At 44.8% G+C, this 231,063-nt stretch overlaps 2 protein-coding genes across 4 annotated transcripts; one reads left to right on the top strand and one right to left on the bottom strand.

Annotated features, from left to right (window-relative positions):
• The first annotated feature begins 19,354 nt into the window (after nt 1-19,354).
• CBFA2T2 (CBFA2/RUNX1 partner transcriptional co-repressor 2) lies at nt 19,355-188,937 on the top strand. 3 transcript variants are annotated; one of them, XM_030211706.1, is made up of 11 exons: nt 19,355-19,504; nt 151,583-151,719; nt 156,980-157,221; nt 158,097-158,186; nt 172,912-173,093; nt 175,460-175,698; nt 179,464-179,552; nt 181,064-181,259; nt 183,940-184,008; nt 186,910-187,100; nt 187,842-188,937. In XM_030211706.1, the coding sequence occupies exons 2-11, from the start codon at nt 151,602-151,604 to the stop codon at nt 188,124-188,126; spliced, it is 1,701 nt and encodes a 566-aa protein (XP_030067566.1). In that variant the 5' UTR covers nt 19,355-19,504; nt 151,583-151,601; the 3' UTR covers nt 188,127-188,937. The 3 variants fall into 3 exon arrangements, with proteins under 3 accessions (XP_030067566.1, XP_030067568.1, XP_030067567.1); XM_030211707.1 differs by lacking the exon at nt 19,355-19,504 and adding an exon at nt 83,775-83,991; XM_030211708.1 differs by lacking the exon at nt 183,940-184,008.
• A 21,987-nt stretch (nt 188,938-210,924) lies between these two features.
• On the bottom strand, nt 210,925-227,286 carry LOC115475884 (interleukin-17D-like). The gene is made up of 3 exons (XM_030211948.1): nt 227,091-227,286; nt 223,455-223,699; nt 210,925-211,165 (listed from the first exon to the last, which is right to left on the bottom strand). Exons 1-3 carry the CDS (start codon nt 227,100-227,102, stop codon nt 210,940-210,942), a joined length of 483 nt encoding a protein of 160 aa, XP_030067808.1. The 5' UTR covers nt 227,103-227,286; the 3' UTR covers nt 210,925-210,939.
• Nucleotides 227,287-231,063: the final 3,777 nt, after the last annotated feature.

Here is a 231,063-nt window from a genome sequence, read left to right as displayed (position 1 = left end):
AGAGGATAAGAGTTTAGCAAGGTTTGTCTGACTTATGAATTTTAGGCTTTTGCTGTTATTTTCTTATTGTACTTCCTGGTGATTGTCCAGTAACCATAAGGTTAACTGTGGAATAGAAATCGTCTTGTTATGGAATGTTATGAAATACCAATGACACAAAAACCAGAGAGAACCAAAATCCGGTGCACGGATACGACATGGAACCATGTTTCAGCATAAACGCCTGCCTCAGGTAAACTACCAGGCACTTTACAACGCTCTGGATTGCCTAGTAGTTAAGCTGCTTGACTCTCTTTCTCACATACTCTGAGAAGCGGTGCAGAGAAAAGCTACGAGGATGGTAGGGGATTTACGTTCCAAGACGTATGAAGAGAGGCTTGCTGACCTGAACATGTACACCCTGGAGGAAAGGAGGAACAGGGGTGACATGATACAGACGTTCAAATATTTGAAAGGTATTAATCCGCAAACGACTCTTTTCCGGAGATGGGAAGGCGGTAGAACGAGAGGACATGAAATGAGATTGAAGGGGGGCAGACTCAGGAAAGATGTCAGGAGAGGGTGGTGGACGCTTGGAATGCCCTCCCGCGGGAGGTGGTGGAGATGAAAACGGTAACGGAGTTCAAACATGCGTGGGATATGCATAAAGGAATCCTGTGCATAAGGAATGGATCCTCAGAAGCTTAGCTGAAATTGGGTGGCGGAGCAGGTGGGGGGAAGAGGGGGTAGTGGTTGGGAGGCGAGCATAGTGGAGGGCAGACTTATACGGTCTGTACCAGAGCCAGTGATGGGAGGCGGGACTGGTGGTTGGGAGGCGGGAAGTACTGCTGGGCAGACTTATATGGTCTGTGCCCTGAAAAGGACAGGTACAAATTCAAGGTAAGGTATACACATATGAGTTTGTCTTGGGCAGACTGGATGGACCATGCAGGTCTTTTTCTACCATCATCTACTATGTTACTATGTTACTATGTATACTCTGACCCCTGAGGCAGTCATTTGTGACAAAAGACGGTTCCACGGCAGTTATGGTATTTTGGAATATACTGTATGTCCCAGAAAATGTTGTCAGTCATTTGAGTAACTGTCACAGTGCACTATATCCTTTGACAGTGTCTCTTTCAGGAGAAGGGGTGGGGGGGGGGGGACACCCTAATCCTTCCAGTGGATCACGTTTCTAAAACCCAGACGTCCCCAGGAGCAGGTGTAAATCCTGACATTTGTGTTGATGAAGAGAAAGGTCCCCCCCCCCTTCTGCAATGGGGAATGCACATGTCGTTTTTTTGACCCACCCAAAACATGCCTGCAACATATTCCCTTACCATATCATGCATTCATGTTTTGAACATGTATATTCCAGCTTTCTAAAATTGGGATTTAGATGTTTGTACAGTATACACGTCTAAATGCACGTCCAAAACATGAATTAATCTGCTAAAGTCACCACATAGCTTTGTCTTCCCTTCTCAAATTTCCTTAGGTAAAAATATTTACAAAGCATTTTTCCCATAGAGACAAAATAGGATACAAATCTTTTATAAATAGGCCCTTTAGACTGTAAGCTCTCATAGGCAGGGACCTAGCTGCTGTCCCTGAATGTAACTCACCCTGAGCTTGGATTTAGAAAGGTGAGTAATACAGTCAAATCCAAATCTGTGAGAGCTGGATAAGGAGTGAAGCAGCGTAAGGTGGTTCCCTGATGAGAGCTAGATGAGAAGGAATAAGGAAGGAGTCTGCCTGATAGGAGCTGTGTGAGAAGAAATAAGGAGGGAAGCAGTGCGTGAGTGATGGCTCCCTGATGAGAACTAGATAAGAAGGAATACAGAGGCAGAGCCTGATGCCAACTGGGTGATGATTAAGAAGAGAGACTGTGCATGACACAGCCCAAGACCTGGATAGAAATAAGAAAGGAAGTATGTTGACAAATTGAAAGAAGAAATGAAAGGGGGGGAGGGGGAGTGTGTGGGCAGACGCTGCGTGCAGCACTGGGTTGGAAAGCTTCCAGCAATGTGAAGTTATTACAGCTCTACTGATTCAATTACTTCATGGAACTCTATTAATTTATGCTGAAATCTCAGATACAAATTGCAGAATGTAGCAGACCTGCAGCCTCATTAGTACAGACATTATTTCAAGCTGCAGGTTATGGCAAGTCACTGAACACATTTCCTAAGGCCAGACCTTCAGACTTGCTGAAATACGAACGAGGGTGTTTCAATCTCTTTAAAATAAGCTTCTCAGGCAGCATGGTTTTAATTTTGATTGACAACCTTATGGGGCAGGGATGAAAGGTCATCTCAATAAATCAGACTGTACTTAAGGGGTTAAGTGAGCCACTGTACTCAAGGTTGTCTTTAGGAGAAAGTGTTGCTGGTTGTGATAATGCTATCTGGGCCTTTTCTCAGGTCAACCATGCTTTCTAGCAGCTTCTCTCACCCATGGCCTTGGCGACTTCTTCCACGTTGATGTAGGAAAGATACGGGGCTCATGTCCTGAGCCCAGATTTTGTTCCTGCCGCTGTCCCATGCATTGCTACAGGGCTGTTTAATGGTCTTGGCAGTTTCTCCGCATGTGGGTCTTTCATACCTGCCTACAGACAGGCCTCACTGCTGTCCAGGCTTGAGTTGATTAGTATCAAATCTTTTTTTATTACATGAAATAATACAGAACAAACAAGCAGCATAAAATAACTTTTTTTGCTTTTCCTTTTTCCAATCCCAAGAAAAGACATTGGAAGCCTTCAATTTACAACAATTAGAAGAAACAGATCATGAATACTGACAGTCCACTGTCTGGTTCAAAACACAATGGGAAGAGACCTTATTTCTGATCGTTTCGATCCCCTTGAATCCAAGAACCAAACTAAATCCAACTAACCATCCCTAACCTCCCCCCCATGAAACCACTTACTTCCCTTCCCATATCATCCCACCTTAATCCCAACTCCCCCCCCCCCCCAAAAAAAAAAGAATAACAGAAACGTGTGCCCAACCAATTACCAATACCACCACACCAGAAAGGTCAGATGGGTGAAGTAACATAGTAGATGACGGCAGAAAAAGACCTGCATGGTGCATCCAGTCTGCCCAACAAGATAAACTCATATGTGCCATTTTTTGTGTATATCTTACCTTGATTTGTACCTGTCTTTTTCAGGGCACAGATCGTACAAGTCTGCCCAGCACTATCCCCGCCTCCCAACCACCAGCCCCACTTCCCACCACCGGCTCTGGCACAGACCGTATAAGTCTGCCCAGCACTATGCCCGCCTCCCAACCACCAGCCCCGCTTCCCACCAGTGGCTCTGGCACAGACCGTATAAGTCTGCCCAGCACTATCCCTGCCTCCCAACCACCAGTCCCGCCTCCTGCCACCGGCTCTACCACCCAAAATTGAGGAGTTGGATATAACAGTTCCAAATAGTTAAAGACTACTTCCCTCGTTTACTCTTTAGCTTCCCATAACATAAGTACATAAGCACTGCCACGCTGGGAAAAGACCAAAGGTCCATCAAGCCCAGCACTCCGTCTCCGACAGCGGCCAATCCAGGCCCCAAGAACCTGGCAAAAACCCAGAATTTAATAACGATCAATGGACTTTTCCTTCAGAAATCTGTCCAGACCCCCTTTAAACTCAGCAAGGCCAGCTGCCGTCACTACCTTCTCCGGCAATGAGTTCCAGAGTCTAACTATGCGCTGAGTAAAGAAAAACTTTCTCCGATTTGTTTTAAACCTACCACATTCTAATTTCATCTTGTGTCCCCTGGTTCTATTATTGTTAGAAAGTGTAAACAAATGCTTCACATCTGTCCGCTCTACTCCACTCATTATTTTGTAGACCTCTATCATATCACCCCTCAGCCGCCTTTTCTCCAGGCTAAAGGGTTTGTACTTGACTCCATTGCCAAAAAGAGGGGGCCTCAGGTTGGATCCACTCCTGAAGAATAAATTTTTGTTCCCTGCTAACGTAACCTTCCATACAATAATTTGTGCATTTTACTTTTAACTCCCAACACCCTTTTGCACACCAAAATAATATGTTTGATTTAATTAAAACAATTGAAAGGATCAGAGAATCAAACAAAGCCTATTGTAATATCTCTTACCCACTCCATGATGTGGCTGCACATTGAGTATTGTGTGCAAGTCTGATTGCTGCAGGTCAAAGTTATAACACCTAAATGATACAGAATTCAGGAGTGCCCGGGATCCTTAGTGACCAAGAGGCCAAGATCAACCAGGGGACTGTGACATTGGGCAAATGAGGGTCTTTGCAGGCCTTTTCTGCATTCATAGATTTTCTAGGCTCTTCTCACAAATATACTTTGATGTTCTTATAAAGGACATGGGGTGAATTTGTCCAAACACTTATTGTAGCCATGAGATGGGAAGTGCACTGTAGTTCATACTAAGCAGCAACTGACTGGAGTTTGAAGGTCACAGAGGTCAGACAGACAGAATGATACAGCATCTCCCCTTCTCTGCCCCTGGAGCAGCGCAGACCTCATTTTGAAAGCGCCCTGAGCTCTGCTGTCCCCTCCAACGCCTTCTCCAGGGATCACACTGCATGCAGCTGCTCTGAGAGGCCACACCATCTGGGGCTTGTATGTCAGAGGGTCAAAAAAAAAAAAAAAAAGGAATGGCCCAGTTACCAATCTGCTGGATAAAAACCAGCAATAGAAAAGCCATTTTTCCAGGACTGGAGACAGTGTGATAAGGCCACAGGGCTCTAGGTGTGTGCAGGGGGGGGTTTAGATTTCACACATGGATGTGCAATTAAAGGAATCACATTTGCTCAACAAGCCCTGACTTCTAAAGAGCACAGGCTCAACGTCTGCTTCATCTCCAAAGCCCCCATGAGGATTCACGATTAAAGACGATTGCCTTGCTCAGCTCTGACTAGACCAGACTGTCAGGGACAAGGAGTCTGTCAGGGGAAATGAGCCACCTGCCAGACCGGGCAGCCACAGGGTGTGGCTGAGGATGAGGAGCAGTGGTGTAGCCAGACATACTGTTTTGGGTGGACCTGAGCCCAAGTGGGTGTTGTATTTGGCCATTTTATTCTACTTTTAACCTGTGTAGGCATACCATTCCCCCTCCCCCATGCTCTCCGCCCCTGTGCCCTTGACCCCCAACAAATTCTAAATACCTGAGCTGGTGGGGATCCCTAAGCCCAGCCAGCTGATCCTCCTTCAGCCAGAACAGCGCCTTCCTCTACTTGCTGCAGCCAGCGGCACTGTTCACATGCTGCCGTCACACCGGCCTCCTCTCCTCCACACATGCATGTGCAAAAACTGAGTAGGTGGGGGTGGGGGTGAGGGGCGGTGCAGTGCAGCAGCATATGAACAGTGCCGCCGGTTGCAACAAGTAAGGGAGGGAACTGTCCTGGCCGCCAGAGATTCTCTTCAACTGGCTGGGCTTGGGGATCCCTGACAGCTATGACGAAGGTACCAAAATAATAACATAAGAACATAAGCGTTGCCATACCGGGACAGACTGAAGGTCCATCAAGCCTGGCATCCTGTTTCCAACAGTGGCCAATCCAGATTACAAATACCTGGCAAGATCCCCAAAACAGTACATGTTATGTTGCTTATCCTAGAAATAAGCAGTGGATTTTCCCCAAGTCCATTTTAATAATGGTCTATTGACTTTTCCTTTAGGAAGCCAGCCAAACCTTTTTTAAACCCCACTAAGCTAACTGCTTTTACCACATTCTCTGGCAACAAATTCCAGAGTTTAATTACTGAGTGAAAGAAATATCTTCTCAGATTCGTTTTAAATTGACAGCTTTCTAGCTTCATTGCATGCCCCCTAGTCAGTGGCGTACCAAGGTGGGGGCGGTCCACCCCGGGTGCACGCCGCTGGGGGGTGCCGCTGCATGCACCTGTCGTCTGCGAGTTCAAATCGCTATGCTAAATTCTCTCATTCGCTGCAGCTCCCTCCCTCTGCCCTGGAACAGGTTACTTCCTGTTCCGGGACAGAGGGAGGGAGCTGCAGCGAACGAGAGAATTTAGCGTAGTGATTCGAACTCACAGCCGACAGGCACGCGCCGCAGCACCCCCCCCCCCTAGCGGCGTGCACCCGGGGGGGGGGTGTCATTTCGCCGGGGAGGGAGCACACTGCACCCGGGGGGGGGGGGGTGCATCGGCAATCCGCCCCGGGTGTCGTCGACGCTAGGAACGCCACTGCCCCTAGTCCTAGTATTTTTGGAAAGAGTAAACAAGTGATTCACATCTATCCGTTCCACTCCACACCTCTATCATATCTCCCCTCAGCCGTCTTTTCTCCAAGCTGTACAGCTCAAGCCGTTTCAGCCTTTCCTCTTAGGGAAGTCATCCCATCCCATTTATCATTTTCATTGCCCTTCTCTGTACCTTTTCTAATTCCACTATATCTTTTTTTGAGATGGGATGACCAGAATTGCACACAATATTTGAGGTGCGGTTGCACCATAGTATGACACAAAGGCATTATAATGTCTTCATTTTTGTTTTCCATTCCTTTCCTAATTATACCTAACATTCTATTTGCTTTTTTCGCTGCTGCTGCCGCTGCCGCTGCCGCTGCCGCACACTGAGGAGAGGGTTTCAACGTATCGTCAACGATGACACCTAGATCCCTTTAGAACATAGCCATACTGGGTCAGACCAATGGTCCATCTAGCCCAGTATGGCTACTCTTTCCTGGTTGGTGACTCCTAATGTGGAACCTTGCATCACATAATGGGTGGGTTTGAGCTCAAAGTGGATGGGCCCAAGCCCACCCATGGCTATGCCACTGGTGAGGATGTGGGGATGACTGGGACTGTGTCTGCCAATAAAGACATATTTCTGTGTGGGGCCAGGAGTACCAGCGAGGATCAATATCAATGACTGATACCAACCAAGCATGCAGGGCTCCACAGACAGAGCCCACACTTCACACCCTGTGTAAGACTTGTGAGTTCTTGTACCAAGTAGAGCGCTGCCGAGCCCAGTACTTGGACCAGGTTCTGCTTGGCGGCTGGACAACCCCAGGTTTCACATGCGCTGAACGCTGTTCCCCAGAGGTTGAGCCCCTAGGTATGGGCGGCCAGCAGGGCTTATGAGATGGAGCAGAAAGCAGGGTGATGAACGTGATGGCCAGACAGGCAGCAGGCAAGAGAATGATCCAGGTACAGGCAGAGTCAGTAGGCAGGCAGCAGACATGAGAGTAATCCAGGTACAGTCAGTAGGCAAGCAGCAGACACAAGAGCAATCCAGGTACAGGCAGAGTCAGTAGGCAGGCAGCAGATACGAGAGCAATCGAGGTACAGGCAGAGTCAGTAGGCAGGCAGCAGACATGAGAGCAATCCAGGTACAGGCAAGGTCAGCAACGAAGAACAAAGTAGAGGAGAAGCACACTACTGAGCAAGTAACACCTACCAAAGTAGAAGCCGAAGCAAGGAGTCTAGGGAGAGCTCAGCTGATAAAGTGCTGGCGTCTGACATCAGCAGGGAGAAGGGACACAGCCATAGGACAAGAGCAGGGGAAGGAGGAACCGGAAGACCAATAGGAGAGAAGCAAGGGAAGCCAGGCAGAGGAAGAGCAGACCCAGGTGGGTGGAAGCAAAGCAATCAAGGAGCCTGCAGCCAGAGAAGAACTACACACACATGGCTCAGGGCAGTGCCAGTCAAGTGTGCGTGTCGACAGGACCTCGCGCAGACTGAGGACGCTGCTTGCATTGAGGTAGGGGACATGACACCCTGGTGGTTTCAACTGCAGACGTGGTACTGCGGGAGTGTGGAGGCAAGATGCCAGGACAGTCCTAAACTAGAAACAGGTTCTGGACCTGAGTCACTGAGAATAGGGAGTAAAATGTAGAGATGTGGGGGGTGAAATTAAAGCAGAGACTAAGGGAGAGCAGAGAAAGGACAGGACTTGGAAGGACAACAGGGCAGGGACTCAGGGAGTAAGGAATGTGGAGAAAGCCAAGGAGGAATGGGGATTCAAGAATTTGGGGGAGGGGGAGCAGCAGAAACCACATTTTTATTGTCTGTGCCCACAGTTAGAAGTGTACTTGGGATTCAATGTGTGTGTGTGTGTGTTTTTTTGCCTGCCCACTGGAGAGGTTATCCCGCAGGTGGAACTGGGGAGAGGCAGCGGCATGGTAGGGATGGTGTTGGGGAGGGTTACAATTTTGTCTTGGTTTTTTAAGTAGGCAGGTGGAACTGGGGAGAGGCAGCGGCATGGTAGGGATGGTGTTGGGGAGGGTTACAATTTTGTCTTGGTTTTTTAAGTAGGCATCCCTACTTGCTAGATATGTCTCTTCCAGCTTATGGGAGAAAGTTATTATTTTTTTTAATTATCAGCAACATTTTCTGAGAGAATATTTGTATAGTTTTAATAAAAGATGGAGCAGATTTATGGATAAAGTGGATCTTTGCTTTCTTTCAACACAACCAGCTGTGTAACTGCATAAGCTGGAAAACAGAACAATCTTCTCACTTTAAAACATACAGCAACCAAGGCGTACAGAGCATTTTTCCAGGAACATCTCTGCACCCCAAGTTCCTACATGTATACCCCAAATCTCTGATCCTCCAGTCATCTGCCAGTGCCCCCACTTTCTGTAAATGTGAACCACAAGCAATGTTCTGTCCTGCCACAGCATCTCAGTGACTTCCTCTATCCTGTTTTTCAGTGGCTTTCGCTCTCTTGCTGCAATGTCTCTCAGTGGATGTCATCATTCTATCTCAGTAACCGTCTCTATGCTACTACAGGTCTTTCGGCAGCTGTCACTGTCTTGCTGCTGCATCTTGGAAGCAAAAATACATAGTAAAAATTTTTTTAGATACATTAAAAGCAGGAAACCGGCCAAAGAGTCGGTTGGGCCGCTGGACGAAAATGGTGTTAAAGGGGCGATCAAGGAGGACAAAGCCGTAGCGGAGAAATTAAATGAATTCTTTGCTTCGGTCTTCACCGAGGAGGATTTGGGGGGGACACCGGTGCCGGAAAGAATATTTGAAGCGGGGGAGTCGGAGAAACTAAACAAATTCTCTGTAACCTTGGAGGATGTAATGGGTCAGTTCAGCAAGCTGAAGAGTAGTAAATCACCGGGACCTGATGGTATTCATCCTAGAGTATTAATAGAACTAAAAAATGAACTTGCGGAGCTACTGTTAGAAATATGCAATCTGTCCCTAAAATCGAGTGTAGTACCGGAAGACTGGAGGGTAGCCAATGTTACTCCGATTTTTAAGAAGGGTTCCAGAGGAGATCCGGGAAATTATAGACCGGTGAGTCTGACGTCGGTGCCGGGCAAGATGGTGGAGGCTATTATTAAGAATAAAATTGCAGAGCATATACAAAAACATGGACTGATGAGACAAAGTCAGCACGGATTTAGTGAAGGGAAGTCTTGCCTCACCAATCTAATGCATTTTTTTGAGGGGGTAAGCAAACATGTGGACAATGGGGAGCCGGTTGATATTGTATATCTGGATTTTCAGAAGGCGTTTGACAAAGTGCCGCACGAAAGACTCCTGAAGAAATTGCAGAGTCATGGAATCGGAGGTAGGGTATTATTATGGATTAAGAACTGGTTGAAAGATAGGAAGCAGAGAGTAGGATTGCGTGGCCAGTATTCTCAGTGGAGGAGGGTAGTTAGTGGGGTCCCGCAGGGGTCTGTGCTGGGTCCGTTGCTTTTTAATGTATTTATAAATGACCTAGAGATGGGAATAACTAGTGAGGTAATTAAATTCGCCGATGACACAAAATTATTCAGGGTCGTCAAGTCGCAGGAGGAATGTGAACGATTACAGGAGGACCTTGCGAGACTGGGAGAATGGGCGTGCAAGTGGCAGATGAAGTTCAATGTTGACAAGTGCAAAGTGATGCATGTGGGTAAGAGGAACCCGAATTATAGCTACGTCTTGCAAGGTTCCGCGTTAGGAGTTACGGATCAAGAAAGGGATCTGGGTGTCGTCGTCGATGATACGCTGAAACCTTCTGCTCAGTGTGCTGCTGCGGCTAGGAAAGCGAATAGAATGTTGGGTGTTATTAGGAAGGGTATGGAGTCCAGGTGTGCGGATGTTATAATGCCGTTGTATCGCTCCATGGTGCGACCGCACCTGGAGTATTGTGTTCAGTACTGGTCTCCGTATCTCAAAAAAGATATAGTAGAATTGGAAAAGGTACAGCGAAGGGCGACGAAAATGATAGTGGGGATGGGACGACTTTCCTATGAAGAGAGGCTGAGAAGGCTAGGGCTTTTCAGCTTGGAGAAGAGACGGCTGAGGGGAGATATGATAGAAGTGCATAAAATAATGAGTGGAATGGATCGGGTGGATGTGAAGCGACTGTTCACGCTATCCAAAAATACTAGGACTAGAGGGCATGAGTTGAAGCTACAGTGTGGTAAATTTAAAACGAATCGGAGAAAATTTTTCTTCACCCAACGTGTAATTAGACTCTGGAATTCGTTGCCGGAGAACGTGGTACGGGCGGTTAGCTTGACGGAGTTTAAAAAGGGGTTAGATAGATTCCTAAAGGACAAGTCCATAGACCGCTATTAAATGGACTTGGAAAAATTCCGCATTTTTAGGTATAACTTGTCTGGAATGTTTTTACGTTTGGGGAGCGTGCCAGGTGCCCTTGACCTGGATTGGCCACTGTCGGTGACAGGATGCTGGGCTAGATGGACCTTTGGTCTTTCCCAGTATGGCACTACTTATGTACTTATGTACTTATCTTTCAGTGACTGTTACTATCCTGTTGCAGTATCTCTCAGTGGATATCAGTGTCTTATCATAGTATCTTTCAGTGACTGTCACTGTTGTGATTAAGTGTCTCTCATTGACTGTTGCTGTCCTATCACAGTGTCTCTTGAATGACTGTCTGTCGCTGTTCTGCTGAACTGTCTCTCTGTGAGTGTCATCATCCTACCACAGCAGCTGTCAGTCACTGACTGTCACTGGCCTATCACAGCATCTCTCGGTGGCTGTCACTGTTTTATCAGCGTCTCTCAGTGACTGTCACTTTCCTTCTACAATCTCTCTGCTTCAGTGACTGTCTTGGGATAGCACTCCCAGTTTACACCTCTTTCCAGGCCTGTAGTTAAATCCTGGTCTGTTTTTGGCAGGAGTATTCCGGAAACCTTCCAGAGGACATGAATTCTCTTCCAGGGCCTCACTGTAAAATTCCTTTATTTGCTTTTTAAGTACTTTTTGTCTCTTAGCTCCTGGCCCAGGTAGCACATTTTAATCCTGAAATGGGTCTTTTATAGTATATAATTAGTCTCCTGCCTGCAAGAAGCTCAAGTTTACCCCTCCCAGGTCTCCTCCTGGTTAATGGGTTTACTTTGTCATGCTTAATACATAGTAATGGCCTCTGTAAGTGGGTGTTAATTTGTTTTTTTTTTTATAAATCAGCAGCTGTGCAGTGGGCTTCAGAAAGCAGGTGGCAGTTTAGTGTTGGAGGAGGAAGAAGAGGGAAAGGGAAGCAGGTGTAATCCTAGAAGTTAGTCAGGAGGACACCATAGTGGTGCTGCACTTTATACAGCAGAAACACTGAATCTAGTAAATGTTATGGTTAAATACATCTTAACAGAGCCCAATCCCCACCAGGATAAGTTCTTCCAGGTTTAGTGACTAATCATTGAGCAGCAGAAGCCTTCCATTCCTATAAGCACCTTCAGTTTTCTCCTTGGCCAGTGATCTTCAGTCATTTTCAAACTTTTTTTTTATTTATTTATTTTATTTTTGTGACATTTGTACCCCGCGCTTTCCCACTCATGGCAGGCTCAATGCGGCTTACATGGGGCAATGGAGGGTTAAGTGACTTGCCCAGAGTCACAAGGAGCTGCCTGTGCCTGAAGTGGGAATCAAACTCAGTTCCTCAGTTCTCCAGGACCAAAGGCCACTCCTCCACTGTTGCTACTATTTGAGATTCTACATGGAATGTTGCTATTCCACTAGCAACATTCCATGTAGAGGTCGGCCCTTGCAGATCACCAATATGGCCGCGCAGGCTTCTGCTTCTGTGAGTCTGACGTCCTGCACGTACGTGCAGGACATCAGACTCACAGAAACAGAAGCCTGCGCAGCCTTCTACATGGAATGTTGCTAGTGAAATAGCAACATTCCATGTAGAATCTCCAATAGTAGCAACAGAATCTTAAATAGTAGCAACAGATTCTCAAATAATAGCAACATTCCACGTAGAATCTCCAATAGTAGCAACAGAATCTTAAATAGTAGCAACAGATTCTCAAATAATAGCAACATTCCATGTAGAATCTCCAATAGTAGCAACATTCCATGTAGAATCTCCAATAGTATCTATTTTATTTTTGTTACATTTGTACCCTGCGCTTTCCCACTCATGGCAGGCTCAATGCGGCTTACATGGGGCAGTGGAGGGTTAAGTGACTTGCCCAGAGTCACAAGGAGCTGCCTGGGCCTGAAGTGGGAATCAAACTCAGTTCCCCAGGACCAAAGTCCACCACCCTAACCACTAGGCCACTCCTCCACTGTTGCTACTATTTGAGATTCTACATGGAATGTTGCTATTCCACTAGCAACATTCCATGTAGAAGTCAGCCCTTGCAGATCACCAATGTGGCCGCGCAGGCTTCTGCGAGTCTGACGTCCTGTACGTACGTGCAGGACGTCAGACTCACAGAAACAGAAGCCTGCGCAGCCTTCTACATGGAATGTTGCTAGTGGAATAGCAACATTCCATGTAGAACCTCCAATAGTAGGAACATTCCATGTAGAATCTCCAATAGTATCTATTTTATTTTTGGTACATTTGTACCCTGTGCTTTCCCACTCATGGCAGGCTCAATGCGGCTTACATGGGGCAGTGGAGGGTTAAGTGACTTGCCCAGAGTCACAAGGAGCTGCCTGTGCCTGAAGTGGGAATCGAACTCAGTTCCACAGGACCAAAGTCCACCACCCTAACCACTAGGCCACTCCTCTGCTCCTTAGCCAAAAAGGACCATCGCTGGACAATATTAATGTTACCAGATAATTCATTTGCAAGGACGGGAAACTACAAGTGATAATCTACTAATAATATTCAATTCCTTTATATCTTGAAAATGCATTCTTGAAGTTTCTTACCACACAAAAATATTTAGGATCCAGTGCTAAACAAAGTCTCAGGCTGGCTGATATTTTCCACTTAGAAGAGAATTAATTATGCAACGAAAAAGCCAAATCAGCCAAGAAAATCCAGGTGTTCAACATGTAAACGCTATGTGGGACCTGACATTTTACTTTGGTGCTCTAACTAGATTTTATAGCTCATTGCCTCTCTCTGGTTTTTCTTGCTCTGGTCCTCTGTACTCTCCTCCTACACTCAGCCCTTCCCTCCTACTCTCTCCTCCATTGGTAGCTTGAGTTCTAGAGGTACCAGTAGGAGTGAACTGATCTCATTTTGAACCCTGAGCCTGATGGGTCAGGGGAGCAACTGGAAACTACTTCTGTACCAGCCACTAACACCAGAGATCCCCCCTACTACTACTACTATTAAACATTTCTATAGCGCTACTAGACTTACGCAGCGCTGTACAAATCAACATGAAAAGACAGTCCCTGCTCAACAGAGCTTACAATCTAAATTGGACAGACGAACAGACAGCTAGGGGTGGGGAAATTGCAGTGGTAGGGGTGATAAGTGAGGGTGTTGAGTAAGAGAGTCATGGTTAGGAGTCGAAAGCAGTAGCAAAGAGGGTGGGCTTTAAGCCTAGACTTGAAGACAGCCAGAGACTGAGCCTGACGTACCGGCTCAGGGAGTCTATTCCAGGCATAGGGAGCAGCGAGATAGAAGGAACGGAGCTGGGAGTTAGCAGAGGGGGAGAAGGGGGACAACAGGAGACATTTACCCAGCGAACGGAGTTCACGGGTCGGGGAGGAGTGTAGGGAGAGATGAGAGCGGAAAGGTACTGAGGAGCTGCGGAGTGGAAGCACTTGTAGGTCAAAAGCAGAAGTTTGAACTGTATGCGGAAGCGGATAGGGAGCCAGTGAAGCGACTTGAGGAGAGGGCTAGCGTGAGTATAGCGACTCTGGCGGAATATAAGACGCGCAGCAGAGTTTTGGACAGATTGAAGAGGAGATAGATGGCTGAGCGGGAGACCAGCGAGAAGCAAATGGCAGTAGTCTAGGCGAGAGGTGATAAGGGTGTGGGTAAGGGTTTTGGTAGCATCCTCGGAGAGGAAAGGGCAAATTTTGTTAATATTATAGAGAAAGAAACGACAGGTTTTGGCAATCTGCTGAATATGAGCAGAGAAGGAGAGAGCGGAGTCAAAGATGACTCCAAGGTCCCGTATATTGCAGAGGGAGGTTTAAGGGAATGTGGAGGTTTCAGGGGGGTCTGCTGGGAGGGAGGGGAAGGGTGTACCAGTTCATACACAATGGCCCTTTTAAGTCTCTGAGGTTCACAGGGAGCAGAATAATGCAGCAGGTGAGGTTGATCACAAGTTGTGTTGTTCAGAGGCAGTGCTTGGAAGGCCAAACAAACTCTGTTCATGCTTCTCCATTTCCCTGGTTGCTGTCTAGGAGGCAAAAAATTGGTAGGGCCTTAACCCCTGTGGCCACTCAATCCTGCTGCCTATTGTGGGACTGACTGACCTCTGGTACTAAGTGATCACAAGTTAAATTTTGACTTCCAGAAAAACTAGCTAAGCAAACGTGAATAACACAAACTTAGGAACCTTTTCCACCAAATAAAGTGTAACTTATCTTACGCTTAAAGAGAGAGCTTAACAGCAGCCTAACCAGTTCCCCAGGCTCTCCGTCCTCTGCACTAACCATTAACTACTCCTCCACTCATCTGTACTCACTGTGGATATCCTGAAAACCAGAACTGTAGGGACCATGATCAAGTGTCCCCCTCTGGAATAATGTTCAGCATTGAGGTAGCATCTAAAGGATTGTCACTATAATTACAATCAAGATATGAGTGTTTTCCTTGTGCCCTTTTCATTTCCTTTGACTGATGGACCATAATATTTCAGCAGACTGCTGTTTGCAGCTGGCGTAAACCTACCTACACGGCTGTCAGATTAATTAGAAATGTCTTTGTTTCACCGAGAGCAAAGCGAAAGCCCATTATACGTATTCTGCTTCTGATTTCATGGCACAGAAATAACAGTACTGCAGTTATAATCAGTGCTCGGAGGTATCTTATTCTGAACAAAACTAAAAACATCAAAAGAAGGCATCATAATTTATTTAGAAACTTTGCAGGACCTACTAACTAAAATGCTGAAATGAGAAAAGTGACTTGGGGAGGGATGAGGTCTATGTTTGTTCTTGGCTTGTTTTTCATTTTCTTCTAAAATGTCTCATTTTGTTATACTTTTGAATCTACCTCTTTGTTTTATAGAATTTCCCTTCTCCTAAGACATTATTCAGTTTTTAATTGTTTCTACAGGAATAAGCTGGAGGACAAGTCATCACCAGTGGCGTAGCTAGGTGGGGCGCCAGGGGAGCGGCTGCTCCCCCAAACGGAGTTGCGCAGGCGCCTATTTTTTTCTCGTCGTGTTGCATTGAAAATGTGCTCCGGCGGAATTCCGCTTTCGCGCCACTTTCACCCCCCCCCCCCCCCGCACCATCAACCTGGCTCCGCTTCTGGTCATGACATCTTAGCTTAAACTCTAGAAGCATTTTTGAGATTCACCCTGCACTGATACATTTCCTGCCCTGCTTCATGAGACCTCTTCAGGCTCCTTTTTTTTCCTAGGAAACTGAATGTGTGGCTTCCTGCAATCTTTTAACTCTGTAGCGCTCCCTTGTTGGGGTACCCTGAGTCTGGGGCTGGCCTGGCAGGAGTCCCCCTCAGGCAGGCTCTGTTGCTTCCTGAATACTTGACCCCTGGTGCCTCCACCTGAAGAAAACTTATGTTATCAGGTGGGAATTCTCTCCCTTCCCCTCAGGAAAAAAACAAAACAAAAAAAAAAACAACAACAAGTGGCTGGCAATATTTAAAAAAGTTTATTCAACTGGGTTTGCAGCTGGCCATGATCCCTGGCCTATACTCCTGCTCTCTTGTTCTTGGTTTGGATTAAAAAGTACATAAGTACTGCCATACTAGGACAGACACCGAAGGTCCATCAAGCCCAGCATCCTGTTTCCAAGTACCTGGCAAGATCCCAAAACAGTACAATACATTTTATGATGCTTATCCCAGAAATAAGCAGTGGATTTTCCCCAAGTTCATTTTAACTCCCCAAATCCAAGCAACCTTCAAGAGCTGCTTCTACTATTTGCAACAGCTACGCTGCCTCTCTCCTTGCATGGAGAAGGTAAATCTTATCGCAGTTGTACATGCCATGGTAACATCAAGACTGGATTACTGCAATACACTATACAATGGTCTGACTAGAAAGGGCCTGCACCAGCTCCAGTTGATTCAGAATGCAGCAGCAAGACAGAAGGTTGCTAGCGACGTGACCACATCACACCATTTTTGCAAAAACTTCATTGGCTACCCTGTACAATACAGGGCTAAATTTAAAACTCTATGTCTGATCTTCAAGGCCCTGAAAGGAAATGGCCCAGAGTATCTGAAGAATAGGATGATCCTCCACATACCGCCAGGGGCACTAAGGTCCTCCCAAGGACTTTCACTAACCACACCCTCTCCAAAAGACATTACACGATGTGATACCCGCAAGCGAGCCTTCTCCGGAGTAGCCCCCACACTCTGGAATGCAATGCCTGAAAGGCTCCACTTAACACAAGACTATCTCTACTTCAGAAAGAAGGTGAAAACTTGGCTCTGCAACCAAGCCTTTAATGGAAGAAGTAACTAACTTGCTAGTCTCACTCACACACACAAGGATTGACTCGGGGTGCACATACTGCAGCGGGACATGTTTATCCACTCCTACCCTAGCTGAGATAATATTTAACCATCTCTCTGACCTCACGTGCAACTTTCTTCAAATCAATCACCTTACTTTCTAATTCTTCCTACTTTCTTACTCATCTATATGTTACAACTTTGCCTTACCCCTCACTACCAATTATAATGTTCTATTACGTATTGTGTTGTCATTGGAAGTAGTATACAATGCCATACTTCGTATTGTTGTTCGAATATTTTTACTGCTGTAATTGCCTCCTGCTCATGTTTGATCTATTCTTACTGTACACCGCCTTGAGTGAATTCCTTCAAAAAGGCGGTAAATAAATCCTAATAATAATGGCTTATGGACTTTTCTTTTAAGAAGGTATCCAAACCTTTTTTAAACCTGCTCAGCTAACTGCTTTTACTACATTCTCTGGCAACGAATTCCAGAATTTAATTACATATTGAGTGAAGAAATATTTTCTCTGATTCGTTTTAAATTTACTACTTTGATCCAGCTTTGTGCATCAACACCTCAATTATGCGGGTCTTTTACTGAGGTATGCTAGCGTTTGTAGTGCAGGCTAATGATTAGGATGTGCTAAACTCTAGAGATGCCCATAAGAAAATATGGGAGTCTCTAGCGTTTAGCACGTCCTAATTATTACATAAGTACATAAGTAATGCCATACTGGGAAAAGACCAAAGGTCAATCGAGCCCAGCATCCTGTCCACGACAGCAGCCAATCCAGGCCAAGGGCACCTGGCAAGCTTCCCAAACGTACAAACATTCTATACAATCAAGCCATTGTGACATCACTAATGAGGTTGGCTCTTATTGGTGGAATGAGCCACTATGACATCACAATAGGTTAAATCACTGCTCTATGTAATAAAAGTGAGACAAGTAGAGGACATAAGTACATAAGTAATGCCACACTGGGAAAAGACCAAGGGTCCATCGAGCCCAGCATCCTGTCCATGACAGCGGCCAATCCAGGCCAAGGGCACCTGGCAAGCTTCCCAAACGTACAAACATTCTATACATGTTATTCCTGGAATTGTGGATTTTTTTCCCAAGTCCATTTAGTAGCGGTCTATGGACTTGTCCTTTAGGAAACTGTCCAACCCCTTTTTAAACTCTGCCAAGCTAACCGCCTTCACTACGTTCTCCGGCAATGAATTGCAGAGTTTAATTACACGTTGGGTGAAGAAAAAGTTTCTCCGATTTGTTTTAAATTTACTACACTGTAGTTTAATCGCATGCCCCCTAGTCCTAGTATTTTTGGAAAGCGTGAACAGACGCTTCACATCCACCTGTTCCACTCCACTCATTATTTTATATACCTCTATCATGTCTCCCCTCGGCCGTCTCTTCTCCAAGCTGAAAAGCCCTAGCCTCCTTAGTCTTTCTTTATAGGGAAGTCGTCCCATCCCTGCTATCATTTTAGCGTGCGCTAAAAATGCTAGTGAGCCTTACCGGTAGTAAGGAGCCCTTTTACTAAGGCGTGCTGAAAGGTAGCCTGCGCTGGTGTAGGCTCATGTTTGGGATGTGCGCAGGTCCATTTTTCAGTGTGCCTGGAAAAAAAGGCCTTTATTTTTGTGGCCAAAAATGGACGTGCGGTAAAATTAAAACCAGCTTGTGTTCGTTTTCAGTCTGAGACCTAACCGCCACCCACTGACCTAGCAGTAAGGTCTCATGTGCTAACCGGGTGGTAAACGTCAGTGTGCGTAAACTGCTGATTACCGCCGGCTAAGCGCCACATGGTACAAAATATTTTCTACTGCGTATTTTTGGACACGTGTCAAAAATGGAATTATCGTCCGGGTCCACGGTAGGTGGATGGTAGTTCCAATTTGACGCATGTTGGATGTGCGTAGGTGCCTATGTGCCTTAGTTAAAAAGGCCTCTAAAAGCCCCCCTTTGGTAACACAGGCTGTGAACATTAGCTCACTGCCCTGTTAGAAGTGGACGTAGCTTGCATTAAGCTCACTTCCTCTGACCTGTATAATATTTAGGGTTCCTTTTACTAAGGTGCGCTCAAAAATGGCTTGCGGTAGTTTAAGCGCTGCTTTTGGGTGCATGCCGATCCATTTGTCAGGTCTTTTAAAAAATTTTTTTGCCGAAAATGGATGTGCGGCAAAATCAAAATTGCCACGCGTCCATTTTGGGCCTGCGACCTTACCGCCAGCCATTGACCTAGTGGTAAAGTGTAATGCGGTAACGATCTATGTGCGTCAAATGCCACTTGGCGCATGTCTGATACACAAAATGTATTTTTCAGCCGTGCGTATTGGACGTGTACCACAAATGCATGGGGCATGCGTAGACACTTACGCAGCTTAGTAAAAGGACCCCTTAATTCCCAAAGTGTCCTGGTCCCTTCAGCCCCCTTTCAAAGAAAGCCCAAGATCAGTCTCTGGCGATCTTCCGTGCGGAGGGGGCGGGGTCTGAGGAGCGGGGCGGGGCAAGGGCGGGGCGTCCGCAGCTGTGTTCCTTCCTTAGGTCGCCGACGCCGTTCCCCGCCCCTGCCGGCGAGCGAGAGAGGCCCCGGGGCTGCAGCGCGCGCATGCACTGTGCTGCCTCGCGCCGGGGTACGTGGTCCTGGTAGGCGCTTAGGCTGCTCCTGGGGCCGCCGCCGCTGCTGCTCCTTCTCCTCGTCGGTTCCGAGAGCTCTTATTCTGGTAACTTTTGGCTGTTTCTCTTTTCCTTTTGGGGGTTTTTCTTGCTGCGCCTTAATCCTTGGTTCAGGGCGAGGAGGTCAGGAAGAGACGCGTAGCCGCTACTCAGAGCAGGGGAGGGAGGGAAGGAAGATAGATGAGGCTCCCCTTGCTCTTACCTGCTGCTTCTGTGCTTCGTGGTCAGCAGAGAGAAGGCGCTGCATGCAGCACTTGGTGGGTTCAGGCTTAGGAACCCCAATCCTGCACAGGGAGTTGTTTCATGCAGCACTTGGTGGGTTCAGGCTTAGGAACCCCAATCCTGCACAGGGAGTTGTTTTATGCAGCGCTTGGTGGGTTCAGGGTTAGGAACCCCAATCCTGCACAGGGAGTTGTTTCATGCAGCACTTGGTGGGTTCAGGCTTAGGAACCCCAATCCTGCACAGGGAGTTGTTTCATGCACCAGTTAGTGGGTTCCAGGCTTAGGAACCCCCCAGTCCTGCAGAGAGAGTTGTTTAATGCACTAGTTAGTGGGTTCCAGGCTTAGGAACCCCCCAATCCTGCACAGGGAGTTGTTTCATGCATCAGTTAGTGGGTTCAGGGTTAGGAACCCCAATCCTGCACAGGGAGTTGTTTCATGCAGCACTTGGTGGGTTCAGGCTTAGGAACCCCAATCCTGCACAGGGAGTTGTTTCATGCAGCACTTGGTGGGTTCAGGCTTAGGAACCCCAATCCTGCACAGGGAGTTGTTTCATGCAGCACTTGGTGGGTTCAGCATTAGGAACCCCAACCCTGCACAGGGAGTTGTTTCATGCAGCACTTGGTGGGTTCAGGCTTAGGAACCCCAATCCTGCACAGGGAGTTGTTTCATGCAGCACTTCGTGGGTTCAGGCTTAGGAACCCCAACCCTGCACAGGGAGTTGTTTCATGCAGCACTTGGTGGGTTCAGGCTTAGGAACCCCAATCCTGCACAGGGAGTTGTTTCATGCAGCACTTGGTGGGTTCAGCATTAGGAACCCCAACCCTGCACAGGGAGTTGTTTCATGCAGCACTTGGTGGGTTCAGGCTTAGGAACCCCAATCCTGCACAGGGAGTTGTTTCATGCAGCACTTCGTGGGTTCAGGCTTAGGAACCCCAACCCTGCACAGGGAGTTGTTTCATGCAGCACTTCGTGGGTTCAGGCTTAGGAACCCCAACCCTGCACAGGGAGTTGTTTCATGCAGCACTTGGTGGGTTCAGGCTTAGGAACCCCAATCCTGCACAGGGAGTTGTTTCATGCAGCACTTCGTGGGTTCAGGCTTAGGAACCCCAACCCTGCACAGGGAGTTGTTTCATGCAGCACTTGGTGGGTTCAGGCTTAGGAACCCCAATCCTGCACAGGGAGTTGTTTCATGCAGCACTTGGTGGGTTCAGGGTTAGGAACCCCAATCCTGCAGAGAGAGTTGTTTCATGCACCAGTTAGTGGGTTCAGGGTTAGGAACCCCAATCCTGCAGAGAGAGTTGTTTCATGCACCAGTTAGTGGGTTCAGGGTTAGGAACCCCAATCCTGCACAGGGAGTTGTTTCATGCACCAGTTAGTGGGTTCAGGGTTAGGAACCCCAATCCTGCACAGGGAGTTGTTTCATGCATCAGTTAGTGGGTTCAGGGTTAGGAACCCCAATCCTGCACAGGGAGTTGTTTCATGCACCAGTTAGTGGGTTCCAGGCTTAGGAACCCCCCAGTCCTGCAGAGAGAGTTGTTTAATGCACTAGTTAGTGGGTTCCAGGCTTAGGAACCCCCCAATCCTGCACAGGGAGTTGTTTCATGCACCAGTTAGTGGGTTCAGGGTTAGGAACCCCAATCCTGCAGAGAGAGTTGTTTCATGCACCAGTTAGTGGGTTCAGGGTTAGGAACCCCAATCCTGCAGGTACAACAAGTATCTCCCCTGCCTGTTCTGAAGAGATGGAACAACCTTCACTGTAAACTGTTTAGAAAGTTCAACATATTCATAGTGTCTTGAGAACAAACAAGCTGCCTTAGGTTTCAAACAAAGCTCTACAGCTTTCAGTGATTATGGGGTAAAAAGCAAAGCTTTGACATATGATGTGATACTTTGTAACTAATGTTTTAAGATATGTTAAACAAAAGGGATCTGTTTATTAAAGTGTGGTAAATAACTGTTACTTCTTAACATACTTGGTCAAACTCATGTTAGTTTTTGTTTATACGTATTTAAATGATTTTAATATACAAACTGCTTATTGGTTCATTTAATGATATTACTGGTCAGCTAATATAAAAATCTGTTAATACTGCTGTTAATGTAGATCTTTAATTATACTGGTTTTGTGTTGCAGTGAAAGTCTTTAAGGGGCCCTTTGACGAAAGCTTAGTGTACGCCAAATGTTAAGCTTTCGTCAAAGGGCCCAAAGTGACTAGAGTTTAACATGCATGTTTCCACCCAGTAGCATCACTGTGGGTGGGCACAGGCCCACCCTGTCTGGTCACCCTCAACAGTGCTTGCCTTGCATCCCTCTCTCACTCTTCTGTACCCCCAGATCCAGCATTTGCCCCCAGCCCAGTAACACCTCTGTACCCCCTCCCCGCTCTACAGTGGCAGTAGGAGCAGCAATGCATGCCCACTGCCTATGCTGGCTCCTGCGCAGGAATCCCTCTGCCGCGTCCTGCTGTTGTCGATGCTGCTTCCTGTTTCCTGTCCAGCGGGATGTGCCAGGGGGGAAGTCTGATGTTGAGCAGGCAGGGGAGGACTCGCCAGGCTGTGGGCAGGGGCAAAATCCGGTCCAGGGGTGGAAGAGAGAAATGCAGTACAAAGGCCCACCCCTTTTAACTCTGGGCCTACCCAAAATGACAGATCTGGCTACGCCCATGTTACCACCTGTGTTTTAATGCTGTGTCCTAAACAAGGCCTCAAAGTGTAAGATTTTTTTTTTTTTTTTCAAACTGAGAAATCAAGTACTGATTGTAAAACGTCATAAAATATTCTTGCATTTGGCTACATTATGAAAGAGAGAGATTAGTACCTTGCCAGACTGCTGGTGTGATGTGGCATATGAAGAAAATTGTGCAGATCGTCACAAGGGGCTCAGGCTGCCTGCCACATACCTGTAGATCGACAGTAATTATTTGGCCTCTCTGCTAATTTTGCTGTTTATAATCTAAAGAGCAGCGTGTTTTTAGAAAGAAGAGTTTTTTTTATTTTGTAGTTCTCTGTGCTCAAAGTCTTGGGCCAATGCTCAGAACTCTGGCGCTGTGGGGAATAGTGGAGAGAGAAAAAAAGTCCCAAACGCGCAACAGTCTTGAGCATTGGGAAGTTTAAGTGGGAGGGAGGTGCCTGGTGCATGTTCACAAGAGCTAAACACAGCTGTCTTGCATATGCTCAGTCGGGGTGGGGGGGGGGGGGAGGGGGCAGTGTTCTGTATATGCATCCTCCCTTCATCCCTCCCTCCCTCCCTCCCTCCCCAGTCACCAAGGTCTAGCTGATGTGCTCGGTGGTTCTCTACTTCACTCTTCTGCTCATGGTGTCTCTCCTGCCTCGGAGCAGCTCTGGGTCCATGTGATGTTCTGTGGGTTTCTATAGTGGCTGAAAGAACTTCAAATGAGGAGGGTCCTAGCAGCAGGAAGAGGCAGTGACTGCTCCCATGGCAGATCCCAGAGTGCAAGGAGCAAAGGAAGGAAGTGAGAGGGGTGTGACAGATGGTGCCTATAGAGAAATTGGGAAAGGTTCCTCCCTCCTTACGATTTTTGATTTACTAAAGCACTAACCCCTGTATTCTGTATATGGTGCCAACATTTTAGCATGGAGCAAAGATACAGTTGATAATTATTGCACTTACATAGTAACATAGTAAATGACGGCAGATAAAGACCTGAATGGTCCATCCAGACTGCCCAACAAGATAAACTCATTTTACATGGTATGTGATACTTTATATGTATACCCGAGTTTGATTTGTCCTTGCCTTTCTCAGGGCACAGACCGTAAAAGTCCCAGCACTCTTCCTGGAGTAAATGTTCTGAAGATTCTGGAATCCTAAAGAGTTACAAGATTCCGGAATCCCAATTAGTAGCAACATTCCATGTAGAACCCCAAAGAGTAACATAGTAAATGACGGCAGATAAAGACCTGTACAGTCGATCCAGTCTGCCCAACAAGGTAAACTCATTATACATGGTATGTGATACTTTATACCTAAGTTTGATTTGTCCTTGCCTTTCTCAGGGCACAGACCATAGACTTCTGCCCAGCACTAAAAGTTTTGAAGATTCTGAAATCCTAAAGAGTTACAAGATTCTGGAATCCTAATTAGTAGCAACATTCCATTTAGAACCCCAAAGAGTAATATAGTAACATATATTAACATAGTAAATGATGGCAGATAAAGACCTGATCAGTCCATCCAGTCTGCCCAACAAGATAAACTAATTTTACATGGTATGTGATACTTTATATGTATACCTGAGTTTGATTTGTCCTTGCCTTTCTCAGGGCACAGACCGTAGAAGTCTGCCCAGCACTGTTCTTGTACTAAGTTCTGGCGCTAACGTCAAAACCCCCCAAAAATTTACACTCCAGCCCATCCCTATCCAGTCACGATCAGGGCGTAGACCGTAGAAGTCTGCCCACCTCCCGTTTTGTTTCCCAATTACCGGTGTCGCCACCCGATCGCCGCTAAGATTCCATAGATCCATTCCTTCTAAACTGGATCCCTTTGTGTTTATCCCACGCATGTTTGAATTCCATTACTGTTTTCATTTCTACCACCTCCCGCGGGATGGCATTCCATATATCCACCACCCTCTCTGTGAAAAAATACTTCCTGACATTAGTCCTGAGTCTGCCCCCCTTCAATCTCAATTCATGTCCTCTAGTTCTACCGCCTTCCCGTCTCCGGAAAAGGTTCGTTTGCAGATTAATACCTTTCAAATATTTGTATCATATCACCCCTGTTTCTCCTTTCCTCCAAGGTATACGTGTTCAGGTTGGCAAGTCTCTCCTCGTGCGGTTTGCAACGCAAATCCCATACCATTTTCGTGGCTTTTCTTTGCACTGCTTCCAGTCTTTTTACATCTTTATCAAAATACGGCCTCCAAAACTGAACACAATACTCCAAGTGGGGCCTCTCCAACGACTTATACAGGGGCATCAACACCTCCTTTCTTCTGCTGGTTATGCCCCTCTCTACGCAGCCTATCATCCTTCTGGCCACAGCCATCACCTTGTCGTATTGTTTCTTCACCTTCAGATCCTCCCGACACCAACACCCCAAGATTTCTCTCCACTAATTAGGATTTGCGCACACCTCTGCCTGTCTGCTGTTGTATAAGACAGGTGCTTAACTCAAAGGGTGTGTGACCAGGGGGAGGGGCAGGGGCGTTTTATAGACTAGAACCAATTCCACACCCAAATGCAACAAGTTGGGCACCGACATTACACCAGGGCTTCAGCTCAAGAAATGCCAGTGGCCAACTTTGGGTGCGGGAATTGGCTTTAAGCACGATTCTGTAAACGGCGCTGAACCTGGAGCACCTGTTACAGTGCGTAGCCCTGATTTTGTTTTAAGTGCCATTTTTACAATTCCCTCCTCCTCCTACCCCTTCTCCCTTCAAGAATAACCCTGTAAAATACGTAATTGGACGTCTTACGTTAACAGCAACACAGCTTCTCTTCACTGTCCGGGCACAACATAATCGGAATGCAAAACCAACCCTACCTATGAAAAGCAATACTGTAAATATTACACTAGAAAGCAGAACAAGTCAGACGGCTACAGACTTCTCATGGGCAGACCAAATGTGGAATAAGAGCAGAAATATTCAGTGAGGAACTAACTGGAAACCTCAAGACACAGCATTCACTGCAGTGTTGGAAGGAGAAAAATGGAAACACATTTTCTCTCATACTGAGGTTATCAATAGAAATCAAACAAAATAAAACATGGAAAGAAAATAAGATGACACCTTTTTTATTGGACATAACTTAATACATTTCTTGATTAGCTTTCGAAGGTTGCCCTTCTTCATCAGACATTTGCTTATTTCCGATCTGAGGAAGAAGGGCAACCTTCGAAAGCTAATCAAGAAATGTATTAAGTTATGTCCAATAAAAAAGGTATCATCTTATTTTCTTTTCCATGTTTTATTTTGTTTGATTTCTATAGATTCTACATGGAATGTTGCTATTCCACTAGCAACATTCCATGTAGAAGTCGGCCCTTGTAGATCACCAATGTGGCCGCGCAGGCTTCTGCTTCTGTGAGTCTGACGTGGACGTCAGACTCACAGAAACAGAAGCCTGCGCAGGAATGTTGCTAGTGGAATAGCAACATTCCATGTAGAATCTCCAATAGTAGCAACATTCCATGTAGAATCTCCAATGGTATCTATTTTACTGTCATAGTAATGCTTGAATGTTTTCACTTATATACACTGTCAGCTAGCACATTTGCTTATTTCCCATCTGAGGAAGAAGGGCAACCTTCGAAAGCTAATCAAGAAATGTATTAAGTTATGTCCAATAAAAAAGGTATCATCTTATTTTCTTTTCCATGTTTTATTTGGTTTGATTTCTATAGATTCTACATGGAATGTTGCTATTCCACTAGCAACATTCCATGTAGAAGTCGGCCCTTGTAGATCACCAATGTGGCCGCGCAGGCTTCTGCTTCTGTGAGTCTGACGTGGACGTCAGACTCACAGAAACAGAAGCCTGCGCAGGAATGTTGCTAGTGGAATAGCAACATTCCATGTAGAATCTCCAATAGTAGCAACATTCCATGTAGAATCTCCAATGGTATCTATTTTACTGTCATAGTAATGCTTGAATGTTTTCACTTATATACACTGTCAGCTAGCACATTTGCTTATTTCCGATCTGAGGAAGAAGGGCAACCTTCGAAAGCTAATCAAGAAATGTATTAAGTTATGTCCAATAAAAAAGGTATCATCTTATTTTCTTTTCCATGTTTTATTTTGTTTGATTTCTATTGATAACCTTTAAGAGTGGACTAACACGGCTACCACACCTCTCTACTCTCATACTGAGCAAACTATATAGACATTATAGATACACATTTCTTAGAAATGCTTAAAAAAAAAAGACCTTGGCCATTTAATTTTTCTGATTGTGTGGCTCCTCTCTCTTTGCACTGTAGATGTGTACAGCTTTTCCTCTTTCCAGCCCTTCACCTCACTTCTTTTGCCCTCCTTTTCTCCTTCTCTCTTTCCACCCAGTCTCGTATTCTTTAGGCTGTCATTAGCTCTCCCTTCTCTGTCTCTGCTCTTTGGCCCTGCAGTCTGTACTAAATTGAAACATAAGCCTGAGACTTTGAGTCCATGCAAGTGCAGGGGGGTCTGCTGCTTTTCCACCCACCCACACATGCTTCCTGTTAGCAAAGGGCAAGGATGTGCAGAGGCTCAGGCATGCACACGAGGTGGTTTGTCTTTCATTTTAATGCGCTACCTTCAGTTCTCCACCCCTCCCCCCAAGCCTGCTGGATCCCAGGGGTCATTGCTTACAGTTCTGCTGGTGTTGTTGGGAGCATGTGGGTACATGGGGAGGTTGCTTTGTCCAAATCAAAATGGTGGCTAGAGTCTTGCACTCTGCTGTAAGTTAAATCTGCAAAAAAACAAAAAACCCTCAGTTTTCTTATTATGAGACCAGGAGGATGTAATTCCAGATTGACCTTTTTTTTTAAAATGCTGTGTCTAAATGAAAGAAATGTAATAAAACTTTCAGCTTTGCAAAGTGGGTGACCTAAACACCTCTGCTTCTCCGCCTCCTCCCCTGGCTGTGGTACCCCATAGTCTGTTTGGTTGCCCTGATACTGATGGATGGGAGGGACTCTAGTTGGTCTGTTTTACATTAACGCACTTCTGAATCATTTCACTTCTGATCTCTTAATACATCCCCATGAGAAAACAAAATACAGCACAGTAATGAAGTGTGTGGAGGAGGAAGTATCACAGTGTTGTAGTAATTCGGTTTTTAAAGCTCTAATTTACTTCCCCTGCGTTGTGATCTTGAAATATCACTTCACCACCTTGGATGCTAACTCACCTCCTGACTGTGTGAATTATTCAGTACGGCACTGCTTATATTGATTTGCTGTGGCACTGATGTTTGTTTTTTTTTTTTTTTTCTTTTTGTGCCCTTATGTAATATTTTTGGTAACATAATAACATAGTAACATAGTAGATGACGGCAGAAAAAGACCTGCACGGTCCATGCAGTCTGCCCAACAAGATATCTCATATTTGCTGCTTTTTGTGTATACCCTACTTTGATTTGTACCTGTGCTCTTCAGGGCACAGACCGTATAAGTCTGCCCAGCACTATCCCCGCCTCCCAACCACCAGCCCCGCCTCCCACCACTGGCTCTGGCACAGACCGTATAAGTCTGCCCAGCACTATCCCCGCCTCCCAACCACCAGCCCCGCCTCCCGATCTTGACTAAGCTCCTGAGGATCCATTCCTTCGGCACAGGATTCCTTTATGCTTCTCCCATGCATGTTTGAATTCCGTTATCGTTTTCGTTTCCACCACCTCCCGCGGGAGGGCATTCCAAGCATCCACCACCCTCTCCGTGAAAAAATATTTCCTAACATTTTTCTTGAGTCTGCCCCCTTCAATCTCATTTCATGTCCTCTCGTTCTACCATCTTCCCATCTCCGGAAAAGGTTCGTTTGCGGATTAATACCTTTCAAATATTTGAACGTCTGTATCATATCACCCCTGTTTCTCCTTTCCTCCAGAGTATACATGTTTAGTTCAGCAAGTCTCTCCTCATACATCTTGTAACGCAAATCCCACACCATTCTCGTAGCTTTTCTTTGCACCGCTTCAATTCTTTTTACATCCTTAACAAGATACGGCCTCCAAAACTGAACACAATACTCCAGGTGGGGCCTCACCAATGACTTATACAGGGGCATCAACACCCCCTTTCTTCTGCTGGTCACACCTCTCTCTGTACAGCCTAACAACCTTCTAGCTAGGGCCACCACCTTGTCACACTGTTTCGTCGCCTTCAAATTCTCAGATACTATCACCCCAAGATCCCTCTCTCCGCCGGTACCTATCAGACTCTCCCCGCCTAACACATATGTCTCCCGTGGATTTCTATTCCCTAAGTGCATCACTTTGCATTTCTTCGCATTGAATTTTAATTGCCAAATTGGTAACTCTTGTCCTGTGATCTTCAGTAGTCAATGTATTGAATTTTCATAGTTTTTATTTCTTTACAAATATAGAACAGTGTGTTATGATTTTTCTCTCGTTTTTTCGCTCTTATGCCGTTGTGAATGGAATTGTCTCGGAGATGAGAATTTTAGGTTCAGGAAGAATAGGGAATACCAGTTAGGATGTGATTAAATTTGACGTGTCAAAAAGCAGATGAGCTGGACTGGTTAAAGCAGTCCAATGTGCATTTAAGTCCCTACATTTTTAAAATGCGTTCATTTGTATAGAAATGCAATAAGCATAAAGTTGTACCCAGGAGGGTATTGGCCCTGCACATGTTACTATTGGGAGGCCACAGCTGTGGCCAAGAAGCTCTAATATAAGCTTCCTTCGCGTTCATACCAGACCAGTCCATACCAATAGGCCATGTCTGTCTATCAGAGAAAAAAAAGTTCCAAGTAATTCGCCCCTTAACTGTATCGTGCAGCCAGTATTTTTCTCTGTCTCCAAGTGGATGGTAGCGGATCGTACAGCTTCTCTGTGGTGCTTCTCTGACAGCTTCTGACCCGGTTCATCCGGGTGTCAGTTGAGCAGGGGGTTGTTGCTGGTTGGACTGCCTCTCTTACTGTCTAGGATGATACTCTGTGTCCTGAGTTGCTCAACCCCCAGCCTGAGTGACATCCATTGGTACCGATTCCCTCCCCCCACCTCCTGCCTCCATGGGGTCCTACAACTCTGCTTTTTCAATGAGGGAATGTAGAGCACAGCTCTCTCGTTATAAGGGTAGAGCATAGCTCCATCTCTGAACATAGAGCATAGCGCCAATTCTGTATTCTTTAAATTCTGGCTGTTCTGTAAATTTACCTAAATCCTTGTATTGTGTTCATCTAGAGAACTACTTTATTCCTTTACATGACTATTCTTAATTTTTTTTCTAGGAAATAGTCCTATTTCTTTTTTTTACTGTAAGCCGCATTGATCTAGTTATGGCTTGAGCAGCATGCAAGTAATTGATGTAATGTATATGGAGCATGGCACCATCTCAGAAGATTCGGCATAGCTATCTCTGAATGTACTCTTAACTTCCATCTCTGTACATGGCTTTTAGCACCTTCTCTGCAGAGAGAGCATGGCTCCGTCGCAGAGTGTAGAGCATATCTTCATTTTAGGAAGTGCAGCACAGCTCCATCTCGGGGGGGTAGTGCATGGAAGTGTCTCTGAAGATGGAGCATAGCACTGTCTCTGATGGTAGCACTTAGCTTCCTCTCTGAAGGTAGAACATAGATCCATCTTTGAATAAGGAGCATGGTTCCATTTCTGGAGGTAAGAGTATAGCTCAAGGTCTGAGTGTGGGGAATTACTCCATCTTTGCGTTTGGAGCATAGCTATCTACAGCACAGCGCCATTTCTGTTTCTTGAGCATAGCTCCATCTTGGTGTATGGTCTATGGTTCCATTTCTGCATGTTGTGCCACCCATGCATAAATGGAGGAATGCTCAACTCCATCTCTATATGTGGAGCGTGGCTCTGGCTCAGCATGTGGAGTTTCAATGAGTGGACACCTTCGCTACATTTTTGCATGTGGGCTTCTTCTCCCTGTGTCTTTGGGATGCATCTTTATTCCACAATAAGTAGCACGGCTTCTCTGGACACGAGCATGACTACATCGCTGGAGATGGAGCTCATTCTCCCCCTAGGTACGCATCAGACATTGTGTCTGGATGTGCATTTCAGTTCTGTCTCTGGCTGCGGAGTGCTGCTCCCTATCTGGATCTGGGGCATAGCTCCATATTTGGATGTGAACCACTGCTCTATCTGTGGAGGTTCACCACCCATCCATCTCTGCACGTGGACAATAACACCGTCTCTAGAGGTTGGATGCCGTTCATTTTTGAGCTTCTGGCCTCCGCTTGTCCTTGGCACCTGTGGCTCTCCCAACTTCTCAGGGTATGTGGTTGTGGCTCTGGTGTGAGGCTCGTGTTGGTCTGTAGAATGTTGCTCAGCCTTTCCTGTGGAGAGTTGACACTAGCTGGCTTCATAAGGCAGATAGTCCTTTGTCCCTTTGTCCACAGGGTTTGGCCTATGGTTAGCCACAGTTCTCGTCTGTGCCAGGGCAGCCCTATGAGGTTCGACGGACTCCCTCTGGCTTTATGCTCAGAGTGGCTATGGTTCTGCATGTTGTTTAGCATTGAAGCTCTGTATTTTGGCATGTTTCCTTCTCTGATAAAAAGGGTGTATATAGACTATACTAGTTTTGGTATGATTCCATTTCTTATAGTTTCTTGTTTGGGGTTAGACTAGGGTTTCTTTATGCATGGCCTTCTGAGTTCTCGGGGGGTGTATCATTCTTATGACGCTTTAACTGTCATGTCTCTGACTCAAATTGGGGTCTCTGTCTTATTTGGCTCTTATATCCTTTTTTGCCCTTCTCACAGCTGCCAGACTCATTTTTGGCAAACCACGATTTGAAAGTGCAACACCACTTCGTGAAAAACTTCACTGGCTCCCTATCAAAGAACGCATAAGTTTCAAAGCCCACACAACGATCCACAAGATTCTCCATGGCGAATCTCCAAGCTATATGACCAACTTGATCGATCTTCCAGCCAGAAATAGGTCCAAATCTTCCGGAACATATCTCAATCTTCATCTTCCCAACTGCAAAGGCCTCAAATACAAAACCTACTATGCATCCAACTTCTCCGTTATAGGCAGCCAACTCTGGAACGCAATACCACGACACATCCGAACAACCAATGAACACCTACCCTTCCGAAAGCTGCTGAAAACTTACCTCTTCAAACAAGCTTACCCAAACAACCCAACTTAATTCTCGAACCTAATTCCACATCACCAGCACCACCCATCCTCCAATCCTCTCCCCCACATCTCTCCCCATTGTCTCTACTCTTTTAACTTGAACATCTCTTCATACTTTGTATCATACTTTGTGTTATCTCTGTGATACTTTGTACCATAGCTTGTAAGCCACACTGAGCCTGCTATCAAGCGGGAAAGAGCGGGGTATAAATGCTATAAATAAATAAATATTCCTCCTGCTATGTTTGCATTTCCTTGGAGGTTGACATTCTCTTTTGGTTTAGATATCTTGGCTATTCCAGTATGCTTTCCAGGCTATCAAGCTTTTTTTCCAGTAGAGAGAGGTTCTTGTTGCCTTTGATTTTATGCTTTTCTGATGCTTTCATCCCTCCCTATTAGGAACGCTGCTTTGGTCTGGACAGGTCTGGTATAGACGTGAAGGATGGAAGGAAAAATTGTCTTACCTGATGGTGGTGATTTTCTTTCCTTTAGTTCTACCAGACCAGTCCAGAACGCCTCCCTGTCTGATTTTTCCTTAGGTGCTCAGTCTCCATGAAGCTACTTTCTTTTTATTCCTATATAGGTCACACATCTCTTGACTCAGTGTGATATCTGTATGTCAGTTGAGTATGAGCCATGTTATAAATTGGATCTAACACTCGTGAGCCTTTTCGCTTTTCCATGGTCCATGTTCTTTACTATACATAATGACAGCACAGTTGCTTGGCAAATCGAAATACTGAACATTCCAGGCTGCACGATACACTTAAGGGGGCAATTACTTGGAACTATAGTGGTACTGCTGAATCACCAGTAAACCATAGCCCAGAGGCTGCGTTCTCCTAATATAGCAATCATCTGGACCTGTCTGTGTCTAGGGGACTCACTATTGGGTAAGAGAACAGCATATAACCCAAGTTCTTAGTCTCACTGGTAATTTCCAAAGAAGCAATGCAAATGTGTAATATATATATATATATATATATATATATATATATATATACCACAAAATAACACAAAGGATAAATATATAGATATGTCTCACTGAGGATTATACCAAATAGAAATCTGTATATAAATATATATCTGTCAGTTCAGAGAATTATACGTGAAAATCAAAAGCCAAATATATTTGGCTGTATAACCATGCCTATGAACTAGGACTATCCGTTGGCAAAAGAAATGATAGTCTGACTCGCCAAACTGCAGAAAGAAACTCTGGCTTCTCATCGTGAGACACATGCTTTGTAGCTGATCTCTGGTAGACGCAGAGTCCTGTTTCAGCTCCAGCTGAAAACGCTTATCAGGATGAAGGTGACAATTTATCTTCAGCAAGCCTAAGCAGTAGTCCTCGGCACAAATAGGCAGCCGTATTAGCTACTTTAACGTGGTTATAGGACAGTGGACAGTGTCTTTCCAGAGTTATCCACAGAGCGTCCACTCTGGTCAGTGCCAGGCAGAATTGTCCTTCTTTCTTTGTCTCCAAAGTTCTGTGCAGACCTTGGTCCACTCCTCAGAGGTGACTGTATTGGCCCAATGAGGACACACATTTCCTGCTGTCCGGTAGGTGGAATTCAGGCCTTCTAAGACAAAGAAGTCCAATGTTGATCCAGACACACTCCCTGAGACTTTTGGCACCTCCAAAAGGGGCATACTGGCATTATCACATACTTGTGAGTTATAAATGTGTCCAGTAACCAGCGTCAACCCCCTGAGATGAAGTGCAGATATTCTCTGTGCTAAGTGTCCTTGGTCAGCAAACACTGTCCATGGGCTGATAGAGAAACAGAAATGTCCAAGCAGCCGTTTTAGACTTTCTTACAAAGGTGATTCAGGTTCAGGCCTGTATGTGGACATAGGCCTCAGGTGCACACAGGGTGATACACCGGTAGGGTTACCATATTTTGTCCTCTCAAAAAGAGGACACATGTCCCCCCCCCCCCTGTCATGCCCCCTCCATGCTAGTCATCAAATTTAAATTTGAATAATATTTCAAATTTTTGTACTTTGAAAAATGAAAGAGCAATCCCAAATTAATTTACAATTTATAACTTTCATAGAATGGATGCTCAAGAAAAACTTTCCTTTCCCTACTTCTAGCATTAAGGCCCAGATGCACTAAACTTTAACGACCCTTTAACGAAGAAATTTTCAACCGTAGCATGCATTAAAGGCCATTTTCCGAGGACGCTAGCAGCAAACGAGTCACAATTGCAATGTGGACAATTCGGGATGCACTAACCATACCGACGATTGCACCGAATCATTTACCGTGAAATATTTAACGTGAGGTCAGAGCTGTTGTTAAGGCCTGAGCTGTCATACAGACACTGCTCCCCGCTTCTCCCTGCAGCATAAAAATGCAAGCTGGCACGTTTGAAAATATAAATAACCCACACAAACACGTGGCTCCCTGCTTCCCCCTGCATAAAAAAGAAAATCAAACCAAAAAGCAAAAAAGGATCGGGAGGGGGCAAAGGCGCTCGTGAGGAGCGTCCTGTATGGACGGCCTTGCCCCCCCCCGCACCCGAGGTCGCCGCTGCTCCCCGCTTCCCCCTGTATTAAATAAAAAATCAAAACAAAAATCAAAAGTTTAGCAGCCCTGGCCCCCTTCCCTTCCTCTCTCTCTCTTTCTCCTTCTCCCACAGCTCCGCCTTCCGCCATCTTCCGCCCCCGTGCCATGCCCTCCTGAGGTTGTCGCCACTGCTCCCCCCTCCACCGGACCCCCCCTCCGCCTTACCAGGCCCGTGCAGCGCCTCTCACCTCTGTGTGAAGGCGCTGCACGGGCAAAAAGAACATCTGATCCCTGCGAGTCTTCAGGACGTCTCTCCTTCCCTGACCTGGGCCTGCCCCCGTCTGAGGTAGGTTAGCTGAACTTTTATGGTGGAAAAAACCCCATGGCCCGGTCTGTTCTGTGGATGGTTGTGAATGTTTTTTTGGAGTACCTTGCTGAAGTCCTGTGTGTTCAGTGTTTCTAAGCATTTCTTCCAAGCCTTTAGACTGAATCAATCCCTTTCAGTGCTGAGAATGACTAATGACGAAGCTCCTTAAGTATGACAGGTTGTATGTTTACTTACAAGTCTGGCTCCAGTGTCCTGAAGTTTAGGACTGCCTGGTAATTAGAGGTAGTGCTGTAATCCATGCTGTTGAATTTCTTCTGCTGGTCATTGAAACCTGTGTGTTTGAAGTTCCTCAAGTATCCTTTGCTGAGTCCCAGTACATTCTTGTTATATCAGTACATGGCCTTTCTGTAAAAGATTAATTCCTGTATCATACTTTATGAGGTGGTGGAGATGAAAACGGTAACGGAATTCGAACATGCGTGGGATATGCATAAAGGAATCCTGTGCAGTAGGAATGGATCCTCAGAAGCTTAGCCAAAATTGGGTGGCGGAGCAGGTGGGGGAAGAGAGGTTGGTAGTTGGGAGGCGAGGTTAGTGGAGGGCAGACTTATACGGTCTGTGCCAGAGCCGGTGATGGGAGGCGGGACTGGTGGTTGGGAGGCGGGAAATACTGCTGGGCAGACTTGTACGGTCTGTGCCCTGAAAAAGGCAGGTACAAATCAAGGTAAGGTATACACATATGAGTTTATCTTGTTGGGCAGACTGGATGGACCATGCAGGTCTTTTTCTGCCGTCATCTACTATGTTACTATGTATACAAAAACGTTTTGCCTTTTTCCCCAGGCATAGCTTTGAGATTCACCTAGACTTAAGCTACTACTGAAAAGTTGTGAGTTAAATTCCAAATCCCCTTGCATAAAAAAAGGGGAATGTTGTTAAGAGCATAAGAATAGTCAGACTGATTTTATTTATTTATTTATTTATTTATAGCATTTCTACCCCGCTCTTTCCCGCTTGATAGCAGGCTCAGTGCGGCTTACAAGCTATGGTACAAAGTATCACATAGATACATAAAGTATGATACAAAGTATCAAGAGATGTTCAATTTATTTATTTGTGGCATTTGTATCCCACATTTTCCCACCTATTTGCAGGCTCAATGTGACTTACATTATGCCGTGATGGTGCTCGCCATTTCCGGTACAGAATTTCAGATGGTATTACATTTAGGTGCATGCATATATGGTAAAAAAGAGTACATTTTGGTATTACATACAAATGAGTTTGCTTTACGGTGCATACATACATGGTACAGAGGAATGCATTATGGCATTGCATAGAGGTTTCTTAGTGACAAAATGAGTTGTAACTTAAGTTAGGTCATCGACTATAAAGATACCTTGTCAATCTAGGAAGTAGGTTGGTAATGCGTATTATGTAGCTTTCTTTAATAGCAGTGAGTTTAAACAGTTAAACGGCAAAAGTTCGGTTTGGTCTAGTTCTTGCAAAGTCTATTTGTTTTGTATTTAAGATGGAACATTTAAGCTTTCTTGAATAGGTTCGTTTGCAGTAATCTACGGAAGATTGTTAGGTCATGTATTGATTTCATGGCTTTCGGTAATGCATTCCATAGTTGCGTGCATACTTAGGAGAAGCTGGATGCGGATATGGATATTTATATTTTAGTCCTTTGCGGGGTGGTCCATCTAGCCACAAGCGCCTGGCAGTATCCCAAAGGGCAGCAAGATTCATGCTACTGATTCCAGGCACAAGCAGTGGCTTCCCCCATGTCTATCTCAATAGCAGACTATGGACTGTTTCTCCAGAAACTTGTTCAATGCTTTTTGTAAACCCAGATATGCCAACCGCTGATACCACATCCTCCGGCAATGAGTTCCAGAGCTTAACTATTCAATGAGTGAAAAAATATTTTAGCACAGAGTAATCTTCAGTTCTGCAATCAGTAGTGCTTCTTGGCTTTTGGTGAGGGTTGAGAGGTTGTTGACATGGAGGCAACTTCTAGAATATGACCTTACCCTAAAAAAAAAAAAAATCTCTGTATTTAATCAGCTTTTGGCTAACTTCTTACCGAGTCTAATGAAAAAGCAGTTCATGGGGTCGATAAGGGGAGTTTACAGCCTGTTCACCTAGGTGAAAAGCAGGGCTGTTGTATCCAGGGTTGTGGAGTCGATACACCAAACCTTCGACTGCGAGTCTGACTCTTATCTTTCTACTGTCCAACTCCTACTATGTATAGTAAATCTGAGAGAAATGTCATTAGTTACAGAAACATAGGATATTTCTTTGTGCATAAAAGAAGGGGAAGGGAAATGGGACTTGATTTACCACCTTTCAGAGGTTTTTGCAACTACATTCAAAGTGGTTTACATATATTCAGGTACTTATTTTGTACCAGGGGCAATGAGGGGTTAAGTGACTTCCCAGAGTCACAAGGAGCTGCAGTGGGAATCGAACTCAGTTCCCCAGGATCAAAGTCCACTGCACTAACCACTAGGCTACTCCTCCACTCCACAAAATATATTTATTTGATATTTATTTTTTGTTACATTTGTGCCCCGCGCTTTCCCACTCATGGCAGGCTCAATGCGGCTTACATATACAGGTACTTATTTGTACCTGGGGCAATGGAGGGTTAAGTGACTTGCCCAGAGTCACAAGGAGCTGCCTGTGCCTGAAGTGGGAATTGAACTCAGTTCCTCAGTTCCCAGGATCAAAGTCCACCACCCTAACCACTAGGCCACTCCTTCACTGTTGCTACTATTTGAGATTCTAGATGGAATGTTGCTATTCCATAGCAACATTCCATGTAGAAGTCGGCCCTTGCAGATCACCAATGTGGCCGCGCAGGCTTCTGCTTCTGTGAGTCTGACGTCCTGCACGTACGTGTAGGACGTCAGACTCACAGAAACAGAAGCCTGCGCAGCCTTCTACATGGAATGTTGCTAGTGGAATAGCAACATTCCATGTAGAATCTCCAATAGTAGCAACATTCCATGTAGAACCTCCAATAATAGCAACATTCCATGTAGAACCTCCAATAGTAGCAACATTCCATGTAGAATCTCCAATAGTATCTATTTTATTTTTGTTACATTTGTACCCTGCGCTTTCCCACTCATGGCAGGCCCAATGCGGCTTACATATTGTATACAGGTACTTATTTGTACCTGGGGCAATGAAGGGTTAAGTGACTTGCCCAGAGTCACAAGGAGCTGCCTGTGCCTGAGGTGGGAATCAAACTCAGTTCCCCAGGACCAGAGTCTTTGAACCAGAACAAAAAAATATAAATATGAAATATGTAACGTACATTATTATTATTTTGAAGCTGCAGTCAGTATATTTTTATCGACTCCGACTTCCCCCAAAGTTGCTTCTGATTACGATTCCAACTTTGACTCCACAGCCCTGGTTGTAAGGCTGAACCTTTTCTCTTAAAAGGATGTATGGCAGTGCCCAATGGCACCATCCACCCCACAGAGATTTTCAGCACAGCAGCTGCTGCTTCAAATGAACCGGGCTGTTTGCAGTGCAGAAGAAGTGATTAAAAAGCAGTCTACTTTAATTCCTGGCCTGCAGGGCATCGTTCCCCATTTATAAACAGCATCATGAACTGTATTTACATTAACCAGAGGTGCTCAGAGGAGTGGATAGTTTCACAAGTCCATCAGGTGAAATTCATCAGACTGAAACCAGACACATAATTCGAAACCTCTTAATGAAATTGTGTGCAAATTGGAATTATCTTTCACAGTGGAGGAGTGGCCTAGTGGTTGGGGTGGTGGATTTTGGTCCTGGGGAACTGAGTTTGATTCCTACTTTAGGCACAGGCAGCTCCTTGTGACTCTGGGCAAGTCACTTAACCCTCCATTGCCCCATGTAAGCCGCATTGAGCCTGACATGAGTGGGAAAGCGCAGGGTACAAATGTAACAAAAATAAAATAGATACTATTGGAGGTTCTGCATGGAATGTTGCTACTATTGGAGATTCTACATGGAATGTTGCTACTATTGGAGATTCTACCTGGAATGTTGCTACTATTGGAGATTCTACATGGAATGTTGCTACTATTGGAGATTCTACATGGAATGTTGCTATCCCACTAGCAACATTCCATGTAGAAGGCTGCACAGGCTTCTGTTTCTGTGAGTTTGACATCCTACACGTACGTGCAGGACGTCAGACTCACAGAAGCAGAAGCCTGCGCGGCCACATTGGTGATCTCCAAGGGCCGACTTCTACATGGAATGTTGCTAGTGGAATAGCAACATTCCATGTAGAATCTCAAATAGTAGCAACAGTGGAGGAGTGGCCTAGTGGTTAGGGTGGTGGACTTTGGTCTTGGGGAACTGAATTCGATTCCCACTTCAGGCACAGGCAGCTCCTTGTGACTCTGGGCAAGTCACTTAACCCTCCATTGCCCCATGTAAGCCGCATTGAGCCTGCCATGAGTGGGAAAGCGCAGGGTACAAATGTAACAAAAATAAAATAGATACTATTGGAGATTCTACATGGAATGTTGCTATTCCACTATGTAGAAGGCTGCGCAGGCTTCTGTTTCTGTGAGTCTGACGTCCTGCACGTCAGACTCACAGAAGCAGAAGCCTGCGCGGCCGCATTGGTGATCTGCAAGGGCCGACTTCTACATGGAATGTTGCTAGTGGAATAGCAACATTCCATGTAGAATCTCAAATAGTAGCAACAGTGGAGGAGTGGCCTAGTGGTTAGGGTGGTGGACTTTGGTCCTGGGGAACTGAGTTCGATTCCCACTTCAGGCACAGGCAGCTCCTTGTGACTCTGGGCAAGTCACTTAACCCTCCATTGCCCCATGTAAGCCGCATTGAGCCTGCCATGAGTGGGAAAGCGCGGGGTACAAATGTAACAAAAATAAAATAGATACAATTGGAGATTCTACATGGAATGTTGCTACTATTGGAGATTCTACATGGAATGTTGCTATTCCACTAGCAACATTCCATGTAGAAGGCTGCGCAGGCTTCTGTTTCTGTGAGTCTGACGTCCTGCACGTACGTGCAGGACGTCAGACTCACAGAAGCAGAAGCCTGCGCGGCCACATTGGTGATCTACAAGGGCCGACTTCTACATGGAATGTTGCTAGTGGAATAGCAACATTCCATTTAGAATCTCAAATAGTAGCAACAGTGGAGGAGTGGCCTAGTGGTTAGGGTGGTGGACTTTGGTCCTGGGGAACTGAGGAACTGAGTTCAATTCCCAGCACAGGCAGCTCCTTGTGACTCTGGACAAGTCACTTAACCCTCCATTGCCCCATGTAAGCCGCATTGAGCCTGCCATGAGTGGGAAAGCGCACAGGCAGCTCCTTGTGACTCTGGGCAAGTCACTTAACCCTCCATTGCCCCATGTAAGCCGCATTGAGACTGCCATGAGTGGGAAAGCGCAGGGTACAAATGTAACAAAAATAAAATAGATACTATTGGAGATTCTACATGGAATGTTGCTACTATTGGAGGTTCTACATGGAATGTTGCTATTATTGGAGATTCTACATGGAATGTTGCTATTCCACTAGCAACATTCCATGTAGAAGGCTGCGCAGGCTTCTGTTTCTGTGAGTCTGACGTCCTGCACGTACGTGCAGGACGTCAGACTCACAGAAGCAGAAGCCTGCGCGCCACATTGGTGATCTGAAAGGGCCGACTTCTACATGGAATGTTGCTAGTGGAATAGCAACATCCCATGTAGAATCTCCAATAGTAGCAACAGTGGAGGAGTGGCCTAGTGGTTAGGGTGGTGGACTTTGGTCCTGGGGAACTGAGGAACTGAGTTCGATTCCCACTTCAGGCACAGGCAGCTCCTTGTGACTCTGGGCAAGTCACTTAACCCTCCATTGCCCCATGTAAGCCGCATTGAGCCTGCCATGAGTGGGAAAGCGCAGGGTACAAATGTAACAAAAATAAAATAGATACTATTGGAGATTCTACATGGAATGTTGCTACTATTGGAGACTCTACATGGAATGTTGCTACTATTGGAGATTCTACATGGAATGTTGCTACTATTGGAGATTCTGCATGGAATGTTGCTATTCCACTAGCAACATTCCATGTAGAAGGCTGCACAGGCTTCTGTTTCTGTGAGTCTGACGTCCTGCACGTACGTGCAGGACGTCAGACTCACAGAAGCAGAAGCCTGCGCGGCCACATTGGTGATCTGCAAGGGCCGACTTCGCTAGTGGAATAGCAACATTCCATGTAGAATCTCAAATAGTAGCAACAGTGGAGGAGTGGCCTAGTGGTTAGGGTGGTGGACTTTGGTCCTGGGGAACTGAGGAACTGAGTTCGATTCCCACTTCAGGCACAGGCAGCTCCTTGTGACTCTGGGCAAGTCACTTAACCCTCCATGTAAGCCGCATTGAGCCTGCCATGAGTGGGAAAGCGCAGGGTACAAATGTAGCAACAAAAAAAAAAAAAAAGAGAAGGTAAGGCAATACTCCCGTACAAAGGAAAGGAAGCAGGAATGCTGTGTTCCTCTGAGAAACTGCAGGGATAATGACTCTTAGAATGGCAGTATTCTGGTATTGTAGTGGTGTCAACAGCTCTACCAGTTAATTCAGCCCGCAGGGTACTTTAAGCCAAACCTGTGCTTCAGTTTTTCCATTCCAATCGATGTGGAAACTCAAAAGAATAAAACCTGTTTTCCCAAGAAACATCTTCCGCACCCTAGTACAGTCATTAGTAATAAGCCACTTGGACTACTGTAACGCTCTGTACGCAGGCTGTAAAGAACAGACCATCAAAAAACTCCAAACAGCCCAGAACACCGCAACCAGACTCAGTATTGTTGATAAGGTCGTGATGAGGTCTTTTCCATCATTTTTAAATAATCAAATTAAGATACCTGTATTTCCTGTAACTCACCAGGATAGATATTTACAAGTATTTTGTGCTTTTTGTTATATGTTGTGCTGATGTAACTGTATAACACAATTGTAAATTTTCTTAACTGTTAACTATAAGACACCAGCGGTGTAGCCACAGTTGGGCCTGGGTGGGCCAAGGCCCACCCAACAGTACCACACATTTAGTGGTAACTGGTGGGGATCCCAAGCTCCACCAGCTGAAGACTTCCCCCTGATGCTATCGAAAACACTACTCTCCAGGATACTGGCACCTGCGCATGCTCAGTTTTCAGCGCATGCCTGCTGCAGACTGCCAAGTTGGAAAGAAGCATTTTTCTGCCAGCTGAAATATTTTTTGTGGTGGTGGGGGGAGAACACTTGGTGCCCACCTGCTTCTTGCCTAGGCCCACCCAAAATCTGTTGTCTGGCTACACCCCTGTAAGACACATGTTTTTGGATAATTGTGGAATATAAGAATGAATGAATAAATAAATATGCATGAGACAGATTTGCATGCAAATTTATCTCATGCACATTCCTTGTGTGTATCCTGAAAACCTGACTGGCTTGGTGTTTCCCCAAGGACTGGGTTGAGAACCGCTGATTTGTGGTGATACAGGTCATTTTTTTCCATTGTGTGTGAGGAATGTGCTGGGCACAGTTTTGAGATCCTAGCAGGAGTAATATAGTGCTTTGTGCACTAGCATGCTGATGACACCCAGCTTTACCTCTCCACACCTGACATCACTGCGGAAACCCAGGCCAAAGTATCGCCCTGCTTGTCCGACATTGCTGCCTGGATGTCCAACCGCCACCTGAAGCTGAACATGGCCAAGACCGAACTTATTGTCTTCCCACCCAAACCCTCTTCTCCTCTCCCTCCACTCTCTATCTCAGTTGACAACACCCTCATTGTCCCCGTCTCATCTGCCTGCAACCTCGGAGTCATCTTCAACTCCTCCCTCTCCTTCTCTGTGCATATCCATCAGATAGCCAAGACCTGTCGCTTCTTCCTTTACAACATTAGCAAAATTCGCCCTTTCCTCTCTGAGCACACCACCCGAACTCTCATCCACTTTCTCATTACCTCTCGCCTCGACTACTGCAACCTACTCTTCACTGGCCTCCCACTTTGCCACCTATCCCCCCTTCAGTCCGTTCAGAACTCTGCTGCATGTCTTATCTTCCGCCTGGACCGATATACTCACATCTCCCCTCTCCTCAAATCACTTCACTGACTTCCGATCAGGTACCGCATACAGTTCAAGCTTCTCCTCCTAACCTATAAATGCACTCAATCTGCAGCCCCTCCCTACCTCTCTACCCTCATCTCCCCTTAGGTTCCTATTCGTAACCTCCGCTCTCAAGGCAAAGGCCTCCTTTCAGTACCCTTCTCCACCACCGCCAACTCCAGGCTCTGCCCTTTCTGTCTCGCCTTACCCCATGCTTGGAATAATCTCCCTGAGCCCATACGCCAGGCCCCTTCCCTGCCCATCTTCAAATCCCTGCTAAAAGCCCATCTCTTCAATGTCACCTTCAGCACCTAACCACTATTCAAGAAATCTAGACTACCCCAACTTGTCATTTCGTCCTTTAGATTGTAAGCTCCTTTGAGCAGGGACTGCCCCCCCTTTTTTGTTAAATTGTACAGCGCTGCGTAACCCTAGTAGCGCTATAGAAATGTCAAGTAGTAGTAGTAGTTTTGAATCCTCTTGTGGACTCCTGCATGGTACGTGGGGCAGAAATGGAGCCTTTCTGAAATGACCCTCATTTCCTCTCCTTTGCTGTCTTGTTTTCGTGTGTTGTAAGTTTTTAAGGCCTGAAAATAGTTCATTTGCTGACTAATGTCGACGCTTTGTGAAGGGAAAGATTTGTGTTACCATCTGAGGAGCCAGTGCCGTGTCCTAACTTACAGGACGGCTTTTCCAGCGATAGAGAGTCAGGAAAATCGTTTTTCACGTTGTTTTCATGCAAGCAGGTTCTGTGGACATTGTACATCGTGACTCAACTTAAATGAGGCAGTTTCTGTGTCTTGATGCTGGCTTTGCTCCATTATACCTTATGTGATCTGGCCCTCTTGAGTGTTTTGAGAAGATGCTTAAATGAGCCTGGCTTGAGATTTGAAATGTGAGCGAGCTTTTTTGGCTTCTAGCCCTTAGGTTGTGGTGACATCATTCCTTTAGCATACTCCCATACCCAATTTGAGATGTTACAGACCTCATCACTGTGACTCTGCATGTCTGGAAAAGAATAATGAGCCTCGTGTATGTTTTTAATGAGGCAGATAATGTATTTTTTTTTTCATTTGTTATGATTAATCGCTCTTTAAAAAAAAAAAGTTCAGTCAAGATGAGGTACAGAAAGTTAGACTGGAAATCGAATCATAACAGTATGATGGGTCTCTGTGCCAGACTACGATTGGGGCAGTAGGATAGTATCACATTGATTGCCATATTTTGCAGAGCTTGCAAACTATTTAAAACGGTTATGCAAGGGAATGGGACCTTGTCCCTCCTCTTTTGATGCCTATAAGAGTCTTACTCAGACTGGGAGTACTTCACACAGGGGTTCCCTCCTACTTGTCTTCTGTAATCTTAGCATATACCCCGCCTAGGATACGTATCACCCCTTAGGCATATAATCACTTGGTCAACCTGCATTTTCTGTGCTGCGTTGCTGCTTTGGAATCCCAGGCCCTGGAGTCTATGCTTTGAATCTTCCTTCCCTAAATTCAAAGCAGCTTTGAGGACTGGCTTATTTCAGCTGGCCTATAATGGCTACTAGGAGGCTCAGAATTCAGCTCTAGAGCACAGAGGGCGACTGAAACACCGGTTTGGCCAAAATTCTCCACTGGGTTTTAGCTGAGGCCGAAATTGAAAGTGGCTTCCAGCTCCTGGCCCCAGCCTCAGCACGCAATGCGCCCTCATTTTCTCCCTTTCTCCTCCCAGAACAAGCTTCCCCCCCAGTCCCTGTTTACTAAGTCACGCTATAGGTTTGCTAGCGTTTTTAGCGTGCGCTAATGCTAGAGACTCCCATAGGAATATCTGGATATCTTTAGCATTAGCACGCGCTAAAAACAGCACACCTTAGTAAACAGGGCCCCTAGTGACTTAGTGGCTGTTTGGGACAGGAGTGATCCCCAGCCACTTCTGCCCTTGTCCTCTCTGCTGCCCTGCTAATGACAGCTTCAATTTCAAAATGGCTGCTGTGACCTCCAGCGGCTATCTCGCAAAGATTACTGCTAGAGATTATGGCAGCACAGAAGACATAGGCAGAAGCGACTGGGGATCCCTCCTGCCCAGGCTACCAGGGGATGTACAGTAGGCTTGGGTGGAGGGGTGCTTATTCTTTTTGGATGTAAAGCGGGATGGAAGATGACTTTCACTATTTGTGTGGGGGGGGGGGGGGGGGGGGAGAGAGAGCTAGGAGACCTAGCATAAAGTTTTCATTTCAGCTGAAAATGCACCTACTTTTTCAGCCAAAACTGAAATTGGGTCAGCCTCTACCAGAGCAGATGGACACTGCCTGGTCTCTCAGATGATTCCTCTTTTCTGTAATTATGAATTATTTGTTATTACTTGATGTACCACCAGTCACTACATGACAGTGCCACAAGGTGGTTTACAAATTTAAAAGCATAAACATTAGTAATACAAAGTAAAAGACAAAAAATTTGAGCAAATAAAAACAAACAAAACAACTCAAAGAAAAGGACAGTAGAAAGGATGGAAAGTGTACTGGCTGCGTTTATGCTATTCACTTTGTACCAAAATAAAGAAAAATATTATCATCACATGTACAGAATCTCAGTTGGAAAAATATTACATGTACAGAATCTAATATCAATAGCTTAGTTAATAATAATAAGCAATCAGACTAATTTGATAAGGAACAGTTGTAAGGAGAACAAAGAAAATGAGAGAGAGAGATAGATCAGCACATGTTAACTGAGACCATGGAGAGAGAGAGAGAGAGAGAGAGACAGAGAGATCACAGGTTTTTCCTGAGACCAGGCTTTCTTAGAGAGAGAGATAGGTCACATGTTATCTGAAAACATGTAGAGATCAGCACATGTTATCTGAAAGTATGGAGAGAGAGAAATAGCAGGAAATATATCAGGGGTTCTGAAGTGAGATAAAATATTAAGAAAGGAGAGGATAGTTCTCTGTTATAAAGAAATAGTTCTTATCAGAAGCAATGCAGAAATAAAGAAGGGAAAGTATATTTCCTGGAGAATAGCCAATTAGCAAGGATGCCCTGAATCAGGACAGAGAAAAGTCTCCTGCAAAATATGGCTAATTCTGAAGATTTCTTTGTGTGCAGGTATTCTTATAGAAAAAGTGATGTCGTCACCTCTCCCCCCTCCTACACCAATCGAAGGTAGCATAGGTGTCCTGCCAACACCCTATTGGTACATTTGACCTTACCATCTTGTAACTGAAGAAAAGATGTGTATTCCAGATACTGGGCTGCCATAGTAGCAAAAGCCAGGGATGTCTGCATTCCTGTCTATGGCTACCAGCAGTGACTAGCAGCCAGGTACAGAAAAGACAGAGGGGGGATGGGAGGCAGTACAGTACAGGTAAAGTAGAACATCTTTTTACAAAAGAGAATTAAGTGCTAAAGGTTTGTGTAAAAAGTCATGTTTTTAATATCTTTTTGAAAGTAGGAAAAGAGGATTAGAAGGGTTTTTTTTTTTTAAATCTTATTGTTTTTATGTATAAACTGCTCTGTTTTATTCCCAGGAAGGGTGGTATATTAAGTCTAACAAGTCGTACTCATGCTAGGATATGCAATAGCTAACATAAATAGGTAGGCATGTCACATTGAATAACTAGCACATGTAAGTAGACATGTATGTATCGGGGCTTCCCAGACCTTTTCTGGGGAGCTCATTGCTATTTGAATATTCAGGCTTTCCACAACAAATGTGAGGAAATGAAAGAAAGTTGCATGTGTTGGAGACCCAGCAGGTGCAAATATCGCATATATATGTTGGGTCTCTAATGCATGCAGGCGTATCACCTATGATTTCATTGCGGATATCTTGTGGGTTCCTGGTAGCGCTTTAGAAATGTTAAATAGTAGTAGTAGTAGTAGTAGAAAGGTGTTTGAAGACCTGTGTTCACTTTTAAATAGTTTTAAACACCTACCCACACCCATCCTGTTAGACTATCAATGAAATGAAATGCTTTGATGTACCCATGCATACCTCCTACCCACCCCCACCTTGATAGACTGTCATTGAAATGCTTTGATGCTTCACTTATATATACTATCAACTAACACATTTGCTTATTTCCGATCTGACGAAGAAAGGCAACCTTCGAAAGCTAATCAAGAAATGTATTAAGTTATGTCCAATAAAAAAGGTATCATCTTATTTTCTTTTCCATGTTTTATTTTGTTTGATTTCTATAGATTCTACATGGAATGTTGCTATTCCACTAGCAACATTCCATGTAGAAGTCGGCCCTTGCAGATCATCAATGTGGCCGCGCAGGCTTCTGTGAGTCTGACGTCCTGCACGTACGTGCAGGACGTCAGACTCACAGAAACAGGAGCCTGCGCAGCCTTCTACATGGAATGTTGCTAGTGGAATAGCAACATTCCATGTAGAATCTCCAATAGTAGCAACATTCCATGTAGAATCTCCAATGGTATCTATTTTACTGTCATAGTAATGCTTGAATGTTTTCACTTATATACACTGTCAGCTAGCACATTTGCTTATTTCCGATCTGAGGAAGAAGGGCAACCTTCGAAAGCTAATCAAGAAATGTATTAAGTTATGTCCAATAAAAAAGGTATCATCTTATTTTCTTTTCCATGTTTGATTTTGTTTGATTTCTATAGATTCTACATGGAATGTTGCTATTCCACTAGCAACATTCCATGTAGAAGTCGGCCCTTGTAGATCACCAATGTGGCCGCGCAGACTTCTGCTTCTGTGAGTCTGACGTCCTGCACGTACGTGCAGGACGTCAGACTCACAGAAACAGAAGCCTGCGCAGGAATGTTGCTAGTGGAATAGCAACATTCCATGTAGAATCTCCAATAGTGGCAACATTCCATGTAGAATCTCCAATAGTATCTATTTTACTGTCATAGTAATGCTTGAATGTTTTCACTTATATATACTGTCATCTACCAACATTTGCTTATTTCCGATCTGAGGAAGAAGGGCAACCTTCGAAAGCTAATCAAGAAATGTATTAAGTTATGTCCAATAAAAAAGGTATCATCTTGTTTTCTTTTCCATGTTTTATTTTGTTTGATTTCTATTGATAACCTTTAAGAGTGGACTAACACGGCTACCACACCTCTCTACTTAAAGTATTTTATTTATTATTTATTTATTTATTGCATTTGTATCCCACATTATCCCACCTCTTTGCAGGCTCAATGTGGCTTACAATTCATTATGGATGATGGAAATAGAAGAGAATATACATTAGGTTTTACAGAGGGTTACATGGTGGTGAAATACATGATAGTGCGTATGCCTTGTAGCGCTATAGAAATGCTAAATAGTAGTAGTAGTAAATAGTAGTATAGTGTTAGAGCAAAAGACATTATAGAACATTTCTGGATATATTAAAAGATTGTACAGTTACACGTGTTGATCTTTGTGATATATCTTGTCGAAGAGATAAGTTTTCAATAGTTTGCGGAAATTAGTCAATTCATGGGCCGATTTCAGGTTGCGTGGCAGCGCGTTCCAGAGCTGCGTGCTCATAAAGGAAAAGGTAGATGCGTGCATTAATTTGTATTTCAGTCCTTTACACTTGGGGGGATGAAGATTGAGGAATGTGCGAGAAGTTTTTTTTTGCGTTTCTGGGTGGTAGTTCTATTAGGTCTGACATGTAGGCCGGGGCTTAACCATGGATGATTTTATGGACTAGGGTACAAAGTTTGAAAGTGATGCGTTCTTTGAGTGGGAGCCAGTGTGTACAATCATAGCCTACATCTATATAAGTGTAGACAATGATACAATTATTTATTTAAGATACTGGCCACAGATAACCTGTCGCTTCTTCCTCTTTAACATCAGCAAAATTCGCCCTTTCCTCTCTGAACACACCACCCGAACTCTCGTCCACGCTCTCATTACCTCTCGCCTGGACTACTGCAACTTACTCCTCACCTGCCTCCCACTTAGCCATCTATCCCCCCTTCAGTCTGTTCAGAACTCTGCTGCACGTCTCATATTCCGCCAGAACCGATATACTCATATCACCCCTCTCCTCAGGTCACTTCACTGGCTTCCGATCAGATACCGCATTCAATTCAAGCTTCTCCTTCTTACCTACAAATGCACTCAGTCTGCTGCCCCTCACTACCTCTCTACCCTCATCTCCCCTTACGTTCCCGCCCGTAACCTCCGTTCACAGGATAAATCCCTCCTCTCAGTACCCTTCTCCACCACCGCCAACTCCAGGCTCCGCTCATTCTGCCTCGCCTCACCCTATGCTTGGAACAACCTTCCTGAACCCTTACGCCAAGCCCCCTCCCTGCCCATCTTCAAGTCTTTGCTTAAAGCCCACCTCTTCAATGCTGCGTTCGGCACCTAACCCTTACCGTTCAGTGAATCCAGACTGCCCCAATTTGACTGCCCCGATCGGACCGACCGTTCACTTGTCTATTAGATTGTAAGCTCTTTGAGCAGGGACTGTCTCTCTTTGTTAAATTGTACAGCGCTGCGTAACCCTAGTAGCGCTCTAGAAATGTTAAGTAGTAGTAGTAGTAGATAATCTGCTGGGTGAGCTGTTTGGGTTGCTGGCTAGTATCGGACATGGTGAATACATCTTATAGTTGGTCATATCTTCTCTCGAAGGCTTGGAGGACAAGTTTTTTTCAAGTGTTTGTTAAAATGAAGGTAAAGCTCTTGGAGGAAACTGCTCATCTGATGGGTGTCGGAGATTTTATTTTTAATTTGATGAAGGGAGTGACCATGGAGTTGCACTTCTGTAAAATTTGTCATGCACTGGAGAGCAGCCAGTTTGCTTCTGTTCCTGTTTCTAAAGAGCTGACTGTCATACTCGGTGATAAGTGACTGAAGAGAGATTAATTTGACTGTCCTGAATAGCCATTTGCTAGAACCTCCTCGGCAGCCTCCAAAACCGGTGAATTGACCCATTTTTCACCCACAGTTGCCGGCATTGTTTGTAAGGGTTTATTGTGTTGTGGGCTTGTTAAACTGGAAAAGCTGAAAACTGTGTCACTTGCTATTTACATTTTCACACTTTCATATCAGTATTTTGAGGGCAAGGATGGAGATTATGGCGGCTTTATTATGCAAGTTGGTTTAGCTTTCCCTCTGTCTTTTTCAGTTCAGAGGGTTTTTTTGGCCTTTGTTTCAGCCTAGCTGGTCTGTTCCTTCACATGCTAATTCCTGGCTTTTGTTTTAACCTAAAGCAGTCCTCACTTTAATGCTGAACCTTTCAGTTGGAAAAGTATTTTTTAGCACCAGCTGGAGCTTTTTCCTTCCTGGCTGCTGCTCCTCATTTGGACACAGCATGGAGCAAACTGTAGGCTTTCATTGGTTTCTCCCTTGTGTTACTTTAAGCCTCCATTGTTTCAAGCCTTAGTCAGAAAACATCAACTTTGGATGAAGCTTGGTTTGAAAGACAGAAACTGATTCTTAGATTATGTAGTTCATCGTGTTTTTTTTTTTTTTTTTTTTTTTTAGAGAAATTTTGCATTGCTTTAGTAAATTTGAACTGACTAAGTAGACCCTGTGGTTCTTGTCTGCCAATGATATTCTACAAGTAGGGCTTCTGTGTTCATTGCACTTAGTAGTTTGCTAAACCACTGAGCCCCCAACAAACATTTTAGTTCTCTGCAAGTTTAGTTAATGTCTTAGGGTCGTATTTACCTGTGGGGGAAAGAGACACCTGCTCCTGGACCTGTGGTAAAAAGCCCTTAATAACTCACTTGGAGCAGCTTGCATGGAGGATGGATCCCTACCTGTACAGGCCTATATGATTATAGTGATGTTTCCAGTGACTCACAGGCTGGATGGAAGAGAAGTGAGCTAGCAGTGTCTAATTTAACAGGTGAAGGTGGGACACCTGTTAGAGCTTCATAGGGGCAGGCCTTGGGGTGGAACGAGGGAGGGACAGGGAGAGCGGAGGGTGGCAGTCATGGGAAGGGGAAAGGAGGAGCTTATCCAGGAGAGATTGCCCAAGACTGTGATTAATGGGCAGATGATTGAAAGCCTCATGCTATCCCAAACAGTGCTCTAAAATAGTCTTAGAACAGCGTGGGGCTTTACCGCCCCTATGATTAGAGAGAGCAAATTTAAGCACGCTATTATCTCTGATCATAGGGTAAAGTGCGGGACGATTCAGGCACAATCCTCCCACACTTGTCTGACAGGTCTGGGCTGTCAAAAGCAGGGGCTGGAGGTCCATGGGACCACCAGACCCCAAACAGCATGGCCCTGGTGGCCTAGTACCTCCACCCCAAGCCAGGCGACCTGGGGGCTGGAGGTCTGGCTGACCTCCAGTACCCCCAATCTCCCTGACACACAAGTTCAGGCGGGGGCTGGAGCTCAACTAGAGCCCTGGTGGCCCAGTGGGCCGTGAGTCAACCACCCCCTCCCCGACCTGGTGGTCTGGCGGCCCTCTTCCCCATCCCATACTTTCGTTGGAGGAGGGAGGTGGCCTCCCTCCTCTTCCACTGACGCCGCCTCGAAAATGACAGCACCCAGCCCTGCCCATTGCATCCTGGGAAAATTCACAGCAGCTTATTTATTTACTTACTTATTTATTAGGATTTATTTACCGCCTTTTTGAAGGAGTTCACTCAAGGTGGTGTACAGTAAGAATAGATCAAACAGGAGCAATAGGCAATTACAGCAGTAAAAATATTCGAAAACAATACAAAGTATGGCATGGTATACTAGCAACGTCAACACAATACGTAATAGAACATTATAATTGGTAGTGAAGGGTAAGGCAAAGTTGTAACATATAGATGGGTAAGAAAGTAGGAAAAATTAGAAAGTAAGGTGACTGATTTGAAGAAAGTTGCACATGGAGGAGTGGATAAACATGTCCCGCTGCAGTATGCAGCTTGTTGAACTTGTGGTAAAGAGAAGCTAGGAATAGTAACCATGGTGTCTGGTTGCAACATTTGGAAGCATTTCAGAGGCAAATTTGATGCTGGAGGAATGATGGCCTTGCCATAGTCTTCAAAACCTCTTCCTGCTCGGTAGCACTGCAGGAGAGATCTACAAGTAAAGATTGTCCGCCCATTTTACTCCTAATGGGATTTCACAACTGAGGAGCTCACTGAGAGGGAACTATTTCAGATTTCACTTGCTTTGGTGCGTTCTGCTCTCCAGATGAGTAATGAATGTCCTTTGGGAAACCTCTGTAAGTGGTGCTTAACTCAATGACAGCTTAAGATCTTAATGTCCAAAGGGCCTCATTCATGAGGTAAATAAGTAATGAACCAGACTTTAAAGAGAGCTCTGTGAGAGCCAAGCACATTTGCTTCTGGATCAAAGACCGTCCGAACAGAGAGATGGTTCCAGTAACAACAGTTGGTTAAGGCATTACTGTCCTTGAACTGTGTAAGCAGAAAATGGACATAAATTGCTGATGTTGATTACAGGTGGAAGCCTCTAGTTACGTAACTGATAGTTAAAAAGCATCTTGAATTGTTGGGAATCCTTAGTGTCATTAGTCAGAACATGCTGTCTCTTGTGGCGATGTTCTTTAAATGAGAAACATTTATATTATTTTTACTTAAAACTCTGTATACAGAGAAAATGAGTCTAAAAAGTATAAATAATCTTTAGCCCTCATCCAACCAACATATTATGAATACAGAATTGACCAGGGCTTGCAGAAACTATCAAAATGTATGAGAAAGATATCACAACCTTAATTTTACACAGCTGAGTGTCTGATCAACTGCCGTTTCAGTATCCCTACCTAGAGACTCTTCTGACACATGGTCTTCATACTCTGGGCCAGAACTCTGACGGTCACTACTCTTCGCTTTCCTCCAAAATGCGTTTCAGAGCATCTGTAGCACTAAACCTAACACTTCATGCCATATTGTCCTTGAAGACTGTGCAGTACTGACCAGCAGCACAGGTAAAACCCAAAGTTGTTATAGTAAATACTAATTCAAATAGCAATATGGGGGACCCCAGAAAGAAACATGTTCTAATTACATTGCTGCACTGAGCCAAATTGACAAGTTAGAGTGATAAATCACCTGGACCGGATGTCCTACACCCCAGGGTACTGAAAGAACTCGAACATGAAATTGCTGATGTGTTAGTGATCTGTAACCTATTTTCAAAATCATCTGTAGTACCTGAAGATTGGAGGGTGGCCAATGTAACGCTGATTTTTAAAAGGAGTTCCAGGGGTGATCCTGGAAATTACAGACTGGTAAGCCTGACTTCAGTGCCAGGGAAAACAGTGGAAACTATTACAAAGAATGAAATTATGGAACACTTAGACAAACATGGTTTAATGGGACAGTCAGCATGGGTTCAGCCAAGAGAAGTCTTGCCTCACCAATTTGCTTCGTTTCTTTGAAGGCATAAATAAATTTGTGGATAAAGGTGAGCCGGTTGATGTAGTATATCTGGATTTTGACAGTTCCTCATGAGACTCCTGAAAAAATTAAAACGTCATGGGATAGGAGAGAATGTCCTTCTGTGGGTTAGCAATTGGTTATTGGACAGAAAACAGTGGGTAGAGTTAAATGGCCAATTTCCTCAATGGAGGGGGTGAATAGTGGAGTGCCGCAGGGATCTATACTGGGACTGGTGCTATTTAACATATTTATAAATGATCTGGAAAATGGAACGACAGGTGAGGGAGGTGATTAAATTTGCAGATGACACAAAAACTATTCCAAGTTGTCAAAACACATGCGGACTGTGAAAGATTCGAGGAAGACTTTAGGAAATTGGAAGACTGGACATCCAAGTGGCAGATGAAATTTAATTTAGACAAATATGCAGAGTGATGCACATTGGGAAGAATAATCTGAATCATAGTTACCAGATACTAGGTAATTGTGACCACCTTAGAAGCTGGCACTCAAGAAAAAGATCTAGGTGTCATTGTAGACGATATGATGAAGTGTTCTGCCCAAAAAAACAAACAGGAAATAGGAGGAAATATTTTTCATAGTAGCATAGTAAATGACGGCAGATAAAGACCTGAACAGTCCATCCAGTCTGCCCAACACTCAAAGAATAGTTAAGCTCTGGAACTTATTAAGGACGGAAAAGTCCATAGTCTGTTATTAAGATGGACATGGAGGAAGCCACTGTTTGCCTTGGGATTGGTAGCATGGGATGCTGCTACCTACTACTTGGGTTTCTGCCAGGTAATTGTGACCAGGAAACAGAATACTGGGCTAGATGGACCATTGGTCTGACCCAGTGTGGCTATTCTTATGCTCTTAAACAACAAATTGCTGAAACGTCACCTGATAATTTGCTATAGCACGAAAATATCCCAACATAAAAATATGGGACCCCAGTTGGTTAGATTAGGGTTAGCCTTCTCTCTTGTACATCTTGTGTTGCCACTGCTGCTCTTGTTTGTTGGAATGGAGGAGTAACCTAATGGTTAGTTCAGTGGCCTGAGAACCAGGGGAACCGGGTTCAATCCCCACTACAGCTCCTTCTGACTCTGGGGAGTCACTTAACACTCTGTTGCCCCAGGTTCAAAATAAGTACCTGTGTATAATACGTGAACAGCCTTGATTGTAACCACAGAAAGGTGTAAGTCAAATCCTATCCCCTTTCCCTTTTGTTTTATTGGTTGTAGTTGCCCCTTCCCTTCTTATAAGAAGCTGATACAGCACACCCAGTAATGGGCTCTTCCCTACAGTTGTGTGCACTGTTTGTAGCTTTTCTGTGAGTTTTTTGGAAGATATAAATAGATGGTGTTAACTGGATCAACACCATGAGCTGCTTCACCATTTTGAAGTCATTGGGACATAGCAAAGGACATAGCTTGTTAACGAGAGAGTTTTTTGGACTTGTACATCTCCAACAAAAACCTAATCTTGTGTTTGGGTCCTGATGTGACTGGTTAACCTGTTTCATTATAACTTTTCCAGGTTTGGTATAGGGGTATTGGGCTTCCTAGCTGAACCTTCAGCTTTACTCAGGGGTGTGCTGGTAAATTTTTAACAACAGGCTCTTTCTCCGGACGTAGCCAGCTCTGCAGTTGGAAGGGCCAGGGGTGGCCGGGGGGGGGGGGGGGGGGGGGGGGAGAGCAACACTTGCCTCTCTCTCCTCCCTTCCTTCGTGCGGCCACGCTAGGCATACCTTTGCTGGCAGCCAATAAATGGACTGCCACCACTCCCGTCTTGCTCTAAGCAGCATGCTGGAACTTCTCTCACATGCTTGAGAAGTCCCAGCCTGCTGCCCAGAGCTGGAAACAAGGAGCGGGGAGCAGCAGTAGTCTATTTACTTTGCTGGCAGGGCTCAGCATCCCTACCAGCAAAGTAAAAGATAATTCAGCAGGGGGCCCAAGCCCACATTTTGGGAGCCAGTTGTTAAAGTAGCCATGGAGGGCCCTACTTTAACAACCGGCTCCCAAAATTCTTAAAAACTTAACAACCGGCTCTTGCGAGCCTGTGAGAGCCTGCTCCAGCACACCACTGGCCTTACTCCTTCCCCTGTCAAGGTTCTTGATAATTAAACTTGACATTGGTGATCATTTGAATGCCACCATCCCACAGCAATCCTGTAAATGCATAATTTACTTACCTTGATTTTAGCTAACCATCAAATTGTCCCAACTGACTCTGTCCCACTCATCTTGTTCCCATCATATATCTGCTCTTGGTCCCTCAGCTATATGGCAGGCTGTATTGTAGAAAATCTTTAGCATCATATCTGTGTTAGGTCAATTGTATGCTTATTAAGTGTCCACTATGGTAAACGTTCTCGGAAGAGACAAATTTACTTGATCACTATTTTACAGGCTTTTAGAGGAATCTTTTTTTCAGTGGTCATATTCTTTATTTTGTATTTGATATTGATGCTTATTAGGTGTATCATTAGTATTATGCTAACGTATTATATCTCTGGCATTTGAATTCCGGTGCTGTTAAATGTGTGTATTTTTGATGCTGTTTTACGGTAGTTCTATTATTGGGTTTCAATTTACTGTTCTCAAGTTTACCTCATTTACCTGAAAACCACGGACAACTTAACCAACTTTCGCAAAACTTTGAAGACATTTCTCTTCAACAAAGCCTACAAAAACAATCCTTGATGAATCAAACTACTCCGTACATCACCCAAACGCTCTAAAACACTTCGACACGACCTTACCCATTACCTTCTAACTAACTCCTCTTTTACTTCCAATTTATTACCGACTGTATCTAACACTATGTAATGACTATACCATATTAACACCCTGTAAGCCACATTGAGCCTGCAAAAAGGTGGGATAATGTGGGGTACAAATGCAATAAATAAATAAAAATAAATAAATAAAATTTTACTATTGTTTTGCTGTTAACAAAATTGTAAATTTTATGTTAAACTGTACCTGCTGTACACTGCCTTGGGTGAATATCTTCATAAAGGCGGTGAATAAATCCCAATAAATAAAATAAATGAATGCATAATTGAATATCATACTTTCAGATATTGAATTTTGCTTTTATATGTATATCTGCCTTCTTTCCCTTCAGGTAAAGGGATATGTTGATGGTTATTTGGGCTTGTTCAGTTGTTGGGATTTATTGTCTTGCTTGAAAGCAGTTCATTGGTGCCTTCTGAAGCTGCCTGCCCACACTGCCTAGTCTTGTCTAAGGGTTGATCCTGCCCTGAACTTTTCAGACGTGGAGGAAGAGTCAGGAATGATCCTCAGAATGAAATGATTTGTGTGTGTTTTTCTAAATCGGCCCGCATCCTTGGCTTCTTCCCTATAAGAGGAGTCTCTCAATTTGGGGTCACGTAGTGTGGTTGCTGTTTTAATCCACTTTTAAAGATAAAAATAGAATTAAAACAAAATACCCCCAAAAAGAGAGAAAATAAGAGGATATATTTTTGACTTACTTTGCAAGGGCAGAAGTTTCTTCCTTGGGTCAAGGACACTGAACATGGCGTTTTCTGGCCAACTAAGATCAGTAGTATAAACTTTCAAATTGTTTTGAACTAACTTTGAAAATATGGGTCATTGGCTGATTTGTTTTCCTTTTTTATTTATATACATTTTTAAAAATTTCTATGTAAACTGATGGTTTTCCTTTTCTTTAATATTTAAGTGCTTTTGCGTCTTTATTCTCCTTGGTATCTTGGTCTACTCTGAGACAGTACTCAATATCAATAGAGACAGACTGCAGGGCATTTCTAAGTGCCTGGAGGGAAACCATTGCTTCCGATTGATTATATGCCATTTTCAGACAGAGCAGTACAAAAACAACTGATGTGTTTCTGGGAACTAAATTCTTTAAATATATCTGCTTAAATCATTAAACAGTTTTGGGTAGAATATTAAGACTCCGTGATGGTTTTGCATTTTATATAATGCAATTCTGGGGGCAGATTCTGTAAAGCAGAGTCTTCATAGCTGTAATGCTTATAAAACACTTCTAAATGAATATGAACAAGTAACAGATGTGCAGAAATTATTCCCATTGTCTTTTAATTATTATTATTTAAAGGTGCTTGTATGCGTAGACCAAATATAGCAAGAAAAACAATTCATAGCTCTTTGGGATGATATCATTGTTCTGTTTAGTACTCAAGAGTGTGGTTGTAATTCCATAATCTGATGCCTCTGCTCAAGATGTTGATTTCCAGTTATTCTTAGAGAGAGGCCTGTTTAGTTTTACTTATCACTAAGACCCTGCAGTTACTCAGTCTGGCTGTCTTCACTGACCACAGATGACTCGAGAGTCACCCAACTGTGGCCTTTACAGAATTCTCACTGCCAAGGATGTCTATTTTTGTATTTTGTATACAACGGAGAGAGAGTACACAGCGAAAGCAACCCCTCCCCCCCCCCAAAAAAGCATAAAGAGCTTTCAAGAATGGAACAAGTGGATCCTCAGGAGCTTAACTGAGATTGGATAGCAGAACCAGTAGTGGGAGGCGGGGCTGGAGGTTGGGAGGCGGGGATAGTACTGGGAAGACTTATACGGTCTGTGCCGGAGCCGGTGGTGGGAGGCAGGGATAGTGCTGGGAAGACTTATACGGTCTGTGCCAGAGCCGGTGGTGGGAGTCAGGGATAGTGCTGGGCAGACTTCTACGGTCTGTGCCAGAGCCGGTGGTGGGAGGCGGGGCTGGTGGTTGGGAGGCAGGGATAGTGCTGGGCAGACTTATACAGTCTGTGCCAGAGCCGGTGGTGGGAGGCAGGGATAGTGCTGGGCAGACTTGTACGGTCTGTGCCACAGCTGGTGGTGGGAGGCGGGACTGGTGGTTGGGAGGCGGGGATAGTGCTGGGCAGACTTATACAGTCTGTGCCAGAGCCAGTGGTGGGAGGCAGGGCTGGTGGTTGGGAGGCGGGGATAGTGCTGGGAAGACTTATACGGTCTGTGCCAAAGCCGGTGGTGGGAGGCAGGGATAGTGCTGGGCAGACTTATACGGTCTGTGCCAGAGCCGGTGGTGGGAGGCGGGGCTGGTGGTTGGGAGGCGGGGATAGTGCTGGGCAGACTTACAGTCTGTGCCAGAGCCAGTGGTGGGAGGCAGGGATAGTGCTGGGCAGACTTGTACGGTCTGTGCCAGAGGCGGTGGTGGGAGGCGGGACTGGTGGTTGGGAGGCGGGGATAGTGCTGGGCAGACTTATACAGTCTGTGCCAGAGCCAGTGGTGGGAGGCAGGGCTGGTGGTTGGGAGGCGGGGATAGTGCTGGGAAGACTTATACGGTCTGTGCCAAAGCCGGTGGTGGGAGGCGGGACTGGAAGTTGGGAGGTGGGGATAGTGCTGGGCAGACTTATACGGTCTGTGCCAGAGCCAGTGGTGGGAGGCGGGGCTGGTGGTTGGGAGGCGGGGATAGTACTGGGCGGACTTATACGGTCTGTGCCCTGAAAAGGACAGGTACAAATCAAGGTAAGGTATACACAAAAAGTAGCACATATGAGTTTATCTTGTTGGGCAGACTGGATGGACCGTGCAGGTTTTTTTTCTGCCGTCATCTACTATGTTACTATGTTACTATGTTACTATGTTTATTAATGACCCGATACGGGCCGTGTTTCAATGTAAACCAATGCTTACCAATGAGATAAATATTCAGCCCATGGCGGTCAGCGATTCTTTTGCCTGCCATCACCGTTATCTCCAGATACTCAGTGCCGGGCTATGTCTGCCTACCTGCATTGAATATCTGGACAAAGGCGGCCAGCGAACAGTTAAGCGGTTAAGCGCAGTATTCAACGTAAAGATAGGATTCTATTTATGCAGTTACCTTATAATGGTGTAGGGCTGAATAAGTACTGACTCCACCCCCAGACCACCCACAAATTAGCCGGTTTCAGCCTAGGTGTCAGCCACGGATATTGGGTGACAGTAACCGGTTAAGAGCCACTGCATATCCATGGTTAGCTCTGGACACGCGATTTAAACAGCCGGGAGCCTGTCCTGGCCATTGAAATTGCGTTTGAATATCGACCCCCATAACTTTAAGTTCCTAAATGAAGATGAATTTTCAGCTGAAAATGTAGGATCCTAAGCTTGACTGAAAATAAGACGCAAACTTTGAAGCTTAGATGTGTTTTGAATATTGGGCCTTTGGTGTTAATATTCTTTCAATAAAGGTAAAGTTTAAAAAATAAAATAAAATTTTAAGCTGCAGGCAGATTTTTTTTAGTATGAAATTTTCCCCGAGGACATGGCGTGTGTCTGGGCTGGGTCTAATTTAAAAGTCTGTCTACCTCAGCAACCAAAGCTTTGTAAGCTTGCTGAAGCTGTATTTTGCAAGGAGTCCTGAATAATGCCCGAGGGCTAAAATCAGTATGTGTTTCTGTTAATATGTATAAGATTTACAGGTAGCTGCAGTTCATGGCTGGTTGTTCTGTTTGTGACACTCGGACACTGGCGTTTTTGATCTCTTCTATGCCACCCATGTATGTAGCTCAAACCTCAGAGGCTAATCTATTAATATTCCTCTTAAAAGGACTGAATGTAAAATCCTTTTGAACGGGGGAGGGGGGGGCGGGGCTGCAGACCAACATCTACTTATTCTAGATACGGAATGACACTGGCAAATTGTCAAAGCCTAGTGGTTGTGAGCGACACTTATCTGAAATTAATGTGTAGAATGTTTAAACCAAGAGGGAATCGTTCCTTCTCTCACCCTTCCTGTTTCATGCTGCCACTTCCCCTCCTCCCACTTTTTGTTCTTGGAAATAGGAAATTGGGATCACATTAAACATCCTAATTGATTTGGCTCCAGTAGTAGCTCACAGGCTGCCAAATAGTTATTTTATTGTGTGAGACTTCGGCCATGTGTTGAGCAGGAAGCCCTGCTCTTAAGACTGAGTCTTTGTGAGCTGTTCATCTATTCATTCACCAAGTCCTTTTACAAGGAGGAACATTCAGATGACCCTAGAGTTGACTTCCTACACCACAAATTAGTGAACCATGACAGGCTTCATCTTCAGATCTGACGGTAACAACTTGTTTCCTGTTTTTACTCCATTACTAGACCTGCTCCGTGCAGTGCCATCCTGCCAGTTTTAACCAGTCATCCTTGCAGGTTTGTTCCACTGGGTTAAAACACGGAAAATGATGGCAGGGAAGACTACACGGCCCATTGACCTGCCTATCGCTTCACTGGCTCCCGATCCGCTACCGTATACAGTTCAAGCTTCTCCTATTGACCTTCAAGTGCACTCAATCTGCAGCCCCCCATTACCTCTCTACCCTCCTCTCCCCATATGTTCCCACCCGTAGCCTCCGCTCTCAGGACAAATCACTCCTTTCTGTACCCTTCTCCACCACCGCTAGCCCCAGACTCCGCCCCTTCTGCCTCGCATCACCTTATGCCTGGAACAGACTTCCCGAGCCCATACGCCATGCGCCCTCCCTGACCATTTTCAAGTCCTTACTCAAAGCCCATCTCTTCTCCCTTGCTTTTGGCTCCTAACCACCTTCCCCATTCATGATACCTACACTGACTACATAGTTTACCTTTAGATTGTAAGCTCTCTTGAGCAGGGACTGTCCTTCCCCATGTTTAAACTTGTACAGCGCTGCGTAACCCTGGCAGCGCTATAGAAATGCTAAGTAGTAGTAGTAGTAGTAGTACTATCCACACTATGTACCATAGTAACATAGATGACAGCAGGTAAAAAGACCTGTACGGTGCATCCAGTCTGCCCAACAAGATAAACTCAGATCCGTTATCCCTTCCTCACGTGCCTTTCTGATGCCACCTTGAATTCATGTACAGTCTTCGTCTGCACCGGGAGGCTGTTCCATGCTTCCACCGTCCTTTCTGTAAAGAAATGTTTCCTTAGATTAGAGTCTATCCCCTTTCACCTTCATCCTGTGTCCCCTCATTCCAGCACTCTCTTTCTTTCAAGTTAGACTCTCTTCCTGTGCATTTATGGCACGGAGGTATTTAAACATCTCTGTTATATCTCCCCTCTCTCCCAACATATACATATTGAGACCTTTGTTTTAGTAGCCACCTTGGGATGCCACCCTGTTGTCTTTTTGAAGGTGAGTCTCATAAATGGGCAAAAAAAAAAAACGGTTCATGATCAAGGCTGGAGTGGTCTTCGTCAACTCCAGTAGTCGGGAAGTAGAGGAGTGCCAGTCACACTTGTACGCTCTGTGCCCCAAAATTGGCCGGGAGAGACGGAGATTAAGCATACCAGTGTTTATTCATGAAGAAGTGGAGTCTGTGCAGAGTGCCAGGTTTCAACTCCGGCCGCCTTGTTGGGTAGACTGGATGGGTCGTGCAGATGTTTATCTGCCGACATTTACTATGTAACTGTGTAAAAATGTTGAAAAGAGCTGGACAAGGACCAGTCCCTGTGGTGCACCACTGGTAACATCCCTTTGCCACTTCTCTTCCTCTCAGCCAGTTTCTAACTGAAGGGCCAGTGCAGAATTCCACTGTGAACGTAATCCATGCAGTTCACGTGGGATGTTACTGACCAAGGAAGGCAGAGAAGAGCTGAACACGGGTGTTAACTTGCTCGGAAGACGTGGCCGCACAGTGCATTGAAATGGATGTCAGTGAGGTTATTTAGCAATTCCATTCTGAAAAAAAGGGGTTCTAATGTGCCGTTACAATGAGAGATTTTTTTTTGCCAGGACCAGGGTAGTGTAGCCTGCTTACCTCCCCCCCCAAAAAAATCCTGATAGGTTTCCTATCGGTGCCTGAGCAGTGATTGGCTCTGGCTCAAGCACTGACAGAAAAAAAACACAACTCTTGGAGGTCTGAATCTGTCTTCCCCCTCCCCCCATGCTTGGAGAAACGGATCCGACTTAAAACACCTCCCTGGTGTCTAATTCTCTTCCACCCCCCCCCCACCCCAACACTCTTCCTGGTGTATAGTGCACCCCCTAGACCCAGATTTCCCTCCCCATCAGTTCATATCTTAAAGGAGGTATTTATTTCATTTGTATCCCACATTTTCCCACCTATTTGTAGGCTCAGTGTGGCTTACATAGTACTGGAGAGGCCTTTGCAGACTCCGGTGTGAAGAAATACAAAGTGATGTTGTGGTAAGATAAAGTTCATTTGGCACAGCCACATTATGGAATCGTACAACGGAAGAGTTGTGTTATGTCCATTACGTACTTTAGTTTTGTTGTGTTGCAGAGATCAGGCATTTATGTTGGGTCGGTAGGGTTTGCCTTTTTAAACAGGTTAGTTTTTAGTTTTTTTCCGGACGTTTAGGTGGTCGTACGTAGTTTTCACGGCTTTTGGTAATGCGTTCCACAGTTGTGTGCTTATGTAGGAGTGATGCCCCCAATGCCCCAGTCTCTCTTGTGTCTGTCACTGCCATCTTGAAAATTGGTGGCACTCAGCCCTGTGTGTGGTGCATCATGGGATGAACTGGGTGGAGTCAGTCTGCCATATAAAAGAATTTTTCCATAGTTTGGTACCAAGGGAAAAATTTGCACTTAAGACAGTGACTCTACGCATTGTGGCTGAGCGTCACCTTTTTTCAAGATGGTGGTGCTGGAGTGAAGATTGAGTGAGCATTGCTCCTGCCTCAAAACTGGGGTGGGCCTGGGGGATGGAGTAGTCTGTATTTAGATACCAGGGAAATTTTTATTTATTTATTTTTTTACAGTCGGGATGAGGGGTGTACGAGACACCAGGAGAAAAGACTTTTTGTAAAACAATTTTACAGCTGGAGAGAAGGGGGTGCACTAGATAAGTGTTTAAGTTGGGGGTTGGTTTGTCAGGGCATGGGGGGAGCTGATGCAGACACTTTTCTGTCAGTGCCTTAGCCAATCACTATCCAAGCACTGACGGGGGGGGGGGGGGGGGGGGGGGAATGACTGCCACATTTTGAATGCAGTTCTAATTGGCATGCTCGTTACTTACAGCATGGCAACAGAACTTTTTCACATTAAGGGCTCCTTTTAGTAAAGCCATGCTAGTCATTCCTGCGCAATGGGCTTTGCCACATTTGCTGCGCAGGGAGTCGCTACCGTGACTTAGTAAAAGGAGCCCTAATTTTGCAGAATAAGCAGCATTCTGAGTCAGCAAGTCGGTTCTACCCCCTCCAATCCCTCAATTTAGGGCCCCGTAGCAAGGACACTTGGTTTATTTATGAGTCTGCTGTATGGAACAGAAATATTTGAAGCAAATCCACTTTATCCCTTATCAGCTTCTAAATATTGCTCCCTGTCACCCGTGAGCTTTACTGGGCCACTTCTGAACTTGCTATCAGTAACGTTATCTAAAAAATGAGACCCTTCTGGTTTTTTTTAAATGGCACCTTTCAGCATTATCATTGGTTTATTTTGATAATGTGTCTGTGTGATGTGGTGGTGCTTCACATGCAGTTTAAGGTGGGTGTGTATTTAACCTTTTTTTTTTTTTTTTTGTGCTCATCACCTCTTCTTCCCCTTTCCCACCACTTTTGTGGGGCTTTCAGTGCTTCTCTTGGTTTTGTTTTGATAATAATAGTCCTCTCCCACGCTGCTCCTTGCATTGTGACATTCTGCGCTTTAAAAAAAATGAGGGAGTGTCTTGGACGTGAAAACGTTGGGGAATGCTGGCATAGCTGACCGTGTTTGAGTTTTATTTTAAGTTTTGCTTTTTATACTCATTCCAAAAATATCAATTAGGCAGAATGTTTGTTTATTTTTTTGTGACTAGGCTTTTTTTATTTTCAGAATTAAAGCAGGAATGGGTGAACGTGCTAAATAGTAGAAAACAGATTGGGAGAGGAGACCATTTCCTTTTAAAGTATGTGTTTCTTTTCTTTTCTTTTTTTTTTTGTTTTGTTTTTGTGCAGAGGATTAATTTTTATCAAAAGCAACAGACAGTAATCTTCTTAAACCTCCAGAGCAATGCATGTGGAAGACCAGGTGTTTCAGCTTAACTGCAGCTGCACCATCTGTAGGAACAGGTGGGGGACCCTGGCCCCAGGCCTGCAAAATGTGGGCCGGGGAAAAGTGAGAGGAAGCTGATAATGTAGAGTTTCACCTGGGTAACACAGGCCCTGCAGTCTCCCGGGACCTTAACAAGCATCATCTCAGCACAGGTGTGACTCTAAATTAGGATTAATGAAAAGAAACTGAGATGAACGTTTTCAGCTGCCTCTTAAAAAAATTGTACAGCTATGATTTTGCTGAAACCACTAACACACTTTACATCAGGAAAGGAGGAAACGACCCTACTTTCCTCTTCCGACCAGCTAGCTAGCTTGGGGAGGGAGGGCAAAGTGCACAGCTGTACATGCCAGGGCCAGAGCGGCTGCTGCCTACAACCCCACAGCAAGGACTGGATCACTTCAGCCTTGCCAAGGCATCGTAGGAAACCAGAGGCCCCAGTTATAAGTGGATTTACACACTGAAACGCAACATAATTCACAGTCGACTCTAGTCAGCTGTCTTGGAAAAGGATCTTACAGGGACGGTCTCTTGTGTGTTTTGTGTACAGCACTGTGTATGCCCCAGGGGCGTATCTGGACTCCGGCGGTAGGGGGGGCCAGAGCCAGAGGGAGGGGGCACATTTTAGCCCCCCCCCCGCCGCCGAGCCCCCACCGCCGAGCCCCCACACCGCCACCAATGACTCTCTCTACCCCCCTCCCGCAGCCAACCCTCCCCCGCTGCCGTTCTTACTTTTGCTGGCGGGGGACCCCAACCCCCCGCCAGCCGAGGTCTGCTTCCACCTGCCGCTGCCGTAAAAACTTCTTCTTCAGCCGGACTTCTTCTTCAGCCGGCGGGGGACCCCAAACCCCCGCCAGCCGCCCCGCGGTGTTTAAAATTCATCTTCGGCCTCCGTGGCCGTGCTGCTGTGATAGGCGCTGTTGAAATCCACTTCGGAGTCTGACGTCGCAGCACGTACAACGTACAACGACGTCAGACTCTGAAGTGGATTTCAACAGCGCCTATCACAGCAGCACGGCCACGGAGGCCGAAGATGAATTTCAAACACCGCGGGGCGGCTGGCGGGGGTTTGGGGTCCCCCACCAGCAAAAGTAAGAACGGCAGCGGGGGAGGGTTGATGGCGGTAGGGGGGTCCAGGGCAAAATCTGCGGGGGCCCAGGCCCCTGAGGCCCCACGCAGATACGCCCCTGGTATGCCCAGGAGTATTTTTGAAATGATGTTTCTGTTTGGACCGCACACGTTTCAAACTATGATAATAAAGTAAGGAGGACGTGGCCTAAGGCATCATTGGAGTGATGAGGAATTGGCAAGGAGGACAAAGGTGAGAAGGAATAGTGGGCAGCTAGGTAGGATGTTTGAGACAGGCAGATAGGGGATTGGTGTTGGGCGGGGGGAGTTTGGATGGACACGTGAGAAGGTATTGATGTCAGGTGGGATAACAGCTAGAGATAAAGAAACTTCCTCTCACCTGGGCCTGGATTCTCTACACTAGTGCTTCTCAATTAGAGAGCTGCACGGGAGTGCGGATAGCGGGAATCTTGAAGGGATCCCCTCCAGGTCTATGGGGATCCCATGGAAGTGCCTTCCCACCCCTCGAGCCACAGTGTACCCTCCCGGCACATACCTCAAGATACACTGGTGGTCTATTGGCTTCTTTGGCATAGGAATGATCCTCATTCTTTCCTGCCCCTTGCCGCTGATCCTCTAGCTGTCTCGCTTTTTTTAAAATGGCTGCAGGAAAGAGTGGGGATCTTTCCTGCTCCCGTGGAAGTGCCTTCCCACCCCCGAGCCGCAGTGTGCCCTCCCGGCACATACCTCAAGGTACACTGGTGGTCTATTGGCTTCCTTCCAGTGGCGTAGCAAAGGGTGGGCTGGGGTGGGTTCAGGCCCACCGAGTAGCAGCACACCTATAATGTGGCTGGCAGGGACCCCAAGCCCCACCAGCCAAAAACTCCCAACAGCGTTTTGCTGCCGGTGAAAATCTGGTATTTAAAAGGTATACGGGGGAGAGGGGATGTTTGAAAGACCATATGGCATGCAGGCGAGAGAGGGAGAAACCAAATCACTTGTAGGACAAGGCAGAGTGCTGCCCACCCACCTTGGGTCCAGGCCCACCCAAACTTGGGTGTCTGGCTACGCCCCTGCTTCCTTCATGCAGAAGTTTTGTCCAGTATCAGTGTAAATGCGCCAACATTGTCCAATTCAGCACACTATTAGCCACATACAAAGTGAATTATATTCAGTAGAAAGTAAATCCGTTGACTCAGGCTGCTTGCTATGGGAATATTCCAGCACTGGTTCATTATTGCTACCAAGTATTACACATTAGGAGCATTTGCTTTAAACTTCGTTTTAATTCATTTATCCAGTCCTTACATGCACACGGTTTTGCTTTTTAAACCCAAAAGTGAATCCTAAGGGTGGTTGAACAGTTAGGTGTAAACTGTGTTGTTTCTGACTTGTTTTGGAATTTGGACTGCTTTTGAGTCCTGTGCTGATCTGAAACCCGCATAACACTAAGCAGCTTACAAAAAAAAAGATACAGGAAAAGTCCATAAATACACAGAAAGACTAATGCAAGCTATCAGTATCCACAATATCCCCAAGGGAAGTTGAATAAATAAATCCTCACCCTCAAAGAGCATTGATAACTTCATCCTTTTTAAATGCCAGAGAAGGTCTGCAAAAACAGATGGGGTTTCAGCACATTGTTAAATTGCACCATCGAGGGGCAAAATCAAATATGGCCTGGAAGCTTATTCTACTCTACAGTAATTGGCCTGCTGCCGAAAACACTCACTGGTGTCTCTGCTTAATGTGAGGTACTCAATACCCCACCCCCTACTAGTACTACTACTACTACTTAGCATTTCTATAGCGCTGCCAGGGTTACGCGGCGCTGTACAAGTTTAAACATGGGGAAGGACAGTCCCTGCTCAAGAGAGCTTACAATCTAAAGGTAAAAACTATGTAGTCAGTGTAGGTATCAGGAATGGGAAGGTAGTTAGGCACCAAAAGCAAGGGAGAAGAGTTGGGCCTTGAGTAAGGACTTGAAAATGGGCAGGGAGGGCGCATGGCGTATGGGCTCAGGAAGTCTGTTCCAGGCATAAGGTGATGCGAGGCAGAAGGGGCGGAGTCTGGAGTTAGCGGTGGTGGAGAAGGGTACAGAAAGGAGTGATTTGTCCTGAGAGCGGAGGTTACGGGTGGGAACATATGGGGAGAGGAGGGTAGAGAGGTAATGGGGGGCTGCAGATTGAGTGCACTTGAAGGTCAATAGGAGAAGCTTGAACTGTATACGGTAGCGGATCGGGAGCCAGTGAAGCGACTTGAGGAGAGGGGTGATATGAGAGTATCGGTTCACGCGGTAGATAAGACGTGCGGCGGAATTTTGTACAGATTGAAGGGGGGATAGGTGGCTAAGCGGGAGGCCAGCGAGGAGAAGGTTGCAATAGTCAAGACGAGAGGTAACAAGCGAGTGGACGAGGGTTCGGGTGGTCTGTTCAGAGAGGAATGGGTGAATTTTGCTAATATTATAGAGGAAGAAGCGACAGGTCTTAGCTGTCTGCTGGATATGGGCAGAGAAGGAGATGGAGGAGTCGAAGATGACTGAGATTGTGGGCTGAAGAGATGGGGAGGATGAGGGCGTTGTCAACAGAGACAGAAAGTGGGGGAAGAGGAGAAGAGGGTTTGGGTGGAAAGACAAGGAGCTCAGTCTTTGCCATGTTCAGTTTCAGATGCCGGTTGGACATCCAGGCAGCGATGTCTGAAAGGCAGGCCGAAACTTTGACCTGGGTTTCAACTGTGATGTCGGGAGTGGAGAGGTAAAGCTGGGTATCATCAGCATAGAGATGGTACTGGAAACTCAGTTTTATCAGTTTGAAAACAGTTTCTAAAGGGCCTGATTGTAGTGGTTGTCAATGTATTATAATAATTAGAGACTATCTCAGTTTAGCTGACTATTCTGGGCAGGTTTAAATTAAGATAGAGTCTCCATGATGTGGGTTGTGCCCATCGGTGTTCCAGCAGTTCCCAGAAAGCACAACCCACAATTTCAAGCCCCTAATTCTGCAGAAATAATGGAAAAAAATGTCTTTTGAAGCTATAAAGTACAGCATTTTAGCATGTTCTGTTCTTTGGGACCGTTTTGACCTAGGGTGGTTAGGCCCTAATGCTTTCCAGCCGTTCATCTTGGAAGTGGTTATTGTGGTACGAGTAGCTTTCTCAAACAGACATTTGGTCCCCTTTATTCGGTGGTTCTATTACCCAGACGTTGCCCCAGGCTGACTCCCTTGTATCCCAAGTAGAAGGTCTAGGAGTATGTAAAACAGTGACAAGGGTTTTAAGCATGTTTGGAGCGAATAGAGGCTGGTGGTAAGGGCAAGAGAGGGTGAGGAGAGTAGAGAGTGTTGGGGGCAGCTGGGTAGGCTAAAGAGGTCATCCTCTGCCAACAAAACTGCTACGTTACTACAGGGCATGACTTGTAAAACCTGGTACTGCTGATCCGAAATGAAATGCAAAGCACATGGCTGCCGTATTCGTTCCCTGCGCCTGGGTGGGCGGGCTGATTCCTTCTCATAAACTAATAGCTCCCAGCAGTGCAGCTAAATCAGACTTCATGGAGCCGAGAGCTGAGAGCCTGGAATGCCTCTGCAGGCAGAGCAGGCCTGTCTTTCTTCCAAAACTCAACCTTTTCTTCTGAGGCTAATGAAGTAATTGACAAGAAGAGCAGACTGACGGAGATCAGGCTACCCTAGAAAATGTTCCTTTGTCCTTTCCCTCAAACCTGTGGTCCGCTAGCCTTTACAGGTTAGGCTTACAGTTGTAAAGGTTGATCTGGTGCTCATGAAACAGTGCGTTTTTATCATTTATTTTAAAGGGATAGTACTGTCAGGAAACACAAAATGAAGATACGATTAGTTGACTCAGATCTGTGCTGCAGATGCCAGGTAGACTGAGACAACAAGATTGGTTCTTGCTTCCGATGGCCATGAGCTGTGCAAAAGTACAAACATGTCATTCTGAAGGTCAGATGCCTTTAAGTGTGTATCCGAAACGACCCATGTAATAAAACACGATCTGGAAGAGTATAAAATGAGATCTGAATGATAGTAATTTAGGTTGCTGTGATTCAGTCTATAAACCGATTTGTAAAGAAAGGTATTAAAAATGTGTACTTTTGTGTAAGGAAAACATTTAAAAGTTACAGAGATACAAAACGCAGAAGAGAATATAAATGATTAGTATCGCTAACTTACCATCCAGTTAAGGAGTGGAGGAGTAGCCTGGTGGTTAGCACAGGCTGGGAACTGGCAAAACAGGGTTGGAATCCCACTGCTGCTGGTTGTGATTTTGGGCATCTCATTTACCCTCCACTGATTGTGACCCTTCTGGAGACTGGAAAATATCGAGGGACTAATGTTCTCAAACCTGCTGCCGGTGTTAATATGGGGATGGGAAGGGAATGAGATTCCATACACTGGCTTTCTGTGGTTACTTATTTTGTATCTGGGGTAATGGGGGTTTAGGCAACTTGCTCAGAGTCACAAGGAGCTGCCGTGGGAATCAAACCTGATTTTCAGGCCATTGCATTTTACTCCTACTCCTAAAATGTGCTCAGTGCTGGGTTGGTCGGGGAATGCGCAGATGGTTTCGGCACGGATGCTGAAACCATTATCACAGAGCGCATTTAAGTGCTTGTTAATGTGGTCGTCATGCACCCCGCAGCCATGTATAAAATGAAAAAAAAAGTTTCTCACTTGCGTTTTTAGCGCAGGAAACTTTACGCCAGGTCTGAGGCAGAGTTGAAGAGTTGGTTGAGAAGACAAGTGTGTCTAGTAACACTCTCTTCTTCCAACCCAACTACTGTGCTCCAGATTGCTTATATATATATATATAGATATATAGGTATGTATAGATATAGATAGATACATTCCTAGCTGATCTAATGGCTCCCAGGCTCCCCTCCTTCCCAACCACCCACACAAATGCCTGGTAGTGTAGTAACATAGTAGATGACGGCAGAGAAAGACCTACACGGTCCATCCAGTCTGCTCAACAAGATAAACTCATATGTCTACCTTTTGTGTATACCTGACCTTGATTAGTATCTGCCACCCTCGCGGCACAGACCGTAGAAGTCTGCCCAGCACTAGCCCCGCCTCCCACCACCGGCTCTGCCACTCAATCTCGGCTAAGCTTCTGAGGATCCCTTCCTTCCGAACAGGATTCCTTTGTTTATCCCATGCATTTTTGAATTCTGTTACCATTTTCATCTCCACCACCTCCCGCTGGAGGACATTCCAAGCATCCACCACTCTCCCTTCCCCCCCCAGTCCAATTTATCCCCTCCCAAAACCTCCCTAGTAGTCTAGTACCCCACCCCCTGTCTCCATATCTGAGAGAGGCAGGAGCGATGATGCCCACTGTCATCTTCAAAGGGCGGCACCCCACCTTGCGCGTTGCATATCTACCATATAAGGGAGTTTCTCCCTTATATGGTAGACAGGCTCCACCCATTGTATTGCACTGCCATTTTGAAGTTGACAGCACCCAGAGGCAGGACCGAATGAGCATCGCTCCTGCCTCTTTCAGGTGTGGAGATGGATGTGGGGGCTTGGGTTGGGGTCATGGGGTGGGAGGTGGGGATACTACATTACCAGGGAGGTTTTTTTTTTTTTTTTTTAATGGGATTGTGAGGGAGACCACTATACTACCAGGGATTTCTGTGGGTGGGAGGGAGGGGGGCCCGAGAGCCATTAGGCCACATGGGAATATTTATTTAAAATCAGGAGAAAAGGGGGCTCAGGTGTGGCAATGTTTTCTTTAAATGTCAACTTTCCTGTCGGTGCCTGAGCTAGTTACAGCTCAGGCACTTTACTTCTGTGATTTTCATGCGTCAGTAATTTCCACGCTCGTTAGTTTGAATGTTGATGCGGTTATTTTTTTACGCTAAGTTTGAGGTAGAGTGGGAACTCTACTGCAAATCTTTGAGCATCGACCCCCGAGTGGAACTCGCCTTAAGCTACTGCTGAAAATGTGGTTAATATTCTCAATTCTCAAAATTTATTGTAGTTTAAATAGTAATTATTATCTCTACACTGTCTCATTTTAAGACTGGACAGACGCTCCTCAGCAGGCTGTTCAACTCTTGTTACTTGGTTGACCTATGTCCAGGATAACCTAGCGTTGCCCTCCTGTGCCAGTCACTACCGTCCATAGCTTAAGATTTACTGAGGTGCAATGACTGGTGTAACGACCATGACTAAACATTTCAGTTCTCTAGTGGAGTGGAGGAGTGGCCAATTCTTAGTGCAGTGTTTCCCAAGTCAGTCCTGGAGTGCCCTCTTGCCAGTCAGGTTTTCAGGATATCCACAATGAATATGCATGAAATTGATTTGCATACACTGCCAGTTAGGGAAAAAAACTTGAGAAGTAAAACATTAGGATAAGCTTTCACTGAAGTGTGGCTAATCCACTGACTCTTACCAGAATAGTGGAGCGTAATGGCGCAGTTGAAATGGCTGCTATATTTTAATTGTTTGCATGTTTGAGATTTAGTTTCTTTGGTCGGATGACTCACATTTTCCCTTTTTCTGCTCTGGTTTAAGTACCTATGACAGCCACGGAGTACTTCAGATTTTGGGTCAGGGTGCAAAGTGGTCACAAACATTTCTCAATTAGAAGGCGCATTTTATTTTCTCTTTCACTTGTATTTGTCTTCTGTAAAACTGTCTGGCTGTAAGGGGCTATTACAGACCGCATGGGAGTGAACTAGAACAATAGACCGGGAGAATTCTGCACGCTGGTTGGATTCCAGCCATCCTCTTCAATTCTGAGGTCCGTTGCTTCATTGGCAAGAAGTCGGGCATGAGCTTTTTAAAAGAGGGAGAAAGAGTAGGTAGAAGTTTTAAAGCTTTGCTTTCCGTTTTAACATGACCTGCAAGATGGACTTTAACATGTAATAACATGTGGGTTTAAACTAGTTTCTGTTAATCCCGTAATAGCATTGACGACCACCAGCCTTGCTTTGAGTCTGTCTCTACCTTTTTGGCTTTAAATCAAGAAATGCCTCCCCCCCACCTTTGTCATTATTACTTACTTAAGGACCCTTTTGATACGCTGCGGTCAAGGACCTAATGCAGCTTAAAATGGCATAGCACGGGGCGTGCTCGGAGGTGCTCTGTGGTAGCTTCCAAATCTGCATGTGCTAATTTTTTATTTTGAAGGGGACATGGGGGCAGAGAGTGAGCATCCCTGCGCCAGCTATCGTGGCTACCATGTGAGCCCTTACCGGCTACAGAATGGGTGGTGGGAAGTAACTTTTAAAAATGGCTGTTCACAAGTGGCAAGATTAGCATATGGCTATTAATACAAAAGATAGAAAATCAGCTCGTGTATAGCTGTGGTTAAAAGAAAAGGCCTTGGCGTGCAGGAAATACCCACGTAAATGTATACTAAGACCGTGCTGACGTCCTCAGAGAACAGTTCTGTTCTCTGAGTCTGACGTCCTGCACGTACAACGTGCAGGACGTCAGCATGCAAGGAAGAAGACTTTTCTCTGCCAGTGCCGCTGCGTTCTACGGGAGAGGACGTCGGCTGGCGGGGAGTGGGGTCCCCTGCCAGCAAAACGGAAGGTAGGCGGCGGCGGGGGAGGGTTCGCCGGGAGGGGGGGTCCCCACTGAAATCTACGGGGGCCCAGGCCCCCTCAGGCCCCACGTAGCTACGCCACTGCTTTGGGTACAGAAACATATAACTGCGTATTTAGAATTATTACATTGGTTTGCCAGTGCAATATCACATCCAGTTGAAGGTTTTGCTGCTAATTCGTAAGGCACTTAAATTTGATGAACGTTTTAGTTTACATGTCCTTTAAGAAGGTGAACCTGTAGTACCTGAAGAATAGAGGGTGGCCAATGTACTACTACTACTTAACATTTCTAGAGCGCTACTAGGGTTACGCAGCGCTGTACAATTTAACCAAGAGAGACAGTCCCTGCTCAAAGAGCTTACAATCTAATAGATAAGAGTGAGACAAATATAGGACAGTCAAGCCATTGTGACATCACTGATGAGGTTGGCTCTTAGGCATTGGTGGAATGAGGCATTATGACATCACAATCTCAGCTCTGGTTAAATCACTGCTATATGTAATACTACTACTACTACTTAACATTTCTAGAGCGCTACTAGGGTTATGCAGCGCTGTACAATTTAACAAAGAGAGACAGTCCCTGCTCAAAGAGCTTACAATTTAATAGATAAGAGTGAGACAAATATAGGACAGTCAAGCCATTGTGACATCACTGATGAGGTTGGCTCTTAGGCATTGGTGGAATGAGGCATTATGACATCACAATCTCAGCTCTGGTTAAATCACTGCTATATGTAATACTACTACTACTACTTAACATTTCTAGAGCGCTACTAGGGTTACGCAGCGCTCTACAATTTAACAAAGAGAGACAGTCCCTGCTCAAAGAGCTTACAATCTAATAGACAAGTGAACTGTCGGTCCGATAGGGGCAGTCAAATTGGGGCAGTCTGGATTCACTGAACGGTAAGGGTTAGGTGCCGAACTCAGCATTGAAGAGGTGGGCTTTAAGCAAAGACTTGAAGACGGGCAGGGAGGGGGCTTGGCGTAAGGGTTCAGGAAGGTTGTTCCAAGCATAGGGTGAGGCGAGGCAGAATGAGCGGAGCCTGGAGTTGGCGGTGGTGGAGAAGGGTACTACTACTAATAACATTTATATAGCGCTACCAGACGCACGCAGTGCCGAACATTTGACATAGAGAGACAGTCCCTGCTCAAAGAGCTTACAATCTAGGTAAAACAGACAGACAAGACATTATGGGCAAGGGAATTACAGGGTAAAGAGGATCAGGGAAGGAGGAGGGCAAATGAGTAACGGTTAGGAGCCAAAGGCAGTAGTGAAAAGGTGAGCTTTCAGCATAGATTTAAAAACAGGTAGAGATGGAGCTAGACGTATGTAACGCTGATTTTTTAAAAAAGGGTTCCAGGTGTGATCCGGGAAATTACAGCTGGTAAGCCTGACGTTGGTGCCGGGGAAAATAGTGGAAACTGTTATGAAAAATAAAATTACGGAACACTGGACAAACATGGCTTAATGGGACGGAGTCGGCATTGGTTCATCCAAGGGGAGTCTTGCCCAGTGCTTTTTTTGAGGGGGTACTTGGGGGTACTGAGTTCCGGCACCTTTTCCATTGTCTGCTAAAATTGACCCACGGACCCCAAGTTTTAATGAAAAAGCTCAGGCTCTACACACCAATTCTGCCTTGTCATAGATTCTGCGACCGGTTGCAGGGGGCCTGGCTATTGTGGGGTGGGTCCCTCAGTGATCACCCCACCCCTGAAGGGTGGCCTGGCATTTGAGTTCCGGCACCTTTTTTGCTAGAAAAATTGCACTGGTCTTGCCTCACCAGTTTTTCTTCATTTCTTTGAAGATGTCAATAAGATCTGAAGATCGGAGGTTGCTTGTGGTACGTTCCATGCGCACAGTATATCTTAATGAAACTGAAATGCTTTATTTCTCCGTTGCTGGTCCAGAATTGTGGAATCGCTTAACACATTCCCTCAGGATGTTAGCCGACACTCAGAGTTTTAGGGAGCACCTAAAGACACATTTTTTTTAACACAACCTTTTATTTATTTATTTGCTTTATATCCCGTTTATCATCTAAGCAAGTTGCAGATAAAACATACACGAAATCAAGCATAAGCAATGAGCTCTTTCCAGTGCATAATTAACATCACGCATAAGCCTGTATAAATACCTGTTTTCAGCTTCCTCTTAAAATATTGATGAAATCATCCAAACAATTTTCCGTTTGTAGGGCTAGTTTTTCATTGTCACGTTGCTGGATGGATAATTTTGTATTGCTGATTTTGTGCTGTATTGTTTGCCTCGTTTTTACTCTATTATGTATTGTCTGTTGTACCCCACCTAGGGAATAGTGCGGGTTATACATGAATGAAAAACCCTTCTGTACCTAAATGGAACTCGAGCTACTACTGAAAAAGACACAATCCCTTCCCAGCACGTATTACATTATGAGGTGTTTAGTGTTACCCGGCAACTACACTTGTGATTTATTTGTTATTTTTTTTTTTCCTATTGATGATAAGAGAAGGTAATGAGAGGAAAGTCATGAGAGAGAGAGAGGGAGAGCTAAATAGGACAGTGTTGCTCAGCCCTGACTTGGAAATGCACCTAGCCAGTCAGCTTTTCAGGATTACCACAATGAATATTCATGGAAAAAATATTCATATAATGAGCTTGGGATAAACATAAAGGAATCCTGTTCAGAAGGAATGGATCCTAAGGGGCTTAGCCGAGATTGGGTGGCAGAGCCGGTGGTGGGAGGCGGGGCTGGTGGTTGGGAGGTGAGGATAGTGTGGGCAGACTTACACGGTCTGTGCCCTGAAAAGGACAGGTACAAATCAAGGTAAGGTATACACAAAAAGTAGCACATATGAGTTTATCTTATTTGGGCAGACTGGATGGACCATGCAGGTCTTTTTCTGCCGTCATTTACTATGTTACTATGAGTCTGCAATACATTCAGATCTATCTTATGCATATTCATTGTGGTACTCCTGAAAACCTAAGCAGAGGAGATGGGAGAAAGAGACGGGGCCGAGGAACATTGAAAGTAGGGGACCTACCAGTTTAGCATGTGGAAACTGCTCCTAGTTTTGTTCTTCATTGTATGGTTTTACGGGGAATGTGGACCTCCTGCTGCCAGTATCCCTCTTTGCTACTAATTCTGCCTGCCACCTGTCACCTTTTCCCAGATAAAGAGATGCCTGCCTGCTGTTGCAGATAACTGCTTTATCATATCGGCCGCACCGTGCTGTCTCCACATTCTGGTTCTTCTCCGTAACAGATGATGAGAAGGGGGCTGCTGGTTAAGTATACAGTAGAAAGGGTCACTGTTGCAGTTTAATTTCCCACCGTGACAGGACCGATCCTCATTCTTGAGCAGATATGATCTCCATTTTATTTTTAAAACATTTGCATTCTTCCGGACAGAACTTCCTTCTGCATTTCATAAGTACAGCCCCGTGGCATCGCTGAAACGGAATGCCACAGTGGAGTTGCATTGTGTGTCGAGTATGTGGTATATTTGCATATTCAATAACATTTAGAGGCTCATTACCAGGTTCCATAGATTGCTACGTAACTTTGTAAGTCTAAGTGCTTTGAAAATATGCCCCTTAATCTATTTTGCTTTATGAAAATAGTGTTCTGTGCCTGAATTTGGTTCTTTTTGTGGAGAAAGGGAGGATCATGCTGGGAAATGAGGAGTGGGATAGACTGAGAGTAGGGGAGGGGATCTGGCTGATGAGAAGGGGGTCTTGGAGGAGTTAGAAATGGAAGGTGAACCCTGTGGAGGAAAGGAGACGGGCTTAGATCTAAGATTTGTTTAGTCTGCTTTATTGGTTTACTAGTAAAACATGCCCGTTTCTGGCGCAAATGAAACGGGCGCTAGCAAGGTTTTCCTCCCGACCCCCCCCCACTCACCCCTTCGGCGTTGTGAAGGCACTGACCGCCATTGTTGCGGACCTCGTGAACGCACACCAACGCCACCTTCAATGTGCTGAGTCGTTGGTTGTGAAGCCACTGACGCCATAGCTCCACCCTCGTCGTCATCACGTTTGACGCGAGGGCGGGGCCCCAACACAGTGATTTCGGTGGCTTCACCACCACGAACCCTTCGAACCAGAAGGAAGTGCCCGGAGGAACTGACAGTGACGTCAGTGTCCTCAGAACGTTGAGGGTGAGTTTTATTATATAGGATTTTTTTAAATTCTGCCTTTCAGATAAGGCAGTGGACAATAAGAAGGCCAAAGCCTAAATTAGAGTAGATCAGGGTTCTCAACCCAGCCCTTGGGACACACCCAGCCAATCATATTTTCAGGATACCCACAATGAATATTCATCAGATATATTTGCATATAATGGAGGTAATTCATGCAAATTTATCTCATACATATTCATCCTGAAAACCTGACTGGCTAAGTGTGTCCTGTGTGGAGAATTCCTGGAGTAGATGAAAAGAAGGTGGAACCAGGAAACAGATGAAGTATGGATGTTATACAGTTCTGGGGGGATGGATGAAGAGGTAGCAACCAAGACAGTTGACCAGGGATGATCATGGAGACAAAGCCAACTCTTAAAGGTAAGTCTTAGAAGTAGATTGTCTAACCTTGGTCGTTGAGGGCCGCAATTCAATCGGGTTTTCAGGATTCCCCCAATGAATATGCATGAGATCTGTTTGTATGCAGTGCCTCCTATTGAATGCAGATAGGTCTTATGCATATTCATTGGGGATTGCCAAGAAAGCCCCTTTGACAGCCATCGTCTCCCCCATGCTGCATCCACAGTGAACACTTCCACATGAGGGGGTCAATGCTAGTCCCATAGCACCAAATTGGGTGTCAGGAGTGAGTTTGTAAGTAGTTGATTCCTCTCCCAAATATCTGAGATTGTTTTTCTTTTCTCTCCCTTTTCCCTCTATATAGGAAATGACCCGACTTCTTTATTTTCCATCCTTAGTCAGAGTCAAGTCATTAAAATGATCTTTTGACTTCAAAAGTCTTACGTTCCTGGATTGTCTTAAAATTTCCTTTTAGTATTCTTTATCCATAAGGTCATTGATGCAGTGTTCTGGTTTTGATGACTTGAAATAAATTCTCTGTGCCATGACCGTTGATCTGGTGCAGTGAGAGTAGGAAGGTAAATTTGACATTACTAGTCAAAGAAGAATCACAATAGATTTACTTAAATGTCAGCCCTCTCCATCCTGCTCTTGTGTGACATCTGATGTTTGTTTCTAAGGCAAAAGCTGAGATAAGAAGGTGCCAGGCTGTGTCATGAAATCTGCTTGGAATCTCGGTGAGCTGGAGTTGCACAAGATCACCTGCTCTGAAGGCACAGTGTAAAAATGAACTCTGTGTTTCATGCTGGAAACCTTCAACATTCTTCCCTGCTTTGCTGCAAAACCACAGAGAACTGTGGTGTGAATAGTCTGTACTGTACTGTGCATGTTTTGTTTTCATCGTTAATTCCATAGAAACTCTCCCCCCTGGGAGGAGAGCCTAATGAGCTCTGTACATATGCAGTGCGGACAGTTCGTCTGTCCATTGAGCATATTTTCAATGCACTACCACCTCGGAACAAAATATTTAAACCTTTCACAACAATAAAAATCTGCCCGGGCTGTTGTTTTCAGGCATTATGGTGGGCCAGGCAGCAGCTCAAGAGAACAGCTGGCCTCGGAAACGCTAAGCAATGGCAGGGGCAGCTTGAGCTTTGTGTGCCAGTCTCAAGTTTCCAGGAGGACAGCTGAATACTAGAAAGAGAGCAATTTAAATACGTTTGTTCCTACGTTTTATTTGGCTGTGGCCAAAAGGCCAAGCAGCGATAACTGATGCAAATTATACAAACTTAATATAGTGACAGTAAATCTGTGTTTGCAAGTTCTTTTTTTATAATATGGCCTGTAATCATGATCCTATAAACCTCCTACTGCAGAAGAGTCTTTGGACTAATGGTTGGTTCAGGATTACAGTCTGTTGCAGCCATTGCTATTCCAAAGACGTTCTAGAGCAGTTGTGCAGGGTTTCCATTGTTTCGAGTTCATTTCAAATCCTTTACCTACCCAGTCGTTTATGCAGCATTGTACCGTAAATTCACTGATCGTGCTTGGAACTGGAGTCTCTTCTGTGTTAGTAAGAGTGTTGAAGGATAAATGTCCCCCGTGAATCGTTCCTCCCCTAGCTTGGGAACTACAGCAGCAACCTGCTGTGGCCAGATGACAAAATATGTAGCCATGTTGGAATCTTTCTCCAGTGTCCATCATCGCCTCTAAGACCGTGCCTGGTGCGCCTTTCTCTTTTGGGCCTGTTTGTGTGGCCTCTACAGCATTCTATGGGCCGGTTGACCCAAGGCATGGTTACATCAGTAGTGGTTCCTGAACTGGAACCTTACATCACAGCAATAGACGAGGCTGGGATGGCCTACTGCTCTCTTCCTGTGAAGCGTGGCCATCTGTATACAAAGGTGTTCTTGTGCAATGTATACGAGCAACTTATTGGACAGTAGTGAAGCTACTGGAAGAGATTACATTCAGGGCCTCCAGTAGCCTCATGGAAGTGGGTCTGCACTTCATGAGCTGTGTTATCTCTGTAGCATTGTTTTATATGTGCATTTGAGTCGACACTGTTAGACAAAAAAGTGGGAACAGGATCAGGCTCTTCAGAACAGACCAAGGACTGTTGAAAACTTTTTTTTTTTTTTTAATTTGCTGATACTCGACACGGTACAACGTTTCGGCACATATGTGCCTGCCTCAGGAGTCTTAATGAAAATATTCAACAGTTGCAGATGTTTCTGTTGATGTATCTTTAAAAAAAAACGAGCATAACTGGTCTTCCTAAAGACTGTTGGTGAATTAGAAGAAATGTGTCAGTTATGGACACCACTGGAGTGAGGCAACACGACCTGCATCTCATCTCAGCCCGGGCAATTCGGACACACTGGTAGATCCCAACCAGAAATTCTGTTCATAGTGCTCACTCTGAAAAGTAAGTAAATAGTGGAGATGCCCAAGTCTGTATAGCGAATAATTTGTTACTGACTTTCTTTGAGAAACTTGCTGAAAATCTATACTAGTGGCCTTCAGTGCGTTCTCCTGCAACAGATTCTGCTTAATAGTGCATTTACGGAAAAAAGCACTTCCTTTTTTTTTTTTTTTTTTTAATTTTAAACAGGAAGCTTTATTGAATGAATCCACAAACGTACAATGTCCAACAAAAAACACAGTGTACAGATCCATTACAGCTTGCCAGCACCACAAAGGTAGCTCTGTCTTAGACGACAAAAGTAGTTCTGTCTTTTTATTATTTAAGTAGAATAACTATTTATTTATTTAACACATTTATACCCCACATTTTCCCACTAGTTGTAGGCTCAATGTGGCTTACACAAGACCGTAGGCAGGCTACAGTTATGTCAGGTGTTCAGCGCTGCGTGCGTCTGGTAGCGCTATACAAATGTTAATAATAATAATAGTAATAATAGTAAAATAGTAAACATATAGGTATCAAATAGGACAACAAAGATAGTAAAAGTGAAAAAGATGATAAGGTCCATGGATTTTGCTGTATCAAAGTAGAGGCACGTTAGGTTGGGTCAGGAAGGTAAGCCTTCTTAAACAGGGTGGTCTTCAATAATTTCCTGAAATTTAGATGGTTCTGAGTTGATTTTAGGATGAAACGATGAAAGTCAAATCAAAACATTCCCAACTCCCATTACCTTCCCCACCCCTTTAACCCTCCACATCATCCTCAATGAAAATGTTTGCACTTGCCCCTGGTCCCAGTACTAGTTGATAAATAACAACTCCCTAGACATCTGTTCCACAGCTCATAATGTATAATCATCTACTAGCCGTTAAGCCCGTACCAACGGGCTAGTTTTTTGTTTTCCTATGGCCTCCCCCCCACCCCTCCACCAACCCTGCTCTCTCCCCTGCCCTCCCCCCAGCGTCTGTGTCCCTCAGTTCTGCCCCCTCCTTCCCTCCCTGCTCCCGCCTCCTCCGATTTCCACGCCCATGTCCAAGCCCTCCTCCCTATTGGGCTGTACTGCTGGTGGAGGCGGGGCTTGGACTTCTACACTCTCAGCGTTCCGAATCTACTGCGCATTTTTGCAGGTGAGTCGGTCACTTGCCGTTTATATGTTTGACTAGCCGTTAAGCCCGTAAAACAGCGGGCTAGTTTTTTGTTTTCCTATGGCCTCCCCCCGTCCACCAACCCTGCTCTCTCCTCTGCCCTCCCCCAGTGTTTGTTTCCCTCAGTTCCGCCCCCTCCTTCCATCCCTGCTCCTCTGATTTCCACGCCCATGTCCAAGCCCTCCTCCCTATTGGGCTGTACTGCTGGTGGAGGCGGGGCTTGGACTTCTACACTCTCAGCGTTCCGAATCTACTGCGAATTTGCAGGTGAGTCGGTCACTTGCCGTTTATATGTTTGATTATCACTTCTCCATATGTATTTTGCTGCATTGCCCCCTCCCCTCCCCCCAAAAAGGCAGCCAGGAATGCAGACTTTCTGAAAGCTGGTCGGTGGTTTCCTGAAACTGGTTCACGATCTTGCCCAGGTATCCATTACAAAAACTCTCCATTGGAATTGGCCCTAATTGATATCCTCGTCATTGGTCACAGCGTAGAGGCTGAAGATTGAATTGTTGCACTCTGCATGCAAGAGTTGAAGCTCCTCAGTAATGGTGATGCACCAAACCGCTGAATGCCGACGCAGAAAGTTATTGCACACCTAACCGTGTGGCTACTGCAGGGTGTACATGCGCGTTACTGGTCAAGCAACACAGACGGGAGTTAAGCGCAGGTGTTAACTCAGACGGGGCTGCATTTGGCATTAAAATGTGTGGTAACAAGATCATTAAATGCACAGAGGAAACAGCTTTTGACATACGCACAATGTGAGAAATTTTTGCCAGGTCCAGGGCAGAGTAGGAAAGGAGGTTTGGTTGAGAGGATTTCATGCCCTTTTTATGATTTTAAATGCCGCATTTTTTCTACAGCCGGAATAAGTATCTAGAGCTTTAAAATGCAGCAGTGATGTGCGTGTGAAAATGCCAGATGACACCTGCAGCTGTTATTTATGCGCATAAGTATTGGCCTTGCAAAAATTTAATGGGAGGCTAATAATATTTATGCGCGGAACAGTCGTAAACATGTGCGTGCACTTTCGTTTTCTTCAGACATGCGCAAGAAGCTGTGCTCGCTGCTGAATCTTTGTGTTCATTCGTCTGTAAGCTTCCCCCAATTACTGCTCAAGTTCTGCGCACTTAAAATTTCTACGTCATTAGCTTAAGTTTGAAGCCATGTGCTCATGGCTCTGTTCATCGGCCTTACTGTGTTGTACCCTTGAAATTGAAGCAGTAGGAGGTGCTGTTCTTCTGAGCTCAGTTAGCAGACTTTATCGAATGTGGGACAGTCTCCACCACTGTGCAGCCTCCACCACCTCCCAGAGTCCTCTGTGGAGACTGTGTGTGTGCCAGGGGTGTAGCTAGGTGGGGCCGTGGTAGCATGGGCCCCCATAGATTTAGCCCTGGCCCCCTCTACTTTCGACCCACGGCCGATCCACCACTGCCACTTTCAATCCCGCCACCGCCGACCCTCCTCCGTCAGGTAAATTTGCCAGGTCTTCTTCAGCACCGGTCTCCAGCGCCTTCGCTGATCTGTTTCTGTCAGTCCTACTCCTGACGTCCTGCGTGCATGTCCTGTATGTAGCCCCGTGCAGGACGTGCATACAGGACATCAGGTGTCAGAAACAGATCAGCGAAGGCGCCGGAGACCGGCACTGAAGAAGACTTCGGCTGGCGGGGGTTGAGGACCCCCGCCAGCAAAGGTACCTGGTGGCGGCAGGGAGGGGGGGCTGGGGGAGGCGGGCTAAACTGTGCTCCCCCCCCCCACCTCGGGCTCCGTACCCTCCTCCCGCTGAGGTCTGGCTACGCCCCTGATGTGCGCTAACTCACTTCAGTAGCGCAGTGTCTTGCACCTTTGTCGGGAGGAAAGAGTAGGAGGGCATAGTGGTGATGCGGTGAGGTGGAAGCGTAGGGGATGTGAGTTGTGTTTTTTATTTCTTTGCTCTTGTCTGCTTTGTGTGTGGTCTGATATTGAAAGCACTTTGGGTTTTCAGTGCTGTCACTTCAGCACCTTTCATCAGCATGGAATTCCCTGGATTATTTTTTAAAACATGAATTCCTGGCACTAAGGCTTCGAACAAGAACATGTGAAGCTACTAAAATGTGAAAAAGTTACCGTAGTGAAAGGTTAATGTGTCCAAATTTAAGATTATCCAAAACCTTTTCTCCACCTCGTATGTTAAGAGTCGCCACCTTTAGCATTTGATGTGAAGAATTTAATTGGAGCAAATAGTTCCTTTTGCATATAGGGTTGGTTTTGAAGAAAGACTCCTGCCATTGCCATGGGTGTAGGTAACATAGTAGATGACGGCAGAAAAAGACCTGCACAGTCCATCCAGTCTGCCCAACAAGACGAACATATGTGTAAACCTTACCTTGATTTGTACCTGCCTTTTTCAGGGCACAGACCGTACAAGTCTGCCCAGCAGTACTTCCCACCTCCCAACCACCAGTCCCGCCTCCCATCACCGGCTCTGGCACAGACCGTATAAGTCTGCCCTCCACTATCCTCGCCTCCCAACCACCAACCCCTCTTCCCCCCACCTGCTCCGCCACCCAATTTCGGCTAAGCTTCTGAGGATCCATTCCTTCTGCACAGGATTCCTTTACGCATATCCCACGCATGTTTGAATTCCATTACCGTTTTCATCTCCACCACCTCCCGTGGGAGGGCATTCCAAGCATCCTCCACCCTCTCTGTGAAAAAATACTTCCTGACATCTTTGCTGAGGTAACTCACTCTCTGGGCAATGCAGTGGCAGAAGAGAGTATTTAAGGAAATAGTAGAAAAATAAATTTGGACCAAAGCAGAGGAGAAGTGGCAGCTCTGTATTTTGACATGTCTTTGCCATAATGGGAAGCACGTCCTCCCTCCAAGTCCAAGTGATGGAGTGAACAGTCGGATACTATAGGGGAGAGAAAAAAATGACCATGAACACGGTAGACACGGAAGGCGGCGTTCCTGCGAGATAGCCAAGTCCAGTTGACATGAGGGCAATGCAGAGCCTCTATCAGTTCCCTGGATAAGTCACAAGGGACTGTTATCAATAGTTTTCGCACAATATCATCATTCTTATTGCCAACCATAAACAAATTATGCGTATTTAACAACTTAATGTCCGATTGGCTGTGAGCCACCAGTAGGTGGGTACTTGGTGACGACAGCTGGCAGGGAGCCCTGGTAACAGTGTGAGAAAGGGAGATTGTATCTGGTATTCTGGCAGGCTTAGGGAGCTGAGCTGTTTGGCAGCATCTTCCCATCTGGGATCCATCTGTGTTTCCTTGGAATCGGACAGGCAGCCCTGGCCGGTGAGAAATCACAGATGTGAGAGAGCTGACACATGTCCAGCTAATGAAAGGCAAGAGAAGACAAGGGCTGTCGCTCTGTGCGTTGCGAGATAAAGCAGGCAACAGAGAGCAAAAGATTTTATTTCCATTTGCAGAGAGATTTTCCAATATTGCAGAGCAGCCGAAGCCGTGTCATCTCAGCATTTAGGTGAGCCGTGTTCTTTAATTCTAGGGGTGTTTTTTTTTTCTTCTTAAAAGTCTGTTTTTAATTTTCACTGGGAGACCTTTCTCTCTGGCTTGAGAAATATTAGCAAATTGGTTAGGGGTTTCAAAGCCTGCACTATGCTTGTGATGTCTTAGTGGACGGATATTGCTCACCTGCAAGCAAAGATTGTGTGAGCTATTGATTACATTTCCTACTGCATCCTCCCCTCTGCGACATGCCTGAGCTGAACAATGCAATGAACCCCTTCATCTGACTGCAGTGTCTCTGCTGGATGCAAACTTAAACAGATGACACTACCTTCATCTGAAATGAGAGCTGCAAACTAGGAAGCTGCTTTTTTTTTTTTTTCCAGAAGAATGTTCACAGTGAGAGAAGCAGTTTTGTCTTGGTATTTGGGAGGGAAGGCTTAATTTTTTTTTTTGTTTGTTTCCTGGTTTGAAAAGTAGCTGTCCAGAATTCATGATGGTAATTGGGAATGCAGAAGGAAGTGGAAAGCTGGTTCTTAATCATTTGCGATGGTGTCACATTTTACACTTTTGCTATATTCATGGCCAGCACTGTGCAAAGCTGGCGTGCATGCAAATTGTAGAAAATGTCTTTTTCACTCAGCCTGCGTTGTCTCTCTGAGGCAGTAAGAGCTGGCCGCACAAATTAATTTCATATCTTGGACCTTTACATTTCCTCTTTGCCACTACGGGGATGTGTAACCATTATGGAGCATATAGATTTGAATGTACACAGGCTGAATTCTTATGTTGCTGTGCACACTGATTTTACAGTGTCACCGAAAGGCTTTGAATTAGGAAGCTAGTGGAGAGACATTAATATCTTCCTTTAAGTGACTGTTCTGTATAAAAGTTACAGCTTTCAAATACTTCGGGGCTTTTTGTTGTGGAAACAGTCTGTTTCTTGCTAGCGAGTGGTAGAATATGAAATGTTATGACTTTGGGAGACCTGGTTTCTCCTCTGCCTGCATCTGTGGCTGCTCCTCCTGTTGCAACATCTTGAGAGCAGACTTGTTTCCCCCCCCCAAAAAAAAAAAAATAAGTGGAGTCTTTGGCACAGACAGTTTCTGCTAGAGCAGCCAGGAAATGTTTGCCTGAAACTGGAGTTTTACTGGGGTGGATCCCAGCATTTGTACAAGGTTTGTGTTCCGCTGCAGTGCAAATGTAACTGTGTAACAGACCAGGGACACAGCTATGTTGTGTTTCCTGAACAGAGTGGTGAGCTGAATGTGTAACATCAGAATTAAATAGGCAATAAAGAGATTACTGAACAGCGAAAGCCTAAATATCTAGGGTTGCTTGGCTCTCTTATTGGCTTCATGAACAGGTAAGTAGGAAGGTGGAACTTTACGAGGCATATTTTCAAAGCACTATGGAACTTTGGAAGGCTAAGTGCTTTGAAAATATGCCTCGTAAGTCTACTTAACTTTAGGATCATAGAATCTAAGCAGATAATGCTGGATTGCTCAACGTGGTGTCTTTTTTTTTTTTTTTTTTAATTGTAATAAGCTCTTCCCCAAACATGTATATGGTGTCATCAGCTGATCTAGCAAGGGGCTAGATCACTAGATCAGCTGTTGGCTGCAACTGTTTCATGGACATGTCATCAGTTCCCAGTCCTCGGAATTTCTAATCCCAGCAGTATCGGAGGGGAAACCACTGAACTGTTCAGATCTATTATACCACTGGTGTCTGACAGCAAATACTGTTTCCTAATGTACAGTTGTAGCCACTGAAGTAGGATGTTTCAGGACTGTTTGATGAGGATTGGGGCAGGTTGTTCATGTTACAGGGTAACCCCCCCCCCCCACCTCTTCCCTTTCCAAACAAAAACAAACAAAAAATGCAATATAATATACACAAAACGGAATTGAAGAGAGGGTGGAGGATGTAAAAAAAATGGTGCTGTAGATTTAAATTAGGTAATAAATTTATTGTACTGCTAAGTTTTAGGGGAAGCTAATGAGATGAGGAGAAGGGGCATTTACAGCTGGGCCTGGAGAATGAATAATTGCCAGAGAGGTTCTGGTTTTGCAGGTCATAGGACAAATATTCTCTTGCGATTGTGATGAGAGCAGTTAAGAGATTGGTGGGGGGGGGGGGGGGGGGGGGGGGCGGATGCAGTTCCTTGCATTGGAGCTTTGCACTAAGCCTCAGTGCATGGTTGTCTAACACAAACAGATTCCTCCCCAATGCTGTAATTAAATAAGGCAGCATTAATTTGCATACTACTAAGTGTGCAGTGTTGGAAAAACAGCACACATTGCTGTGGTAAGATGCAGCCCTTTGCTGCATCAGGGAATAAAATGTAAATTTATGCACTGACAGGAAGGAAGATATATTATTAAAAAAAAAGAAGAAAACGCTGGAATCCTCGAACTTCACCTCTTGACCTGGTGGCTCATGGTCTCCTTTCCCTCCTCCTGAGATTTCCCATGGGCCTAACTGGACCCATCTAATAATATTCCCCCCCCCCCCCCCGTTGATTCCCAAGTGAAGCTGTAGTCGGGAGATAATAATGATGCCTTTGGAACCTGGAGTAATTTTTGTGAGGCGCATGAGCCATCAGGACAGTCTTTGGGATGGAAGGGTTGGGGACCAGGAGCCACTCGACCACCAAGGATTTTTTTGTGAGGTCAAGAGGGCGGGGGGGGGGGGGGGTGAGTGGGTCCAAAGCCTACTGGGTCACCAGGGAGGTTCAAGAGGGTTGAGAGGGTTAGGGGTTTCCAGAGCCCACCGGGCCACCAGGGCTTTTAGATCATCTGAGATTTTAGTGTTTTACTTCAGGAGCAATATTTTATGCAGTTATTTGCAGACGTTACGTGTGCTTTAACACTGATTTTGCTGCACGAATTGTTGTTCCTGCATCAGAATTAAACCTAAGAAAATCAGGTGTAAAATGCTGGACTAAACAGTAGCACAGCTGACCTGCTTCAACCCCTGGAAACAGCTCAGTTCAGCCAGGACACTTGTATAAAAGGGCAGACCCTTGCCTTGCTGATCTTCCTTGTATGCACGTTGTTTCAAGTGGAAACCTAATAACGTGCAGTGAATGACAGTGTTTCTGGTTTTTAATTTTTACATTGTGCTGGCCTGGCTTCCTTTGAATGCTTTCTGATCTTATTTCAGTTGCTGTGTCTGGTCGTGCTCTTTGCCACACACAAAAAATAAAGGTCACACAGGTACCAGCTTAGACATTATAGTCTAGGCTATAAATGTTGCTGAAAAATCGGAGCTGAAAAATATAAGCACCGAGTGCTGTTTTATAATGATCAGCGTTCTTTATAGGATAGCGTGCTAAGCGCATAAATGTGATACCTAACTTTAGGTGCCATTTGAGTCTATTCTGTAATAATGTGCATAAATTCTGGGAATTCCCCCCCCCCTCGAAATACCCCTGTCCTTGCTGTCAGAATATTAAAGCTACCTAAACAGTTTGGTGGGATAAATTTCTCTATTTTCATAAACTATCATGGTGCCTATGTTCTTAGTCGAGGAACCCAGTGGTTCTCTCTTAACTTCAGTGACACTACTCCAACTTGACTAAATTTAGAAAAACATTTCTACAATCCCTTTACATATTTTGACATGACATCCCCCTTGTCACTTAAAACAAAGCCTGTTATTAAAACTACCATCGCTGTTTTGAATAAACTATGAAATAGTTAACCGTCCTAACCCTTCTCATAAAAGTTTTAATCAAGTGATTTGGAATAAGTCTTAAAAAATATTAATAGATAAAAAACCAACTCAATGGCCCGGTGGGAAAATGTGGGACACAAATGTAACAAATAATAATATGGTAAAGATATAATATTTGGTAGCTTAATCAATTCATTTCTAATGAATCCTTCAAAACCTTCTCTCAATTTCTATCAGAATTTAATTTCTCTGACTCTCAGTTCTATTCGTGGATCCAATTGCAACACGTTCTCAAGATCAGTATCAAGTCTTTTTCAGTTGATTACGTAATAGACCCATTTGTGCAAAAAATAGCCTCTTCGCATAGAGCTTGTCTATTTGATACTGCTTTTTAATTCAACAAAAAGACCCCCTATAGTGTAGGAACTCAAAGTATGGGTGAGAGATTTAAATTCTTCCCAATCAGAAGACTGATGGTGATCGTTTTGGTCTAATGGATCTTGGTGTCCATCACTCAGTCACTGTTTTCTTTGGACTCCCAGGAACTCAAAGAATATGGATTAACGTATTTGGATCATTGTTGGTTTGTCATAAATAAACTGGAACTTTGATTCACTTGATATTTGAATGCAAAAATCTTGAAAATTTCTGGTCAGAAGTCTGGGACAAAATTCTTGCTATTTTGAATTTCAATGAACCTGTTTCTCTGAAACATATCATTTGGAAATCCATTGCCCTCACCTATCCTCTTTCAGATAATGATAAGAACCTATTTGACTTTCTCATATCTTATAACTCTAAAGTTAATATTCAATCACTGGAAGGGTAATGTTTTTTCTATCAATATGTGGTGGAATTGGATCATTTTATATAGGCAGTATAAAAAAGTGCGGGAGATCAATTTTCAGTCTCATAGTCGCTCGTTTAAGAAATGGATAAAACTGGGTGTGTTTCTCAAGCCTTAACCTTATTTAGGCTTATCGTACTAATGACTCTTGCATTAATTAGAAACTAGTTAACTATTTTATTTTCATTGCTCATAGTTTGATGTGTTATGTATTTTGTTAATTGTTTAGTATACCGTTTCATTTTTCCACACACTGTAAATCTTATAAGACAAAATTTAATAAACATATTTAGAAAAAAAATGAAGGCTGGTCATTAGGCATTTTGAGATTTTGATTTTATTGGAATTAATAAAAATGGAAATGAAAAAGATGTAGTTATTTTTTTTGTGTAAAAAATGTAAATAATATAAAAATAGATGAAATACTTGTCATAAACTGATGGGAAATCAAGTTGGAGGGATGTAAATGACGTCTCCTGTACACTTCCCACTCTGTTCCCTACATACCGTCCTCAACAGGCAGCAGTGTAGATGATCCCCAGCTGTTGGTCATCTCCACGTGGAATAGAGTGGGAAGAGTTTGGCGGTTGATAATTCCATCCCCACTCAGGGTGTTAATGGGTTGATGAGTAGGGGATGGAAGGAGGGGGTATATGTGTGGTTGAGTACAGTTGCCCCTCTCATTGATGTCACTTCTCTAGCTACTGCTCCATGCTGATTGTTGAAGCCTAGGCAATATTTTAAACCAGCTTATTTGTCTATATCTGCTGAGGCTTGATCTCCTTTGTATTTTTTTTGTCACTGGATCACTACTCAGCAGGTCGTGGTCTTGCCTCAAGTTGAACTCATCAGCACTGCTGCTGACCATACTGCACCGTGCTGGTCAGATTACTAACCCTGGCAGAAGAAGACACCTAGCGTTACATGTTGTTTATGCACAGACAGGTCATCCGTTGTCTATTATATGTTTGATGTTGATTCTATGGTTGACAGGGCTCCTGGCTGGAGTGCAGGGTATGTTTTGAATTTATTTTTACATTGTTTTTCCAAAGCTTACAATCTGAGTCATAATAACTGGCTGGCCCCACCTCCCTCTGTGCATTGGGAGGAAAGAGGGAAAATCACCTCTATCTTCAATTTTTCCAGAGCTCAATTTTAACTCCACCTGTTACCCATGTCTGTTTTAATCATTCCCACAATACGTAATTCCTTATTCCTATTTGTCCTGCCTGGCTTGAATAGATAGTCCTTCATCACCAGAGCTTACAGTCTAATACTTGCTCAGTGTACAATGCTGCACATGTCTATTAGTGCTAAAGAAATGATCACTAGTAGTAGTGAAAAGTGCATTTACAACCTATTTTTGCCCTTTGACTGTTACAGACAAAAAGGTATTTAGTACTGGCCCAGTATGTACATAAGTACATAAGTAATGCCACACTGGGAAAAGACCAAGGGTCCATCGAGCCCAGCATCCTGTCCACGACAGCGGCCAATCCAGGCCAAGGGCACCTGGCAAGCTTCCCAAACGTACAAACATTCTATACAATCAAGCCATTGTGACATCACTAATGAGGTTGGCTCTTATTGGTGGAATGAGCCACTATGACATCACAATAGGTTAAATCACTGCTCTATGTAATAAAAGTGAGCCAAGTAGAGGACATAAGTACATAAGTACATAAGTAATGCCACACTGGGAAAAGACCAAGGGTCCATCGAGCCCAGCATCCTGTCCACGACAGCGGCCAATCCAGGCCAAGGGCACCTGGCGAGCTTCCCAAACGTACAAACATTCTATACATCTTATTCCTGTTTTTGTTGTCTCTGGGCAGTCTTTCCTGTAGCTCCTTGTGACCAGACGGGGAGCAAGGCAGACTGACCTTCTGATGGGCTGTAATGCTTTGTATCAAGAGGCTTTAAAAAATCAGTCAAATGTTGTTTTTTTTCCCCTAAAATGGGGACTTACTGGGGAGTTGTCCTGTCCTGTCAAGGAGCAGGCATTTGTTAGTCAGTTAAAAAGTTTTGTACGGAATAATTTGAGAGAGAGGACAGTTTTGTGTGCGTTCAATTAAGGAATAAAATGGTCGCATCCATAGCTCATATTTTGTCAGGAACTGGTGAGACAAAATCTGCAATGTGGTTGCGAAAGTGAAAGTGGATTTTTGTGAAGACAGGCGCTTAGTAACAGTTCTTTGTGAACAAACATGAATTAGTCACATGTAGCTGATGTTATCCAACATGGAGTATGGAATGTTGACTAGACCTTGAGCATGCAAAGTCTAAAAAGCCCTTTCACATGTGCAGCTGGCACCATAAAGGCCCCTTCAGATTTGTGCTTGAAACGAGATGGACATATTTTCCCTGCATGGAAAACATCTAATCTTCTGTTTATGTGGCTCCTTCATTTAAGATTTTTTTTTCTTCTATTTATAGCTTGTTCTTCTTGCCATTAAGTTGTGAGGCCATTTTTCTCTCAATTTTTTTTCCTATTAATTTGAAATGTGAGGACAGTGCTTGGCAGATGTTTACGGTCTTTGTCCCGCAAAGACTGATTTGGATAGGCTGGAGTGGGCTTTGACTGCAACTCCAGTAGTTGGAACATGAACTGGGCGGACTTCTATTGTCTATGTCCCACAAACACCAAAGAAAGACCATGAGCAAGTATATAATATAATACTCATTGCTGATTTAATTCATGAATGATAATGAATGTGACTGTTGGGCAGACTGGATGGACCATTCGGGTTTGTCTGCTGTCAGTACTTATATTTGTTTATATTATTTATTCATTTTGGATTTTGTGCACATCTATTCAAGTAGTAGCTCAAGGTGAAGTTACATTTAGGTACACTAGGTGGTTCCACTCAGGGCCTCCGCTCTAGGTGCCGCGCGGGGCATTTTTCTCTTTACATCTACTTCTTTCTCAGTTACTACTTATGGCTCCAGTACACTTTTTCTTCTTGGTACTGTCCCTTCCTAATCCTGTTTCTCCATCTGAAACCACTGTACACTGCAGGAACACATTGTCCTCCCTCTGTATTCATCATCTCACCATCTCTTTTTTTCCTCAGCTCTCAACTTTCAGAGCAGAGGTGGTGTCGGGCTACTACTTTCTCCCTCTTGTAGATTTCAACCTCTTCTTCCACCTCAGTCTCACTGTTTTTCTTCCTTCGAAGTCCACTCAATCCGTTTATTTGCACCTCTGCCTCTCCGAGTAGCAGTCATTTATCGACCCCCTGATAAGTCCCTTTCTTCCTTTCTCACTGACTTTGATGCCTGGCTTTCCTTCTTTCTTGAACCTTCATCTCCTTCCCTCATTCTTGGGCATTTTCACATTCATGCTAATGATCCCTCTGACTCTTATGCTTCTCAGTTTCTTGCTTTAACATCCTCTTTCAATCTTCAACTGTGCTCCACTGCCCCCACTCTCAAACTGCTCACTCTCTAGTTTCTGTGCCTCAACTCTTCCCCTCTCTGACCATCATCTGATAACTTTCACACTTAAACACCCTCCTCCCTAGTCCCGTCCAATCTTAACCAATACATTTAGGCATCTTCAGGCTATTAACCCTTCTACTCTGTCCTCCAGTGTTTCAAATCTCCCTACCACTATGTTATCCAAGTCTGTCAATGAGGCTGTCTCTTCCTATAATACTATTCTCTCCACTGCTCTGGATATTCTCGCTCCTCCCATTCCCCATTCTGTAAAACGTACCAAGCCCCAGCCTTGGCTGACCTCTAGAATCCGCTACCTACAATCCTGTGCCCGCTCTACCGAATGCCTTTGGCTGAAATCCCGTGCCCATGCTGACTTCATACATTTCACATTCTTGCTGACCTCCTTCCAGTCTGCTCTTTTACTTGCCAAACAGGACTATTACATCCAGTTGACAAAACTCTCTTGGCTCAAACCCTTGACATCTCTTTGCCACACTGAACTCTCTCCTCAAAGTGCCTTCTCCTCCACCCCCCCCCCTTCACTTTCCCCCCAGACTCTGGCTGAGTACTTTCATGATAAGGTTCACAAGATTAAACTTGAATTCTCAACCAGGTCACCTCCACCTCTCCTTCCCTTAGTCCATTCTCTCAACCTTCCAACCCCTGCCTCCTTTTCTTCCTTTTCTGAAATCACTGAAGAGGAAACTACACATCTTATTTCCTCCTCGAAACTAACTACCTGTTCCTCTGATCCTATTCCCACCCATCTACTTAACACTATCTCTCCTACTGTCATCCCTTTTTATCTGTCATATCCTCAATCTTTCACTGTCCACTGCGACTGTTCCCGATGCCTTCAAACATACCGTAGTCACACTACTCCTTAAAAAACCTTAATTGGACCCTACCTGTCCTTCCAACTATCGCCCCATCTCCCTCCTCCCTTTCCTATCCAAGATACTTGAACGTGCTGTTCACCGCCATTGCCTTGATTTTCTTTCATCTCAAGCTATTCTTGATCCACTTCAATCTGGCTTTCACCCCCTTCATTGAACTGAAACAGCGCTTGCTAAAGTCTCCAATATGTTCCTGGCCAGATCCAAAGTTCTCTATTCTATCCTCATCCTTCTCGATCTATCTGCTGCTTTTGACACTGTTGATCACAGCCTACTCCTTGATACGCTTTCCTCACTTGGATTTCAGGGCTCTGTTCTTTCCTGGTTTTCTTCTTTTCTCTTCCAGCGTACCTTTAGTGTATACTCTAGTGGATCCTCCTCTACTTCTATCCCATTGTCAGTTGGTGTACCTCAGGGATCTGTCCTGGGACCTCTTCTTTTTTCCATCTATACTTCTTCCCTTGGTACTCTGATTTCATCCCATGGTTTTCAGTATCATCTTTACGCTGATGACTCCCAGATCTACCTCTCCACACCAGAAATCTCAGCCGAAATCCAGGCCAAAGTATCAGCCTGCCTGTCTGACATTGCTGCCTGGATGTCTCAGCGCCATCTGAAACTAAACATGACCAAGACTGAGCTTCTTATCTTTCCCCCTAAACCAACCTCTCCTCCTCCCTCATTGCTATTTCTGTGGATAACATCCTGTCTCATCAGCTCATAACCTTGGGGTCATCTTCGACTCCTCCCTCTCCTTCTCTGCACATATTCAGCAGACTGCTAAAACCTGTCGTTTCTTTCAGTATAATATCACCAAAATTCGCCCTTTCCTTTCTGAGCACACTTCCAGAACCCTCATCCACACTCTTATCACCTCTCGTTTAGACTATTGCAACTTGCTTCTCACAGGTCTCCCACTTAGCCATCTCTCTCCTCTTCAATCTGTTCAAAATTTTGCTGCACGACCAATATTCTGCCAGTGTCGTTATGCTCATATTAGCCCTCTCCTCAAATCACTTCACTGGCTTCCTATCCATTTGCGCATACAGTTCAAACTCCTCTTATTGACCTATAAGTGCATTCACTCTGCAGCTCCTCAGTACCTCTCCACTCATCTCTCCCCACATTCCTCCCCTGGAACTCTGCTCACTGGGTAAATCTGTCTTATCTGCACCCTTCTCCTCCACTGCTAACTCCAGACTCCGTTCCTCTTATCTTGCTGCACCTTATGCCTGGAATAGACTTCCTGAGCTGGTACGTCAAGCTCCATCTCTGGCCGTCTTCAAATGTAAGCTAAAAGCCCACCTTTTTAATGCTGCTTTTAACTCCTAACCCGTATTCACTTGTTCAGAACCCTTATTTTATCATCCTCACTTTAATATTCCCTTATCTCTTGTTTGTCCTGTTTGTCCTAATTAGATTGTAAGCTCTGTCGAGCAGGGACTGTCTCTTCATGTTCACGTGTACAGTGCTGCGTACATCTAGTAGCGCTATAGAAATGATAAGTAGTAGTAGTAGTTCCTTGTCCCAGGAGGGCTCACAATCTTAAGTTTGTACCTGAGGCAATGGGAGGTTAAGTGACTTGCCCAAGATCACAAGGAGCAGCAGTGGAATTTGAAGGGCCACCTCTGGATGTCAAGATGGGTGGTCTAACCACTGGGCCACTCCTCCAGTCCACTGTGTTACTATGTATGACCCTGTTCTTTTCCCCAACTAGGAGCTGTTCCCCTAGGGAAGATCTTTCATGGCCTGGTTTTGTTAGCGATGCCTTGTTCTGTTCCTTTCAGAATATAGGAAGAGGATGAATCTAGAGCACTTAGTCACTCAGTCTGTTAAAAGTGCTTTAATGCAGTTGCATGTCATGAAAAACTTCAAAAACAAACACCTTAGATTTTTCATTATTTGCCCTTCCGTGGCAGGAAAAGATGTTATCTGGCGCCGGGTGATTACAGTGTCCCAGACTTTTGCCACTATTTTGTGGCCAGCAACCTGGGTTTAATTAACTCTTTATAGAAGTGTTTTTTTTTTGTGCATTTAGGAGTTTTTCACCCTCCTATCATCACGGTGGCAGGAGCTGGGAACCGTCTGCCTGATGCAGTGACTCTATTAAGAGGAAAAACAAATGCTTCCAGGGTATTCGTATAGCAGCTGTGCAATGCAGATGTTTTATGCTGTACTGTGTAGGACATGAGCTAAAATTAGTTTAGTAGATTTTTTTTCAAAGTACAGATCTTCTTATAGCATGAAAGATAGCTGACATGTCCAGTAATAACCTTTCTAGTGTTGTTTATAGCATATGGTCAGTGTTTTCAGTCTTGGTAGAAAACATAACCCATGTTTACAAGGTCCTTCACCAGAGATTCTCATCTCTGATCAGAAGTGCTGACCACTTGGGCGATTTTACCTTTGGTCACCTGTAAGCAATGGGGTTTTTTGCTACTTGACTTCAAGTGTTTTATCTTTTGAGTCTCTGGCATGGATGTTTTGTGCTTTAAAGAACCATTGTAGATGCTTTCTCGAAATAAGGTGTGTGTTTTATTTTCCATTACAGTTTATGTTTCTGACTTTCAGGTGTGAATTCTGCTCTTCTCTTGCTTTCTTCCTAAGAATATCTGTTTAGTCTGTTTTTAATAATGATACATAAACATAAGTACAGATGGATTTGAAACATCTGCATGTAATTTTCAGTTAAATTACTGTAAAGCCAGGTGTTCTAATTTTAATATAAGAAACTTGTGTGATATACTGAAAGCCCCAATGGTGATGATGGGATTGAAATTTGGGTCCCTGGTTCCCCCCCCCCTCCCCCGTCTCTGTGTTGACTGTTCTACCTTGTGTTTGTGCCCGAATAGGACAGGAGGGAGACGTGGGGACTGTAATTATCTGATGAAAAATGGTGTCGGGGTGTTCAAGTTTGATGATGTATCATGCTAAGAAAAAAAAATAATTTTGGAAAAACGGGGATAGTTTATCCAACTATCTCTCTCTATAAATCTATATGCATATAAGCTGAGTGTTTGACCAAAGACTTCAGTGGTCTGGTAGTTATATTAATGGGATTGGGAGGCAGGGTGTACACTCCCCCCCCCCCCCCCCCCCCCCCGGTTGTACAGGTTGTCCATCTTGCCCAGAGGGCAAACATACCCTTCCTTCTCTGTGCACAGCTGAGACTCTGAACTTGGATCCCAGCCAGGCTGAGAGAAAGCACGGGAGAGTCCTGTTTGATTTGAGGAGGAACCAAAGTATCTGTAGATAAGGTATGTGTGGATGCTCCTTCCCGAGCACTGTGCTTGTTGCCTTTGCCTGTATGGATCTGCTGGCTCTGGTCTACAGGAGGAGTGGATGGAAAGAATGCAGCGGCTTTGAAACAACTCCAACCTGTGGCTGTGTTGTAAGCTGTGAATGTTTAAAGAGCTTGTAATTGGGGGGGGGGGGGGGCAGGGAGAGGAGGTCTGGGCTAGGCGATGGGGAAGGGAACAGATGCGCCCTGGGCTGTTGACGTGTGCTGTCTCTGCTCTCTGGCTCCTCACACCAGGTGCAGCTATTGTTTCGCCCGGAATCCATTTACCCAGCTTCTGTCTGTTCCTTTGCACATTCTGGATCATTGTTTCTCTGTGGGGAGGGTTGGGAGAAGGATTTGCATTAAAAACTCATCCCAGTCCCCCCCCCCCCATGTCCCTGGACTGCAGGTGACTGTTATCGGGCCCAGCTGCTGCCCTTGTGCTTGATTACTTCCATATGGCTTGTGCAGAGAACTAGTAGATACCTATTGATTTTCTTTTTAATTATTTTGCGACCTGTCCTCCCTCCCCCATTGTTTGCCAAGGAGAACATCCTCAAATCTATTAGACCCCAAATAAACTCCACCCTTGGCTTGGAATTATAAGCCTGAAGAACATTTTCTTTTTCAAGCAAAACTAATTACCTAGTACTGTCCTGCAGTCTCTTGTAATTGTTAATCGAACAGTGTGGAGGGGAGAGTGGAGGTCAGCTCCTGCCAACAGGCTGTTTATGTCTGAGATGCTGGGGGCTTTCTCATGTCCTTGGATGATCTGTGAGGGGATAACTCAGTATGAGCTTTTTCTTCCTATGCGCACACACTGCAGCAACACTGTCTATAAAAACAGACCCAACGTGCACAGGGCTGGGGGGGGGGGAGCGAATGAGAGGCGAGGAGTACGATGGGGCAGAAGAAGCATCAGCTGCTGGGGGGGGGGGGGGAGACCATCATTATGTGGCCCCCATCTGACACAGAGGAACACATGAGCCACCAGCTGGAAAGAGGGACCTGACAGCAAAAAAAAGCATCTGTTGATAGGGTGGGGAGGAGTTACCGTGACTTGGGACCCAGAAACAGGGTCATCCTGTAGGGAGAGGAATAGTTTTATTTTGTTTGTTTGTTTGTTTTTTTGTTACATTTCTACCCTGCGCTTTCCCACTCATGGCAGGCTCAATGCGGCTCACATGGGGCAATGGAGGGTTAAGTGACTTGCCCAAAGTCACAAGGAGCTGCCTGTGCCTGAAGTGGGAATCGAATTCAGTTCCCCAAGACCAAAGTCCACCACCCTAACCACTAGGCCACTCCTCCACTGTTGCTACTATTTGAGATTCTACATGGAATGTTGCTATTCTACTAGCAACATTCCATGTAGAAGTTGGCCCTTGCAGATCACCAATGTGGCCACGCAGGCTTCTGCTTCTGTGAGTCTGACGTCCTGCACGTACGTGCAAGACGTCAGACTCACAGAAACAGAAGCCTGCGCAGCCTTCTACATGGAATGTTGCTAGTGGAATAGCAACATTCCATGTAGAATCTCCAATAGTAGCAACATTCCATGTAGAATGTCCAATAGTATCTATTTTATTTTGTTACATTTGTACCCCGTGGGCTTTCCCACTCATGGCAGGTTCAATGCGGCTTACATGGGGCAATGGAGGGTTAAGTGACTTGCCCAGAGTCACAGGGAAGCTGCCTGTGCCTGAAGTGGGAATCGACCTCAGTTCCTCAGGACCAAAGTCCACCACCCTAACCACTAGGCCACTCCTCCACTGTTGCTACTATTTGAGATTCTACATGGAATGTTGCTATTCCACTAGCAACATTCCATGTAGAAGTCGGCCCTTGCAGATCACCAATGTGGCCACGCAGGCTTCTGCTTCTGTGAGTCTGACGTCCTGCACGTACGTGCAAGACGTCAGACTCACAGAAACAGAAGCCTGCGCAGCCTTCTACATGGAATGTTGCTAGTGGAATAGCAACATTCCATGTAGAATCTCCAATAGTAGCAACATTCCATGTAGAATGTCCAATAGTATCTATTTTATTTTTGTTACATTTGTACCCCGTGGGCTTTCCCACTCATGGCAGGCTCAATGCGGCTCACATGGGGCAATGGAGGGTTAAGTGACTTGCCCAGAGTCACAAGGAGCTGCCTGTGCCTGAAGTGGGAATCGAACTCAGTTCCCCAAGACCAAAGTCCACCACCCTAACCACTAGGCCACTCCTCCACTGTTGCTACTATTTGAGATTCTACATGGAATGTTGCTATTCCACTAGCAACATTCCATGTAGAAGTCGGCCCTTGCAGATCACCAATGTGGCCACGCAGGCTTCTGCTTCTGTGAGTCTGACGTCCTGCACGTACGTGCAAGACGTCAGACTCACAGAAACAGAAGCCTGCGCAGCCTTCTACATGGAATGTTGCTAGTGGAATAGCAACATTCCATGTAGAATCTCCAATAGTAGCAACATTCCATGTAGAATGTCCAATAGTATCTATTTTATTTTTGTTACATTTGTACCCCGTGGGCTTTCCCACTCATGGCAGGCTCAATGCGGCTCACATGGGGCAATGGAGGGTTAAGTGACTTGCCCAGAGTCACAAGGAGCTGCCTGTGCCTGAAGTGGAATGTTGCTACTATTGGAGGTTCTACATGGAATGTTGCTATTATTGGAGATTCTACATGGAATGTTGCTATTCCACTAGCAACATTCCATGTAGAAGGCTGCGCAGGACGTCAGACTCACAGAAGCAGAAGCCTGCGCGGCCACATTGGTGATCTGCAAGGGCCGACTTCGCTAGTGGAATAGCAACATTCCATGTAGAATCTCAAATAGTAGCAACAGTGGAGGAGTGGCCTAGTGGTTAGGGTGGTGGACTTTGGTCCTGAGGAACTGAGTTCGATTCCCACTTCAGGCACAGGCAGCTCCTTGTGACTCTGGGCAAGTCACTTAACCCTCCATTGCCCCATGGAAGCTGCATTGAGCCTGCCATGAGTGGGAAAGCCCACGGGGTACAAATGTAACAAAAATAAAATAGATACTATTGGACATTCTACATGGAATGTTGCTACTATTGGAGATTCTACATGGAATGTTGCTATTCCACTAGCAACATTCCATGTAGAAGGCTGCGCAGGCTTCTGTTTCTGTGAGTCTGACGTCTTGCACGTACGTGGGAAAGCGCAGGGTACAAATGTAACAAAAATAAAAATATCCAAACCTTTTTTAAACTCCGCTAAGCTAAACGCCTTTACCACATTCTCTGGCAACGAATTCCACGTTGAGTGAAGAAAAATTTTCTCCGATTCGTTTTAAATTTACTACATTGTAGCTTCATCACATGCCCCCTAGTCCTAGTATTTTTGGAAAGTGTGAACAGACGCTTCACATCTACCCATTCAACTCCACTCATTATTTTATAGACCTCTATCATATCTCCCCTCAGCCGCCTTTTCTCCAAGCTGAAGAGCCCTAGCTGCTTTAGCCTTTCCTCATAGGGAAGTCGTCCCATCCCCTTTATCATTTTCGTCACCCTTCTCTGCGCCTTTTCTAATTCCACTATATCTTTTTTGAGATACGGCGACCAGAACTGAACACAGTATTCGAGGTGCGGTCGCACCATGGAGCGATACAAAGGCATTATAACATCCTCATTTTTGTTTTCCATTCCTTTCCTAATAATACCTAACATTCTATTTGCTTTCTTAGTCGCAGCGGTACACTGAGCAGAAGGTTTCAACGTATCATCAACAACGACACCTAGATCCCTTTCTTGGTCCGTGACTCCTAACGTGGAACCTTGCATCACTTTGCACTTGCTCACATTATTATTATTATTATTTGTTGCATTTGTATCCCACATTATCCCACCTCTTTGCAGGCTCAATGTGGCTTACAATTCATCATGGATACTGGAAATAGAAGTGAATATACATTTGGTTTACAGAGGGTTTTGTGTCATCTGCCATTTAGACTCCCAGTCTCCCAGTCTCGTAAGGTCCTCTTGTAATTTTTCACAATCCTCCCGTGATTTAACGACTTTGAATAACTTTGAGGCATATTTTCAAAGCACTTAGCCTTCCAAAGTTCCATAGGTTTCTATGGAACTTTGGAAGGCTAAGTGCTTTGAAAATATGCCTCTTTTTGTGTCATCAGCGACGGCAATTTGCATGCCTGACTACTGCATTGCTGCAATATATATTTTTTTTTTCTCGTGGCTTTCTGCATCGGCTTCACAATGGACATGACCTGCTAAAGAATCATTTTGATTGCATTGAGCTGTTGCTTTACTAGCATTCCTTGCAAAGTCCTAAGGAAAGTATGTGCTTTTTGTGTGTGGGAGTGAAAGGGAGTGACATGACGGAGCTTATAATTAGCTCACAAAGGAGAACAGAGTATATTTTCTGACTTGTGTAATTGCTACAATAGCATATGGAGGTATTATCCTTTCACACAGTGTTGTTCTCTTTGGTAAATAGTTATAAATGTTCATTTTAATTTTGTAAGAAAAGGGACCCTTGGTTCACTTAGTGCTGGATAATAACAACTGTATTTTCCAACAAGAGTCAGCTGGGACCCAATTAGGCAAACAATGATGGGCTAGCGTTTTTTTGTTTGCAAAGTGATGGCCCTGGTGTTTTTCTGGTTGAATGCAAGTTAAACAGGCTTCCAAAATGCACCTTTAAATTCCTGGGTACGAATAGTGGTGCCAGAAGACTAAGTACATGGGTGTAGCCTATGAAATGTGTTGATTTTTCTACAAGGGGCTACAACAAGATTTACAGGGCTCGTGTCAAAATTGGTGCAGAATTCAAAGAATGGGCCTGTGTGGTCTCAGAAGCTTGTTGCAGTGGTTTTATGGGACCACCATCCTTAGGCAACCTTGGAAAAATACAAAATAGAGTTTTTGCATTATGATTTTTCTTCCTTATATACCAGATGTGTTTCCCTCACCTTGGCAGCTGTTTACTTTTGTTAGCTCTGCAATGTAGAGTAATATTGCTTCACAGTACATGAGCTCTCTTTGTCATCATGGCATTGTAGATATTTTTCCCATCTTCCTTGGTCTCAAGTGCACCGTAGTCAGTGTAGTTGAATGCATGTTTACTTCAGCTCGTTGGCTTGAGCTGGGCAACCAACCTATCATTTTGCTTTGAGTTTTAATGTTGCAAGTTTGTAATGCTCTGTGTTGCATACTTGGTATTGATGACTAAGCTGTGCTGTGGCTTGCCTGGAAGTTCATCTCTTAGCTGCTGGTGGGTCCAGATCCTCAGCTGCAAATGCACATTTTCTAAATGCCCAAGCACCAAAAATGTTAGCCGTGGAGTCCTGTATTTTCTGACCAGCTGGAGAGCCCATAGAGGGGATCTCTTTTCCCATTAATTCATCAGCAGAGGTACAAGTCATCAGCACAGATAAAGAAATTGAAGTTTCCTGCAGCAACTCTAGCAGTTAACAGATGAAATCAGCATTATTGTGGCTTCACCCAGCCTACCAGATGCTCTAGGCTGGATTTGCCACGCTCAATATTGAGTCTTTCCGAAGAACCTAGGATATTCGGAGATAGCACAGGATGTGGACAGTTCCAAGTAGCCCAGCCTTTTCTAGTTGACAAATGGAGATTTTGTGTTCGGATGTTCCAAGTCTTTCACTGTTGCTCAAAAGGCACCAGTTACTGCAGAGACCATTCAGTTTCACCTTCAAGGCTTGATATATCACGATCTGCTATTTTTTATTCAACACGCTGTCTCCTGGTATTGCTGCATCTGTGATCTACACCTCCTTTTCAGCCATGGTGATTTTGGGTGTGTTGTGTGGCAAATCTGCATCCTGAAGTCCAGAAAATTTGGCGTATTCACTTTTCTACCAGGGTTTTGATTTTGTGGTCCTACCAAGTCGTGTTTACAAGCAAATGATCCACTGGCATATCTCCCAAAAGTGTCGTGGCCGCTGCTTTGTTGTGTCTTTCTTCGTCGTCAGTGTGGGCGATCTCTTTGCAACTAGTAACTAGGTGGTCCAGTCTTTGCACCTTCTTTACACAGGTGGCAGTTGCTGTTATTAGATAAACGTTAGTCTTTACTGCATTTTTCCGAAGTGCTTGTTTTGTGCTGCTATCATAAGTTTATTCAGGTTGTTTCATTCTTTTTGCTCCTACCCTTCCTGGTGCCTTATCTATCTATGCACAAGACTTTCACCACCGCTAGTCTTTCCAAAGCCAGCACCAACCACTAAGTTTGTGTTATGAAGACTAGACCCCCATCATCCCAGTGGTGTAGGAGGTGGTACTGGCCATTCAAAGACAGCAGCAGAAGCTGGCAAAGCAAATGCAACTGGAGTTGGTGGCATTGAAGCTCCTGCAGCCCAGCAGATGCTCAGGCTGTGTCCCTTTCTCCCAGGCCTCCATAGATAGACAGTAGCCGAGTTGGGGCAAAGGAGGATAAACTAGTGGCCTAGTGGTTAGGGTGGTGGACGTTGGTCCTGGGGAACTGAGGAACTGAGTTTGATTCCCACTTCAGGCACAGGCAGCTCCTTGTGACTCTGGGCAAGTCACTTAACCCTCCATTGCCCCATGTAAGCCGCATTGAGCCTGCCATGAGTGGGAAAGTGCGGGGTACAAATGTAACAAAAATAAAATAGATACTATTGGAGATTCTACATGGAATGTTGCTACTATTGGAGATTCTACATGGAATGTTGCTATTCCACTAGCAACATTCCATGTAGAAGGCTGCGCAGGCTTCTGTTTCTGTGAGTCTGTGACGTTAGACTCACAGAAGCAGAAGCCTGCGCGGCCACATGTGTGATCTGCAAGGGCCGAGTTCTACATAGAATGTTGCTAGTGGAATAGCAACATTCCATGTAGAATCTCAAATAGTAGCAACAGTGGAGGAGTGGCCTAGTGGTTAGGGTGGTGGACTTTGGTCCTGCGGAACTGAGTTTGATTCCCACTTCAGGCACAGGCACTCTGGGCAAGTCACTTAACCCTCCATTGCCCCATGTAAGCCGCATTGAGCCTGCCATGAGTGGGAAAGCGCGGGGTAGAAATGTAGCAAAAAAAAAACAAACTGCTCCCAGCATTCAACAAAATATTCCAGCCAGAATGAATTCAGGAAACAGAGAGTAGAAGAAGGAAAATGAAGGGAACAGGCTCCTTTTTCCTTCATGGCTCGTACTGCCCCACCCCAAGCACATCATTGGGGCTGTGGCCTGTAAGAATGGATTTTAGGTTGCGTTTTTGTTTTTTTTTTCTTCCCTTAGTCTTCTAAAAATGTTTGTCAAATGTAGAACCATCTGGATTTGCTGGAAATCAAAGCTCTTTGTTTTCTGATAGTAGCCACGGACCAGGAGATGTCTCGTAACTGAACGATCTGCCCTAACTGTAGCCTTGCCAGATGGTTCTGATTAATATTAATCTATCTGGATACTAATGAAAAATTGACATGGTTTGTAATTAGTGATCCTTTAGTAAATGGGAAAAGGTTAAAGGATTATAACAAAACAAGTCTAGCTGAAAAAACAGATATAAATCCAAGAAATACTCGTGTGGGTTTTTCTTTTCTGTTTAATAGTATAGAGAGATCCACCCATATACATTCACTTATTTTTTCTAAACCCTCTCTCACCCTCTCTCTCTCTCATATGACAGTGATCGCTTCTTTAATATCTTTGGGGAATCCGAAAGGTAGAAATGTGGTTTCCTTCACATTTCAGCTGCTTTTTGGTTAAGTTGAAGTGTAAAATCAGAGCCATGAGTTGACGAGGGCATCTTCTTAGCCGTTTCACTGAGGTTGAAAACCTGTCTAAGATGAAGGAATGATGCTGTGCCACATTTCCCACTGGGGAGATGAAACCGTTGACCTTGGACAAACCAGAAAGATACCATGCCCTGGTATCTTGGTGCTGATCGATACAGTCCTCAGTCCACTGATGTGTCATCGCAGGCAGCACTAAAGGCACTACAGAACTTGTCAAAGTGCCCTGCATGCTCAGCAGCTGTTGCTTCAAATTTACGTAGTTGACAAACAGAATTCCACCAAAACACAACGTTCAACAGAGACGTATTTTTCCATTCCCTCAAAATTTCCTGAAAACCAGCTGCAGTCATTAGCTGGTATAGCCTGTCGGCTCATGGAACTAGAACATCCTCAAGGGTCCCAATTAACAGGACTGCATATGACAAAGGAAGGTCAAGCTGGAAGACTGCACAGATCCTGTGCCACACTTGTTGCCAAAAAGATATAACCTCCTGGACAAGAAAAAAGCATGTTGTCCAACATTCCAACAGAAGATGCACAGGACCAGCACAAGTTGGACACTTGGCAGATTCATCTGGTGCAGACGGACCAGTGTCTAGAAGACCCTATGCACTAGAAAAAACATGGATTGTTTAAGTGAGGCAGAGGCCACACTACGAATGCTTGGGACCAAAAGCTCCACCACTCAGCAAGTACAGTCTTTACTCCCACCCTAGATCCTGCCAAGTTCCTCTACCGGGCCTTCACAACATACACAATTGAAAAAGGCAACCCATATGCACACTGAAAGCTGGAATGATCTCAACCCCTGCCCATGCATAAGATAACTTCTCCAAATATTATTCCGGGCCCATAAAGTCCAGTACAAGATGTGGATTCCCCCATAGAAGGACAGACCTATGGAGCAACACTGCATCCAAAGCTTGCAATGCTGCCAATGTAGACTTGAGAATCAAATTATCCTTCAGTTGCGGAGGCAGCCCTGCACCAAGCAAGTGCATCAGTTGTAATGGAGCAACCAGCACCTTCACCAATTTGTGTTACAAAGGAAGGAGACCCTGCTTAGATAACAAGTGTTATAATAGTCTCATAAATATGGGAAATTCATCCTTCCCTGCAAACTCTACAAAGCAGTCCTTGGTCACTTTCATTTTCCATAAAAACCTCTTAATATCATGTGCAGTTCCTTATAAAACTTTGCAGTGAAGAAAGCCCGAATCATACTCCTACATTACTAAGGGTGCCAAAGACATCTTTATAGCCTCTAGCTGCCCCCACCAACTCAGGTACAGAGGGGTCCACTGAACACAATGCTCCCGAACCCTCTGCAGAATGCATTGTTCATTACTTCATACCCACTACACACCATTGAAATGGAAATGTGGCAGTCATATCCCGGGTCCGATACACAGTTTAAAGGCATTACCTCAGACTTAGCCCAATTCACCTTGTACCCTGAAAATTCCCCAAAAGCCCAATTAAATGTAACAAGGAAGGAATTGTAGACCCAGAGATGTAACAGTTCATCGTCTGCATATGCAGACAGCTCATACTCCCACAATATCCCTGGACTGCCTTATTGCACAAAGTAGGGGCTTCAGTTCCGAATCAAATAATAAAGGAAACAGCAAACACCCCTGCCGTGTACCCCCAAAGGAGATTGTAGGAATCTGACAATTGACCATTAACATATAGCTGAGCTGTGCAATGAGAGTATACATGCTCACAAAATGCAACCAAAACCAGTGGAACACGCTAAACATATAGGGCCGTTCAGGTCTGTCAAATGCCTTCTCAGCATCCAAGGACACTTCAGACTTGGATATCAGTAGAAAATGTAAACACAATCGGGTGCTCCCAGTATCTCTCCACACTCGTCCTTCCCTACACCCCTTCCCGTGCACTCCGCTCCATGGATAATCTGTTCCCTTCTCCACTACTGCCAACTCCAGACTTCGCGCCTTCTGTCTCGCTGCACCCTACGCCTGGAATAAACTTCCTGAGCCCCTACGTCTTGCCCCATCCTTAGCCATCTTTAAATCTAGACTGAAAGCCCACCTCTTTAACATTGCTTTTGACTCATAACCACTTGTAACCACTCGCCTCCACCTACCCTCCTCTCTTCCTTCCCGTTCACATTAATTGATTTGATTTGCTTACTTTATTTATTTTTTGTCTATTAGATTGTAAGCTCTTTGAGCAGGGACTGTCTTTCTTCTATGTTTGTGCAGCGCTGCGTATGCCTTGTAGCGCTATAGAAATGCTAAATAGTAGTAGTAGTAGTAGTCTCTTGTAACCAGAGCTAATATTGTGATGTCATAATGCCTCAGGCCACCAATAAGAGCCAACCTCATCAGTGATGTCACAATGGCTTGATTGTCCTATACTTGGCTCACTTTTATTACATAGCTCTTTGAGCAGGGACTGTCTTTCTTCTATGTTTGTGCAGCGCTGCGTACGCCTTGTAGCGCTATAGAAATGCTAAATAGTATAGTAAGCAGAGCTAATATTGTGATGTCATAATGCCTCAGGCCACCAATAAGAGCCAACCTCATCAGTGATGTCACAATGGCTTGATTGTCCTATACTTGGCTCACTTTTATTACATAGCTCTTTGAGCAGGGACTGTCTTTCTTCTATGTTTGTGCAGCGCTGCGTACGCCTTGTAGCGCTATAGAAATGCTAAATAGTAGTAGTAGTAGTCTCTTGTAACCAGAGCTAATATTGTGATGTCATAATGCCTCAGGCCACCAATAAGAGCCAACCTCATCAGTGATGTCACAATGGCTTGATTGTCCTATACTTGGCTCACTTTTATTACATAGCTCTTTGAGCAGGGACTGTCTTTCTTCTATGTTTGTGCAGCGCTGCGTACGCCTTGTAGCGCTATAGAAATGCTAAATAGTAGTAGTAGTAGTGATATTCGCTGAAGATCTCCCACGGAGACACCCAGTCTGGTCAGGATGTATTAAGTAATTTGCCAACACCCTTGCACAAATCTTTGCATCCAAGTTAATCAGGGACATAGGTCTATAATTAGAAACCTCCAAAGCATCCCTATCCAGTTTTGAAAGGTGCCGCTGTTAGAGCCCCAGTTATAGAACCAGACGTACACCCCACCTCAAAGAAGGTCTGGATGGTTTTACCGTTGAGTTCTATGCTATTTTCTAGTCTAGTTAAGGGCCTGTATCGAATTTTGACCATTATTCTAGCAGATGCTTAGAATTGGCTTCTTTATGTACAAGAGTAGTGTCTTGGCTCTCGTTCTTTTGAGCATTGTCTTGTAGTGTGGTTGGCCTTTCTCAGCTTTGGCAAATTATACTGACAAGTTCCAGAGCTGCACCGATCACTTATATCGATGATGACTTCACTGGAAATTGGTGTTCTCTGCCTCCATCTGTTGGTTGTGCAGCATAACCCACTTGTCTGGCTTAGTCTAGCATGACTCAAGGAAAGGAAATTGGCAAGTAAGAACAAATTTCAGCTTTCTGCGTTGTATCCTCTATTATCACTCAGTCAGTTTATTACTTGTTACTACCTTAGGATCTGCTCTAGTCTCCTGACTGGGACAGTGTGAAAACCCTGAATGAAATGTAAGTAATAACCTCTTTAGTTTTTGCCCTAATTTAATTTTTTTTTGCTCATTGAAAGAGATTTGGTCATATATGTTTGACACCTAGCATGCTGCCTCGGATCCTGTGACCTGCGGCGTTGAAAATATTCTGTCGTCATTTGCTTTAGTGATGATTATTAATTTATTCATGACAAAGGCCAGAGTTACCAGCAGCCTTTCCTATTTTGCACTTTTATGAAGGGGACAACATCTGCTCTTCTCAGGCCTCTGAAAGGATTGAACAGAATTGTTGGTGAAGCAGCCAGAACCACTAAGCTGCTTATACTAGGATGTGTCCCATCTGGTCCCACTGCCTCTTATCCACTTGGTTTTGCTAATTCCATTCAAGCCCTGTCTTCAGTAAATGGCATAACAACTATCCTTTTACCATACTTAAACTACTTACACATCGCCTTCTCTAGCTCCTCAGCTGAACTGTGTACAAAAATATTGATTCACTATTTCTGCTCTTTTCCACATCTTGTATTACAGTCTCATATCCACTGTAATCCTTTTACTAACAGTGCTGAGAAAGTTTGTGAACCCCAAGTATAATGAGAATTACAAGGTTTTTTTACATAGTACCCTTGCTAAATTGATGCTAATCTTTTCTTGTGTAATAATAGTACAGATTAAACAGTTCTGTGTTTGAGACACACAGTAGAAAACAATAAAACTAATTCAGAATCAGTGTGAAATAATAGTAAGTGAACTTCTAGCTTCTCTAGCACAATTAATTGGCTAATTAGAATCATCGGCTTCAATAATTGGGTAAACCACCATGCAGAGTAAATCTACAACTGATTTTGGGCATCCTGTCCTAGATTAAGGTACAAAAGATCTGGATGATCCACAAGGTTTCTGAAATAAGTTTCTCTTTATAGACGAGTGAAATATTTAACATTTTGGTTACAGTAACAAACATTTTTATCAAGAAAACAAGCGCTGTCTTCTAGTAAAAACTTTCATCCTGACTGCAGTATGGAGGTGGACATATCATGGTGTGGGGCAGTACCGAGAGATGGATGGATTGCCGTCGATGATGGATGCTTTGTATCTGAAAGTTTTAGAAGAGAATGTCGGATTATCTGTGAGCTGAAGCGGAGCTACAAGTGGGTCATGCATCAAGACCATGACCCTTGAAATGCAAGTGTATCTACTGTCTAATGACCAAAAAGATGACATTGTATGGGGTGGGTTGGTCAAGTCACCTTATGGGGTGGATTGGTCAAATCAGTCTCCACCTAACCTCTGTTGAAATGTGATAAGCAAGCATGATCTCAATTGTTGTAACGTTGAAGATGGCCCAAAATTCCTCAAGAGTAAGATGAGAGATTATTCTACAATTATAGGGAACCTTTTAGGTGAAGCCGTCGCTACTCGGAAAGATGTTACCGGTTACTGAATGAAGGGTTCATGTACTTTTTCATACAAGGTTGAATCTTTTTTGTTGAGTAAATAATCTAGAAATTTCTTCCGTACTGACTTCTGCATTCATTGGGGTTATCTTTCTCGTTTATTAGGTCTTAAAGGATCGCATCTTGTTTTAGAATAAATTATGCCAAAATACAGACCATCTGAAGGGGGTTCACAAACCTTTGTCATCTGGCTCTAATGCTTTAGCTATGTTTAACTCCATTTGAACTTTTCGTATCCTACTTCCCAAAACATTTCCAGATAGTCTTTCCTGTTCTTTCTGAGAATCTCTGGCTCCTTCTGCATGATGGTCTTTATGATTTGTTTTGAGCCATTTGTAAAATCCAAAATTTCCTTATGTAATTAATTTTGGTATGCAGAGTAATTTTCAAAGCTATTTCCATTGGTAAAGCGATGCTTTATGCATAGAAATGTTCTGGGTTTTTTTTTTCTTTTTAATAAAATTGTCCACTCTGTGTGCAGGTAAAGTTAGATGCATAAAACCTGTATTCGCCTAACTTTAACTGCAAATACTTTTTTTGAAATTTCAAAAGTGATGCATGGATTTTCTCAGAAATGTGTGCAGCAAGTGTTGCATGTAGGGATAAGTTGTCAAAAGCTTTGCCAGAGTTTAGGCAATGGGATGACGCGTGCTGAGCTCGAATTCTATGCAATCACCATTTATAGAACATTAGTGGAACCAAACTGGCCCTAGGAAGGCTGTCATGTAAGCTTTTTTTTTCTCTCTCCCCTGCCCTCCCCTCCATGTCCAGCAATTCTCCCCTCCCCTCCATGTCAAGTGATTCGCCTCTTCCCTGCCCTCCCATCCGTGTCCCGCGATTCTCTCCTCTGCTGTCCTCCCATCCCATCCATGTCCATCAATTCTCCTCTGCCCTGCCCTCCCTTCCCCTCCCCTTCCTCCCTCCCCTCGCGATTCTCTCCTCCCCTTCCTCCCTCCCCTCGATTTGTACCTGAACGTTCTCTGGCTGGCTGGCTTCTCTTCCCTCTCACTGTTCCGCCCTCTGACGTCGTCATGTTTTGATGCGAGGGCGGGCCAATGAGTGGTTATGGATGTTACGAACCCAGGCATCCAGACGTAGAACGTTGGAGGTGCAAATTATTATATAGGATTAGCGAAAGTGCATTTACGAGCCTAACTTGAAGCGCAACCACTTATGCCAGCGCAATGGCTGGTGTAAATTCTTGCGCCTAACTGTGTGGGCAGCTGTATAAATGCTAAAATTCTATAACCTGTACATGCAACTGCCTGACATCCCCCCCTCCCCCAATGCCCAAGCTCCTCCCAGGTCCACGTATTCTGGAATTTGAGCGCACAGCTTATAGAATAGTGACTAAGGGCAGTTATGTGCACAATTGCTATATGAAGCCAATTATAGCCAATAATTGGCTGTTAATTGGAGTTATATTATGAGCACAACTGAAATGTTGGGCAGACTGGATGGACCGTGCAGGTCTTTATCTGCCGTCATCTACTATGTTACCATAAGTTGCATGCTAGTTGGAAATAATTTGAGTTTGCAAGTTTATAGAATTATGGGGAAAGGTTCCAAGTTTCCTATTTAATTAATTTTTTGATATACTACTGATCAGGGAGGCCATCTAGTTGGTTTGCAATTTCATAACAAAAATTTAACAGAAAGAAATTACAATGTAAAACGGTAGAACAGGAAGAGGGTAGTATCAGCTTTCAGATGTGCAATTTCCCACCTTCCTGGGATTATTGTCATTTTGAAATAGGGCAGAGTCTACATTGTTTGCTCTTTACAAAATTGCCCACAGTGGCTGCTTTTTAGATTTATTTCTGTTCTGCTGCAATACCTCAGCATAGTGTGAAGGCCACGGGTATCTTGGAGAAGGGGAATCATGATGTCTGGAGGGCATTGGGTGTGAATAGTGATCTTTGATTTTTGTGCTTAGCTGAAGGCCACACTATTTATGACATTCTTTGGAAGTCAAGAATCTTAATCCTGGTGTCCTGGCTAAATTCCATCACAAACTGTACAGTCTAACACCTGCTCAGATCTTTCTAGGAAGAATATGATAAATGACAGAAGAAACTGTTGGTTTTTTTTTCTGGTTTCTTTCTCTGTAAAAGCATGTATAGTGCTTCAGTTAAGGACGTGAATTGGGTCTCTTACTGTATTTTTGTCTTGGTTTCCTCTTGATGCTTTGGGTTTCCAGCTCAGTCAAGAACTGGTCTTTTTTTGTCTCTGTGCTTTGAGCTTTCATTTGTCACTACTGAGAATATTACACTTATTGTTGTAAATTTTCACTTATATGGCAGGTAACCACAGGTTTTCAAGGTGGCGGTGCCAGAGTTAGGAGCAAGTGCGCATTGCTCCTGCCTCTTAAGTTGCAACCAGATAGGTGTACCTGGGGGAGGGGATGGAGGGGTGGTGGAGGGGTGGTACTAGATACCAGGGATTTAGTCAGAGGAGAGGGAAGGGGGTGCACTAGACACCAGGGAGTGGGTTTTTTGAGAGAGAGAGAGAGAGAGAGTGTGTGTGTGTGTGTGTGGGGGGGGGGGGGGGTTAGAGGTACCTGGGGAAGGGGTCAGGTACGGGGGTGTCACCAGACACTAGGGATTATTATTTTTTTATAGACGGGTGGTTGGATTTTGTTTTGGGGGGGGGGGGGGGTAGCAGCTTGGGGCTGATAAAGACCTACCAGATACTTAAATGTCACCCTTCCTGTCTGTGCCTTTTCTACGTTGATCTACTGACAGGAAGAGTGACATTTTGCAACGAGCTGTGATTTAATGCAGCATTAATTTGCATGCTTATTGATTATGGAATGCTGTGATAATTTTGTGGTAGAGTCTGTTAAGCACTTTGAGCAAGATTCCATCAGAACCCAGCAGCGGAGGTCCATGAGCAGTTGTGGACTCCGAATGTTCCCTACACAATATCTGCAGCCCTGGCTGATCCCGGAGCAAAAGGTTGGTGTAGAGACTGAGCCTGTGCTTTCTGCAGACCAGTGCGGAGCACTGCCTGCCCCTGACCCCCATAACTCATGCTAATGTGGCGGGGGTTACAGCAGTCTCTTTCACTGGTTTGTTGCAGTTTCATGCTGTTCTGTGCTTTTTTTTTTTTTTTCCCCTAATGCTTCAGGAGGGGATATTTTAACGGGCACATCTTGAAATCTGGTGCCTCAAAAATACTTTTCAGTAGCTGTGAACCAATTAGGTTGTTTTCTCTTTCTCTGAATTTTTTTCTTTTTGCTAGGAGGGGGTAGGGTTCCTGCTGCTTGGTTGTAAACACCAGATGGGCATTAGAGATGAGATGGTCTCTGCAGACAGCCTCCATGCTTGCAGCTCCATTTTTTGTCTGTCTTTTTTAAAAACACATGCTTCACCTGCTGCCACTGTTGCCCCCCCCCCCCCCCGCCCCCTCCCCTTCCCTTTCTGCATCTTCAAGTTGTCTTTTCTACATAGTACAAGGCAAGGGAATGTGTGTTACAAAAAGGACCGGACCTAAATACATTGGTGTTAGTGGCTTATGTATCTCGCTGAGTTGTGTTTTTAAAGGGAATTTTAACATGTTTCATGATGAGGAGAAATACACCTGATTAATTTCTAACCAAAGCAGAAGTTTCTGGACCTGCTTGGTGCTGGAGGAGCACAGAAACTGAGCCCATATGAGTTAGCTTATCGATGCTTCCAATCGTGCTGTGGCTTTCTTTATGATGGAGGAATGGCCTTGTAGTTAAAGCAGCAGCCTGAAATCCAGGGAAGGCGGAGCCAGTGGTTGGGAGGCGGGGCTGGTGGTTGGGAGGCAGGGATAGTGCTGGGCAGACTTATACAGTCTGTGCCAGAGCCAGCTTTTGGGGGAGCTGGTGGTTGGGAGGCGGGGATAGTGCTGGGCAGACTTATAAGGTCTGTGCCCTGAAAAGGACAGGTACAAATCAAGGTAAGGTATACACAAAAAGTAGCACATACGAGTTTATCTTGTTGGGCAGACTGGATGGACCATGCAGGTCTTTTTCTGCCGTCATCTACTATGTTAGTATGTTACTATGTTTAAATCCTGCTTCTCCTACTGACATGCGTGGTCCCTTGTCTGAAGTACAGTTTATATGGTAAACAAGTCACAGGGATCTACTAACCATCTTGTATGTACCCTGTTTCCCCGAAAATAAGACAGTGTCTTATATTAATTTTTGCTCCCAAAGATGCGCTAGGTCTTATTTTCAGGGGATGTCTTATTTTCAAGGAAACAGGGTATGTGTAACCCATCTTGAGCTCAAATTTGGAAAGACAATTGCATTTAAGGTAAAGGGAGTCACGTTGCGAATGACTTATGGGGGCTGCCACTGCCTCTGCCTCTGAGCGGGGTGGGTTTGCCATTGCCTTCCGCAGAGAAAGTAATGAATTATTCAGTCTGCAAGCCAAAGAAGGAAGAGATGAAAAACACCCAGACATGAGGATAAGAAAAGGAGCAGAGATGTAAGGATTGAACTCAAACTGCAGGACACCCAAGTTGGAACATTTGTGTATTTTAATTTTGATTAGTCTGAGTTTTTCCCATGGTGGGTAGCTTGTTTGGGAGCTTATGGCTTCAGAGATAAAGAAAATAGCTATTGCCTGTCCTCTGTCTTTATCCCTGTTATCACTGCTGCAAATTAAGCTTTATTCTGAAACAGAGGGTTTCAACCCAGTCCTTGGCCCACACTCAGCTGGTCAGGATACCCCTGGGATATCTTGAAATCCCTGACTGGCTGAGTGTGCGCCAAGGACTGGGTTGTAAACCTCTGTCCTGGAAAAGGACTAGGGTGAGGGGTGCTGTAATGTGCCAACTGTGCCCCCTCTTAAAAAAAAATTTTTTTTGGCTACTCTGTAACAAAAATCCTTTGAAGACAGTAGTTCATCAGTCAGACACCCTGTCCCATCTTTCCCCTTCTAGTAGCTCTTGAAAACACCCTTATCAGAACTGAAGGGAGCAAGGGGAAATGGTATTTGGGGAATCGTGAGGTTTAGGGGCCCCCTTAGGGATTTCCAAAAAGCTGTGAAATAGGTGGGCTTTTTCATGCCAAGAACAGTCCTATCATCCTCTTACGTAACTTGCAACCTGCTCTATATATTCTTAAGATGTGATGCCTTTGGGATTAAATAAAAAAAATCGTGCAATGGGAGCTTTCGAAACCACCTAGATATCACTTCCTCAGACATCCGTTTGGAAACTCTTTTGAGGTCTTTGCTAGAGAAGTGTGACGTTCAGTGACCAATGAAAATCTAGGCATGCAGTTCTGCTGTTAACAATTGAGCATTTCAGTCTCCATCTTTTCTGCCGGTCTTGTGAATTTTGGTGATAAAAGACGGGCCATGTTTTATTTGCTTGTGCTTGTTCATCCTTGAACTTCTCAGGAATCTGTACTACTTACAGCTGTTCCATGATGTGCTGAGTGAGGAGGGGTTAAAGGGTAGTTTGGTGTTGGGTATCTAGTAGGAAATACTCTTGAGATATTTTTTTCACTTCTGTTTTCTGCTGTATATTAAGTTTCTTGTTTCAACTCTTTTGGAAATATAAACATCATAATTGGAGAGTAACAATATTTACCAACAATAGTAAAGTTGTATCAATATCAAAATTAGTCTTTTAAATATTTAAATTTCAAACATAGCAATAGGTATGTTACATATGCAGTAATTGTTCCTATGTCAAAGAGATGTTTGAGACTATGGCATTAACAGTTTCGCCTTTAATGCTTTAGGCTGTCTGATTTTAAGCTGTTTTAAAATATTCATAGAAATACTTCTCTAGGTAAACGGATAAATCAGTAACTAAATCGCTACAAAATAAAATTAGAAAAGAATACCATATCTTGTATTGTCTGCTTGATAACCAAAAAAGCTAAGCTCACCAAATGAGAGGGCAAGCTATTAATATTGGTACTACAGTTAGCAGTGGACCTTATCCAAATACAGACTGAGGAATCACAAATTAGGAATAGAAGTAAGTGGTCAAAAATTGAACTAGAAACCCCAGAACCTCAGTCTCTGAACGCAATTCCAAATTGGAAATAGAGAAACAGAAATGCATTTCCTCTTGTCCTGAGCAAAGTGCGGGAGTTACCCTTGGGTTCTCATTCACGTCATTCACTTGCTTCAGAGCGTTAAGCATATTTGTTCCCCAAAGCGTCCAGTAGTTCCCTCCTGAAACCTGGAGGCCCCTGATAGTTTCGGAAGATCGGACCATCTGTTCTCTTTGGTGGCATATGCAAGGGGCAAGTGGCTGCTAAGTTGACACTTGCTTGGGGGATTCAATTGAGTCTGCCCACATTTCATACCACAGAGTGGGTTCTGGAAGCGCATTCAGCTAGGTTACAAGTGGCTTTTTGAGTGGGAAGCCAGAGCAATCTCTCTGGAAGGTATCGACTAGGCGCCGGATGTTTCTTCACTGCACTCCGTTTGTTAAACACAACAGAATCTCTATTTTTTTAGCCTGGGCTGAAAGTGCTTCGGCAGGGCTGTCGTAGATGGGGCTTATCTTCTGCTTTGAGGGATAAAGCTTTGGTACATCTCATTGGTCTCGGCTAGTCTAGCAAGATAAGGAGGTGAAATTATTCTTACCTGTTAATTTCCTTTCCTTGAGTCCTGATAGACCCAGCCCTGGAATCCCTCCCAGGAAGACTGTGGCCCTAGGATATCCATCTGAGCATTCCTTTGCTCATGCTGTTGGCTGTGAAAGATAATTGTAATCCGAAGAGTTCGTTTACTACCAGAGTTCCCTGAGTGTGTACTGGGTTTCTGGTTTCTTGATGATCCGCTTGGCCAATTTATTTTGATTTGACATTGGCATACTGAGGTGTTCCAGGCTGTATCACTTAGAGTGGAGATGTCACCAGAATATTCAAATTTCTCTGCCTCCTGTTTGTGGTATGGGGACACAACCTATTGGTCTGGACTGGTCTAATAGCGGTCAAGGAAATGAAATTAACAGGTAAGAATTTCTCCCATTCTTTGTGAGGTGGGGGCAGAAGAAAACCTTAGTAAATCGAGCCCTATATGTCCTTGTTTTACCTAATTCATGTTAATCAGACCAGTTAAACCTGTGAATGTTTTGACTTTATCTGCATTTATCAGTTGTGTAACGCAATTTACCTGACAAGACACCCCTGTTCCTCAAGAATTGCTGAGTTATACTGAGGAATATATTTAAAAGGTCTTTGCAGTAACTTCTAATTAATACCATTTTTTGTTCCTCTGGTGGTTCTTATGAGAAACAGATTTTAGCGGAAGTGTCCCATCTGCTGGCAGTTAAGTACAATAAGTACAATATGGGTTATAGTTAATCACAGCCTCAGAGGATGGAATCAGGGCTGGAAAATTACAGTGGCCTGGGTGCCTCAGCAGTTAAAATTCAGTGCATGGTGTCTCACACTGTCCCAGGCTCAAGAGTAGTTTTTCTGGCAGTTTAGAGCATAAGAATAGCCATACTGGGTCAGACCAATGATCCATCTAGTCCAGTATCCTGTTTCCAATAGTGGCCAATCCAGGTCACAAGTACCTTGCAGAAACCCAAATCGTGGCAACACTCCATGCTACCAATCCCAGGGCAAGCAGTGGCTTCCCCATGTCTGTCTCAATAGCAGACTATGGACTTTTCCTCCAGGAACTTGTCCAAACCTTTTTTAAACCCAGATACACTAACCACTGTTACCACATCCTTCGGCAGTGATTTCCAGAGCTTAACTATTCATTGAGTGAAAAAATATTTCCTCTTATTTTGTTTTAAAAGTATTTCTATGTAATTTCATGGAGCGTCCCGTAGTCTTGGTACTTTTAGAAAGAGTAAAAATTGATTCACTTTTTCTTGTTCTATACCATTCAGGATTTTGTAGACCTCAATCACATCTCTCCCCTTATCCGTCCTCTTTTCCAAGCCAAAGAGCACTAATCTGTTTAGCCTTTCCTTGTATCACAGGAGTTCCATCCCCTTTATCATTTTGGTCGCTCTTCTTTGAACCTTTTCTAATTCTGCTGTATCTTTTTTGAGATACGGTGACCGGAACTGAATACAATACTCAAGGTGAGGTTGCACCATGGAGCGATACAGAGGCATTATAGTATTCTCGGTCTTATTTACCATCCCTTTCCTAATAATTCCTAGCATCTTATTTGCTTTTTTGGCCGCTGCCGCATACTGGGCAGAAGATTTCAGCGTATTGTCTACAACAACACTTAGATCTTTTTCTTGAGTGCTGATTCCTCAGGTGGATCCTAGCATCAGGTAACTATGATTCAGATTATTCTTCCCAATGTGAATCACTTTGCATTTGTCCACATTAAATTTCATCTGCCATGAGGGAACTGAGGGAACTGAAGAACTGAGTTCGATTCCCACTTCAGGCACAGGCAGCTCCTTGTGACTCTGGGCAAGTCACTTAACCCTCCATTGCCCCATGTAAGCCGCATTGAGCCTGCCATGAGTGGGAAAGCGCAGGGTACAAATGTAACAAAAATAAAATAGATACTATTGGAGATTCTACATGGAATGTTGCTATTCCACTAGCAACATTCCATGTAGAAGGCTGCGCAGGCTTCTGTTTCTGTGAGTCTGACGTCAGACTCACAGAAACAGAAGCCTGCGCGGCCACATTGGTGATCTGCAAGGGCCGACTTCTACATGGAATGTTGCTAGTGGAATAGCAACATTCCATGTAGAATCTCAAATAGTAGCAACAGTGGAGGAGTGGCCTAGTGGTTAGGGTGGTGGACTTTGGTCCTGGGGAACTGAGGAACTGAGTTGGATTCCCACTTCAGGCACAGGCAGCTCCTTGTGACTCTGGGCAAGTCACTTAACCCTCCATTGCCCCATGTAAGCCGCATTGAGCCTGCCATGAGTGGGAAAGCGCGGGGTACAAATGTAACAAAAAAATTTTTAAGAAAACATAAGATGGTAAAGGTAAAGTGCATTCAGATTGCTCTTTGCCAATGATAACTGTTTACATATGCGTCATCATGGGAATCCTTAACCAAGGTCAAGTGTACACTGTAAAGGGGAAAACTGTTTGGATGCATTTTTGTCACTGTGCCAAGTCTCAAGAATTAGACACTGTGCTCGAGGGCATTCCATAGAAGAAAAAAAAGATTAGAACCATTGATCTGAGTAGCAGAAACTTCTGAACGACGTATCATTGACGACTTTGGTTCCACAACTTGACTGCAGCAACGGAGGAACTTGTGTTCAGGTCTCAGGGCAGCCGGGTTGTTCATGTCGGTGTTGTTTTAGCTTGGGGGGGGGGGGGGGGGACAGGAGGGAGCGTTGCTGCTCTTGGCAGAGGTGGTTCCTGTTGCTGCAGAGCATTGCTGGAAAGTTCACATCAATCTGAGGAAAGGGTGTGCGGGGGAGGCCGAAGCTGTTGTACAACTCTACGAGCAAGTCTGCACTTCTCTATGAAATCATATTTTTTTTTTGAAATGTACTTATGATTTCACCTCCTGAGAACTGGCACACAGTCTTTCCACTTAGTCATGTTTCATATGTGCCATATCGGAGGAAAATCAATCCTAGCTTTCAAGGTGCAAAAGCGGTGGAAATATGTATTAATCTGTTTTAAAAACGGGGCTCTCAACTCAGTCCTTGCAAATAGACCGAGACAGTCTGGTTTTCAAGCTATCCATGGTGAATATGCATGCCCTGCCTTTGCTGTATGCAGGTCGTTATGGGTAGCCTGAAAACCTCACTGGGTTGGTTGCGTCCTAAGGACTAGATTGAAAACCCCTGTTTTAAGTTGACGTGGATGCAGAAATAAGCTTTGTAAAATGATATGCCTGAAGTGTTCAGAAAACTGTATGCGAATAATTTATCCCTAATTCAGCAGTGACGCTCTCTGGTGCAGGAAGGTGTGTTTGCATTTGGACATACAGAGGTCCTTTCACTAAGCTGCGCTAATGGATTTAGCAGGTGCTAATGATTAACGCACGCTAAATAAGGCACCCAAAGGGATATAATGGGTTGCTGATTTAGCACACCTTAGTAAAAGGACCCCATAGCTTTGAAAATATGCACAAATGTGTGTAAAATCTGGAAAGTTAGCGTTTCCTGAAACTCTGTGGTAAATTTTCCATGGGAAAGCACCTGCACAGGTGGGAGGTAGCGATGTCCTTTTTACCCATTCTCACAGCTAGAAGATTACCTCTTAAATTATTTTTTGCTTGGTAGTTTCTTCTTGGTCCTTGAGTAGGGTTACCGTATGTCTGGATTTACCCGGACATGTCCTCTTTTTGAGGACATGTCCGGGCAACCGGGCGGGTTTTGCCAATCTTGCCCGTTTGTCCAGAAATCCGGACAAACAGGCAGATTGCTAGCCTCCCCTCCCCTTACTTACTACTGGCCTGGTGGTCTAGTGACCTCTTCCGCCTTCGGGGCAGGAAAGAGCCCCCTCTTTCCTGCCCGGAGCGCTGCCCTGCATGCATCTCGGCGCCGATTCAAAATGGCCACCGAGAGTTGAAGTGACCTTGCGAAACTTCAACTCTCGGCAGCCGTTTTGAATCTGCGCCGAGATCAGGAACAGGAAGGATGCATGCAGGGCAGCGCTCTGGGCAGGAAAGAGGGGGCTCTTTCCTGCCCCAAAGAGGTCACTAGACCACCAGGGCAGTAGTAAGGTAAGGGGAGGGGGGTGACAGGGTGTGTGACAGGGGGTGGAGCGGGGACGTGAAAGGGGGCGGATCAAGGGCGTAAACGGGGTTGGGGCGGGGTGTGTGAAAGGGGGCGGGGCATATGTCCTCCTTTTCGGGGGACAAAATAAAGTAACCCTATCCTTGAGGCAACCAGCTCAGCAGAATCATCATTTAGTAGGGCTGTGGAGCCAAGACTCTCCGTTGGGAGGTGTCTGGGGTTGGTCTCATTTTATGATCTCTCCAGACCCTCATCTGGCCCAGCCATTGCAACAGCAGTTCTCAGCCAGTTGTCACAGGCCACAGCATCTTCTGAAATCAGATACACCTTGTCCCTAAGTCCAACCGCTGGGTTTTGCTGTTAGGATACTTTTGTGGAGTGGATCTTAGCTGACGTTTATATTTTAGGACATTGATTGAGCATTTTCTTTAATCTGCCATTCTTTACAGTTGGTTGATTAGTGATTTATAGTTAGGTTGTTAACCTAGTAGATGACAGCAGAAAAAGACCTGCACGGTCCATCCAGTCTGCCCAACAAGACAAACTCATATGTGCTACTTTTTTAACCTGCCACTGACTGGTAGGATGTTCTCAAATTATTTCTGTGTTTTTATGTGCGTGTTTCTTTATTGGTCCCTGTGTACTCACTCGTTAGCAGATTGTGTTCAGTGTTTGCTGTAACCCAGAATATTCAGGTTTCTTTAGAATATCGGTGGGTTAAAATGTAAATAAATTAATGCTTCATGTGCGTCATTGAAATAGCACCTTTATTCACTTAAATATCAAAAGTAGAAAATCCCATTTACATCCACGTTGTGGGACTTTTTGCTTTTCATTTTTGCAGTAGCTTTTTTTCTTGACTGTTTTATTCATTTAGGGACAGTGGTGTAAGTGACAAGAGTAGGACATTTCACAAACATTCCACACTGGTCTCTTCTTCGAAATGAAAGAAAAATCTGGCTGAAATGGGAGGGGGAGGCTATTTGACTTGATTTTGTTGAATATTAACAGTTCTTCGCTAATGGTGGTACTTGAAATAATCCACAGGACAATGGTAGAATACTTTGGGGTGTATATATGGATCTTCTCAGTTTAGTTCAACATGATTGTTGATGTACTGTGCTTAATACAAAATATCGGTGGTTTACAATCCATACCTCTAATTATTTTAGTATGAAACACGAATAAATTAAAGCTAGCTAAAATAAAGGCGGACAAAGCGATGGGGTCGGATGGGATAGATCCAAGGGTACTGAAGAAACTTGGGGAAGTTCTGGCGTCTCCGTTGTCTGACCTTTTCGGTGCTTCTTTAGAGTCATGAGTGGTCCTGGAGGATTGGAGAAGGGTAGATGTGGACCTCTCCACAAAAGCAGAAGTAAGGAACTATAGGCAGGTTAGACTGACCTCTGTGATAAGTAAATTAATGGAAATGCTTCTAAACCAGGACTCGAGGTAGGTCTCATTAGACAAATCTGATTTCTAGGACTGGTCGATCGGAAAGTTGGAGCAAGGGAAAGCACTAGGTGTGGTCTGCTTAGGTTTTAACAAAACCTTTGATGCAGCTCTTCATAGGTGACATAAATTGAGTGCCCTTGGTACATATTCTAAATTGACTGACAGGGTTAGGAACTGGTTGAGTGGCAGATGACAGAGGGTTGTGGTAAATGGAGTTTGCTCTGAGGAAATGACTGTTGCCAGTGGTGTGTCTCAGTTGAGAATCAATCAATGGTTTAGAAGATAGGTCATAAGAACACAGACCACCTACCTCTTGAGATGTATCTGGAGAATATGTAAACTGGTGAAGATGGGGGGGGGGGGGGAGAGTTGGGGAGGGACAGAAAATAGTAAAATGGGTCTTTTGTTAGCTGATATTGTATAGTTTACATTTTCTCAATCCAATCCTCAGGGAAATCCAAGATATCCACAATGAATATTAATGAGAGAGATTTGCATGCACTTCTTCTATTGTAAGCAAAGTCTGTTCACTGACACATGGTTCGTCATGATGGTTGTAAAGTACCCAACTAGAACCAGGGTGTTTGTCAACCAAGTCCTCGGGGAACTCTCAGCCAATCAGGTTTTCAAGATAGCCACAATATTTTATAATCAATTTGTAATCATTGAACTACATTCTTATATAAAACCTTAGAAACCTGTATTATTATTATTAACCTATCAAGATAAAAAAAAGGTAACTAACTATAATCGCAAAGGTTTCTTAGTTTTTGTATGAGCGTTTAGTTCAATGATTACAGATTGATTATACATATTTATTGTGGATGTCTTGAAAACCAGATTGGCTGAGGGTTCCCTGAGGACTTGAGAAACCCTGGTTCTAGCTGGTTGCTTTACAACTGTCATGACAAACCATGTGTCGGTGAACAGACTTTGTTTTTAATAAAGAGATTTAAAGTAAGACAGCATGGGACAAGCATGTAGGATTTCTAAAGGAAAGGAAGGCACAGTAGATGAATGGACGGGCAGACGATAGGACAATGACGTTTTCAGCTGTTAGACTGGTGAGAATTCCTATAGGAAGTTCTGGGTAGGCGAGTGGGGGTGGGGGTGGGTGGAAAGAGGGCTAACGTAGTAATAAAAAGTGTATGTTGGTGGGTGAAGGGGTGGATTATGATGCGGGATTGTGGTGCACTGTTTTAGTTAAGTTGAAAGGTCTTTGCCTTTTAGAAGCTGATCAGAAAGGTGATACATATGTGGACAAAGGCTTGTTTTACTTACTTGGGGTGTTTTTAACCCATTGCAGCCAGAGACTTCTTAAGCTGTCATAAGAAATGACCTCAAGGAGCATGAGGAAGACGTCAACACTGGTTAATTTTTGACATTTGAAGTCTCTCTCGGTGTATCCAATATGAGAAGTAGTATCTTGGCGGAGACTGAAACCAGATGGTGTGGAGATGAAACCAATAACCATGTTATTCCCAAATAAACATGGGGCACGGCTGGGGAGCGGTGCTTGCAGGCACACAGAAGGATTTGTTTCACTCTTGTTGGGTCAGGTTACATCAGTGTTGCTTGTGGTTTGCATTGAGATGGTCAGATGAGGCAAATTCTTTGATAAGATGATTGTCTGAGAGAATGGCTGCAGGCATCGTCTTGTATCCTGCATCCCCAGTTCTTACTGGTGCCGTCTACAGTTCAGTCCAATCCCTGAGTGTGGAAGTGAGCTGTATGGACAGCGTTGAGTAAGTCGGGATGATGTGATAGCTTTAGTTGGTATAATGTGAGTCAGTGTTTCTTCAAATAAATAGAATGGAAGGGGACTAGATTGTTAGAGATTCTCCGTTTCATAGTTCTGAGAGTGAGGGGTGGGGGATACATTTCTGCCTACAGTGAGAGAAATTAATTTTGCTGTTCTGCCAGGGTATGTTAGAAATTATTTGGTCTCTCAGATTCACTACAGATATTCACCTGGATACCAGTACGTTATGTCCCCTTTTTTTTTTTCTGTAGGAGTCCGCTTAATTGTATTTAATCCTGTTAACTTTTTCATTCACGTCTGTGGACTGTCGTCTGCTGCATGGTATACATGAGCAAGTTCCTCCTAGGATCTGCTGGGTCTTCCAGGCTGGTCACTGTCCAAGATGGGATTTTGAGAACAGTAGACCATTGGTCTTTCTCAAAATGGTAAAATGTTCTTATCACTAATTTAGCAGCTGTATTTTATTCAGTGTCTTTTATAAGCTATCAAAGTGGTGTACATTTAAGTACAGTAGGTATTGGCTTACAATCTGAATTAGTACCTGAGGCAATGGAGGGTTGAGTGCTTTGCCCAAGATTGTAAGGAGCTTCAGTGGGGTTTGAATTGGGCTCCCCTAGTTCTCAGCTCGCTGCTTTAACCATTAGGCATCCATATACTATTTTTCTTAAAGTTAGGAATCTGCAAACTTGAGAAGGTGGCATCATACTTGTTTTCAGGTGGGTCAGAAGTAACTATGGAAGATAACATCCATTTATGATAGTAGTTAGTACATTTTTTTTTTAGTTACATTTGTACCCCACGCTTTCCCACTCATGGCAGGCTCAATGCGGCTTACATGGGGCAATGGAGGGTTAAGTGACTTGCCCAGAGTCACAAGGAGCTACAGTGGGAATCGAACTCAGTTCCCCAGGACCAAAGTCCACCACCCTAACCACTAGGCCACTCCTCCACTGTTGCTACTATTTGAGATTCTACATGGAATGTTGCTATTCCACTAGCAACATTCCATGTAGAAGTCGGCCCTTGCAGATCACCAATGTGGCCGCGCAGGCTTCTGCTTCTGTGAGTCTGACGTCCTGCACGTATGTGCAGGACGTCAGACTCACAGAAACAGAGGCCTGCGCAGCCTTCTACATGGAATGTTGCTAGTGGAATAGCAACATTCCATGTAGAATCTCCAATAGTAGCAACATTCCATGTAGAATCTCCCATAGTAGCAACATTCCACGTAGAATCTCCCATAGTTGCAGCATTCCATGTAGAATCTCCAATAGTAGCAACATTCCATGTAGAATCTCCAATAGTATCTATTTTATTTTTGTTACATTTGTACCCTGTGCTTTCCCACTCATGGCAGGCTCAATGCGGCTTACATGGGGCAATGGAGGGTTAAGTGACTTGCCCAGAGTCACAAGGAGCTGCCTGTGCCTGAAGTGGGAATCGAACTCAGTTCCTCAGTTCCCCAGGACCAAAGTCCACCACCCTAACCACTAGGCCACTCCGCCACCTTATTTTAAGAATAAACCTCTCCCTGGGGGCTGTGCCTCTTGAGACAGGCTGAGTATCACAGCATTGATCACGCCAACAAGCTCAGCCCTCCATCTGGGTGTTCAAGGCAGCAGGGCACCTCCCTCCAGGCATAGGAGCCAACTTTTCAAAATTATTGGGGGTGCTAAGCCCAGTGGAAGTAACTCTTCCCCGGACACATACAAGGAATGTTCTCAATATTGGAGGTGCTCAAGCACCCACAGAGTCGGCTCCTATGCCTCCAGGAATGCCAAATACTACTATATACAGCACTGTCTCCGAGCACGTGGGTATTTATATTTCATATTTTTGTCAAGTTTATGTTAGCTAAAGTGCACCAGTCCTGCTAAGGTTACCAGATTAGTCTGTTTAAAGAAAGTTAGTGAACTATCTGGAAGATTTATTTAAATAATAAACACAGAGGAAAAGAGGCCTTGAAGTAGGGCCTTGGGCCCATCAGATTATCCAAATATTTTTCTAGGCTGTGAGGAAGATGGTCTGATTTTGTGCTTGTGGCTGAGGTCAGAGGTAAAGCGCTGGACATACATAATAGGAGGAGGGAAACTTTAAAAGAAAAACTGAAAAATTACAGGTTATTTATTATTATTTATAAACAGCTTTTTGTTGTTCTTGTTGCATTCAGATAAGCAGAAAAGCATTACAACTAATGGACAACAAACAGGTAATACAAACTGACCAACTATCAAGAATCATAAACCAAAATCTCAATGCGCTCCCCACTGGTTTGTCTTATCCAGCAAGGTAGCCTTCCCCCTCCCTCCCCCCCCCCCCCCCCAAAAAAAATTGAGCATTAGTTATAGGCTTAAATAAATAAAAGCAGACAGACTGAAATGTCTTTGCTAGATAGAGCTAGACGTAAGGTTGAGGGAGTAATCCTAATTTTTATTTCGCTTCTTCCCTAAAGATCTTAGTCTGAGTGGCTCTCCAGGCAATGGAAGATGTGATTTCCCATGTTGACAAGGAGTGTCAGTGGGTGAAGTGGGATTTGAACTCTCGTTTATCTAGTTTGCAATCCATAGCTTTAACCACTGGTCACTCTTCAAGGGAAGAAATAGATGGAGAGCTTCAAGATGTCATGTTGTTGTTGTTACATTTGTACCCCGCGCTTTCCCACTCATGGCAGGCTCAATGCGGCTTACATGGGGCAATGGAGGGTTAAGTGACTTGCCCAGAGTCACAAGGAGCTGCCTGTGCCTGAAGTGGGAATTTAACTCAGTTCCCCAGGACCAAAGTCCACCACCCTAACCACTAGGCCACTCCTCCACTGTTGCTACTATTTGAGATTCTACATGGAATGTTGCTATTCCACTAGCAACATTCCATGTAGAAGTCGGCCCTTGCAGATCACCAATGTGGCCGCGCAGCCTTCTACATGGAATGTTGCTAGTGGAATAGCAACATTCCATGTAGAATCTCCAATAGTAGCAACATTCCATGTAGAATCTCCAATAGTAGCAACAGAACCTCAAATAGTAGCAACATTCCATGTAGAATCTCCAATAGTAGCAACATTCCATGTAGAATCTCCAATAGTATCTATTTTATTTTTGTTACATTTGTACCCTGCACTTTCCCACTCATGGCAGGCTCAATGCGGCTTACATGGGGCAATGGAGGGTTAAGTGACTTGCCCAGAGTCACAAGGAGCTGCCTGTGCCTGAGGTGGGAATCAAACTCAGTTCCCCAGGACCAGAGTCCACCACCCTAACCACTAGGCCACTCCTCCACTGTTGCTACTATTTGAGATTCTACATGGAATGTTGCTATTCCACTAGAAGTCGGCCCTTGCAGATCACCAATGTGGCCGCGCAGGCTTCTGCTTCTGTGAGTCTGACGTCCTGCACGTACGTGCAGGACGTCAGACTCACAGAAACAGAAGCCTGCGCAGCCTTCTACATGGAATGTTGCTAGTGGAATAGCAACATTCCATGTAGAATCTCCAATAATAACAACATTCCATGTAGAATCTCCAATAATAACAACATTCCATGTAGAATCTCCAATAGTAACAACATTCCATGTGGAATCTCCAATAGTAGCAACATTCCATGTAGAATCTCCAATAGTAGCAACATTCCATGTAGAACCTCCAATAGTAGCAACATTCCATGTAGAATCTCCAATAGTATCTATTTTATTTTTGTTACATTTGTACCCTGCGCTTTCCCACTCATGGCAGGCTCAATGCGGCTTACATGGGGCAATGGAGGGTTAAGTGACTTACCCAGAGTCACAAGGAGCTGCCTGTGCCTGAAGTGGGAATCGAACTCAGTTCCTCAGTTCCCCAGGACCAAAGTCCACCACCCTAACCACTAGACCACTCCTCCACTCCTGAAAAAGGGAACCACTCCGTGGAGCTTCATAGATATATCTATATCTTCGTATCTATATCTGTCTGCACATATCTTCTTAATAATGTAAAGAGAGCATCAGAAACCAATTTCAAAAAGTGTGTGAAATAGGTAAAAACTTATTCCAAGTCCTTACCCATAATCGTATCTCAAATCTGTCCCCCCCAAAATATGTCACCCATACCTTAATATCTATCTCTCTGCTTATGTAATACAAATATTTGAAGTATTTCGAACACAGCGCTGCGCCACTTCTGTTATAATCATCTCATCCAAACTGTAGTCAGCAGACAAGGCGTTTTGGCCAGTTATTCGCTGCCACTCACATCACTCGTTTACAGGCCTAGTGGGTCTCAAGTCGCACTGAAATGGCAAATATACATAATCATGGTCTACGGAGCTTCCAGCTCTTCAAGATGTGTCATCTCCATGCTGTATTAACTTTGTCTAAGAAATCGATGACCACATAACATAGTAAATGATGGCAGATAAAGACCTGTACGGTCCATTCAGTCTGCCCAACAAGATAAACTCATTTTATATTGTACTAGTAAAAGAAGCCCGTTTCAGAGCAAATGAAACGGGCACTAGCAAGGTTTTCGTCGCCAACACCCTCCTCCCTCCATGGCAAACCCCTTCGTTGTTCTGGCATTGCTCCGCCCCCAACGTCATGACGTTAGACGCGAGGCGGGGCCCGGAGCAATTTCCCACCCACCCCCACCTCCCTGCCTCCCTCCCTGCCAACCCCTTCGTTGTTCTGCCATTGCTCCGCCCTTGAGGGCAGGGCCCGGAGCGATTTCCCACCCACCCCCGCCTCCCTCCCTGCCAACCCCTTCGTTGTTCTGCCTATGTTCCGCCCTCGAGGGCGGGGCCCGGAGCGATTTTGGTGGCTTCACCACCACGAACCTTCGAACCTTTTTGAAGGAAGTCAGTGTCCTCGGAACGTTGAGGGTGAGTTTTATTATAGTAGATGTGCTACTTTAAATGTATACCCGAGTTTGTTTTGTCCTCGCCATTCTCAGGGCACAGACTGTAGGAGTCTGCCCAGCACTGTTCTTGTACTAAAAGTTCTGAAGATTCTGGAAAGAATCCGGAATCCCAATTAGTAGCAACATTCCATGTAGAACCCCAAAGAGAAACATAGTAAATGATGGCAGAAAAAGACCTTACAGTCCATCCAGTCTGCCCAAGATAAACTCATTTTACATGGTATGTGATACTTTATACCCGAGTTTGATTTGTCCTTGCCTTTCTCAGGGCACAGACCGTTAAAGTCTGCACAGCACTGTTCTTGTACTAAGTTCTGAAGAAGCCCCTTAAAATTTACACTCCAGCCCATCCCTATCTATTCAGTCACGATCAGGGCGTAGACCGTAGAAGTCTGCCCAGCTCCGTGGCTGCTAATTATTGTTTTTCAATTCTGTGCTGCATTTCAAACTATCATAACGTAGTAAATGACACAAATATATTCATTCTCCCATCCAGTATAAGCAAGGGAGAGGTGAGTAGTTGGAGAAAATGACAGATGCAACAGGACCTGTGGCAATACAGTTCACAGGCACAAATACGAACATAAGAGTAGCCATACTGGTTCAGACCATTGATCCATCTAGCCCAGTATCCTGTTTTCCAAACAGTAGCCAAGCCAGGTCACAAATACCTGGCAGAAACCCAAATTGTGGCAACATTCCACGTAGAACCCCAAAGAACAGCAAGATTCCGGAATCCTAAAGGGTGACAAGATTCCGTGCAGAATCTCAAAGAGTAGCAACATTCCATGTAGAACCCCAAAGAACAGCAAGATTCTGGAACCCTAAAGAGTAGCAACATTCCATACTACAGATCCCAGGGCAAGCAGTTGCTTCCCATGTCTGTCTCAATAGCAGACTAAGGACTTTTCCTCCAGGAATTTATCCAAACCTTTTTTTTTAAACACAGATACAGTAACCACTGTTACCACATCCTCTGGCAAAGCGTTCCAGAGCTTAACTATTTATTGAGTGAAAAATGAACAGGGGAGACAGAGCGAGCGGTTCTTAAGGGCTCTGGCTTCTTGTCTGTAGTCTGCCTTTGTTGTTTTTTTATTTATTTCAGTTATTTGAAATTTTAATACATTGTAGCGTATTCCTTTTTACTATGAAATTGTAAACCGTCTTGATGAAATGCTTTGAGAGAGGCTTGAGCATGAATGTGCTAAACTTTAAATTTATCTGCAGGTAGCTACTATTTCTGTTGGTAAATCGGGCTAGGGTTGACAAGAGTCATCTCATCGTGTCCCGCTGGGAAATGTGACAGTGTCATCTCAACGTGTTCTTCTGGGGAAAGGGGAAATGTGACAGTCTGCCCTGTTAGTGCTAATGCTGTACTCAAGAATACAGATTCAAGCTATACTAACAGTTTCTAATTGAGTTGGTCTGTATAAAACAAACAGAGTTGGCTGACGAATGCAACATGCAAATGACTACGGGCAGATCTGTGAAACTGGGACTCCCAGGCTTCAGTCCTGCACCCAGCGTTCTCTGCATGACGGCTGACAAGCCACATTTCTGATGGCATTTTAGCTTGATTGTCCTGGCTGACAGGTTATTATTTGATCTCTGTGGAGTGATGTCTCCAAATGGTTTAGTTTTACACATTCCATGACAAGAATGAACCTCGCTCTGGTGCCAGGTTATGTTGGAGATGTTCTTAATCTCTCAGATTTTGCTGCTGAAGCTCATTTCGGCACTTGCTTTCTAGAGCTCATAAACTTTGATATGTTAAGGCAACATATTAAAATGTGTTGGGAAATCCCTTCTGTAAACCTTGGAGCTGGGACCCAGTTCGACCCCACTTACCCCCCTCCTGCCGCCCTTGCTCCCCCCCCCCCTCTAGTAACTCTCCGACACCAGTGTTGGGTAACTATAGGCCGCAGCTTGCTTTATTAACCATGTATTACGTAACTTTAATTAACATGAATAAACAGGAATAAACAACGTGCCCCCCCTACACCGAGCTACATATGTCCAGGCTTAACAACAACAGTTAGCCCCCCCCCCTTCCGCCGCTCGCCATATTAGCAAAGCGGCAATTTGTCAGCATCTCCCAGAGCCCCGCCCTACCAGCAAGGGCCCTGATCCGTGCGGACCTCCGCACATCTCCCGGGTCGCCCGACCCGCCTGTCACGCCCAGGCTCAGCCCCCATGAGCCATAGCTGCTGTAGCTCGGGGTTTGATTGCTTCTTTTTGCTGCTGCGACAAAAACTCCCAGGCCATCTGCTGGAAGAAAAGAAAAAAAACACAACCAGAAAAACTGCCTCTCCAACCTCCTCCTCTCAACCCCACACCCCATGCTAGGGCGGGAGGGTGGGCAAACTGCCTCCGAGCAACGGGACAACACCTGTATCCTTGGAGGGGCTCTTTTTAATCTCCCCCTTAGCCCTGCCCCCCAACGCCACCATCCGCCAATAGCAGCCCTCCCTGCGAGGCCCACTGAGTGAGCAGTTTTTAAACGGGCCACTCACATCGCGTCCCTCCTCGCGCGTCACCCCCATGGCCTCTGACCCCCTCCCGTTGCTCATGCCCATGCAGAGCTGACTCGAACAGGCCCAGCCCTCGTTTAACAGGGCCCATCGAGACCAGCTCTCGGGCCTTTTAATCAGACCAGTACAGTGAAGATAGTGGTGCAAACTGTGTTTTGAGTGTAAGCCCTACGTATGGCTTAGGTCTGTGCTGGAGATGACGTTGGTCTACTCAGCGTGATAAGTGAGATGAGGCTCGAACGGGCTGGCCCAGTCTGTGCACTGTCTGTAGAAGCACCTGGGTTCAAACCTCCAGCCATCTGTGGCTCCTCAGTTCACTTAGGATGTAGTGAAAGTGGAATTGGCAGCTTTTTACAGGGAGGAGGCGTTGCCATTGTGTAAGAGGATCACCTAGTGGAGTATACTTGTGGGTGTTGAAGACTTCGGGTTTTGGAAAGGAGTCTGTGACCCCTGTAAGACTCACGCAGTTGATTGTTTATGTTCTACCTTTGACAAAGCAGAGCACAAAGACATTCACGATAGAACACCAATAATAGCATATAATTAAATCATCTGTAAAAACACCCAGTCTACAAAGCGAAAATGATTGGGCTGTAGCAGAGGTGCCATTATGGAGTGGAGGAGTGGCCTAGTGGTTAGAGCACTGGTCTTGCAATCCAGAGGTGGCCGGTTCTCCTTGTGATCTTGGGCAAGTCAGTTAACCCTCCATTGCCTCAGGTACAAACTTAGATTGTGAGCCCCCCTGGGACAGAGAAATATCCAGAGTACCTGAATGTAACTCACCTTGAGCTACTACTGAAAAAGATGTGAGCAAAATCTAAATAAATAAAGATTCTAGAATTCTAAAGAATAACAAGATTCCAAGCAGAATTTCAAAGTGTAGCAACATTCCATGTAGAACCCCAAAGAGTAACAAGATTCTTTTGGGTGGAGGAGTGGCCTAGTGGTTGTCTTGCAATCCAGAGGTGGCCGGTTCAAATCCCACTGCTGCTCCTTGTGATCTTGGGCAAGTCACTTAACCCTCCACTGCCTCAGGTACAAACTTAGATTGTGAGCCCTCCTGGGACAGAGAAATATCCAGAGTACCTGAATGTAACTCACCTTGAGCTACTACTGAAAAAGGTGTGAGCAAAATCTAAATAAATAAAGATTCTAGAATTCTAAAGAATAACAAGATTCCATGCAGAATTTCAAAGTGTAGCAACATTCCATGTAGAACCCCAAAGAGTAACAAGATCCTTTGGGGTGGAGGAGTGGCCTAGTGGTCAGAGCACTGGTCTTGCAATCCAGAGGTGGCCAGTTCAAATCCCACCGCTGTTCCTTGTGATCTTGGAGAAGTCACTTAACCCTCCTTTGCCTCAGGTATAAACTTAGATTGTGAGCCCTCCTGGGACAGAGAAATATCCAGAGTACCTGAATGTAACTCACCTTGAGCTACTACTGAAAAAGGTTGGAGCAAAATCCAAATAAATCATTTGAGATTCTGTTGATACTATTTGAGATTCTACATGGAATGTTGGTACTATTTGAGATTCTGTTGCTACTATTTGAGATTCTACACAGAATGTTGCTAGTGGAGGAGTGGCCTAGTGGTTAGAGCACTGGTCTTGCAATCAAGAGGTGGCCGCTTCAAATCCCACTGCTGCTCCTTGTGATCTTGGGCAAGTCACTTAACCCTCCATTGCCTCAGGTACAGACTTAGATTGTGAGCCCTCCTGGGACAGAGAAATATCCAGAGTACCTGAATGTAACTCACCTTGAGCTACTACTGAAAAAGATGTGAGCAAAATCTAAATAAATAAAGATTCTAGAATTCTAAAGAATAACAAGATTCCATGCAGAAGTTCAAAGTGTAGCAACATTCCATGTAGAACCCCAGAGAGTAACAAGATTATTTGGGGTGGAGGAGTGGCCTAGTGGTCAGAGCACTGGTCTTGCAATCCAGAGGTGGCCAGTTCAAATCCCACCGCTGTTCCTTGTGATCTTGGAGAAGTCACTTAACCCTCCATTACCTCAGATACAAACTTAGATTGTGAGCCCTCCTGGGACAGAGAAATATCCAGAGTACCTGAATGTAACTCACCTTGAGCTACTACTGAAAAAGGTCTGAGCAAAATCTAAATAAATAAATAATATGATGGTGAAGAACTTTGGGTAGTAGAGAATGAAGGCACATGGTACATATAAGTACATAAGTATTGCCATACTGGGAAAGACCAAAGGTCCATCAAGCCCAGCATCCTGTTTCCAACAGTGGCCAACCCAGGTCACAAGTACCTGGCAAGATCCCAAAAAAGTACAAACATTCTATACTGCTTATCCCAGAAATAGTCCATTTAAAGTCTATGGACTTTTCCTTTAGAAAGCCGTCCAAACCGTTTTAAAACTCCGCTAAGCTAACCGCCTTTACCACATTCTCTGGCAACGAATTCCAGAGTTTAATTACACATTGAGTGAAGAAACTTTTTCTCCGATTCGTTTTAAATTTACTACATTGTAGCTTCATCGCATGCCCCCTAGTCCTAGTATTTTTGGAAAGCGTAAACAGACGCTTCACATCTACCCGTTCAACTCCACTCATTATTTTATAGACCTCTACCCTATCTCCTCTCAACTGAGCTGAAAGTCCCAAAGGAGAGGAAACTGCCCTGCCCCCTCCCTCAAAAAAGAAAAAATCCTGGATGTGTGCCTTGGATAAGAACATGACTACAATGCACAGATGTGGTTTAAAAGTCTTTTACTCTCTGTGTCTCGTGCAACCCATGCAGTGCATCGCAGCCCAGCAGAACGTATTGTTGGGAGTTTTTGTGACTGGAAAATGTTCATACAATATTATGCATCCAGGCAACAGGCATCACTTAGAACACAAAAGGAAAGTCTGTGTTACAGAACAACAGCAGACTTTATTTTTACGCCTTATGCAACGGTGGTTAAGCTGATCAGCAAGGATTTCTAAAGTTTTTTTTTTTTTTCTGCCTTGGGGAACTGGCGAAATTAGATCTTGCAAGCATACAGACCCCAGTGCTTTTTATTTTTTTTGAGGCTTCAAGTCCGGCCCATTGATATTGTACTAAAATTCTTGGGATGCAAATGTGACTTATGGCCAGAGCTGAAAGAATTCTGCAGCACGGCTTATTTTCTGCCAAAATCGTTATACCCACATTAGCCCACTCCTCAAGTCACTTCACTGGCTCCCTGTCCGCTTCTGCATACAGTTTAAACTTCTCTTACTGACCTTTAAATGCATCCACTCTGCAGCCCCCCACTACCTCTCCACTCTCATCTCTCCCTACATTCCTGCCCATGATCTCTGCTCGCTGGACAAGTCTCTCTTGTCGTCCCCCTTCTCCTCCACTGCCAACTCCAGGCTTCGTTCCTTTTCTCTTGCAGACTTCCTGGACCTTTACGTCTAGCTCCATCTCTACCTGTTTTCAAATCTATGCTGAAAAACCCACCTTTTCACTGCTGCTTTTAGCTCCTAGCCACAATTGCCCTCCCTTGTCCCTTCCTTCCTTCCTTCTCACCCAGTACTTCCCTCACCCGTAACTGTCTTGTCTGTCTGTATTTTTAGATTTTATTTATTTATTTATAGCATTTATACCCCGCTCTTTCCCGCTTGATAGCAGGCTCAGTGCGGCTTACAAGCTATGGTACAAAGTATCACAGAGATACATAAAGTATGATACAAAGTATCAAGAGATGTTCAAGTTAAAAGAGTAGAGACAATGGGGAGAGGATGGGTGGTGGTGTTGGTGATGTGGAATTAGGTTCGAGAATTAAGTTGGCTTGTTTAGGTAAGCTTGTTTGAAGAGTTAAGTTTTCAGCTGCTTTCGGAAGGGTAGGTGTTCATTGGTTGTTCGGATGTGTCATGGTATTGCGTTCCAGAGTTGGCTGCCTATAACGGAGAAGTTGGATGCATAGTAGGTTTTGTATTTGAGGCCTTTGCAGTTGGGAAGATGAAGACTGAGATATGTTCGGGAAGATTTGGACCTATTTCTGGCTGGAAGATCGATCAAGTTGGTCATGTACCTTGGAGATTCGCCATGGAGAATCTTGTGGATCATTGTATGGGCTTTGAAACTTATGCGTTCTTTGATAGGGAGCCAGTGAAGTTTTTCACGAAGTGGTGTTGCACTTTCAAATCGTGGTTTGCCAAAAATGAGTCTGGCTGCTGTGAGAAGGGCAAAAAAGGATATAAGACCCGAATAAGACAGAGACCTCAATTTGACTCACAGACATGACAGTTAAAGTGTCATAAGAATGATACACCTCAGAGAACTCAGAAGGCCATGCATAAAGAAACCCTATTGTAAGCTCTTTTGAGCAGGGACTGTCTCCTTATGTCAGGTGTTCAGCGCTGCGTGCGTCTAGTAGCGCTATACAAATGCTAATAATAATAATAATCTACACCCACATGGAATTAACACCAAAATCGAATGGAACCAATTTTTCTAAGTACCTGCTTATACTCTATTAATTATGTCCATTCAAGTAGGCAATTCCCCACGTGGGGGTTGGTTGTTCAATTTAGCTCCTCCCCCATGATTTTTCTATTGGAGGACTTAGTCTGAGCGTCTGATGTCAGGCTTTATGTACTGAGATGAGGTTGCGAGCAGTTAACAGATGGAAGGAACCGCAGCACTAAATGTGAGGAAACTGTTAGTTGAGGTCCCTGCGGACGAAATGTGTGATTTAAAAGTCACACCATTATGATGTATATTTCCAGGAATCACAGCTTTGGATATAGTCGGTTGGCATCACGGACCCTGAGGCAGTCTACGAAACTGGGGCCGTGACCGGTGAATTACGACTACAGCTGTTGAGATATGTGCACCTTAGAACCTTTAAGATATCAATCTGGTTCAAGTGTAAGATTACAACATCTAAGAGGTTTTTCAGCCTATGATGATTGTCAGATTATTCTTTCCAATGTGCATCACTTTGCATTTGTCTACATTAAATTTCATCTGCCATTTGGATGCCTAGTCTTCCAGTTTCCTAAGGTCTTCCTGCAATTTTTCACAATCAACATGCGTTTTCACAACTTTGAATAGTCTGTCATCTGCAAATTTAATCACCCCTCGTCATTTCGATTTCCAGATCATTTATAAATATGTTAAATAGCACAGGTCCCAGTACAGATCCCTGTGGCACTTAACTACCCACCCTCCTCCATTGAGAAAAATGGCCATTTAATCCTACTCTCTGTTTTCTGTCAAATAACGAATTCCTAATCCACAACAGAACATTGCCTCCAATGCCATTACTCTTTAATTTTGTCAGGAACTTTGTCCAAAAGCTTTCTGAAAATCTAGATACATTTTATATTGCAGCTAATCTTTTTTATTGATTGTAGCTGTTTTCCCAACTGTATTGAATTCTGAACACACTCTACTCGTGTGTGGGTGTTGATTGCCTTGGGGCAGTAGAAGTTGTGTATCTATTATTTCAGCAAGACGCGGTGTCCTCATCAAGTCTTTGGAAGATTGAATGAAGAATTTTTTTCCTGCCATATCATTGTCCACTTTGCTGTTTTTGATTCTGAGTAGTAAACACCCTTGCCACCAGTCTGAGCAGAGGCAAAGGATTAAGGTGGCATTGGAATCTCAACCTGAAATTTCTTATAGGTAAAAACTTATTGCAAATCCTTACCCATACTCATATCCCAAATCAAGCTACAGATTAGATCTTAGGGGAAAGGATTTTGGATTTAGCTGATCCTTTTTTTTTTTTCAAAACTGAGTCACACAAAAAACCTAGTGCTGGAGAATCTCTTCCTATACCTATTCTGTGATGGGGATGTGTGAGTGGAATGGAAGCTTGCAGTGCTGCTACTTATGTTGTACCTGTTCTGTGTATGTGTAAGAGGAGTTATTGAGAGAGATATGGTGGAAGCCACTGCTTGCCCTGGGATTCGTAGCATGGAATCTTGCTACTTTTTGGGATTCTGGAATCTTGCTACTCTTTGGGATTCCGCATGGAATCTTGCTACTCGTTGGGATTCCGCATGGAATCTTGCTCTACTCTTTGGGATTCCGCATGGAATCTTGCTCTACTCTTTGGGATTCCGCATGGAACCTTGCTACTCTTTGGGATTCCGCATGGAACCTTGCTACTCTTTGGGATTCCGCATGGAATCTTGCTACTCTTTGAGATTCCGCATGGAATCTTGCTACTCTTTGGGATTCCGCATGGAATCTTGCTCTACTCTTTGGGATTCCGCATGGAACCTTGCTACTCTTTGGGATTCTGCCAGGTACTTGTGACCTGAATTGGCCACTGTTGGAAGCGGGATACTGGGCTTGATGGACCATCGGTCTGACTTAGTATGGCTAAGTCTTGTGTTCGCATGTTCAGGTATATCATGGACATCTGTAATGCAGCTGTCCATGCTGTACCTGTTCTGCGAAAGTGCAAGCTGCTCTTACACAGCTGCTGTGTAGTCTGCAAAGCCTTTGTGTCTATATTTATCTGCAACTGTAAGCTATCCAGCTGTAGCTGGGTAAAAAAACTGTTCTGTTCTCATTACTTTGGAAGTAATTTGCTGTTCGGCAATCTGCCCTGTTGACACATTCCCTTCTGCAGTGCTGAATCCTAAAGCTGTGATTTGTCTTGGTAAAAGATGTTGTATAAATGCAAATTGTTATGTAAAATAGTTTGCCGTAGAATAAGGAGGGATTTAAAAATACCAAAATAATCTCGAAAAGCAAATAAGTTGCTTAATGTTGTTGTCAGATCAATATTTTTTCTGTGTGCATGCACTGTGCATCTAGCATTACTGTGTTAGGCGGGGAGAGTCTGATAGGCACGGACGGGGAGAGGGATCTTGGGCTGATAGTATCTGAGGACCTGAAGGCGACGAAACAGTGCGACAAGGCGGTGGCCGTAGCTAGAAGATTGCTAGGCTGTATAGAGAGAGGTGTGACCAGCAGAAAAAAGGAGGTTTTAATGCCCCTGTATAAGACGTTGGTGAGGCCCCACCTGGAGTATTGTGTTCAGTTTTGGAGGCCGTATCTTTTGAAGGATGTTAAAAAAATGGAAGCTGTGCAAAGAAAAGCTACGAGGATGGTATGGGAGTTGCGTTCCAAGACGTATGAAGAGAGACTTGCTGACCTGAACATGTATACTCTGGAGGAAAGGAGGAACAGGGGTGATATGATACAGACCTTCAAATATTTGAAAGGTATTAATCCGCAAATGAATCTTTTCCAGAGATGGGAAGGCGGTAGAACGAGAGGACATGAAATGAGATTGAAGGGGGGCAGACTCAGGAAAGATGTCAGGAAGTATTTTTTCACAGAGAGGGTGGTGGACGCTTGGAATGCCCTCCCGCGGGAGGTGGTGGAGATGAAAACGGTAACGGAGTTCAAACATGCGTGGGATATGCATAGAGGAATCCTGTGCAGAAGGAATGGATCCTCAGAAGCTTAGCTGAAATTGGGTGGCGGAGCAGGTGGGGGGAAGAGGGGGTGGTGGTTGGGAGGCTAGGATAGGGGAGGGCAGACTTATACGGTCTGTACCAGAGCCGCTGATGGGAGAGGGGGTGGTGGTTGGGAGGCGGGAAATACTGCTGGGCAGACTTATATGGTCTGTGCCCTGAAAAGGACAGGTACAAATTCAAGGTAAGGTATACACATATGAGTTTGTCTTGGGCAGACTGGATGGACCATGCAGGTCTTTTTCTGCCGTAATCTACTATGTTACTATGTGTCTAACAAGTTCAGCCCTTCTGTCCTGGTGACACTGTGGAGAAGCAGCAACAGGCCAAGGAATGTTTCAGCCAAGTATTTTAGTGTAATTCTGCACATTTTATTACAAGGGACCTTTGAATAAATCTTTTATATTTTTAGTGTGTATGTGCTCTGTGTCCTGGTAGTAACTTTTTTTTTTTTTAATTTGGTGCCCCCTCCACACGAGATTTTCTGGATGGCGGGGGGGGGGGGGGGGGGGCACCTGTGGCATTTTTGAGTGTACACATTTGCTCAGACTACAGACGACTGCAGACAAGGCTGTTGTAACTTTGTAGCCTCTGCTCCAGGGATGCTACTATGTTACCAGGTTATGCTCTTCTGCCACATTCCTTTCCCGCTTCCTGCCTTGCAGGATGCCACTGCTGCAGCAGGTGGCTGTGATCACAGAATGACTGGCAATGTGGAATCGGTGCCAGGTCCCCCTGCTGCCACAGGCTTTGGCTTTACGCACTTCTGGCTCTTTGACTGCAATAACTCTCTGGAAGAAAGACTGCATGGCAGGTCTAATCTCTGGGTTCCAGGATGCATGTGTGTGTTTATGCTCACAGATCTCTGTCGCGTTAAAATTTCCTGCAGTTCATTGAGGCTCCTGTTTAGAGAGGCGGTTTTTCTTTTTTTTTTTTTTAATTTGCATCAGCTCTCTGTGGTGCTGTATATGCAACAGCTGGCTTAAATATTTTTTTTTCCATTTCTTCCCCAGAGAATGTCCTGGAGGAATGGAGAACAAAACTGAGGATATTATAATGCCTTTCTGTTGTGATTGCTTCTGAAATGTTTTGTGCAATTCTGATGTACTGGAAGTAGAACAAGGGGTGACTAACATGATAAAGGGGAAGGAACGACTTTCTCTTCAGCTTGGAGATATGATAGAAGGCTATAAAATACTGAGTGGAACGGGTACATGTGAAGTGCTGGTTTACTCTTTCCAAAAACACAAGCATTAGGGGGAATGCAATGCAGCCACTAAGTGGTAAATTAAAAACAAATCAGAGAAAATATTTCTTCACTCTTGGGCTAATGCTCAAAACCTAACACCGGTGCTACAGGCAGTTAGCGTCAGCTTTAATGTGTGCAGAATGCCCAGAAGGCTCTAGCGCAGGAAACACGTGCCAGAGATTAGCGCAAATTGTATTCAAATGTAGGCAAACAGATGTAAATGAGGTCAATACTTATTCCTCCTTCCAATTCTCAGAAAAACAGTGCACAAAAACCCTGCCCCTAATTCTGGAAACTTACCGCCGGTCCGAGCTCACATTGAGAGGTTAGAAGAGAGGATTTCTCATGATATTCCTTTTAAAATCTGCCTGTTTTGATTTTATTTGAAAGAGGAAGGAAGACCGTGCAAGCCTCTGAGCACTGGGGGTGAGGAACAAACATGTGCAAGTCTGAGCAAAACTGAAAGTGGAAAAACGCATTAGCTTATAATTAAGGAGCAGAAGAAGGGTGCTAATGTGTGCTTCCACTTCAGGGTTTGAATGGACATGCACAAAAGAGCTTTGCTTACTGGCATGTTCCTCCCCTTTGCATAGCGTGCATTTAATTTGCATCCTGTTAACATTGAGCATTAGGAAATTGTTTTTGTGTGCTGATTGCATGGTATTTCTTGGTGCTGTTCCTATAGCGCTGGAGTTCTGAGCATCTGGAATTCATTGCCAGAGAATGTGGTAAAAGCAGTTAGCTTAGCAGGGTTTTAAAAAAGGTTTGGCTAATTTCCTAAAAGAAAAGTCCATAAACCATTATTAAGATGGGGAAAATCCACTGCTTATTCTACTACTACTACTACTACTACTTAACATTTCTAGAGCGCTACTAGGGTTACGCAGCGCTGTACAATTTAACAAAGAGAGACAGTCCCTGCTCAAAGAGCTTACAATCTAATAGACAAGTGAACGGTCGGTCCGATCGGGGCAGTCAAATTGGGGCAGTCTGGATTCACTGAACGGTAAGGGTTAGGTGCCGAACGCAGCATTGAAGAGGTGGGCTTTAAGCAAAGACTTGAAGATGGGCAGGGAGGGGGCTTGGCGTAAGGGCTCAGGAAGGTCGTTCCAAGCATAGGGTGAGGCGAGGCAGAATGAGCGGAGCCTGGAGTTGGCGGTGGTGGAGAAGGGTACTGAGAGGAGGGATTTATCCTGTGAACGGAGGTTACGGGCGGGAACGTAAGGGGAGATGAGGGTAGAGAGGTAGTGAGGGGCAGCAGACTGAGTGCATTTGTAGGTAAGAAGGAGAAGCTTGAATTGAATCCTAGGATAATACACAACAAACTGTAAATGGAGCCAAAAAGTGCTCAAAAAATTGTATTAATTTGTAAGGGGACGTCTCATCCAGTCACTCAGGCACTTGGTATTCCGCTTACAGCGAGCCTCTGATCATGTGATATTTTATAATCATTGACTGCCCCCAACCTCCGAACGTGCACAAAACGTCCTACTTTCGTGTATCCTTACCTAAACTTTATATCCTGCATTACACCGTACAACCCCTTTTTTAAAAACTCTTTTTTTGGGGTTTGTTCAAAAAGACTTAACGTATACCGGGGATCAAATGCAGACAAGAGACACAGATGTAATGCCAGATAGCGCAGGATGAACAGAAAATATTAGATAAGTTTACAGCATCGATTAGTGTGAAGATACATAATATTGTTCCTGCACACGTTCAGGCTCAGAGAAACAGTACTACCATCACGTTGTAGAGCCGAACAAACCGTGCACATATTGAAAAAGCATGTAAGACAAAAATCTTTTTGAACAAAACCCAAAAATGTAGGATATAAAGTTCAGGTAGGGATACACGAAAGTAGGACGTTTTGTGCACGTTCGGAGGTTGGGGGCAGTCAATGATTATAAAATGTCACGTGATCAGAGGCTCGCTGTAAAAAAATGGAAGCGGTACAAAGAAAAGCTACGAGGATGGTATGGGATTTGCGTTCCAAGACGTATGAAGAGAGGCTTGCTGACCTGAACATGTACACCCTGGAGGAAAGGAGGAACAGGGGTGATATGATACAGACGTTCAAATATTTGAAAGGTATTAATCCGCAAACGAATCTTTTCCGGAGATGGGAAGGCGGTAGAACGAGAGGACATGAAATGAGATTGAAGGGGGGCAGACTCGGGAAAGATGTCAGGAAGCATTTCTTCACGGAGAGGGTGGTGAACGCTTGGAATGCCCTCCCGCGGGAGGTGGTGGAGATGAAAACGGTAACGGAATTCAAACATGCGTGGGACAGGCATAAAGGAATCCTGTGCAGAAGGAATGGATCCACAGAAGCTTAGCTGAAATTGGGTGGCGGGGGGAAGAGGGGTTGGTGGTTGAGAGGCTAGGATGGGGAAGGGCAGACTTATACGGGGTCTGTGCCAGAGCCGGTGATGGGAGGCGGGACTGGTGGTTGGGAGGCGGGAAATACTGCTGCACAGACTTATACGGTCTGTGCCCTGAAAAAGACAGGTACAAATCAAGGTAAGGTATACACATATGAGTTTATCGTGGGCAGACTAGATGGACCGTGCAGGTCTTTTTCTGCCGTCATCTACTATGTTACTATGAATACCAAGTGCCTGAGTGACTGGATGAGACGTCCCCTTACAAATTAACACAATTTTTTGAGCACTTTTTGGCTCCATTTACAGTTTGTTGTGTATTGTTCAAAGTGATTATTCCTAGGATGAGCAGCATAAAATCTGTTACTCCTTTGAGATCTTGCCAGGTACTCGTGATATGGATTGGCCACTGTTGAAAACAGGATACCAGGCTTGATGGCCTTTATATGACGATGCTTATGTATAGTCATACAAAAACACCACGACCATCTTGAAATGTTTGTTGTTTTTTAAATCCAGCTTTCACTGTGGTGTTAAGTTATACAATATTGGAGACAAATGGTATGTGCCATGATTGGGTGTCAGATGTACCCAAGGGACTCCAGTCACAATGTTGCCCATTGGCTCTGTGGTGTTGGAGGGGTCAGATTGTCTGTTCTTTTTCTGCCTGCATGGTGTCTTGCAGTACACGTATCAGGAATTTTCTGATGGTCCTGTTATTCTAGAGGTGAGAGTGCTTATGTAAGTTTTTATTTTGAAGCTGGAGTCAGAGTTGGTACATTTTTACTGACTCATCCCAAAATTACTTCAACTCCAGCCCCGATTTAAACCTCAAATTCTATTAGAATTTGAGGTTTAAATCGGGGCTGCAGTTGAAGTAATTTTGGGATGAGTCAGTAAAAATGTACCAACTCTGACTCCAGCTTCAAAATAAAAACTTACAGCATAATACGTGATAAACTTATGATTTTATACTTATATTTATTTTTTTTTGGTTCAAGTCATTTTTCTCTTAGATTGTCTAGAAGTCAAGGGTTTGGTGTACCGACTGCACAGCCCTGGTTTAAATACTCCCCTTTTCCAAATTATACCTCGGTGTGCTACAGGCAGGTCCGTGAGTTATTTCCTGTCCAAGTGGATTTACAAGCCAAAGAGGCCCCAAGGAGAATTAGTGGGAGAGATGGGATTTGGTTCTCAGCCTGCTGCTCTAAGCGCTCCTTCACTGATTCACCTTGACACTCTTTGCAAAGGGATTCAGGATAAATACATTGTAACGGTAATGATAAAGCAAACGGCAGCTAGTTTCAAGGGCCACTAGGGGGCATTGCCGCCCCAAATCGTCTGTGGTCATAGTTATGAAAATATAGTATGTGCTAATTCATAATTTGATCGCCTTTGTGGTTGTATCAACCAGGGGCGTAGCTAGGTGGGGCCACGGGGGCATGGGCCCCCACAGATTAAGCCTTGGCCCCCTCTACTTTTGACCCCCCCTGCCGCCGCCAGGTACCTTTGCTGGCAAGGGTCCTCAACCCCCACCAACCGAAGTCTTTTTCAGCACCTGTTGACTCTGGCGCCTTCACTGATGATCTGTTTCAGACTCTTGACGTCCTGCAAGGGGCTACATACAGGACATGCATGCAGGACGTCAGGAGTCAGAAACAGATCATCAGCGAAGGCACCGGAGTCGACAGACGCTGAAGAAGACTTCAGTTGGTGGGGGTTGAGGACCCTTGCCAGCAAAGGTACCTGGCGGCGGCGGGGGGGGGGGGGGGGGGAGGTCAGCGGCTGGGGGAGGCGGGCTAAACTGTGCCCTCCCCACCTCGGGCTCCCGGCTCCTTTTTACATTTGGAGTGAAATTTACACATTGTCAGAGAATTTAAAACCATTTTTAATCTAAATTAGCCTTTGATATTAATTCGGATTGATTTAGTATCTGATGGATGATTCTTCATTTTGGGATCCTTTTACAAAGCTGCAATAGAAGGTGGCCTTAACGTGCCCTTAGCAGGTATTTCCCTTGTGCTAAGGCCATTTAATCTGAAGTAGTTAAATGGCTGATTTTTCTATTTTCGGTATTATTGGCCATGTGCTAATGTTGCCATTAAAAAAAATATGTCCGCTTGAGCATTTAACACCGTATATCTAGTGACCTCCCTCATTCCAACACTGTGGTCATCCAGTCAAAATGTTGTTTAATTGTGTGTGTTAGTTCCCACCGAGGATGATATACCAAGCAGGTAATAAGTGGAGTATATAAACAAATATTTACAGCTGACAACATATGGTACTGCATGCAACCTATTACTGGCTAGGAATATACCCTCGAAATAAGAGAAGACTGCAACAAGCTTGAGGAAAGATTTCCTGTTTTTTTTAAAAAAAAATTTATTTATAGCCATTTAAATTTTTACAAGCGATAAAACAACTTGCTGGAAATACAGAGAAAGTAATATATAGGAATTATTTCAGTCAGGTAATTCTATTCTCTTCCTTAGACCACTAAATAGGGAGAGTGAAACAAGACAAGGAGATCAGTTAAACAGTAAACAGAAAAAAAACCGTGGTATTAACCTGATTATCCCCAGATATTACTCATTATTTCACATTGATCATCTGGTTGGCTTCTTCAAGGTCAATACGGTGTAAAGTCAAATCATTTCATTGAAAAACATACTTATTGTCTAATATTAGTCAGAAATAATACATCTGATTACATTCTTTCTCTTTTAAAAACCAGAAATTATTTAACAATACATATACTTAAGTCTCTAATTCAAATCCCACTGATTAAAGTAATCCCAGTTTTTACAGGCTTAATTCCTTTTAAAGTACTAAGGAAATATTTCTAAGATTTCCTGTTTTTAATGTTTTTATTTTTATAGTTTCTGTAATAGCTGAAAGTGAGTTACATTTTGAGGTACAGTTGGTATTTCCCTGTCCCCTGAGGGCTTTCAACCTGAAACCATGGAGGGTTAGTTGACATTCCCAAAATCACAGCCTACCTGGTTCTCAGCTCACTGTTGTAACCATTACGCTGCTCCTTCAGAGTATTGTATATCCATCAGGCTTATTTTCGAAAGAAGAAGGGCGCCCATCTTTCGACACAAATCGGGAGATGGGCGTCCTTCTCACAGGGTTGCCCAAATCGGCATAATCGAAAGCCGATTTTGGGTGTCTTCAACTGCTTTCCGTCGCGGGGACGACCAAAGTTCATAGGGACGTGTCGGAAGTGTAGTGAAGGCGGGACTGGGGCATGCCTAACACATGGGAGTCCTTGACCGATAATGGAAAAAAGAAGGGCATCCCTGACGAACACTTGGCGCTTTAGAAATGATAAGTAGTAGTAGCACTTTACTTGGTCCATTTTTTTGTTACGACCAAGCCTCAAAAAGTTGCCCGAACTGACCAGATGACCACCGGAGGGAATTAGGAATGACCTCCCCTTACTCCCCCAGTGGTCACCAAACCCCTCCCACCCTAAAAAAAACAGTTGTGGGGAGTGGGTTTTGGGGTGCTCAGCACTGAAGGTAAGGGAGCTATGCACCTCAGAGCAATTTGTGAAGTCCACTGCAGTGCCCCCTAGGGTGCCCAGTTGGTGTCCTGGCATGTCAGGGGGACCAGTGCACTACGAATGCTGGCTCCTCCCACGATCAAAAGGCTTGGATTTGGGCGTCCTCGGTTTCCATTATCGTCGAAAATCGGGGATGACCATCTCTAAGGTCGACCTAAATTTCGCGTTTTGGGCATCCCTTGGGCGCCCCTTTTAATTATTCCCCTCTATACGTCTGTGTATGTGAACCAAGCCTTTGGGTCAGTTGCTTGGTTTGGTCTTACATCAATAATCCTCAGAGACACTTTCCTGTTCAAGGTTATTTAGTGGCTCATAAGCTGGTGGCTACTAGCCATTTTCTGTATCATTAACAAAATATTATAGCCTCTGGCAGAGAAAGTACGGCTGAGAAAGGGCAGAAAAAGGGACCCAGCCTTCGGTCCCTGAGCCATTAGAGCTGGTGCAAATTTGTCTCCTTAGATGGCCGTCAGATTGGAAGCTTTGCTTTTCTGTGCTTGCACAAATGGTTAATCCAGAGCAGAGCTGAGACAGAAGCAAAAATAATGTTAAAAAGCACTGCTTAAATGTATCACTTTGTAGGAAAATGTCCTGCAGGGTTTCTTTGTACAACTTTCTTCTGGCACAGTTCCCTCTAGGTTATTTTTTTTCCCTTCCAGAGACTGTGGGAAGTCAAGACTCATGGGAAAAATGCAGTATTGCAAAGTTGTGTGAACTGGTTTGCATGGGTTTTGTACTTTTTACTTTAGCCTCCTTTTGCCTGAAATGTAAACATAGGGGTCCTTTTGCAAAGGCGCGCTGAAACATGGCCTGCGGTAGTGTAGGCATGGGTTTTGGCCTTGTGCAGAATCATTTTTCAACACACTCGTAAAAAAAAAGCCTTTTTTTTTTTGCTGAAAATGGACTTGCGGCAAAATAAAAATTCCCGCTTGTCCATTTTGGGTCTGAGACCTCAACACCAGCCATTGACCTAGCGGTAAAGAATTTGGGCGGTAATGACCTACGCGCGTCAGATGCCACTTGGCGCACATCCGCTACACGCGCCAGAAAATAAGAAATATTTTTTAGACGCTCGTAGTTGACACGTGCCAAAATTGAAATTACCGCAAGGGCCACGCGGTAATCGGGCGGTAACTCCAATTTGGCTTAGTAAAAGGTCCCGTGGAGGGGCATAATTGAACAGCACCAGTGAAATAGATTGTCGACGATCTATTTTGGCGGCGCCGAAAAACAGCTGGCCGGAACCGTATTATCGAAAAAGATGGCCGGCCATCTTTTTTTTCGATAATACGGTTTAGCCCAGCCAAATGCCAGAGTTTGCCGGGTTTGAGATGGCCGGTTTTATTTTTCATCGATAATGGGAAAAAAATGCTGGCGATCTCAAACCCGGCGAAATCCAAGGCATTTGTCGTGGGAGGAGCCAGCATTTGTAGTGCACTGGCCCCCCCCTCACATGCCAGGACACCAACTGGGCACCCTAGGGGGCACTTCTAAAAATTCAGAAACAACATTAAAATAGCTCCCAGGTGCATAGCTCCCTTACCTTGGGTGCTGAGCCCCCCAAATGCCCCCCAAATCCACTCCCCACAACTCTACACCATTACCATAGCCTTTATGGGTGAAGGGGGGCACCTACATGTGGGTACAGTGGGTTTTGGGGGGGGGGGGTTGGAGGGCTCAACACTTAGCACCATAAGTGTAACAGGTAGTGGGGGATGGACCTGGGTCCACCTGCCTGAAGTGCACCTCACCCATTAAAAACTGCTCCAGGGACCTGCATACTGCTGTCAGGGAGCTGGGTATGACATTTGAGGCTGGCAAAAAAGGTTTTTATTTTTTTTAGTGTGGGAGGGGGTTGGTGACCACTGGGGGAGTATGAGGAGGTCATCCCCCGTTCCCTTCGGTGGTCATCTGGTGAGTTGGGGCACCTTTTTGAGGCTTGGTCGTGAAAATAAAAGGACCAAGTAAACCCGGTGAAATACTGATTTAACGCTGCTTTGTTTTTTTCCCCATTATCCGTGAAAGCCGGCCATCTGGTAGCCACGCCCATGTCCCACCTTCGCTACGCCGCCGACACGCCCCCTTGAACTTTCACTGGCTCGGCGACGGGAAAGCGGCGATGGTGTCAAAAAAGCACCTTTTGATTATACCGATTTTGCCGCTTTTGAGAGATCGCCGGCCATCTCCCGATTTATGTCGGAAGATCGCCGGCGATCACTTTTGAAAATAAGCCCCGATAGTCTTTAATTTCTTTGTGCTCAGGCTTATGAACCTTATTTATGAAAACTGCGTTAATAGCTCATAATTAATGTAGGTTTCTCAAGTCTATTAAGTTGATATCAGGTGTTAAGTTTGGCATGCAAACCTATGTGAACGACCTCATTTATTTACATGGGAAACTGACGTGTAAAATAGTGGAGTAACTTAACAACACCTCTAGCGCTGGGGTTAGTTTGTAGATGTTCCCTTCTCTACTACTGCCAACTCCAGACTTCGCGCCTTCTGTCTCGCTGCACCCTACGCCTGGAATAAACTTCCTGAGCCCCTACGTCTTGCCCCATCCTTGGCCACCTTTAAATCTAGACTGAAAGCCCACCTCTTTAACATTGCTTTTGACTCGTAACCACTTGTAACCACTCGCCTCCACCTACCCTCCTCTCTTCCTCCCCGTTCACATTAATTGATTTGATTACTTTATTTTTTGTCTATTAGATGTCATAATGCCTCAGGCCACCAATAAGAGCCAACCTCATCAGTGATGTCACAATGGCTTGATTGTCCTATACTTGGCTCACTTTTATTACATAGCTCTTTGAGCAGGGACTGTCTTTCTTCTATGTTTGTGCAGCGCTGCGTACGCCTTGTAGCGCTAGAGAAATGCTAAATACTAGCAGTAGTAGTGATTATTATTGTGAGAACTTGGCTGTGCTTGTTGGTTCTGAAGAAAGATACGAAGCATGGGACCCTGCTCCTCGGGTAATCGGTTGGCAATTTGTATATTAGGCTTCTGATTTATATTTCAGCATCTTGGGAACTCCTCCTGTATGCTGATGGGTGACAGTATTTTGGATTTGCACTGGTTAGGTCTGCTGCTGTGCCTTTCTCCATCAGAGGTTTGGGTGAATGTAGCACAAATGGGTTTGGGAATGGTGTTTTCCGAAGAGAGAGAATTCTGGCAGTAATTTTATGGTAGGTGATGGCAAAGAACAATTGACCCCCTTTTTTACCAATTATCTTTGCTCACACCATAGTAAAAGATAAATACCCTTTACCCTTTCTATTTATTACTTTTAAAAGTGGACTAACACATCTACCAACACCACTTCCCTCATAGTAGGGGAAAATGTGCACATTTTATTCCACAAAAAGTGTAAAAATGTGTTAGGATAAGAGATACAACTTTTATGTACCAAGATTAGAGTAATAGCCAAGAAATGGGAACTGCTCCTTTCGATATCTTGCTGCTGTGTAACCTCTGCAGAAATGTGTGTGAGGAGAGCGTCCTTGTGCTCCTTTAACATCCTGTCATGTGAGCTGCGTGTGTGCAGTGCTAATGGTGTCATGTGTATCTTGCAGCTGTTGAGAGAGCCCTGCAGCTGTCGGTTTCCAGTTTGTGAAGGATCTGAACTTTCAGACAAGCCCTATGTGAGGCAGGACAGCCTGGGGCTCCGGGGTGGGTGGGTGGGGGGGGGGGGGGGGGGGGGAATTCCAGAGCTTGTCAGCATGAGTTTCCTTCCCTTTCTGTGAGGCTGAGGAAAGCAGGTGTTCTGATTGAGGAGAGGGGCACATGCTGGATAGTTGACACCGGATAATAAGGGAGCAACAAGGGTTGGGGGGATTCTTAACTTAGAACAAAAAACTGGGGCACAGATGTTTGTATTCAGGAGGGCATGCAAATTCACACTGACTCGGAAGAGGCCAGATTGTTAGCTAACGACTAGACTACTGATGAGGCAGACTGCAGTAAGGTATATGTTGTGATTTGCATGGAGTGTTGCCACGATTTGGGTTTTGGCCAGGTGCTTGTGACCTGGCTTGGCCATTGTTTGGAAAACAGGGTACTGGGCTACATGGACCATTGGTCTGACCCAGTATGGCTGCTCTTATGTTGACCAGAGGGCCTGGCATGCCACATGCAACCAGCAGGGGTGTGGGGGAGGGGGGTGTAGGTTCAGCCCCAGAAATACTTTAAAGGCATGAAAAAGGCAAACCATTTCCCTATATCGTGCCCATTCCCACCATATAGCCCTTGTCCTTTCCGCACCATTAAGAGCATATGACAAACTGGCATTTTTGGGCTCTGACACCATAACAATAACTTCAAGGGTTTGAATTTTGTCAACCATCCTATGAAAAGTCACACCTATAATATGACCTAAAAATATAGATATATATAGATATATACACACACTGGTAGACCCTTTCTTATCGGGTGCGTCTTGTGAGTGGAGGAGTAGCCTGGTGGTTAGTGCAGTGGACTCTGATTCTGGGGAACTGGGTTCGATTCCCACTGCAGCTCCTTCTGACTCTGGGCAACTCACTTAACCCTCCATCAGTCCAGGTACAAAATAAGTACCTGAATATATGTAAACCGCTTTGAATGTAGTTGCAAAAACCTCAGAAAGGCGGTATATCAAGTCCCATTTCCCTTTTATGCAAACAGTTGAAATATTAGACACCAATATACCTCCTGCTGGGAAATATGACAGATTGGACTGCTGCATAGAAACCGCACACACAAAACAGCAAATAAGTCACCACAAATTAGAAACAGAAGTGTGGAGACAAAAATTGAAACGGAGATGTCCAAGAAGCCAACCCTTCATGCAGTGCGAAAAGTAGTCCCAAGTTGTGTGTGTATATTTTATGGGGGAGAGAAAATGTCACCCTATGTCTACAGCCCCCATCTCTGAAGCTGCTAAATATGGAGCAGAGAAGACGCCTCTATGTAATAATTGTGAACTTAACCTTATTTAGTTCAAATCTTTTTATTGATGGACTAAAATAAACAATGACGCACCCAACAGTTTCCCAACTGGACAACTTTCATCATGAATCAAATAAGAAAAATCACGACTGCATTAGTCCATTTTTTGTAACTCGATAATGTATTATTAATCCCCCTTACATCCTCCCTCCTTTGATTCTATTTAAATACAACATTTTTGAAGCCCTTTCTACTACCTTAGCACATGTTAACGGACATGATTCATTTATTTATTTAAACATTTTTATTCCACTTGATCCATCGTTCTCAGTGGATTACATAATTACGTACACAATATCTAAAAAAAACAAATTAAAAACAAAACAACAAAAGACACTTCAAAATACTTAACAAATCAAAGTCCTGAAGCAAATATTAACATCATGCATTACCCCAGCTGTAGACCTTCATGAACAATAATGTTTTAAGCTCCATATAATGCCCGTTATTAAAAAGGGCCCCTTTATTTCTTCCTTTGTATGTTTTCTCCTCATACTGTTTCCAGTCTCTTCTCTGTTTTGAACTCCATCTTTTCCTGCTTCTGCTGAAGTTTTGGTGGATCCCCGGGGTGTCCACGGACCGTGGGTTGGTAACCACGGAGTTACGATGTCACAAATGACGTGTACAAACTATGAACCAGTCAGATGCCATTACATTTGAGGAAATCTTAACACTGTTCCAAACATGGATTGCAGGGGGGGGAACAGGGGACTTTCAAGATTGCAGATTTAAAACAAGTCCCCTCCCCATACTCAAAATAAATCTAAAACAAATCCTTGTAGCATTTTGTGACTCTTAGAGGTATAGAGGAGGTGGTTGATATTGTAAGCGATAGAAAAGTTACAGCTCTTTGCAGCTCTGTTCACCGTTTTGTATTGCAGAGGAGTCATGTCCCCTTTCCAGGAATCTGTGACTTGTAAGAAATCTCTATTGATAGATGGATAAAGGGACTCGTTCTCTGTTCATTGCCTAGTTAACTGCTTGCTGGGTAGCACTGCCAGCCCTATTAAAAAAATCATCAGTTATTCTTTATATTATGGACAACACAATAGCTGAAACCAAAGTTCTAAATTGAGGATTTTCTTTGTCATTGTTAATGCTATGAATACTTCTTTCACAGGTTTTAATAGCATTTTGACTAATACAAATGTTTAGAACCTTTTCTGTAGTCGTGTGTGACACACACAAAGCATTGGTAAAGCACATGACATACTGGGTGCTTTTTTATTTTTATTTTTAGTGCGATTTGAAATTTAAAATAGATTGCCAGGCTTCAAACATAACCCAAATGGTGGATACCATGGTTAATAATGTAAAATAGATTTTTGGTGCAGGACTGAAAAATAATTCAGACACATAGACACCATCCAAACTTTGGAGGAGTCGTAGAAATATTTTTCCTTCTTGACTTTTTTTCCCCCTGTGCAATTTATTTATTTATTTGAGGAATCGGGGGGATTTGGCATTTGTTTCTCTTCTCCCCTCGGCATATTTTCCTAGATATCAGTCAGTAATCATTCCTGTACCACACAGCTGCGGCATCTCCTGGCCTGCTGCCAAAGCTTCCTGTTGGGCCCTGGGCAGCACCAGACGTCCCATTATAATAAGCACCCGGGCTGTTTCCAGCCCTGCTCTGATGTTTGTCTGTTTATGCTGTATATTTCTGTCAGTACTGGCATCTCTGCTCCTGAGGAATCTGTGAGGTTCATGCGGCTCGGGGACTCTCTGTAATGGAGTTGATTCATTTACAAATTTCTCTTTTCTTCTGCCTTAGTGAGAATAGATTTCCAGTGATGCCAGGATCTCCCGTGGAAGTGAAAATTCACACCAGATCTTCACCTCCAACAATGCCACCGCTGCCACCCATCAATCCAAGTGGTCCGCGGCCTGTTTCCTTCCCGCCCACAGCATGTGAGTTTCTTCTTACTTAATTTTATAGATGTTTTTTTTTTTTTTTGCTCATTAAAAGACCATTTCTTACAAGAGCTGCTTGGCTGCACATTGGGTGGAAGATGTCAATGTATTGTCCACGATGACACCTAGAATTTTTTCCTTGGGTGGTGACCACAGAGGTGGAGGAACACAGATCCCACAACGAAACAGAAATGCCCAAGGAGTGGGAAATAGACCAGGCCAACCAGAGACAAAAGAGGAGACTTCAATCAATGGTAGAGAGTCGATTGAAGTCCCCTCTTTTGTCTATGGTTGGCCTGGTCTATTTCCCACTCTTTGTGTATTTCAATGTGGAATCCGGCATCATGTAGTTATAATTTGGGTTATTTTACCCACCATGCATCACTTCACATTTGGTCACATTAAATTTCATCTGCCATTTGGGTGCCCTTGTATTTTCTTCTGTCATGAAGCAACCTTTTGAACCAACTGAAGCTTAGCCGAAATTGGGTGGCAGAGCAGGTGGGGGAAGAGGGGTTGGTGGTTGGGAGGCGAGGATAGGGGAGGGCAGACTTGTACGGTCCGTGCCAGAGCCGGTGATGGGAGGCGGGACTGGTGGTTGGGAGGCGGGAAGTACTGCTGGGCAGACTTGTACGGTCTGTGCCCTGAAAAAGGCAGGTACAAATCAAGGTAAGGTATACACATACGAGTTTATCTTGTTGGGCAGACTGGATGGACCATGCAGGTCTTTTTCTGCCGTCTTCTACTATGTTACTATGTTTACAAGAGCTGCTTAATTTCTGTTTGTTCATGTCATCAATAAAAAAATATGTTTAAAAAAAAAATCAAGTAGAACATTTCCACATTTATGGTCATTTCAACATCAACTCGTCATCAATGCTTTTCATTTTATCTCATGCTTAATTTCTGTTTAAAGTAGCATTTCATCTTTGCCAATCCAAGAATCAGATTGAGTAATATATTTCCCACTTTCTGTATGTATGTGTGTATCTGTATATATATATATAAATGTACTGTATGTGCTCGTAGAAATTTGGCATAGAAATATGGCCAGCATTGTAAAATCAAGAATATCCCATGGATAATTTTTACATCTGGCCCTTGAAATATGAGTAGCCGAAATGGCAGGCACAAGTTCATAAGCAATAGATATAAAGCTGCAAGAAAAGAAATTCAAAAATACTAAAAAAAAAAAAAAATTCCCGTCAAGAGCATTATATAAAGTATTTATTAGATATGGACCATCAACATCGTGATACATAATCCATATATACTTAAGGGAATCAACGTGCATCGAGATCTTCATCAGTCCAATGTTTTAGCATTTAATAATGGGAAGTGTTCAAAAATCTTTAGTTATTATATTTTATCATTATTTTATTTCTTTCTTTTATATAAATTACTTAAAAGTATAGACTCACTTTTCAGTGAGAACGCGAAGCGGAAGCAATGCCGACACTTGTTTCACCAAAAGGCTTTTTCAAGGCATTCCTCATTAACAGCATCCAAATAGATACAGGGCCACCGAGGGCAGAATCGTCATCACCGCTGCCCCCCTCCCAAATTGTAATCGCCACCACTGCCCCTCCCGCCCGCCAGCAGCAGGCAGCGCGGCTGCTTCCTCTGCCCAGCATTGCCTGCCCCTGCGGCTGCTTTCCTCGGGTCGCACTTGCTCAGTCTCAAGTCTGAGCATGCGTAGCCTGAGGGCCCAGCAGCTGCTATGTGGGCAGTTCAGGGGGAGCCGGGTGTTGGAGTTCTCTCTCTCTCCTGCTCCTGTAGGGAATCGCGATCACCCGGGTCCCGTCAGGAGCAAGAGAGAGACCCCTGTGCCGGGCCCTCCCTGGAGGCCTGGGAAATTTTGCCCCCCTCACCCCCCACTCTCGGCGGGTATGAATAGATGTCTAGATTCCCCCGAATTCGTGTTCAGGTTTAAAAATGAAAAATTGCACACCTCTCAACCCATCTACATTTCCCACATGTAAAAGTGCTTGTGTTAAACATGAATTTTAACCCACAGAAAAGATGGTCGGTTGTCCAACATCCTATTCTATTCTTTTCCCTGTTTTGGATTCAAAGCAGTTAATGAAAAGATATTACCTTACACTGGCGGAATATAAGTCGTGCAGCAGAATTTTGAACAGATTGAAGTGGAGAGATCCCTTAGCTGTTAATAACATTCTTTTAACTAACCATCATTGATTAAATGACAGTGTCTTCATAGCTGTTCTAAAAGATAAATAAGAAGGTAAAATCTTAATCTCCCATGGAAGTCCATTCCAAATTCTGGCAGCATGAAATAGAAGAGATTGTTCTTGAATGGATCAAAATCGGATGGATTTAAGAGAAGGATAAGTCAACTGTAAGGTAGGGAAAAAAAAAACAATTATTGAGCTTGGAGAGAGGAAATATGAGAGGATCTACTTACATCCTCAGCATTCTGGTCATCAAGTGATTTAAATACTAAACCTACTATCTTAAACTTCATTTGCTGGCAAATAGGTAACCAGGGTCACTGAGGGGGTCTTTTAGTAAAGATTAGTTTGAGTTATCTGCAGCAGGTCTCATTTTATTCCTATGGGCCCTGCTAAAGATAACTCAAGCTAAACTTTACTTAAAAAAAAACCCCCATGAGTCATACCGACTTTTACCAAAAATCAGTCTAGCAGTCGTGTTTTGCAATAGCGGCAGACGTTTCATCAGCTTAGCCGAAACACCATTATAAAAAAAACAAAACATTACAATAGTCCAGCTGTGGAAGTAAAACTGCCTGAACTAAGACCCTAAAAACAGAAAAAGCAACACTGGGCCTTCAAGGCTGGGACAACTGGAGTATTTTATTGAAAAACTAGTAAAAAAAAGCCCCGTTTCTGATGCAAATGAAACGGGGGCTAGCAAGGTTTTCTTCAGAGTGTGCATGTGGAAGTGTGTGTGTCCCTGCCCTCTCTCCCTCCCCCTCCCCCCTCCGAGTCCAGTCCTTCAGTGTTAAGTTTCCTGCTGTACTGTGTTTGTGTTACAGAGAGAGTGAGGGCGTCTCTCTCCCCTCCCCCCTCTGAGTCCTTCACTGTTACAGAAAGAGGGATTTCGTGCTGTGCTGTTTTCCTTCACTCATGGGGAAACCGGATATCTCTGGCGCTTCACACTTCCGGCTGGAGGCTTCATTAGAACGTTGGTGGTGCCTTTTATATAGAGTGATGACCCAACATGGGCCATGTTTCGGCGTTAAGTAACGCCTACCTCAGGGGTCAGAGTTTAGTTCTAAACTATACAAGATGTATAAATGTCCAATGCCTCTGAGAATAAAATAAAAAAACTTCTAAGCCAAGCTATCCTGTCGACAAGGACAGCCACGGTCAACTCCTGTGTTAGCCGTTCCTTTGATAAAAACAATTGGACATTTATGCATCTTGTATAGTTTACAACTAAACTCTGACCCCTGAGGCAGGCGTTACTTAACGCCGAAACTTTTGTTTGTATACTCTCTCTGTTTGTTTTGGACTAAGACCCTAAAATTATGCAAATGAAGTGACGATCTGATCACTCTAAATTGCCTTAACCTAGGACTAGATTTCTGAGTGAATTAATTTGTTTTACAAAGGTCAGATTGGAATCCAGTATCATACCCAGAACTTACGTTTCTTCATCTATTGTTAGCTTTACCCCTATATCAAACACAAGTTCCCTTACGTGATAACTTTTCAAAATCCCCAAACCATAATAGTTTTGTCTATTTAATTTCAAACAATGTATGGATGTCCATTCATCCATAAGATAAATGCATCGTTTTAAAGATGGTAAAGTATCTTCAAAAGTCTCCAACACAGGACACAGTAGAAAAATATCATCGGCATAAAATTAAATTGTAATTCCAGTACCTGAAAAAAAATGTAATAACTGAACTAAGTTATATGTTAAATGAAAGGGGGGGGGAGGGGGGACCCTGACGGGTCCCAGAGCCAGGATTCCAATACGAGGGAGTACCTTCTCTTCCCCTTACACAGTAGGATCTAGTCTTCAAAAACCAATTTAAAACAAATCCAGCTACCCCTAAGTTGTTTTCCTTGATGAATGGTTTAACAAGTAACCCTCTTTTATGCCTGTTCAGAAGAGCATTATTACTGCTTTCATTGTACAGAAGCTATTCTGTTTGCGGTGTCTTAATGCAGAGCGAGTGACCTGATTTCTTAGAACATTGATTTCCAGCCTGGCCCTGGAGTCGCACCCAGCCAGTCTAATCTTTCGAAAGAGATTTGCATACGCTGCGACTGTATGTCACTCTCGTGCATTGTGCTTGTGTATCACTAAGAAAATAGAACCTGTTAGGTGAGCCAGACTGGATTGGGAAGCATTCTTATAGATCAGGAGTGTTTTAGTATGCATTTGGGTTTTCTTTTAGGTTGCTTATAATGAGTGTACGTGAGATATATTTGTAGATGTTAATGGTCCAGTGCGTGCAAATGCCTCACACAGATGTACAGGGTCGACATTGGGGGACCACACTAGTGGCGTAGCTAAGGGTGGGCCCGGGTGGGCTCAGGCCCACCCAGTAGCAGCATACCTATGATGTGGCTGGCAGTGATACTCAAGCCCCATCAGCCAAAAACTCCCAACAACTGTCCTTCCTACATACCTTGTAAAGAGCAGATTTTTGCCTGCAGTGAGCAGCGACTGATACATACTGCTCACACCGGCCCCACAGCCTTCTCTCTGATGAATTCCTACCTGTGCAGAAACAGGAAGTTGCATCAGAGGTTTGTGGGGCCAACACGAGCAGTGTGTATTACTTGCTGCTTGCTGGCGGTGAAAACCTGCTATTTAAAAGGTATGCAGGGGAGGGGGGATGTTTGAGAGACCATATGGCATGCAGGCGAGAGAGTGAGAGACCAAATCACTTGTGAGACAAGGCGGAGTTCTGCCCCCCCCCCCATCTTGGGCCAAGGCCCACCCAAAATTGGGTGTCTGGCTATGCCCCTGGGCCACACACAAAGCAGTTGCCCTGGGTCGCATGCCACAGGGAGCTCCAAGCCTGTCTCAAGCTGCAAGCGGACTTTAGGCTCCCTCCCCATTTGCTGTCATGGTCCCATAACTGTTTGGCACCAGCTCTGAACACCGGACTGGCTAAGATGCTGCAAAGATCTGCATTTGAGAATCCCTCTTCTAGGCTATGCTTCGATGACATGTACAGTAAGCGTTCTCCTCCTTTAAGAACGCTGATGTATTTCGACAGTGGTTTAATTCCTCTCTCCATCTTTTGTCTTAGTATCCAACGGAATGAACCATTCTCCTCCCACTTTGAATGGGGCCCCCTCCCCACCCCAGAGGTTCAGCAACGGCCCTGCTTCCTCCTCTTCCTCCTCGCTCACCAATCAACAGCTACCGGCCACCTGTGGGGCTCGACAGCTGAGCAAGCTCAAACGCTTCCTCACCACCCTGCAGCAGTTTGGAAACGACATCTCTCCGGAGATCGGCGAGAAGGTCCGGACTCTGGTCCTCGCATTGGTGGTAAGGAAACAAGAGATGTTGGGAGAGGCTTAGGAGCTAAACTAAACTCCTCAAATCATTTTGGCGTCTTCTGTGGCCTCCAAGGTTTGCATGTTGGGAAGAACTTGGCAGTTTCCAGATGTTTTGTGCAGAAAAGTCCGCCTTGTGCTTAAGATATATTCATCGAGAAAGTCTGAACCTATTATTTTTTTTTTTTTAGTTTTGGGGGTTTATTCTTCATCTGATTTTGATAAAGTGTCTGTACTCTAGTCTTTCCTGCTGGCAGACAGCTTATTAACTAATCCAGCAGCGGCTTGTCCTGTCTGGGACTTTGAGTGTGTCATCTTGCTGTCAGCCAATTACGTGAGAGATTCAGAAGTTTCTAGCAGAGATCTCCTTAATATATGAAATAGAACACGATGGCAGATAATGACAATATAGGCTGCCTGTCCACAGCGCTCAGCTGTTTTTACTTTGCATGTGGTTTTTGCCATTTAGAAATGCAGCCCAATTGAGCTCTCAAAGTAGGTGGCATCCTTTCTGCTTCCAGAGAGTCCCTGCTTTTTCATAACAAGCGTAGGATTAGGAACGTTGCCTCCGTTCTGAAGCTGCTGGTGGTTGGAATTTGTCATGGGGACAGTCACCTCTTCTGCCTGTTTTAAGCCCTTCCCATCCTATATTGTTTGCAAGTCTTCTAATGCTGTTGTATTACTGTCCGCTCTTTCTCAGTGGATGAGAGCTGAGGCATACGAAGTCAACATAGTAGAAAAAAAAAAAGCCGCATTCTCCATAGACACCCAATACGATAAGTGATGCTTATGACCTTGTGAGACTTAGTTTGTGAGGCTTGTGTTCTGACAAGAGTTGTGCCTTTGCATTTCACGTTCATTTTACAGAATTCAACTGTGACCATTGAAGAATTCCACTGCAAACTGCAGGAGGCCACGAATTTTCCTCTGCGTCCATTTGTCATCCCGTTCCTCAAGGTAAGAGAGAGCCCTGGGAATGACCGTTATGTGTATCTGGGTTGGAGGTGGCTATGCAGAATCTCTGAAAGAAACTAGTATGTTCTAAAACTTAATTTCTGAAATTCTGCCTGCTAAACACACTTTTTATTCAGCATTATTTTACATTCAGGGAACATGAGGTATGAGATTAACTGTCTCTAGCGACTCTTCTATTCTCAGTTCTCCTGTAACATGCTAACCCCTCTTCTATTTCTCTACACATATGGAAAGGGAAATGGGACTTGATATACCGCCTTTCTGAGGTTTTTGCAACTACATTCAAAGCGGTTTATATATATTCAGGTACTTATTTTGTACCAGGGGCAATGGAGGGTTAAGTGACTTGCCCAGAGTCACAAGGAGCTGCAGTGGGAATTGAACCCAGTTTCCCAGGATCAGAGTCCACTGCACTAACCACTAGGCTACTCCTCCACTCATTCCACCAATAAGAGCCAACCTCATCAGTGATGTCACAATGGCTTGATTGCCCAATACAGTTCCCCAGGATCAAAGTCCACTGCACTAACCACTAGGCTACTCCTCCACTCATTCCACCAATAAGAGCCAACCTCATCAGTGATGTCACAATGGCTTGATTGCCCAATACAGTTCCCCAGGATCAAAGTCCACTGCACTAACCACTAGGCTCCTCCTCCACTAGCATCATTCCATGTAGAATCTCAAATAGGGAAAGGGAGATTGGACTTGCAAAGATGAGCCTGCAAAGAGGTGGGAAAATGTGGGATACAAATGCAATAAATAAATAAATGTACTGCCTTCCTGTGTTTTTTTGCACTACATTCAAAGCGGTTTACATAGTATATACAGGTACTTATTTGTACCTGGTATGATGGAGGGTTAAGTGACTTGCCCAGAGTCACAAGGAGCTGCAATGGGAATCAAACTCACTTCCCCAGGATCAAAGTCCACTGCACTAACCACTAGGCTACTCCTCCACTCATTCCACCAATAAGAGCCAACTTCATCAGTGATGTCACAATGGCTTGATTGCCCAATACTTGGCTCACTTCTGATATTGTGATGTCATAAGGGAAAGGGAAATGGGACTTGATATACCGCCTTTCTGAGGTTTTTGCAACTACATTCAAAGCGGTTTATATATATTCAGGTACTTATTTTGTACCAGGGGCAATGGAGGGTTAAGTGACTTGCCCAGAGTCACAAGGAGCTGCAGTGGGAACTGAACCCAGTTCCCCAGGATCAAAGTCCGCTGCACTAACAAATAGGCTACTCCTCCACTCATTCCACCAATAAGAGCCAACCTCATCAGTGATGTCACAATGGCTTGATTGCCCAATACTTGGCTCACTTCTGATATTGTGATGTCATAAGGGAAAGGGGGAAAGGGAAATGGGACTTGATATACTGCCTTTCTTAGGTTTTTGCAACTACATTCAAAGCGGTTTGCATATATTCAGGTACTTATTTTGTACCAGGGGCAATGGAGGGTTAAGTGACTTGCCCAGAGTCACAAGGAGCTGCAGTGGGAATTGAACTCAGTTCCCCAGGATCAAAGTCCACTGCACTAACCACTAGGCTACTCCTCCACTCATTCCACCAATAAGAGCCAACTTCATCAGTGATGTCACAATGGCTTGATTGCCCAATACTTGGCTCACTTCTGATATTGTGATGTCATAAGGGAAAGGGAAATGGGACTTGATATACCGCCTTTCTGAGGTTTTTGCAACTACATTCAAAGCGGTTTACATATATTCAGGTACTTATTTTGTACCAGGGGCAATGGAGGGTTAAGTGACTTGCCCAGAGTCACAAGGAGCTGCAGTGGGAATGGAACTCAGTTCCCCAGGATCAAAGTCCGCTGCACTAACCACTAATCTATCTCCATTAGAAACAAAGCTTGTTATAACCAGGAAAACGTTGCTTCTTCTGTTATAAGATGTCTTTCTGTCTGGTCTAACAGTACCTATTACTTTTGTTCTAAATAGCTGGGTAATATTGATTCAATCGCAGTCCGGTTACAGGGATTGCTGTGTCCTGTGGCTGTAAGTAGGTGACCTAGGGTAGGACTGGGGTTGGGCCCTGTGCAGAGCTGTTTGGTATCTCCTTCTCCATCCATATTTAGCCAGCGGCCTGCTCTGGAGCCTTTGACCCATTCCTGTGAAAATTGGAACTTGCATGAGAGGAGGTGGAGTGGGTCAAAGGGGAGGCTCCAGAGCAGGCCGCAGGTAGTGTATGTTAATCACTATCAGCGACATCTAAAGATGAAGCAAAACAAATTTTAAGGTAGACGGGGAATTGAGAGAGGTTTGATGCCAAACCAGATGGGTGAGCATTTGAGGTGGATCAGAAATGTTATGGGATTTGTCAATCCGTGTCTCAGTGATCGTTTACTAACATCTTTTATACTAGTAATGTTTCAGTTGATCGAATGTTGACGTCTCTTATCCTTTTTAGTGCTGTTGCCTGTTTCCCTTCCACAAGAGAGGAGTTAACAATTTTAGTGGCCCCTTCAATGAAGCCTTTGATGGCCAAGGTCAAGGGGGTCAGGATATCAGCTGTAGATGTTTGAAGAAATTTTTTTGAGAGCCTCCTGTTATCTGGTTGAATAAGTCTATTCTGTAAATGGGTCGTAAGTGTGTTTTTGTGAGGATCTGCCATTTCTGTCCCATTTTGGCACCTTGTGTCTGTCAGAACTCTTTGTTTCACACCAAATATTTGAGCTGAAGTAGCACCAAAATTTGCCCCCATATATAGAACTTCCCCTAAAGTGCTGTCCCTGCGTTGCAGTTCATCAGCTTTATATGGTACTATGTACGCAATACCGTTTTCCAGAAGGTGCAAAATTTCTTATTCAGCTTATCTCTACGTTCAGTCTGAACTGGTAGCTGTTCTTGCCAAGGCAGATGCATGTGGAATCTGTTTTTTTACAGTCAACCTATGACACGTTTGATATGTAATTTATGGTTTCATCTTCCACCATTGCTGCAAAATGTTGGGCGTTGCTATATGCATCCAGCCTCAAGAAGAGGTTCACGCAAGGTTATGGAAGACTCCCTCTTTGGTATCCAGGGTCTTCTTGACTTTGTTCCTATCAAAGACTGCTGTTCTTTTTTTACGATACCTGTCAGCTGTCCTGCTGCTGTCTGTCTTCTAGACAAATGAGCACATGCCAGTACTGCAGAACTTTCTACAGTTGTTCCTTTCATTAGACGATCACAATAGATCGACTCAACCTTGCGAGTGAGAAAGAGAGCAAGCAAAGCAGGCCATGCCTGCGCAACTGACGTAACCTCTACTTTTTTGACTCTCCTATATAGTCAAAACTAATATTTCTCAAGAATACACATCCTATTCTACCCTTAGTGGGAAGAGAGGGACTAGGAACCTTTCTTTTGTCAGCAGTGGGAATAGGACGCGTTGGATTCCTGTGTTCTTAACATCATAGAAATGGGTTCTCACCGATGAGTTCAATCTCTGCCTCTGATGGACCTTTAGTGTGGTCTCAGATGCCTCAGGCTTATACTTAGTCTGCTCAGTCTGCTTCTGCAGTCCAGTGCATTTGAACAGGTTCCAGTTCAGGATAGGAATCGAGGCTTCTAGTCCAGATACTTCCTGATCCCCAAGAAGAGAAGTACTTTGCACCCTATATTAGACCTCAGAGATTTCAACATCTTCCTGTGCAAGGAAAGGTTCAAGGTAAACACTGTTTTTTTTTTCCTAGTCTCTCCTATTTAAAGATGGGAGACTGGCTGTTTTCATTGTATCCGTTTACTGTTTTGACGTCATAGATGCGCTTTGCTGCCAGGGTTTACAGCAGTACAGAATTTTCTCAGCTTACGGAAGACAAACAGCTACATAGGAAAGGAATGGAAAACAAAAATGAGGACGTTATAATGCCTTTGTATCGCTCCATGGTGCGACCGCACCTTGAATATTGTGTTCAATTCTGGTCGCTGCATCTCAAAAAAAAATATAGTGGAATTAGAAAACGTGCAGAGAAGGGTGACGAAAATGATAAAGGGGATGGGACGACTTCCCTATGAGGAAAGGCTGAAGCGGTTAGGGCTCTTCAGCTTGGAGAAAAGGCGACTGAGGGGAGATATGATAGAGGTCTATAAATTAATGAGTGGAGTTGAACGGGTAGATGTGAAGCGTCTGTTTACGCTTTCCAAAAATACTAGGACTAGGGGGCATGCGATGAAACTACAAAGTAGTAAATTTAAAACGAATCGAAGGAAATTTTCTTCACTCAACGTGTAATTAAACTCTGGAGTTTGTTGCCAGAGAATGTGGTAAATGCGGTTAGTTTAGCGGAGTTTAAAAAGGTTTGGACAGCTTCCTAAAGGAAAAGTCCATAGACCATTATTAAATGGGGAAAATCCACTGTTTCTGGGATAAGCAGTATAAAATGTTTTGTACTTTTTTGAGATCTTGCCAGATATTTGTGACCTGGATTGGCCACTGTTGGAAACAGGATGCTGGGCTCGATGGACCTTTGGTCTGTCTCGGTGTGGCAATACTTATGTACTTATATTCCTCTTCGTTAAGCTATCAGCCAAACACAAGAGATTTAATAGACCCCTGATGCAGGCCTTGGAGCCGAAACACAGCGGTGTCGGGTTATTTTTTTTAGCTGTTACGTTAAAAACTTCCTGTCATCCTCCTCCTTGAGCTGTTCTCACTTTTTTGTTTATTGCCTATTAGTCACACACGTGAGGATTTACTCTTCCTCCTTTCCTTTCCTTTCACGCTCATAGAGGTTGTAGCTCACTTGAGCAAGCAGGGTCAGCTAGCTTTTCCGTACCCAGACAACTGGCTTTTTGGGAGCTGCCTGTAAAAATGTCTTCCAAAATGTGGTTAATAAATCCCAATAAATGAAACCTAGCTCTAATCCTCAGACAAAGCACGCCATCTTCAGAGCCTGGGTTTCTTCATTAGCTTCAAAAAGTCAGCACTGTAACCAGAGTGAAGATGATCTTGTTCATAAGGGTCTTCAGGACCCAGTTCAAACCAAAGCTTTTCTGTTGATGGATAGGATGTAGAAGTTTATTTATTTATTTGTGGCATTTATATCCCACATTTTCCCACCTATTTGCAGGCTCAATGTGGCTTACATAATACCGTGATGGCGATCGCCAATTTCGGTAGGAGAAATACTAAGTGGTCTATTGTTGATGTTCATAGATGACAGAGTATTTTAAGTGATCATGGAGAGAGAGTTAGATTATGTACAGTTCTGGTAAAGAGTTTCAGTTGTTTTGCAGAGTTCAGGTATTTATGTTGATTCTTTCTGGTATGCCTTTGTGAACAGGTGGGCTTTTAACGATTTCCGGAAGTTTAAGTCGTGCATTCTTTTCGTGATGTTTGGAAGTGCATTCCATAGTTGTGTGCTTATATAAGAGAAGCTGGATGCATAAGTTGTTTTATATTTTAGACCTTTGCAGCTTGGGAAGTGGAGATTTAGGTAAGAGCATGCTGATCTTTTTGTGTTCCTGGTTGGGAGGTCTATAATGCCTGCCATGTAGGCTGGGGCCTCGCCATCAATGATTTTATGAACTAGGGTACAGACCTTGAACGCGTTTCGCTCTTTGATTGGGAGCCAATGTAGTTTTTCATGTAAGGGCTTAGCACTATCGTATTTCGTTCTTCCAAATATGAGTCTCGCTATGGTGTTTTGGGCAGTTTGGAGTTTCTTCAAGTTGATGCTTCATGTCCAGAATATCTCCGAATTGACTGGTGAGGGATGTGCACATAGATCGGAAATGGCCCCTCCTCTGCTTTTCTCCCCATCTTTCTCTTAGCAAAGTCCCTGCATAAGTTCAAAAGCAGCCTGTCATGATGATTCTCATTTCACTGTACCAACCTCAACTTAGTCCTTCTCAAAAGACTCACAGTTCCTACCAACCTCAGCTTAGTCCTTTTCAAAAGACTCACAGTTCCTACCAACCTCAGCTTAGTCCTTTTCAAAAGACTCACAGTTCCTACCAACTTCAGCTTAGTCCTTCTCAAAAGACTTACAGTTCTTACCAACCTCAGCTTAGTCCTTCTCAAAAGACTCACAGTTCTTACCAACCTCAGCATAGTCCTTCTCAAAAGACTCACAGTTCTTACCAACCTCAGTTTAGTCCTTTTCAAAAGACTCACAGTTCCTACTAACTTCAGCTTAGTCCTTCTCAAAAGACTCACAGTTCCTACCAATCTCAGCTTAGTCCTTCTCAAAAGACGCACAGTTCCTACCAACCTCAGCTTAGTCCTTCTCAAAAGACGCACAGTTCCTACCAACCTCAGCTTAGTCCTTCTCAAAAGACGCACAGTTCCTACCAACCTCAGCTTAGTTCTTCTCAAAAGACGCACAGTTCCTACCAACCTCAGCTTAGTCCTTCTCAAAAGACGCACAGTTCCTACCAACCTCAGCTTAGTCCTTCTCAAAAGACGCACAGATCCTACCAATCTCAGCTTAGTCCTTCTCAAAAGACGCACAGTTCCTACCAACCTCAGCTTAGTCCTTCTCAAAAGACGCACAGTTCCTACCAACCTCAGCTTAGTCCTTCTCAAAAGACGCACAGTTCCTACCAACCTCAGCTTGGTCCTTCTCAAAAGACGCACAGTTCCTACCAACCTCAGCTTAGTCCTTCTCAAAAGACGCACAGTTCCTACCAACCTCAGCTTGGTCCTTCTCAAAAGACGCACAGTTCCTACCAACCTCAGCTTAGATCTTCTCAAAAGACGCACAGTTCCTACCAACCTCAGCTTGGCCCTTCTCAAAAGACTCACAGTTCTTGTGTTGCTCAGATATTTCTGTTGCTAGCCATCCAGAAAAAAGGGTGTGATACAATGTGATACAATAGTTTATTACCCAAAGAATTCCAATAATTTGGCTTCCATAATAAGAGACAAAGGACTGTTTTCTGGGATGTAGCAAGTGTAACCATATTTAAGCTGCTGCTTCCAGACCATTTGTTTGAGCAACAAAAATTTTAAATTGTTTTTTTTAAGTTTTTACCTTTCTTCATCCAGCTCTTGAATCACATGCTCAGAACTTTACATTAAGTTCAAAGCTTTTCAGAGAGCTTTTCTATCCCGATGCCATCAGGATGTTACCCAGTTCTGTGCATGATCGATCCTGCTGCCTACAGAAAACACTTGCTTTACCTGGCTAAACTGTGTTTTAGCTGGATTTGTCTTTTGACTAATAACCTCCGTGTGACTTTTGTTTTTCTTTTGTGCTTGTTCAATAATTTTAACCATATGTTTCGTTCAAAATGCTCCAGTTGCTGCTGAGTCAACAGCCCTCCCCCTTCTGACGCCTCCCACCGATCAGAGAGAAAAACTAATTACACTTCACTTATCAGCAGCGCTGCTCTCCATAATTCATTTTTGTTCAAATCATTTCAGCATTAAGTGGTATATTTAAGATTCAAGGTAATTCGAATGTTTTATCATAACTATAACAGTAATCATCTCCCTGACTTCTCATGTGTTGCGAGGCTCATTTGAAAGTTGAATAGGAAAAAAAGGACTTGAGTGCAGAGAGGAGGGGAAGGTAGGCAGGTGAAAATGCTTGCAAAACGTGCCAGGCCTGTATTTTATTCTTTTACATCCCATATTTCTTACATTTGTTTAGTTGTTAAGTACGGAGTGCCGTACACTTTTAAAAATAACAATTCCCCTATTAGTCACACACACAAAAAAAAAGGTTGACTCGCAGAAGTGGCAGGTTTTAAAGCTTTATAGCGGAGCTTGTACCAATTCATCCGCACACTGGGGCAGGTGCTTGATCTTAGATAGACTCTATATTATAGGTAAAAGGTTTCTTCCCTCACCCCCACCCCATTCGCCTTTTAAGGCGGCCACATCTCTTAACCCTCAATCACAATGTTTTTGTTAGGAGCCAGAAATTGCACCGCCTTGTTGATCCTCGTTGATTTTAGCGGCCAAAGCAATAACTGCTCTCAGCCAGCTAAATTACTCACTCCAGACCTCCCCCTGTTTGCAGGACCTGGGTCCTTCAGTACTATACCCAGGCCGGCAATCAAGCTCTGCTAAGTGTCTTAAGTGTTTTCTCTGCAGCTGAGTCTTTATTTTCTTACTGGGACTGGCCAAGCCATCAAGGGTAATCAGTGCAAGAGAAGCACTTTTCTTCACACTTCATTTTGCCTGGATTTGAAATTCCTAAGAATAGGGTTTGGCCTGTGAGAAGCCTTTTCAGTTTTCTTGGTATGTTATTTATTTGATGCCATAAGACTTGGGAGGAAAGTCCCGGATGGCGGGGGTGCTACTTTATGACTGGATGAAAGACTGGTTCAGGTTCCATCTTGCAGAGGTTTAACCATGCTCTGATTTTCTCTGACTGAAACTCAAATGTTTCTGTCTGTTTTAGTTTTTTTTGTTTTTTTTGTTGTTACATTTGTACCCCGTCCTTTCCCACTCATGGCAGGCTCAATGCGGCTTACATGGGGCAATGGAGGGTTAAGTGACTTGCCCAGAGTCACAAGGAGCTGCCTGTGCCTGAAGTGGGAATTGAACTCAGGACCAAAGTCCACCACCCTAACCACTAGGCCACTCCTCCACTGTTGCTACTATTTGAGATTCTACATGGAATGTTGCTATTCCAACATTCCATGTAGAAGTCGGCCCTTGCAGATCACCAATGTGGCCGCGCAGGCTTCTGCTTCTGTGAGTCTGACGTCCTGCACGTACGTGCAGGACGTCAGACTCACAGAAACAGAAGCCTGCGCAGCCTTCTACATGGAATGTTGCTAGTGGAATAGCAACATTCCATGTAGAATCTCCAATAGTATCTATTTTATTTTTGTTACATTTGTACCCTGCGCTTTCCCACTCATGGCAGGCTCAATGCGGCTTACATGGGGCAATGGAGGGTTAAGTGACTTGCCCAGAGTCACAAGGAGCTGCCTGTGCCTGAAGTGGGAATCGAACTCAGTTCCCCAGGACCAAAGTCCACCACCCTAACCACTAGGCCACTCCTCCACTGTTGCTACTATTTGAGATTCTACATGGAATGTTGCTTTTCCACTAGCAACATTCCATGTAGAAGTCGGCCCTTGCAGATCACCAATGTGGCCGCGCAGGCTTCTGCTTCTGTGAGTCTGACGTCCTGCACGTACGTGCAGGACAGACTCACAGAAAAAGAAGCCTGTGCAGGCTTCTACATGGAATGTTACTAGTGGAATAGCAACATTCCATGTAGAATCTCCAATAGTAGCAACATTCCATGTAGAATCTCCAATAGTATCTCTTTTATTTTTGTTACATTTGTACCCTGTGCTTTCCCACTCATGGCAGGCTCAATGCGGCTTACATGGGGCAATGGAGGGTTAAGTGACTTGCCCAGAGTCACAAGGAGCTGCCTGTGCCTGAAGTGGGAATCGAACTCAGTTCCCCAGGACCAAAGTCCACCACCCTAACCACTAGGCCACTCCAGGTTTGTCAGGCTGTTCAAGATGGTTGGCAGATTTTTGGTTTGTTTTGTTTGTTTTGAGATTCCAGCCCAATTGGAACCTGCTCCAATCTGATCTGTAATCCAGTGGGCCTTCGTTGATGATCACTGAGGAGTTCACTCATTTCTGGTACCTGTTTCCCCTCTCACTTAGCTTAGCCAGTGCATCATAACATAGTAACATAGTAAATGACGGCAGATAAAGACCTGAACGGTCCATCCAGTCTGCCCAACAAGATAAACTCATTTTACATGGTATGTGATACTTTATACCCGAGTTTGATTTGTCCTTGTCATTCTCAGGGCACAGACCGTAGAAGTCTGCCCAGCACTGTTCTTGGACTAAACGTTCTGAAGATTCTGGAATCCCAGTTAGTAGCAACATTCCATGTAGAACCCCAAAGAGTAACGTGGAGGGGCATAATCATAAGGGGCGCCCAAGTTTTGCTGAGGACGTCCTCGCAAAACTTCCCGGCGAAGGGGCGGGGAAACCCGTATTATCGAAACAGGATGGACGTCCATCTTTCGTTTCGATCATACAGTCGGGGACTCCCAAATCCTGAAATTTAGGTCATCCGTAGAGATGGTCATCCCTAGACTTGGTCATTTCTGATTTTTGGCGATAATGGAAACCAAGGACGTCCATCTCAGAAATGACCCAATGCAAGCCCTTTGGTCGTGGGAGGAGCCAGAATTCGTAGTGCACTGGTCCCCCTGACATGCCAGGACACCAACCGGGCACCCTAGGGGGCACTGCACTGAACTTCATAAATTGCTCCCAGGTACATAGCTCCCTTACCTTGTGTGCTGAGCCCCCCAAAACCCACCAGCCACCACTACAATAGCCCTTACGGGTGAAGGGGGGCACCTAGATGTGGGTACAGTGGGTTTCTGGTGGGGTTTGGAGGGCTCACATTTACCACCACAAGTGTAACAGGTAGATCCTCCAGCAATAATGTGGACCAGAATCTTGTTCTTGCACCAGCCAATCTATTTACAGGATTCACATTCACAGAGCTGCTGGTCTGAAGGAACCAGGGCTGTAGTCCAAGAACTGCAACAAATTTGAAAGAGAAAATGTTCGTGCACTATAACTTTGAAACCTGATGCAGGTGCGAATTACCCAAAGACTCTTGCATCTGTTTACGTGCAGAGGTCTTTCACAGAAAATAGTCTACCTGTGTTTTCTGATCCTCTCCAGAACTCCCCCCCCCCCCCCCCCCCCCCCCCCCCCCAGAAAGGTCTCTCCTAAATTTTTACATGCTGTGGAACACCAGGCTTAGTTTTAGCTGTGATGAGAGAAGCCAGTTTCTAGTTAGCCACTTTTCTGACAAAATGTTCAAAACCCTTTCCACCTTGAATTTGACTGGATCCTGTTTGGTGGTTCATAATTGCATTCATTCCTCAGAAGCTTCTTCAGCAGTATTGAGAGTTCTGGACAGTGTTAACATCGGGTAATAGGGTTGTTCAGCTCAGGAATTTTTATGTCATGTTTTCTGTGATTTACAGGAATATTCATTTTGTTTTGGGGGGGGGGGGGGTTGACTGGCATTTTTTTTATTGTTATGGGAGCAGTGTTGTGTCTGCTCTTTCAAAAGAGTGTCAATTAATTGAATCCCAACGCTACAGTATATTTATGTTAAGGTACAATAAAATTATTATGGTAGCAAGGGACCTTGGCTGTGACTCTTTTTCACGTGAGGAACACAGCCCCGCGTTTCACATGACTCATCATCGGTCCCTAATTAATGCTCACTATAATGAGTAAATCTTTATTCAAAACCTAGTACTTGCTATCTTAAAAATGTGTTAAATTGATATCTTTTAAATCAGTTAACTTGAAAGCGTACTTAGATCAGTATATTTCATACCCAGGACCTCCTGGAGTGAAATATTGGGGGCTCATTTTCAAAGAAGTTAGACATACTTCTAACTATCTTTTTACCCTCATCTCCCCTTACGTTCCCGCCCATAACCTCCGTTCACAGGACAAATCCCTCCTCTCAGTACCCTTCTCCACCACCGCCAACTCCAGGCTCCGCTCATTCTGCCTCGCCTCACCCTATGCTTGGAACAACCTTCCTGAGCCCATAGGCCAAGCCCCCTCCCTGCCCATCTTCAAGACTTTGCTTAAAGCCCACCTCTTTAATGCTGCGTTCGGCACCTAACCCTTACCGTTCAGTGAATCCAGACTGCCCCAATTTGACTGCCCCTATCGGACCGACCGTTCAGTTGTCTATTAGATTGTAAGCTCTTTGAGCAGGGACTGTCTCTCTTTGTTAAATTGTACAGCGCTGCGTAACCCTAGTAGCGCTCTAGAAATGTTAAGTAGTAGTAGTATTACATATAGCAGTGATTTAACCAGAGCTGAGATTGTGATGTCATAATGCCTCATTCCACCAATGCCTAAGAGCCAACCTCATCAGTGATGTCATAATGGCTCGACTGTCCTATACTTGGCCCACTTCCCCCCTTAGTGTGAAGAGTTTCAGTCTCTGGTATCCAGAGCTGAGATTGTGATGTCATAATGCCTCATTCCACCAATGCCTAAGAGCCAACCTCATCAGTGATGTCACAATGGCTCGACTGTCCTATACTTGGCCCACTTCCCCCCTTAGTGTGAAGAGTTTCAGTCTCTGGTATCCAGCTGAGATTGTGATGTCATAATGCCTCATTCCACCAATGCCTAAGAGCCAACCTCATCAGTGATGTCACAATGGCTCGACTGTCCTATACCTGGCCCACTTCCCCCCTGAGTGTGAAGAGTTTCAGTCTCTGGTATCCAGAGCTGAGATTGTGATGTCATAATGCCTCATTCCACCAATGCCTAAGAGCCAACCTCATCAGTGATGTCACAATGGCTTGATTGTCCTATATTTGTCTCACTCTTATCTATTAGATTGTAAGCTCTTTGAGCAGGGACTGTCTCTCTTTGTTAAATTGTACAGCGCTGCGTAACCCTAGTAGCGCTCTAGAAATGTTAAGTAGTACATACAAAGCACCATAGAAAACGATTGTATTTTGTGTGTCTGAGCGCTTTGAAAATGATCTAAGTACACTTTCAAGTTAACTGACTTGAGATATCAATTTAACAACTGTTAAGATAGCAAGTCATTTACTAATTATGGTGAGCATTAATTAGAGCCCGATGATGAGTCATTGAGCGGCGGGGCTGTGTTTCTCGAGGCGTGAAGTCCTTGCATTTTGTTGCATCTTAATATGAATATATAACAGCTTTGGGATTCAATAAGTATATAGTATTTGTTGCCCCCCCCCCCCCTCAGCTAAGTAAGGATTTGTGGATGTTTATCGTTTCTTTCAAAAGTGTGCACGCTTTCCTGATGGCTTGTGCATATACTCACTATTGGGAAGGCGAGTGATGTCTTTGTAAAAAGTGTTCACTCTTTCATAAGGAAGTGTGTGCAGACTCATGAAAACAGTACTTGTTGACTTTTTGTTGTTTCAAACGGGCGTAGCCAGACTTCGGCGGGAGTGGGGTCCAGAGCCCGAGGTGAGGGGCACTTTTTAGCCCCCCCCCCCCGGCGCCATTGACTCCCCCCCCACGATTGTCGACCCCCCCCCCCGCCACCACCACCAACTTTGACTCCCCCCCCCCCGCCGTGACCCTCTCGACCCCCTCCTCCCTCTGCCAACCCTTCCCTGCCACTGCTGTCGCCTATCTTTGCTGGTGGGGGACCCCAACCCCCGCCAGCCAAGGTCCTCTTCTTCCCGCGCAAGGCTTTGTTCAGTTTCTGTGAGTCTGATGTCCTGCACGTACAATGTGCAGGATGTCAGACTCAGAAACAGAACGAAGCCTTGCGCTGGAAGCAGAGGACCTCGGCTGGCAGGGGTTGGGGTCACCTGCTAGCAAAGGTAGGCGATGGCGGGTTGGTGGCAGGAGGGGGGTCAAGAGGGTCATCGGCAGGGGGGTCCAGGGCCAAATCTACGGGGGCCCAGGCCCCCGTGGCCCCACATAGCTAAGCCACTGGTTTCAAATGAATTCACATCCCTAATAACAGTATGGTCAGAGCCTAAAGATCATCTGAAATCCTAACTAATCTGTCTTCTGAGACATATCATTGGACTTTTCAAAAGGATTTCAGGTAGTTAAACTCCCACAAATTACTTTGCTGGACACAGTGAAGGAGTTTGCTCAGTATTGGAGGTTCTGAAGCACCAGCGGAACTGGCACATGTGCTACAAAAACCAGTGATTTTCTTTCACCATAAAACTGCCAGATGCTGCATGGGATTAGAGCAGTCTCATTACCTTACATAAGAACATAGCATAAGTGTTGCCATACTGGGACAGACCGAAGGTCCATCAAACCCAGTATCCTGTTTCTAACAGTGGCCAATCCAGGTCACAAGTACCTGGCAAGATTCCCAAAAAAGTAAAACAGATTTTACGCTGCTTATCCTAGAAATAAACGGTGGATTTTCCCAAGTCCATTATTATGGCAAATAACTTTTCTTTTAGGAAATTCTCCAACCCCTATTTTAAACCCTGCTAAGCTAATTGCTTTTCCAACATTCTCTGGCAATATATTCCAGAATTTAATTAAACGCTGAGTGAAGAAAAAGTTTCTCTGATTCGTTTTAAATTTACTACCTTGTAGCTTCATTGCTTGCCCCCTAGTCCTAGTATTTTTGGAAAGAGTAAACAATCGATTCACTTCTACCCGTTCAAACCCACTCACTATTTTATAGACCTCTGTTATCTCCCTTCAGTTGTCTTTTCTCCAAGCTGAAGAGCTCTAGCTGCTTTGGCCTTTCCTTGTAGGGAAGTTGTCTCATCCTCTTCATCATTTTTGTCACCCTTTTCTGTACCTTTTCTAATTCCACTATATCTTTTTTTGACACTCGGTGACCAGAATTGCACACAGTATTCGAGGTGGGCCAGAAATTTTATGGGATTAAAAAATTAGTGTTTCATCAGTTTGTGTCAGTGATTGTTTACTAACATCTGTTATACTGGCAGTGTTTCAGTTGATCAAATGTTGACGTCACTAATGGAAAGTAACTATGTACCAGTGAGAGGGAGGAGTTTTTATTAAATAGATAGGGCCTCTGAGTACAGGATGTGCCAGGATGTTAGTACTGTAAAGGGAAGGTTGTAAATTATATCGCAGCCAGAAAACATACCACACCAAGTGATTCCACCAATGCATTAAACATTATCATTAATGGAGATTCTAAAATTGATGAAATGCACTGGGAATTGTGGGTTGTGAGGCTGCAGTAACATGTTGTATTTCAGGCCAACCTTCCACTGCTTCAGCGGGAACTGCTACATTGTGCTCGAGCAGCCAAGCAGACCCCATCGCAGTATCTGGCACAACATGAACACTTGCTGCTGAACACGACCACCGCCTCCCCTGCAGACTCCTCTGAGCTGCTGATGGAAGTCAACAGCAACGGAAAGAGGCACAGTCCTGACAGGTAAGCTACAGAAATGAAGAGCGCTTGCAGCTTCAGACCGGAAGGCTGAGCAGTGACTCTCTTCTGCCTCCTGCTCTTTTGAACCTATTCCTTCTTGGGCTACAGCAGTCTCTCCTTATACGGTCTGTGCCAGAGCCGGTGGTGGGAGGCGGGGCTGGTGGTTGGGAGACAGGGATAGTGCTGGGCAGACTTATACGGTCTGTGCCAGAGCCGGTGGTGGGAGGCGGGGATGGTGGTTGGGAGGTGGGGATAGTGCTGGGCAGACTTATACGGTCTGTGCCAGAGCCGGTGGTGGGAGGCGGGGCGGGGATAGTGCTGGGCAGACTTATACGGTCTGTGTCCTGAAAAGGACAGGTACAAATCAAGGTAAGGTATACACAAAAAATGGCACATGTGAGTTTATCTTGTTGGGCAGACTGGATGGACCATGCAGGTCTTTTTCTGCCATCATCTACTACGTTACTATCCAGCTTATAATCGAACGAGAAAAACGCCCAAGTTCCGACCTAAATCGGGAGATGGACGTTTATCTCACAAAAACGAATAAAGCGGTATAATCGAAAGCCGATTTTTGGGCGTTTTCAACTGCACTCCGTCGCGGATGCGGACAAAGGTTATGGGGGCGTGTCAGAGGTGTGGCGAAGGCAGAACTGGGGCGTGGTTATCTGCCAAACAAAGATGGGCGCATTTCACCGATAATGGGAAGAAAGTATGCGTTTTTAGCTAGAATTTAGGACACTTTTCCTGGACCCTGTTTTTTCACGAATAAGGCCCCAAAAAGTGCCCTAAATGACCAGATGACCACTGGAGGGAATCGGGGATGACCTCCCCTGACTCCCCCAGTGGTCACTAACCCCCTCCCACCACAAAAAAATGATGTTTCACACATTTTTATTTTCACCCTCAAATGTCATACCCAGCTCCCTGGCAGCAGTATGCAGGTCACTGGAGGAGTTGTTAGGGGGTGCAGTGGACTTCAGGCAGGTGGACCCAGGCCCATCCCCCCCTACCTGTTACAATTGTGCTGCTTAATGCTTATTAGTCGTCCAACCCCCCCAAACCCACTGTACCCACATGTAGGTGCCCCCCTTCACCCCTTAGGACTATAGTAATGGTGTAGACTTGTGGGCAGTAGGTTTTGAGGGGGATTTGGGGGGCTCAACACACAAGGGAAGGGTGCTATGCACCTGGGAGCTCTTTGACCTTTTTTTTTGTTTTTGTAAAAGTGCCCCCTAGGGTGCCCAGTTGGTGTCCTGGCATGTGAGGGGGACCAGTGCACTACGAATCCTGGCCCCTCCCACGAATAAATGTCTTGGATTTATTCGTTTTTTAGCTGGGCGCTTTCATTTTCTATTATCGCTGAAAAACAAAAACGCCCAGCTCACACATTGTTGAATAAAACATGGGCGTCTATTTTTTTCGAAAATACGGTTCGGTCCGCCCCTTCACTGACCCGTTCTTGGAGATAAACGCCCATGGAGATAGGCGTTTTCGTTCAATTATGCCCCTCCATGTGTGCATCCTAACTTAACTCAGTTTGGCTCTTGCTCATTCTATAACTGTGCACCTATACATAGGACTTGATATATCATCTTTCTGTGGGTTACGATCAAAGCGGTTTACATAGTATATATAGATACTTATTTGTACCTGGGGCAATGGAGGCTTAAGTGACTTACCCAGAGTCAGAAGGAGCTGCGGTGGGAATCAAGCCCAGTTTCCCAGGATCAAAGTCCGCCGCACTAACCACTTAGGCTACTCCTCCACTAGCAACATTCCATGTAGAATCTCAAATAGTAGCAACATTCCACATAGAATCTCAGATAGCAGCAACAGAATCTTAAATAGTAGCAACATTCCATGTAGAATCTCAAATAGTAGCAACATTCCAAGTAGAATCTCAGATAGTAGCAACAGAATCTTAAATAGTAGCAACATTCCATGTAGAAACTCAAATAGGGAAAGGGAAAATGGGACTTGATATACTGCCTTTCTGTGTTTTTTTGCAACTACATTCAATGCGCTTTATATAGTATATACAGATACTTATTTGTACCTGGGGTAATGGAGGGTTAAGTGACTTGCCCAGAGTCACAAGGAGCTGCAGTGGAAATTGAATCCAGTTCTCTAGGTTCTCAGGCCACTTTAATGACTAGGCTACTCCTCCAGTCCAATATTAGTGTATATTGGCTAGATACATGCATATGCGTTTAGAGTGGTATGTAATTTTGCACCTGATTGCAGTTGATATGCATAGAAATTTGTACCCCACCCAGAGTCCACCATTGTGTAGTCCCACCTGCAAACTACGGGTTATGTAAGATATGTCCAGTATAACTCGTTCCCCATCCATTTCTGTTGCACAGGAGAGAGGAAACCAGCTTTGAGCGAGACCCAGTGCAGTCTGAGCCACCTGCCAAGAGAGTGTGTACAATCAGTCCGGCACCCCGGCACAGCCCGGCTCTGAGCCTGCCGCTACAGTTCCACCCAACGCCGCCTCCACTGCAGCACTACAGCCTGGAGGACATCCCAGCCCCGCAGTTGTACCGAGATCCCTCCAAGGTGCTGGAGCACCGAGAGCCCAGAGATCGTCATCACAACCAGGGTGAGCCAAGAGACTCCTATAATGCATTTAAAGAAATAGCACAGAAACCCATTTTTCCATCATGTCCCTCGTTCCTGCCTTACTAGTTCCTTTTTGTTGTATGGATTTCCTGTTGTTTTCTTCCTAGGTAACATTAAGAGCATATCAGAAAGAGATTTATTTTCTCATTTTACAAATTATAACAGCGGCCCCTTTAATTCTAAAAGGTCAAATCACAGCTGCTCACTTAGGAGGTACAGTAGCCCAATCAGTCTGCACCTCACCGCAGGCTGATGTAGTTGCCCAAAGCAAGGTGTCGAGGTCTTCTGCTTTGAAGATGCCTTCTAGGGGTTTGGCTGAGGGTTATCGCAGCCAGCAGCAGGTCATACAGTGGTCCCAACATAGAAACATGACAGCAGATAAAGGCCACATGGCCCATCCAGTCGGTCTGCACCATCCACGATCTCCTCCTCTCCCTAAGGCATCCCACTCGCTTGTCCCAGTCTTTGTCTCCACCACCTTCACTGTGAGGCCGTTCCACAAATCCAACACCCTGCCTATAAAGTATTTTCTTAGATTACTCCTGAGCCTAAAGCCTTTTAACATCATCCTATGCCCTCCCATTCAGTTTTTCTATGAATTGAAAGATACACTCCTCTTGTGCGTTAATACCATCAAGGTATATTTTGTTGCAAAATAATGTTTATTAAGAAAAAAAAAAACCCCAGCAAGAATAAACATTCCAATAACAAAAAGTACATTTGTAAGCATACCACCAATGCTACATATTTTCTCTCCCCCCCCCCCCCCCCTACAACCCCAAACAAAATGGACACAAAAGACCTCCGGACCTGGTGGTATCTTATCCGAGTCCGGAAGCATAGAGTGATTGAGGTCCGAGTGCCAAGAAGAGCAGAACAATTGACAGTTCAGCTGAAATGTATACCAGCAAGCAGGGTGATTCCATCCAGCCTTGTAACGCCATAAACTGTAACGGTATACAGTAAATTCAACCATTGATTCTTATTTTGGAGACTCTTCACTCATCCATAAGAACATAAGAATAGCCATACTGGTTCAGACCAGTGGCCCATCTATCTAGCCCAGTATCCTGCTTCCAACAGTGGCCAATCCAGGCCACAAGTACCTGGCAGAAGCCCAGTTAGTAGCAACATTCCATTTAGAATCTCAAAGAGTAGAAACATTCCATTTAGAATCTCAAAGAGCAGCAACATTCCATGTAGAATCTCAAAGAGCAGCAACATTCCATGTAGAATTTCAAAGAGTAGCAACATTCCATGTAGAATCTCAAAGAGTAGCAACATTCCACATAGAATCTCAAAGAGTAGAAACATTCCATTTAGAATCCCAAGTAGTAGCAGCATTCCACGTAGAATCTCAAAGAGTAGCAACGTTCCATGTAGAATCTCAAAAGGGTAGAAACATTCCAGAATCTCAAAGAGAAGCAACATTCCGTGCTACCAATACCAGGGCAAGCAGTGGCTTCCCCATTTCTGAACTTTCTTTCTTTGGTTTTTTTTTTTTTTTTTTTTTTTTGGGGGGGGGGGGGTGGGGTGGGGTGGGGAATAGCATTCATTGCAGCTAATAGTTCAAAAGTGACTTAAACGAAATAACCAACGAGATCCACCAGAGCTTCCAGATAATACACTCTTGGGCGGACTCATTCAAGTTAAAACTCAATGCAGAAAAAACTCAGTGTCTAGTTCTCACCTCCCAATACAACACAAACAACTACCCTACAATAACCACCCCCTACTGCACACTTCCTATCTCAGAAAATCTGAAAATTCTTGCAGTCACCATTGATCGAAACCTCACTCTCGACACCCACGCGAAGAATACAACGAAAAAAATGTTCCAATCAATGTGGAAACTCAAAAGAATAAAACCTTTTTTCCCAAGAAACATCTTCCGCACCCTAGTACAGTCATTAGTGATAAGCCACTTGGACTACTGTAACGCTCTGTACACAGGCTGTAAAGAACAGACCATCAAAAAACTGCAAACAGCCCAGAACACCGCAGCCAGACTCATTTTTGGAACACCTAAATACGAAAGTGCGAAACCCCTAAGAGAGAAACTGCACTGGCTCCCACTCAAGGAACGAATTGAGTTCAAGATCTGCACGATTGTACACAAAATCATTCACGCAGATGCCCCACTCTATATGTTAAACCTAGTGGACTTACCGCCCAGAAATGCCAAAAGATCGGCCCGCAAATTCCTCAATCTGAACTTCCCCAGCTGTAAAGGAATGAAATACAAACAGGCTTATGCTACTACCTTTGCGTACAAAAGCACACAGTCTTGGAACGCACTACCCATGGCCCTGAAAACCATGACCAATCTAACAAGCTTTGAAAACACATCTCTTCAACAGAGCCTACAAAAGTCACCCTCAATGAAACAAATCATTCCTTAAACTACCCAAGTACACCAAAAAAAACACCTCTCACACGACCTTGCGTAACACCTTCCGTCTAAATCCTCTTTCACCTCTGCTTAAGATCGACTGTTTTTAAATCATGTAATGACGTTATCATATCTATACTCTGTAAGCCACATTGAGCCTGCAAAAAGGTGGGAAAATGTGGGGTACAAGTACAATAAATAAATACGTCTTCACAGATGAAGAGAGAATTAAATATACCTGGATGGGCTTGCAAGACCCATGCATCTTGTCTGGCGTGATGTGTTAGGACGGTGTGTATAGTCTGAAAAGCCTGTACAGACAATTTTCTCCTAATTCTTTGTGGATCCAAAGAGTTCAGAATATGCAAATGGAGGGCCCGTTTTGTAACCGGGTGACTCCGCTTACTGCCCTAAGGACATGTGGTTAGAGCCTGTTTTATATAACACTATTTGGGCATCCAGATTCTGTTATGGATGCTAGCATTACCCGGTATCAGTACGCCCTGTTTCTTTTTTTTATTTATAAGAAGTCTTTATTGAAAATGCACTCTTTACAACATGCAAGATTTTACAAACTGTAAATACATTATCACATCTAAATCCAGATAGCATTAATACCATGTAGTACAGCTCTTCAATATAGCGTAGCATCTTTTTGCATCTGTTAGTAACTTCAATATTTATAAGAGTTTTCAAAGTTAACGACCCTCCTTTTTAGTACGCCCTGTTTTAACGTGCCCGCAATCACATCGGCCTCAACGCGGTAGGAATGCACGCAACACGGTATTCTATAAATTATACACATAAGTGGGAGCCGTGCCCATTGCCCTTGAAGTTACATGTCACACCACTGCTAGCGCTTCCATGGGTAATGTGCATAAGTCCAAGTATTCTTTAAATTAATGCACACAAGGGGAGTGTAGTTAGAGAATTGCCTTTACGATACAGATGTCCATAGTAAAGCTAGTTAAAGGTACCAACAGTTGCTTACGATGCCACAGAACACATGACGGGGTTACACAGAGATAGTGTAATGCAGGTCCAGTGCTGTTGGCTTTAAAACAGTGCTTGTCAATCTTTTTGTGCCTGTGACCCCATGACAGTGGCCAAATACATTTGTGTGACACTCCCCACCCCCTTGAGTTGCAGAATAATGCTGCACCTATGGAGAGCCCACCAGTCATGACCCCAATGTGAGATTTGGGAAGCTGTGATCTAGAACATCACATGAAGGGCTGAGCGAATGCATTGATCTTGTGGCTCCATCTAGTGGCCATCAGCAATGTTTAAAAATCATCTTAACTATTGATTACTAAAAAAATAATTTTATTTTGTTGTTGTGTAATTGAATAGGTGGGTTAAATGGAGGCTATCGGGATGAATTGGTGGATCATCGCTTGACTGAGAAGGAGTGGGCAGATGAATGGAAGCATCTGGATCATGTAAGACCTTGATAAAAGCTGTATACCTGAGTGAGATATGGGTGAGACATGCCATAGGATGGCTTTTGGATGTTAATGTCTCCAGATTTGGAGACCTCCTCATGTTCTGAACTTATTTATTAGGAGTAATAGGGTAAGTAAACTGAAGTGAACGTGACAAATAAAATACAAAGTAACTTCCTGAAATAAATTTTCGTCCTTGGGAAGCGCCCGTAAAGTTCAGCTAAAAATCAGTAGCTGCTTTCTGTTCCCTGAGTTCCAGCAGGATGTCTCGTCTTTTCGGGTGGGGTGAGCGCGGTCTTCTTGCTGCAACGGAAAGATACGGGTGGAGGGAGTGGGGGTGGTTTGAAAGGTGGTGTGACTGAAGGGATGAGTGAGGTGGAGTTTGCGTGTTGGAGGATTGAGAATAAAAACTGAGGGGGAAGGGGGTAGGGGATGGGTAAGTGGAGGGAGGAGTTTGCTAAATCACAAAGCATGAGTGTAGAGGTGAAAGGTAGGCGAAGACTAAGTATAAGGTGGGTAGAGCACCTAGGCTGCGGGGGAGGTGGGGGGGGGGGTGTTTGAGTCGGGAAGAGTTGTGGGGTGTCATGCTGCATGGGAGGGAGATCAGGTTAGGATATAGCTGACGTCAAGGTGGTTACCTTAAATGTGGATGGGATACATTCACCTGTAAGTGTACTATACTGTTGGGTATGTTGAGGCAGCTGAAGTTATCTGTAGTCTTCCTGCAAGAGATGCAGCTCACAGATATGCATGCTAAGCTCAAGAGAGAGGGTTGGTCAGTGTGGTTTTTTCTCGTCTTCAGGAAGGGAGTCAGAGGGATGTAATAATTCAGATTTTATATGCTAGTCTGGCCCCACCCAGTGCATTCCAGGATGCGTAGGGCAGGGCAGTGCATTTTGTCGGAGGCAGGCAGGAGCATTTAGGGGGTTTGGGAGGGGCTTTGGTGAAGGGTCAGGGTGGGTGGGTGCCACTACACACCAAGGAGTGTATTTTTTGGGTGGAGTGGAGGAAGGGAGGGGGGGCCTACTAGACCAGTGTTTCCCAAGTCCAGTCCTGGGGTTCCCCTTGCCAGTCAGGTTTTCAGGATATCCACGATGAATATTCATAAGCTTGATTTGCATGCACTTCCTCTATTTTATGCAAATCTTTCATGCATATTCATCGTGGATATCCTGAAATCCTGACTGGCAAGGGGTAGTCCAGTACCGGACTTGGGAAACACTACTTGTTGAGTTTAGGGAGGGCAGGAGGGTTGTCACTAGGGAAGCTTTGTTTTTTACTGCAAGGGGGGATCAGGTTGGGCTACTTTGCCAACGGTTTGCCTTTTTTTTTTTTTCTTGGTTAAATGTCTCCCTGTCATTAAGTGAGCCTGTTGCTGCTCACGCACTGACAGGTAGGATAACATTTTTCAGTGCGCTGTGTATTACTGCTAGTTTGTGTATAAAGTTGCCTACAGTTTTTCTAAGTCTTTATCCTGGATTATGTAAATGTCTTTTATTTTGGTTCAGGTGTTGAACTGCATCTTGGAGATGGTGGAGAAGACCAGGCGCTCCATGGCAGTGCTGCGTCGCTGTCAGGAGGCGGATCGCGAAGAGCTGCACTACTGGAAGAGACGGTGCAGTGAGAGCACCGAGGGCAGGAAAGGGGGCGGCGAATTCCTCTCCAGGCAGCACAGTCCGAGCAGTTCAGACTCGATGAGCAGCGGTAAGGAAGCCTTTGCTAGAGGTACTGCAGTGCGCTGACTCCTGCTTGTATTAAGCTTTTAAAAGAATTCTGAAACTTGAGCTCTGACTAGCCTGTCTGTCCCTTATGACTTTGGAAGCAAGCAAAGATCGGCTTTTCCGGCTGAGAACTCTAGTTTTGGACCCTTGTGCCTCTCATAGGAGGCCTGGGGCATTGCTTCAGGCTCTGCAGTGGATACCAAACATAGAGGTGCTTTGGAGAGAACTTGCTGGACTTACAAAACTAGAAGTTAGGTGCATAAGTAAGTGGGGTTTGGGGTAGGGCTAAAAGTTATACGGAGAGTCATGAAATTCAGCTGCACTTCGTCTAACTTATGCAGGTTCAGTCTCAATCTCGGCATTTAGAAGTCGCTGAATCCAAAATAAATTGCTTCCAAGTGGTTTACAAAAGGAGATAAACAATGAAATAACAGATTTTGAACAAAAAATCAATAAACAAAGAACCAACATGATATCGCCCTAAAAATATTTTTCAGAAAGAAACACTTTCAAATGTTTACAAAATAAAAACAGAATTAGATTTTTGTTTTATCAGATAAAGGTAACCTGTTCCAAATTTGAGGACTCCAAAAGGAGAGCGAATTCTCAAGTATTGTTTTCAAATCAGACACATTTACATGGGGGAAAATTAAGCAAAAAAGTGATCTAAACACACAAATGATAGGAATAACTTCAAATGAATAAGTCATCCATAAAATAACCTGCTGGCATTTTCAGCATTCAGGTTTAATTTCAGTGCCTGGCAGAAAATTTATATAATGTTATCCTTATAAAATATCCCTTCAGCTTTTTTTTTTTTTTACAAGGAGTGGCCTAGTGGTTAGGGTGGTGGACTTTGGTCCTGGGGAACTGAGTTTGATTCCCACTTCAGGCACAGGCAGCTCCTTGTGACTCTGGGCAAGTCACTTAACCCTCCATTGCCCCATGTAAGCCGCATTGAGCCTGCCATGAGTGGGAAAGCGCAGGGTACAAATGTAACAAAAATAAAATAGATACTATTGGAGATTCTATATGGAATGTTGCTACTATTGGACATTCTACATGGAATGTTGCTGCTATTGGAGATTCTACATGGAATGTTGCTACTATTGGAGATTCTACATGGAATGTTGCTACTATTGAGATTCTGTTGCTACTATTGAGATTCTGTTGCTACTATTGGAGGTTCTACATGGAATGTTGCTATTCCACTAGCAACATTCCATGTAGAAGGCTGCGCAGGCTTCTGTTTCTGTGAGTCTGACGTCCTGCACGTATATGCAGGACATCAGACTCACAGAAGCAGAAGCCTGTGCGGCCATATTGGTGATTTGCAAGGGCCGACTTCTACATGGAATGTTGCTAGTGGAATAGCAACATTCCATGTAGAATCTCAAATAGTAGCAACAGTGGAGGAGTGGCCTAGTGGTTAGGGTGGTGGACTTTGGTCCTGGGGAACTGAGTTTGATTCCCACTTCAGGCACAGGCAGCTCCTTGTGACTCTGGGCAAGTCACTTAACCCTCCATTGCCCCATGTAAGCCGCATTGAGCCTGCCATGAGTGAGAAAGCGCAGGGTACAAATGTAACAAAAATAAAATAGATACTATTGGAGATTCTACATGGAATGTTGCTACTATTGGAGATTCTACATGGAATGTTGCTATTCCACGCTGCGCAGGCTTCTGTTTCTGTGAGTCTGACGTCCTGCACGTACATGCAGGACGTCAGACTCACAGAAGCAGAAGCCTGTGTGGCCACATTGGTGATCTGCAAGGGCCGACTTCTATATGGAATGTTGCTAGTGGAATAGCAACATTCCATGTAGAATCTCAAATAGTAGCAACAGTGGAGGAGTGGGCTAGTGGTTAGGGTGGTGGACTTTGGTCCTGGGGAACTGAGGAACTGAGTTTGATTCCCGCTTCAGGCACAGGCAGCTCCTTGTGACTCTGGGCAAGTCACTTAACCCTCCATTGCCCCATGTAAGCCGCATCGAGCCTGCCATGAGTGAGAAAGCGCAGGGTACAAATGTAACAAAAACAAAAATAAAATATATATTTATTAAAAACTGCAAAATACAAATTGTACGACTTAACAAAGTCAATCTTACCAAACCAAGAAACAGAGGAGAAAAATGTATCATCCATATCCCAAGAACCCCCCCCCCCCCCCCCCCCCCCCCACACACCAAGCAAAATTGTCATGCACATCTTCAGGTGCACTATGACGAATCCCTTCAGCTTTTTATAGAATACAGAGTTTGTTACATCTGTGATTGCATGGCAAAACCTGCCAAAACATTAGCCTTGTAGTAGCAAAGAAACGAGCCAGGATTTCAGCGGTATCCCTGATGGAAAGTTAAGGCAAAGCCGTGTTTTCCTTCCTTCTCCTGGAAGAGATTTGCAAGTGCTGGGCTTTTGTTACGTGCAAATCTCTCTTATGTATATTGGTTACAGGTTGGTTAGGTGGACCTCCAGGAGAGGACTGGGAAATTCTGTTCCAAAGAATGGCGTCTGTGTTTCACTGGTAACTCTGCAGTTCCTACAGCTGTTTAGCTTTTTTTCTTTTCTTTCCATGATGATGAAATCTGAGAATAAAATGTAGATCAGTTAACTAGACTGCAGTGTGACTGCCCCGCCCCCCCCACCATGTTTTATTCCTGCAGATTCACAGCGGGAGTTCAGCAGTCGCCCAGGAACAGGCTACGTGACGGAAGAAATCTGGAAGAAAGCTGGTAAGGAACTGGGTGTCTTTCTGTACTCGGTTTCTACTGGATTTAAGTGAAGGGGAGAGGTAATGGAAGAGCATATGGAGTACAGCAGTGTCCTCTCTGTTCTGAGTTAGTTCTGTACACGCTTCTGTTTCCTAGCTGCAAACCTACAGAACAACACGCCCACAGTGCACATGCACAAAGCGTGATTTCTGTGGAACAACATTTGCATTTGTGAATGCCCACATAGAAGTGTATTTTCAAAGCATTTCAACTTGCAAAGTTACATACAGGCATATTTTCAAAGCACTTAGCCTTACGAAGTTCCATAGGTTACTATGGGGTCCTTTTACTAAGGTGCACTGAAAAATGGCTTGCAGTAGAGTAGGTGCAGGTTTTGAGTGCGCTCCGATCCATTTTTCAGCTCGCCTGTTAAAAAAAAAAAAAGGGCTTTTTTTTTTTAACGTTTTTGCCGAAAATGGTCGTGTGGCAAAATGAGAATTGCTGCGCGTCCATTTTGGGTCTGTGACCTTACTGCCAGCCATTGACCTAGCGGTAAAAGTCTCACGTGGTAACCGGGGCGGTAATGACCTACCGTGTGAAATGCCACTTGGCGCGCATCCGAAAATAAAAATTATTTTTCGGCCACACGTATCTGATGCTATTACCGCAAGAACCACGCGGTAACCGGGCGGTGACTTCATTTTGGCGCGCGTTGGGCATGTGTAGATGCTTACGCACCTTAGGAAAAGGGCTCTTATGTAACTTTGGAAGTCTAAGTGCTTTGAAAATGAGCCCCATAGAGACATAGTAAATGATTACAGACAGATCAGGTGTCCAGCTAAGGACTGGGCAAACTTCTATGGTCTGTGCCCTGAGAATGGCAAGGACAGATCAAACTGGGGTATACATATAACGTATCACATACCATGTATAATGTGTTTATAGTGTTGGGCAGACTGGATGGACTGTATAGGTCTTTTTCTGCCATCATTTACTATGTTACTCTGGGGTCCTACATGGAATGTTGCTACTAATTGGGATTCCGGAATCTCGTAATTCTTTAGGATTCCAGAATCTTCAGAACTTTTAGTCCAAGAACTGGGCAGACTTCTACGGTCTGCGCCCTGAGAATGGCAAGGACAAGTCAGTCGGGTATACAAATAAATATCGCATATCATGTAAAATGAGTTTATCTTGTTAGGCAGACTGGATGGACCGTACAGGTTTTTTTCTGCCATCATTTACTATGTAACTGCCAACCACATAATATTGACTTCTTCCAACCTTAGATTTTCTTATGTTCTTGTTTGGTCTCTACCATGCTGGGTAGGTGAGCTTACAAGCTCCAAAAAACAGCCAGGCTGCTAAGCTCACACCCAACGCCGGCCGCCTCACCTAAACAATGTCGTTTTTACTACCCTGGTTCTTCAAGTGTCGTGATGTTTTCTTCAGTGGAAACTTATCGGACTTTGCTGTTTCCTGACTTTATGATCAGTTGAGCCTGTTTCTCGCAATTTCTTCAGACTATAGTCTACACTTACCCTCTTCCACCTCTTTTCTGGAAACTGTTCTGTGAGAACCATAACTTTATCCAGGTACAAATTTTTCATAAGGATCAGATCCTCCTGTCTGTAAACCTGCTTAAAACAGAATAGCATCTGCATGTTTCAATGTGATAAGGTCTAGGTGGTGGTGACCTTGTTTAGGTGAGGTGGCTGGTGTGAGAGTAAGCTTCTTGCAAATTTATTCAGGATGATATATCCCGAATTTTATTAAAATTGATCAAGTTTTGACAGATATGCAGAATTGTATAGGGTTGTTTTTTTTTTTTTAAAATAGTGTAAATCTTTCGTGTAAGATGATTTCCAGTACTTGCCATTCTAATTGAACTGTGGCTAATGGATTGTGTGTCCCAACTGCACAATTTAAAATTTTTAGCACTTGAGAGACCCTATTTAGTAGCCACATACAAAGAAGCACAAGAACTGAACACTGACACAAGAGAGACCTAAACATCTCCAATGACCTCAAGCTAGCCAAGCCCGTAAAATACAACAGCTGAGAAAGTTAATGGCATGCTTGGTTGCATAAGTAGAGGTTTCATGAGCAGGAAAATAGAGATATGGCCTTTCTGTAAGCCTCTCGTGAGATCCTACCTTAATGTGTTCATGTTGGAGGTCGTGCCTTGCGTACCCACTTCTTGGATGAAAAATATGCACTTGGGTATGACTATAGCAGTTCAACATGCAGTAACCTTGTTTCACCTTGTGAACCAGCATGAACGTGACCAAGCTGAAGTGGTCTTTGGGATTTAAGAGCAGTACACTGTGTGCTACAGAAATACGTCAGCCGATATTCTGCTTATGACCAAGTGCTCTTACTTGTCCTTGATATAAATCTTGCGGAACATTCTTCAGCAAGCAATTTTTTTTGTTGTTTTTTTACAAACGTCATATGCATAAAACCAACATAAATTGCATTGTATTATCTAAGAAAGAGTGGGCACTTGTATTTTTGTTTTTTTTCCCTTGGTATCTGGTAATTTATATTTTCGTACCAAGAAGACCCTGGCTGAATATCTTGTTATGCATTACGTGTGGGCCAGTACAGTTGTGTCTTGGCCTAGCGCTATCTTATTTGTAAAAAGTCTGACTTGCGCATGTTTGATAAGAAATATCCTGCTGCCTGGCTGTATGGGGGAGGAAGGGGGGAAATGATCCTTGCTATATGCCAGCAAGAAGAATTTTAAGCTTTCCATCTTCAGTCTTGGGTCTCTAGAGCTGAGGAATATGAATTGAGTTTTTATACTTCTCTTTGTGTTGATGGTTGTCCTACTGTATTTCACACTTTTGCCACCTTTGAGGTGATGGTCTTCCAGTATGACATCGTGAGTGTACTGATGGTTTTGTCTGATCTTGGCAGAGGAAGCTGTGAATGAAGTGAAGCGGCAGGCCATGTCAGAAGTGCAGAAGGCTGTGGCCGAAGCGGAGCACAAGGCGTTTGAAATGATTGCATCGGAGAGGGCCAGAATGGAGCAAACCATAGCAGATGCAAAGCGGCAGGCCACCGAGGATGCATTCCTGGTCATTAACGAGCAGGAGGAATCCACAGAGGTAGATAACTGTAGCAGTGTTGTAACATTTGCTGGGTGATGAGGAAGAAATGGAGGGAGGAGGGGGAGGAGGCATATAATACTGATGCACACTGCAGTCTCTGCAGTACAGGGTGAGCCCTGAACTGCAGATATTCCAAGGACACAGGGGGGAGCACAGGAAACACTGAACTTACCTCGAGTTGTCAACTGTCTCCTGACCTGAAGCATGGGTTCAGCCTAGGGAAGAGCCTCGCCAATTTGCTTCATTTCTTTGATAAAGGTGTGAATAAACCTATGGATAAAGGTGAGCCAGTTGATGTAGTGTATCTAGATTTTTAGAAAACGTTTTGACAGCTTTCCTTATGAGACTCCTGATAAAATTAAAAATTCATGGTATGGGAGGCAATGTTCTGCTGTGGAATAGGAATTGGTAGGGTTACACGGCCATTTTTCTCAGTGGAGGAGGGTGAATAGTGGAGTGCCACAGGGATCCATGCTGAGAGCGGTTTCTATTTCCAATATTTATAAATGATCCAAAAATTGGAATGACAAGTGAGGCAATTACATTTGCAGATGACACAAAACTGTTCAAAGTTGTTAAATCACACATGGACCGTGAAAATTTGCAGGGGAGGCCTTAGGAAACTAGAAGACTGAACATCCAAATGGCAGATGAAATTTAATGTGGACAAATGCAAAGTGTGGCCCATTGGGAAGAATAATTCCAATCATAGTTACCTGATGCTCTCTTCTGTTTCAGAGCTGCTGGAATTGTGGTCGGAAAGCCAGCGAGACGTGCAGTGGGTGCAATATTGCCCGATACTGTGGCTCTTTCTGCCAGCACAAAGACTGGGAGAGGCACCATCGAATCTGCGGGCAAGGACTACAGAGCCAGACCAAAACACTACCCACAGTCACAGGCAGATCGGCAACAACCAAATCACTAGAGGCAGTTCCAAGCCCGGCCCTGGACAAGACATCTGCAGCCACTTCCCGGTCATCTACTCCAGCTTCTCTGACGGCTGTAGACGGCAGTGGGCTGTAAAGAAACAGATTTTATGACGTGTGTTCAAGGACTTCATTGCTCCAATAATCGGAATCTCTAGTTCATGAAGGTTCGAAGCGAACATGGAGCCTGCTGAAAGGGATCCATGTGTGACATTCAGTAATGCCGAGGGTGTTCTTATGTGTATTGAGTCTACATCTAAAAATGGTGGTGTAGCAAGAATAAATCGTGGACTATTAAATGAGGAAAACATTTGTGTGATGCATCTTATATTTTAGATAAATATAAGGCAACGTTTTGCTCTGCTCGGCACTCACTCGCTCACTTCTGTAACGGAACTTCTCCTGACGGCCTCGGGCTTTGCTGTGTTTTCTCCTGAAGTTTATTGGCAAGTACAGTTGGGGGCTAAAGACGAGGAAGGAAGATGTTTAAATAACCAGCGGGAAAAAAAAAAATCAGGTTCATCGATTTGAAAGAACTTATTTGTTGATGTGTGTAAAAAAAAATATGTTGATGTCTGGGAAGGTTCAGTTAGATTTTCACCCATGACCACAAAGAATTTAAAAACTTTCTAGTGTGCATATTTTGACTGTGTTTGATCAGATCGTGAAAGCCATAAAGCTTCTCTAAGCTGTGTACAGAAGGCGGATGATTGGAGAGAGACCAGACACTGGGGCCAAGGTGGGAACCTTGGATGAAGACATTGACTTGCTGAATTTTTACTTGCCATCAAATAAGTAATAACCTTATCAGTTTTTTGTGCCGTCACCTAATGTCCCATTTCTTTCACAGTGATACCTTTGTTGTAAAACTGTTTACAGAGTCACATAATTAAAGTAAGATCATTGAATGCTGTGTTCCAAGACTTTTTGATCATATATTTTTTTCTCTCTTTACTAGCTAAACATGTGTTTTACTTTGCCGGTTCCTGATGAATGAAAACAGATTGTGAAGTTCAGTTTTTGTGTATTCTGCTTTCATCATCTCATGAAGCAGTCTGAAACTTTATTCTAGTCAAACGATGCCAGGGACAGAATGAGCATAAGATATGCAATGCTGCATTTCCACGGGAGCAGTGGCAGGTTGTAAAAATCAGATTTTTGGTTCATAAATGAAATGGGTATCTCCTGGGTGTGGATGTGCGTTGCATTGTTCTGATCTACAGATTTGGATTTAGCTCATGCCCTTTTCCTTGGTAACTCAAGGCAAGTTATATTTTAGGTTCAGTAGGTATTTTCCTGTCCCCAGAAAAGGTCTTACAACCCTCGTGTCTTTCAAGCACATACAGAGACTTGTCTACAGGCATTTAGCTAATAATGGGGTTGTTGAGCCTTTAATGCGCCAGAAACTCTTAACACAAAAGACGTTGAAGCGTTGTGTAGAAATTTCCTCTTTACTGTGTGGGTTTCTTTAAAAAATATTTTTGGGAGGACGCGCGTCATGGATGGGAATTGGGCATGGAAATGTTCGGCTAGCTTGTGCGCTCTGATTAGTGCGCTAGCAGGATAAGGCAGGGTTAATGTGGGAATACTTAACGCCTCCTAAATAGGATGCAGTAAGTATTCCTGTGTTATCTTTTTGCAGGTATCGTACGCTAATGGCATCATTAGCTCACAGCCTGTGGGAAAGAAATGTTTTTATTAAGTACTGCATTGAATCTGGGCTTAGCGCGCAGGACACTCCCATCTTAAGGGGCCGCAGTGTCTCCAGCTAGATTTGTCATCTTGTATTTTCTTTTTCTTTCATGGTGAGGAAACATTTTCTTGCTGCATGACTTAAAAAAATTTTTTTTTAACATCACTACATTTTAAAGTTTCGATGCGCATGTTCAGTGTGAAACTCGTAGGAGAAGAAAGGTGGAGATGGGCCAAAAGGAGCCACAGTATTGGAACCAGTTTATCGAAATTGGTTAATAATAATGCATTTCTATATGTGTAATTAGATGTTTTAAATGTTTTCTGTGTTTGGGCCCCTGAAACACGGCTGTGTCGGGTCATATCGGTGGGTGAGCCAGTTCCAAAAACGTGGCTCCTGGGACATCCTTTTCTCCTTTTGGCCCTCTCTGCCCTTTTCTTCTACACAGTACAACGAGTTCTTGTGTTCTTTTGTGTTTTGTTTCTTTTCAGTGTGGAATTTGTACCACACAAAAACATCATGACAAACCCCTCACTTTATAAACTCCACTTCTGGAAAACATGTCACCATTACAGAGAGCCGGGGAGAACAGAACCAGGCTGTTCAAGAAACAGACCGAAGACGTCCAATGCTAAAAGTTAACATTTGTTGTGGGAAGACCCTACAAGGTACCCTGTTTTGGCACAAGAAGTGCCTTCTTCAGGAGTCTTGGTACTTTATTTCCAAGAGTTAAGAGACAGAACTTTTTGGGATAGACTTCCTTTGACTGAACCCATGCTAACTCTGTCCCGTTAAATCATGTTTATCTGTGTGTTCCGTAACTTTATTCTTTATAATAGTTTCTACTATTTACCCTAGCAGTGACATCATGCTTACCGGTCTGTAATTTCCTGGATCACCCCTGGAACCCTTTTTAAAAATTGGCATTATGTTGGCCACCCTCAAATCTTCAGGTACTACGGAGGATTTTAACGACAGGTTACAGATCACATATCATCAATTTCACGTTTGAGTTCTTTCAGTACCCTGGGGTATATACCATCTGATCCAGGTGATTTATCACTCTTTAACTTGTCAATTTGGCTCAGTATGTCTTCCAGGTTCACCAAGATTTCTTTCAGTTCCTCCACATTGTCACCTTTGAAAACCATTTCCGGTACAGGTAATTCTCGTATGTCTTCTTCTGTAAAGACTGACACAAAGAATTCATTCAATCTCTCCGCTATGGCCTTGTCCTCCCTAAGTGCCCCTTTTGATGGCAGATAAACAGCATATCTAGTCTGCCCATCCATGCCAACTTCTGTCCACCACCTCCACCAGGAGGCCATTCCACAGATTTGACCACCCTTTACACAAAGAAGTATTTCTTCAGGTTACTCCCGAGTCTGTCCCCTTTCATCTTCATCATATGCCCCTTCATTTCAGAGCTTCCTTTCAATTGAAAGAAACTCACCTCCTGTGCATTTATGCCACATAGGCATTTAAATATCTCTCTCATATCTCCCCTCGCCCACCTTTCTTCTGAAGTATACATATTAAGATCTTTGTCTGTCCTCATACACTTTATGGCAAAGACCACTGACTGTTTTAGTAGCCACCCTCTGGATGGTCTCCAGAATTGTACACAATATTCAAAATGAGGTCTCACCCAGAGACTTATGCACAGGCATTATTACCTCCTTTTTCATGCTGGGTATTGCAACATTTTAGAACAAGGGAAGGGACCACCAGCTAGTTGGTTCTCAGGATATCTGTAATGAATATGCATGAGAGAGATTTGCATCACAATGCTTCAATTTTATGGAAATATTTCATGCATAGTCATTAGGGAATCAAAATCCTAGATAGGTGATAAGTGTTGTGAATAAATAGCCTTCAAACGGGATGACACAACCATGGCAACAGCAAAGTGAGAGAGGTTCATCGGTGCACTGTGGAACAGCAGCAGGATGGGCCCAAGCTTAACACTGTTTAAGGAATGGTTTATGGTTTATTAGAATTTGCTATACCACCATCACTAACTGGCAGTTCTCGGTAGTCTACAATAATCCAAACATCCGAAAAGGAGAGGAACTACAAAACTGATGGGAAAGTGGATAGATCAAGCATTCAAAGGGATAAAAGGAAAAGAAAAGAGGGGGGGGGGGGGGTATGGAAAGCCAGTGTAAAGAAGGGGAGAATGCAAGAATGGATTAAATAGGGGAAGAGGACAGTAGGAGGTGGTCCCAAAGGTTCAGGCTGTGGTGAAAGCCATTGCAAACAGCCAGTCCTTTCATCTTGATTTGAAATTCTTAAATGACATTTCTGAACAGATGTCTAGGAGGAAGGAGTTCTAATGGGGAAGGGGTGGTAAAGAAAAAGGCACAATGAATAGATTGTAATTGAGCAAGTTTAGAGCCAGGTAAGACTAAGCGATAATCATTTATTGAGTGAAGGAGATGGTCTTTTGAGGGAGTATGGGATAGAGAGAGAATGAGGAAATGCTGAGTCTCTGGGCCTTGAATGTAATAACGAGTAATTTGGAAAGTATGTGTTGATGAATTGGTAGCCAATGATACTTTTGTGGGAGCAGTGACACATGGTCATAACGATGGGAATGATATAAGAGCCGAATGTACTTTGGGACAGTTGAAAACTGCAATACCTGAACTTAGACCAGATCTTTCTTTCCTTCAGCTGTTCTCTATATAGAAGTAAGGTTTCACGTGGTCACCTGAAAAGCCTCATCTCTAGTTCTGTTGACTAAGAGCTGTTCGTTAGCCTCAAGCCCAAGCCGCCCTATCCTAGAGAGTGGAGGATGGCGTCATGTTATTGTTGGAGGCCATTGTATGTAGTGTAAATTTGGGAGATGTGAACAATGGGACTGAGACTTTCTGTTGCGTTTTGGTTTTCTATACCCGTTGTAATTTATCTCTGTATTGAGAATTTGTCGATTCCTGGCATAACTTATTTAATGTATTGTATAAAGAAAACTGTTAAAGATGTATTTAGTTCTATTCAAAGTAGTCAATAAAAACTACTATATTCATTTTAATGTTTTCCTACCACGTTTCATACTTTGTCAGTTCAGTATCGCAGTTATCTATATTCGTAATGACTGAATCACTAATAATCATGATGCTAGATGATAATGTATCACCAAGAAGGGAGGTTCCAGCCACTCTGCAATGGTGTTCTCCTTTCTTCTGTTGATTCTTTAAAGTTGCACAAGGACAGCGTTGATATGTCCCTTAAGGCCACCTCTGTATAACACTGCCTTAGTTCCCCCAGGGTCTTCCACTCTAACCTTTAGAGCAGGGGGACCTCAAATCCAGTCCTCGAGATCCACAACCCAGCCTGTTTGCTCCCTGGTCCACAAGATAATCTACGGTGAAGCCCCAGGATGTATGATTGACTTAATAGATCTTCCAGCCAGAAACACAATCATTTCATCACGTACTTATCTGAACCTTCACTATCCAAGCTGCATTGGACTCAGATACAAATCAACCTATGGATCGAATTTTTCTTACCTAGGAACACAGATGTGGAATGCATTGCCAATGAGTGTGAAAGCGACACACGACCATCAAACCTTCAAAAGACCCATCTGTTTTGCAGGGCCTACTCTATTGATTCTACTTAAATGCCGTATATTTTATTTATTTCCTTGTCCCTCATTGTACCCATTGACCCCTACCTTATCTGATCCTTTTTTCTAATTATTTTTGTTTATAACCCACCGTACTTGGCGTCCACCATTACGATATTTTGTAAGCCACATTGAGCCTGCTAATGTGTGGGAAAATGCGGGATACAAATGTTACAAATAAATAAATAAATAAATCTATTTGCATTCACTGCTTCCATTGCATGCAAACAGATCTCATATGTATTCGTTTTGGTAATTCTGAAAACCAGGTTGGTTTATGGACCTCAAGGACTGGATTTGAGGACCCCCCTTCTTAAAGACTATATTCACTCTTTGATAGCTATGGGCTGCCTGCACCAGTTGCAGAGAGACGTCCCCAAAAGACAGCCAACTGTTCATATGATACCTAGTGCAGAAGGTTAGGTGCCACCATCCTGCTGCCAGACCGTATTTCAATTTTCTTTTTAAATGAGATGGGAAGAATGCTTACAATAAGATACCTAAAGTGGTAAACTGGGGGACCTCAATGATTTTTAAAAAATCAGTAACATACATAACATAGTAACATAGTAGGTGAATAATTTGAAGACACACTGTGTGAGGTATAATGATGTCAACATTTTCTAAGAGTTACAAATAAAGGTTAAACAAAATAGCTGAACCTTGAGGTGCCCCCGATATTATCGTCACCCAACTAGATGACCTTCCATTACTGTAGAATTCAAATTGTCTTTCAGACAAGTTGACTCTGAATAGCAATGTACTTGTATTTCATTTTAATGTTGTTGTTTTTTTAAATATGCTTAGACAAAATGGTCATTGTGTTCAGTTTCTCTTTAAACATGTTGTATGACTCCAGGACCTGCATGGGTATGTCTTTTAGTTTCTTGTGGATAGAGTGGGGAGGCATTACTTGATTGGGTGGCAGAGCCGGTGGCGGGAGGTGGGGATGGTGCTGGGCAGACTTATACGGTCTGTGCCAGAGCCGGTGGTGGGAGGCGGGGATAGTGCTGGGCAGACTTATACAGTCTGTGCCAGAACCGGTGGTGGGAGGCGGGGCTGGTGATTGGGAGGTGGGGATGGTGCTGGGCAGACTTATACGGTCTATGCCAGAGCCGGTGGTGGGAGGCGGGACTGGTGGTTGGGAGGCGGGGATAGTGCTGGGCAGACTTATACGGTCTGTGCCAGAACCGGTGGTGGGAGGTGGGGCTGGTGGTTGGGAGGCGGGGATAGTGCTGGGCAGACTTACACGGTCTGTGCCCTGAAAAGGACAGGTACAAATCAAGGTAAGGTATACACAAAAAGTAGGCACATATGAGTTTATCTTGTTGGGCAGACTGGATGGACCGTGCAGGTCTTTTTCTGCCGTCATCTACTATGTTACAATCCAGCTTATAATCGAAAGTGATCGCCGGCTATCTTCCAACACAAATCGGGAGATGGCCGGCAATTTCTTAAAAGCGGCGAAATCGGTATAATCGAAAGCGGCATTTTAGACAGCATCGTCGCTTTCCCGTCGCTTCACCGGCGAAAGTACAAGGGGGCGTGTCGGTAGATTAGTGAAGGCGGGACGTGGGCGTGGCTACCAGATAGCCGGCTTTCGCCGATAATGAAAAAAAAGCAGCGTTAAGCAGTATTTCGCCGGGTTTACTTGGTCCTTTTATTTTCACGACCAAGGCTCAAAAAGGTGCCCCAACTGACCAGATGACCACTGGAGGGAAATGGGGGATGACCTCCCCATACTCCCCCAGTGGTCACCAACCCCCTTCCATACTAAAAAAATATAACTAAAAACCTTTTTTGCCAGCCTGTATGCCAGCCTCAAATGCCATACCCACCTCCATGACAGCAGAATGTGTGCTATCCTCCGACAGCCTTTCCCTGGTTGCGATGTGGCTCTCGGGTGAGTGTGACACCTTTTCTGTTAGGTGCCCTGCAGAGTCACATTAGCAATGCATTGTGGTGGGTGTAGGGTACTGGGCTCTACTCCCATGGTGCTTTTCCCCCCTGCTAACTGGGTCAGAGTGTGCCCTGTTTTGTTTCTTGTTGTAGTCCATGCAGTAGTGGCCATTTTTGTAAGCCAGTTTTAGTTCCCTTTCCTGTGTTACCCGTGTTAGAGAACATAGTTCTTACCTTGAATGGTGCTGTAAGAGGACATTGTACACCATTGTGCCAGCTCTGACCTACTGCTAATCTTAATACCAGGGGACTCTGATCTGCAGTTAACTGTGAGTAAACGTGGTTATTTCAAGAAAGGACTTTTTCAGAGAGATTAGTCTTCAGGTGTGAACTGGTGTGCCAAAGTTATACAGCCTAGAGCCTGTATGCAGGTCCCTGGAGCAATTTTAGTGGGTGCAGTACATTTGTGGGTAGTGGGTTTGGGGGGGGGGGGGGTTGGGGGGCTCAGCTCCCAAAGTAAGGGAGCTATGCACGTGGGAGCTTTTCTGAAGTCCACCGCAGTGATCCCTAGGGTGGCTGGTTGGTGTCCTGGCATGTCAGGGGGGCCAGTGCACTAAAAATGCCTTGAATTTGGCTGGGGTTTGAGATGGCCGACATAACTTTCCATTATCGCTGAAAAACAACCCGGCCATCTCAAACCTGGCGAACTCCAAGGCATTTGGCCGGGCTAAACCGTATTATCGAAAAAAAAGATGGCCGGCCATCTTTTTCGATAATACGGTTCCAGCCAGCTGTAGCGCCGCCGCCAACATAGATCGCCAGCGATCTATTTGGCCGGCGACGTTCGATTATGCCCCTCCACGTTATCTTAAACTCTTGCACCATCTCCACTCTACCTGACCCCCCAGGATGTCTCCCAACTCTTCACATTCTCCTTTCTCACCTTCCCCACTGGTTTTTCAGCTACCACCTCCTCCACTTGCTCACTCCCCACCCCCACTCATCCTCTACCCACTGCACTTACCCCTTGCTCTCTCTTCCTCCACTTGGCCCACATGCTGTCTCCATCCCTCTCACTCATAGTCTTTACTTATCCCTTGCATTTACTGTCCTCTGCTGTTGCATCAACTCACTATCCTAAACTTGCATCTTTCCACCCATTCATAAGTCCTCTATCCACCCATCATACTCTTTCCTCACCATATTTGCCTCAGAATATCCCCCTCCTTCCCATATACCAACAACCTCTGAACTCCCACCCCAGTCTTCACAACTGCAGCCTCTTTTGACACCTAATCCCTTTCACCCCTGTGGCACTTTTTCTTCGTTCATGGGAATCCCATTAATAATACCTACTCCTTTTCCATTGGCTACTGCTCCTACAGTTGGTGAAAGCCCATTACAAGTGTAGTTCCAGTGCAGATTTGGAGACACAGGCAGCTCAGCCAGCCATCCTTCTCATCCCGCTGCTGTGGCTCCTGGAGGCAGTGGCCCCTGTCCCCTACTATGGGACTTGACATCACAGAAGAGAAAGAGGCAATGGTAAGAGTAGCCGGTTGACACCACATGGTAGAATGAGCCAGGATTGAAAGTGGGAGTCAACTTGGAGGATATCCCACCTTAACCGGCCGTAGGGACCAAGAAAGTTCCAGAAAGGGCCAGATTTTGCAGCCCTCCCGTCACCTGTAGCATTGTGGGAGACCATGGGTTCTGGTTATAATTATGCGATCCAGGGGTCACTTAGTGCTTACTTTATAGATCCCACCCCTAACGCTTAACGTGCCAGATATGTGTGTAAATGTTTAGAATACTAGCAGATATGCATGCATGTGCACACGTGCTAATATGCCATCAAAGCGCTATTCTGATGGGCAGCATCTGGGCAGTGTGGGGGAAGTGTGCACGATTACACATGTAACTTACAGAATATTATAAGTTATATGCATGTATCATTGGAAGTTAAGCATGAGCATTTATGTTGGCTCTGTGACTGCTGTAAGTTCTTCCTTCTAAGGACATGTGACCTGGGACCCATTGATTAAGTGACTCATTATCCATGACCCACCCACAACATATTGAGTAATAATCAACGGCAATTAATTATGTAACTGTTTAACAAGGAGAGGACTGTTCCCAAGCATCTGCTAGGTTTCTAACCCTTGGAATGTCGTTACCACGCCTTTCCCTTTAAAACTACCACTGCAGTAGATGTGTGAAGTAATATTTTAAAACCGAGATTGAATAGGTAGGGCCCCTACCTTAGAAAGATAGGTCACATTTGAAATACGTGGACCCATCTGTTTATCTGGTGACCCATTCGACCCACTGACCCATGGCCTGTTGACTCATTGGTTGCTCTAGGTAGGAGTGCAAAGGCATTAGATTCTAAGGAGACTGGGAAAGGAGGATGATTTAACTTATTTGAGTCTGTTTGGAACCCGAACTCTCGTCCACGCTCTCATTACCTCTCGCCTTGACTACTGCAACTTACTCCTCACCGGCCTCCCACTTAGCCATCTATCCCCCCTTCAATCCGTTCAGAACTCTGATATTCCGCCAGAACCGATATACTGATATCACCCCTCTCCTCAGGTCACTTCACTGGCTTCCTATCAGATACCGCATTCAATTCAAGCTTCTCCTTCTTACCTACAAATGCACTCAGTCTGCTGCCCCTCACTACCTCTCTACCCTCATCTCCCCTTACGTTCCCGCCTGAAACCTCCGTTCACAGGACAAATCCCTCTTCTCATTACCCTTCACCACGGCCAACTCCAGGCTCCGCTCCTTCTGCCTCGCCTCACCCTATGCTTGGAACAACCTTCCTGAGCCCTTAAGCCAAGCCCCCTCCCTGCCCATCTTCAAGTCTTTGCTTAAAGCCCACCTCTTCAATGCTATGTTCGGCACCTAACTCTTTCAGGAAATCCAGACTGCCCCAATTTGACTGCCCCTATCAGACTGACTGTTCACGTGACCTTTAGATTGTAAGCTCTTTGAGCAGGGACTGTCCTTCTATGTTAAATTGTACAGTGCTGCGTAACCCTAGTAGCGCTTTAGAAATGTTAAGTAGTAGTAGCAGTAGGAATGAATCCATTCATTCCACAGATTCAGAGGAGAGGAGGAAGGAGGAAGGGGAAAGAGTGGTGGAGAACAGGAGACCCTGGAGGGAGAGCGCTACCCAAGAGTCAATAAAACCCTAGTACAGAAGCCTTTGTTTTGAGTTTTAACTTCTTTGCAGAGTTAAGTGACAGATGAACTTGCACATAGTATTTCCGATCTTCCAGTAAATTCCCAGAATGTGGTGTGTTTTGTGTGGAAAGGTGAATGACAAGGACTTCTATTTCTTTGTAGGGCCTTGAAGAGCAAGTCGTCTCCCTAGAAGAATAGTTTTTCTCTGTAGGTCCAGGAACCACCTCAATGCAAGGGATTCACTAAGAACCTTGCTTACAACTTACATGGAAACAGAAACGGAGCCAGCCCGACCATTAGTCAAGACTAGGCAGCTTGGAGGGGAGGGGTAGGCACAGACATGCCAGGTGACACACATTTGGTCCCCTTCTCCAGCTCACATTGCCAAAGTGCCCTTCCCTGTAGCACTGGTTCCTTGCTTCTCACCCTCGTGGTCAGGCATTATTGCATTCCCTGTCTTTGCTCCTCTCCCGTGGTTCAGCATCTCATGCTGAAAACGGGCAGCTTCTGGCCAGGATATAGGGTTTTACTTCTGCTGGTCCTGATTCCTCTGATTCTACTTTGTTTTTGGAGGGGCGGGACTGGCGGAGGAAAGGCCTCATGGAATGGCCAGAGGCAGCCGGGTTTTCAACACAGCTGCTGCTGGCAATCTAGGATAAGTTTAAAGAATTCAGGCAGAGTAGCTCGGTGGGGCAGAAGGTGAGAGGTCTCTTCCCCCAAACAGACTTACAATGAAAATGGTGTCCATGTGGTTTTATAAACATATTCACACTGGCACCTTTTGTTTTTTACACTGCCTGCCCCCCAGTGCCAAAACCTGGCTACACTTATGGACATTGGGGGGGGGGGGGGGGGGGAGTGAATGAGAGATGCTGAACCATGGGAAAGGGGTAAGATAACAGAGAGCTAAATGATATAGGGACCTTTGGACTTCCGAGGGGAGGGGAAAGAGAGAAAATGCTGCTGTGACTTCCAGAGGAATGAGGAAGAGGGAGCAATACTGGACCCCCAGGTGGTGGTGGAGCAGAGGACAGGAGAGAGGGTCATTTGCTGAATTCCTGGGGGTGGGGCAGGAGGGAGAGACATTGGAAAGGGATAAAGACAAAGGGGCAATGCTTGATTCATAGAAGTGGTAGAGACATAGAGGGATGATAATAGACAATGGGGAATAGGGACACAAAAGGGTGATGCTGGGTAGTGTAAGAACACAGACATGGAGAAGAGGGAGGTTCAACATAGTGGGAGGATAAAAGCAGGGACACGGGAAATACTGGACAGGGTGGGGATGGTGGTTGGGAGGCGGGGATAGTGCGGGGCAGACTTATACGGTCTGTGCCCTGAAGAGCACAGGTACAAATCAAAGTAGGGTATACACAAAATTAGCACACATGAGTTATCTTGTTGGGCAGACTGGATGGACCGTGCAGGTCTTTTTCTGCCGTCATCTACTATGTTACTATGTATGGTGGACATGGAGAGAGAGATGAAATGCCATATGCACAAAGAAGCCCTGACAGGAAAGCAGAAACCAGAGAGACTGGGACCAACACGATTAGAAAAATAAAATGACCAGAAGTTAAAGGAAGAAAAAGGAATTTTCTATTTATTAATCAAATGTCAGTTTGAGGAACATGCATGTGCCAGAACTGGATTTTAGACATGGTTGGGGCCCACATGAAAAAACATTCTCCGGTATAGCAGTGGTAAATCTCTAACTTTGGAACTGGCCACCCAAGTGTGGCCAATTTTCAAATAGCCCGTTCACCTGGAAATTGCCCTTATTTTTTTTACACACGTACATACACAGCATAGTTTAATACTTGAAGAATTAATATCTTGGGGGGGGGGGGGGGGGGGGGGTTATAAGGCTGAAGGTTTGCTTAGGGTGCCCAACACCCAAAGTGCTTTGAAAATGAGCCCCATAGTGACATAGTAAATGATTACAGACAGATCAGGTGTCCAGCTAAGGACTGGGCAGACTTGTATGGTCTGTGCCCTGAGAATGGCAAGGACAGATCAAACTGGGGTATCACATACCATGTATAATGAGTTTATAGTGTTGGGCAGACTGGATGGACCGTAAAGGTCTTTATCTGCCATCGTTTACTATGTTACCACGTTACTCTTTGGGGTTCTACATGGAATGTTGCTACTAATTGGGATTCCGGAATCTTGTAACTCTTTAGGATTCCAGAATCTTCAGAACTTTTAGTCCAAGAACTGGGCAGACTTCTAGGGTCTGTGCCCTGAGAATGGCAAGGACAAATCAAACTCTGGTATAACTATAAAGTATCACATACCTCGTATAATGAGTTTATAGTGTTGGGCAGACTGGATGGACCGTATAGGTCTTTTTCTGCCGTCATGTACTATGTTACCCTTGCATTAAGAATAAGCAAGCTGCTATACCTTTATCAGCCACATGGTGCTGCTTGTGATCTATGGATTTTGGAAAAAGCGCTAGTGCTTTACATCCACAATGAATGCACAGGAGACTCTGTCCATTTCTGTTACTGCTTTTCTGAGTCTAGTCATAGACAAAGCTGTTGCATAGCTAACATTACCGCGCATCAAAGTGAATGGACTGTGGCGGCTCTACCGCACAGCCAGCTGCACTAGCAGCTTAGTAAACCCCAGAGATAGTTTTTGGGCTGGATAATGGACTGAGAGCACTCTTGCATCTCTTTTAGATGATCTTAGCAGCTTTTGACACCATTGAATATACTAATTGAGCCCCTGGTGGGTCTGTTTTAAGAGGACTGCTTTGTCCTGCTTCTCTTTCCTGCTAGTGGACAGGAGCTTTTGGTTTAGCTCATGCCTTTTCGGAAGTAGCTCCAGGTGAGTTATATTCGGGTACTGTAGGTATTTTCCTGTCCCCAGAGGGCTTACAATCTAAACTTGTAACCAAGGCAATGGTGGGTTAAGTGCCCTGTCCAAGGCATATCATTTGGATTTGGACCCTGGTTTCCCTGGTTCTCAGACTGCTCAAGAAACCTTAAGAAATTTGAATGAATTTAGAAAAGCCGTGAAGACAGTTTTGTTTCAGCGAGCATTTGATATTTTTACTTGTTAGGTGTTTTTGTTTGATTGCTGTTCTTAATACTTCTATTTATGCATCGGATCTATATGAATCTCATTTGTACTCTGTTTTTATGGTATTTGAATTATAATTATAGATAATTATAATTCAAATTGAATGTTGAAAGAGAGAAGCCAAAAAGGGTAAAAGCCGAAAGTTCCCTAAGCACAAAAATTCCAATGTCCGACTTAGACATCATGTCCAAAATGTCCCTCTAAGTGTCCTAATACAGAAGGAAGTGAAGCACAAGATGGATCTAGTTTCAAACTTTGTACTATGTTTGTTACTCTGGAAATAAGAATTGCAAAATTACTTTTTCCTTTGGAGTTCATTCTATTAATACATATAGTATATGTAAAATTTGAACAACTGGAATCACCCAGCATAGGACAAGATTGGGAAACTTTACTCACGGAGGTATATGGACTAGAATATAACAGTGAGTTACTCTCCGAGATCCATTACAGTTTCTGGTAAGACCTATTACATAAAGAATACCACAGCTGTCCAGGTGTTCTGTAGTGGACCACTAGCTATGCCAACATTACATGGCAGTGGTGGAGAGAAGACTCAGTTTGTGTTCTAAGTTGGACAATAGTTTTCCTAGTTGAAAGACTTGCTGAATGATGGCCTCTGAAAAAGTTATCCCCAGGGAACTCAAGGTGCCATGATTTTACCCACTGGACAAGCCTTGTTGAGTTCCAGAGCAACTGCCATTTCAGAAAAAAAATCCTAAGGTTAGATGCTTCCTGCAACATTGTACTTGCGTCAGTGCATAATGCTGTTCTGACACAATAAGTAATGAAGGTTGTTTCCAATTATAGTGTTCTAGTCACACCCTAGAACCTGCTGATGTCAACTGAGTAATCTGGTTGCACCCTTTGTGAATGATGACTTGGATCAATCTGTCCCAACTTGCATTTAGCTTGGTTTATTGAACTCTGTAAACAAAATCTCAGTGTCAGTACTAGTAAGCCAGGCTATGAGAATATTCAGATGCCAACAAAATAGATAAATGCTTCTTGGAATGTTGTAACTATTTGCTGAGAAGACAGTAAGTCTTGGTCCAAAATGTATAAAGAATAAGCATTGGACCCTGTGTATTCAGAGATCACATGGGGACTTTGCCCGTGGTATCTCTTTCTATGTTGGCATGCAAGCAATAAACAGAAACGTTCAGCTGGCAAAGATGTGTTTTTCATTTTAACACCAGTAAAAGTGTTTTAGAGCTTTTCTTCTTTTGGAAATTCTACTGTTTCTTTTTATTATATGTAGGTGTGACCCAGGTACTTCTTAAGTTCCTAGCTGCAGGTGCTCATTTCCATTCTGGGGTAAATATGCTCTGGTTGCAGCATAGTAAAATTTAAGAACCTAAGAATGGTCAAACTAGATCAAACCTATGGTCCATCTAGCTTAGTATCCTGCTTCCAACAAAGGTCAATCCAGGTCACAAGTACCTGACAGAAACCCAGATAATAGCAACAATCCCAGGGCAAGAAGTGGCTTCTCCAGGTCTGTCTCAGTAGCAGACTATGGACGGTTCCTCCAGGAACTTGTCTCAAGCTTTTTTTTAAAATCCATATACTTCAACTGCTATTATCATATCCTCCAGCAACGAGTTCCAGAGCTTAACTATTCATTGAGGGAAAATATATTTCCTCCTATTCGTTTTAGATTTCAACAATTTTTTATTGATGACAATTCCAATTACATATATCCAACAATATAAGTAATACGTACATTCAAACATCTTAACTGGTATGGTAAAATTCATCATCAAAGGTTTTTTCGTTTAACAAATTTACCCTCCCTATCCCTACCCATCCTTTGTTATGCACTGGAGTAGGGAAGGATTTATCAAATGCATTGTCAACTTGGTCCAAACATATTATAACAACAATTTTCAACCCTTATTATTGTCAACAGTACTCATTATGCTTTATCTTCAAGATTGGCTTTGGAGCCCCCTCCTCCCCCCCCCCCCCCCCCCAATCTGCACTCCCCTACTCCCCTTTCCCTCCTATTTGTTTTAAAAGTATTTCCATGTAACTTCATTGAGTATCCCCTAGTCTTTGTACTTTTTGAAAGAGTAAAAAAAAGTTGATTCACTTATACATATTCTACACCACTCAGGATTTTGTAGACCTCAATCACATCCCCCCTTAGCTGTCTGTTTTCCAAGCTGAAGAGCCCTAACCTCTTTAGCCTTTCCTCATATGAGAGGAGTTCCATCCCCTTTAACATGTATCTTTTTTGAGATAAGGCAACCAGAATTGAATGCATACTCAAGATGAGGTCACACCATGGAGCAATACAGAGGCATTTATATTCTTGATATTATTTTATCATCCCTTTTCTAATAATTCCTAGAATCCTTAGTGCCTGGCATTTTGACGCCTATTGATTCTAAATCTGACCCTATGTGGTTAAAAGTTTATGCCTACACTTTTACCCAAACAGAGAAGAAGCATTCCCAGAGGTGTGCTTAGGTCAAGGGAAGAAAATTAGAGATAGATTCTATTTTCATTCAAATCTATGCACATTGTTTTTCTTAGAAAAAGTATTTTCCCCACAAAGCAGTGGGTACTTTCACCTTGAAAATGGGTGCAAAACCCATGGCTAAAAATTACTCATGGATTTGGCAGGATCACAGCCAATCTGATTGCTGCTTCTGTGCTCATTAGATTTGGAAGCCTCTAACAGAGTAAGACCGAAATTAGAAAATAATCTGTATCAAACTACATGAATAACAGAGTGTATTCAAAGTGTAAACAAAGTATTTTAAAGGTATGTTGCCGCTACATTGCTATTGAAGCATTGACTGCAAAAAGAGTAATGTTAGAGCAGCTTGCCTAGGTTGGAAGATCAACTTGGGGGTAATTTTATGACGACAACATAGGTGTCCCTCTATCTTTATAAAATAGCATCACAAAATCGACAGTAATTGAGGATAAAGTCACCTGTGAGCATTTATATCTGCTTGGGTGTTGATGTAAGTTCACACTTGTGAGCGTGTGCACATGGGCTCTGCCCAATCTCATCTCCCAAGCAGGTGTCAGGTTCTCAGGTTCAGAGCCCACGGGACTGGGCTCTGGAGCAAACGTGAGCCCTTGGGCTGCTGACGAGGAGCGACAGCAGCAGGCAAAACCCACCAACCAACACTGGGTAAGCACAACGGCAGGGATTGCAGGCACTGCCCAGCGAACCGGAACACCTGGACTGGAATCCCCCGGACTGGAGGACACAGGACTGGAACACTGGACTGCAATCCCCCGGACTGGAACACACACCGGACCGGAACACACTGGACTGGAGCACACCAGACTGGAACACCCTGGACTGGTCCCCCGGACTGGAGGACACAGGACCGGAACATGGGACTGGAGCACACTGAACTGGTCCAACAGCTTCACCTGTACTTAGCTACTAAGCCCCCCAAGAGTTGAGCTCCTGGGTTCGAGTAGCCGGCAGGACTTACTGGATACCGGATGACATAGGGACCAGGACTGGAAACAGAAGTGCTCCTAAACCTAAACTGATCTACTTGCTCCCAAGCCCTAAACCAGCAGGAGTGTTCCTAACAGTAAACTTACAAAAGGACTTCCTAAGCCCTATACTAAACAGGAGCTCCTAATCCCTGCACAAGAAAGGGACTTCCTCAGCCCTAGACTAAGAGAGCAGGGAACTAAACACAAAGCTAACACAGGTGCTACTAAGCACCAAGCTACAAGCAGAGCTTTACACTAATAAGCTAAACACAGAACTAACCAGCTACCTAAGCACTGCTCTAGCAAGCTAGATACAACTAACAAGGTGCTTCCTAAGCACTACTCTGGCAAGCAACCAGAAGAGCTCCTAGCACTAAAAGGGAAGACAGGGGAGCCACAAGGAGGGAAGCTAACACATAAGCCAAAAGTGCTTCTAAAGCACCAAACACCAACAGCAAAGACTGCAATGCTCCCAATAGCACAATCCCAGAAGTACTTCTAACAGCAAACTCTGCAGTGTTCCTAACAACACCAAACCCTGAAGTACTTCTATCAACAACAGAGCTTCCAAAGCCCTACACACAGCAATGCTTCCAAAACCAAGAGGGAAAAGCAGGAAAGCTAAACACATAGACACCAGTGCACACTGCACTAACACTAACCTGGACCTTAGCAAAAGCAAGTAGGGACCAGGGTTGCCAGGTGGAAAATATTTTTCCAGCCTAAAGGAGCCCAAAATCCAGCCCAAAACCCGCCCAAACTCAAACCCCGCCCCTGACACCCCCGCCCCCGCGTCATCACCCCCGCCCCCGCCGTCATCAACCCCGCCCCCGCTGTCATCGGCCCCGCCTTCCCCGTCACTAACCCCGCCTTCCCCGTCACTAACCCCGCCTCCCACGTCACTAACCCCGCCTCCCACGTCACTAACCCCGCCTCCCACGTCACTAACCCTGCCCACAAACGTCACTAACCCCGCCCACCGCGGCCGAAAAAGCCACCTAAAAAAACCGCCCGAAGCACAAAAACCAGCCCAAAAAACCGCAACCCGCCGCGGGCAAAAATTTCCCGCGGCGGGTTGCGGAAAACCGCCCAATTGGGCGGTAAAACCGCCCACCTGGCAACACTGGTAGGGACCCTAGACACAATGTCAGAAGTGCACACTGCACCACCCTACCTAAAGCAAACACAACTGTTGCAAAGGCCCTGAAGGAAACAAGACCACTTCCTTATCAAGGCCCTCCCTGATGATGTCACACTCCCTAGACCTAGGCAAAAGCACACTGACCCAGAGAGGCCCAACCCACACCAATGCAAAACCGTGAAACACTTGAAGCCAGTACACCCAAAGAGAGTTAGAGCAACTCAGGCAACACACACACAGGTGCAGTAGTAAAGTAAAACAATTAACCCCATGCTGCTGGAAGCTGCCAGCACAGAGAGACAGAGCCAGCTCAGAAAGGACAGAGAAAAGAAACAGAAGCCAGCTAAGAAGCTGACCCCCAGGAAAGAGGTAAGTTTGAGAGGGGTTCAGACCCCAATCATAACAGCACCTCCCCCTCAAGGCTCCCGTGTCCCCACGGGAGCTCCAGGTCTCAAAAGACAATTTAGGTCTCCATGGGTAGCTGTGATGAAATCTCCCAATGGGTTTCACAACATAAATCTGGGCGGCTGGGCAGGACGTGACAAGTACATCTGGAACTAGGAAACCAGAATGGCTTTGGCCGCCATGAGGCTCTTTAGAACGGCTGCTAGGCAGGATCAGAGTCTTGGATGCAACAAGTGGAGTCCTATTCAACAGGAACCATCTCTTGAAGGAATCCACAACTTCCTTGACTTCCTGGCACTCCACTGTAGCAGCCAGACCTGGGCTAGAGCCCACACCCATCCTGGAATCTAAAGCCGGACAGGAACTCGAACAGGACTTCAGACTGGACCTTGCCTCTTGGCTGGAGCTGGAACTCAGGAGGGGTTCAACGTCTTGGTTGAAGTGGGAACTCAGAGTAGACTCAGCATCTTGCCTGAGACTGCAATCTGATCCGGCCTCAGCCTCTTGGCCGGAACTGCCACTCAATTCGGACTCAGCCTGTTGGCTGGACTCGGTACTCAACGTAGACTCAGCATCTCGGCTGGCACTGGGACTTGCTCTGGACTCAGCATCTTGGCCGGAACTGCAACTTGACCCGGACTCAGCCTCTTGACCGGGACTGCAACTTGACCCAGACTCAGCCTCTTGACCGGGACTGCAACTTGACCCAGACTCAGCATCTTGCCTGGGACTGGAACTCCAACTTGACCCGGACTCAGCATCTTGCCTGGGACTGGAAATCCAACTTGACCCGGACTCAGCATCTTGCCTGGGACTGTAACTCAATTCTGATTCGGCATCTCGGCTGAACTCTGCACCCGGTGCAGACTCAGCACTCATCGTGGACTCATCATCTTGGCTGGGCTCTGCACTCGGTGTAGACTCAGCACTCATCATGGACTCATCACTCGGTGTAGACTCAGCATCCCGGCTGGGACTGCAACTCGATCCAGACTCAGCATCTTGACTGGAACTACAACTCGCTCCAGACTCAGCATCTTGACTGGAACTACAACTCGATCCAGACTCAGCATCTTGACTACCAATGCTGCAACTCACTCCAGACTCAGCATCTTGACTGGAACTACAACTCACTCCAGACTCAGCATCTTGACTGGAACTACAACTCGATCCAGACTCAGCATCTTGACTGGAACTGCAACTCGATCCAGACTCAGCATCTTGACTGGAACTACAACTCGATCCAGACTCAGCATCTTGACTGGAACTGCAACTTGATCCAGACTCAGCATCTTGACTGGAACTACAACTCGATCCAGACTCAGCATCTTGACTGGAACTGCAACTCAATCCAGACTCAGCATCTTGACTGCCAATGCTGCAACTCACTCCAGACTCAGCATCTTGACTGGAACTACAACTCGATCCAGACTCAGCATCTTGACTGGAACTGGAACTCCAACTTGACCCGGACTCAGCCTCTTGCCTGGGACTGGAACTCCAACTTGACCTGGACTCAGCATCTTGACCGGGACGGCAACTCTCACCGGACTCAGCATCTTGGCAGACAAAGCCCTTCAGGCTGGACTCAGAAGTTTGTCGGGAAAAATCAGGAAGCCACCTTCTTTCAGCTTGGGCTTCAGGAGTATCCCGTAGGGTTGGCTCCGAGAGGAGTTGGAAGCGGTAAAAGAACAGCTTGGTAGAGGGATCAATAGCAGAAACTGGGTTTTCTTCGAACCCAAGCCAGGAGACACGCCTTCTTTCCGCTGCAGCTTCAGGAGTATTCTTCAGGGCTGGATCAGACAAAAGTGCAACCCGGTAATCCTGGAGTGTCAGAAACGGATCCAGATCAAAAATGGGGTTGGAACTGGGATCCAAACTGGTACTAGGAGGCTTGGTTTGAAGCACTACTCGAACTGGACGCAGAGACTTGGCTTGAAGCGCTGCTTGGACTGGAATCGGAGACTCAGTCAGAAGCATCCCTCGGACTGGACTCAGAGGCTTGAGTGGAAGCGCCACCTGAACTGGCATTGGAGGCTCGGTCAGAAGCGTCCCTCGGACTGGACTCTGAAGCTTGGCTGGACGCGCTGCTTGACCTGGATTCAGAGGTTTGTCTGGGCGCGCTGCTTGAACGGGACTGGACCCCTGCTGGGCCCAGAGCATGGAATTCCCAAGACGTCTCCTCTCAGCGACAGCTTCAGGAGTATCCCACAAAGCTGGATTCAAGACAAGGCTGCGGCGATACTCTGAGAGCGTGATGAAAGGGTCCATATCTGAAACTGGGTTTTCAGCGATTCCAAGCCACCGGACACGTTTTCTCTCAGCTGCCGCTTCAGGGGTCTTCTTCAAAACAGGATGAGACAAAAGTTTCCCACGATACTGACGAAGAGTCATAGAAGGATCAAGAACAACGATGGAGCTGGACCCCAGCTGGGTCAGCTGGGCGGGGGTTCTTGCCGGGCTCATGGCCTTTGCAATCTGTCAGGTTCTCAGGTTCAGAGCCCACGGGACTGGGCTCTGGAGCAAACGTGAGCCCTTGGGCTGCTGACGAGGAGCGACAGCAGCAGGCAAAACCCACCAACCAACACTGGGTAAGCACAACGGCAGGGATTGCAGGCACTGCCCAGCGAACCGGAACACCTGGACTGGAATCCCCCGGACTGGAGGACACAGGACTGGAACACTGGACTGCAATCCCCCGGACTGGAACACACACCGGACCGGAACACACTGGACTGGAGCACACCAGACTGGAACACCCTGGACTGGTCCCCCGGACTGGAGGACACAGGACCGGAACATGGGACTGGAGCACACTGAACTGGTCCAACAGCTTCACCTGTACTTAGCTACTAAGCCCCCCAAGAGTTGAGCTCCTGGGTTCGAGTAGCCGGCAGGACTTACTGGATACCGGATGACATAGGGACCAGGACTGGAAACAGAAGTGCTCCTAAACCTAAACTGATCTACTTGCTCCCAAGCCCTAAACCAGCAGGAGTGTTCCTAACAGTAAACTTACAAAAGGACTTCCTAAGCCCTATACTAAACAGGAGCTCCTAATCCCTGCACAAGAAAGGGACTTCCTCAGCCCTAGACTAAGAGAGCAGGGAACTAAACACAAAGCTAACACAGGTGCTACTAAGCACCAAGCTACAAGCAGAGCTTTACACTAATAAGCTAAACACAGAACTAACCAGCTACCTAAGCACTGCTCTAGCAAGCTAGATACAACTAACAAGGTGCTTCCTAAGCACTACTCTGGCAAGCAACCAGAAGAGCTCCTAGCACTAAAAGGGAAGACAGGGGAGCCACAAGGAGGGAAGCTAACACATAAGCCAAAAGTGCTTCTAAAGCACCAAACACCAACAGCAAAGACTGCAATGCTCCCAATAGCACAATCCCAGAAGTACTTCTAACAGCAAACTCTGCAGTGTTCCTAACAACACCAAACCCTGAAGTACTTCTATCAACAACAGAGCTTCCAAAGCCCTACACACAGCAATGCTTCCAAAACCAAGAGGGAAAAGCAGGAAAGCTAAACACATAGACACCAGTGCACACTGCACTAACACTAACCTGGACCTTAGCAAAAGCAAGCAGGGACCCTAGACACAATGTCAGAAGTGCACACTGCACCACCCTACCTAAAGCAAACACAACTGTTGCAAAGGCCCTGAAGGAAACAAGACCACTTCCTTATCAAGGCCCTCCCTGATGATGTCACACTCCCTAGACCTAGGCAAAAGCACACTGACCCAGAGAGGCCCAACCCACACCAATGCAAAACCGTGAAACACTTGAAGCCAGTACACCCAAAGAGAGTTAGAGCAACTCAGGCAACACACACACAGGTGCAGTAGTAAAGTAAAACAATTAACCCCATGCTGCTGGAAGCTGCCAGCACAGAGAGACAGAGCCAGCTCAGAAAGGACAGAGAAAAGAAACAGAAGCCAGCTAAGAAGCTGACCCCCAGGAAAGAGGTAAGTTTGAGAGGGGTTCAGACCCCAATCATAACAGCAGGTCTACAATTGGATCACATTAAAGTAGATGCGAACATTCATAAATCCTGGGGTAATTTTAATTTTAAAAGTCCATAAAATTACTCCCCAAATGCCTTGCCATTTGATAGTGTTTGGTTGCCTTTCTTGAACATTAATGAGTGGCAGTGATGGAAACTTTGACGACCTCTTTTATTCAGCAATCGGTTCCAATGAACCTATTGGATGAGCTGTTTCCCATAGACTTGGATAGTCTGTGAACAATGGGTTTCTTTTGGGTATCAAGGACCCAACCTGACATGGGACACAATATCAGAGCAGTATTGCTGACGATAGCACATTCTGTTGGTTTCATGATGGGGTATGAAGCGAACTGGACACGGTTGGTCAAGGTAAGTGGCAGTTACAAAACTGGGCAACCTTCACATATGTAAGTCTGTACTTATAGTGTCCATGCACACACCTCCTGGTTTTCTGCAACACTGGAACACGCATGAGAAAAGGTTCGCTGATTAAAGACTTATCCTCTTCATTGGGAGTCATGAAACAACCCTTGCAAAGGCAATAGGCTTCTGTGATTTTCCTTGGATACCTCTCTGGATCCTCATTTACCCTGTTAAAGATAATAAATAAAATCCTCAAAATGGAGAATATGATTCTGGGTAAAAGCCACAAGACCCACACAGGACTAAATTCAATTAATGGTGCCTAAAAAATCGGTGTACACACCTAACTTCTAGTATTCTATAAAGCGTGTGCTGAAATAGTTGGAACGCCCATGCCCCCCCTTCCTTGGGAATGCCCCCTTTGCAGTAAAGCGCAAGAACACTATGTGCACTGAGGCGCCTAACCACCATTTCAGCTCCTTTTTGACGCCTAATATCCATTAACTCCTAATGCTGTGCCAACTTTCAGACAGCATAGAAGGTAGTTTACAAACTGGACAGGAAAGAAAACTTGCCTTGAACCAAGTATATTTGGTCCAGGCCTTCTTTCTATCCCATGCAATGTGCCAAGAGCTTAGGTGGGAGTTAGTTGACTGACAGCTAATATAGAAAGAAACTCATCCACATGGAGCTATGAAGTTTTGCTGCAGGCAATATCTAGGCATTTTAAGAGCATATATTATTTTAGGGATATAAAAAGTTATGTAAGCGAATTACAATACAAAAGGACCAGAGCATGAATAAAACCTTTAAATACACCCCACTCCTAAATTAGGGTGATGCTCCAGAACAGGTGGAGGGACGCTCCTGATAGGTGAGGCTTGGTATGATTGGGAACTGACAGCTGGGATTAGTTTTGTATCTGATCAGCAGAGAGAGGACTCTGTTATATTTGGTCCTATTTATGTGATTATTATTGTAGCTTGTTAAGTGTTAAATATGGGCACTTAACCATTTAAGTGCTGACTCTGTCCCCGGAATACCCACAAGTAGCTGGCCTAGGTGCTGCCTGGGTAAGTGCCCAGCGACTGTGCCCAGTTAGCCCTGAGAGAAGTGAGTTAAACAACCAGGAGCCTTTTCTGTTCATTTAAATCGCTTTGACTATCAACCCCCTCAGCTTTTTTTTAGGGCTGAAAATCCTCCTCTGATCCAATTCAGCTGCAGCTCAAGCTTACCTAGATAATCGGAATATTGTTAACTTAGTTCAAACTAGCTTTTTTATGATTTTTATTTGTAGATTTGAAAGCTCCTCAAAGATCCTGAAAACATTGGAAAATAAGTACAGGGGGTTCTTTTGCTAAAGGGGTGAGGGTGACCCCCCCCCCTACTAATCAGTTTACCGGGGCTACCAATCAGGAGCCAGCTTACATCTGAACTCTTCCTGGCAGGATAAAAGAAAAAAAGGACACCAGTACTTAGGAAACAGGGGGAGTTTGAGAAGAAATGATTAATGAAGAGAACTAAGGGGTTCTGGTGGAACTGGGGAGGCAGAACCTCAAGGCCTAAGCTGAGATGAAAAACATTTAAAACCTCTCAGACATGCAGGCACCAAACTTATCTTTAGGTACATACTAAGGAAAATCATCAAAAAGGGTAAATTCAATTAAATTCCAAAGAATTATAAACATCGTATTATATTTATATTTTCAAAATTTAATAAAAAGAGGTGAAACAAATTACTACTACTACTTAACATTTCTAGAGCGCTACTAGGGTTACGCAGTGCTGTACAGTTTAAAAAAGGACAGTCCCTGCTCGAAGGAGCTTACAATCTAAAGGACGAAATGTCAAGTTGGGGCAGTCAAGATTTCCTGAATAGAGGTGTAGTGGTTAGGTGCCGAAGGCGACATTGAAGAGGTGGGCTTTGAGCAAGGATTTGAAGATGATGGGCAGGGAGGGGGCCTAAGTTACCTAGTTAAGTGCTAAGTTACCTAGTTCCAGGCTGGAGACTTTTGAACTTACACCCCAAAGCACTGTGGGATTTGTAGTGCTTGATTGTGCTAATTTAAATCAATGTGACAAGTCCCAGAATGCACCAGGTTGGGATGGTCAAACGTCCAGGACTGTCTTGAAATCTCCAGCTTGGAGCTAGGTAACTTGGCATCTCTGTAATCAGTGTCTCATGCTCTAAATATTTATTCCAATGATGATACCGCATATGGAATTCCAAAATGAGGCACTGCGGTGAGTAGTGGGTCGTGATGCAACTTTTAAGTAAAATACACAGCCGCTTCTGCAAAGTCAGCTTTTCGGCTATGTGACCTGGAAGGGGAGGAGGGGTGTGTGTGTGGAATAAATCATCCTAACCAATGAAGCAGCCAAGCCTAGGATCAATGAGCAGGCTTCCAGGGTGACCAGTCAGGAGTTACCTAACATCTGCACTCTTCCTGAATCACATGGCTCAGACCACTCATCCTACAGGAGAGCTATGCAGTGGCTGTGGGCCAGGACCCTTCCCATTCAAGAGATGTACAGTACATTCAGAGATGCCAAGTTACCCAGTTCCAGGTTGAAGACTTTTTGATCAGTCCTGGTTTTGAACTTACATCCCAATGCTGTGTGGGAATTGTAGTCCCTGATTCTGCCCATTGAAATCAGTGCCTCAAGTCCCCTAATGCATCAGGATGGAGTGGTCAGAAATCCAGGACTGTCTCAAAATCTCCAGCCTGGATAACTTGGCACCTCTGCTTCATGCACAGCCTAACAACTTGGAAATGTGCCCTGAGTGGAACCTCCCCCAAGTGCACCTACCCTGCCTCCGTGTCACAGCCAAACAAGGGAGCCAATGGTATGGGACACAATTTTAGCACCCGCACCTCTCTTGCGCCCTCTGCGGCTGCGCTGGCTGAACATAGCTAGTAGCTACGGCCCTGAGTGTACGCAGCTGGGGGTTCCTTCCTGCAATGGAGTGGCCTTGAAGCAGGGGATTGGCAGAGTAGTGCAGCTTAGTGGGGTAAGAACACGGGAGAAGGGGCTGTGGCAGCAATAAAAACTCAGGACCACAGTGGAGCAGAGCCCAAGGGCCATGAGGAGATGTAAATAACAGCCTGGAGGGATTCTGCTGCTGGTCAGTAATGCATTTGCTGGTTTTTAAACATCTGAATAGAGAAGCTCAGAATTTTGAGTCACACAGAGAGAAAAAATTATGAAGTGCTTTTATTGGTATAGTTTGGTTATGTATACTGTTTTTTTATGAAGTTACCTCATTTTTAGGAAACTGATTTTTAAGTGCAAGAGCCTCATCTAAACCCCTTATCTATATAAATGATTCTCACCTGGAACATTCTGAAGCTCACTCTGTGGGAGGGAAACACTGAAGCCGTGCAGTGTTGGTAGGTTAGGCTCTCAGCAACACTCACTCTCACTCACACTCACTGTCAGTCATAGACCCGCCCTCAGCCACGCCCCATCTGCACATAATTCACAACCCCAACGTTCTAAATGAAGCCACCACTGGAAGTTGAGGCGTCGAGATATCCCCTTTGCCCATGAGTGTTTGCCCCGCCCTCGTGTCAGTACGTGATGACGACGAGGGCAGAGCACTGACACTCGACGAAACACCAACGGACCCCCTTCCGCAACCCTGTCGACCCCCCCTTCTCGGCAAAAACCGTCCCCCGCCGCCGTCCAGTACCTGTTCTGATGGGGGACCCCAACCCCCTTCAGCCGAAGTCTTGTGCTGGCCTTTGCCGCGTTCCTTCTTCAGTGATCTTCAGTTCAAGTTCCTCACGTCAGACGCACGCAAAGGAACGAACACAAAATCATTGAAGAAGCAATGCCGCGAAGGCCAGCACAGGACTTCGGCTGACGGGGGTTGGGGGTCCCCCGTCAGCACAGGTACTGGACGGCGGCGGGGGACGGTTTTCGCCGAGAAGGGGGGGGGGTCGACAGGGTCGCGGAAGGGGGGGAGGAACGGAGGGATGGCAGAGTCTGGAACAGCGAGGGAGGGTGGGGGATGGCCTTGCTAGCGCCCGTTTCCTTCCCTTTTGAAACGGGCATTTTTTACCAGTCTTGTTAATAATGCTTTTTACGGTTATCTGTTTTTACAGCCCCTTTGATTCTTATGCTGCTTTGTTACTCATCACATATGACATCATTGTGACACACATGCGATGTGTGGAACGAACGGATGGTCTTTTCACCCTTTTTTATTTTGTGAAGTATTTCTTTGGTTTTTGGCAGTGTTAATTTTTTTTTTTTAGCTAATTCACATAAGAAATATGGTTATTTTTAATGTTATGTCTCTTATTTATGTATCCTTTGACTTTATAGAAAGTGCATAAACAGGAAGTGTTCTTTGTGTGCCCTTTGCCCCTTCTCTACTTCCTTATTCCTGATAATAGTGAGTAATGACACATACAAATGCTGTTTGTTTGTAATACATTTTGAGTGTTTATGGTGCAACAAAACAGTGATGAAATCAGAACATGCTTTGCGGTCAGGTAAGTCATCCCCTGGTTTTCTTCTTTTTTTTTTTTCAATTAGTTTTTCAGATTAATGATGTGACCTTGTAATTGGTCTTTTTATTTTTATACGACACCAGTGCGTTCTTTCCATTAGGGGGAGGGTATTTGTACATTTTTACCTTCCCGATTGGTATATAGACCTTGATATATTTCCTATGAAGTGGTTTGTTTAGGCAACATTTTAATGACTGGCTCCCATATACTCTGCAGTTGAAGTTTATATGCTTTTAATTTAATTAATTTTATTTAATATGTCTGTCTATATATAAGTTGTTTCTGCACATTTTAAACACTGGCTCCCTGAGCGTTATATGTTTTTATGTATTTGTTTAATATGGTTTTATGCTGAGTTTCTGAACACTTGTTTTATGCAGTTTTAAATGTTGATATTTACCGTATTTTTCAGACCATAAGACGCACCTAGGTTTTAGAGGAGGGAAATAGGAAAAAAAATTTTTCCTTTTTCCCTCCTCTAAAACCTAGGTGCTCCGGTGCGTCTTGTTCGGGATCACCCTCCCCTGTCACCACTTCTCCCTACTCACATCACGCGATCTTCCCTGGTGGGCTAGTGACATCGGGGCAGGAAAGAGCCCCCTCGAATTGAAGTCTCGGCGTCCATTTTGAATCTCGCCAAGACCGTCAGGCTGCATACAGGAGGATGGAGAGCAGCGCGCTGGGCAGGAAAGAGGGGGCTCTTTCCTGCCCCGACGTCACTAGACCACCAGGGAAGATCGCGTGACGTGAGTAGGGAGAAGTGGTGACAGGGCCATCCCGAACTCGGAGGGAGGGAGGGCGGGCGATCGATCCCGAACTCGGAGGGAGGGAGGGAAATCTCTACCTTCGGACTATAAGACGCACCCCCCATTTTCCTCCCAAATTTGGGGGGAAAAAAGTGCGTCTTATAGTCCGAAAAATACGGTATATACTATTTTACCCCTGATGCAGCCCAGGGACCACCTCGGGCTTTTTATCTCATCTTGTTGATAAAAGGACTTTTATAATCCTTTCTTTTTTTTTTTTTTAACCTCTGGGTGACAGTGGCGTAGCCAAGGGTGGGCCCGGATGGGCCCGGGCCCACCCACTTTGGGCTCAGGCCCACCCAGTAGCAGCACACCTATGATGTGGCTGGCAGAGATCCTCAAGCCCCACCAGCCAAAAACTCCCAAAAACCGTCCCTCCTGCATACCATGTAAATAGCAGATCTTCGCCTGCAGTGAGCAGCGACTGATACATACTGGTTTCACCGGCCCCACATCCTTCCCTCTGATATATTCCCACCTATGTAGAAACAGGAAGTTGCATCAGAGGGAAGGCTGTGGGGCCAACATGAGCAGTGTGTATTAGTTGCTGCTCGCTGCCACTGAAAATCTGCTATTTAAAAGGTATTCGGCGGAGGGGGGATGCTTGAGAGACCACATGGCATGCAGGCGAGAGAGGGAGAGACCAAATCACTTGTGGGTCAAGGCAGAGTTTTGCCCACCCATCTTGGGCCCAGGCCCACCCAAAATTGGGTATCTGGCTACGCCCCTGCTGTGTGATCTACCTACTTTTATGTTACATTTCTTGAGCATCTCAGCCTCTCCTGTGTTGGGCTCAGAATTTTGGGACGGGAGATTGGATGAAGGTTGAGAGAGGAGATCAGTTGGAGATGGAGAGAGGAGTTGAACAAGCTGAGTTGAGGAGGAGGGGTCCAAGTTAAGAGAAATGATCAGCTGGAGGAGTGACTGGTTGAAAGGGGCGAATCTCCGTTAATAATTACTTAAACATAGATCTATTTCTGTTTTATTACTGTTTTTCTTTTGTAGATTTTTTTCTGAATTTTGCAGAGAGTTGTGGCTTTCTATTTATGTAAGTACATTTGATATAGTACCTGTCAATCATTATATCAAAACAGTTTACAGACCAGTTGTTGTTGTTGTGGACATAAAAGCAATTCAATTCAGTTCTTTTGTACCGCTAATATCTCCGTTCCAGAGTTCAGTATGGTTTACATTCTGGGTGTGGCACAAATAGAAATGGTCAAGGTTTTAGCTCGACAATGAGCATCACAAGAAAAACTTATGGATGTTATGGGGAAACCAAAGTAGCGGAGGATTGTTAAGAAATGGTCTTTGGGAAGAGAGAGGTTTTTAAGCTTTTTCCGGAAGCTAAGGCAGCTGTTGTCTGTTCTAATGATGATTGGTAAAGAATTCCATAATGTAAATCCTAGAACCTGGAAAAGAAAGCCAGAGATCTTCTGATATCGAATACCTTTATAAGATGGTGACGATAGCATCGGGGTGTCTTTCAGTCTGTTGGACTGTACCAGACATAGTGAATCAGCTCTATGAGTCAGCAGCTCAGATGTGAAGCCCTGTAAGATTTGAAAGACTAATATAAGCAGCTTTGCACCTAATATTTTTTCAGAAATGGGAAGCCAGTGCAGTTTTTAAGGTATGATGAGACGCTAGTGTATCTATTGAATTGAAATATTAGTCTGGCAGCTGTGTTTTGTATAATCTGCAATTTTTTTTCAGATATTGACACTAAGGAACTAAGGAATGATATGTTACAGTAGTCCAGATGTGGTAGGACTGGCATTTGAAGGCGTACGTCTAGTAGCGCTATAGAAATGATAAGTAGTAGTAGTAACTAACAGTGCAAAGGTTTTTTTGTCAAAGAATGATTAGTTGAAGCTGTCTCATTTTGAATAGTGTTATCTTCCGTATATTGAAGTTGGGGCTAAAACTCCCTGATTCCAGAACCACAGTGCTTTCAATTTCAGTTTATTGGTCAGGGCTCAAGTGCTGATAGCATTCATGCCAGTTGTTACCGCCTGGATTGGATCTTTATTTGAAGAGGACACTGGTATGAGAAGCCAGGATGTCACCTGTGTAGGATAATAGCAGTTCGCTTAGTCCAAAGTGTATTGAGCCAAGAGAGGACAAGAAATTGAATAAGAATGGGGGGAGTGGGGATCCCTGAGGGACCTCACAATTAGAGGAAGGCTGATTAGTTAATAGCTTCAGTTTGATAGTAACATAGTAGATGACAGCAGAAAAAGACCTGCATGGTCCATCCAGTCTGCCCAAGACAAACTCATACCTGTATGTGTATACCTTACCTTGAATTTGTACCTGTCCTTTTCAGGGCACAGACCATATAAGTCTGCCCAGCAGTATTTCCCGCCTCCCATCACCGGCTCTGGTACAGACCGTATAAGTCTGCCCTCCCCTATCCTCGCCTCCCAACCACCACCCCCTCTTCCCCCCAACTACTCCGCCACCCAATTTCAGCTAAGCTTCTGAGGATCCATTCCTTCTGCACATTCCTTCTGCTCCAAACCATTTCAGAACATTGCCTTATTCCTATCTGAACCAGGCATTCAAGGAGCAGCGTGTGGTCGAATGCATCAAATGCTGCCGAGATATTGAAGCAGAATTACTTGATCTCCTTTGCATAGATATTATGTGACGTATGTTGTTAGCGCTAGCAGTGAGGTTTCCGTGCAGTGGACCGGTCTGAAGCCTAATTGTGACCAATGTAAGATAGAAAATCTCTCCAGGTATAAGGAAAATTGTTTGCTGATGTAGATTTCCAGCATTTTAGTAAAGAGGGGTGTGCTAGCCAGTGGGCGATAGTTTGCAGCCAATGATGTGTCTAAACCTGAACCCTGCAGTAATGGCGTGAGAATAATCTTGCCCATATCCTAGCTAAAACTTTCAGAAGCACTGCTCAAGCCACTGAGACTCATGGGTCACTAGGGACTGCTCTCAGAGCAGTGCAAGCTGTCCCCAAACCTCAACCTCCAGCACAGTCCCACTAAGGACATCAGGAAGTAAGTTTCTCAATTAAATAAAAAAACCAAAACCTGTTTATCTGATGAAGAAACGTAAAATGATAAACTTAATGTTATAAACAGCCTGTTTTAGCAGAGATTGATACAGACTGATAACATCACAGTGCATATTGTGCCATATTTCCAGAACTCTTAGTGCTAGGAAACTGGACAGAACCTGCAGCCTGGAGGCAGATGAGGGAACCTTCTAGATACAGAAGGAAAACATCATCCCTCAGCCCCTGGCAACCCCCAGGATTGGAAATACAGAGCTGCTGTCCGTGGTGCTAGTTCTGGGGACTGCTGTGTGGTTAGAGGTGACACCTCAATGCAGAGAAAGTGTGAGAATTACAACTGACACTGACAGAGGCGCCCAGGCTCTGCTGGTGAAATGAAGACTGAGAAGGACACACAGCAAGTTAATGAAAGGATCACATTCTGAGGAAGATAACAGAGAGGCGCAGTGCCCCCTTGGGTGCACGGAGCCGAAGATAACATGGCGCCGTGCACCGAGGGGGCATGCGCGTTCTGGCCCAGCGGGGTGCCCAGGCCAGGTACAAGGTGGCCGCGTGCCCAATGCAAAAGGGGCACCCCGCTGTGAGAGAGGGAGGAGAGAAAACGGGGGATAAAAGCCCCGGGGAGGAGCCCGGACGCCCTCTTTCGCGCCCGGGCTCCAGGTGCACCAGGTGCTGCTCACCTCACCTCACCTTCCTACACGCCACGTTAGTCCAGCTTCGGAGCGGCGAAATCGTAAAAGGGAGCACCACCTCACCTCACCTTCCTACATGCCGCGTTAGTCAAGCGTCGGAGCGGCAAAATTATAAAGGGAGCTCCGCGGTTGGGGCACTGTATCCAGGTGCGCACGAGCAGCGCCTTCCAGCGGCAATTCGAAGGACCCAGCGGCGCTCCAGGCCGAGCTTCCAGCGGCGACCCCCCCCCCCCGCTAGCGCTAGGAGAAGTCTCAGAGCGGCGGGAGCCAGAATCCACCCGATGTAAAATCCGGAGCGTTATTGGGGCCCGAAGCTGTTTGCCAGCGTGCGTGTGCATGCCGAAGAAAAGGACAGACCGATCCCACCTCAGGACATGCCAATTGTAAGTAAAAAAAAAAAAAAAAAAAAGGGGGGGGGGGTTCGAGACAGGGAAATGCATGGCCATAGGGCAGGAGAGGGGCGGCCATATTGGCTAGAGCATGCCCTGCTACTGGGGGCGGCCATATTGGTTAGTGCAGGAAGAAGCATGGCCTTAGAGCAGGAGAGGGACGGCCATATTGGATAGAGCATGCTCTGCTACAGGGGGCGGCCATATTGGTTAGTGCAGGCTCCTACCCCAGTGGGCGGACATCTTGGGCAGGGCATTCTATCTGGCTAACTGATATCCCCAATAGAAGTCGGCCATCTTGGGGAGGGCAGTGAATAATAAAAGCTAGAATGGAGAATTGGGGAGAGCAGCAGCCATACCGAAGATGGCAGAATGGGACGGCTGCATTGGCGAGGACAGGTAGCAAGCAATAGGTGTAAGATATGCGGCGGCCATTCAAAAAAAGAAAAAAAGTGGATTATGCGAATCAGACGTAATTGTTAAGCATAAGGCCACATAAAAAAAAAAAAAAAGGGCAAATCTTGGCAATTATGTACCTACACGAGAGGCAGATATTAACTTGTTATCTCTTAAGTCTATTTAGATCCTTGTCTGTCGGCTACCTTGCATTACCCTCCCCCATCAGAATGGAAGCAGGTACAGATGCGATCGAAACCCCTCCCACATAGGAGATCAGAGCGGAGGACGGACGCCGCGCTTCACCCAGACATGCAGAAGAGAAGACGGCGTACGATGCAGACCCGAGCGACGCAACGGAGACGTCACCACTGAGCACCGCAGACAAAAAGAAAGGACAAAGAAAGCAAGCAAACAAGAAGGCAGCCGTCACCGCAGACGCTATATCGGCCAAGAAAGACAAGAAAAAGAAAGCCAAAGGAAGGCAAGATGCAGACACTACAGGAAGTTGGCCGTACCCACCAGCATTCCAGGGATGGTCGATGCCTCAAAACTTCGTTGCTCAGGCGAAGGAGAGCTTGGGGCCCGTAGCAGGGAAAGGACAGCACGCGATCGCGCCTCCATGGCCGTATGGGATGGGGTGGGGCTACCCCCCTCAACCGCCATACTATGGGGCGTGGCCAGGATTTGGCCCCCCCCCCCTTACCAGCCATGGCAAGCGTCGGGTGCTGCCCAACACCCGGCACACACAGGGGCCTCAGGCAAACCAGACCCTAGTTACGGGGGCACGAACCCGGTTAACCCGATATGGGACTCTACTAAGAAGGACGATACGCAGATGACGGACACCGCAGGTACGTCCAGTGGCACACATGAGAATGTAAATGTTGATGTGAAGGAGGGAGAGAGAGCAGGTCTGTCAGAAGGGAGCAATGCAGCGAAGGTAGGGGAGCAGGGCACACACACTGTGAGAGAGGGTGCAAACACAGGTCAAGGTGCCAATGAGGACAAGACTACAAATGACAAAAAAGCTAAGAAGAAAAAGAAAGGGAAAGGAAAGAAAAAGAGTAGGCGAGGTGACTCCGACACCGAGAGCAGTTCAAGTTCGTCGTCCTCATCTTCCTCGTCATCGGATGAGGACGACGAAGCACAGAGCGCAGATTTAGCGACAGCGGGTGCCAGGGACGAACGACCACCCCCCCTAGCAGCCTTACCGCACATATGGCGGCTAGTGCCCAAGTCCATAAGTAAAAAGATAAAGAACAGAAAATACTTTGACATGTTTCAGGTGCTAGAGGGGAGGAAGAGGAGTAAGTTAAGGAGCAAAGACTCAAAAGAAAAGACAGTTACACGAGCCAACAGTACACCGAGATCGTTATTTAACTGGTTATTGGCATTCCTCAGGGTAATAGATGCAGATAACACTCAGGATGGAAGCACAGAAGGAAAGCCATCTGGAGCAGTAAAGGATAGGAAAGAGCACTGTGGGATCCAGAGGAGAGACTCAGGCCAGGTCTTGGAAGGGAAGTCACATGGAGGAATGTCCAGAAGGCTGGTGGAGGTGGAGTGGTGCAAGTTCAACTCTCCTAGAAATCACAAGACGTTTCTAAGGGTGTTTACTACTGTTTAAGCGTATCCATGTGCAAGCATGGTGGTGAGGACTGCAAGATAACAGAGCAAGGCTAGCCAGATCACTGAGTGTATAGAAGGTAAGATAATTCCAGGCATAAACAAGCACTTCGTTTTATTTTAAAAGCTGTTGTAGGGTTTAGCACCCCCATAACTCGTTAGAAATTTGTGGACATTAAGAGAAGAACAGGAAAGGGCAGGGCGTGGTAACTCAGAAACAGAACTGATTTTCTTCTTATCTGCCAGCTGCTGTTGATCTTACAGCACAACAAAGATTCATCCAAAAATAAAAGGGAAAATATAAAATAAAAAAAACAAAATAAGTAGTTCCCAAAGAGTAGCAAATTGGGTCCAAAATCATCCAATGGAGTCAAAAACAGGGGTTCTCAACCCAATCCTCAGGTCACACCAAGCCAGTCAGGTTTTCAGAATACCCACAATGAGTATGCATGAGATACATTTTCATGCTCTTCCTCCATTACATGCAAATCCGTGATTTAAAAGTAGGTTCATTTCTGCTTGGGCAGCTTTTAGGGTGGAGTGGGGAATAAATTATACTAATGAAACAATCAAACCTGAGAGCGACAAACTAATGAGCAATCAGCAGCTTTCCAGAGCTACCAATTAGGAGTCAGCTTATATCTAGAGCAGGGTTTCTCAACCCATTCCTTGAAAACCAGACTGGCTTGGGGTTCCCCAAGATATCCACAATGAATATACGTGAGAGATAGTTGCACTGTCTCCATTGTATGCAAATTTATCTCATGCATATTCATTGTGGATATCTTGAAAACCAGATTGGCTTGGGGTTCCCTGAGGACTGGTTGAGAGCCTGATCTTCACTCCTCCTTGTAGGAAATGAGGATGAATTGTATTCGCTGGGGTCTTGCTTAAAGCTTATGCTGGATGTTCCCTTTAACTGATCAATGAAACCCTCACACCCACTTCCTAAACTACTTGTCCACTAGTGACTAATGACAGCTATGTATGTCACTGTTAGCTGAACCCTTTTTCTCTCTCCCCCACCCTGCTTAATAGTTATCAAGTTACCTGAATGACCAAGGTGATATGCTGGTGTCCTGAATGAGGTCCGAAGTCTGATTGAGAGCATTGGGACACTTTTTCAGCTCCCTGTCGGGGGTGATGTTCTCTTTTTCAACCAGTAAATGATATGCAGGAGCCAAACGACCGATCTGCGCCTCCAAATTCTCCTCGGAGGGATCCTGGCAAGGGGTGTGTTTCCCCAAGCACGAGTGAAAGGTCACTGTCATGATGACCCAAGTAACCACTGCCACCTGTGAGCAGAAAGACTACTGAGAAATGTGGAAATATCTTAGAACAACAGAAGGCTTTTGTGCTAAGGGATTCTCATGATTAATGTTGCTTTCATACCAGGAGGAAAGGGTTACAATTGCTTCTTCTTGTGTATTAAGTCGGTGTGGATGTTTAAATACTGAAGGGAAGTAGGACAAGCAGGGCCATGACCAGGCCCTGCCGAGGATGCTATACTACCCTTTTGAGTCAATCTGTGATTGTGTGAGACAGAAAAGGAAAGAGGAGAGGGGGACCCAGTGAAAGCAACTCTTGCTCAGGGGACAGAAAGTGGGTGCCAACTTCTACATCATGTGTAGCATCCCCTGGTCTGTAGTTTGGGTGGAGTTGCGATATGTTCATGCATTTTATTGAATATGTGGATACACGCAATGAATGCAGTCACTTTACATAAGAACATAAGAATAAACATACTGGGTGACACCAATGGCCCCCTAGCCCAGTATCCTGCTTCCAACAGTGGCCAATCCAGGCCACAAGTACCTGGTAGAAACCCAGTTAGTAGCAACATTCCATGTAGAACCTCAAAGAGTAGCAACATTCCAGAACCTCAAAGAGTAGCAACATTCCATGTAGAACCTCAAAGAGTAGAAACATTCCAGAACCTCAAAGAGCAGCAACATTCCATGTAGAACCTCAAAGAGTAGCAACATTCCATGCTACCAATCCCGAGGCAAGCAGTGGCTTCCTCCATATCCTTCTCAATAGCAGACTATGTACTTTTCCTCCAGGAACTTGTCTGAACCTTTTTTTAAACCGAGGTAGGCTAATCGCTGTTACCACATGCTCTAGCGATGAGTTCCAGAGCTTAACTATTCTTTGAGTGAAAAAATATTTGGAGAAGGGTAAATGTGTGTCAGGCTCCCTCAGCTAGTGGAAACCCTGTTTTATAGGTTCCCCTGTAGCCTTTATTAAATATGCGCCTTTTTGGATAGTCTCACATAAGCACCTTGTTATGAAACCAGGTCCTGACTATCTCTTACTCAAGAAAATCCATTTTTGTAGTTTGGAACCATTTAAGTAACATCTCCTAGGGACCCAATTACTAGGCTGCATTAAATGCTAATATATGCCTAATGCAGCTTAAAACGGCGTACCGTTTAGTGCGCACTAATCTATGCACTAAAAATGTTTTCTATTTTTGGGGGGGAGAGGGCGTGTCGGGGGGGGGGGGGGGGGTGTTCTGCGCATATTAAACTGTGTTAATTGGTTGGTGCTGAATTACCTCGTGAGCTCTTATTGCTTAGAAGATAGGTATTATAAATGCTCATGCGATAAGTTGTTTTTTTTAATGGTCCTGTGCTAATGGCAACATTAGCATTTGGCCATAAATACAACATTTTGTTACTCATTTTACGGCTGTGGCAAAAATGGCCGTCGTGGGCGGGAAAAACCTGTGCAATGGTGCAGTAAGCCCACTTTCGTCGCTGGGTAGTAAAAGGGTCAACAGTGATGGACCTGAAAATCTGTCCCTGGAATTGAGGCTGTAGATCTTTTGTGATCTTACTCCGTTTTTCATGTTCTGGATTGTATGTCACTGCAGGGGTGGTGGGTGTCAGGGCCGCCGAGAGGGGGGGGGACAGGGGGGACACCGCAGTCCGACCCGCCCTCCCTCCGTCGCTCCCAGCACTAACCTTAAACGCCTCCTTTCAGCACGTTCGCAGCAAGCAGCAGCAGGGCAGGCCACTCCTTCCTTCCGTGTCCCGCCCTCGCCTGATGTAACGTCCGCGAGGGCGGGGCACGGAAGGAAGGAGAGGTCTGCCCTGCTGCTGCTTGCTGTGAACGTGGTGAAAGGAGGCATTTAAGGTTAGTGCAGGGCCCGGCCCGGTAGCGGGTGGAGGGGGGCCCGGCGGCAGCAACGACGATGACCTTGGGTGGTGGGGCCCGGGGGCAGCCTTGTCCCGGGCCCGGCTCTGGCTCTCGGCGGCCCTGGTGGGTGTCTCTCTCTCTTTCTGAGGTTTTCTTTTCTTTATACTGCAGTAGGTCCTCCCTGGGTATTTTAAGTGAGGAGGGAATCTTTCTGGAGATGATTTTGGGGTTTGAAGGATGAAACGACTCTCCTGTGAGGAAAGGCTGAAGCGGCTAGGGCTCTTCAGCCTGGATAAATGGCAGCTGAGGGGAGATATGATAGATGTCTATAAAATAATGAATGGAGTGGAACTTGAATCGCTTGTTTACTCTTTCAAAAAATTCTAGGACTAGGGGGCAGACAATGAAGCCACAAAGTAGTAGATTTAAAACAAATCGGAGAAAATATTTCTTCACTCAATGTGTAATTAAACTCTGGAATTCGTTGCCAGAGAATGTAGTAAAAGCAGTTAGCTTACCAGGGTTTAAAAAAAAGGTTTGGATGTCTTCCTAAAAGAAAAGTCCATAAGCCATTATTAAAATGGATAAGCTGGGCAAAATGTATTGTACTGTTTTGGGATCTTGCCAGGTACTTGTGACCTGGATTGGCCTCTTTTGGAAACAGGATACTGGGCTTGATGGACCTTCGGTATGTCCCAATATGGCAACACTTATGTTCTTATGACTACTCATGGTCATCCCCGCCAACCAAAAGCACCACCCCGGTGGTCTAGTAGGTTGATCAGGGCAGGAATGAGCCCCAGTTGCTCTTGCCTATTCTGGCTTCACATTCAACATAGCTGTCATTTCCTCCCATTGCAATCTCCCAGGACTGTCCCTGGAGGTTCTGGCAGCCATGGAGATTGAAACTGACATGGGCAGAAGCAACTGGGGATCACTCCTGCCCTGAGCAAGCCACTAGACCACCAATGCTTCCATGGTAGATAGGGGGAGGGCAGCACTTTTGGTCAAGGGGTGGCCTGGGATGGGACCTGTTTTTGGTCAGGGCGAGGGGGCTCATCCTGCCTGCCCCATCCCAGTTTTGTTTTCAGCGTCTGCTGAAACTGAGCGGTGAATTTCGTTTGCAGTTTTGGATTCAGGTGGACAGAGAAACCCATTTTCAGTTGCCCTCTAATCAGAACCCCAGTCTCCATTCCAACTGAGCTGGAAGGAGGAGGAGAAATAAGCAGCTATTGGGCTGAAAAATAAAGTTTTCTGTGGAAGACAGGACATAAAAATCAGAGAGAATTTGACATCAAAGACCAAAAGAATAATTCCCTTCTAACTATGAAAAGAGCATTAAGGAGGCAATAGGCAGTAGGTTGAGCCTAAAATGCTTCGATTAAAAAATAATAATAATAATACAAAGTTCAGGGTCGTGCTGCAGTTATCTGATGCCATCTGACAGTTCTATTGCTCAGAAGCATCAGTTGCAGGAAGAACACAGCCTTCGCTTTGGATTCCATGTTTACAAGTAACTTTTGACATTAGTTCAAACTGGCTTACCTTGAGCAGCATCCTTCCTTGGCAGGGGCTCAGTCTTTCCTGCTGTCCCCCTTTAAGCAGAAGCTTCTTTCTCTGGCTAGTGAGCGTCTGAGTGAGGAAGGAGCAGGGAAGGGAGTTAAACCCTTCCTTTGCGTGACATTGCTGGAGCCTTGATAAACAGCACTGCGTGGGCAGAAGATCAGCACCCTGTGGTATTTCCGTGTTTTCTACAGCCCTGCGAAACTGGAATGGGAGTTTTTCCAGCACTGGCAGGACACACCCAGGCCTGCAAAACACCGGCACTGCTGCATCTGAGCTGACCTGAGATTACCCTTAGGAAAATCATATGTGGACTGGTGATGAATGCTAAATCAATAAGAAAAAATAAACAAGCAAACTTTCACTACCTCATCACACCGCAGCACGATCCTTCTGTGTCTGCACACGCTTTGTATACGTTGAGCTTATCTCATGGAGCACAGGGCGATTTTAATAGGAAAAACAGCCCATCCGCTAGGAAAAGAGGCAGAGAATTTTCTGAGCCTAGATTTCGGGGGACTTATCAACGTGGGCTACTGTTAAGATGCTTATTTTAGTACAGAGTCCCATTTTAATTTATTTTATTTGTGACATTTGTGTCCCACATTATCCCAAATAAGTTTGGGTTCAACGTGGCTTACAATAAAACAGTCTAGGATACATAACAAAGAATAATGCATAAGAAAGTAATTTTGTTTTAAGAATCCAAGTTTACAGTACAGTGTCATAAACATACTGGGATATCTATGGGTGTTTAACATTTAGAAAATCTATTACTATTCATGCATGATATGGTAAAATAACCATCTTAACCCCGATCCCACCAAGTGGGGTCCGAATGTAAATTCCAGAGCTACTTTACAACTGATATTTTAGGAATTTGTTACTTTATCAGTGCTCGCTCGATACACATGTTATTTTCTGGTTTACTTGTACTGACGGCGGCTAGTTCCCTTTCAGGGTCAGAATGGACCCCAAAAACACCAATGTTCATTAAAAAAAAAAGAAATGTAACTAAAATTGTTAGTCATAATGTCTATAAGAAGGAAGACAGGCTCAATTATACTGCTTCATATGTGTTGAGAGCATTTCTAGAGGACGGTGATTGAGGATTTAGACACCGCCGATAAGGAAATCAATTATATCTCAGAACAAAATCTATTCAATATGCTTTTAAGATAAGCCAAATGTTGATATCAACCCATTGATAGTCTTGCAAGAAGAGGAGGTCATGCACGGGCTTGTGGTGGGAGATCTGGTTCTAGAAATGCATCTCGACAGGAACCAACACCAGATACACCAGTTGGACAAAACGGCACAAAAATGTACCACATAAAGGTAAATGCAAGGATGTAAGACATCAGGTAACAACCTGGAATTTGCTAATGCTGTTTATGTTATGTGTTCTTGAGTTCTCATGCCTTATAACCCTCTTTCCAAGCTGAGGAGCCTTAACCTCTTTAGCCTTTCCTCATATGGGAGGAATTCCATCCCCTTTATCATAAGTACATAAGTAATGGCACACTGGGAAAAGACCAAGGGTCCATCGAGCCCAGCATCCTGTCCACGACAGCGGCCAATCCAGGCCAAGGGCACCTGGCAAGCTTCCCAAACGTACAAACATTCTATACAATCAAGCCATTGTGACATCACTAATGAGGTTGGCTCTTATTGGTGGAATGAGCCACTATGACATCACAATAGGTTAAATCACTGCTCTATGTAATAAAAGTGAGCCAAGTAGAGGACATAAGTACATAAGTAATGCCACACTGGGAAAAGACCAAGGGTCCATCGAGCCCAGCATCCTGTCCACGACAGCGGCCAATCCAGGTCAAGGGCACCTGGCAAGCTGCCCAAACGTACAAACATTCTATACATGTTATTCCCGGAATTGTGGATTTTTCCCAAGTCCATATAGTAGCAGTTTATGGACTTGTTCTTTAGGAAACTGTCTAACCCCTTTTTAAACTCTGCCAAGCTAACCGCCTCCACCACATTCTCCGGCAACGAATTCCAGAGTTTAATTACGCGTTGGGTGAAGAAACATTTTCTCCGATTTGTTTTAAATTTACTACACTGTAGTTTCATCGCATGCCCCCTAGTCCTAGTATTTTTGGAAAGCGTGAGCAGACGCTTCACATCCACCTGTTCCACTCCACTCATTATTTTATATACCTCTATCATGTCTCCCCTCCCCATGGCAATCATTTTGGCCACTCTTCTTTGAACTTTTTCTAATTTCGCTATATCTTTTTTGAGATACAATGACCAGAATTGAACGCAGTACTCAAGGTGAGGTTGCACCATGCAGCGATGCAAGGGCATTATAGTATTTTTGATCTTATTCACCATCCCTTTCGTAATAATTCCTAGCATCCTGTTTGCTTTTTTGGCCACCCACGCAGAAGATTTCAGCGTATTATCTAGTACATAAGTATTGCCATACTGGGACAGCCCAAGTTCCATCAATCCCAGTTCACCTAAAATGTAGCACAGATTCTATTGTGGAAAGTACACACATAATTGCCCTTAGTGAATATTCGTGTAACCTTGCAGTTCTGTGTCCAACTTCAATTGCGAACACTTAGGCTTAGCTCGCCCATAACCAACAGTATTCTATAACAGCGCATAAGTGATCCCTCCATGCCCCTCCCATGTCCACACCCCCATCAGCAGTTGTGCGCTAAAGAAATGACCAGCTAAGGTTACAGAATACCGACCACCGAGCCCTTCTACTAAAGCTTGGGGCTCACTAATGGACGTTAGTCTGCGCTTAACGCCACGTGGTCCATAGGAATAAAATAGGATGTGCAGCATTTAGTAAAAGCGCCTAGAAGTGCACTTCTATGTGTAAGTGCAAATTAGTGCCAATTAGTGCTAATTAACAGCAATTATAGCCAATTAGCACCTAATTTAACAGCATTCCATAACCTGTGGTTAGAACTTTGCACACTTACCTCTCAATTCTATAAAAGTTGCTAAAAATTGCATTCACAATTTCATTAAATAATGAGCTAATTAGCACTGATAATTGACTTAAGCACTTATTGGCACTAATTAGATTTAATTAAAATATACAGGTGTAAGTTTAGGCAAGAGTTCAAAAAGGGGGCGTGGAAATGGGAGGGGAATGCGTGCAAGGGGGGCGTTCCCAAAGCCGTCTTGAGGCAGCAGCTAGTCAGATTTTTAGGATATCCACAATTAATGTGTAACAGATTTGTATACACTGCATGTAAATTTATCTCATGTATATTCATTGTTGATACCCTGAAAACCCGATTGGCTAGTACAGGCCAGTTCTTGTTTGCTCTTTGGACATCGTAGTACTTAGAAGCATCGAGAAAAAAATAGAGAATCAATGAAACTTTCACACATTCTGCTTCTGACCTTGCGGTCTTTGCTGCCTTTTATTTCTTTATTCAGCTCTGCTTCTTTCAAGGTCGTCTCTCCTGCTTTCAAAAGCATAACATGACTGACCTTGAATGACATTCAAAAGCCCACGTGGGAAATAAAAGCGCAATAGCTTTATAGCTTCTCTCCAGAGAGGAGATAAAAGGTTTCACCTTATATTTATTTATTTTTTGTTTGTTTCATTTATATTTCTTAACCTCCGTAACTGACACTCGGGCTTGGCCTCGACCCCACTGTTAGCATGTAATCAAAATCTGTCAGATGTTCAGAGGACATTCCCCATGCATGAATGAGGTGCATTGCTAGAGCTGTGGGTATGTTTCAGTAGTGAAGGCATGCTTTGGTAGAGGGATGTATGGAGGGGCTCAGACCCAGGTTATCAGTCAATACAGGAGATCAAAGTTCAGGTGTACTGGCAAAGCTGTTATTGAGGACTCAGGAGCAACATAACAGGCACTGGAACAGACCAAGACGCTAACGCGTTGATAAGAGAGGTACAGGAGGTTCAGCACTGGGGGAGCAGGAATGAGGTGCGGTAATA

This window comes from Microcaecilia unicolor, chromosome 8, assembly GCF_901765095.1.
Source record: "Microcaecilia unicolor chromosome 8, aMicUni1.1, whole genome shotgun sequence".
Lineage (NCBI taxonomy): Eukaryota > Metazoa > Chordata > Amphibia > Gymnophiona > Siphonopidae > Microcaecilia > Microcaecilia unicolor.
Note: the sequence above shows the minus strand (reverse complement) of the source record. Positions and strands in the feature narration are given on the sequence as shown.

Excerpts from the sequence above, each read along its gene's own strand:
- LOC115475884 (XM_030211948.1), bottom strand. Across the intron at positions 211,166-223,454 it reads ATATCACCTTGGTCATTCAG|GGTAAATGAGGATCCAGAGA; the intron begins GTAACTTGATAA and ends TATCTTTAACAG.
- CBFA2T2 (XM_030211706.1), top strand. The coding sequence starts at position 151,602 with ATGCCAGGATCTCCCGTGGAAGTGAAAATTCACACCAGATCTTCACCT. Across the intron at positions 181,260-183,939 it reads TTCAGACTCGATGAGCAGCG|ATTCACAGCGGGAGTTCAGC; the intron begins GTAAGGAAGCCT and ends TTATTCCTGCAG. Across the intron at positions 184,009-186,909 it reads AGAAATCTGGAAGAAAGCTG|AGGAAGCTGTGAATGAAGTG; the intron begins GTAAGGAACTGG and ends TGATCTTGGCAG.